Source organism: Thamnophis elegans, chromosome 3 (genome assembly GCF_009769535.1).
Source record: "Thamnophis elegans isolate rThaEle1 chromosome 3, rThaEle1.pri, whole genome shotgun sequence".
NCBI lineage: Eukaryota > Metazoa > Chordata > Lepidosauria > Squamata > Colubridae > Thamnophis > Thamnophis elegans.
Window position 1 is genome coordinate 114,995,965 of NC_045543.1, and position 255,026 is coordinate 115,250,990.

Below are 255,026 nucleotides of genomic sequence, written 5' to 3' on the forward strand. Positions count from 1 at the left end.
ACTGCATCCATGCAGCTTTGTTAGTAATAAAGTGGAGAGCTATTGCTTTTCTTTCACAATATTTATTCAATTTCCTACTCTTTCCAACAGCTCTAGAGTTCCTAACTTGTCTTCCAACCAATGACTGACCAGACTGATCCTTCTTAACATGCAGGGTCAACTAGGTAGTTTTACCTCCTTACACAAAACATAACTGCTACTCAGTTAAGTATAGGACAAACAACCTAGTGCAATAGGTTAAAATGTGAACAAGAATATCATACCTAATATGATAAAATAAGGGGATCATATAATTTGGATGACTAGGCTCCAATCGCCGACATGTTCAGCTTTATGTGAATATGCACAAACTGAAGCCCCAAATAGAAAAGCACTGCCAGAAAAGCTAAAACTTAGAAATGAGATGAAATGATGAAAGATTCTAAGAAAATGCACATATGCAAAACAAAGAGAAAAGAATCAGTATATCAGCTGCTCAAAATGCAAAATGCTTACAGCCAACAACAACAACCAAAAAAAGCTGAGCAATTTGATCACTATTTTGATTCGATCTTTTCCAATACGAAAGTATGAGTTATATTCAGAAAGTTAAAAAGCAGAATGAAGCTTGAGATTGGCTGCAAAAGTGGATGGAATTAACAAAAATGGCTAAATTGCTTCGATTAGGGAAACAAACACATTTACTTTGGTTTCAACTTGGAAATCACTTCTGGACTTTGGGCTCAAGGTAGAAAAATGAAACCTTGATTTTGGGGTTTACCTATTATATAGGTTTGTTGTTATAGAAATTGCTAGTTTATACAAGTATGTAAAAGTAAAAAGTTGTGGTTTAATGTTATTATATTGTATTATTCTACTGCACCAAAGGGAGTTGGAAGTCAAACCCTTTTCTTCCTTTTTTCCCTTTTTCCTACACTTTTCCCTTTCCTTTTCCTCCCCCCAACCTTTCCTGCTATTTTCTTTTGCATTTCTGTATTTTATATTATAAAATAATTTAAAAAGAGATTGCTAAAATGTGGTTCAGTAGACATGCTGTTTTAATTTTAATCTTCAGAACCAGAACTAAATATTAATATCTAAGAAGATTCTATAATAGAACACTAAAAGATCAACCTATAAGCACCTTAAAAACAACTTGATCATCAAAAAGCACTGATTAGTCAAGAACAAGTAATCTTTATCTCAGTAAACCATTTGACTAATTACAATATGCTTTGACACTCTTTATTAGTGACTTAACTGTGGCTAAATCACAGAATGTAAGGGATGGAAGGGACCTTGGAGATCATTAATTCAATTCCCTACACATTGCAGGTGTCCACTACTAGAGCACTTTTTATACATAGCCATCAAGTCTCTATTTAAACATTCCTGACAAACACTTCCACGTCCCAGGGTTGTCTGTTCCACTGGTGAACAACTGTTACCATTTTCCCCCCCTATTCGTCACTTCCTTGTAATTTAAGTTCATTTCACTTTATTCTGTCTTCTGGAACAATTCTGGGGAAAACATCTATCCTGTCTTCTAAAAGATAGCTCTTAAAACATTTTAAGTTAGTTATTTTTCCTTCTTGGAATCTTCTCTTGTCCATGCAAAACACACGAGAGCCAATTTGGTCCAGTGGTTGAGGAACCAGGCTAGAATCCGGAAGACTGTGAATTCTGTCCCACCTTAGACATGAAAGCCAGATAGGTGACTTTGGGCCTGTCACTCTCTCTCTCTCTCTCTGTCTCACTCCAACCCAACTCACCTCACTTCACTAGGTTGTTGCCAAGGGAAAAATAAGAGAAGGAAGAGTGAAGGAAGGATTAGATATGTTTGCCAGCTTGAGTTATTTATAAAAATAATAAATGTTAAATAATAGATGTTAAAAACATCTAAATAAAAAAAATACATAAGGTACAAACTGTTCTTTGTATGTTTTCCTGCTAGTGCTCTTATTACCTTGATTGATCTCCTCTGGATGTCCAGCAATTTGTCAACATCCTTCCTAAAATGTGGAAAGACACAGCTGGACACAGTATTTGATACATCTGCAGAACTGGGATCAATAATGTCTCTTGATTTTGTCACTGGACTTCTATTGGCATGACCTAGGATTGTATTTACTTTTTCTGAAACTGTATTATAGTACTCTTCAGATTGTGTTTTACCAAGATATCTATAACATCTTCATGCATATTGGTACCTACTTTGTTATCTCCATTATGCCTTTGATTTTTCCTCTCAGACCTAGGACTTTGGATTTGTTCTTGAGATTTATATTTTACCCAATGGTCCAACTTTTAAAGATTTTCCTTTTAAGCACAGTTCCCCTATATGGAAAGGACTGAAGAAAATATCACTAACCTATTAGAACTAACCTTTTCCCTTTGTATTTCTACAGTGCTGACATAGTGAGAGAGAAAAACCTCTGTATAGAAATATGCATTAGTGATGCATGTACACGAAACCAACTATACATCATCATAGGAAACACCTAAAGGATATAATACATAGAAGTACAGGGAAAAGAATTCAGTCGTTCTTCATGTTAGGATCCCAACTGGCTGTGCCTTCTCTCAAAACAGTAAGAAGGTGGAAGGGCTTTCTAGCTGCAGTTGGAAACAACTTGCTAAGGATTGGGAAATTGAACCTACTGTAAATGCTGAACAAAGGCTTGCCTTTCGTTGGCCCATATGAATAATGTTGGTGTGCAGCACTGAGCTTCTATCAAATACTAAGAATCCACAGAAAATCCCAGCCTCAGTCACTATCAATTATGCATGCCCTCTTGAATGACCTCCTACAAGATGGAGAAATGATCAACAAAAGCATCTTAGTCCAAAGTGGAACGTTATAACAAAAGTCCAAATGAAATATTAAGTATGTTGAACATTATTTTGGGTATCAAAATTATCTGGATGAACAAGATTATAGAACTGTGATGGTGAACCTATGTCACGCGGGTCAGAAGTGGCACACAGAGCCGTCTCTCCAGGCATGCCAGCCGTCGCTCATTGCTCTTCCGGGTTCTAGCACACACATGCATGCCAGCCAGCTGGTCTTGTGCACGGGAGAACTAGAAACCGGAAGAGCAGCTTCTCAGGATAACGTGATCACCTTTTGCAACCTTCTGACAAGCAAGTCAATGAGGAATCAAGATTCACTTAACAACCATGTTATTAATTTAACAACTGCCGTAATTCACTTAACAGCTGTGGCAAGAAAGGTCATAAAATGGGGCAAAGATTCACATAACAACTGTCTCAGCAACAGCAATTTTGAGCTCAATTGTGGTCATTAAGTCGAGGGCTATCTGCATGTGTGGTATATATAAACATACATGATTTCACTTCACCAGCCGAAATAATTTTGGAAGAGTCCAACATGGCTCACCAAACTGAAAAGAATGCCTCTCATCTTGCCATAAACTAAATTAGTGAAAAGGAAAGGTTACCTTTTTGTAATAATCCAAATTCTATTTGACTTAAATACCTGTCATTTCCCAGTAATGACACTGTTTCGCTCTCACCAAATTTGTGTGACGCACCCCAAACTGCCCCCTCATATGCAAATTGTATCTGCATATCTTAAATGAATGTTGCGCATTTGCAATAGTCACATGCTAAAAGTAAACTGTATACACAACTACAAAGGCATAATTAATCCTTTTCATAACATAAAATGACTTTTATGCAGTTAATCTAATTGTCTCTGTGCACTGTCATTTCCATTAATAAACACTGCTAAAAATATTTTTCCAGATATTTCCACTAACAATTGAAAGAACACTTTAGTACTGGAAATACCATTTTACTTTTTTCAAAAATAAACTTTCTGAAGTACCCTTATCATATATTATAGATTTATCTACCTCAGTTTTGGCAGAAAATTTCCCTTAGCAGGCTATCCTTATATTGGGGTAATGTGTTTAGCACATGGCCAGAGAAGAGCTGTGTGAGGCTTGATTTAGACTAAGCCACAACTGTGGTAGGCGTTGATACATACCTACCTACACTGCAAAAGGATTGATGGGTATGTATAGGTTATAGATAATTGCAGACAGGCCAATGTGCACACTTCCCAAATCTCAACCACACGTTGTGTGGAGATGTACATCCCGCATGCTGATTGGTTGATCCAATTTCCTGTTGGGAGACAGGCAGAAGGCAAGGCACATTCAAAAAATGTTAACATTTGCAGAAGTATAAATGCAACAACTATGAAACCATCTGCAAATGACAGACATATACTGTATATTCTCTGATGTGCAGTGACACAGAAGTCTAGATCATGCTTTAAATAACATTGCAGAATACTCTGTTCTATGCTGAATGATCCAGAGAAAGATGAAGGAATGGAGCTTAAGTATTTCTGCATCCAAGACTTTTTTCCCCTCCCGCCGTGTATGCCTCGACAGGACATCCCAAGTGCAAGGGACAAGATTTCCAAAATACGGTAGGATTTCAAAATTCCCGTTTTGATATATATTCTCAAAGTGATGGTTTTAATCAAAGTGAGCACTCTTTCTTAATTTTTTTTTTAGATGAAGTAAGGGTGAGGTAAATTCTACTTTGAGATAATGGTCCTGAATGTAGCAAGGGTTGAAGGCATATAGGTCTTTGTAAGTACACTCCAACACCTTGCATGGTGTCCAGAAAAACACCTACACATAAATGTGTTATTCTGCAGAACTGGCTGCTGTTTGATAGCAAACAAGAACCTGTATTCTGTGCCAGCTGCCACTTCCAGCTTGTCTTCAAGGGCAATCCTACTTAAAGCAAATCTAACTAATGAGCCACTGTTTTCAGCAGTTCCTAGTCTGACTACCAAAGCTGGCCACCTGCTGTTCCCGTAAGAGTTGTGACTCCAGGAAAACCCAGAAATTGCATTCCAGTTCCTTCAGACGAAGCACAGCCTCATTTAAAATAATGGAACCACAGAGTTCCCATAGTTGTAATAAATCTATCTTGTTATATTTCGGTCTCAGACCGTTTCACTCCATGAAGTAAAGCCTGAACATGTATGATCTGGTCATCTTCACTCCTTGTCTTTTGCCATGTCATTCTAGGCATTTACTTTGGCACTTCATCTTTTGAAATTTCTTGATTTTCCAAGGGGAGGCTGCCCTGGAGCAATCCTATCAAGAAAGCCATATCTGTGTGTTCCAAAAATGAAGCAAGCACCTTTCAGAGCTGCCCACTAAGCAGCTAAACAGAGTTTTCAATTTAATTCACTTGTTTTAGATATCATTTTATGTCTCTGATTTTCTAAAAAAGAGATTTCCTAAACCCAGAGAAAACAGACATGATAAACTTCCATATTTGGGGATTCTGTTGTTATCTACAAGTGCTTTAATGATTCATGGTTTGACAACTTTGGAAAACAGGAGAGACACTCATTTGGTAGCTCTCCTAGATTAGGGCAGGAAGACATGCAATACAGGTAGTCCTCGAGTTATGATCACAATTAAGCCCAAAAATTATGCTGCTAAGCGAGACATTTCTTAAGTGAGTTTTGCCCATTTTACGACTGTTCTTGCCACAGTAGTTAAGTGAATCATTGCAGTTGTTAAATTAGTAACATGGTTGTTAAGTGGACCTGGCTTCTCCACTGACTTTGTTCATCAGATGTTTGCAAAAGGTGATTACATGACCCCAGGACATTTCAACCATCTAAATATGAACCAGTTGCCAAGCATCTGAATTTTCATCATGTCATAGGGATGCTGCAATGGTCATTAAGTGTGAAAAATGGTCATAGCTCACATTTTTCAGTGGCATTGTAACTTCGATGTTTAGAAGTCAAGAGCTACCTGTACATGAATATCACTTCCACAATACTAGTGCCACTGCTCTATTCAAATGCGGCATGAGTATGGGGAGATAGACTCCATGTGTCTGGCCTTCTAGATATGGATTATCATGTAGACTTGTAATTACTTTATGTCCCTGTTCATATCATTATATTGATATGATATTACTTTTCTAAACCTATGCATTATTTAGCAAAGAATGGATTAAGTTTCAAAATTTGCTAACTTTGGGGATAATAATATTTGTAAAGCCTACATTATTAATAACATAATATAAATAATAGTTTACTATTAATAATTGTTCTTTTTAGGGCAGTTATATCTTCAAGGTACAAATGTCTTATGACCTTTTATTGTCTTATGACAAAATTAAAAGTGAAACAAATCTTATATTTCCTGATAAATTAGCCCTTTCACAGAAATGGATTTCACCTGTAACTGATGATAAAAGTATTTATAGTTGTGTTTCTTTTTTCTGATATTACCAGAAATATCAAAAGATAAATTAGCACAGTGACTTGATGATTGATTGCTTCCACAAACTAAGAAGGGATTCAGAAATACTAAGCAAAAAAGCAAAAAGATAACTTTGTAAAAGCTTCACTTTGACAGAATGCAAATCATAGATAATGTAGCTTGAGAATTGAGAAATGTACATATTTGGCCCACCAAAAGTCTTCTTTTCAAAGGAAGAATAGTACCTTTGTCAGATGTATTTATTTTATTATTTTATTTTATTTATTTTTTCAAGCATGTATAAGACAACATATATAAATATAAACACGATTATGAACACAGGAAATGGATACGAATAAGTGGGGACAGTAGGACAGGGATGGTAGGCACATTGGTATACTTATGCATGTTCCTTACAGAACTCTTAGGAGTGGAGTGAGGTCAACATTAGACAGTTTAAGGTTAAAGTTATGGGGGCTTTTGGATGAAACCACAGAGTCAGGTAGTGCATTCCAGGAATTGACCACTCTGTTGCTGAAGTCGTATTTTCTACATTCAGGTTTGGAGCGGTTTACCTTAAGTTTGTATCTATTGTTGCCGTTGAAGTTGAAGTAGTCATTGACAGGTAGGAAACTGTAGGAAATAATTTTGTGTACTATGCTCAGGTCAGAAGGCGGCGTAGTTTTAAATTGCCTAAGCTCAAAATTTCAAGTCCGGTGGCATAAGGTATTCTGTTGTGAGCAGAGGAGTGGAGGACTCTTCTTGTGAAATATCTCTGGATTCGATTGTATTAATGTTGATATGTAGTGTGGGTTCCAGACAGATGAGCTGTATTCGAGAATAGGTCTAGCAAAGATTTTATATGCCCTAATTTGCAATTAAATATTACTGGAGAAGAAGCTTCACAAGATTAGGTTAACAACTCTTAATGTCTTTTTGGCAATGCTGTTACAGTGAGCTCTGACACTTAGATAATTAGAAATGAGTACTCCAGGTCCTTGACGGAGTGAGGGTCATCCATGAGGTCGTGCTTGCCCGGTTTGCATTTGGTGTTCTGATTTGGGATGGGTGGTGGTGGTTGAAATATTTACTACTGAATAACAACAAGGAAATACCCCCCTCTCTCTCATTAACTATATACTAATCAGAGGTGGGTTCCTACCAGTTCGCACCAGTTCGGTAGAACCGGTTCGTCAAATCTACCGAACCAGTTAGAAGAGGTTCCACCAGAAAGCAGGCCACACCTACAGAAGAGGTTCCAAAAATTTTTGAAACCCACCACTGACAGAGAGAGAGAGAGAGAGAGAGAGAGAGAGAGAGAGAGAGAGAGAGAGAGAGAGAGAGAGAGAGAGAGGAAGGAAGAAAGAAAGAAAGAAAGAAAGAAAAAAAGAAAAAAGAAAGAAAAAGTGAGAGAGAGATGAAAGAAAAAAAGGAAAAAGGGACAAAGAGACAAAAGGAAGGAAAGAGAGAGAGAGAAAGAAAGAAAACACATGGCCAGCAAGCCACTCCCACCAGGTCACATGGCTGGCAAGCCACTCCCACAAAGGAGGCCACACCTACAGAGTAGGTTCGAAAAATTTTTGAAACCCACCACTGATACTAATTAATATACAGATAGTATACTATTAGTATACATAGGATACTAATATATACTTTGGTATGTATGTATTGAAAGCTGCTGTGAAAACCAAGATGGCTACATTCTTCCGATCCCTTTCTTAGCATAACATGTTGCAAAATGACTAAGACCGGTTGTGCTACAAAACTAGGCCTAAAGTATTAATTCAAGTATCTTATCCAGTAAACTGGCTAAATTGGTCTATCATTTAATATTTTAGAATAGTTATGATTTTTTTAAAAATATTTCATTTACACATTTTTCTTTAACACACATAAGTGCTTAGTAAACAGTATACTGCCTGAATCAATTTAGTTATACATAATAGCAATAATAGTAATAATAGTGATAATGGTGATAATAGTGATGATGATAATAATAATAATAATAATAATAATAATGATGATGATGATGATGATGATGATGATTTTAGAGGTTTAATGCATAATAAAGTCAAGGAATTAACTTCAGCCAAGTATATTTGATGAAGTCGCAAAATATTAAAGTCCAAATAGAGTGGAAGAAACATCATAAAAGCCATAAATACCTGGGCTATACCTGTGATTCGACACTCTGCAGGAATAATTGACTGGATCCAGTTGGAGATGGACAATTTGGACAGAAAAAACAAGGAAACTTATGACAATGAATCATGCTTTGCACTCTAAAAGTGATGTTGACCGATTATATCTACCAAGAGCAGATGGTGGTCGAGGACTCCTACAAGTAAAACAGACTGTGGAAGAAGAAAAACACAGCTTGAATGATTACATCCAGAAAAGTGAAGAACCAATGATTAAGGAAGTCATTTTTTTTTAAAGTCATTTTATTGAGATTTATAGACCGCCCTTTTCCCTGAGGGGACTCAGGGCGGTTTACAATCAAAGGGGAGGGGGTGCACAATCAGAGACAAACAATATGTGAGCAAAAAAAGAAAATTATAAAAACACAACTTGCATTCAACAGTCAACACTCGGGCGGGTAAATTGGGAACCTATCCCCAGACCTGATGTGAGAGCCAGGTCTTGAGGGCTGTGCGGAAGGTCTGGATGGTGGTGAGGGTGCAGATCTCAACGGGGAGGTCATTCCACAGGGTCGGAGCTGCAACAGAAAAGGCTCTCCTCCGTGTAGTCGCCAGTCGACATTGACTGGCAGATGGAGTGCGGAGGAGGCCCAGTCTGTGCGATCTAATCGGTCGAAGGGAGGTGATCGGCAGAAGGCGGTCTCTCAAGTACCCAGATCCACTACCATGGAGTGCTTTAAAGGTGGTCATCAATACCCTGAAGCGCACCCGGAGATCGACAGGTAGCCAGTGCAGCTCGCGGAGGATGGGTGTAACGTGGGCGAACCGCGGTGCGCCCACTATCGCTCGCGTGGCTGCATTCTGGACTAACTGCAGTCGCCGGATGCACCTCAGGGGCAACCCCATGTAAAGCCCATTGCAGTATTCCAGCCTAGAGATCACAAGGGCTCGAGTGACTGTTGCGAGAGCCTCCCGGTTTAGGTAGGGCCGCAACTGACGGACCAGGCGAACCTGGGCAAATGCCCCCCTGGTCACAGCCGACAACTGGTGGTCAAACGTCAGCTGTGGGTCCAGGAGGACTCCTAAGTTGCGGACCCTATCTGAGGGGTATAAACTTTGACCCCCCAGCCTAAGTGTTGGAACATTGGCCAAATTCTTGGGAGGGAAACACAACAGCCACTCGGTCTTGTCCGGGTTGAGTACCAGTTTGTTAGCGCTCATCCAGTTCTTAACGGCCTCAAGGCCCTGGTTCATCACGTCCACCGCTTCATTGAGTTGGCACGGGGCGGGCAGATACAATTGCGTATCGTCCGCATATTGGTGGTATTTTATCCCGTGCCTCCGAATGATCTCGCCCAGCGGTTTCATGTATATGTTAAATAGTAGGGGGGATAAGACCGAACCCTGCGGCACCCCGCATGTTAGGGGGCTCAGGGACGATCTCTGCCCCCCGACCAACACTGACTGCGACCTGTCCGAGAGGTAGGAGGAGAACCACTGCAAAACAGTGCCTCCCACCCCCACCTCCCGCAGTCGTCGCAGAAGGATACCATGGTCGATGGTATCGAAAGCCGCTGAGAGGTCAAGGAGAACCAGGATGGACGCATGGCCTCCATCTCTGGCCCTCCAGAGATCATCGGTCAATGCGACCAAAGCGGTTTCTGTGCTGTAACCAGGTCTGAAGCCGGACTGGAAGGGGTCAAGATAACTAGCTTCCTCCAAGGCCCGTTGGAGCTGGAAGGCCACCACCTTCTCCACAACCTTCCCAATAAAGGGGAGGTTGGAGACAGGACGATAGTTGTTTAAAATGGCTGGATCCAAGGATGGTTTCTTCAGGAGGGGTCTCACCACCGCCGTTTTGAGTGCGGCGGGGAAGTGCCCCTCCCGAAGGGAGGCGGTCACGACCGCCTGGATCCAGCCATGTGTCACATCCCTGCTGTTGGCAACCAGCCAGGAGGGACACGGGTCCAGAATGCAGGTGGAGCCGCTTACAGCTCGAATGGCCTTGTCCACATCCCCAGAGGCAACATCCTGGAACTCAACCCAGTGATGGTTTGCCAAGTAATCCTCCTGTGTCTCGGCTGGATCTACTGCGGTGGAGTCCAAGTCCGATCGAAACCGAGCCACTTTGTCCGCCAAGAACTGAGCATAGTCCTCAGCCCTACCCTGCAAGGGGTCTCCCGCCTCCCTCCTATTGAGGAGGGAGCGGGTGATCCTAAACAGGGCGGCTGGGCGTGACTCGGCGGACGCTACCAAGGCGGAGATGTGTGTTCTTTGGGCAGCTCTTAGTGCCCGGACGTAGTCCTTGGTGCAGGTAGTCAAAAGTGCTCGGTTCGCCTCGGACTTATCGGACTTATCGGACCTCCACTGGTGCTCTAGGCGTCTCCTCCAGCGCTTCTTCTCCCGGAGCTCCTCGGTGAACCAAGGAGGTTTCCAGGATCCGCTGACCCGGAGGGGCCGTAGTGGCGCAATCCGATCAAGAGACTCCGACGCCGCCGAATACCAGGCGGCAACCAGAGCCTCCGCCGAACTGTGGACGAGAGTATCAGGAATAACCCCAAGCTCCGTCTGGAACCTCAAAGGGTCCATAAGTCGCCTGGGGCGGAACCACCTGGTCGGTTCCTCCTAAAGGAAGCCTTTTAAAGACAACTAAGTCAAAAGCTGAATATAAGAAAGAAGTAATTCAGAAGCGAGCTGAAAATTGGAAAAACAAAGCTATGCATAGCCAATATTTGAAAAGTATTGAAGGCAAATCTGATCTAACTTGGAACTGGTTAAGATCAGGAGCACTGAAAAAAGAAACAGAAGGCTTTATTTTGGCAGCTCAAGAACAAACCTTAGCCACAAACTACATGAAGGCAAAAATTCAACATGTTATCACCAACAGCAAATGTCACCTCTGTAATGAGAAAGATGAGACAGTCGACCACTTGATCAGTGGATGCAGCAAAATTTCACAGACTACCTACAACACCATGACCGCGTTGCTAAGATTATTCACTGGAAATTGTGCCAAAAGTTTGGATTTGAGTACAGCAAAAACCCCTGGGACCATCACGTTGAGAAGGTTTTAGAGAATGAGAAAGTCAAGATCTTGTGAGACTTCAGAATCCAGACTGACAGGCACTTGGCCCACAACACACCTGACCTAACAATAGTTGAAAAGAAAAAAGTATGGTTCATTGACATTGCAATACCTGGAGATACACAAATTGAAGATAAACAGCAAGAAAAAAAATCACAAAGTATCGGGACTTGCAAATTGAAGTTGAGCAACTGTGGAAAAAGAAATCATGTGTTGTCCCGATTGTAATTGGAGCCCTTGAAGCAATAACTAAAGGGCTACCTTGCTATTTGGAAATTTTAAATTTATCAGACTTGAACATTCTGATTCTACAAAAAACCACCCTACTTGGAACAGCTTATATCCTCCGACGTTATCTTAACAGTTCCTAGGCCCTTGGTTAGGACTCAGCTGTTGAGCTACCAACCAGCCCCAAAGGCTGTGAATCTCACCAAAGATTAACCACATAACAATATATTTTATTGTACATAGTGGTATTCTTCCAACTTCTAATTTCTATGTCTATTACCATATATAACCATTGGTAAAACAAATCCCATTTAAAAAAATATTCTGTAGTTACGATTTCCAGGTACACCCCAATCATAAGTAAAAATAAGCTGAACTGGATAAAGTTTATTTTATTTTCTGTCTATTCTTTTGATGGCAGGTTTTTGATTTATTTTTTCATATTGGTCTTTTAATTTACATAACCATTGAAAAATTATCTGAAACATTTAGAAGAAGGCCTGATACAGGTGGATGAAGTTCAGATTGTCATTCCAGGAAATACTCCTTTGTATGCGCCATATATGCAATAGGAAACAAGATAGCAAATGGATTCCTTCATTTTTTTTTTCAAATATAATGCATTTAAGTTCAAATATATAAATATCTGAATAAATTTGTGATGCAGAATCTCTTCAAAAAGCCAAAAATGGGCATGAAGTTTATTAATCAAATCAAAATAACTTGAGTGTTACTTAACCTTCTTCTGGTTCTGATAACCCTGGCGTACCATAATTCTCTTCTGTACAGTGTTATCAGTCAAACTGTTCTCCAGAACAGCAGTGTAAGGTCTTCAGTTGTCAACCCTACAAGGTAGACCAGACTAAAAGATTTTTGAAGTTTGAAGTTTGAAGTTTTGAAGTTTTGTTTTATTTATATGCCACCCTATTCCCTACAGGGACTCAGGGCGGCGTACAACTCAAACGGGGAAGGGAACATACAGAAATAAGACAAATATTTAAAAATAACCAACAACCATACCTGTCGAGAGGGGAAGGGAGCTCATCAACCCCAAGCCTGCCGACACAGCCAGGTTTTAACGGCTTTTTGGAAGGCCGGGAGAGAGGTGAGGGTCCAAATCTCTGCGGGGAGTTCGTTCCAAAGGGCCGGAGCTGCAACAGAGAAGGCCCTCCCCCGGGTCGTAGCCAGATGGCATTGGCTGGTAGACGGGACCCGGAGGAGGCCGACCCTGTGCGATCTAATGGGTCTTTGGAAGGTAATTGGCAGCAGGCAGTCTCTCAAGTACCCAGGTCCAATACCATGAAGGGCTTTATAAGTAATAACTAGCACCTTGAAGCGTATCTGGAGACCAATTGGAAGCCAGTGCAGCTCGCGGAGGATAGGTGTAACGTGGGTGTATCGAGGTACAGCCACAATCGCTCGCGCGGCTGCATTCTGGACAAGTTGAAGTCTCCGAATGCTCTTTAAGGGCTGCCCCATGTAAAGCGCATTGCAGTAGTCCAGTCTTGAGGTCACAAGGGCATGAGTGACTGTTGCGAGTGCCTCCTGGTTCAGGTAGGGACGCAACTGGTGCACCAGGCGAACCTGGGCAAATGGCCCCCCTGGCCACAGCCGACAAATGATGTTCTAAAGTCAGCTGTGGGTCCAGGAGGACTCCCAAGTTGCGAGCCCTGTCTGAGGGGCATAAAATTTCACCCCCCAGCCTGAGTGATGGAATACTAACCAAATTTTTGGGAGGGAAACACAACAGCCACTCAGTCTTGTCTGGATTGAGCACAAGCTTGTTAACCCCCATCCAGACCCTGACAGCCTCCAGGCACTGGCACATCACGTCGACCGCTTCACTGAGTTGGCACGGGGCGGACAGATACAACTGAGTATCGTCCGCGTATTGATGGTATTTTATCCCGTGCAGTCGAATGATCTCACCCAGTGGCTTCATGTAGATGTTAAACAGGAGTGGGGACAGGACCGATCCCTGAGGAACCCCATATTTGTAACCCACTTTCATTGTCTGGACTCCAGCCTATGTTTCCCTCTTTGTTGCTTTGGTAATATATCTTCCTTCTCTCCATTAAGGCTGTGCCCTTTACAGAAATGAAGGAACTCTGGATATAGAACTGTTCATGGGAAGATTTTTATGTGCACTAAATCCTATACATTCAAAGAATTTCCATTTAAGAAGACAATCACCTTGCACCTGAACATCACAAAGTGACTTTATAGAAAAGAAGGATTGCTCACCAGTATATTTACAAGTTGTATACATCTTTTTAGAAGTTGAGTTGGACATTTGTCTAATATATTCTCATTAAACAGAAGTTTCTATATGCAATTGTAAGTGACAAAAGGATTAGAAACATGTAGAATCCATTTCTTTCTCATTTACTAAACAAAATATGGTTTGCCAGTTTGATACCAATTCCTCATAAAAAATGGTAGTAAATAGGAACAGAACTTTTGCCAACATGTGGCAAAATATACTATTGTGGTTAACAGTACACCAACACCATCTACTGGATTCTAACGAAAGTATCTAGACAGCTGAAGGTGAAAGTAAGTTTCAGCACAACAAACCACAAGGACAAAAAAAAATTATGTGAGGTTATGCAATAACCAAACGATTTGGTTCAAATTTCAGTACTGAAAATACTGGTAATTCAGATGATCTCCAAACTAGAGAAGTCTCTAAGTCAAAAGCTACCTATTTAAACACGGTGTAAATTAAAGATGAGATTAAGAAATTCAAGAGCTTTGTTTTATGGGGGTTATATTTATCAATGTGTACTGCATTATATCTTGAAACTGAGAAATATTAAAATATTTATTTGACTTTGTAGATCAATTTTCAGGAATCTGGAAACTTTGGAACTGCTTTTCTAAAGAAATCATCTTTGAGGATTGTGAATTTAAAAAAATAATTGGAAAAAAAAACCAATATAAATATTTCAGTAACTCGATTATTTGCTTTTGCTTCTCCTCATCTTGGCCTTTCATAGAAGAATAAAACCAAAATTGCCTATTCTGTAAACCTGCTGATTGCTTTTTGCATTATTCCAAAATTAATTTGGAATTATCATCCAGGTTAAGTCCTTCATTGCTACTGAGGGAAAACTGCTTTGCTTCATTCATCTTGGGTATTTGATAAAACACAAGGTACATTGAAGCACTGCTTTTTCAGAAGATATCCAATATTTCAACTGATATTTTAATATGAAAAGAAAATATTATTCTTGCCCTTAAAGTGGGAAGGTTATTTGTTGGGAGTGGGAAGCATCTAATCACAGGTCTGCAAAAAAAATTTTTTTTCGAGAGCTGTTTTGGTTATTCCATGTAATCTTTATGTTTTTTGGTGCGCTGAATCCGAAAATGACCTCCATTTTGTCATAGGGCATCACGTTTCCTGACAATTTAAGTAACTATGTTAAATAAGGCAATACCTCAAAATAAAGGGAAATAGACTTATAAAATTAAAGTTTTATTACAATATTTTCATGAAAATCTTTTTCTGAACTGAAATGAGCTCACCTACACACACTAAATGCGATTTTTCTTCCCTGTGAGGCTCCTCTTGGTGCATTTATGCTTGTGAGTAGCATCTGGAATGTCTCTCTGAAGCATCCAATAGTAGACTGCCATCATTGTAATGCTCCATTTTCCCTGGTATCTCCTTTCCATCTCTTTAATGTCTTTCAGCATTCTTCCGACGATCTTTTTGTAGTGAGGATCTTTGTTATTGCCTAAAAATTTCTGTACGACTTCTTTAAATGCAATCGACCCTCTTTTTGAGGATCCGTCATGGTATTGACAAACTCTTGATCAACTATAAGCCTTCTAATGTCTGGTCTGATGAACACACCTTCCTTCAATTTTGCCTCCAACAGGAAACTTGGTGACCAAGTACTTGAAGCATTCTCCATCTCTTGGAAGTGATTTTACGAATTGCTTCATCAAACCCAATTTTATGTGAAGAGGTGGTAGAAGAATTTTATGGGAAGGTACCAAAGTTTCTCAGAAGACATTTTTTTCACCGACTGTTAGCACCCTCGGCTGCCAACTCTTCTTGGTCCAGTGATTTTGTCAGTCTCGACTGTCCCATAGACACAGAAAACAAGGGTATTTGGTATACCCAGCTTGTTGCCCGAGCAGCATGCACAAGACCTTCAAGTCCCCACACACTTACCAACCATGTTCTTCATATTTAAGTTTATGAAGAACCAATTCCAAGTTATCATAGGTTTCCTTCAAGTGTATGGAATGACCTACAGGTATGGAAGCGTAAAAACCGTTGTGGAGTAAAACTGCTTTGAGATTTCTTTTTGAAGAATCTATAAAGACGCCATTGCTCTGAATCATATTGGATTTTAAATTGACCCATCAGACCTTCGATATCGATGCAATAAACCAACTTGTCTTCCTGGGCGAAGTAAGGAACTAACTCCTTTTCACAATGTCTGAACCATGAAGATGACACTCCTGGCAACAATAAATTCCTGCTTTTCAGCCTTGATCCAAGTAACTCAGCAGCATCTTTGGGAAGATTCAAGTCTCTTACCAAATCATTCATCTCCTCCTGAGAAAACAATTTTGGTCTTGTATCATCTTCAAAGTCAGAACTTGATTCGTCATCTGGTTCAGGTATGACTTCACCTTCATCGGAGCTAGGTATCTCTTCCAAGGTAGCAGGGGGGCTTGGTACTGGTATATCTGTGCCATGGGGCATGGGACGAATTGCTGAGTGAAGATTGGGGTATGAAATAGAATGCTTCCATTTGGAATTAAACCCTTCCACATCGCATGAATAAAAGTAACAGTCATCACTATGGTTCTTTTGCTCTCACCATACCATAGGAATCCCATAATGGAAAGATTTTTTCTTACCCTTGAACCAGTTTTGGAGGTCCTCAACACACCATTTGCACACTTTATGAGGCGCCCAAACTTTATCTTGATCTCCAATTTTTAGTCCAAAGCAAAGTATACTTTTTTCACAAAGTCTGTAATATTCTGCTGTTGCTTCAACACTGTATATTCACCACAGATGAAACAGAAACTGTCTAGCAAATTAATACACTTTCGCGGAGCCATAACGTAACGGTTGAAGAATGACGAGCTAACATGAATTGCGATGAAAAAGTGTGAACTGCCTAGAACCAAGAACCTGATGATGATTCGTACACAAGTGTGGCATGCAGGAGAGAGCAGCTCTGTGTCTGTACACGAGACATCACAGTGCTGGCCACGCCTCCTGCACTGACCAGAGAATGCTGCTATCTGCCCTGTGTTTCCCTCCCACTGGATTCTTCAGGAAAGATTAACCCCTTCTACCATTAGAAGCACAGACTTAAAACTTGCTTAGCTTATGTATATATCAGACCATCAGATTTACAGTGCTATATTTTTTTTACATAACTCGGACAAATCCTTTGAGGTTTTATTAGCATTTTATATCTTAAATGCCCTTATGTGAATTAATTAATAGTAATTTGGACTTTAAATTTGGTTAAAAACCCATAATATTAAAAAAATACCAAAAATTAAAAAAAATGATAAATTTGAAGACAATTTTGCATGTTGTGGCAAATCATTACATGTAGGAGTTTTTTCAATATTTTATTTGTTTTCAGCACACCATAATACATGGAAATTTGATGAAAATAATCAAACAGCTTTTTAGTCGCAGACCTGTGTAATGACTCACCGGCAATGTATAAATAGTTCAATGTATCCGTAATTGTATTCATTTACATGATGAAAATCACATTATTCTTTAACAGTGTAGCTCAATATCATTGTTAAACTTCCTGGCTTAGCTTCCAACAAATCAAAATATGAGAAAAAATAGCTTCCAAACATATCGAATGGGCTGGAAAAATCACCAACGAACTTCGGAATCAACAGAAAGTGTAAATACAAAAGGAAATGTTGTAAGTGAATAAAACTACTTTCTGCTACTCGGTATCTGTGGCATGTTTCCACTAGGTTCTGCTGATAAAAGCATTCTGAGCATCTGAACTTCCAGCCCTAAGTGTCTATGGAGATTGTCAGTCATCCAGAATATGGTTGTCCCAAAGGTGCTTTTTCCCCTTTTAAGATGCAACTGGACTTTCTGGTTTTTCTTTGAAGCCATTTCACTTCTCATCCAAGAAGCTTCTTCAGCTCTGACTAGATGGTGGGGAATGGAAGGATTTATATTCCTTGCAGACAGCTAGTCATTTGCATTCTTTTAGAAAGTCATTAAGCTCATTGGCTTGTTTAGCAATGTAAATTTAGGACTCAATTATGGTGGCAAGTTGAGGACTACCTGTATTACCTTTCATGGTAGATCTTACAAATACATGTTAAAGGTGAAGGTTCCCCTCGCACATATGTGCTAGTTGTTCCTGACTCTAGGGGGCGGTGCTCATCTTTCAAAACCAAAGAGCCAGCGCTGTCTGAAGACGTCTCCATGGTCATGTGGCTGGCATGACTAAATGCCAAAAGCCCATGGAACCCTGTTACCTTCCCGCCAAAGGTGGTTTCTATTTTTTCTACTTCCATTGTTTACATGCTTTCGAACTGATAGGTTGGCAGAAGCTGGGAGGGGAGCTCAGCGTCTTAGCTACTGAGCCACCTCGTCCCTAAACAAATGTTAAGTAATCAATAACACATACATAATAGGTTACTGAAGACAAGCACTTGCCAGTACAAATATTAATTCTAAAATATTTGAGCTAGTCACAAATATAAAAAATGCAAATTATAAAGAAGCTTCTTGCATAAGAAGCGAAAGTCTTCAAAGAAAAAGATCCAGAAAGTCCAGTTGCCTTTTTTGGGGGGTGGGTGGGAGGGAAGCACCTTTGGGATTACAGGCCAAAGACAGCATGCAAAAAAACCCAGGCGAGGGACAGACAAATCCCGGCCGGGAGAGGAGGACACAGCTGTTCGATCCCCGTTTGGCGCAGCTGAAGGCGTCACTTCCTCCCTTCTCAGGAAGAGCGACGAGGCCACCCATAATCCCCGACGAACTTTGTTATGTTTTCTTGAGGGAGGAAGAAGACCCACGAAGAACCGAGGGGCAGGGGGAGAAAGAAAGGGGAAGCGACCGACTCTTCTGTGGCGTTGGGGTGGGGAGGGGAGGCTTCCGCGGCTGCGATGGCCGCGAGGGACGTTGCGGAGGCAGCGGCGGCGGCGCTGCTGAACAGGCTCCGAGGTCGCTGCTCCTCAGCCTGCCCGGCTGATCGCTGAACAGCCGCCGCTGCCGCCGCGCCTCCTGGCAGGGAGAAGCGGGATGGCCGAGGCAGCCGGCGAGTCCCCGGCTGCTGCCCTGCGGGAGAAAGTGGCTGCGCTGGAAGCGGAGTTGAACTCCTGCCGGGGTCGACTGGAGCGGGAAAAGAAGAGGCGCCTCCAAGCCCAGGCCTGCGCGGCCAAGTTACGGAGGCAGGTAAGGGAGCTCTCGGGGACGCCCCGCGGTTCTTGCGCCTCTCCACTCCTGCCGGCTTCTCGGGGACAGGCGGCCGCTCTGCTGGGGCTGCGCAGCCGGGAACCCGCAGAGTCGGTTGCTTGACGCCTCTGTTGAAGGGAGGAGGTCCGCTGGACTCTCTTTTGATTCTCTGCCGGGCCTTGGATAGAGACAGGAGACAACCCTGACCCTCAGCTACCTCTACTTAAGTCTCCCTGACAGGGAGTAGAGTCTGGGAAAGATGTTGGGCTTGACTTGAACCTTTTTGGTCCAGTTTTCCTTAAGATTTCCCTCCTTAGATCTTGGTTTAGCATCTGCCATTCTTCTCTCAACATGGCAGCCGCCCAATATTTATTTCTGGCTTGCAGTTGTCCTGTTGAACTGATAAAATGCCATCACATCGGTTTTGACTCTTAATGGCTACATACATCCCCCCCCCTCCCATTATGATCTATTCCTAATACTTGAATTCCAGAGGAAGGTAGGCTTAGAAATTTGTTAGTTGCGAAGCGTATTTGACCCATCGCGACCCCATGGACAACGTTCCTCCAGGCCTTCCTGTCCTCTACCATCCTTTGGAGTCCATTTAAGCTCACGCCTGCTGCTTTCGGGGACTCTATCCAGCCACCTCATTCTCTGCTGTCCCCTTCTCTTTGCCTGCAATCTTTCCCAGCATTAGGCTCTTCTCCAGTGAGTCCTTCCTTCTCGTTAGGCTTAGACATAAGTTCTCTCAAATGATTCAGAAGATAGTTAAGGACGCTCGGTAGTCTTTCAGAGCCATGGAATAATAAGAATCTATTAAAAAGAGAAAAAAGCAAGTCAGTGTGATGGATAAAAGATCAATTAGGCTGCATAATCCATTTACAGGTAGCATTTGACTTGTTCAATGACCATTTGACATTATGACTTACAACCGGTCTTTGCACTTATGACTATTGCAGCATCCCTGTCATGTGATTAAAAGTCAGGCATGTGGCAATCCACTTTTATATTTACAAAAGTTGTGGTGTTGTAGGTCATGTGATCACCTTTATTGACCTTCCGGGGACTTTTGATAAGCAAATTCAGTAGGGGGAAGCTGAATTTGCTTAATGAGTGCAGTGAATCACTTAATGACTGCGGCAAAAATGTTGATAAATTCAGGCATAATTCACTTAACTATCACATTATTTAACAAAGCACATTTCAGTCCCAATTGTAGTTATAAGTTGAAGAGTAGCTATACAGCTAATGGCATGCTAGAAGATGATTTGGCTGGCAGGCATGATCATATCTTACAAGATTTTGTTTTGGGCTCAGATTTTTTTAATTTCCCCCTCCCTTTAACTAAGGGAATAGACACAAAAAGCAAAAGCAAAAAAGAAGCAACCAACAATAAAAAATATTATATATACTACAACTTATATATACACACAAAGTTTCAATGATGTTTGACTATAATTTCCAATACATAATCCACCTATGTAACTAACTCTTTCATATATTGCGAGTAACATTAGAACTATGCACCATAAATGTACTTTTCCAGTGATGAAGGACAACCCTGTTACTATTAAGCAGACCATGGAAAATCCATTTCGGTTGTTCAGTGGTCAATTTCGAAGTGCTAGTAATTCAAAAGAATGTAGTTATCTGAAAGTATTAAATTTTGTCTGACAGTCAAATTAACATGCATGTCCACCAACACTTTATTTCGTTTCTATACAAAAGAGGATTTGAAATAATGTTTTTTGGTTGATTAAGTCATACTAATCTATGTTGTGGGTTTAATTTTTAACTGCTTGTTTTATCTTGTAGGTTGAAAAACTTGGTAAAGTCAGCAATGGTGAAAGAAATGAGAAGACAAAATCTTCTGTAGAAGTGCAAACTGAAGACTCTGCTGCATGGTTATATGCAGGTAATAGGAAATAATGGAAATCCTATGAAGATTCAAAATAAGGGATCCTTGTTGCTCTCTGAGCTTGATTGTTTTCTAACATTGTTTGCCAGCACTGATGATATTACCTAGTTTGGGTAATGAAACATCTGCAAAAAAACCAACCAAGCTCAGAGAGCAGCAAGGACCTCTTATTTTGACCCTGAAGTACAAATGTTCTCCTTTATTAGATTCAAAACAATCTTGTGGCTATTTGATACATGCCTGTTGTGTTTGTCTTGCTGATAAAGGACTTTGTCCTAACCAATACAAAATGCTTGAAATTGCATTGTAAATCTACATTTATTATTAAAACCTTGTTACAAAATTATTTAGACAAAAGCTTCCAGTGCAACTTAAAAATAGTAATATTTAAATAATTACTTCCCATATAGACAAATACATTATTTGAAAAGAAAAAAGGGATGGCGGGGAAGGGAAGAGAAGGGAGAAGCAAGTTTAATGTAGCAGTGTTTAAAATTACAGTTCATATCACGACGAGCCATAATGACGAAAGTTCAATCAAGTAACGATATGCAACAATTTGAGCCAATCAAAATCAACTCTGCTTTTTTCAAGTATTTATTTGGTTATATAAATGTATTATTAATCCCTGTTTTATCTTGGGGTTTAATTTTTTTTTCCAACAGTAAAGATTCATTATGATAATATACTTTTAAAACTAAAAAAATAAATATGTAACAAATCTAACATTCCTATTTGCTTATCCCTAGCTTCTATCTACCTAGAGAAGCTATCAAATCAGTTACTATCAAAATTGATGTTTTGGTTAAGGCTATTTCCCAAGGCAAATCCACTGAGGAAAATATGCTTTTAAGTATTTATAATGATTGGGATGTCTGTATAGTTTTCTTACATATCTTTGAATTACTCTAGAAGGGCCAATAGTCTCAATATTATAGAGTCCAAGCATAGCCGGAATAACAACAGTCTTCATATTTTTTGCATGCTTTGATGCTATTTATACGGGGTGTGTGTGTGTGTGTGTGTGTTTGTGTATTGTTTGTGTGTGTGTATCTATATCTACCTACCTGCTTGTCTGCCTGCCTCTATCTATCTATCTATCTATCTATCTATCTATCTATCTATCTATCTATCTATCTAATCTAATCTAATCTAATCTAATCTAATCTTAATGAAACTAAAGCAGGTTTACAAATATTACTGTATGCTATTATTTTCTGATAAATAATGCAGCCGAAATTAAGTTGAGAACTAAAAACTACCCTTCTTAGAATCTTACTTTGGTATTTAAATTGTGATGGACTTTAATGCATGAACACTAGGAAATGTGAGATAGACAGACAGACAGACAGATAGATAGATAGATATAATGAATATTGTCTCAGATGTAAAATTCTTCATTCTTTCAGATGTCTAATTCTTCACTCTAATTTTTAACAGATTATTACTATCCTCATGATTATTACAACTGTTCTGAAGTATCCATTGCACCAGTGCAACCAAACCATGATAATGAAATATTGAACTCAAATTGTACAGATCATTTACAATTAGACAATCATTTTGATGTTAAAGACAGACAGCAAGATGAGCTTGAGGAACAGGAAAACATAATAAATAATGCGCAGGTAAGCTTGCTTATTTGTCAAATTTATATTTTCATTCAAAAATTGTTTGCGGCATATTTCATTGTTCATTTCATTTTTCTAACTTCTTTTAAATTAATGTATATTTAGAGATGCTGGAAGTTCACTAATAAACAACAATGTACTAAATGGATACTAAGATTAATCTACCAGGATAAAAATTAATTATATATGTTATCATTCTGGCTATTGATGCTTGTAGCATTATTTTGAATTATTTATATAGAATGATGCATGAAAAAAGAAACACGTTTCTCTAAATAAACTTAAAACTCTTTTAATTGTAGCTATGTATTATCCAGCAGCGGGATTCACTTATCTTCCCTACCAGTTTGCAAATGTGAGCACGAATGCACGCTCGCTTCTTCCACATGTGCCACCTTCTGCACATGCGCAGAAGGTTGCACATTATGTCGGGGCAGGTGGACAGAGCTCCCGCAGCCACCACTACCAGTTCGCCCCAACTGGAAAGAACCGTCTGAATACCACCTGGTGTTATTGTATAGTAGCTATGTATTATTGATGAAACACATGCCACTAAGTGCTTCTTTACGTTTTAGCAGCTTCCCTCCATATTGATCATTATTGCTATAATCTTAAAATAGCGTTATAGTCTATTTTAATTGTGGAAGGATTGTATCTGCATGGGCAATGCTTTGCAGTAAAGAGATGAAATAATAGTTTTTAAAATTCTATTTTTAGTAACTACAGCAATAGCATCAGTGCATTTCACAAATGGATGGAGTTAATTTTAGCAACAGTCACTATTTTCTATTCTTTTGGAAATTAGCAGAAAACTAATGTGCCGCTGAATTTTATTTGCATGATTCTGTAGTCGTCTAAGAATTACAAAAAGAAAAGTTTGGAGTAATTTAAAAATACTTTATTCTGTATAATAAACATATCTTCTTTTTTACAGTGTACTTATTTCTACAAAATTTGTACAATTCTTTTGTTAGCATGATTTTTTAAAAATATTTTATATGGAACATTTATCTTTCTAAAAAGATAAGATGCAATTTATACATTGCTGTACTATGTTTGAGATTCACACACAAATAATTTATAATAAAAAGTGGGATTGGTTGCACTTATAAGCTAATATATTTAGCAGATAATATTTTGGAATGAACATATGGAATGAAATCTATCAAATAAAATGAAATCTAAACTTAGTTTGGGATTTGGTGAATCCTTCATAAAGTTACTATAAAATAATGTTTGCAAAATAAACTTTGCAAAATTCCTACATAACATAATTTATCATGGTATATTGTATTTCTTAATCCTAGAAATCAAAAGATGTTTCATTAACAGAAGGCACATTAGCAGAAAGTCTGAGAGCTGCTGCAGAAGCTGCTGTAACACAAACAGGATTTACATATGATGAAAATACTGGCTTATATTATGACCATAGCACTGGATTCTATTATAATTCGGTAAAGTTTTTTTACATTGAATTTTAATTGTTGAATTGCAGAGGGGCATTGAATTACAGTAGGGTGATCCCATTTAATATTCATATTCTGAGATCAGTGATGCAATCAGAAAAGGAGTTTAATGTAACAGTATCAATTTAACATTGTTAAATGTATATTTTAAAACTAACCTAACAATGACAAAATAAAGCACTTTCATTGAATTAATTATACCAAAAATCTGGAAATACAGAAACTAAAACATAGCATCCAGAATTGTGCTACATGTATTTAACTGAAAAAATAATTCATCCAAAAATATTGAATAGAGGACAATAAAAGTCAGACTTGTTTTAATAGTAAAGCTTTATTTATAAAGATTACTTAGGCACTTTTAACTTGAAGGATTCTAAGAAGTGTGGAAAGATATGCACATTATATATTGACACAGCCAGTGTATATAATAAGAAATGCATTCAAAGAAAAAATATATATATAGTTGGGGGGAAGGGGAGAGAAAATAGGGATGAAGAAAAAAGGCATCAGAAAAAGATTTTTTCTATCTACTTTTTCTTTGTCTCTTCCTTACTGCTTCACTTTTTTTTCTTTGACTGACACAGTCAAAGTAAACAAAAGTACAAGCAACTGCAAGAAGGATGGTATTATACTTAACAGTTACACATTTGGTGCCAGCAATTCCATACCAGTTAGGTCTCAGACCTAAAATTTCCCAAGTTTTTTACAAGCTTCCAAAAGTCGATGATAGTAGAAACTATCCTTACCTTAAGGGGCAATGCAGGTATTCACTTGGATTAGGCAGACAGAATCTGTCTGAGATAAATAGTTTTGTAGATATTTGAGCTACATAGGGCTTTATTTATGAAAACTAGTACTTTGAATTCTGTTGTGAAATCTTTTGATATAGATAGTGAAATCACTATATGAAGTACAGTAATTGTTTACATATGGTCTTAAATAATAGTCTTACGTAAGGTGAATTACAGTAATTCATACAGTAGAAGACAAAAAGGCACGAGTGATATCTGTTACAAACAAAAGTAAAAATGTTGCCATTACTTTATTTGCTGGAATTAAAAGTTTAGCCAAGGACTACATTCAACATTACATAGATGGGTTTTTGCAGATATACCAAGACTTATTTTATGCCTCCCTCTCTACCACACACAGTGTATACATTGTTGCAGAACTTGTTCCAGAGTATTCACAATTGTCCAAAAAGAGTTGGGATGAGATATACAGTGAGGGAAAGCAGAATAATTGTTTGAATCAAATGACATCATTTTTAAAATCAAATGCTTTTATGGATAATATATCTTGCAAAGTGTTTTTACAAAATATATTGTCAAGTGTTATAGTATTTATCTGTCAAACTACATAGTAATATGTATAAAATACCAGATGTAAAGATATGGTGCATATTTAACTTTATTAAAGGAAAATCAGCTGTATTATGATCCAACCACTGGAATTTATTATTACTGTGATGTTGAAAGTGGCCGATACCAGTTCCACTCTCGAGTGGATCTACAGTCTTATGGAACTGAAACTCTTCAGAGCAGCAGAGACAGAAAAAGCAAAAAGAAACGAAAAGATGCAGAATGCTCTAGGACAAATGAGCACAAGGTATTTACTTAGTCAATGATTTTTAGTTTGTAAAAAGGCAGCTTGTGGTGCATTAGTAATAATAATCAAATGATAACTAAATGCAGTAAAATAGTATTCCCTGTTGATAGCGTTTATTGACCTCCTATGTACATATTTATGTCAAAGCAATTGTGTTGATCCCTCACACAGGCATGCATGCTCTGACAGAAATTACAGACACTTGTGCTCAGCAGGCATAAATCTGCATGTTTACTAAGTCCTATTGAATTCTATGACTCTTTGCTAAGTGAGTTTGTGTAAATTGCTGTTATGTTCAGACTGGATGCTTATACCCATTTATTTGGGGGTGAAAATTGGGATCCTTCTTTATTGAAATGGATCAGTAGAGACCTTCATTGTGAACTAAAAGCATAACAAATCCTATGTTTATTAAGTAATAAGATCCACTGAATTCAGTGGCTTTTACTTCAAGGTGTGATACTATGTACTCAATTGTGTTTGCCCTCCCACAGATAATAATTTTTTTTTTGGGGGGGGGTGTCTTTCCTTCAGGAAAATATGGTGATTATAATTTGAAATGCAGATCAATTATGGCAGCAGTTATTGTATATTTGATGTCACAATAATTCAGTGAAGTGTAATTTGTAGCTTTTTTCCTGATTATCTCAAGTCTAATTGGAACGGACAAAGATGTTTCCTTTCGGAATACTGAGTTGGACTATGACCCCCAATAAGCCGTACTTCCCAATAAAATTATTTTGATGATTTTAAAAATTTTATACTGATTATTGGAAGGAAATTTGATTTATTTGGTTTTTTGCCTTTAGATAGATTAAGGCAGGTCATTTAAGGTGTAAGTCATCAGAAATTATCTGTTCCTACAGATAATTAAAAAAAATAAATTTATGGGCTCTATATATGTTACACTTTGTCCTAAATAATGCATGAAGTTGCTTCTCCTGCTTTGAGGTAAGTAATATTTTGGCCTTAACAATAAATAAAATGAGTGGTAGATAAAACAAGGAACTTAAATTGTTTATGGCCTCATTGAAAGAATTTGGATCCTTAAAAGTGAATATAAAATAAATTAGCAGCAGCACTAAAACAGGCACAATTTCTTTCCCTTGGGAATTATAGGTTCTGGCTTTTGGATGCATTTTATAAGATACACCATCTTGGTTGAAAACTGTTGACAAAATGCAGCATGTTATCCAGTTAAAGATTATGGGAATAGGAGTTATAGTAATATATGGGTAGATAACCAGAAAAGTAACAATGAATTAACAAAACAATGGTTAACAGTCTTTCTCCCATAAAAAAACTACCCTGATAATTCTATCGGTTCCACCACAAAACCGCGATGCCCTTATCCGCGCCGACATAAATGCGGAGGCAAATCCGCGGCGTCCGAAGCGCTAAGAAAAAAACGACCCTACCGCCGCGACAACAGCGCGGTGACAGAAGGGCATTCTACATGCTTCGTTCTTTGCCTCCAAAGGTAGCCCTCCTCCTCCAGCTGACAGCGGCAGCGGGCACGGGCAAAGCGGGCTGCCTAGCAGCAGCAGCCCGCGGGAATGGTCCAGCTCAGCCGCGGAGGGCAGCAGGAAGCGGAGGAGGATGCGGCAGCGGAGGCGGCTGAGGCTCTCCCGGGCCGGCGAAGTGGGCTTGCCCGGTGGCGGCGGCCGCCTATCCAAGGAGATGTTGTTGAGGAAGAAGAGGGCGGCCTGCCTCTGCCGGGCAAGGCCGCTTCGCCGGCCCCGGGAGAGCCTCAGCCGTCGCCGCTGCTGCGTCCTCCTCCGCCGCCAGCGTCGGCGGCCCTGCTCGGCCCCCCGCGGGCTTCCTGCTGCCCCCCGTGGCTGTGCTGGACCCTTCCCGCAGGCTGCTGCTGCTGGGCAGCCCGCTTTGCCCTGTGCCCGCTGCCGCTGTCAGCTGGAGGAGGAGGGCTACCTTTGGAGGCAAAGAACGAAGTATGTAGAATGCCCTTCTGTCGCCGCGCTGTTGTCCCCGCGGTGATGACGTCGCGACTTTAGCGACGCGATTTAATCTCCGCTATTTTGCGTAGCGCGGTTTTGTCGTGCCACGAATTCTATCCAGAATATAATAGACTCACTTCTGTAAAAGAAACAACTGGTCTTGTCCTTCTCTTTTGTCAGTTGGAGCTATATGTTTATTCCAAAGAAGAGAAATTATGTTATTGTTGAGATGAAGACAAACTATAATTATTTTTTCCTGGGTTTACTGACAGAATTTGGAAATGATGCTTAGTTGGCCAGCTGTTTATTCTAACAGACTACTGAACTAAATGAAAATATAGGAAATGCTTTGGGGACAAAAGGCTAGTAGGAAAGTGACATCCCCAAGTGCAAGGCACAATTTGTTTAAAAAAGAAAAAAAAAATGTTGGGAGTAGTAAGGGAATGCAACCATTATATTTTGCCATACTTGTTAAATTGATCAAAGTGAATTCTCATTATCCTGCTATATACTCTCTGTGTATCTGTACACACACACAAATTTTAAAACTTAACTACATTCCTTTTTCTATAAATCTTCAGAATCTGAACACAGAAGAACAAAAGTCATCTAGCAGTCTGAATTGCCTTTTTGCCCCTAATGAACCAGGTTCTCCAGGAGAGGAAGAATTTCCAGATGTGAAAAAGGCTAAAGTGGACCTTGATACAAGAAACACTCAAAAGACTAAGGAATCTGTTACTGCCAACGGAAGTAGTATAAACGCAGAGTTTACTGCTAGTATAGAAGACAGTAGAACAGATACAGAAAGTGAGCCAGAAGAAGGTGAAATCACAGACACTGAACAGGAGGAATATAGCAGTGAAAATGAAGCGACAAGTGAAGAAACTGTAAATTCAGAAGATGTGGATAGTGAAGGTAAAATTAAAGGTTTTTTTGAAGGATCTTTTTATGAAGGATATTTAGGAATAATATTTGCAGATTGGAAACGATAAAAAATAATTGTTAGAAAATTGAATTATACACATTTGAATGCAAAACTGTCAAAATCAAGTTCTTCAGTGAAGTACATAAAATATCCCAATGTCCTGCTTATAAATATTGATCCATAATTAGAAAAATCTATCAAGTAAAAACTTACTGTGCACATAGTTCTTTATATGGATATTGATAGAAAAAAGTAAACATGGACTTGAAAACACATGTTCAGAAAAACTATTTTTACAAGTGGGCATAAGATGCTTATTGATATAAATTAGTTATTAAGATGGTAATACTCTTTAAAAAGTACTTAAAGTTCACAGAAAGTTCAATAACATTTAGTCTGCTGCTGAGAAAAAGTAAGTATCACTTCTGTTTTGTTCCAGACTGCTCCAGGAAAATAGACAATCAATGTAGTCCTCGATTTACGATCACAACTGAGCCCAAAATTTCTGTTGTGAGAAACTTGTGAATTTTGGCCCATTATATGGCCTTTATTGCCATAGTTGTTAAATGTATCACTGAAATTGTTAAGTTAGTAACATGGTTGTTAAATGAATTTGGCTTCCCCATTATTCTGCTTGTCAGAATGTCGCAAAAGGTAATCATATGATCCCAGGACACTGCACCTATCAGTTGCCAAGCATCTGAATTTTGATCAAATGACCATAAAAATACTGCAATGGTTGTAAGTGTGAAAAACAGTCATTAGTCACTTTTTTCAGTGCCGTGGTAACTGAACGGTCACTAAATGCATTGTTGTAAGGTGAAGATTACCTATACAGCTTTTCAGCGTTTGTTGATTTCTAAAATATAGAACTCTTAGGGATCATCCGTCTTTCAATTACTGCCATTAAATATCAACTAAATAAGAAGCAAATGTCTACATAATTAGGAATTCTGTTCTATTCATTCAGTGGCCAATGAAAGATGCTTAAGAGAAATCCACATGAATGTAATGGTATTATCTCATTCTCTTCTCCTCCCCCCCACTCTTCAAATTAACAAGATATGTAATACCTACAAATGCATTTCCCATAAGAGATTTTTCCTCTCAAATAACAGAATACAGCAGCTCTCTTCATTGCTGCTTTCACTTAATCTGACAAAGTTATTACTACATCAGTTTAGGATTAGCACATTGAAGTGGGGACATGTTCTCTCTGTTCATTTGGTTACTCTAAGATTATTTTAGCTGTATTAATGCTATATTCTTTTCTTATATATGCAATACCAAGAAGTATCTCTCTAGAGTTACAATGATTAGCATTGGTCTTTAATGGCTACACCTTGGGAAAACAAGTTTGCCAATTTTTCTCTTGTAGGTATGGCTGCATTATTCATATTTTAAGTTTTACATAGTTTTTGCGAATTTTATATATTGCTTCCACATATATATCTATATATTGGCTGAAAATCAAATATGGTTTCTAATTCTCTTTTGGGGATGCAGAGAAAAGTTTCTTATCCTGATACTGATTTATTTATTTAGATGAAGACAAGATCTGGCCACCTTGTATCAGAGTGATCGTAATTAGGTCACCAGTACTGCAGATGGGGTCTCTGTATATCATCACAGCTGTGAAACCTGCCACAATTGGAAGGTACCGCACAATTGTTAATGAGATGTCTAGATTTCTGTCTTAATTCCATCCTGTTTATTCATATTTGTAATATTTTTAATGATCATCTTCGTAATCAAGGCTTCATTTTGAATGAACCTGATTTCTTATATAAGTATTGATTATAATGAATGTACTGATTTACTATTTTAAAACAACTCAATTAGATTTTTTCATTAAAATACACACACAAAAACAGATGCATGTATATGTAACTGTATATATAGGAAGTGCACTGAGGAGACACAGATAAAAATGTCCTAAAGTTACGCCCACATGTGTTCTTTTTTAGTTTCCTTACTGCTGCTTCCTATCCTTGCATAAAAGGCATTTGAATCCATTGGGGTTGGGATTTTTTTTTCTTGTTTGTAAATTCCACTTTTTCTCTTGGTTTATTATCTCATTATAAGGCATTTTGGTGGACTCTTGAATCTGGTCTGCTGGATATGAGAAAATCAGCATTGTGTGTGTGTGCGCTCGCATGCATGCACAAGTAAGTGACTATCTGAATCTTGCTCCTTTCTAATAATAATCCCTTCTAAATCCACTGATGGACTTAACTGATGTCTCTGGACAATATTGGCAATAACTGATGGGCATTTCTGACAGTGCTGGATGAAATTACTATTTAATTCAGATTTACAGTAGGGTTTTGTAGAAATTTATGAAAATAACTAGATTCAAATGTTCCACAGTGAAGTGAAGAAGAAAAAAAGAATAAATTTGTACCTGGACATGGGCAAAATTTAGAGGACCTCCTCTAAGCCCATTTTAATGGAACCAGGGTATACCATTCATTATTTAACCAAATAAAAAAACAGTAAAAGATCATTCAACTTTTCTAATATGAAAAGTGCTATTTTACTAAAAAATAATTTTAGCCTCAAAATTCAGAGTTATATGTCTAGTGTACTTACAGATCTCAAAAGTTAATTTTTTTAAAAGTGTGTCTCTGGTAACCCAAAGGCTTCCAGCTGGCAATTAAAGGAATGCTGACATAATCACTAATGAGGGATTCTGCCAATGAAGTCGAGTCTGCCATGGACTGCTGAGGCTAGTCTTGCTTCTCAGTGAATATATGTGCCATGTATCCCCAGACTTTAACAATTACTTCTTTTTAACAGAGAGAAAGGGATGGAACATACCCTGCAGATTCCAGAGGCCTCTGTCAGCAAGGTAATTAATTCTTTAAGCATGTTTATGTAATTGGAAAGATGATTACAGCAGAAAAAAATTGATTTATTACATTTTAAATGTTTTACAATATTTATGTACTTGCTATCAAAATATTTTTCTGTTAGTTCCACGTGGAAGTATACTTTGATCATGAATTGCAAAGTTATGTTCTTGTGGATCAAGGCAGTCAGAATGGCACTGTGGTTAATGGAAACCAAATTCTTCAGGTGAGTATAACAAAGAAACATTCTTCTGGCTGATGTTGTTGACCCCTGCCTTTCCCCAGCACTTCAGATGGCCACTTCTCTATCCTTTCTGCTCAGCTGTGAAACTGCTAAATGCATGTTTTGCTGTGTCACATACAATCCTCTCTATACCTTTCTCTCTGAAGTAATGGTCCCAGGTTCTCTTGTTAATTTTCTGCTTCCCAGATCTCGTGTTCATTTATTTACAGCCTAAAACAAAAAGTGACCCCCATGTTCTGGAACACGGCGATGAAGTGAAGATTGGAGAAACTGTACTATCTTTTCATATACACCCTGGTAGTGAAACCTGCGATGGATGTGAACCAGGGCAAGTCAGAGCCCATCTTCGCCTTGATAAGAAAAATGAATGTTCTAGTAAGTAATGAAATATGGTTAACTTCTAAGGAAAAGTTAAAACAAAACATTATATTGAAAATAATATTGTATAGTTAAGTAAGTCAACCTGAAAAACTCTTAGATGTAGATATGTGGATCATCCAAAGATAGGAAACATTCAAGAGCTTTTTATGAGGCAATATATTATAAAACTCAGATAAGATAGAGAATAATAGAAAATTCAAGTCATTAAGCTTGCATGATTAGAGTCTTAAGATAAAGAAGAAAATGAGTTTATTTAATAAATTAGATTTATAAGATGTCATATACCAGTACTTTTTAGACTACTGAAAATGCTGATTTTTAGCAGTAACTGAGATTTGCTGAAAATTGCCTTAATATGTTAAAAATAAATATTTTTAGTACTGAAGCTTTTTATGTTTTTAATGCACAAAATATTCAACCTAATGGTGTTAGTCTAATGGTGTAAGCCCATGATGATGAACCTATGACACACGTGCCAGAGCTGGCACGCAGAGACCTCTCTGTGGGCATGTGCACCGTCGCCAGCTGCTCTTCATGTGTGCCAACCATCGGGTCTTCAGTGTCTGAAAATGGCCCCAAAAATGGCCATTTTCCAGGCTGTTTTGGGGCCTGAAAACAGCCTGAAAAACAGCCTGAAAATGGCCTGAAAACAGCCCAAAAAACAGCCAAAAAACAAGCATGTGTGCACTGCCCAGCTGGTCTTCAGGTTTCTGGCACTCCGGCATGCGCACATGCACTTATGTTCTGGTTTGGGCTCTTGGTGCCGAAAAGGTTCGCCATCACTGGTGTAAGCTAATGGTCTTAGCCATATTAAGCAGCCTGAATTCAAGAACTGAAACGTTTTCAAACTTAACTTTTTTCATCTTTGTTTTAAGTGACAGTCTCAAATTGTCTCTCAATTCAGGATGCTGAATATATAGGCATATATTTATATATTTTTTATTCAATTGACAGCTCTTATGCTATATTTGATCTAGATATATTAGAGGAAAATACAGTTCTTTGCCTCCTTTCTAGTTGGGGTCACCATTCTCACTGCTCAGTTTAGCATAAGATCCACCAAGATAAACTTTACAGATAGCTCAAAACAATATTTCTACATTGGGGGGCAAAGGGCTACATTTGTGCATGGGTTAGATTTTGGAATTTTACATTTGTGTTTTTTCCAAGTGAGAGGTGGTTTCTTAATATTAGTTCTATTCTCAGACATATTTTATATTTTGTTTGAAAATGAAAATTGGCTAGAAATAATGTTTTTTTCTATCAGTTTGCTGCTGAATTTTGATACCATGATTTCTGTTCTGGGAACTGCAAAAAAGTGTATAGGAGTTCATCTACCTGTCTACCCAAGAAAGTAGTTACTACACAGTAGTATAAGGACAAGAAGCTGAATTTAGATAATCAATATTCTCTGAAGTGAGCTTATTAGTCCTTTCTTACCATCTTCAGTTATAAGTGAAGCTAAAAAGTATCAAGTGTTAGAAGCTAAAAAGTATAGCGGTAGATAGACACATGTTGTCCTAATGTGTAGATAGCCACCTGACTATTAAAATAATATACACTTGTATCCTGCTCGTCGCAAAGCAATTGAACATAAAGCTTAGTCTTTCATCGACAGAAATAAATTAACTCAAATAATAAATAACTTAAGCTCCTTCACAGGTTTTATAATGGAAGGGGACGATAGTTGAATTTGGAAGGGGTTTTAAAGCTAGCTAATTTCATTAGGATTTAAGCCTTTGTGAGCAATAGTTCACTGGATGCATAGAATAGTTTGTTCTTATAGGACTTTAAATACATTGAGTGTGTTTAGCAAATAACAAATGTTCTTATATTTTTCCATTTGCTAATTGATAAGGTACTCAACCTTTTCCTCTCTGTCTCTACAATTAAAATCATGCCCATTCTAAACATCTGAGGAAGTGAGCTCCTGCTTGACAATGATGATGCACTAATATTAGTTAGTCTTGAAGATACTATGAGGTAGACCAATACATTTGTATAGGTGTAAGCCTAACATGGTTAATTTGATTCCTGTCTACATGCAGTAAGTTACTGGTTTTGTTATTTGATGAAATTCTTTGTATTTCAGTTGTTCCTTCATTGACAAAAGAGGAAAAGGAATTAGTTAGAAGAAAAGAATTAAAACAAATACGTGTAAAATATGGCTTACAGGTAGATTTATTTTTAAATGTATTCTTAATTGATAATGCATTTTGGAACTTATTTTAAACATTTGGACTATTCCGATATGCCTCAGTTATGATAGTCTGTAATATAGAATGAGATGTACTACAAATAAGAATCAGGATACCATATTGGATTGAAACTGTGGAGACATCAGCTCAAGTCCTTATTCAATCATGAAACTTATTTAGTAATTTTGAATTAGTCATTCTCTCTCACCCAAGATATTTTATGTGTCATGGGGATATACTGTCCTGCATTTCCAAAGAAAATGCAGGGTATAAATACATGAATTATACCCAATTTATGAATTATGTGAGCATTTAAACTAATTTATAGAAGTGTTTTTTGCCTGGTTGGACCACAAGCAAAGGCTCTGACAGTGTCCACATCACCATCATAAACATAATATTGCCTTTTAAAGGAGTTCATTTTTATAGTAACTTATGAATGTTAAAGCAGACCTACTGGATAAAATCAAAAGACCCTTCTAATCCAACACCTAGCTTCCTATTGTAGGTAATTAGCTCCTCCTCAAAAACTCACAAATAAGTGGGTTTTTAAAAAAACTATTTGGATGTACAGGTTGTTCTTGATTTAATAACAATGCATTTAGTGATGGAAGTAGAAAACAGCACTAAAAAGTGACATGGCTGGTTTTCACACATGACTATAACAACATAGTCACATGATCAGAATTTGGATGCTTGTCAATTGGCATGTATTTTTGACTGTTGCACTGTTCCAGGCAGAGGTGAGTTTCTTCTGGTTTGGCCTGGATCAGGCGAATTGGTAGTGGCGGCAGCTGGAGGCTCCACTCACCTGCCCGGACGCTTCTGCACATGCGCAAAAGCATCGCGCGTGAGCGTACACGAGAAAACCAATAGTAAAAAAAAAATTGGAAACCTACCACTGGTTCCAGGGTCATGTGATCACCATTTCTAACCTTCCCAGCTGGCTTCTGACAAGCAAAGTCAATGGGGGACTCCAGATCTACTTAATGACCACATGGTTCTATTAAACAGCTGCAGTGATTTGTTTAAGAACTGGGGCAAAAAAAGATTGTAAAATGGAGCACAACTCACTTAACTGTCTTTTTTAGCAACAAAAAAATTTGGGCTCTATTGTGATTGTAAGTCAAGGACTACCTGTACTCCAATTTGAATCTCAAATAAGAAAAACATGTTTCTGTTTCCTCTATTATGCATACTTTATGAGTCTGTGCCATTTTCTACCCCTCCTAGTCATTTCTTTCTAAATTAAAAGAATATAAATAATTCAGTCTGTTTTTTTAAGGTCTTTCATGCCCATTATTTTTATCACAATTTCCTGTTGCAATATATGTAACTAAGATTTTAAAAGTACCCTTAATTTATGAGATATGTTTTTGTTTTTAAAAGAATACAGAATATGAAGTTGATAAAGTTGTAAAAAATCCGAATTACAAAGACAGAGCAGGAAAGCGCCGTGAAACAGTTGGAAGTGAAGGGAACTTTTATAGAGATGATGCTCCAGCCTCTATACATGTGTAAGTTGGTTGGTTTCTTTTATTTTACATAATTAGAAGGTGTTGCACTAATACACAATATTGCAAGATTCAAATTTCTAAAAAAATCTAAAATAATTTCAAACATTACAAATATTGACTTAAAATAAGTCAAAACAACCAATGTTGTAGTCACAGCGAAGATTAAAATACATTAAAAGTATGGTAGATACAAGCACTTTAAATTGTTCTGATAAGGATTTGACATCTGCATTAATTGGAAGTCAGGATTGGTATAATATGATCAGAATAATAGGCACTGTAAAATATTATAGTTGCATGAAGTGTTCTTGGGGCTCTCTGAGCTTTGTTGTTTCCTTGCTTTTATTACCCAAACTAGGTAACATCATCAATGCTGTAAGGAATGAGATTTGCTCTCATTGTATATTCTAGTGGCTTGCCCTGTCAGTGTTGGTGATTATTTGGTTGGGCTATTTACTATTAACTTGTTTAGCAGTTCCTTGACTGGGGTATTGGTTCTTGATTAATGTTAATCTTGGTGTTAATCTCTGCTCATCTGTATGTAGATTGCTGGTGAGGTGTTTTGGTCATAATTGTATGTTAGCACTGGTACTCGGAGATATTCCCTTGCATAAGAAGGGATATTTTATATATAAATATATTTTCAAAATAAGTATTAAAATATAACCTGGTATCTTCCATTATTGGAAAATTTAAACAATTATAAAAATTTAAACAATTATTATTCCAACTCCTCTTTTCCATATTTGCTGTTTTACTTTTGAAGGGAAATTAGTGAGAATAACAAAGGACACAAACTATTGGAGAAGATGGGATGGAAGAAAGGAGAAGGACTCGGAAAAAGTGGTGGTGGAATAAAAGATCCAGTATGTATGGTTTTTTTTTCAGCAAGCAATCCCATATAAATAGGGTTCTTCTTAATTCTGTTTTATTTATCAAAAAGAACCCTGTTAAAATGAGTAGAATTTATTTTTAAGTATACTTGTGCTGTAGAATGAACAGGAATGGCCAATTCTGAGCGGGTCATAATTTATCCGACTGGCTGAAACTCTAATAAAGATTTTAATTACTTCTGGTTTCATCTGGGAAAAATCTTCAAAGGTTTTACGAGCAAGTAGACTATGATGTCTTGCCCGTCCTTTCCCTGAGCCCATAACCCTAATCCATGCTTATCTCCTTTCTGCTGCCACATGTAAATTCAAGTGCAAGATACCTGGCTTCCCTCCACCCCTCTTCATGATCTCCCAGCACCCATCTTCACCTGTGGCTACCAGTCTCCTGCCAGAGCCTATCTGCCCCTCCTCACTTGCCCAGTGTCTTTTGTTCCCTTATTTCCCTCCCACTGCTGCTGTGCACAGCATACCCAACCTTGCTCACTTGCTCTTCATCCCATCTTTTCATCGCCTTATTCTCCATTACATGCACTTTATTGCTGCTCTGTGCAAATATTGATGGTTTTGCATTTTCTCCTCTGTTCCCCATGTCAGAACAGCTCTGCTCTGAATGTTATGTGTTATATTCAGGCACAGACTCAGAATGCGTATTCTAGCCTCTGCCTGAATATAACACATGTGCTTTGAACAACTATTGCTTGTTCCATGCATGCAACATTTCACAATCCCTACTACTACTACTCAGTATTAAAATATCTGTGATTTGGAACTGACCATCCTGACAATGTAGTATATACGAGCAAACCATTCCAATGAGATGCTTTTACATTGTTCAGGAACAATAGCAGAGCATATATTCAATCATTAAAACAAAAGCTGCATTTTTTGTAAGATTGGTGCAGCTATCTCCCAACAGCCTGGAAACAGCTATAGTAAAGTAGCTGTGCATTTGTTTACATGCAGAGGCATCTGCGTAAACCTTTCAAAATATATGGTGTTTCTATCATTGAAAAGTTGACTTTATACATGATAGTTTGCTTTGCAAAACACCTCTTTCAAATGTTTTGCACAATCCTACAAACAGGCATATGGAGTTGCAAATAACTGTCATTTTTGACCAAATGCAAGGTTTTGCTTTAAAAGCAAAGGATTCTAGACACAAATGTCACGTGAAATTGTATTTGCAAGGATATGGTTTCTGCACTGTAATACATTTACTGGAACTGATAAAGCAAACAAATTCAAATTTCTAAGTGGCCTTTTCATTTTTACTGCTTACTAACAAGCCTAAGAAACATGATATGCATGCATAATATGCATGGCTGTCTTGCTTACATGATATGTAACAGGGTTAAGAAATTAAGAAACCTGGTCTGAAACAGCAGTAAGACACAAGGATGATTAAATTTGGAAAAAATCTTTCAAACTGTAAGAGCTTTTGTCAGAGGTGATAAGTTCAGTTTTTCAGATCTGATCATTTATTAGGGAAACTGGGAATTAAACCTCAGTGTCTGAATGCTGGCTGCTAAACTCACATTAGGCTTAATTAAGTTGTCTAAGAAAAATGACGTTTTTCATATATGATAAGATTAAATGAACTAGTAGTCCACTTGATTGAAACATACATTGAAATTTGACATGGCATATTTACTTGTTTTGTTAAAACAAATTAGTGTTTAAAACATTTGAATATACTGGAAATCTTTCAATTACTGTAATATCTGATCTTGTAATATACTTGATAAAATCTACTATGCAGTGTGATTTCCCCATCTTCTCCCTCTCTCTCTAGCCTGAATATATTTTCAGAATGTGGCCAGAAGAACAAAGTATATCAGGCCATATATTTCTATATGTTATTATATTTTCCCATTGGCCATTTTGGGTGTCTTAGTGCCTCAAGATAGATGGTCTTGTATATGCAAAGCATGAATACACACCAATAATACCTTAATATTTTAGCAAAGTAGTAAGAACATTATTTCCAGGTTCTGCACACAACAGTGTTTTTCTATGTCTAAAAAAATAATTATAATTATGGAATGCATATTTATTGAATTTAATTTATAAAAATTCAATGTTTAACAGATCAAACTTCAGTTACACAGAAAGCATGCAGGCTTAGGTGCAAGTATGCCTATTTCTGCTGAAGAGATTGAGATCATCAGTACCAAAAACAAAAGGAACTGGGAAAAAGCAAGAGAAAGATTTGCAGAAACATTTCAGGATTCTAAAACTCTGCAAAAATGCACCGAAGAATCTAACCCAAATTAGAAGAGCAGCAGATTTAAATTCATAATTTGTTAGCTTCTTTATGTAATTATGGTTTTTTTTCCTTTAAAGGTGGAAATGTATTTGTTGTATATTAACTGCTATATGCACTCACTTAATTGTAAAGTACTGTCATTGTACATGTTGATTTGCTTCTCTAACACCAATTGTAATCATAAGATGTGTATGGCCTGAAACGGTCCAGTTCTTTTTGAAGAGATTTGGAAGCAAGTATGAGGGTAATTGAGGATTTTTTTTAATTCTACCATTTTGTTGAAATAATTTGTCACTTTTTTGATTCCTCATGGATCTCAAAGGAGTCTTTGGCCTGATGCAACAGAAAGTAAGAAACAAGAGCCAAAAGTAAAGCAATACTGATACATCTCACTTTCATAAAATGAAATCAATAGATTTTCTAAAATTAGACAACAATTCTGTTCTAATGCAATATCACTATTTTTGGTGAGAAAATAATATACATAATGCCATATACAAGGTCTTATTTTCTTCTGTGAAGAATTCTAAGGGTTGTACATTAAGCTTCTAATATTCTATTCAGGTAGCATGTTTAGAAAATTATAATAGTCTGATCTGTACTTTTCAGCATTCAGAATTACACAATTCAGGGGCTGAACTATTATAAAATTCAGAATCTTCCTGGAATCAGTGATTGTTTTTAATGACAGGGAAGGCTGTTTCTACTCCAGTTTAGCTTTTTCAATATGCAGGGAATTCTGAGGTAGGAAAAGCAATCATAGATTTAGAAGTGGCACAGTCTAGGACTTTGGTACCATAAACTAGTCTTGAAGTTTTAGCTCTATTAGCCTTCTTATCTTCAGTCTGTACTGCCATACACCTTAAGATTTGTAAAAGACAAGCACTATTTATTAATCTTTGTCCGTTGCTGGCAATGGAATTTAGGCTGGATTCTATTTTTTTCTCCATTTTTCTTCAAAGTAGAGACTGAACATTTATTTATTGAAATGTTAATAAACATGCTTTCAAAAGATGCGCTGTGAATTTGTGTCTATGGAGATTCTCAGTCATCCAGGTCATGACACGAAATTTTTATAAGTTTTGTAATTATATAGAATAATTGCATTGTGGGTAATTAATCTGAACAATGGCTAATAGACCAATACTTGGTTTTATTTTTGGTTTTTTTAAGATGTTTGAATTTTTACATCAAAGATCATTCAGCCCACATTTCATCTAAATATCACTATTTAAATTTCTAGAGGTGAAACTGATTTAATTTTAAAACTATTTAATCTTTCAGATTAAATTACTGGGTTTGAGGTGGCATGTTCATTCTTAAGTAATCAAAAATGCCTTCAGTTCTTTAAATGGCATCTATTACAGCTCCATCATGTCTACTTCCTTAGCTCAGACAACAAATAATAATAAATTGTATTGAAATAATTGTAACATAATGTTAATATCAAGCATCCACATAGTTCTGTCATCCTCAAACAGTAATGTTTCAGCAACAGACATGTTTTATACAATTGTTTTCAATTGCTTTGTTCTGCCTAAGAACAAAATGATAGTCATGATAGTTTAAATTATAATTTAGAAATGAAACTGAACCTTTTCACACAAAAACAAGACAATTCTCAAAGCACGGCAGCATGCGTTTACGTATTAATAGAATTAGGACCAAGGCAGCATATATTTGATAATATATTTTTATTGAAGAATGTTTAAATAGGTTCACATAAGTGTGGAAAGTTGAAAGGTACTTGAATATGTTGAGTTTGAATATGAAACCAAATGTTTGATTTTGCTTTAGAAGTACATAACAGAGGGCCTAAATTCTTTGAAAGTATTGCCACAATACTACATTTTTTAATGCAATAAGTGAAAATGTTAAATATATGTATGGAAGTTCATCAACTACAATATGAAAAAGTTATATAACAAATGTAACAACATAGGTGATTCTACAGTAGACTTAGATACATATTTAAAACTGCTCTATAAAGGGCATGTTGAAAGGAAATCTTAAGTACGATATCTTGTTTGATGTTTATATCCTACTGTAGCAAGATCTCTGTTTTTCTGTTTTTTGATCATCCTATTGGAAGGAAAACAGGTTTGAATTAATATTTACCATATAATTAATCTACATCTACATCTAAATTCAGGTATGCAACCCATTGTGCTATAGTTACAAATCACTCAAAATTTTATATTGTTTCAAGATCAAACATGATTTACAAAATGCTATTAATACTAGAAAAGCTACTTTAAGCTGTCATGACATTTGAGAAAAATATGTGCAAGTAGCAACGATATTCCTATATCTAGTAAGTTAAAGGAATGTGACTTGCTTTTGCACAATTTGATTTTGGAGGTTATAACCAATAAATGCAGTACTTGGAACTGCCTTATTTTCTCAGACCTCCTTCGTGGACCACTTATTAATTACACAAGAGGCAGTAACATTATTTAGTCCTAGAGATTTCATAGGCAGTATATGATACTGTATCTGGAAAAGTCACAGTCAGAGAACTTATACAACAATGAAGAATTGGCTTTGGCCCAAGAGTGAAAGTTATTTTATTAAAAATATTATTTTCATTGTGGTACAATAAAAGTATCTGCCAATTCTTCTTCACTCGCCCCCAAATACAAATAACAGTTCCGGAGATATACTGAACAAATGAACTGAAAATGCACGTAGTTTAAGAATATAAATTTTGTGATTTTTGACATTTAGAGTGCAGGCAAATAAACCTCAGTGTATTTAGTTTGTCTTATTGTCCCAACATACACGTGTAAGCATCACTGATGTAATAATCTACTAAATAAGGGCCCCCAGATACTCTTGCTGCTGGCAACGTGCGAGCTTGAAAGGCTAAGGCGCAATTGTGTGGGTTTTTTGCTCCACGTGCACCAGTAGAACAGTTTAACTTTGAAAAGAATGTAAAATCTTGTTTATCCTAAAGATATGTGCACATTTCCTAAGATCTTTAGCTTTAATTACACTAGGAATTACACTTTATGTTTATAAGAAGTGTCTCTTTTTCTGCTTAAAAGGTGGGAGTAAAAATCATTCTCAACTTTTTTTTTTAACATCAAACATTGTTAAACTAAGTTACAAAAAAAAAATCATTAGCAAGCTACGCCATGCTTCCTTTTGTCTACTTTTAGATTTTTACTTTTAGGACAAGCTATACATCCATGCAAAGAAAAGGTTTTGTGATCTAACGTTTCTATTCCCGCCCATTTTGTTTGGATTTATTTGGATTGTTTTTCCAACTACTTACCCTTCGCGGCAAGATCTTCCAAATTGTAAGCAGTTTTAATCTACCCAACTTATTTTTACTAAGTCCTGACGTTTATAGAATGCTCCCGACAACAACAATAATAGCCTTACGAAAAGCAATCGCGCTATCCTTTTAAAAACACGAGAGAGAAAGTATCCTCACCCATTCCCCGATTTTCCCCATCGTCTTCCGCTTTTGAGGGACGGGCCGTCACGTGCTTTCCCTAAAAGAACCCGCGCGCAATTTTATCACTGTTGTTTTCTGCATTTCAACTGACAATTCCTTTAACTGGCTGAAGGATTCTGGGAGTTGAAGTCCACACATCTTAATGTTGCCAAGTTTGAGAAACGCCGCTCAGAGTCTCTTGGTTTCTGGTGCCTTAACTGTTACACCAAACTGACTCTCCTATTTTATATTTATAGAAAACTTAATCTTATAAAGGTGCCACCATATCTCTTTATAGCTCATATTTTATATCCTGTAACTCCCATTAAAGATATGTAATGGTCCAGTACACTGACTCCACAACCTCTGATCTGTAGTATTGAACAGCCAAAGCCAAAATGCTGTTTGCATTTCTCTGCCAGAAAATTCCATTTACTCTTTAGATTCCCTCAAGATGAAGATGAACCTTTAGAAAAGCCTTAGCAGTGGATTGATGTTTGGCCAGCTAGACTGGATATTAAGGGTGAGAAGACTATTCCCTAGCCTGTAGTTTGGTGACCCAGAATATGATCTGAATTTCACCTGAGTCTTATTTTTAAAGAGATACATATTAAATAAGCACACCAAATTGTGTACTGCATTTGCCATCTTTTCTGGGAGAAGTACAAATAATTCTTGTTCAAATAGCTATTCCTTCAGTGACTGTTAGAACTTATAATTGTGCTGAACAATTATAGAACTTATAGCCGGCCCTTTGCAGTGTTTCCCTTGTCCCATTTTCACGATCCAGGTGCTCAGAATTACCCACGTGATGTTATTGCATTTAACAACAGTGGGGATTCCCTTAATGACAGCAGCCAGAAGTGCTGGAACTGCTGTCACTATGTGCTGTGGTCATTTTTTAAAAAAAATATTTTTATTAAATGTATATTGCTGCCTATTTGCCCATGGCAATTCCAGGTGGCTTACAGACATCATGCTTTATGACTGTGTTGCTTAGCCATGAAAATTCCAGTTCCGATTACCATCATTAACAGAATACTGTAGTGTTAAAACTTCCAGGATTTGTAGATTTTTGTTCCAATTTCTCCTTTTGGCCACTAGAGGCCTCCATAGCTATACAAGACTCAATCAGCACTCTTGGATGAGCTGTAAAGAATAAGTGTGAAAGGAATAACAGTACGGTAGTTAAAAATCCTGGTAACTATTTCTTAGCAAAGGAAATTCTGGTGCAAATACCATCATTAAATAAGGACCAGATGAATTTTTTCCATGATTGCCTTTAGAACATTTCTATAAGAGATCTTTGCATCAATTCTAGACTTGGTCAATATCATAGTATTGGTCATGTCCGAGATCTGAATCAATGTAAGGCTAAAAAATTTTTTAAAAGGTTCTTATCTGGTACATCCAAAATTGTAACAAAAGTAATTTACTGATTTGTTTACATGAAATTTGCAGAGCTTGTAGGTGAAAATTTGCCCCACTCCATCTCCTGTTCCCATAGGTCAAGGGTCTCAACCCATGGTCCAAGGACAGCACTGGTCCATGGCATGTAAGCAACCAGGCCACACAAACAAGCGAAGCCCCATTCACGGAATGCAGACAGTACGCAAAATCATACTCCCTCCATTCTGCAGAAAAAAGCTTTCTCCATGGAACTGATCCCTGATACCCAAAAGGTTGGGGACCATTCTACAGGTGTTCAGTTCTCAGCAGTGGTCTGAACGAGAAAAATAAACATATTTATGTAGATTTGGAAAGGCCACCCAGCTCCCAAAGGACTCTGGGCAGCTTACATAGTTCAAAGACGTTTTTAAAAAAGTACACCTGAATAACATCACCCACTGCAAAAAAAAAAAAAAAAAAACCAACCACATTGCTCAACAAACCAACAACCTTAGGCCTGGAGCAAAGAAACTTTTCAAAGACTTATAGAACCGTGCAGGGTGGAAGCCATGCACACCTCTGGGGAGATTCTGTGCCAGAGGGCAGACACATTGACAGAGAAGGCATGTCTCTGGATGCTACTAGGTGGCATTGTTTAAATGAAGACATCCGGATAGTCCCTAGTGTATCTTATTGGATAAGCAGAAATAGCTTATTGAATAGGCAGAAATACCATAACTGGAGACAAGTGGTGCCTTAACACCCTGTGCCATTGTTGTGGCCTGCAAGCTGCCAGCAGAACTGGCGGCAGACTTGGACGATGGGGAGGTTGGGGAGGAACTTGGGCCAATTCTGGAGTTTGGAGAAGGCTCTCATGGATGCTCTGCGTCGGACACAGAGATCGAGCCAGGGCTGTCCGACATTTCCCAGCCACCGGAGAGGCAGCTGCCTTTGGAGGCTGAGATGAGTGAGGAGGAAGAACAGCTGGGGCCTGTTCCAGATGCACATATGCACAGAGCCATTAGGAGATGTGAACAACTGGGGACAAGGAGTTGACTCAGGAAACAAAACACACTTGGACGCTGAATAGTCCCTCCCTGGCTGGGGAATAAATAGAAGGAAAGAGGAGTGGTTGTCGTAGGAGACAACAGTTCATATTTCTGAAGATTTTGCTCATTGTGTTTTGTGCCACAAAGACTGCTTGCCAGAACTTAATTTGGAGTCTTTCAGCTGGGAACTCATAGCCTCGCAATTATTTCAAGGAACTGATAAGGTCTGTTACTGCAGTTAAGTCCTTGAAGTACTATAGCCTGGACTTTTTGGTGGGTGAATTTAATTAATTAACAAGAGGTAAATAAAGTGGGGGGGTTTTGTGACAAGGAGTCTGTTTCTTGCTTCTGTTAAGGCTAGGTCAGAACAGAACATGAAGATTTTTTAGCTGACAACTGGCATCTTAAATTGCACCTAATTAGCCTATTATGGACAAAATAAACGACAAAGTAAATGGAAATTGCATCCCTACTAATTTTTAAAAAAATATAACCAAGGTCAAATCCAGTTCTTCTTGAAATGAACAGTAGGTTTTGCCACCCCTTGCTTTTTATACCTCTTTGTACACGGCCTAAAACAAAATTGGTAGCTTGTTATTACTGAAAGAGAGCTACAGCGAATGACTGAAATGGGCTATGTTCAGATCAATTCACAGATATTATCCCTGTTTTCTGTTATTTTAGTGGAGGATGTAGAAAGACTCTGAAACTGACCCTGAAATAATTTAACTATATCTTCCCTTTGTGGTTATATTGAATGGAAATCAAATCAGAATATGTTTTTACTTCAGTGTGTTTGGAGGCTAAAATATTTATTTTCTGTTATTGATCAAAGCCTACATTTTCACAGCTCAACAATATGGTAGATTCTGTGAGGTTGCTTGGCATAGCTGCCGTCTTCCCTTACTCATTAACTGTATTTACTATCAAGAGGGATTGTTTTCTGGTGAAGGCCTCAGACCATTTTGCAGATGGGAGGAACAAAAGTGAGTGCATCTACACTCCTTCTTACACTTTCTCTGATACATGCACATTATCTACATTTCTATTATACACACACATACATATACATATGCATATACCCCGCGGCTTACGATCATAATTGAACTCAAAATTTTTGTGGCTAAACAAAACAGTGATTAAATGAGTTTTGCCCCATTTTATAATTGTGTTTTGCACAGTTGTTAAGTGAATCATTGCAGTTGTTAAGTTAGTAACACAGTTGTTAAGTGAATTGACTTTGCTTGTCAGAAGATCGCAAAGGGTGATAACACTGGGACACCGTCATAAATATGAGTCAGTTGCCAAGCATCTGAATTTGGATCACATGACCATAGGGATGCTGCAAAAATCATAAATGTGAAAATTTGTCATCAATCACTTTTTTCAGTGCTGTTGTAACTTTGAAGCATCACTAAATGAATTGTTGAAGACTGCATATACACATACACAATTGTAACTTTGTACTGTCACTAAATGAGTTGCTAATTTTAAGACTACATATACACATATCAATAGTGGGTTTCAAATTTTTTTAGAACCTCTTCTGTAGATGTGGCTGCTTTGTGGGAGTGGCTTGCCAGCCGTGTGACCGGGTGGGAGTGGCTTGGCAGTCATGTGACTGGGTGAGCATGGCCAACTTGTAAAATGTGGTGAAACTCACTAGACAACGCTCTTGCTTAGCAACCAAAATGTTGGCTCAGAAACTCTGACATTTGAAGCAGTCAAGTCTTAAAGCTGTCAAGTTACAAGACCCTTGGACCCTTAACCCTTTTAAAAAAAAACAATGGTGTTCAAACTTGACAGCTTTAAGACTTGTGGACTTCAATTCCCAGAATTCTTCCTCCAGTCATGTTGGCTCAGGAACTCTAGCATTGAATTGTGCAAGTCTTAAAGCTGTCAACCTTGCACCCCTAACCCTATAGAAAAAAAAACCCAGGGGTGTTCAAACTTGACAGCTTTAAGACTTTAAGGTTTAGATAGGACTCTTAGAGGCAGGCGGGGCAATTGGTGAGCCAGCCAATCATGAGCGGCGGGCGAGGCAAGCGTGGTGCGGACGGGCAGGGGGAGGGAGCAGGAACCGGTTCTAAATGGCACGGTAGATTTGTGGAACCTCTGCTATAGAAGAGGTTAAAACTGGCAGGAACCCACCCCTCACACATACACATATACATCAGCAGATTTTTCTGCTGATCCCTCTTTCATTTTTGTCATGGTTTCCTGAATTTTTTATTACTTTGCTATAATTTCATTATATTTTATGAACATATTCATCTTTTAGTGAATCTCAAGCTTTGAATTTTGCTGTTTTAATATAAAAAGGGCACATTGATATCTCAGATAAAGTCTCTAAATCAGGGCTATCAAACTTGTGACCCATGGGCCAGTTGCATCACATGCTGGCCAAGCCTGTGCCTAGTTTAGCAAAGGGGGGGGGGCAGTCGTGATACATCACATGATGCCGCCGTGACAACGTGAGTTTGACATCCCTGCTCTAAATGAAGAGTTGACATGCCAAGGAATTAAACTTAATCAGATCTTTCCAAAAATTATTCATATGTTTTGGGGTCCAAATTCACATTGTGAAACCTAGGAAATCATTTGGTATACAGTAACTGGGATGTCCTATACGTGGCAAATATTATTGAAATGAGTTAACATGAACAGGTCTTGATTTTAATTAATACGGTATTGTAGAGAGTTTTATAGATACGTCATTGCCACAAGAGGAAGTCTATGCAGCAATATTAGTAAACTTGCCTTAAGTTGTTTCCTTGGGTCTCCACATTCTCATTCTGTATCTTTTCACTTCAAAAGGACTGCTCGAACTATGCATATTTATGCACAAAGAAGCCTTACACCCCCTCCATAAATAATGATTGTCACAGATTCAGGAGGCACTGGGCTTTGTTGCATTTTGCACTGTGCTTCACCTGTCACTCCCTACCAGTGAAATGAAGAACAGGAATAAGTGCAGCAGTGAAAAAACAGTTCTTCATAAAATACAGAGACCTTCATTTTAGAGGTTTGAAAGCACTCGAAAAGTGTGACGGCAGAACTAAGTAGGTTTGGCTGACGATAATTTGTTGTCTTAGAGCGTCCAAAGGATGAGATTTTTTTAAAAAAAATCTGTAGCTGTAATGGTGTGATCAAACTCTACCTGTTTTTCTTCCATTCTTTGTACAAAAACTGATAAGACTGACTATAGGTAAAGGTAAAGGGTCCCCTCGCACATATGTACTAGTCATTCCCGACACTAGGGGGTGGTGCTCATCTCCGTTTCAAAGCCAAAGAGCCGGCATTGTTGAAGATATATCTTTTGTAAGGAATTACAAAATAACTTTGCCTTTTATTTAAGAGTTCCACCAACATTCTCAGAGGTTCCTGCACTTATGGCATTAAGTTCAGAGATGAGAATATGGAGGCAAGGACTTTATCGGTCACTGCTCTGAGACTCTGAATTGAGGATTCTAGTCGATTCATTACTTCAGGGTGTGCCAAAGCCTGTTCTGTTGTTACATCATACGGTAATTTACTACAAAAAGAGAGAAGAAAATGATAATCTACAGAGCACAGAAGAATTAATATTTTATTGAACATTTTTATTGAAGAGCCAAGGTGGCGCAGTGGTTAAATGCAGCACTGCAGGCTGACTGCTAGATCAGCAGTTCAGCGGTTCAAATCTCACCGGCTCAGGGTTGACTCAGCCTTCCATCCTTCCGAGGTGGGTAAAATGAGGACCCGGATTATTGGGGGCAATATGCTGACTCTCTGTAAACCGCTTAGAGAGGGCTGAAAGCCCTATGAAGGAGTATATAAGTCTACTGCTATTTTAAAAAATTATACTTTAGCTATTTTATATGTTAATGAATCTGCTGGATTGATTATAATTATAAGCATCATAGCTTATTTTAATAATAAAGGTAAAGGTTCCCCCTTGCACATATGTCCTAGTCATTCACAAATCTAGGGGGCAGTGCTCATCTCCGTTTCAAAGCTGAAGAGCCAGTGCTGTCCGAAAACATCTCCATGGTCATGTGGCCTGCCGAAGGTGTATGGAACACTGTTACCTTCCCACCAAGGTGGTCCTTATTTTTCTACTTGCATTTTACATGCTTTCAAACTGCTAAGTTGGCAGTAGCTGGGACAAGTAATGGGAGCTCACTCTGTTATGCAGCACTAGGGATTCAAACTGCCAACCTGCCACTGATTGACAAGCTTTTTTCTGTAGGTATTAAGGAAGCCGTATGCTGATCAGTTAAGTTGAATTGACTCCAACTTTATCCTGCAATATTTGGACTGGGACTTATTAACAGTTGGATTATAATATTGTGATTCCTCCCCCTCATTCCATCAGGCAACAATCTTTTATTGTTATATACTGGAAGAAATAGATTTTGCAATATTCTGCAGTTTCTGATTATAGGGTTTGTTATTTGCAAAATCCTTAGCCCCTGTCCTTTGAACATCTGGAAGCCACAGGGTGGTGCTTGGATCTTGGCTTCTGGTTTTGGTCTTAATTGTTGTTCATTAATGTTTACATCAATTGTCGTGTTAGCCCATCACCAGCTGGCACTTCTCAAATGATCTCATCTTAGCTTGCTGACCACCTGTATCACTTTAGGGGCCAAGTATTGTTCTTCATGAGCTTCCTTTGTTTCATTTTCTGGCCATTCATTCTTGTTGGCTTTGTGTTCATGGGGATAATTCCGACAGCATTAAAGAACATATGACAAAGTTTCCCAATAAATTTTATTTTGAGAATGCCTTGACCACAGTTATGTTCAGGTGCTGATGGATCAAGAATATTTAAAATGGAGAGGGGATTCAGTTTGCTATTACTTTTAAGATTTAATGGCTGGATAAAGGTAGTTAAGTTACAGGAATTCATGCTGTACGCTACTAACCTCCAAGTTGAAGAGGCATTTGGGATTTATAATATGGAATAACTATCTTTGACAACCATTTCAAAGCTCTAACTGTTACATAGCTTAGCTGCTAAAATTGTCATAGATCTGTAGGTCACCTTGGAGATTTAATTTCCTTGGCTGAAATTTGGCAGCAAACCATCAGAATTTGCCTGCACAATTTTCCTTTTAAAAGGAACAAGTACTTAAAAATGTCTTGCTTAGCAACAGAAATGTTGGGGTCAATTATGGTCAGAAATCAAGGACTATCTATACTGACCTTTAATACCAACATAGTATTTCAGTCACTAACTTGGTTGACAATAATCCCTTGCAGTTGCTGGGTACTCCCTCCTTCGGGTCTCTAGGTTTTATTCTGGATTCAGTTATAGCACAAAGGTGTCAAATTTGTGGCATCATGTTGCCATTACGTGAGATTTTGTGACATTTTGCCCCTTCATAGAGGTGGGTGTGGCCTGTGCATGGCACATCAGGCCTACAGACCGCCAGTTTGACACCCCTGTTAATATAGCAGAAATGTTAAAGCAAAGGAAAAAAGATCAACAAGCATGTTAAAAATTACAATGTTGTATGAAAGGCTTTGGAGAATGAAAAAGTCTTTGCCACCGAAAAAAATATAGAAGCAGGTCACAGAGGAGTCAATTTTGCTAAGAATATTGAATAATCACCAGTACTTCACCTGTACTGACCAGCCATTTCTTAGCTGAGGACATCTAAAAGAAAGATCCCATGGGGACATGAATCAGAAGAAGGGTTTCTCCAAATGTAAAAGTATCAAATTGTAATTGTGGAGGACTTTCAGAATGAAAGTGAAATGTGCATTTTATTTCACTGTATGCTCAGTAGATATTAATCTGCACCACACACACACACATACACAATGTGATAGATATATCAATTACAATTAGCTGTCACATTAAAAAAAAAACCTCTAGTATGATTTGTTATTTCCTGGGAGAAAACAAATTCCTTCCTAGTAGCATTTAAATCACCGATTCTGGCTTAGAAGAAGAAACCATACTCTCACGATGGCTCTTATATTAATGCAAGAATCTTTGCAGAATACAATTGATTTCAGATGTGAAATAAGTGCCCAAAGGAGATTTGACAAAAAAAACAACAACCCCAAAACCCTCAGAATATTGGCAGCTGGCAATGTATTTTCTTTTTATTAGATTTTGCAACCAGGGATCTTTGGAATTGAATCAGGTACTTTTATTTTCAAATATCTTTAGTTTTAAGAATAATGATCCAGTTGGTGACTACTGGATAGGTCAAATTACAAAGCAAATAGACTCGGTGGCTCAGTGGGTAAGACGCTGAGCTTGTCTATCAGAAAAGGTTGGCAGTTCAGCGGTTCGAATCCTAGCGCTGCATAATGGAGTGAGCTCCTGTTACTTGTCCCAGCTTCTGCCAACCTAGCAGTTCGAAAGCATGTAAAAATGTAAGTAGAAAAATAGGAACCACCTTTGGTGGGGAGGTAACACCATTTGTTGCGCTTTCGGTGTTTAGTCATGCCGGCTACATGACCATGGATACTCGGCTTTGAAACGGAGATGAGTACCGCCCCCTAGAGCCGGGAACGACTAGTACATATGTGCAAGGGGAACCTTTACTTTTACCTTTGATTATTTTGTGGTATCTGCTTTTCATCGGCTATCTCATGGTTGCTTTGCAAAAAGGTTTTTTTTAGCAGGATATGCAGTCTCATTCATACATTTAAGATCGTGGCTTATTTTTGAAACACCCACAGCACCATGCCTTTTCATGGTTCTAAGTAGGATGTTCTCCACCTAAAAGTATCTCACATTGGTACAAAAACCTGAATCGTACTCACCCCAAATACAGCAACCATGCCTTGACTGAAACTGTTTCAGCTATAATGCATGTTCTTCTACGTTTCTTATTTGGGGAAATTGAATTGAGAGTCATGATATGATCAAGATGGATTGTTTTTGCTGCTCTATCCTTCTGAGGCAGATAACAATCTGGAACTGCCCCCTATAGTATTTTGTGACAGGAGATTTCTGGCTATTGCTGGAACTTTAGGAAGCTGCAGTTACCGAAAAGGCACCGGCTCTTCTTACAACAATGTCAGCAGAAGCCGGAGTCTTTTAAGAATCGGAAATGCAAGGAAAGTGAGGTGAGAGAAGTATGAAAACTGATAGAGGAACTGTAACCATAACTGATCTTAGCTGGAAGCGTTATATACCCAATGTTTCTGTTGCAACATCTAAGCTTTGAAGCAAACAGCCCAGTGAAATGCATCTGGCTTGCTGAAAATAAATGGACACTGGAAAAAAAAATCTAAAGCCATTTTGGCTTGAACAGCACTATTTCCAGCCTAAGAATGACTTCTTTAAAAGTGAATGGAAGTAGCCACCAGAGTTTGAATGTACCACATGGAAAGGTAAAGCATGAATGATGGGCAATGTTAGAGATGCATTAAACAGAAAGGAAAACTGAAGAACAGGGTTAGTACGTGATTTCTTCTCACAGTAAATGTATTTTAATTATGTTGTGCGGTGGTCAATGTTACATAATTAGTTCCCCCCCCCCCCATCTCCTCTCTCTGAATGATACCCAGTCGGTTACACAGTTTCTCCCTACTTCAGTTCCACTAGTGGTCCATTAGTATCAAATACAATTGGATGCTTTTAATTTTGCTAAATAATACAATGGGAGGATTAGATAATGAATGGAATCAATGTGTCCTAAGTGCTGGAATCAGGATTGATTTTGTGTTTCATATCCTGGAAATGACTAAACTGTGATTGTCATCTGTCAGGAAATTATGGTTGCTGTTGCTAATTGCAACAAATGTACCATTATATTTAACCAATGTCTGACTTGTTACTCTTCTATACCTCCTTGAATTCATGGAGGCAGAGAGTCCTTTGTAAGGATATAAGATAAACAAAGAATAATTTGTTTCTGTTTCTCTGATATATTTTCTACGTTACTTGCAGATTCTGGCTGTAAAACCAACCATTCATGTTTGAAGACAACAGATAAGCCGCTTAATGCTTATGTAGCAATGTGCTTTGCTTATTGTGCAATCTCAGGCTATAGTCCAGTGATCGCTAACTTTTTTCCACGTGCCGAAAGTGTGCACACACACCCATAATGCAATGTGCAGATGACCCCCTAGTGCAGCCTTGATCATGCGCATGTGACTCCCCAGTGCCCCCGTGCATGCACGTGTGACCCCCCCTCGTGTTCCCCGCGCATGCTTGGGTGACTCCTGCATGTGTTTTCCTCCCCCCACCACATGCACACGCATCTCTTGCATGCAGCCCATGCCCTGTGCATGTGCGGCAGAGACCTGAAAACCAGGTGGGCGGTGGGCGGTGCATGCACATGCATGGTGGAGCTGAGCTGGGCGGAAAGGGCTCTGCATGTCACAGGTTCGCCAACATGGCTATAGTCCATGATCTCTTAATTTACTGCCTCAGCTTATGCCCATATTTAAACTTTACACAGGAAATCTTCCAATAATCCATTGTTGTATGTTTTTACACATTTTTCCTAGTGGTGGAAAGTTCCATGAATATTGCTAAAAAGCTGTGCTTCCTTATAATACAAGAGAAAAGGACACTTTAAATATCTTTAAAATGTATTTCTTAATTTGGAAATATGAGAACATTTACTAAGGTAGGAGTGACTTCCCTACAATAGATCTAGAGAAAACAAGCTAGACAAATAGAAATGTTATTTTCTAAGTGTTTTGCTTTACCGCTGACAGTTCTCTTTGCCCTTTTCTGCTGGGTACTGTCGACAGTGATTTTGGGTTCTTGGTTTTTTCTACAACAGTGAGAGACCTCTGTAGTTTCCACAATCCCATTTGCTTCCCTTATTTTTATAGAGAGCTTCAACGACAGCATTGGGGAAGTTGTCAGGCATCCCCTCTGTGGAGCAAATGTCTTCCATGATATCTTGAAACTCCTGCAATGTGATTAGCTTTAGTGCTTTGAAGGACTAGGCAGGAATGCCATCCTGCCCTGTGGTTTTATTTGATTTCCTTTGTGAGATTGCTTTCTTGATCTCATAAGTAGAGGGAGTCTGGTCTAGGGCAACCAAGACTTGCTGCTGAGGAATCTGCTGTGGATAGTCTACTGCAGGGATCTCCAACCTTGGCAACTTTAAGCCTTGGTGGACTTCAACTCCCAGAATTCTCCAGCCAGCTTTAGAGACCCCTGGTCTACTCAGTAGGTTAGAAAAGTGTTCAACCCAGCCATTTTTCAGTCCTCCCTGATCTTTTATCAGGCTTGGCCCATCACATGACAGCAAGAGAGAACTTCCTGATTTAGAAGGACCATAAAGTGCTTTATGGCACTGAATAAACCTTCTGGTGGCACGCATGTCTGCATAACTCCACCAGCTCAGCCTTTCTCTGCCACAACTTGTTCTGCATTACTTGAGGTTCTACGTGTACTTTGGACAGCAGGTGTTTAAACGTGTCTTTCTTTGAGAACAGATGATATATCATTCTGTCGATCTGCATTGGCCTTGTTCTTGGCCTAGAGGGCTTGTCTTGTGAGTTTCATCAAACCAGGGTATGAGCAGTTTTTTTGGTAAGAGTACAGCTATTGCAGTGTACATGATAACATCTTCAAACTGTGTTCACTTTTCAGAATAGGCTCCTACAAGCAGTAAATGAAGTCACCTTGTAAACATTGGATTTGGCTGCATCTTACAGTCTGCTAAATATGAATGATACTCTGGTAGTCTTTGGTAGCTTACAAATTAAAGAGATTATGTGCAGGTTGAGAATTGACCAGAGCAGTCTATGATCTGTCCAGTTCTCACCACCTCACATAATTCTGGTAATAGTGACATCTTTGAAGTCGTGCTGACATACAATGGATAGTTAAGTACATACCAGTGTTTGGACCTGGGATGCATGCAGGTTGTTGCAAGTCTGAACATTGTGTTAGTGATGCACAGGTTGTGCTTGGCAAACTTACTCAGAAGCAGTAGGCCATTTACTGTTGACTTTTCTCACCCTGTGTCTGTCAAGGACTCATTTCTTTTCTTGATCTGAAAATTGGTCAGTTATCTTAGTAGTAGTTCTTAGGATTGATATGCACTACTATTCTTAAAGCTTCTATTTGAATTATTGTCATTGTATCAAAATTCAAAATGAAAATACAGAATACAAGGCTGATAACAGTTAAACTGAGGACTGTACTCCAAATTTATTTTCCTTCTCCGAATTATAATCTTCCAAAGTATGCAAAACATCTGTATTAATCCTGTGAATGTCAGAATTAGCTGCATTCATACATTAGGAATAAATAGTGCTTACAAGGCACCTATATCTAAGTATCCTTAAACTTGTGTAAAAACCTAAGACTAATAAATAATTAAAGAACAAACTTGTAAAATATGTTGCCAAACAGGCCTAAATTAAATTAATAAAAAACCTCAAATATTATTCCATATATGTATGGAATAACCCCGGTCATGATTTCTTTCTCCTTACAATTGAATAGCAACTTTTAGAGAGGCTCTGGATCTATTCTTTCTTTCCCACAGAAAACCATAGGACTTTGAAGTTATAGTTGTACCCCCTTGGTTTATAGCAGTAGTAGGGAGTCCAACTACCTCAAGTAGGGAGTCGTCACCTCAAGACTGGATTACTGTAACGCGCTCTACATGGGGCTGCCCCTGAAGAGTGTTCAAAGACTGCAGTTGGTCCAGAAAGCAGCCGCGCGAGCGATATTGGGTGTACCTAGATACACCCATCCTACACCCATCCTCTGTGAGCTGCACTGGCTCCCCATTGGTCTCCGGACACGCTTCAAGGTGCTAGTCGTTACTTTTAAAGCCATACATGGTTTAGGACCTGGCTACCTGAGAGACCGCCTCCTGCCACTTACCTCCCAACGACCAACAAGATTGCACAGGTTGGGCCTCCTCCGGGTGCCGTCGACTGGACAATGCCAGCTGGCAGCCCCCGGGGGAGGGCCTTCTCTGTAGCTGCGCCGGCCCTGTGGAACGATCTACCCGTAGAGATCCGGACCCTTACCACTCTCCTGGCCTTCTATAAAGCCACCAAGACCTGGCTGTTCCGGCAGGCCTGGGGCTGTTGATCAATATCCAGCCCCACTTAGACAGAATGCATGATGTGGAATTTTAATTTGTATCTTCTTATCTTTAACTTTTAAATGTTTCTTTTTACCTTGCCTGTAAGCCGCCCAGAGTCCCAAGGGAGTGGGCAGCATACAAATCTTATTAAACTAAACTAAACTAAACTAAACTAAACAATACTATTGGAGCAAATTGCCATTCCTTCCATGGTAATGAGGCTTAACACAATTTCTTCATATAGTCCTAATCGTGAAGATAGTTCATCAGCTTGATCTGGTCTAAAATATGACTGTAAAGGTTCTAGTCTAGTGGGATCTATCTATTCAGATCATGTAAGATCAGTTCTCTCTGTACTCACTAGCTACCAGTCTATTTTTGAACTCAGTGCTGGCTTTAAATTTTAAAGCCTTAAAAATATGGAATCATATCTTACTTATTTTACCTCTCTACTGCCTTCCTCTATGACTCTGCCCAGGAGTTTTATTTCATAAACACATCTTTGTATTTCTTTGCCTCTTGAGACTGCAGAGGCTCAATTATTTCAGTTTCTCAAACTCAGCAACTTTAAGATGTACAGGGAGTCCTCGACTTACAACAGTTCGTTTAGTGGCTGTTCAAAGTTACAATGGCAATGAAAAAAGTGACTTATGATCATTTTCCACACTTATGACTGTTTACTGCATCTCCATGGACATGTGATCAATTCAAACGCTTGGCAACTGACTCATATTTATGATGACTGTAGGGTCCCAAGATCATGTGATCACCTTTTGCAACTTTCTGTCAAGCAAAGTCAATGGGGAAACCAGATTCATTTTTACAACCATGCTACTAACTCAACGGTTCCACCACAAATCCGCGCACAACAAAAGCGCGCCTGACTAAACCGCGGTGACTAAAGCACGGTGACAAAACCGCGTGACGAATGAGCGACTAATTAGCCCTAAAGCGCGCCGACAAAAGCACGCCGACAGAAGCGCGCTGTAACGGAACCCTAAACCTAACCCTAAACCTAACCCTAACCCTAAACCTGGGATAGAATGAAAAGTTGTTTGCAAAAAAAAATCTACAATTTTCATAAGAATTCATAATTTGGTTATAGCAAATTCTATTTTTTAGGAGTCTACTCTTAGCAGTTACTCTTAACCCTAAACCTAACCCTAACCCTAAACCTAACCCTAAACCTAACCCTAAACCTTACCTTAAATTAAATTGCGCTTCTGTTGGTGCGCTGTTGTCGGCGCGCTGTTGTCAGCGCACTTTTGACATCGCGGGTTTAGCGCCGCGGTGTTGTCGGCGCGCTTATGACGTTCACGCTTTTGTCGGGTCACGAACTCAACAACTGCAGTAATTCACTTAACAAATGTGTCAAGAAAGGTCACAAAAAGGGGCAAAATCCACGTAACAAATGTCTCAGCATCAAAAATTTTGGGCTCACTTGTGGTTGTAAGTCGAAGACTGCCTATATGGTTTTCAGCTCTCAGAATTCCCTAGTCAGTATACTACCTAGGGAATTTTGGGAATTGAAGTTCACACATCTTAAAGTTGCTGAAGTTAAAAACCCTGGGTTATATTGCACCCAAGATTCAAAAAGATCTTGTGAAAAAATGCTATCCTTGTGCTCAATAGCCCCCACCCCCACCCCAAAGGCACCTTGATTTAATGTACTATATTTTATTTTTGAAGCCAGTTTTTTTTGTAATCCAAAGATATTCCTTGATTTGAGGACAGTTCATAATCCAGAAACTTTTTATTCAAACTGGTATGTTTGAAGAAAAGGAGCCGCTGCTGAAACCCACTCATTGCCCACAGATTCTCATTAAGGCAGTCTGGGGAAAACAAACTAATGGCAAATTTGGAAGAGCATTCAAAGAAAACTCTGGATTTGCCAGGGAGAAAGGGGGTAAAGGTTCATTCAAGGAGAGTGAGAAGGCTCTTTGTCACTTCACACAGTGTTGTACTCTGTGTTTTCCCCAGTGGGATGAAGTAGTTGACTGGGCTGCCAGCTGCTGTTCCAGTCCAATATTTTTGGCCTCCTACCAAAACTTTGGGGGCAAATTCTTTCTCTTCTAGGAAGGGAGGCTAAGATAGATAAATGCAGCCCAACGGGATCGGCCTCTGCCCTTTCTGTACTGAAGGGGGGTGGGCAATGGTGGATTAAAGCTCACTGGTGCCCCAAGCACTGACAAATCTTGGTGCCCCTCCTTTGTACATACTGTACAAATCTTCACTGGTGTGTCCCCCCCCCCCACTTTATCCACTTTGTGGTGCCCCCTTTGGGCCTGGTGCCCTGAGCACGTGCTTGGTCTGCTTAATGGTTAATACACCGCTGCTCGTTCTCCTTTCACAAATATTCAACTGGTCCGCCCTTATTCTCAGGCGAAACGCATGGCAGCTGCCCCAGTGCGCTGGAAGCAGTGGCTGCCTGCAGACGATACGATAAGAGGGACGGCGCCCGGGGGCCCGGGATAGAGGATAAAGGGACCGGCGAGGCAGAGACGAGGAAGCCGAAGCTCAGTTCTAAGGGGACGCTGAGCGATTCCGGAAGGCGAATTGAGGGAGCGGGGAGCGGCGGCTGCCGGCTGGGTTGGGCTGCGCAGCGCCGGCCGCCTGGCCACCGTGCTTCAAGTTTCCGTCAGGCGGGCAGCCTCCGCCTCCTCCCTGACGCGGGCTGTGAGGGATGCCCTCATGATGGAGCGCGGCGGACTCGCACTCCCGTCTCTGCCTGGCGGCGGGGAAGGACAGGGCGCCCTCGGCGCAGGGGAACAGCACTGCGGGGACCGGCGGGGCTCTCCGGACGGCTGCTGCCTGCGCCCCGAGTCGGGCAGCGCGTAGCCTCCGCCGACGGGAGAACAGGAGATGAGTCGCAATCGCCGCCGTCGCCGCCGCCGCCGCCCAAGGCCGACGGCCGATGTCCCCGCTCTGGGCTAAGCTGCCCGCTCCGCTCGGCGTTCCTCAGAGCTCGAGAGCTGCGAGGGCGTCTTGGTGTGGCCCCCGCCGTCTTGTTCGGTCGGTGCGAGGGCGGCGCGGCGGAGGGATGGGCTGCGCCCCCAGCATCCACGTCTCGCAGAGCGGCATGATCTACTGCCGCGGCTCGGACGAGTCCAATTCGCCGCGTCAGACCGCCGCCGTCTCGCAGGGAACGGGCGCCACCGTGCACGGGCTCTTCATCAAGACCGACGCGGCCGACTCCATCCCTTCGGTGCTCGCCTTCCAGAGTCGCCAGGCGCCGAACTGCCCGGCCTACCCGCGCAGGGAGATGGGCAGGAGTGGGGGTCGCCACTGCTGTGGCGTCGTCGAGGCGGAGACCCAGACCCGCCAGAGTAGCGTCAAGGTAAGGACCGCACCTGCTGGGCGCGATCCAGATCTCTTGCAGCTGGCTGGAAGACGGATCAGCCTTCCTTCCACCGGCTTCCCTCCAGATGGGTTGAATCAGACTCCCTAGGGCTGTCATTATCCTTCTCTGATGTGCAGGAGTGTAGGTCTGGGACTGACATGGGGACAATGGAAGCTGTAGTCCAACACATTAGGAGGGCACCAGGAGAGGAAGGTCAGAAGGGCATGAGATTGGGCTGAAGAGAAAGAGCCTCATGATGAAGAAAATGACAAGCTTTGAGCTTTTCTGTCCTTCCATCACCAGAGGTCATCCTTTAGCAGAGACATTTTGAGGAAGTCACAGTAACAGAGATTTCTAACTAACACCTGACCTTATGGTCAAAATAGTAATTATCTCAGTGGGACTCTCAATATTCCCCAGAAGAAGAACTTTCCTTGGGCAATTTTTCCCCTCACATTTTCTCTCCAGTATTCCTTAACTTCCAGTTAGGAGTCACTCATTTGAAATAACCAGCCAAGCCAAAAGCTCACTCTTGAGTACTTTTGCCAAGTTTATCTCATAATTTAGTCCAGTCCCCCCCCCCCCAAATCTAAGATTCTCTTATTGGGTTCAGCAGCTGCAGCTTTTGTTTTTGACATAGTCTCAAATTCCAACACATCTGGCTTCAGCCGAGGAAAGGCTGATTTAAAAGATGCTCAGATCCTAAAAAGGAACAGATGAAACCCCTTGAGCCACCTAACTTAAAAATGTCTTTGGGCTGTTCAGTCAAGTTTTTGTATCTGTTTCCTAGGAGACGAGCAATAAAAGCCACAATGAGACGGGGAGACTAGAGAAAAGCAGTGTGTTTAGTCTCCTACACGATATTGCTTTGGCTGTTGGGGCAGCCAAATGCTCCCATGCTCTACAGAAGATGATAAGGGAAAGAGCATTATCAGAAAGGCTGCAGCAGATGCGCATGGAATACAGTGGTTGTCATGGCATCCAAGGATTTACTACTTCTCCAGGTTTTTCTGTCTGGTCAGGTACAAGCACATTGGCCAATGTCCTCTCCTGTACATTGGGTGGTGGGAAATGTTGAAATTCAGGGTTAAGTTTTTGCATATTTTGGGAACTTTGTTGCATTTACCTTTATCAATCCATGTGCTTTATCTACCAGAATGCATCCCAAATGCATCTTTATCTAAATATACATATGCTATGGTGGAATATGAGTTAAAACAGAACCACCTTATGAAAGCACGAAGTAAGTAAAATCTCCCTCGAGAGAGGGAGGTCAATTTTTGATGCCAATGTCGACATGTCCATTAATTTTCTTAACAACAATAGAGAATACATAAATTCATTTAAATTGGTGCAGGGATGAAGGATAATATTTATATAATTCCTCCAGGCAGCACATTCAGTGTTCTTGGAAAACTGTCAGATGTGAGTAGCAAGTGTTCAAAGAATACTTAAACAGTATTTGACAGGATTGCTACAGAGATCACAGAAGAGTTTGGGAATCTTGTGCTCTTAGCCCTGTTGGCTGTCACCAACTGGAGTCAAATTCAAAATATCTGGACTTGTTTGCTCTTTTCTTGGTTAGAATATAGAACTTGACCTAAGGCCCCTGCTTCCTGATGTAATTTACCTGAAATAGTTATTGACTCTAAGCCTATCTTTCTTCTATTCTGATGTTTACATGTGGATAACTTGTTCATTTCTTGGAACTCTTTGGTGGAATTTTAAGAAATAAGGGCAGGAGTCACTTATATGCCTCTTTGGAATTTCTAACCATTGCATTGTCATAAAAATATTTTAGAATACATATTGGACATTGAAGTGGAACTGAAAGAAAGGAAAGAAGAGGCTAACAAAATAGCAATAGCAATAGAACTTAGACATACACTGCATACACTGTTATTTACAGAGTCAGCATTATGCCCCCAACAATCTGGGTCCTGGTGAGAATTGAACTGCTGACAATCAGCACAATTATCCTGCAATACTGCATTCTAACCACTGCGCCACCATGGATCTTAGAAAGCCAGCATGATCGATGATGGTTTCCTACTGGTTCGGACCGGTTCAGCCAAACCAGTAGTGGTTTGGCATCCTGGGTTGCTGGAACAGGCAGCGACCCAGGCCTGCCACGTCCCCGAACTAGTTCTCCGGGAGGTGCCATAGGCGCCACCATCTTGTTTTTTGCTTCTGCACATGCACAGAGCCATTTTTATTGCACTGCAGGTACGCACGTATCGAGCATGTGCGTGGCATGCCCACAAGCGAACCGGCAGTAGTGATGGCCGGAACACAACCCTGAGCATGATGTATTTGCATTCAATAGATCAGTGGTAGTCAACCTGGTCCCTACCGCCCACTAGTGGGCGTTCCAGCTTTCATGGTGGGCGGTAGGGATTTGCTGTAACTCCGCTTTATAAATTTTATAAAGTAAAGTTACTTCCCTACTTTATCAATCACCATTACTGTGGAACCAGTGGGCGGTTAGAAAATTTCACTACTAACAGAGATACAAAAGTGAGCGGTAAGTGTAAAAAGGTTGACTACCCCTGCAATAGGTGGTTCTTAAAAGATATATGGAGGATTGAAATCAATTACAGTTAGTCTTTGCCTTACAACCACAATTAGGACCAGAGTCTGTTCCTAAGTAAGGTGGTTGTTATGTGAGTTGTATCTTATTTTACCTTTTTTGCCATGATTGTTAAGCAAATCATGCTGCTGTTAAGTGAATCATGCAGTCATTAAGCAAATCCAGCTTCTCCCAATGATTTTGCTTGTCAGAAGCTGATCAGGAATGACATGTTGTTTGGGAATGGTGATCACATGAATAGGACACTGCAATTGTCATAAATACATGCCGGTTGCCAAACATAAATAAAATAAACATTCAAACATTCAAACATCTGAATTTTGAATAAGTGACAATAGGGGTGCTGCAACAGTTATAAAAGGATCACTTATGAGTCACTTTTTTTTCAATGCCGTCATAACTTCAAACAGTCACTCAACAAATGGTTGTAAATTAAGGACCATCTGTACCTGATCCATGGACGTACAAATGGAGCAAATAAAAAAATGAATATAGGGATGAACAGCTCAGAACTCCTTTTCTTCAGTATTTTGGTACATTTTCTGAACAGACTTACTATATTGTTTATTCTTATAAACATTAATCCCAATGTGCAAGAATTGAGATTATAAGCATCAAATATAATTTCTATGAGGTCAGCCCAAGACTGCTTAGTAAAAGCAAGCTAAGGTGGTAAAGGATTAAGGCTCAGGCTAAGATCAGCTCCTGATTGGGAGAGCTCATAGATTATAATTCTCAGATATTAAAAAGTTGCCTATTTGTAATTTCTTTGTACTGATTCCCTATAGAATTATCTCCCTGGCAAGAGAAGGTTGGTCCCATTTATTTATTTTTCACAAGATAGATAGATATATTATATACACCATATATATTATTTTAGCTTTTAGCTCGCAGCTGTTATTATTAATATACATGCAATGTAATAATAGTCAAGTTGCATTTATGCTCTGGATTTGGCTTATTTCAATTAATTTACTCTTAGGTTTGCTTAAACGTTTATTTGTGGTTTTATGAATATGTTGTTGATTTGTATGATTTATTTGTTTACATAATCTCTTTTCTTTTTGTATGGTAAACAACATCTATTCTTTCAGAAGAAAGAATGATCCCTAATATGTATAGATGAATAAATATCTTGGCAAGGATGAAGTTTTAATATATGGCTAATAAATATACTTGCTATATAAATGGTAAATATACTCACTATATAAATGATAACTGGAAACAATCCAAATCTAAAAATGTTGCAACCTGATGCACAAAATTATTTGCTTATTTTCCCACTGTACAACTAAGCAGACAAAAGCATATTACCCATCATTGGAACAATTTCCTGTATTCTACTATAAATATGAGCACAAATATTCCATTATAGTTCAACTAAGCATAAAACCATTGATTAGATGGATGCAAATTCAAATGCTTTGCAAAATAAAAATGTCAATTTGCAACTTGCTATATTCTTTTGACATAATTTTTAAGTTTTTTCCTCAACTACTACATTCTGCAAAAGTTTAAAGAGAGTATTACAGCTCTTTTAAAAGAGTAACAACAATGCAAACACCTCCCCTTCATATTTTATGTTTTTCTCACCTCTGTCTATATTTAAAGATGGGTCACTTTGTAAAGAACCAGTAATCTCCTGGTTTACATTTGCAAGTAAAATGCCATCTGTCTTCTGTGAGGTTCCTTCAAGTCAATTGCACAGTTATATTGAAATATGGTACTATCTGGATACAGATCTGTCAATCATAGAGTTATGCCAGCAGCCTTAGCTAACACAGGTATGTGGTAGTGATTTATTATTACTGTTTAACTATAGTTTAATATAAATCCATCTTTTATAGACAGGACACATTTGTGTTAGGCTAAATAGGTGCATAACCCTCAAAAATTGATGGGATTCTACTAGCCAGTTTCACTGGGTTATTTGATAAACTTTTTATGGTTAAGAGTACCACAGAATAAGAGGGCAACAGACCAGAGAATTTTTATTGGGTATTTTCCCAGAGAAACATAAGAGAGAGGATACTTATTTGATTATACAATATACATGTTACTATAGCAGCGAGAATTTTATTTGCCCAAAGTTGAAAATCAAATAAGTTACCAACAGATGAAGAGATAATAAAAAAAAATATTAGACTGTGCAATGATGAACAGGTTGACTTTTAAAATAAAGGATAAAGAGGAACTGTGTACTTCAAGACATGGGAAAGATTTTATGACTGGCTAGAGAAAGGAATCTAGAAAAGGAAGTAAGGGGAAGATACAGAACCCAGACAATACACTATTAAATGGGAAAGCGGGGGAAGAGGGGGGAAAACAGAAAAGAAAATACTAAATATACAAGTATATATTCAAGAGTGAGATATAAAGAGAAAAAAATCATAGATTAGCGAAGGGAAGGGAAGAAGAAATGATATTAAACTATATTTGGGTTTGCGGAAACATAAGAAAACATAAATTGAGATTTGAAAGAGTCACCTATAACAACAAAAGAAAGGGAGAGTGGACGAGAGGACGACAGGAAGAAGGAAGAAAGAAAGAGGTAAGGAGAGGAGGGTGGAAGGGAGAGAAAGAAGGAGAGAGGGTAGGAAGGGGAAGGGGAAGAGTAGGAGTAGGAGAGAGGTAAGGGAATAAGAAGTGGAAGGAGAGGAGGTTGGTGCACCACCATAAGATGGTGCTAAAACAGGCAGATGGGATGGTAAATAAAGCAACCCAAACTATATATTATAATCTTTTACATGGAATAATAAATGTATAAGAATGACAGATGTAAAGAAGAATAACTATAAGAATGTATACCTATAATTGTATGCAGGGATGTGCAGGCAGGGGAGGCAGGGGAGGCGGGGCCTCACCAGTGTCATGAGGAAAAGAAAAGAATAATTAAAAGGAAAAAGGCTAAGGTAGTTGCTGACAGAGTCACAGTGGATTACTCTGCTTAGTGCTTAACTGCAGTGGGAGGCGAGAGAACTACGGGCCTCCTTTACTCTAGCTTTATGATCACTTGAGCAGAGTTAAGCAAGGGTTAAAAGGCAAAACATTCCTTATGCAAAGGAGGCATGTGTTCTCTCGCCTCCTGTAGAGGACATTTTTAGAGGCTTTTTAGAGTTCTCTGGGAGCAACTAGCTCAGTCTGACTCAGAGCTCTGGCCTTTCTCTTTTTACATTTTTTTTCTTTTCATGAGGGCAGGCAAAAGCAGAGTTGAAATCCTCTCTGAAACAGCTGGAAAAGATGGGTGTGTGGGGAGGGGGGAGGAATTCAAAAAGTTTGATTGCATGCAGAACCACGTTGCCTTTTCAAACACACACACACACACACACACACACACACACACACACACACACAGAGCTGGATAAAAGCATATAAGCCCAGCTTCACTGATTACAAGTTTGAAAAGGCAACGTGGCTTCACCTGCAATCAAAGGCTCCGATCGCAGGGGAATGGGTGGGGGGTTATGGCAAAGGAGCTGCTTTCAAGCCATTGGAGAATATATCCAATCCAACTTCTGTGTTTGTGTTTGTTTGAGAGTGAGTGAGTGAGAGAGGGATCCAACTTCTCTGTGTGCGTGTGTCTGTTTGAGAGAGGGAGAGAGGGAGGAAGGAGGGGGAGGGAGAAGAAAAAGAATGAAGGAAAACTTATTTTGCAAGGGGGGGAAATGTTGTCGCTTTAAATCGGAACTGAGCATGCCTGGCTGTGGAATTCTGGGAGTTGAAGTCCACAAGTCTAAAAAAATTGCTGCCTCACCAGCCATAAAGCTCACCGCACGTCACTGATTGTATGTAAGAGAATAAAAAATAAAAAACTTAAAAAAATAATAAGAGGGCAACAGTAGATGAGGCAATGAAGCCAAATGTACTTGTTTTAGGTATCTTTATTGTGCTCCCTTCCTCAAATTTTGGAGAATCACCTGTGGGGAGGTCATATCACTGATTTCAAGCAATAGTCTCAGACAAAACTCTGGAATCCTCAAAAAAGAGAGGAGATTTGGGATACTGCAGAATACCAATCACTGCTTTGCACAGCCCATTTTGCTTTCAAGATAATGCAGAAGACTTTCTGTGAAATTTCCATAAATAAGACTTCTAGTAGAATTTCAGAGCTGTCAGTTATTTTCATTGTGAATATATTCAGCCATTAGTTATATAACTTAAATTAGGAATGTACTTTTCTTGAGGAGAAAGGGGTATAATTCTCCCTCTTCTGTTCTTATATTAAAGTTATTTATATAACAATAAAGTTGGGCAAAGAGCAGTCTGAAAATTAGCCCCGTTTTATTATAATCTAAGATGAGCTAGGAAGAACATGCCATTTTATGCTAATGTACCCTCTTCTATAATAACATCGCAGATAAAATAAGATAATTTGATATAGCAAAAGAAATTTCTTAAAGGATTTCTAAGTTTGGTTAATACTCTGCAGACAAAGGTTATTTTTTTTCTTTTTAATATTGAAGAGAGCTCAAAATGATACTTTGCAAATGACAGCTGAAAGGAGAAGAAAAAGTACATTAAACATTCAGCAGTCTAAATATGCTGGCTCAGTGCATTATAACAATTCAAAATGAGCAATGGAGTATTTGAAATTCAGGTCCGAGATTTGTTATAAAATTAAAATTACACATTGCACTCATGTTCATTAGAATGATGTGACCATTTTTTGAAACCACTTCAGAAGAGCAAGCAAATAGGTCATCTTCCTTGCAAATTTAGGCTGGATTACTTAATACTGGGTATCAGGAACTTTGTCTCCATAATTATATTAAAGAGGTTTTTGGAAGAGCTAATTTTTTGTGTGCAATAATAATGTGCTTGGTGTGCACTGTCCTTTCACTAAAGGCAAGTTTTCAGGACAAAGTTATCCTACATTGGACAATGCCACTACATTGTTCTCCAAAAGAAGGAATTATATTGGAATTCTCCAATAAGGAATTATTGAGATTCTGTAGCCTTGAACTATTCAACAGTTTCATTGACAAATGGAAATTCACCTGTTTGTCCTTGGATAGCAGTTTTGCTGTTGCTACTGTAGTGAGCCAATTGTAAGCAATAATGTACTGTGACTTTAGCTTTCTTTTTTATAGTGTTTATTTCACTGTGCCATTCACAAAAGGACCAATACTTTTTCTATTGTGAGTCTCCAGAATCCAACCTTTGTTATTGATATTTCATCCCACAATTTTAAACTTCATTCATCATTTTTCAATCCAGCATATAGTTTGAATAAATAAAGAGAGAGTACAGTTTACAGCTTTGTGTTTCTCCTTTGCTGCCTGGAGTATTCTTTGTGGTTTCCTGTGTTTAGGTTTCTCATGATCTATTGAACTATTTTATTTTATTTTACTTTATTTTACTTTATTTTTACTTTTCTTTGCTTTTACTTTACTTTACTTTACTTTACTTTTATTTATTTTATTTATTTATGTTATTTATTTTATTTATTTTATTTATTTATTTTATTTATTTTATTTATTTTATTTATTTATTTTATTTATTTTATTTATTTTATTTATTATTTTTATTATTTTTTTATTTTATTTATTTATTTTATTTATTTTATTTATTTTATTTATTTTATTTATTTTATTTATTTTATTTATTTTATTTATTTATTTTATTTTATACAAATATTTTAGCTAGTTCCCAGTTAACCATGAAAGTCAACTGGGTGACCTTGGGCCAGTCACTTCTTTTTAGCCCAACTCAGCTCACAGGGTTCTTGTGGGGAAAATAGGAGGAGGAAGATGTGTTGGATCTGTATGTCACCTTGAATTACTTGTAAAACTAATAAAAGTGGGATACAAATAAATGAATGGTATGAAATCCATCCATAAATTGTTGCCTCTTCCATGGGTTGGACTACCGTTCCATTGGTGTTGCTAACTTGGGAAAATGGACATAGTAATTCAGTAGATCTCAAATATACCAACTTGAGATGGGAAGGCTGTAACAGAGAAAGTTTCTAGGTTACCTTTCTCTGGAATTATTATTTGGCCACCTGGTCAAACAATGAGACAAACACATTACTGCTTTACCTTTGGAAATAAACATATAGATGATATACATTTAAATACCCATCCCAAAGAGAAGGGAGGAGAAAATGTTTCCTTAAATCAAACTTCAAGTTTGCTACAGGCATGTAGATGTGTGTCCTTGTGTGGGTGTGTTTGTTCTTTTTTCTCCTTTTTTTTCTTACAGCATGACCAAAGGGAGTTGCAGTCCCAGCTTCTTCTCTTTGGCATGTTAGTTGTATCATGAATAATGTGAAAAGGGGATGCATCTAGGGAAATGGGAAACTCTGGACAAGAGATTTTAAGAACTACCTGTTACCTTACATCAGTAAAACAGGTCACAAGAAGCCAGAATGCAAGAACAACTCTTGGATCATATTTATTTATGTATTTATTTGTTCAATTTCTATAATTAGTAGTTTTATACTAAAGGAGTTTGAAATCTCCTTGGAAAATATCCAATGCAATGATAATAATTTGGACTACTATACTTACTGTACTCTGTTTCTCTGCTGCTATACTAGAATACAACTTTTGTTTCCGTCTATTCTCTAGAATACAACTTTTGCTTCTTTTGACTCTAACAGGCTTAACGTACTCACAAATCTAAATTCTAGAAGTATTTTGAAGAAAAACTCTATGAAAAGGACAATTGTATCCTGGTTATGGCTCCAAAATAGCTATAGAGTTTGGTTTAGAAAGTATGAAGAGCAGAATAGTTCCATTTCTAATGAGAACAAAATATACATTTTAGCTATTAATGAGAGAGAGAGATGTAAGGAATATACAGGAAAAATGTGTGGTTGTGGAATCAAATAATGTTGCATGTAGTTCAAGGTAAATTATTTGATTATTCATTTAGGAATCCAGATTATCAAGGAGAGATCCAGTTTAGAACTAAGGAGAAATTTTCTGAGAGAGAACAATTAATCAGTGGAATGGTTTGTCTCCAGCGGTTGTGGGTGCTCCATTATGGAGATTTTCAAAAAGAGATTGGACATCCATTTGTCTGGAATGGAATAGGGTCTCCTACTTGAGCAAGGGGATGGAGTAGAAGACCTCTAAGGTCCCTTCCAACTCTTCTTCTATATTCTCGTGTATATTCAGACTAAGGTAAGGACTGATGATTATTCTCTCTCTTCCTTCCAAATTATAAAATGAAAGAAGTGGAGAATGGAGGGATCACAGGAGTCATCGAATCAATGTGCAACACCCCCCCCCCAAGAATTAAGCTATTCACAATAGATGGCTACCTTAGGGTGTCCTAAAAACCTACATAAATGAAGAACCCACAATATCTTGAAGCAGACTATTCCACTGCTGTACAGATCTTATCATTAGGTTATTACATTTCACTGTAGAAGAGCCGAGGTGGCGCAGTGGTTAAATGCAGCACTGCAGGCTACTGCTAGATCAGCAGTTCAGTGGTTCAAATCTCACCGGCTCAGGGTTGACTCAGCCTTCCATCCTTCCGAGGTGGGTAAAATGAGGACCCGGATTGTTGGGGGCAATATGCTGACTCTCTGTAAAACCGCTTAGAGAGGGCTGAAAGCCCTATGAAGCGGTATATAAGTCTACTGCTATTGCTATTGCTATTCACTGGAATTTAGATACCTGCAGCTCATACTTTTACTTCTGTTTTAGTTTCTCTGGTCTGGAACATAGCTCGTGCCCATCTTCCATGGAGATTCCATTTATATATCTGGATACAGCTTTCCTCCTAATCTTCTTTTCTCCAAACCAAATATCCCAAGTTCTTTCAGTCTGTGTTCACAAGAGATCTCAAGTCTCTATCAGCTTCGTTTTCTTCTCTAACGTGGCATAGTAAAATCAGGGGTGAGCTTCAAAAGTTTCAGCAATGAGTTATCTGTCCAGTTGTTGGGTGGGTGAGGCCATGGTAGGCGTGGCCTAGTTGGCCTCCTGCATGGGTGGGGGGGGTTCACCTTCCCCAGACTCTAGAGGTTTTCCTTGAGCCTCTGGGAGTGTGAAAACTGCCTCCCCTGGGCTCTGGAGGCCCTCCAGCCTTCTGGAACTTCTGGGAGGCCCATTTTTCTCCTCCCAGAGCCCCCCGTGGGCCCTGCACTTACCTCGCATCCAAAAAGAGCCACATGGAGATTCCTGGGAGGGGAGGGGAGTGGTGGGTGTGGCCAGCCAGGGGTGGGATTTGGAGGTTCTCTGAACAGGCCATAATGTTAGCTATGGGTTCTCCTGAACTCAGGCAAACCCGTAGCAGTCCACCCCTGATTAAAATCCATTTTTCGCTGTAGCCCAGAAAGATTCTTTGCTCCTTTATAATATGGGAAAATCATAGATATAGATTTCTAAACCCTTTAAAACTATAATTTTACTAAATGATTTCAGATGCCTTGGCTCTAATAAAGGATTACAATTATTGCACAGAATTATCATGCAATAATGAAAAAAATAGCTGAAAGGTTACATTGCTAACACATTCTACTACACATATTTAAATTTATTCCACATAATGCTCAGCTAATGATTATACTTGTACTACAGAAAAAATAAGTTTCCATATTTCTTTCCTAATGCATGTGCTATCGTGTAAACTGCTCATTTTATCATATTCTGATATCATGTCTAAAATACGGATATTAGAGTTGTAGGAATAAAATTCTGATATTAATACAAATTAATGGAAAATGCACTACTGAGACAAGTAATAGTAACAAACTAATAATTATTCGAGGTCTTTGAGTGAAATACAGATTATATCTGTTTATTATATTTCATAAGGCTTTAAAAACTTGGCTATTTACCCAGACCTAGGGCTCAAAATGTGTTAAGGGGCCCATTATCTGACTTTACTATTAGTTGATTAATCATCATAGCTGCTCTTTGTATTTATTTATTTTCTAGATGTTGTTACTGTTTAATGTTCTTAACTGTAATTGTTTTATAATTTTAGAATTGTACACCGCCCAGAGTCATCTGGTTGAGTTGTATGGCTATAGAAATAGAATAAATAAATATCAATAGACTATAAATTAAGCAAACTAAAGCATTTTAAGAGAGCCAGTTTGATGTAGTAGTGAAGGCATCAGGCTGAAAACAGGAAGACCATGAGTTCTAGTTTTTTCTTCCTGGGTTTAAAACCAGCTAGATAATCTTCTGCCAGTCACTTTTTCTCAGTCCTAGAAAGCAGGCAATGGCAAATCACTTCTGACGAACCTTGACAAGAAAACTACAGGGACTCATCCAGATAGTGTCCAAGAATCAGACACAACTGAATGGAAGAAAAAAAAAACATTTTAAACTCTCTCTTATTTCACTAATAGGTGGCACAATTCTCAGCGATTAAAACACTGGGCTCGTCATATGGAAAGCCAGCAGTCCAGGTTTGAGATTGCCAGCTTGTGCCATGCAACAGAGCTCCTATCCTCGCCCCAACTCCTGCCAACCTAGCAGTTAGAAAGCATGCAAATGTGAGTAGATAAATAGGAACCACCTCGGTGGGAAGGTAACAGGACTTGGTGATGTCATGCTGGTCACAGGACCATGGAAAGCTCTCCTGACACTGGCTGAATGGCCTCGAAATGGAGATTAGGACTGCCCCCTAAAGTCAGCAACGATTAATGAAGTAAAATTCCATAGATACTTCTTTATTTCATTAGCACATAACTGAAGTTTCTGATTGAAAATAAAGGGAAATTTGCTTTCTGCAGAAATACTCAACAGAGGGGGGGAAAATTGGACTTGTAATCTCTCAAATTCCCAGATGGGATGGATATTTTGCTAGAGCAGTAAAATAACTGTCTCAGCAGCTATCCAGCCATATCTGAATCTGGACAATACAGCAAGTAGGGCTGAGCTCAGCAGCTTAAAAAAAATCTCCAATAGAAAACTTTAAAAGGCAGACTCTGGGCAGGGGTGTTAGGTAAGTTCTCTGTTGGGAGAGCGACTACGGTCAGCAAAGCGTTGTGAGAGTTGTGTTGGAGAACATACAAACCAGCATACAGAGACACTGCAGTTTAAATAGGCTTTTACTTTTGTGGAAATAGATCAGAGGTATCAGAGTTCATCAAAGAGTCCAAGTCATACACGGATAAGACAGTTAGTCATCAATGTCTTTCAGTTAAGAGATAATCCAAATAACATAGTCCAGTATCATACAAACAGTCTGGTACTCAAAGTTTGCTAGCAGTTGCAAAACTTACAATAGCTCACGGCACTTTCTAACAGCCAGCTTCCAAAACATTCAGATCAGATCAGCCCAGCATCTAACAGAGAGCTAACAGTCATTCTGGCTCCCTCTTATGGCTAATTGAGGAAAACAGCAACCAATCACATTTTACAGTATGATTTAAAGAAACAGGTACAGCATTGCTACATGATTTATATATTGCCAACTCAACTGTTAGATTATATTCCTAACAAGGGGAGCTGATCTGTTCCTACATTAGAGGATCTCTGCTGTAAGATGATCCAAAGAAGGTATATAAAAAACTGAGAAGGGACATAAAACAAATCCCAGAGACAATAAAGCTTAAAGAGCAACTCAAATAGATAAAAGATCAATGACGTTCAGTCAACATTATTTTTCTTTTTAGAACAGACCAGTTGGCGTAGAATATCTCTTTCTTACACCCCTATTCCCACTGTGGTTTTCTTGATCCTTTCCTGCCTATTTATTACAAAAGATAAGAAATGTTGGATAGATTTAGTACAGTACTTAAGTAGCAGACCATCAGGGAATTTCTTGTATTAGATTTGGGAAACAATTTTTAAAAACCTGCTGTCCCCAAAAGGAAAGGCAAAGTGCTTCTATAATGTTAATGTCAGGGTTCAAAGTAATACCCCCAATCAAAGAAAACTCTGAAGCCTCAATTTACTCAAAGTTCCATTTTATTAGAGATGTTATATTGGCACATCTGGTAAAACCCAAAGCTTCCATGTTTTCCCCACCCAAGAGAAATCCAAGTCCCTGCTTAGCACTCATGTGTCCATTACATGGCCCAATCAGGCACTGTCCTAATTGTAGATGCCTCCCAGTCTTCCCCCTCCAGGTGCAGGGCAAGATGTCCTTGACTCTCTGCAAAAGGAATGTTATTTTGATTATATATCTCCCATACTCCATATAATCCCCCCTCCCATTTTCCCACAGTATTGAATATGGCAGGCTGGAAGGGCCAATGCAAAAGATGGCTTCCAGGCCTGGCAGATTGCCAGGAAAACGACCCAGTTGTCTCCCTATGCTCACCAGGAGCTGCACTCTACTCAAGGATACAGTTGTGTTTATCTTTAGTAAGATAATCAGGTTTAGGCAATAAAATTAAAAGGATCAAATCAGCTAGGTCAGATGAAATAATCAATGAGTTCAACAGTAAGTTTAATATTTCCAACTTTGGATTTGCATGCATTTACTGTATATTATAAAATATATAATATATAAATCAGTAATGATTTTCTTCTTTAATAGGAGATGATAGTATTTGTTCCTAATGGCCTAGTGTTTTACCCAAGGAAATATACAAATTGTGTTCAAAATAAGTGTTTTTAGTCCCTATGGCAGAGGTAGTTAACCTTTTTATACCTACTGCCCACTTTTGTATCTCTGTTAGTAGTAAAATTTTCTAACCGCCCACTGGTTCCACAGTAATGATGATTGATAAAGTAGGGAAGTAACTTTACTTTATAAAATTTATAAAGCAGAGTTACAGCAAACCCCTACCGCCCATCATGAAAGCTGGAACGCCCACTAGTGGGCGGTAGGGACCAGGTTGACTACCACTGCCCTATAGAGCCATGGTGGTGCATTGGTTAAAATGCAGTACTGCAGGCTAGTTCACCCCAGGAATTCGATTCTGAGCTATTCAAGGTTGACTCAGCCTCCTTCAGAGCCTCCTTCAGAGGTTGGTAAAATGGGAACCTGGATTTTGAGGGCAATATGCTGACTCTGTAAACCACTTCGAGAGGGTTGTAAAGCCCTGTGAAGCTGTATGTAGTAAGTCTAAGTGTTACTAACATGGTAAAAAATACAAATTCAGTCACATTAGTAACATATTTCTCCATAAGTCTAGGGATTACTATAATAATGCATTTCTAGTTTGTTATAGATCTTGTTTTAGTTGAATACTGCAGTCCTATCATGTTATTTTTTTCTGTCATTTCATTCCATGTATATAAAAAAAAGCACATTAGTTCCATTAAAACTCTGTTACAGAAAGAGCTCTGGTTTTGGCTTAAATTGCTGATGATATTTTGCCAGTATTCTCTGTTTCTAAGGATGCTTTGAAAATGTGGACAGAGGCTTCAGCATAAAGAAATGGGGTAACATATTGTGTTTTTTTTAAATAATAGCAAGAAAAATAAAATGAAATGTTCATTAAATGCTGGGACATATGTGTTGCTCCTTCTCAGCTGTATTCTCCTCCCTCCCTCCCTCCCTCCCTCCCCACCCAAAAAAGCCCTAGGCTGTTTTAATAATCAAGCAATCAGCCAAAAGCTCTTATATAAAAACACATTGTAGTGAAACTATTCTGTGGACTGGTTTCATTTTAGTAATGTGAAGATTATAATGTGTGGCTAGGATCACTGGAAGTTATCTTATGCTAATTCAGTCTAATTGCCAGTCTAGATCAATAGCACATACTAAAACCATTCAGAGCCTTGGAAAAACTATGAATTCAGTGTGCAGGAATGGGTATGAAGCAGTTCTTTTTGAATAATTCAAGCACTTATTTCATGAAAGTTGTAGGTCTGCAGATGTATCTTGGGCTGAATTCTCTGCTTTTCTTCTCCCTCCAAAGAGGAGTCCCCCAGGAGAGCATGATGTTAGCGCCAAAAATAGAATACAGAGCTCAAGGATAAATATTCTGCAGGCATGCAGTACGTGGTCCCAGAATCCATCAGCTGAAATGATACCTCAGTACCCCAGAGGTTAACTGAGCTTTTAACTCTTGCTGACGTCATTCAAAGTCTTTTTGTTCCTATCAGGGTAGCCCTGACAGCCATTAAGCAGAATAAAAAGAGCTTCTTCAGGCAGCAAATATAGAAATGTCTTTAACACCCCCATTGCCCTCAACTTTGGAGAATGGCCTTGTGGTTGTCAGTGATGAAGTAAAGCTGCTCTTTACCCACATACCTCTTTGATTATTAAAACTGGTATGTCATCTGTGCATTATACAGCACCCACTGTCACATCTAGTTTGGCTCTTAGAAGTTTGCACAATGGCATGGCAATGAAGGAGAAATATTGGTGAATCTCATTACTAGTTCTGTCACGAATAATATAGGCTATGTACTCGTGACAAGTCATGCAACACTATTCAATGCCGCAATTACATTAGAGCACGATGTCTATTTTCCCTGGTACTGTACAAAAGTGGAGTAGTTCTAGTGTCCAGAAAATTGTAGTCTTGGAGAAAAATACATAGAGCTTCCAACAAATCAGTAAGAACTATTGTTCTGGAAATTATTCTGCCAGTCATAAGAAGCTATTTATGTGATATTTTGAAGTCTCTGCACAGAAAAGACATCAAAACTCTTAATCAGTTATGAAAAATGAAAAAAGCTTGTTATTCACCATGTGTCATTAGCTTTTAAGTGCGTTCACATTTCTTTGTTCTAAATTCTTTAGCAGGAATTGATGAATCAGTAGCATGGATTGATGCATACGCTCGGAGAGTAAGGGATGTCATGATACTGTTGAGCTACTGTATACCTTAGGAACAGATCATTGGATACCTAAATTAAAAATTCAGAAATGCCTTATTCTGAGGTTAGATTTCTATTGAATCAATACGAGGTGATGGGCAGAATCTTTCTAGGATGCCCGGGAGGAGTGAATTTGCCTTGTGGAACTTTGTGCTCATGTAACATGTAGCCTGCCATGGTTGTTTGTAGGGGTGGGCAGGATGAGGTAGATGACAAATCAACTATCATGGCCTTACAATACAAGTTGTATACTTATATAGGTGTGATGGCATTGTAGAAACATGTGCAAGAGATGATGCTTTCATCACAATACATTGATGCTTTTTTTGTTATTCTGAGGTATGTGGAAAAAAACAAAAAAATAGATCAGAGTACAAATCTAAGAAACAAATCAATGCTTCTTTACAGTTTAACTCAGCTGGGGCTACCAGATTTGGGTGGTGGAAATCAAAGGAATCACTAACTGCCATGCAAGAATTAGGAGCTGCTGCTTCTTTTTTTTGCCATCCAGATTTTTACTTCCCCAGAGCTGGTAGTTCTATATGAAATAGTAGAGAACCAGATTGGGGCAGTGATTAAGGCGTTAAGCCAGAAACCTGGTGACATGGAGTTCTACTCCCTTCTTAGGCACAAAGCCAATTGGATAACCTTGGGCCAGACACTTTCACTCACTCCTAAGAATGAGACAACAGCAAACACATAAAAAAAACTTTGCCAAGAAAACTGCAGTCACCAGATGTCAACACTGACTCAAAGGCATAAAAGAACCCCCACCCTGAGATAGTAGTTGGAACTAGATATTAAAATGCGTCCTTAAAAAAAAGACAGAGTACTTAATTGGCATGCTTATATCTCCTAATTTTATTTCTTGTTTATAGGAATCATATTCTATTATAGAGAGATGACAGTATCTCAAGAAGGAGAATTTCTGAGATGCTTTATACAGTACACATTATTATGGGGCGGAAAGTCTGTTTAACTATAGCCTTTTCCATGTTGATATGCTTGAATGCCATTCCCATCATCACATTCCATTCTGCAATAATAAAAATTATATGGTTGCATTTAAAATGCCTACCTTTAAACCATGTTGAGAATAGCTATTTGGAGTACTTGTGTTGAATCTCAAACTTCTGTCTTTAAAGGAAAAAACTGGCACAGGAATCTTACAATAATACTAATTTAAGTTGCGCAAAAATTTATCATGAAATTGGCATGATGACAGCTTTGTAGCACTCTCTTGTTCAGTGTAGCCACAGTTTTCCTGAGCTGCAGTTAATGTAAATACTTAGCTAGAGTACATATTACTGACAGTGTTAATGAAATGTACAAACATTCTGAATTGTGTTTATGGTGGAACTCAGTAAGAGAGTTTGAGTTGGGCTAATTGAACAGCCTATTAATGTTAGAATAAACAATTTAGGTTATGTTGGATACCACTAAAGAAGCATCAATGAGGCAGATTATAGATCAGGAAAACATAGGATTCATGTTGAGCATTATTTCTTGATGTGTTTTTCTGGGAAGCTGTTTTTGGAAGTGTTCCAAACAACGGAATATTTATTCCAATAAAAGTGGAATTGTATAACCATATAAAGCCAGTTATAATTCTCAAAAGCATTTTTTCAAATTCTCTTCGCTAAAATTTCATTTCATTTTACTTTTTTGGAAAACAAAATAGTTTGGGTGAACTAGATTCATGCTGAAAGAGTGGATCATTTGAACAATGACTCATGCCCTTATTATAGGGCATTGCCTATTGCGGTATTTTACTTGGGGTTGTCATGAAGACCACTTGGAAACTAAAGTTGGTCCAGTATTGGATCCATTCAGTTCTTGGCCAGTGACACTGCTACAGTCACATTACAATGCTTTTGTAGATGTTGCACCAGTTTCTAGTACGTTTAACCGAATAACAGAGTTGGAAAGGACCTTGGAGGTTTTCCAGTTCCTGCTCAAGCAAGAAACCCTACCATTTCAGACAAATGGTTGTCCAATCTTTCTGTGGAGCACCCACAGCTTCTGGGAGCAAGTTATTCCACTGATGAATTATTCTAATTGTCAAGAATTTTTTCCTTAGTTCTAGGTTGATTCTCTCCTTGATTAGTTTCCATCCATTCCTTCTAGTCCTGCCTTCAGGTGCTATGAAGAATAGGTCCCCCCCTTTTCTTTGTGGCAGGCTATCATGTCACTCCTAGTCCTTCTTTTCATTAAAATATTTCATTGAAGTTTCTGATTGCAATTCAAACTTCTGGTTAATCTGTGAAGTTCTGTATGGTTTGATTCCTGGATACTTAAGTAACTGTCTTTTTCAGGCAGTTCTTCATTACCTGGCAATAAAGAATCTTATCTGGTATGATGTCAATAGAGGGAAAGCTTGGGGCTCCTTCCCTAAGAGGGGTAGTACTAATGATAAATCCTCTCAATTGTTTCTCCTTTAGCTGCGAAGTGATGGATTCAGAAACCAGCCATAGTAGAGTATCCAAAATGTCTGTCTGCCTTCGCAGAGTTTATTGCTTTTTATACAGCTTTTCACAAGCAGCAAAGAGTATATGGCAACAGCATCGTTATTGGCGTATTCTTCTTGTCAATCTCTAAAAACATCCTAGCCAGGGTAGAGTCTCACATATCTTGATGGTTCCTGGTACTGCCTGGTGGTGCTAATTAGGTGAGCTCATAGACATTTGAGGTAAACAGTTACTGAGGTGCAGCAGTGTGCTGCTCACAGCCTCTATGTAACCTTTATATAATCTCTATCTCTACAGTGAAGGGGTCCCCCTGCCCCAAAGGGTAGACACTATTTTAAGAGGATGGAAAAAACAATTATGTTCTGTCAAGTATTTGTCAAGTAATGGGATCATCAGGATTTGGGCTGTGGATTAGTTGCATTGTTTGTAGAGATTTTATAATGTTTACCATGGCTTTTATTGATGGTGGTTATTCTGTTGGTCATTTTTGAGAACTATACAGAATCTAACAATGGAATAGAAATTTCTAAAATAAATAAGTAAGCTAACTAAAATTAGGGCTGTTGAAAGATGCTTTACAAAACCTGTGAGAGGAAATAAAAACCTCTCTTCGAATAATTAAATATCATTCGGCTCCTGGATAGTTTAGCAACGGTCTTCTTCAGGCAGTTCTTCATGACTTGGCAATAAAGAATTTATCAGGTATGATGTCTGTGGGAGGGCAAGCTCATCTAAAGCTCATATAACTGTTCCTGAATGCAAGCATGTCCGTGCCTAATAATCTCACTTCATCGTCCGCTCTTAATACACACATGTGCAAATAATTGGAAGAAGCTTTGGAAGCAGCTGTATGAAGTTCCCAAAGGATGCGGCTCCTTTAATCATTTAAGAGAAGTGCTGTGTTTAGAAAAGAGCCGAGGTGGCGCAGTGGTTAAATGCAGCACTGCAGGCTACTTCAGCTGACTGCAGTTCTGCAGTTCGGCTGTTCAAATCTCACCGGCTCAGGGTTGACTCAGCCTTCCATCCTTCCGAGGTGGGTAAAATGAGGACCCAGATTGTTGTTGGGGGCAATATGCTGACTCTGTAAACTGCTTAGAGAGGGCTGAAAGCCCTATGAAGCGGTATATAAGTCTAACTGCTAACTGCTATTGCTATTGCACCAAAGCACCTAATTTGAACTCTTTGCACAATCCTAAGTAAAATGATAAATATAAAGACAAGATTAGTCCACAAGAAATTTATAAACTTGAGTGAAACTTCAGAAGCCCAAAGAAGACCCACTTGTGTTGGTCTGCAGTTGATGTCTGAAACACACATTCTTTCTTGAATAGGTTCTGCTCAATTCAGTTGTATTTATTCCAGGTATGATTTTAGCATATGGTTATGGAACGTGACTTTAAACATTAATTTGCTTCAAGGAGCATTTAAAGTTAAAAAAAATATGCTTCATGTCTTACAGGAACTTTGAACACTGAAACCTAGTCTTCTATCTAGAGAAAGGGTCTGTTAGGCTACATTTCAGGTGTTGTACTGGATGTTTAAATTGTGTGAATAGAACAATAAGCAAGACTGTTCTGACAGAATATAATTATGAAATCACAAGCCCCAATCATTTCCATAATCTTTTCCTGCCAGAAGAATAGTTAATTTGATTTGTTTCAAGAGCAAAATGTGATTTTGACTGAGTTGTCCTAAGAATAACAGGAAGAGTTCCTGTTTTAGAACTCTAAATAAATAAGCTGTTGATAAATTTCTCTAGACTGATAGCTATGCTCCCTAGCAAGAAAGTCCAGAATTCTGAAGTCTGCACAAATAGGAAAGAATAATTCAGTACAGACAGAAGGGTCGTTCTTCTGGCTTAAAACACAAACATGTATATGATTGTGCTTTGTTTGAAATCAGGACTGTAGAGAAAATTATCATACAATAAATTATTTTTATGCATTAGTTTACTCATTGTAATGAAATGCCATTAATATTGATTCACAATGGGACAAAACAAAGACTTACATGCTGCTTTTTCTTTTTTAGCAGGCTTCAACTACTGAAACAGAAATTGGACCTATGAGACTGACACAAGATCCTATTCAGGTAGTACTTGTCTTACTTGGCAATAAAAAACCTGTCTGTCTTACTTTACCAATAAATAGCAATAGCAATAGCAGTGGACTTATAGCAATAGCAGTGGACTTATATACCACTTCATAGGCCTTTCAGGCCTCTCTAAGCGGTTTACAGAGAGTCAGCATATTGCCCCCAACAATCTGGGTCCTCATTTTACCCACCTCGGAAGGATGGAAGGCTGAGTCAACCCTGAGCCGGTGAGATTTGAACCGCTGACCTGCTGATCTAGCAGTAGCCTGCAGTGCTGCATTTAACCACTGCGCCACCTTGGCTCGATAAACATTAAGTGCTACAGTCCTCCCCCCTCCAAAAAAACACATTTTCTAGGGAGCTTCTTTGAATCAAATAAAATCCTTTAAAGATCTTTAAAGGGGAATATCTCCTGGAAGTTGAAGAAAGTCAGATAGATAGATAGATAGATAGATAGATAGATAGATAGATAGATAGATAGATAGATAGATAGATAGATACAGACAGACAGACAGACAGACAGACAGACAGATAGATAGATAGAGTGGGTGGAGACGGAGACGGAGACAGCAATAATAATAACACTTCGACTTATATGCTGCTTTACAGTGCTTTATAGCCCTCTCTAAGATTTACAGAGTCAGCATATTGCCCCCAACAGTTTGGGTCATTAGATAATTGGATGGACGGATGGATGGATGGACGGATGGACAGACGGACAGACAGACAAGATGTATCTTATTCACTGAACTGAAAAGTGGAGGTAGTGGCATCATTATCTTCTGGACCAATGATGACATCATTAGAAGTGAAACATAGTTGAAAATAGAAACTTTATACACACATTCACAAGCCCATGCATGTCCCTTTAACAATATAAAGCTTATGTCTTTAAAAGTAAAAATAACATTCAAATATGTACACACATTTAAAACATTGTTGTTTACTTCTTGCTTTTGAAAAGTGAATTCATCCATGGGGGGCTCTGAGGATACTTTAAAAAAAATGAATGCTAAACATTACTGAGTCAATTATACAGTGAATGAAGTTAGTTTAATTGTTATTTTATTTTATCGTCATAGACCAAAATTATTGTTTTAAATGCATAGTAATTTTAAAATCTCTTCTGTATTTTATAGGTATTGTTAATCTTTGCCAAAGAAGACAAACAGAGTGATGGATTCTGGTGGGCTTGTAATAAAGCTGGGTATAGGTGTAATATTGCTCGGACACCAGAATCAGCACTTGAAAGCTTTCTTGATAAATATCATGAAATAATTGTTATAGATTATCGAAACTCCAGACACTTTGATGCAGAAGCCATCTGTAGGTAATTACTTGTTCTTGTATTTCATATGACCCTGGCAGTATAGGAAAATACTATTATGCAATTTCTATATTCACTTCCTAACTTCAGTGGCGAAACTGTTTCTGGACAATTGAGTGGGCTGTCATGCAATGAGATGTTCTTCTATATGAAATCAGTGTGTGAAATCTCTGAATATAAAAAAAGTTAGATTTTAAGGAGAAGGATTTATCCATGGGGCATTTAGGAGAAATAGGTTAAAAAGGCAAGGTGATAGCTGTGCCCTTTTTACATGTGTCACATGTGCAACATATATGAAAAAGCAGCAGGGCTTTGATCATGGAGTCATGGCAACTTCCCTGTCTATGGAGGTCCCAGGAAAATGTTTCACATGTCAGAATCCTGTGGAACCATGGTATTTCTTCCTTGTTCTGTCTTCCAGTGACAGGCATAAAGTCGAATAAAAGACATGCCTGGGAGATGGCTTTCCATAAACCAAAAATAAGATCAGGAGCCTTGCTGAGAAAGTGAAGATCATGATAACTAAACTGAGTTGCTCTGGCCATTTTAAGTGATGGTGGTTGGGTCAGATGCATCTATATTGCAGATAGTTACTTACATAGCAATACAGTCAATGATCAGATCCTCCAAAGTCCATCCATGAAGGCATTTATGAAATACAATTCCTGTAAAAACAGTAGAAGTACATTCTATTGATGATTGCTGGCTGGTTGGTTGAAACATATGGAAATACAATAAAAATAACATAGAAAATTAAACTCAAAAGTAAAATCAAAACCAAAAATAATTCACTTAAAGTAAAAATAATTCATTTAAAGTAAAATCAAAATCAGAAATAATTCACTTATGGAGAGAGAAAAATTGCACTAAACTGTTGATAAAAGACAAAGGGATTCATTTGATCTGTGCAAGTTTTTATATCTGGACCCTGGACCAGTAGTAGCATCATTAGTAATCTGAGTAGTTTCAAAAAATTCGTAGTTATTCTACTATGCTATGGCAAATCCAAGAGTGTATTTTCATGACTGCTAAACAAAATTTGTCTGTGAAATATGTAATATTGATCTGACAGTGGGATAGGAGGAATGAGATCTATATTTCATCATCTATGCCAGAAAAAGTCTTTTAGAAGGGGTATGTTTAATATGGCTCATAAATCTCTGTAAAAACTGCAAAATAATAAGACAGGGCCTGTTGCATGAGAAACCATAGTAGCAAAAAGATTCAAAACAGTGGATCTTGCCATGTCTAACAGCTGAATGTAATATGTCAAATCTGCCTAGGAATAATGCTCTTGGAGTCTGATTTTTGGTGGAAGAAATGGCAACAGTCAGCTGTACAGAAACATAAATGAAGACTTTTCCAGATTCTAATTTATAGGCTAGGTCCTGATGTATACACAAACATGTAATTTGTTCTTCCACTTCATATACTGCAAAATAGACAATAGATATTTTGCTTTACCACTGTGTACCTAAAACTTGTATCTTTGGCATTAAGTACATGTGTAAAAAATCAGGGTACAGCAGTAGAATGATGAACATGAGGCTGATATTGCTTTTCTCGGGAAAGGACACATGGTCCCATATTCAGGATCTTGTGACAAAAAAGTCACTGTTTTGTTATTATAAGCTCAGCGGAATAAATGAATAATCAGTCAGTATGGGCTGTGATAGAACCTTATTCTTGCCAGCTTTGTAGAAGCCAAAACTGCTATGTTAGGCTTTGAACAACCCATATACCTTCTCTGACTGCTGACCACCATGCATATGGTCCATATAATGTTTCAGATGACTTTTGAGACAATATCCTTCTAAAGGAAGTGTTTTAGCCAATATCATTTGTTTAGAATTCAAAATCTACGTTTGATAAGAACGCTCTTCTTACCAGCCTTCATAATTGCAGATATGCTTTCAGTATATTGGTTCTATGTGATCCAATCTTGCTTCCCAAGAATTTGTTTCAATTTACAGAAAACCTATTGTTTCATCTTGGGTTTTTTTTAGCTACCTAGCTTTGCCCTTTCATAAAATAGAACAATGAGACAGGTAAAATAACACCTGATTTGCACACACACAGAGAGAGAGAAAGAGATGCAAGCCATCTTAATATGTGATTGGTAAATTTTTGTTAATAAAATTGTTTAATCAAATATGGCCTGAACTTTCTTCATTCCAGGTCAATTCGTGCTACAAAACCTGCTGAACATACTGTGATAATAGCTGTTACCTTACAAACGTGAGTATTTCAGGAACTCATGCTTATTTTATATATATTTTAATGGGTATGGTTATTCAGTAAATAAGTAGAAGTTTCTCATGAACATCTTAGTGTATGTCAAGAGGATAAGCTGAGGCCCCACAGCTGCATACAACTCTTTAAAGTCTGTGGTGTCCGCTGAAGACCACCAACTATTGTAATGGTTAATGAGACAGAAGGAAAACTATGTAGCTCTCAAATGTAATTACATTTTATTTTAATTAAATTTAAATATAATAAAAACTAGCTTTGTTCTGGACTGCCATTCTCAACATGTTGCTGAAATTCAATTTTTTTGTGGCCTAGAAAATGATCAGCACCATCAGAAGATTTTTTTTGACACATAAATCATTGCATGGTTGAAATCACATTCAGAAACTATTTTCCAAAGCACCTGAGGGTAGGACAGGAAGCAACGGGTGGAAATTAATCAAGAAGAGATGTAACTTAGAACTGAGGAGAAATTTCCTGACAATTAGTACAATTAATCAATGGAACACCTTGCCTCCAGAAGTTGTGAATGCTCCAACACTGGAAGTTTTTAAGAAGATGTTGGATATCCATTTGTCTGAAGTGGTGTAGGGTTTCCTGCCTAAGCAGGGGGTTGCACTAGAAGACCTTCAAGATCTCTTCCAATTCTGTTATTCTATATCTATCTAAACCAGTGTTTCTCAACCTTGGCAACTTGAAGATGTCCGGACTTCAACTCCCAGAATTCCCCAGCCAGCATTCGCTGGCTGGGGAATTCTGGGAGTTGAAGTCCGGACATCTTCAAGTTACCAAGGTTGAGAAACACTGATCTAAACTATTAGGATGTTGTATGATTGCTCCTGGAAGGAGACTTGAGATCAAAGCAAACAACGCTCAAGCCCTCTCTGCAGCAAAGTTTCTGACAGTGGTTCCAAGAGACGAGTTCAAATCTTTTACCATCAAACACCATACAAACTACAGCTTTGTTGGATTTTTCTATGCATCTCAGCAACACATACAAAAGACCAAATTCTAGACAATTCATAATAGTTGGGAAGCTGAAGCTGAAAGAACAACAATAAACATATCCATCACGTGTTGTCATTTGTAAATGCAACTTGAATATTTCTTTGGCAGTAAGAGAGGGTGCCTCTCCTTGTCTCCATTTTTTTTCCCTGTGGCCTCAAGAGCTTTTCAGAATGATCTTTGCAAAATTTGACAGCAAATGTATGGTTTTTCATGTGACTTTTATTTTTTTTAAAAAAACAACCTAAAAGTCTGACACACCTATTTTGATTTTTAAAACAGTCAAGGAAAGAAAAACTAAGCCTTTTAGTCTTGCTCTCTCTGGTGAAGTTACTACAGTTCTGCCATTCCTTCTATAGTCAATAGAAATCTTAACCTCCCCCCCCCCAAAAAAAAACACAAAATACAACCACAAAAGGATTTTTCACTCTCTTGAATGATTGATTGATTCAGTGCCATCAAATTGGTGTCATCTCTTAGCAACCACATACATTGATTCTTATTGACCGATAATATATTTTGTATTTCTGCAGATCTGCTGGTCAGGAAGAAGCTTCTGTTCTCCCACTTCTCCATGCGGGATTTAATAGGGTATGTTAAAGTTATTGTAGATTGCTTAAGCTGTAAACAATTGATTTATCAACCTTCATGTCAACATGACATTCATGTTGTTGTCATGCAAGCATTTGTTGCATGTGACAACTACGGCCCCTTCAGCTCCTCCACATTTTAGTTTGTAAATAAACACTAAGTTATAGATGTATTATTGCTGGCTCGATCTAAGGAGGTGAAAAGATACTGACAAATACATTTCTACAAGCCCGGACATGATTTCCTGTAACAGAGACCAAGAAAAGTGTGTTCAGTTTGAAAATAAGGTTGTCTAATGGGATCACATAAATCATCTATAACTGCTTCAAGCTCTGTATTTGCTGGTGCAGCATAGACAATGCTGATTGGAAAAGAACCCAAGGAATTGGTTGGCATTTTGCCTTCACAATCACTATGAGGAAAACAGGCCTGGGTGGTGGGGTTAGGAAGGAGGATCATACCTTTCCCAGCAGCAAGTTGGACTGTAAAAGAAGCAGATTTCAGAAATTAAGAAGAAAAATATTGATTTAGGATCATAGCGTCTGTTACTAAACAAGGCAGTTATTAAGTGACTTGTGCCCAATTTTATTACCTTTTTGCCGTAGTTATTAAATGAATCACTTCTGGTCACTTAGCAAATCTGGTTTAGTTTGTTAGAACATTGCTGGGAGGGTCACAAATGACAATGGCATGTCCCTGGAATGCTGTAACCGTCATAAACGCCAGTTGCCAAGCACTCTGATTTTGATCATGTGACTTTGGGGATTCCGCAACGGTGATAATTTGGGAGGGCCAATCATAAATCACTTTTTTAATCTGTGTTTTAACTTGGAATAGTAGATAAACAAATGGTTGCAAATTGAGAGCTACCTCTAAATTATTTAAACCTCAGATTTCTTGCCAGATTTCATTCTTGAAGATGTACTCTTTTACTTGGCTCTATGTTTTTAGAATATCTTGATAGGTAAGGTTTGTTCCATTAAGCCTTCATTCTATGGTTGTTGTTTTTCTGAAAGAACAAAGCTTTAGTTAGCCTTTACTTAATTGAGGTTACTTTTTAAAAATCAGTCTGCCTTCTAACTTTTAGTTCCATCTTTTTAGCATGCCTCCTTACTATATGTATCTTTCTGTTTTCATAATATACCATATCGTCCTGCAAAAACATTGGATTTATTGTCTCCTTATGATGTAATATAAAACTATTGTTACTGATATATTTTTTGACCTCTCCCCTAGAATGCAAACTATTCTGGTGAGGCTTATGTCTTATTACATACACCACTATTGTTCTTTTTTCTGAGAATGCTTCAGCAGGAAGCATTCTCTCTAGCCATCAGCCATCTTTATTCATCCATACATCCATGAACTATCTGGAAAAAAGCTGAGATAGAAGGGAAACAGAAAAGAGACTAAGACTTAGGCAATTTCCCAGTAGGATAAGAAGTTGTGAAGAAACTGCAGCTGGAAGGAAGATAACTGAAGAGAGCATCAGGGGGTGTTATGGAGGCCTAAGGGAGAGGGAGAAGAAAAGAAAAAGAATTGTGATGGTAGTATATATGTTGAAGGACTTTTACTCTGAATGGGAGCATTATAAATACTAAAACTCTGTAACCACTAGATCTAAGCTCATATGAAATTAGGGCTAGACCACACCTTACCTACTGGAATCCTGAATGACTTTTATTTTCCTCAAAAAGGGAAGCTGCCTGATGTAAAAAGAAAGCCCCCAATCTCTATCATCCAATGCTTTTGGATCCCACAGGGAGAGTAAATATATTCAGATAACTAAGATATAGTATAAAGAAATAATTGCATGTAGCAAGTTGATATTTTGTGACTGGCCATCCCACCTAAACATTTGGTGAAAATGTGTAAAGGCTCTAACATTCTACATGTGTCCACTGAACCCAAAAGATTGCTTACCCCTGCTGATAACCATCTCTTATATTTTCATCCTCCACTGGCATGAATCATATCACCTGTCCCCACTAAGACTTCTTTCTTATCTTTCTCGCATATTTGTACACTTGTCATCAGAGCAGCAACAATGATAACCAACTTGTTCAGACAAAGTCCCCTCCCATCATTAACCTGTGCAGTATATTTCATAAACTCTGTGTGTGTGGGGGGAGAGAGAGATAAGCAAAGCAAAGAATGGGCATTAACATAATTATTGAATAGGTAACAGAGGCACTTCCTATGCCTCAGTGATTAACCTGAACTGTTGTTTGTTCAAGGAGGAAAAAGCTGAGACTCCCTTCTTCCTTATCTGATAAATATCCTTCTTTCATTCTAAACATAATTCTTTATAACGTTCATAACTATATAATAAAAAGTAAATTAAAAATATCATATTTGCCAGTTAATAAAACATATTTAAATATTAGAATTATCCTTTCAAAATAGTATTTTTGTTATATAATCCTGCAATGTGGATCAATATGCATACTTTACCTTTTTTGCAAGTGGTCAATAAATTAATAAATTTTCATCTTTTTCTTGAATATGTTGATACCAAAGACAGTGCTTTTATTTGTTCCTCCACTTACATTTACCCATCTAATCTCTACAATGTTACTAAGTTCATTCATTTGGATTTCTAAGCAAAAATAGATGCTGTTTAACATACAGCTTAATGTTTTCTAATTTACTTTTCAATATACAATATTGCATCCTTTGGCTGCTATATTCCCATGAAGGTGAACCTATGGCATGTGTGCTAGAGGTGGCATGCAGAGCCCACTCTGTGAGGTATGCACGCCATCATCAGTTGCTCTTCTAGTTGCTTGGCTGGTCTTCCCGGGAGCTGGAGCACCAGAAAACAGCCAAAAAACACCCCCCAAAACAGCCAAAAAACAGGCCATTTTTCGGGCCATTCTCCGGGCTGTTTTCTGGGCCAGAAACATAGCAATAGCAATAGCAGTAGACTTATATACCGCTTCATAGGCCTTTCAGGCCTCTCTAAGCGGTTTACAGAGAGTCAGCATATTGCCCCCAACAATCTGGGTCCTCATTTACCCACCTCGGAAGGATGGAAGGCTGAGTCAACCCTGAGCCGGTGAGATTTGAACCGCTGACCTGCTGATCTAGCAGTAGCCTGCAGTGCTGCATTTAACCACTGCGCCACCTTGGCTCTTGAACAGATCAGGCGAAACATCCTGAAAAACATCCCCAAAATTGCCCAAAAATCGTTGGAAAATGACCAAAAGACCAGCTGGCCTACTAACACATGCACACACACACCTTCCAGTTTAGGCACTTGATGTCAAAACGATTTGCCATCACTGCTATATTCTAACAATGGGAATCATGTCACTTGATTTCTGTTACATCTAATAAATCACACGTGAATTTCTGTATGGAGAACTCAAGCTTATCTTGTTTAATTCCCATACTCTGAATTTTAGTTCAGAGTATGGGAAATAAACAAAATGAGCTCAAACTCATAATTCACTGCACGGGCCAATGAACTTTATAGGTCAATGTTCTTTCTGGCTTCTTCCACAAAGCGGCTTTAAAAGCTCAGTTTCACAAACACTCCCACATTCTACAATATACAAATATTCATCCAAGGTCCTTATTTCAGGGCTTTGTTTCAACCCTGATCAAGCTTAGAAATTGTTCTGGTAAAGACATATTTATTTGTCCTTACAAAATACAACCCATTACGTGCCAGCAACACATCATCTGGATAGCTCATGCCATATCCCAGAAAGAAAATATCTTCCATTGATACCATTTGCAGAGCTAATCTTTCAATTGCAGTATTCTTATTTCTATTTCCTCTGCTCTTTCATAGAGTGGAAGGATGGATGAGAATTTCGCCTGATCTGAGAGATCTTGAGATTGTTTTCATGTATCATTTATCCACTTATATTTTAGGAAGGGAAATTGCTGATGGACTTGATAAATGGTGATACTATATATAGTTAGACAGCATTCTCCTCTGTCTTTTGTTGCAATGTCTCTTTTCTTTGAACTAATGAAACCTTGCCCATTCCCATTAGTTTGTCCTTTGGGGTGTTAAAATGCATCTCCTGAAGATTTTAGCATCTGTGCTAAGAGATACAGTCCTTCAGTTAATCACACATTGCAAGGTGTACTGGGCATTCAAGGTTAACACAAATCCTGAAATTATACCTGGAAAATAACTTCCAATCAGTGTTAGTAGCCTAACAACCATAATTTTCAGCAGTCATTTTCCAGACATATTTCAAGAGTATCTTTATCAAGTGCAAATTACAATATTCCAGTTGTGGTGTCACAAAGGGATGAATAATTGTTGCAAATCCAACAGGTTCATATCCTATTTATATAGAAATTATTTCTATTAATGGTGACATTGCTTACTTTTCCACAATACTGTTCCTGAGGTGCAGCTGTGGCAGGCTAGAAAGTGGGAAATCATGAATTCTAGTCCCATTTTAAGCATGAAGCCAACTGGGTGACTTTGGACCAGTCCCTCTTTCTCAGCACTAGGAAGAAAGCAATGGAAAACCACTTCCAAGATCATGCCAAGAAAACTGCAGTGAGTTGTCCAGTTGCCAGAAGAAAACACTAACCTGGCACACAGGTGGAGGCACACAGGCATACATTCACCTGGCACTAGCAGCTTATTATTTTGTAAGCAAAGAAGATGCATATATATACACTGTATGTGTTTGTGTGTGTGTGTGTGTGTTCAGTTCAAGTTTCTAATACAGCACTTGTTTTTCCTTGGCAATTATTATTTTTGTGAAAATCATATTTTTATTGAGAGAAGTTCTACCCTAGTATACCTTTCCCAATCTGGTAATCATCTCACTCAAATGGAAATATTACTTCTAGAACTACAAGCCAGTGTCAGAGGTTGTAATTCTAAGAGTTGTAAAATCAATATATGTACAATAGATAGTAACAGGAAGGATCCTGGCCTCTCTTATTAAACACAAAGTTGGCAACATGATGTGAATGGGCACTAATGTGATCTCCCACACTCCAAATATTTTTTTAATCATTTAATTTTTTTAAAAAAAATACAAATGAAGCTGGCATGTTATAAATTCACCAGCTTATAGTGCAGAAATGATTTTACCTCCACAAAAATCCCTCTGGAACAATAGAAAACACCCAGGAGACTCATTCCTATTTCCTTAAATTGGTGCTTCAGTGATTAGTTATGCCTGCCATTATACCTACAGGATCGGCTGGCAGCTGATGCGATTCAAGGTACTAATTATGACTTTTAAAGCGCTCCATGGCTTAGGCCCAGGATACCTGCGAGACCATCTACTGCCATCGGTAGCCTCTGCGTTCCCACAGAGTTGGCCTCCTCAGGGTGCCGTCGGCCAGACAGTGTTGGCTAGCGACCCTCAGGGGGAGAGCCTTCTCTGTGGGAGCGCCTTCCCTCTAGAATGAGCTGCCCCCGGAGCTTCGCATAATCCCCGACCTCCGGTCCTTCCGACATGCTCTAAAAAGTTGGCTTTTCCAGCAAGCCGGCCTGGCCCCAACAGAATAAAATAAATGATTGATTTAATTGTTAATTTTAATCTAATTTTTAAAATTTTATTGTTAATATTAATTGGGTTGTTGTGCGCCGCCCTGAGTCCTTTGGGAGAAGGGCGGCATATAAATCCAATAAACAAACAAACAAACAAACAATCCCCAGATGCTTTGCTATGGAGATACAATTGGGTCACATCTCAAAATATTGTTCTGGGTCATCTGGCTCAAAGCATTGCTATTTATTAAGGATTGGGGGGAAATCAGAAGCCAATATCTACATGCTTCCCCTATATTGTTTGCCTTTTAGAATTGCATTCTCTTGAGTCTGGTGTTTTGCAAGCTAAAGGTATTTGTTGGTTAACTCATCAGTAGAAAGATTATTGTAGAAGTAAATTATTATGACCAGTGACATCTACTTTTTGTTTTCGTATTTCCCAGAGATTTTTGGAGAATAACAGCATCATTGCTTGTTACAATGAACTGATTCAAATAGAACATGGTGAGGTGCGATCACAGTTCAAATTACGGTATGTAAGCATTTTTTGTTACCAATTATCCCCTGGGTTAGTAGAAAAAACAGAGTCGTTGTATTACATCGAAATAACTCTGTCCAGATGTTTGGCAGAATTAGAAGAATGGAAATTTATCGAGAGAACAAACCTAGAACTAAGTTAGAACAAGTGATCAGTGGAATGACTTGCATCCAGAAGTTGTGGATATTCCAACAGTAGAGGTTTTAAAAAGATACTGGAAAATTATTTGTCTGAAATGGTATAGGTTTCCTACCAGAGCAGGGAGTTGGACTAGAAGACTTCCAAAGTCCCTTACAACTCTGTTATTCTGTATCACCGATGCTGGGTATTTATGTATTAAGAATAGCTTTTCTGACTTTTGAATTGTAGGTTTGTCATTGTTAAAATAAACATATGTCTAAAAAAAATTAGTTCAAAAATCTAATTGCCTATATTTCAGAAATAATTGACAGATATTTGCATGACAATTTTTTTCTTCATCCAAGAGTCTTTTAGGGCTCATCTCTACTATGGTACTTCCATACCTTTGTATCTCCAGATCAGACAATTTGTTAATGGCTAGAACTACCCTTTAAAAATAACCAACTCAGTAGATACCAGATCAATGTTGCAGAATGGCTGGGACTAATTTTTGTTAATGCTGTTTGATGGATTGCATTCCATTTATGGTTTTAGCTTATCTATCTATCTATCTATCTATCTATCTATCTATCTATCATCTATCATCTATCATCTATCATCTATCATCTATCATCTATCATCTATCATCTATCATCTATCATCTATCATCTATCTATATTTATCCATCCATCCATCTATCCATCCAGAGATCTGTCTATTTTTGTAAATGTATTTTTATTTGAAAAATCAATAGAAATATTTACCCATGTGAGCAGTACCAAATGTCAATTGGTACCAGGGACGTGCAGTCACTAGAGGCAAGGGAGGCAGAGCCTCACCAGTCTCCTCAGGAAAAAGAAAGAAATTTAAATATATATTTTTTAAATAATTAAAGCCAAGATAGTTGCTACCGGATTCCAGCTCACAGAGGCCTGGAGTCTGCTTAGTGTTAACCAAAGCAGGAGGCGAGAGAACTCGGGGCCTCTTTTCCATAAGGAATTTTTCGCCTTCTAAAAGTTAATAAAGAGTTAAAAGGCAAAGAAGTTCAGATGGAAAAGAGGCACTAATTCTCCCGCCTCCTGATTTGGAAGCAGCCAATCGTGTCTTCTTGAGCACGCTTACATTGGGTGGGGCGTGCTTCAGAGGAGAGAGGAGTGGGCGAGAAGGAGGAGGCTGCCTCTTTGCTGCAGACCTGGGCGCTTGGCGGCTCCCGCGATGCAAAGTGCCCCACCATCCCCGATGCTGCCGCCCGCTGCCCCGGCCTGCTTCTCCAGGCTCCGCCGCTGGAAGTCCCGGATCGCCTCTGGGGGAAGGCTGGGTGAGAAGCAGAGCGAAGCGGCCTGGAGTGGCCCCGGCTGTGAGACAAGGGAGCACTTAAAGCAGCCGCTGCCGCCACCGCCACCACCCCTCCTTCGCCCGGCGGGGCGGTGCTGGCGACAGCAGCAGCGGCTACTTTAAGTGCTCCCTTGTCTCACAGCCGGGGCCGCTCCAGGCCGCTGGCCGCTGACACGTGCTCCTGCAAGAGCCTCTGGGCAGCGCCGGGAAGCCGCAGAGAAGCTTCGCTCCGTTTTTCACTCAGCCTTCCCCCAGAGGCGATCCGGGACTTCCAGTGGCGGAGCTTGGAGAAGCAGTGGACGCAGGCTGGGACAGTGGGGGGGCAGCGGGGCACTTTGCATCGCAGGAGCCACCAAGCGCCCAGGTCTGCAGCAAAGAGGCAGCCTCCTCCTTGGTTGCCTTTGCTGCAGACCCGGGCACTTGGTTGCTCCCGCGATGCAAATTCCCCCCCCCCCGCCGAGCCTGACCGCTGCCCTGCTGAGCCTCACCAGGTATCAACTTCACCGCACGTCACTGATTGGTACAATCTCAGGAAGACACATAAATATATTTCGACTACCTGCAACTTGTATGTTGTAGGTTGCCACCTCCTGCTTTACTATGTGGAACTCTAAACTTCCCTAATCAGAAACATTTTCCCCACAAAGTGCCACTTTGTGCTTAGGTTGCAAAGGTAGACTGATCACTGGATCTCCACATTCATGCAAGATGCAAAATGCAAATTGTGACATAAATAAAAACATGCATATTCAATACGTCTGAGGAAACAGCTGGAAAATTTGAGTCCATGCCTTTCTGATTTCTTTCCTCCTGCCAAATAAAAGTTATAATTTTATTTGAGAAGTGGAATCTATTTATATTACTGCAATAGTAATAGTACATCATTCATACTATATATTAATGACATTAATTTTGCATAGTTTAATAGTAAACTAATACTAATAGTAAACTAATACTAATAAGTAAACTAATACTTTCTAAAAAGTATATTTTTTACAGGAAGGTGATCTATTTCCAAGAATTTGCATAGGAATTAGTCAGTACTTGAGAGACCGCCTGCTGCCAATCACCTCCAACAGACCTATTAGATCCCACAGATTAGGCCTCCTCCGAATTCCATCTACTGGCCAATGCCGATTCGCTACCACCCGGAGGAGGGCCTTTTCTGTGGCTGCTCTGGCCCTCTGGAACGAGCTCCCCGTGGAGATTCGGACCCTCACCACCCTTCAGGCTTTCCGCAAAGCCCTTAAAACCTGGTTGTTCCGACAGGCCTAGGGCTGACGAGTTCCCCGCCCCTGCTCGAATTGTGTGGTTGTTGAGTGTATTTAAATTGTTGTAGTTGTTTGTCCGTTGTCTTTTTTTCCCCTCCTGTTTGTATTCTCCCCCCCCTACTTGGTTTGTGAGCCGCCCTGAGTCCCTCTGGGAATAGGGCGGCATAGAAATGCAATAAATCAAATCAAATCAAATCAGTTATAGCATCTTAATTGTTCCATCATAGATTCTAATAGTTACTATTTATTTATTAATTACAGGGCTTGTAATTCGGTATTCACTGCACTAGAACACTGTCATGAAGCAATAGAAATAACTAGTGAAGATCATATTATTCAGGTATGGACAACTCTCCTTAGAAAAATTGTTTATCAATGTCACTTTAAACTAATAAAGGAAAGAATCCCCACTTTTGCACATGGCTATAAATTCTGTTTGGATATTATTTTGGAATTTTTTTCTATTGTTGCATTTGCACTGAGGGAATACAAAGCAAAGTCTTTCTATTTAGGTATTTGCATTGGAGGTTTCCCACACTGGGATTGTGCAAACAGAATATGAAATTTTTCAAAAATTGATTTTAAACTTTCTTACAAACTTCATTTCATTTTTTTTACAGTATGTTAACCCAGCCTTTGAACAGATGATGGGCTATCAAAAAGGAGAATTAATAGGGAAAGAACTTACAGAGCTTCCAAAAAGTGACAGAAATCATGCAGATTTGTTGGATACAATCAACACATCCATCAAAAGAGGAAACGTGGGTGATAATTACCAATGCTTTTGCATTCTTTAATGTAATTTTTATTACAATCTGAATATGAATGAAATCACTGTGATGTGTATTCTCCTTTACTGGAGAGGATTTGCCATGGATGTTTTAACTTGGAGCAGAAGGTTGAGCTCAGTGCTGTCCATGACCCCTTTTATATCTATAAGTCCATGGAGATTCTCAATGACCATGTCCTGGTCATCCAAACGTGCTTTTTCAGGAGGCAACTGGACTTTTTTGTAGGTTTTTTAAAATAAGAAAATCTGTGATTCTCTGTATGTGTGCTACATATGAATATGACATGCTGCATGAAAGTGTCAGAAGGCCACCTGACTGGGAAAGATTAGCTCAATGATGGCAAACCTTTTTTGCTACTGTGCCAAACGCGGGGGGGACACAGGGGGGGGTCGTGCACTGGTATGCCACATGATTAGCGACAACCCCCCCTGCTTTTGTCACAGTTTTTTCGCCTTCCCCAGGCTCCAGAGGCTTTCTAGGAACCTGGGGAGTGCAAAAACAGCCTTCCCCCCTGGACGCCCTACAGAGGCCCCAGGAGCTTTCCTGAAGCCTCCGGAGGACCAAAAACCGATATACGGGGAACCCAGAAGTTCGGGAATGGTGACTTCCAGTTTGTCCTTAGGGCAGATTTTCGACCTCCAGAGCCTACAGGAAACTTCCCTGAAGGCTCCCGAGAGCAAAAACCGATCCTACGAGCAAACCGGAGATCCATTCCTGAACTTCCAGTTTGCCCATAGGGCTGGTTTTTCATGCTTTGGAGGCTTCAGGGAAGCCTCCAGAGGGCAAAAAATGGCCTCAAAAGAAGGCTGAAGTCAACTGGCCAGCGCGCGCATGTGCGCTGGCCAGCTAACAGGGCAACACCTCACATGCCCTGACAAATGGCTCCGTGTGCCACCTGTGGCACCCGTGCCATAGGTTCACCATCACGGGACTAGATCACACATTGAGAAGGACTGCAACATACTTTATTATTTTTAGTAAGGCAGATTGACTACTTTTTTGACTATGGCTTCACTTGACTTGTTTAGGAATGGCAAGGAGTTTATTACGCGCGAAGAAAATCAGGAGATAATATCCAACAGCATGTTAAGATAACACCTGTGACAGGTCAAGGAGGGTGAGTGTGTTAATGAAAAAATGCATAGACCGTGTGTGACATGTATCAAGTTTATTTATTTATTATATTTATAGGTGATAAGATTGCTCTTCGAATCAGGTTCTGTTGACATGGTTTCTCTTTGTTTTAAATCCAACCAGGGATAAGTAGCACCTATCCTATAAGCTGCATAACTAAATCTGAGTAATATTATCTTTGGATTTTCATACACACACACGCACTCATTTAAAGTGGAAATCAGAGTACCGTAGATATAGGGGGCTCCTATCACTTTCTCTACCCTTAAACTCTGCACCAAAGGGGTTGAAATAATTTAACTCTGTTCTTCTGCTTCACATCTTGCTAGGTGGTCTTTGGCACTTGGAGAGACCTAGAGGCTATGTAGCAGAACTCAGATGACAAATGTTGCCATCCATGATGTAGCTTGTTAGTTTTTTCTTCTATCTTCTGTAGAAAAAAAAATACTGCTTTTTCATTATCTCAGAATTCATTAATTGCATAATTAATCCTCAAGCTTGTAAACTAAATTGAAAATATGGGATGTATTTAGAATATAAGAGGAAAACAGAAAAAATCGGAAAGAATGACAAGAATACTTAATGCTTAAATAAGTAAATGCTTAATACTTAACTCACTTTACTAAGGATGTACTTTGGTGAGGTATGATAACTGTATATGATAACTCTAATCCCTGTTCATCTATGAATTTACAAAAGATTAAAGTTGACAATGCAAAGGGATTCCATCATTCGAATGTCTAATGCCTTTTGCTAAATTAAAATGACGGTTAGAAGTTAAGAATTTGATTATCTCAGGCATATTACAAACTTTAAACAATTTAAATACCATTTATCTCATTCAGTGAGATGGCGGAAGTTTCTGTTGAAGCCTTAGATGGAGTTTTGTTACATCAGTTGCTCTGTATCAGGGGTGTCAAACTTGCAGCCCGCAGGCCGGATGCCTCACGTCCTAGCCACTCCCACCCCCATTTTAGCAAAGGGGAAAAAGTTGTGATACATCATGTGATGACAATGTGACATCACGAATTTGAGACCTGTGCTCTACATGTACAGGATTCTGCTGGAAGGTCATCTTGTGTTCTTGATCCTTTTTTCCCTCACACCAATATTAGTGTGTGCCAGTTATGTTATCGGTGTTTTATAGAATGACCTCAATAACTGCCATGTAATAAATACAGCATTGAAATAAACTAATTGTATCTAGATTTTTTTATACTGCATTTGATAATAGTGGATTCTTTTTATATTCATAGAAAAATTCGACATTTTGTATCTATCAAAAAACTGTGTTGCAGCAATGATAGAAACAAACAGGTATGATTTTCCCATTGTACAATTGTTTGTTGCCTTCTTATTAACAACCAGATGTTCCCAAAGTCTTTAATTATGTATTATTTAAAATATAAATGTAAAATCACATTATCATAATAAGGATCTTGAGACAGTGAACTTTTGCTGGTTGGCAAGATGATTTGCTTTTATTTTTGCGGCCTCTCCTATGTTTTATTGCATACCGCTAATGAGATACAAATTTCTCTGTTTTGTCGCGGAAAGTTGTGGTATTTCAAATTATACTGTTATAGTCATTCAGATCCAATGTAATGAGGAGGTATCTATACAGAGATAACAGCTGGTTCAACAGATGATTTATGATATAAGCACAAGCAAACTATATAGTAGAGATGGGAATCTCTTGGCCTCCAACAATAACTTAACTTTCTGTTTGACATCCCACCAAGAAAGCCGATAGAAGACAAAGTCAATTCCCTGAATACCTCCAAGTTGCAGCTGTCTGAAAAAATGGTTTTGGGTGGCCTTCAACAGTTTTTGATTAAGAAAGTTAAGGGCTAGTCGCTGCTAAATACGCTTTGTGGCAGGTCTTTATCTAGCTATTAGGATGGGAACTTATATGTCTCTTTTGTCTTTCCTTTTTCATATAACACAAGACTTACAGAATACATGATGATGAAAAGTGTGCAGGAGATCAGTTTCAATCAGGTTAGAAAATAGTATTTCTATTATTTGAAGAATCAGAACTAGTCCTACTATTAGGCTGAAGAATGCTTTATATATTATGGCACTTATGCGGAGATAGTTGCTTCTGGAGTTGAAGTTCTGTCTGAAATCTGGAAGTAGTTTAAACTCTAAAATTATTACTCTTTAGTAGACTGCTTCTATTATATATGAAGAGAACCTTAAGCTAATCAGTCTTTTCAGTCCACGTATGTTTCATTAGATTGAAAAATATAAATTGCAATATATGCAATAAAATGGAAGAATGTGTCATTAAAATAATTTGTGACATAATATTGCAAGAAAATAGAAGAATATAGAATTAAGAGATTGACCTTGATTAAAGGGTACAGATCAGGGGTGTGAAACACAAGGCATACGAGCCAAATCCAGCATGTGATGTGGTTGGATCCAGCCCGCAGGGCCATCCTGGAAAATGTAAGGAAATGGCCCGCATCACTTTGGCCCAGTCTACCCAATGCGAAGAAGAAATATCAGACCAGCATGGCTTTGACCTGGTCTACCCAGTGCGAAGAGGGCCGGTGTGGCTTCGGCCCAGACTACCCAATGCAAAGAGGAAACATGCCAGCAATTTGGAGAGCAGTGTCAAGCTGGCCACACCCACCCAGTCAGCCATGCCTGCCCTGCCCCGCAAGGTCAACCACCGTCTTGATGCGGACCTCAATGAAATTGAGTTTGACACCCCTGGTATAGATTATGCTTACGTGACATAGGGCCAAACTACTTACTTACTTCTCCTAATGTTTCTGCCAACCTTACCAGATCTAGTACAGAGGGCATGTGCTGGGTCTATTCTATGCCATCTCATTGAACTCTGGAATCATGCCTTCTCACTGCCTGTATCTGCTCTGTGGTACTCTCCCATCTCCAAAACTTTATCTTTAAATCAAATCAAGTTTATCATATAATGAGGCAGTAGTAAAATTAGGAAATTAAAGAAGTTGGTTTCTTTGTTTTCTGTTATCCTTCCCTATTTAATTGAAGAAGGGTTCGTTTTTAAATTTCTGATCTGTAGCTGGGAGGCAATTTAAAAATCAGTCTTTTAATATGGAGGCAAAAATGTGGCTGTGAAAATAAATCCTACAGCTTTTTAAATCCCTTCCTTTAACATTTATAGACTCTCACTCCTTCAGATGCAAGAACAGAAGGAAAGAATCCATTGATGCTAAATCAATATCTTCTCAAAGTAGTGATGGTAAGAAATGAAATATGTGGGAGATAATATTCAGAGCCCTATGTTAAATGGAACTATAATTGATGATTTAAGTGATTGTCATTTGATTTAATATTTTATTGTAATCTTTTCCCAGCTATCTTGGCTATTGAATAGCAGGAAGAGGCGGGATAAGTTTAAACAACGGGAAAAATAGGCAATTTCTTACTTTTTAATCATACAGGCAGTCCTCTTGTACAGACCACAATTAGGACTAGCAATTCTGTTACTCAGCAACACAGATACAAAGTGAAATATCATGTTGCTATGCCTCATCTATGATATTCAACTGTGGTCCTTAAATGGATCACCCATAGTCATTGAGCAAGTCGTCACATGACTTGTGAATTCTTGCTGACATCTCCCCTGACTTTGCTTCTGGCAGTGAAGGCTGCAAATGATGATCACATGATCCAGGATGCTGTAACTGACATAGATATGCGTTGGTTGCCAAATTCCCGTATTGCAATCACATGTCCAAAGGGATGCTGCAAAGGCCACATCTTCAAGGAATGCTCATAAATCTCTTTTTTCAACACTATCATAACTTTGAACAGTGACTGAACCAGCAGTCAGTAGGTGAGGACTATCTATATATGCAACATAAGAATATGTCATTTGGGACAATCTAATTTAAAATAATACCATGTATAAGAGAGTAGCATTTTTAAATTTTTCAAGTAGCCTTTTCTAAAGCCTAATTCTTTTCCGTTTAATGCAGCAACAAGTTTACAGAATCATCGATATTCATCTATAGCAAGAATCCACTCCATGACAATAGAAGCTCCAATTACAAAGGTATGAGGCAAAGATTTTCTTTTTACAGTTTAAATGTTTTATTCATTTTCATTTTCAATTTTGTACATTCACTTATATACTGAATATTTGCAATAATAATAATATAATAATAAGAAAAGAAAAACCCCAACCTAAACACAACTCATCATAAACCCAACCTATCACTTTCATACACCCCTTCTTCTCCCCCTCCAACTTTCCTTTCTCCCTCCAACGATCACCCCTCTTACTTCCCTTTCCCCTCCTATCTTTTCTCGCCTTCCTCACCCTCCTTCCCCTCTCATCCTCCTTACATTCCCCTCTTCCTCCCTCCTTACTTCTCCCTCTTCCTTTCCTCTACTTCTCACTATGGCGCATTTCTCTCTTCCTTAATCTATTCAGTTACTAAAAATTTCGCTAAAAAGAAAAGAAGAAAAAAAAAAAAAGAAAAAAAGAGAAAAATAAAAAGAAAAGATAAGGATCAACAGTATACAAGTGTATTCTTCTTATTCTATATATTGAAACTATATCTCCACCCACCCACCCACCCCCAATGAACCCCCCTCCCTAATCCCCTCCGACTTCCCAGGTCCCACACCCGGCACAGTTCAATACCATTCACCTTCTAAAATATCTTATTAAAAATAATAATAAAAATAAAATAAAAAAGAACACTCCGAAAAAGAAAAAAAAACGAAAAAGTAAATTAAAAAAAAAATTTAAAAATCTTTTGCATTATGCTCAGCCTCCCATCATTCTTAAAATTTAAACAATATAAATCATTCCATTTATATTTTGTCCTCGTCCCTTACTTCTTTGATATTTACCCCCATCTTCCTGTAGACTCTCCAGATAGCCTTTCTTAACCTTATATTCAAATATTAGTTTATACAAAAATCAATTTATCTTCAAATACAGAGCAATCTAATCATACTTTCGCTACTCATCTTCCTACCCTTCGTTTCTCCTCTCCATTCCTCCCAAGCCCAAATTCCATAAAATTAGGATCTCGCTCTTCACTTTAAAATCCTGAGCTTTTTATGTTATACTTCAAGTATATAAATCCGTAAAATGTGTGCCCAAAATCCATACCACTTCATTCAATCCCAAGATCCCTTCATCGATATCCCGCTCCACCTTCCCTTCTGCCCCACTCCTCCCGACTCCATTCATCCCAAACCGCAATTCAAATAAATCTTAGTCCCCGCTTTCCTCACAGAAAACAATTCATGCGCAGTTTGGATTGAGATTCAAATAAGTCTTATAAAAGTCCCGTATAATATCTGTCCAACATAAGCAATGCTTCTTTCCATTCCTCATCAGTACACAACTTTACCATTTCATACCAAACAGAAATCCTAAAATTTTAATCAGTCCAAGAGCTTAGAAAGTATTTTAAAGACATCGCTGGATCTATATTCTTTACTCTTCTGCCCTTCCGGAAAGAAAAGGCAACCCTCTGCCTTATAACCACGTGTCCCGCTGCTTTATAAATATGACTAAATCCTCAGTTTCCGCTCCTCTGCCTCTCCAGTAGGGGGAGAACAACTCCCTCCTTCTTGTAACCAAGTGAATTGCTGCTTGTCTTTCCTTCACCTTGTCCTTCCGCATTTCCGAGTGAGTCAAGAAGCCCCGCCTTCAGAGTTTTATAATAAAAGTCCCGGGCTTCCGAGACAGAATTAATACGAAATCTTTGATTTTCGAGTGTAACTGTGATTCCAGCTGGAGCTTCCCATTTATACTGTATTTGACGATTTCTAAGTTCTTGGGTTAAAAAAGTATAGCCTCTCCTTGCTTGCAGCATCTGGAGCGGGATCTCTTTAAAGACAAACAAATCATGGCCATCGATTCGGAGCCTGTTATTGTAAAACTTTTGGATGATCGCATTTCTGGATTCTCTTGTGAAGAAGTATATAATTATGTCTCTTGGAAGCTGTCGTTGTTCTGCTACACACGAATTCTGGCGATAGATTTTTCGAATATTCCAATCAAAATTGAATCCCGGACCTCCCACCGCATGGCTGAAAGCTTCTACAAACGTCTGTTTCAAGTTCTCTCCTTTCTTTTCGGGCAGTCCTCTGACTCTTATTGCAGACGCCTTTCTGTTATAATTTATCATTATAAGTTGTGTTTGAGTGTCTCTAATCTCTTGTTGTAATGCTTGGATGTTGGAAGTCAAATTAGAATTAGCCTTCTCCAAAGTTTCCAGTTTGGTCTCCATTTCTTCGATATAATCTGTCAAAGTAGACGTAACTTCGAACATATCCACCTTTATTTGGGCAATTTTAGTCTGTATTTTATCGCATAAATCCAGCACAAATTCTTTGATTTCTTGTCTAAAGTCATTAAGTATTTTTAAAAAAAGCTCCTGTGTCAAGGAATCTCCAGTAGGGGGTGTAGGAGGCAAAGGCAGCGATTTACTAACAAGTTCTTTAAGCACATGCGGGGGGGATTTTTTTGCCTGCTTAGACCTGGGAGGCATTATAGATAAAAGCTGAGAATAAACGGATAAGCAGTGTCTTCACCTGGTCAGTTCTCAATAAATTATTTGTAGACTTTGCTTGTTAATGAGTAGCAATCTCCGGGGAGATAAAGCCGGTTAATTACGTCATCAATCACCAACACAGTAAAAACGCCATTTTGAAACCCGGTTGAACAAAGAAGTTTCAAAGGAAAAACAAGGCTGGTGTTTAGATAGTTATAAAAAAAGGAACATCACAGGAGTAAGACCCGCTCGTGTTAGCCTTAAGTTGCTTTAAGCAATTTATCATTGTCCTGAGGGGGGGGATCGTCTGTCTAGGGCTGCAAAAAGGCAGCTGCGAAGAACTGGCTGAAGATAAGAGCTCAGTTACGCTGGATCTCTTCTCCGTTTGCAGCCCAAAAAAAAAAAGAAGGGGGGCTGTGAACTACGAATAAATCCTAGCACCTGAGCTTCTGCCTGCCCCTTTCTGCCAGAAAAGGGTGATATCTATTGATCTTAATTAGATATACAGACCAGAACTCTGAGAGGGGCTCCGTTGAGCACCTTCGGCGACAGGCTCCTCCCCCCCGGAAGTCCGCAAAGATTTTCCAATATCATTTTATGCATCAACAATCCTTTGCAAAATAAAAAATAAAATGAGCACATCCATTTTTATTATACTTATTGAAATACCAATTCATGTCATCCAGAGATATTGGGATTTACTATAAATAAGTGTTTCTACGTCTGAATTGTTGGTTGTTTTGTACAAAGTGAGTATAGTGAATTTTTAAAATATGCAATTTTTTAAAATTTAATTGATTGAAGAATTAGTTAATCATTTTAAAAGCCAACTCATTTATTCGGTTCATAGTTCTTTTATATTGGTAACTCAATATTGCCAACAGATTTTATAAATACACTGGATTGAAATCAACAGTGGCATTGCTATTTCTTTTCCATTTGTAACCCTACAGGTTATTAATATAATCAATTCAGCTCAAGAGAATAGTCCGGTGACTGTAGCAGAAGCTTTGGATAGAGTGTTGGAAATCTTACGAACAACAGAACTTTATTCTCCACAGTTAGGAACCAAAGATGATGACCCTCATACTAGTGATCTTGTCGGAGGATTGATGACTGTGAGTAAAGAGACATAAATCACATCATCAGTTTCACTATAAAATTGGTGGCTTGTCTTTTGCTTCTGCGCATGGGCAGAACAATTTTTATTAACTGTGCGGGCATGCGCGGGGCAGCCACAAGTGAACCGGCAGTAGTGACTGCCAGAACCCAACCCTGGCTGGAATCCAAACAGGTTATCGTCATCAGGGGTCCTTTTGCTGTACTTCTTAACCATTAAAAACATACTAAAAAGAAATGTATAAAAGCAAGGAGTTTAGTCATGGGAAGAGAAACAGTTCTAGATTCTTGGCCATAAGGAGAATAGAATGTTATGAAATACCTCTTCTAGACTAATCATAAGAACATATAAATGCAATAAATTCAATTCAATTCAACATCCTTTCATGAAACCCATAAGCTGAGGTTTATGATGAAAATTCTGTAAACCCACATCTTACTTTTATGAATGCTGGAAAGTGTGGTAGAAGAGATTGGTTGTTATCTTCTCATTTTTAATTGAAAACTCGCTACCTACTTTAGTAGACCTTGAACAAATAAAACAGTACTTATTAGATAATGGATAGGAATCAGGTTGCACTGCATTTTCAGTTATTTTTTTGCAGCTTATGTAGAACATTTATATAGACATATAGACACTTTTATTATTATTTTTAACATTTATATTCATGTAGTATCTATTAGCAATGTCACTAACTTGCTGTTTAATATTTATAATAAATTATATTTATTGAAATGTAATTGCATCTTTTTTCTCTTCGTATATAGAATGCTTTTCTTCTTTTCATTATTTCAGGATGGCTTGAAAAAACTGTCAGGAAATGAGTATGTCTTTTCTAAAAGTAAGTTCTATGTTAAACTCTCTTTTTATTTGTTTATTTGTGTTAATATTGCAGAAAAAAATGCTTTTGCTGAAAAAAATCAGGAATACAAAACTCTAATTGTCTTAATTTATTTCATTAATTATATATTGAATTTGGTCCATAAAGAGTTTAGATGTAATAGGTTTTCACACAACATTTGGAAAGATCAGTTTATCCCTTTTTATCACTTCAGACTACTTGTAGTGCAGACAGAAAATATTCATTAAGTTTGTTCTGCTGTAATACAAGAAATAACAGAATAACAGATTTGGAAGGGACTTAGGAGGTTTCTAGTTCAAAGCCCTGCTCACGGGGTAAGATACCCCTGGTTAAGATACAACGTTGAATATAACAATATAAGAAGGTAAGGCACTCCTTTCCAGCAGCCTAATTTTACATGTATGTTTTCCATGTCTTTCCAGAGGCATGGGGCTTCACCCTGTTTAAGCTTGCTAATATCTCCAGCTTAGCCTTGAGACTTCCTTTTTATTAAGGGTTTTTCAATTGGGCGCATGCTTACAGATTCATAACCTGCCTGTTCCCTATTTGTACAGATATGAACCAGAGCCATTCAGTGCCAGTCACTATCAGTGATGCTCCGCCCTGCATTGCACACTTATTGGATAATGAAGAGAGCTGGGACTTTAACATTTTTGAACTGGAAGCTGTTACAAATAAAAGGCAAGCTTTATATCTATGTTCATTAGATGAACAAAAATAGAAGTTGCAGGCAGTTTGTCATAAATGAAATTTGTGTGGATTATTTGGCTGTGTCACTGTGCTGACCCAGTTCGCATAGGCAAATGCATCAATAAAGTCTTTTATTGCACTACTAAACTGTTACGGCAGGCCGGACATTGTTAAATTTACATGTTTTCACATCCGGGGATTGGTTGCCCAAACCCCGGGAAGTTTAAACAACTGCCATTGACCAGATGGGCTGCCAGAGCTCCTTAATTTACATGTTTTCACATGCTCATCAGGGATTGGTTGCCCAAACCCCGGGAAGTTTAAACTATTGTCATTGGGTGGCTGGTTTGCCAGAGCTCCTTAAAAGGCGAGCTCCAGCAGCCCAGCGGGCAGACTGCAGTCACTTACTCTTGCAATAAAAAGTGCTGAAACTCACTTGCGCCTCTCGCCTGCTGTTTCTCGCTGATCTAACATAAACCATGACAGAAGGCCAGGGATGGGATTCAGCCGGTTTGGACCTGTTCGGGCAAACCACATGCTAATTTTACATCTGCTTAGCCGAACCAGTAGTTGCAAGGACATGCTGGCCCTGCCCACCCCACCCCACCCCACCCCACTCCTCCCAGGAGTCTCCATGCGGCCCATTTTGGATGCCAGGTAAGTGCAGAGGCTCTGATAGGGTGAAAAACAAGCCTCCTGGAGGTTCCGGAAGTCCAGAAATGGGCCCGTTTCCGGTCTCTGGGGGGCTTCCGGAGCCTGGGGGAGGCCATTTTCAAGAAGAAAGTTGAAGGTCCACAAACTAGGTGCACAGTTTGCAAAACAAGGTCCTTAAACCACAATCCAGTCAGTGTCCGCAAAGCAAGGTATGTAAATCCTAAGGTTGAAACATGAGTCAAAGTCTATGAGTTGAGATTTCCAAAAGTCATGGGAATGCATGCTGAGACAAATGATTGTTCCCAACAAATACACCCTCCCCTGACCTCTGGTTAAATCACCTTGTGCCAGGTGTTCCTTGTGAGGAGGGACAAGGCAGCCTCCTCACGAGCAGCCTCACAGACCTTCTCTGAGCTTCCCTCCACTTCACTCTCCATGACAGTGAATCAGGTGGGGAGGCAGCTTTTCCTTGTCAGTAAGGATCTGTTGTCCCTCATCACCACTGATCGTCTGTAGCCGATCCTCCACTGCATTTGTGAAAGTAGGCAGCTCCCCATCCAGTTGACCACTTCCTCCAATGCCATCGGCCAGGCAGTATCAGCTGATGACCCCCAGGGGGAGAGCCTTCTCTGTGGGAGCGCCTTCCCTTTGGAATGAGCTCCCCCCGGAGCTTCGTATAATCCCCGACCTCCGGTCCTTCCAGTGTGCCCTAAAAAGTTGGCTTTTTCAGCAAGCCGACCTGGCCTGAATAGAATGAATTAATTGTTAATTTTAAATTGTTAATTTTAATTTAATCCTAATTTTGATTTAAATTGTCAATTGAAGGTTATTGGATTTCTTATTTAATCTTTTTTAACTTTTGTTATATGTGTTTTTATGTTGTTTGCCGCCCTGAGTCCTTTGCGAGAAGGGCGGCATATAAGTCCAATAAAACCAAACCAAGCCAAGCCAAAGGGGCCTGGAAGAGCTGGATGTTCCAGGGGAGATGTCCTAGTTCCAACTCCTTTTCCTCCTTCAGACTGGGAACTGACAGAGCCATGACAGTTACCTATTACAGACTGTTTTGCAATTTGGACCTTTATTTTTTTACTTTAGTCTCCCTTCTGAATTTCTTTCAGCTGTCATTTAGTTGGTTATCTTTGGGGAAACGGGACCTCTATTTATAATGAAGCAAGAGTGGTGGTAGACAGCTTACAACTACAACTTACAACCATAATTGAGGCCAAAATTTATTTTGCTAAGTGAGACGGTTGTTAAGTAAGATTTGACCCCTTTTATTATCTTTCTTGTCACAGTTGTTAAGTGAATCACTTCTGTTGTTAAGTTAGTAACAGTTAGTTGTTAAATGAATCAGGCTTCCCCATGGACTTTGCTTGTCAGAAGATCACAAAAGGTGATCACATGACCCCGGGACACTGCAACCATCATAAATATGAGTTGCCAAACATCCAAATTGTGATCATGTGGCCATGGAAATGGTGCAACGGTCTAACTGTAAAAAGCAGCCATAAGTCACTTTTTTCAATGCCATTATAACTTCAAACGGACTCTAAACAAACTGTTGTAAGTTGAGTTCTACCTGTAGTTTATCTAATAAAGTTAAACTATTAGTAACCAAAGTCTATAAACATAAGAAGTTCAGTGATGAGTGACCTTGTTTCTTCATTCTTCTCTTGTTATGTTCCAGGCCATTAGTTTACCTGGGTTTGAAAACTTTTTCCCGTTTTGGCATCTGTGAATTCTTAAACTGTTCAGAAACCACACTGCGCGCATGGTTCCAAGTGATTGAAGCAAACTACCACTCCTCCAATTCTTACCATAACTCTACTCATGCAGCAGATGTTCTGCATGCTACAGCATTTTTTCTGGGGAAAGAAAGAGTTAAGGTACAGCTTGTGCTGATGATTGTCTATTCCTGTTCAAGTATTATTAACAAGTTCGTTTTATAAGAAAGAAAGATGAGTCAAGAAGCAGTGATTTGAAAATCACAGAAAGGTACGTTTAGATTACATGCTGAGGAAAAGGTATCCATCTTTCCTTTCCTAACTGATTGTCTCTGGTAAAATAAAAGATGGAAGTTAAGAGAAAAATAAGAGGAGGTTACAAATGGACAAAAATAATGGATTTCTCCCTACCATGATCAAACTGTTTGAGAATTGGATCGGGCAACAACACAACAAAAGGCTTGCCTGTAAGCACACTAACTGAAAGCCTTTCTCAAATTATAAATTCAGATTCTTTCACTGAGTAAGGGAAAAAAATCACTATAAAACAGCATCCAATCCTGCTTAAAATGTTTAACACAGTAGGATTAACTTGGTGTTTCCATCTGCTGTAAGGCAGCTGTGTAGCCAGGGGGTCTGGGATACACATACAAGAGATGGAGCTTCATCTGTAGCATTGTCTGCCACCTTGATTTTTTGGGGAGCCATCCCCCCCCAGACATTTCTGGAATGTGACTCTACATTTCACATAATTGAGTCTGCATTTTCCTAATCATTGCATTTACAAGAATAGGTAAACCAATAAAGAATCGCAGGGAAATGTTACTGAAAAACCATGTATATTGCCTACATGAATTCATATATGAGTGCAAATTTATTATTGATTGACACATTTTAACTGATAAAGACTTAATTTTTCCTTCTAGGGAAGCCTTGATCATTTAGACCAAGTGGCTGCATTAATAGCGGCAACAATTCATGACGTGGATCATCCAGGACGGACCAATTCTTTTCTGTGCAATGCAGGCAGTGAACTGGCTGTTCTCTACAATGACACTGCTGTCTTAGAAAGCCATCACACAGCTCTGGCCTTCCAGCTGACAACAAAAGACAACAAGTGCAACATTTTTAAAAATCTCAACAGGTTAGGTTCTTCAAAAAATTTCTTGGATTTGAGCCTAGGAATAGGGTTTGGATCTCTGTGTAGTGTGCAAATTTAGTCTTCTTCATTAGTCACCATATGTAATATAGCAAACTGATTCATGAATATCAGTTCACCAGAATATCCAAATCTGAAAAATGTGATTCCAAATGAAATTCACATTTATCTCTCTCTCTCAGAACTCTTTTTGTTGTGGAGATTTACTGTATGTTTGCATAAAGTGTGTATTAAATACCTTGCAATGTAATGTGTTAATATGAAAATATATTTCTAACAACTATGGAAAAGTACTAGTTCACAATTTACAATCATGATTGGAATTGGGGTTTTGGTCACCAAGCAGTGTCGTCATTAGGCAAGTCATTACATGACTGGACCTGATTTTGCAATCATTTTACCATGGTGATTAAGAAAATCACTCTGATTAAGTGAATCACCTGATCTTTAAGTGAATCTGGCCTTTCCAACTGATGTTGCTCAGTGGAAGCTGGCAGAGAAGATCACAAATGATGATCCATAGGATGACTGTAGGATGTAATTTAATCTCATGAGTGTGAGCTGATTGCCCAAATGCCTAAATTGTGCAGGAGTGGTATGATAATCATAACTTGAAGGATAGGTCATAAATCACTTTTTCCAAGGCTGTTGTAACTTTAAACTATCTTTAAACGAATGGTTGTAAATCAAGAACTATCTGTATACAGGTAGTCCTCGACTTATTATCACAATTGATCCCAGAATTTATGTTGCTAAGTGAGAAATTTGTTAAATGAGTTTTGACCCATTTTATGACTCTTCTTGTGAAAAGTCACAAGAATGTGACTGGGTGGGAGTGATTGATGTCAAGTTGGCTACGCCCACCCAGATTTTGTGGCTTCTGGTGTTTTCTTTTCTGTGGGGAATGGGTCCAAATGGCTCTTTGAGTGCTTAAGGTTGGTGCCCTACCCCAAAGGAAGCCTACTGTTGAATTTGTGACCTGCTGGCTTTGGCCATACCTACTTTCATGGGCCTCAAAAGCTAAAGCCCACTTGTAGTGCAGTCGAATTGCGTGTTTTAGTAACACATAACTGTTACACTGCAAGGAGATACCTGTACAGTCAAAAATGGATTTGCCGATGTTATCCTGCTACATGGGAAATCAGGAATCAGTTCTACCATACCGAATTCAGATTGCTCTTCCTCTTTTCAGAAATCATTATCGTACCCTTCGTCAAGCAATTATTGACATGGTCTTGGCAACAGAGATGACAAAGCACTTTGAGCATGTGAATAAGTTTGTGAACAGCATCATCAAGCCCATGCCCTCAGATGAAAGCAACGTAAGCAGCAGACCTTGTGAATAAACCAAAGCATTTCAGTCAGATGTCTTTTTTCAGCTTTGGTCATCTTTCATTCATATGGCAGCAGTATTCTAATGGGAGCAAGGGTGATTTGCATTTCATTTTCAACCACAAGTGCCCATAATTTTGCCTGAGTAGTCTTCTTTATTTTTATGTTATTTTAATGTTTGTATTTTGAATTATTAATGTAATGCATGCTTCTTCACAATTTTGAGGGTTTTATTAAAATGGAAAGACTATGAGTAATATGGAAATTATTAATAATCATGTATCAAGGCTTTGTGAACAATACATACAAAATAGTCATAATCAGTTTAACTCAGGATAAATTGGAAGATTGGTTCCCGCAAGCAGTTCTGGCTAGCTGTGGTTCTTAAAAGAGCTTTCAGTGAAGTGTTGCTACATAAGGCGTTTACATTTTGGTCCAGGAAATAAGCTGATGCAATAAAATGTTACATTGTGCAATGATTTGAAGTTGGTCTACAGCTACTTTACCCCATTCCATCCCTGCCAATCTTCATTGAAAATTGAAAGCCAAACCGGAGCCTTTGGTTTTGAAAGTTCTCTGTAGTAAGGTAGCATTCATTTAATGCTGAAAATGCTCAGCCTAACGTTTTGTTTAGTTCTTTTGTAAACCATAGTGTTTCTCTGATTCTGCTAATCCTTTCTTTTCTATGAATGGTGCCATCACTGAATACGTAAATATAAGCACCCTTAATTGAAAATTGGTATTTGTGGGAATTTAGCAATGTGTATAGATCTAAGATTTTATTTAGAGTAACTCCAACACTACATTCTTTTAAATATGTACCTGTTCACATGTAATAAAGAAGGCATAGAGACTTCAGATTTACAGGCAAAATGATAATTTTATATTCCTATGGTTTTGGGAGAGCTACTTTCATAACTGTATTAATAAAAATATCCATGTGGAAAGATTTCTAAAAATATACAAAGGGCTAGAGGAAAATTAGCAATAAATATTTTTTACAATATTTTTCATATTGGACTCACCTATATCTACACCAGTAATGCTCAACCTTGGCAACTTTAAGATCTGCGGACTTCAAGTCCAGAATTCCCAAGCCAGCGTACTTAGTTCTTATGCATTAGGTGCTAAATACAAGAGCACTGGGGAGGCTGTGATTAAGGTGCAGTATTGCAGGCAAATTCTGCCCACAGCCTGGAGTTTGATCCTGATGGGGCTCAAGGATGACTCAGCTTTCCATCCTTCCGAGGCCAGTAAAATGAGGACCCAGATTTGTTGGGGGCTACATACAAATAATGCTTACATTGTGAAGTGTCCAGAGAGTGCTTTACATTGTGAAGTGTCCAGAGAGTGTTTTACAGCGCTATGGGGCAGTATGCAAGTCTAAATGCTATTGCTATACAGTATAATGAAAATCTATGGCTTTTTATACTTTTGTTTTGATTATATTATAAAATATATTATTACATTGCTTTTATAATACTTTGCACTTTGTATAATTGAAGTTTTGATCACCAGTTCCAACACTGGTTTTCCTTTGCAGGGGGTGGGGTGGTTGGCACATAGGAACTAGTTTAAGTAAGGTGAAGAGAAGGAACTTGCATTCTTTACTTCACAATTACTAGTATGGAGACTAATTTGTCTCAAAATGAAGCTCTTAAGGGATGCTGTGCTCAGGTATCACCAAATCAAATTGTGTTATATTTTGGAGTTTTATACAGCATAATTTCAAATACGCTTTTTTATTTTCTATAGTTAACAGATATGAGCCAATGCATATATAAAAATAAATTGGTTCAATGAAATAAGTGTAGTATAGGCAGCTAATATTCTATTATTAAAAATGCTTCAAGATGTTGTGACACTTGACACAAATGTGTTTATTGTATAGTGAGATAAAGATATAGAATAAATCAGTGGCCAAAGACAGACACATCTAAACAGGAATCCCTTATCTTTATTTTGGTTGATTTATTGTCATCATATTACTATAAATTGAGGTTTACAATATTTCTCTAACAACCTTGACTGAATTCTCAGACTACCAAATAATCAGTTTTCTGAGGATTGTACAATACCCACCACCCTGCCCCCAAAAGCAATGAAAAATATTTCAGTTAACAAATTATTGTACTTTCTGATAAGTCTAAGTAAGAAAGCAACTTCTTCACCTTACTCAAATATCTTGAATTCCAGCCAAAACCAAGTGACTATGTAGTTTTCCTTATGGTGCATAGAGTATTATAACATTATATAGTGACTTTGAGTGGTAATGCCAACTGACATTATGAATAACCATTTTCCAGAATGATAGTGGTGATTGTGAATACCCAAACAGTCTCAAGAACTTTCCAGATAACCAAACACTGATCAAGCGCATGATGATAAAATGTGCAGATGTTGCAAATCCATGTCGTCCTCTAGAATTGTGTATTGAATGGGCTGGGAGAATTTCTGAAGAATATTTTGCCCAGGTATGAATATACTGTTGTTAGAAAATCAAAGAAATGTTTTAGTCCTTCTAAAATCTAATGCTTGTGTATGAAAATCTTAATGTAATAATTTTATTCTCTTTACTGAACAACTATTTCCCATTCCCCAAGTTTTTAATTTAATTCCATTTGTATGGTGCTCTGCTTACATATTTGACTTTGGGTGATTAACACCATGTTAAAATGGACAATCTATTTCTCAATTGTCTTGTAAGAGATAGACTCTAATGCCAGAGCAGAGGTGGTATTCAGCAGCTTCTGACCAGTTCTGGCCAGTTCCGCCCCCATCTATTCTCTGCTTCCTGAGTCCCAGCTGATTCAGAGGGAATGGAGATTTTACAGTATCCTTTCCTTCGGTAGTAAAAAAAATGAATCCCACCACTGTGCCAGAACAATACCGTCAGCTCCTACCATGTTAAATGCTGACAAAACAAATTCTGATCTTGATATGAATTGTGTGAGAAAAGTAACAATAAAATAATTCTAAATAAGAAGTGAAATGCTACTTTTCATGCACATCTGTTATATGTCTTGTTTATTTTGGGGTACAGTTTGGTAAAAATAGACAATGATTTAACACTTCCCCTTATAAAAAATAGACTGTAGATCTAGTTTCATTTAGGATTACGTTTTCAGTTGCCAGCAAACTCAGTTTTGTTCATTGAGTTATAGAAGTTTTCTTTGCTAGATAAACTTAATCTCAATAATTAATTATAAAATGGACCATTAGTCTGCTTTTGTAATTTTCATCCTGGTTGTAAAGTTGAAAAATTCCCCCCACAGACTGATGAAGAAAAGAAGCAGGGCCTACCAGTTGTGATGCCTGTATTTGATCGAAATACCTGCAGCATCCCCAAGTCTCAGATATCCTTCATTGATTACTTTATAATGGACATGTTTGATGCTTGGGATGGTAAGAATTGTCATTTTTCCTCTTCTGTTTTAAGCAATGCATTTTTTATTGTTTTGCCTACGGGTTTTATGTGTTAAAGGATATCCTTGTCCTTTCTGTTATTTAGAGCCTAAAGGTTGTTTCCTAGCCAGACACAGTTGTTCTCGCAAGAGAATAAAGGGGGGGGGGAGTTTGATAGAATAGATTTGTTAATGAACATGTGCAAAAAAGTTATTACACTTTTAAAGTTTTATTAAAGTTATGTGGAAATATATCCCACATTCTGTTGTAAGGTACTTGAGGGAGGAAAAATTTTGAAGGGCTAAGTTATATGGTTGTGCTACTGCTAGGCATATAAAATGATTGTTTGTATATTAACAATTGACACTAACAATTGATACTAAATATACAAAGGCTGAAAGAATGCAGAAATTGTTCATGCTTTTAAAACAAGTATGGCATTGCTTTCCCCACCCCACCCCTCTGTATCTCTCAGCATTTGCATATCTACCTGGTCTGATGCAACACCTAGCAAATAACTACAAACACTGGAAAAAATTAGATGAATCAAAGTGTAGGAGCCTTCGTCTCCCTTCAGAGAATAACCTTGGAAGCTGAAGAGGACAAAAGAAAGATCAGAGCCTACCACATACACTGTGAACCATATACTGGTATGGACCCAAGAAGGGTTGAATTTCCTTCACAATGAAGTAACCAACTGGGAAATGTGGAGAAAAATATTGTTTCTCAATTTTAAATAGTTCAAAATTCTATAAAACTGTGGGCTTTTTTAAAAAATAAAGGACATAATTTAGAGACAAGAAATGGTTTATAAACGCTATCCTTTTTTTTGTGGAATAATAGATCCTTTTAAGGGTAGTTTTATAAAATGGTTGTAATTTGTCAAATGATATTTAATTTATTAGCCAAAATCAATTGTAAAGCAAGAAAAATAGCTTCTTTGAAAAATTTATGAACAGTATTTAATTTAAAGTTTATTTTACAAAAGCCTTGTTCATAGCAAGTATATATATTAATTATACACTTGTCACGTTTTTGACACTGAGAACAATTCATCCATAGAGACCCTAATATTTCAAACATGGTGGTATCTCATTTCCCATTCTATCGACTTCCAGGATCTACTGCAGATCTCTGTGTTTCCTCCTGCCACAGCCATGGGAGCCAGAGCTCTACCTTCAGATAGCTAGTCAGTCTTATAAGGACCCATTTGCTTGCTTGCTTCCAATTAGTAGAGCAAAAAAGCATATGTGTTGACCCCACTGAATGAGAAATCATTTCTTAATGTAATTGCTGATCTGTCAGACTTTGTTCTCATTTATACATTTACGATTACTGTGATTCAAGCCTGTCTATGCGTGGAGCCCTCCTCCCTATGCAGGCTTCCCAGCAGGTTTCATTATCAGGGGCAAGTTTGTATGCAGAGAGATAGCTCCCTCACTGGCCCTTTGTTACAGTGGGGACTTGCTGCACACTGTGATTTTTACAACAAGAAATCCTTGTATGTGTTTTGCTTGTTAACTAATCTTTTAGAAAATTGTAGTTGATATAAATTCACAAATTAAACAAACCCATAGTTTTCTCTGCCTTTTAATAGGTAACATCAGCCATATATGAAAGTCTAGACAAGTAGTAAAATGAACAACTAGCACTCCATCTTAAAACATTTCTTTGCATCTGCCACAATATGTCATGCTCTATGATGTTGTACAGTTCCAGATTTCATCTACATGCTTAGAAGAGGAATTGCTGGTACAGATCCTATGAGCAGAAAGTGACAGATGCTTTATATACATGAGCCGTAAATAAAACAAATCCTGCTTATATATTATGTAATATATGAGACTTATTAATAGAAAATCTCCAGAATTGACACCTATACAAAGGCCTCCAACCCTCTTTCTTAGAGAAGGGAAATGGATGCTCATCCCTCTATGAGGGGTAGGAAACCCCAGTGCCTTGATGTCCTGGATTGCAGCCATAGCAATTACTCTAAAGACCTTAGTGTTAAGAACATAAGCCACTTATATGCTGAATGCTGAAACCCCTAATATTAAAACCCTTTACTTAAAAAAACTAAAGTAATATAACCCTAATGATGTGGTTCATGTACTGAATGTAACTTTCTCATTCAAGTATGAAGTTTTTACATTAGATGCCAAAGCACAAATATTTTTACATTTACTTTAAACATAGTGGAAAAGTGTGATGGGGCCTTGCACTGGACAATGAGTGAAACCTATGCTTTTACACAACTGCCATTGATTTAAATTGAGATCACACAGGAGTTATTCCTAACAAATTGAGTTTTTTAAAATTACCCTGACTTCTAGTTTTCATTAAAATGGAAGCATTCTTTAAATAAGCTCATGAGCTTAGACAATCTTCACTTACTAGGTCATTTACTCAAATATTCTATTTCACTAATTATTTATATTGTGCTTTATAAGAAGCTGTAGAAAAATTGGCCTTTAAAGTAGAGTAGTATACTGCCCATCAAAAAGAAATCTGATTCTCTTCTGTATAGTCAGAGAAAATAAAACAGGTGAACTGAAAAATGACAATGATTGTAGCTTAAAGAATGTGCCAACATTTTTCAATGTTTTGTATCAAGTTATGTAAAATTGTATTATACTCTCATAATTCCCATGCTGAGAAATGAACAAAAGCTATATTTTTGTTAAAAATGTAATAGAATCTAACTCTGGTTGCTATGTATTAAAATGCTATATTGTGTTTAAAAACTTTGTATTTCCTGTTTAATTCGTCATTGCTATTTATTTCTATCGAAGCCTATATATAAAACTGAATTTTAATTAATTTTTTTCATATTGCCTCAGTTGCCATTTTTATTTGGAATGGATTTGATCCCAGAGAACCTTCCATTTTCCAATTGCTTCAGAAAAAAATTGGCAGGGGATGTTGTCCAAAACAGTGAAATATGTTGGAAGTAATAAAGGCCCTTTTTCTCCAAGGTGTGTGTGTGTGTGTTGGGGAGAGGGGGGGAATAGAAGATCACGTTTTGCTTTCACTGGGAGTGTTCTGTATTAACCCTGCTCAAGAGCTGCTCTTGCTTGTGAAATAAAAATTGAATTCAAATTATATACATTCCCAAATTTTATTCTTCTTCATGTACACTATTCAGTTTATCAATCACAACATAATAAGCAATGAAGACAACAATACTGTAAAATATGCCTCATATAACAAAAGCCTCGATTTTCAAAAATTCTCCACTTCTGTGTTACTTGCAGGTGTTAACAAAGAATTTTGATGTGCAGAATTCCTCATGAGAATTGGCTTTGAACCTGTATGTTTCAGTAGACTTCTACCGATTTGCACAATAACTTTTTTGTTCACAAACTGTTCTATATAATGTAGATTTTGAAGAACAAATATAGATTACACTGTTTTGTCAAAATATTTGAGCTGGCAAATCATTCAGTGAAATTCTTTGCCTAAAAGATTTATTTTGTACAAATCTGCAACATATTTCTAAAACTCAATTCTCTTTAGAAATCTGCCCCAACATTCAGTTTAACCCCTGATAGTATATGGGGAAAGAATAGCTTGACAATCCATAGATTCTAAACTGTTACTTCCTGACCGAGAGGATTCTTCAAACTCATAAATATAAGTTATCACAGAAATCTCAACATTTGGCATAAAACCATAGTAAGTGTATTCATTATGTTGTATGTTAAATTAGAGCAAAGCAAGATCTTCAAAATGAAATTCCAATTGATTGCTTCTATTATCTATCATCAAATGCTATTTCTTGGCAAGAAAATATGCCATTCTAATATCTTATGTTTAATAGGGCTGTACAGCAATCTGGATTCAGTCAAAAGGGTGCTTTGGGATATGTAAGGATACTCATACACCAGCTGCCTGTTGCTCCTTAAATGAAATTTTGCTTTTCCTGGGATCTGGCAAAGGGCTGTAGATTCGTGTTTGTTTCACCTGCCCTTAGGGAAATGTGAAGAACTGTTTGAAGGCACCACAAGAACCTTGGTGCATTTATTGAGTGAAAAATCCAAAATTTGGCAATGTCCCTGATTAGGTCATGGCTGAACAGAATGGTCTGTTTACCAAAATTCAGTTTCTGTGTAGAAACTAACAATGCTGGATCCTCTTCTCCAAAGTTGGTGGAGACAGCAGCCATGCATGGGTTAACTCTGTAAGTATCCAATAGGACTGAGTCTACAAAATGTGACATCATAGCTCCTGAGGTAGCTCCTCCCACTTTTGAGACTCAGTCAATCTTGGGCTGGCTGTACTTCTTGCTCTCTCCTCCAATTTTGGACAATTAAATAGTTTTAAACTTCTCAATTCAGACTAAAACCTTCAACTAAAATTTCTCCCTGCCTCTATTGGACTTTGCAAGGCAGGAGGATCTAGTGGCAAGGTAATCGTGCTCCTGCAGGTGGCAAGCAGGGCACCAGTGCTCCGCAGCAACCCTAGCTGCTGGCAGGCCCATGAGGTAACTCTGCTGCCTTGCCTAGGATTGGATCACCTTTTCCGTCACCTCAATACCATCGCAGTAGCCTTAAAAGGCTCCGCTGCCACACGACGCTGATTGAAGCTCGGCTACAGGCAACGGCCCTTTAAGCCACAGCCGCTTTCCCACTAGCGCAACTGCCGTGGCTGTGGCTTTGATCTCCCTGCTGCCCACCGCTGCAGAGACCAGTGGTATCTCCCTCATTGTGGGACGCCGCCAGCGGCTTCTGCAACGTAACCCTTGCTATCAGGGGCCGCTGCCAGCAGCTACCACCAATGCTGCCACTTGCCACCAATGGCCGTTTTGTCCCTGCCGCTCCTCCTAGCTCTACGAGGCTTGGGTTGCCTCAGCGGCCATTTTCTTTGAGCGGGAAAGGTTGCGGTGGCCATTTTGGGAGCCTGGAGGTGCCGTGAGTAAAGGCCATGGCTTCTCTTCCTGGCCAGGAATCCCCAGTGCCCTCAGTCTCAGTTAGATCTCCAAACCCCACAGCAGGCCCATCTGGGACCAGGGCTTCAAAGAAACGGGCAGCCCCTGATCCCTCTTCCACTGGGCATCCAGCTAAGGTATCCAAGCTGGCTTCTTTCCGTAAGGCCTCAGCTGGGGAGGCCGATGGTCTGGCCAGGGCCCCTCAAAGGCGGCCAAGGACAAATCAAAGGACAAATCAAAGAACAGAGTTTCCCTTCATACTTTCCAGTCCCAAAGGGTGCTTGAGGCTAGTCCCCCAGTCATCTTATCTTCAGATTCTGATGAGGCCTTTTCCCCTCCTGCTTTTCCTCTTCACCCGGAGGTCGCTAGGGGCCTAGTGGAATTTAAAATCAGTGAGGATGGGTCTGGGGAGGATCAGAGCCCTACTCCGGAACCAGACCTCTTATCCCAAGATTCTGGGAGTCCTCCATTCCAGTCTCACTCATATACCCCCGATATGGCAACCATCATATCAGATGCCATCGAAAGAGGCATTGCGGCAGGCCTCCAGCATAAATCTTCTTCCCATTCTACTCTACACAGGACTTCCTCCGGTTCCAGCAAGCATTGCAGGGGCAGAGACAGTTCCGTCTCTTTGTCGTGTGAGATTCCTGGCTTGTCTACCCAGCCATTAGTCTTTGGAGAGGAGGAATGTCCAACTAGGGACTCGGATCTGTTGGTGGCAGACCCACCTACTTTTGTGGGCCTCCGTAACCTGCTTATTTTTCACTCTCTTCTCTTTAAGGCTAAGAAGATACCTGGTATTCCCGCTCCTAAGTCATCCCAGGGAGCTGATCCTAACAAGACTGACACCACAGACCCCCTCTTCTCCAAGGTGGAGAAGGACATGATACCTTCACCCAGGCTATTCCTTGATGTGGTCCAGAATCAGTCGGTATCCCCAGGTACAGGCCCTCTCCCAAACACCCTGGACAAACGTCTCTACAATGTCAGACCAGAGCTGTTCAAGGTGCTCGAGGTACCTTCTAAAAAAGCTATCAAAAGACCAAGCAGCTGCTCCTCGGTAAAAGTAAGAATGACTCCAGAAATGGTCAAACCACTGGAGTGCTGGGTGTTCCCGACCATTGCCCAGGGGTCTCTCTTCAGGGAACCCCAGCGTCTCACGTTCACGACCAATGCTAGCCTGAGCAGGTGGGGTGCTCACCTGAACTCTCAGGTGGCCCAGGATCTGTGGTCCCACACCGACCAAACTCACAGCATAAATTGGCTGGAGTTGAGGGCCATCCATCTCGCCCTTCTTCACTTTCAGTGCGCAACATCCACATTCTGATTCGTGTTTCAAATGTTTTATTCATTTTCATTTTTCAATTTTGTACATTCACTTATATACTGAATATTTGCAATAATAATAAAATAAAATAAAAACCCAACCTAAACACAACTCATCATAAACCCAACCTGTCGCTTTCATACACCCCTTCTTCTCCCCCTCCAACTTTCCTTTCTCCCTCCAACAATCACCCCTCCTACTTCCCTTTCCCCTCCTATCTTCCTTTCTCGCCTTCCTCACCCTCCTTCCCCTCTCATCCTCCTTACATTCCCCTCTTCCTCCCTCCTTACTTCTCCCTCTTCTTTTCCTCTACTTCTCACTTTGGTGCATTTCTCTATTCATTAATCTATTCAATTACTAAAAATTGCGCTAAAAAGAAAAGAGAAGGAAAAAAAATAAAAAGAAAAATAAAAAAAAGAGAAAAATAAAAAGAAAAGATAAGGAACAACAGTATACAAGTGTATTCTTCTTATTCTATATATTGAGACTATATCTCCACCCACCCACCCACCCCCAATGAACCCCCCTCCCTAATCCCCTCCGACTTCCCAGGTCCCACACCCGGCACAGTTCAGTACCATTCACCTTCTAGAATATCTTATTAACAACGAATAAATCCTAGCACCTGAGCTTCTGCCTGCCCCTTTCTGCCAAAAAGGGGTGATATCTATTGATCTTAATTAGATATACAGACCAGAACTCTGAGAGGAGCTCCATTGAGCTCCTTCGGCGACAGACTCCGCCCCCAGGAAGTCCACATTCTGATTCTAACAGTCAATACAACTGCGAAAGCGCATATCAATCGCCAAGGGCTGTCTCGCTCATCGAGTCAGCCTTTCGCATGAGACTTTGGGCAGAGACCAACCTACTCTCCGTTCGTGCAGAGCATATTTCAGGCACAGGGAACACATGGGCGGACTGGCTGAGTCGCACGCTGATCGATCCTGCGGAGTGGAGCCTGAATAGTCGCATCTTCACGCAGCTGACCAGAAGGTACAGAGTTCCAGTACTAGACCTCTTCCCCACGTAGTTCAACAACCGTCGAGGTATTGCACATGTTAAGCGACACCAGGGTCAGAAGGAACAGATGCACAGTGGTGCAGATGGCGCCCTGGGCTCCTATACGCCTTCCCTCCCTTCCCACTGATCCAGAGGGTCATACGCAAGATGCTAGAGGAGGAGGCGGAACTTCTACTCCTTGTCCCCCACTGGACGCGCCGGCCTTGGTTCACAGACTTGGTGAACTTATCAGTGGGCCCATCGTGGCGACTCCCATTGTCAAAACCACTTCTCCATCAGGGGTCAATCCACCATCCCAACCTTCAATGTTGCGACTAACCGTCTGGAGATTGAGCAGGTGGCCTTAAGAGCTGCAAGCCTATCTGATAAGGTTATTCAGACAATCCAGGCATCTCGATGCCCCTCCATTAATAAGATTTATGATGCCACTTGGTTGACCTTTAAACCTGGTGCAATCAAAGGGACATTGTTCCTCTCAGGGCTTCCATCGCCAACATCCTCAAATTCTTACAATTTGGACAAGATAAGGGACTTTCACCAAACACGCTCAGATGCCACATAGTGGCCCTCTCTTCAGTCCTCACCCCCCCGTCCTTCCTAACCACTATCCTTGCACCCACATGTACAAGGGCGAGACCAACTTCAGCCCTCCTGTTACACATAGATTCCCTACGTGCGATTTTGCTAGGGTCCTTGACTTTCTCACCAAACCTCCATTCGAACCCTTGAGGTCAATTTTGCTACATCTCCCACTGAAGGTGACCTTTCTAGTCATGGTCACCTTAGCGAGGCGAATCTCGGAATTGGCGATCCTTTCTATCAGAGACAATCTGTGTGTTTCAGTCAGATACATTCGTTCTCCAGCTGGACCCCACATTCGTCCCACTTTTGACAAAGTTGAGTAGTAGACTGCTGTGTTGTATGTGATCTAGATAGAGTGTCCTCTCTCCTATTGACTATATATTGAGGCTAGGTCCACACGAAGCATCAGGGTGGGGACGGCTGCTGTCTCCACCGTCCTGAGAAAGGGCGTATCATGTAAGCACCAACACTCATTCTACTCATCTTCGTCAAAAGCGGGAGGAGCTACCTCGGGAGCTACGATGTCACATTTTGTACACTCAGTCCTATTGGATACTGATGGAGTTAACCCATGCATGGCTGCTGTCTCCACCGTCCTGAGAAAGGATGTGTTAGGTAAGCACCAATGCCCAATTATCTAAATTTATGGCAAATTCAGTAAGAAAAAACACCACTTAAATATTTTTTTTAAAACAAACATAAAATTATACCCATTTATTTTAAATATGTAATATAAATAGCCTATTTGTAGTTTATACATTATTTCATCTCAGACCTTAAGCGCAAATCTTCAATTTGTTCCAACTTATGAAATAATATTAAGCTGCGCAGTCTTGACTCTTGTTCTCCATCTTTCCATAGAATAATAAGGTGATCAGCAGAGCATGTTGCTATGCCATGCTCACCAAAATAAAGGAACATCTGCAATTAAAAATCATCAAAATAATGTAGTCAACTATCAGATGTCAGAAACATTCCTATTAAATAAAACTAATCAAAGAAGTATTTTTACAAAATTGTACATGTTCTTTATAATAGTAGTAAAGTAATGAATAGTAATGAACATGTTCAAGATTTATCTTCAGAACATCCAAGCAAACTAGCAATGGTAAAAAAAAGAATTTAAATCTATAAATCATAAAATGGTAATTTGAAAAGTGAACATAAAGGTCAAGATCTAAAATGTGATTTGAGATAGGCTTGATTACACTGCATGAGGTTTGTAGCGTCATTGTACAAGATACTGTACAAACATTCTCCTATCATAATAGGTCTTCACATTTTTTATGAAATAAATCCAAAATGTCATATGAAGTCGCTGCCAAATTACCTAAACGCAATCAAATTACAACAGTATGCCCACGTCTTTATGTGAAAAAAACAATGGTATATATTTATTCTATCTTTGGTATATGAATGTTATGTAAATAGCATTGTGTGAAATTATTGTTTCTATTTTGATTAAATCTATATGTAGTTTTTAGTTCAAATATACTAAATCTGCATGATAAAAGCATCATTTAACAATAAAGTATTAAATAAAATGCAAAGAATGGTAATAATTTAGTATCTTGAGAATTCTGGGCAAGCAGAATATCAAATAAATCAACATATAGCAAATTTCAGTGTAACTCTAAATATAGACAAATAGCTTGATATCAAGATAGGTTGATATCAATCCACAAAGTGACACTGTGGGTATAAATAGGAGAGTTTTGTTAAAAGTTAGAAAAAGTGAGTTTTGTTATACAGGTAGTCCTCGTTTAATGACCATTCAAGGTTACAATAGCACTGAAGTGATTTATGTCCATTTTGTTACAGTTATGACCTTTGCAGCATTCCATGATCATGTGATCAAAATTCAGAAACTTGACAACTGGTCAGTGATGGGATTCAAAAAAAATTACTATTGGTTCTGTGGGCGTGGCTTGGTGGGTGTGGCAAGGGAAGGATACTGTAAAATCTCCATTCTCTCCCCACTCCAGGGGAAGGTTACTGCAAAATCCCCATTTCCTCCTGATCAGCTGGGACTCGGGAGGCAGAGAATAGATGGGGGGGGCAGTCAAAGATGGTATTTACCGGTTCTCCGAATTACTCAAAATTTCTGCTACCAGTTCTCCAGAACTGATCAGAACCTGCTGAATACCAACTCTGCAACTGGTTCATATTTAGGGCCCTTGCAGTGTCCTGGGATCATGTGATCACTTTTTTACAACCTTCTGACAAGCAAAGTCAAAGGGGAAGCCGGATTCACTTAACAACTGGCTTACCAACTTATCAACTGCAGTGATTCACTTAACAACTGTGGCAAGAAAGGTCGTAAAATGGGGCAAAACTCAATTAACAAATATCTCACTTAAGAAGACAAATTTTGGCCTCAATTGTGGTCATAATTTGAGGACTACCAGTATTCCCACTAAATAAAAGAAATTCTTGAGAAATCATTTTTAAAGATTCACTTCATAGACCCTTTAGACAGAAATGACTGTGCAAGCATATTGTATATTTCCCCATCAGAGTTTTAGGAGAACCTTTTAAACATGTTCATTTTGCCATGCTAGCAAAACCGTAGCACTTAACGTATATACCGCTTCATAGTACTTTACAGCTCTCTCTAAGCAGTTTACAATGTTTACAATCTGGGTCCTCATTTTACTGACCTTGGAAAGATGGAAGCCTGAGTCAACCTGAGTCAGGATTGAACTCCAGGCTGTGGCTGAGTTGGCCTGCAATACTGCATTTTAAACATGATCATGTAATTTCATACATAGCTGTTGTTGCCCAGCAGGATCCGACTGAGCTGCTGATGGACTCGGATAGCGAGGAATCATACAAGTCTGCCCTGGGCGATGTGGAGGACCCTGGGCAGGGTTCAGACTCAGAGCAGGGACCAGAGAGGCTGGTTGGCCACCAGGAGGCGCCTGAGGCATGGAGCAGTGGGGAGGATCAAAGGCAGTTTGTCCCTGATGCTAGATTGAGAAGGGCTGACAAACGGAAGCAGCAACTCCGTAGGCAGACTCACAGAAGATGATTAAGCACAGGTGGTGGTTGATTGGCCCCTCCCAAGAGAGACTATAGGTGAGGCGTTGGGAGGGGACATTTGCAGGAAACAACAGTTTGAATTAGTAGTTAAGAAAATCTATCTGTGTATTCTAGTCATGTCTGTTCGTTTGGACTATCTACGTTGCTTCGTTTGAACTATCTGGGTTGTTGCTGAGCTACTCTATTGAATGTGAGTTGCCTGGGCCCTCAGCCAAAGGATTCGTTATCTCCATCATTGAACAGTGGCAAACAGCCAAGCCTGTGTTCTGGTTTATTCACAGACCGGGGGGTCAGAACACATAGCTATCAAACATGTTTCCTACACCAATGCAGGTATAAGATAAAATGTTCTTAGGACTAAAAAAAAATCCCCAAGTATAAGGCAACCAAAGCCAAGGTAAGAGTTATCTTAAAAAGTAGCCCCCATACAAAAGCAACTTCTGTTATCTGCCGTTCTAGATCCAACAAACCTGTACAGCTGCCGAGTGTCCAATCAGATCCCCAGTTAGGTCAAGGGAAAAAATAGTAGCACACTCTGGTGCCTTTTTAGCTGTGTGATTTGCTTGTTTGCTTGTCCTGCCAAATCCCCAGATATTGAAAAAACCTGGAATATAAAGAAAAGGTTTTTTAAAAAATGAGTTGTTTTTTTCTAGCCCCAAACATTGTTCTGTTCTGTTCACACTCAAAATCTGATAATTATAAACTTTGTTGCATTACTTCTTTTATTTGCATCTATTCTTGCGATTGCTCATGTATAGAGTGAGTTGTCAGTCACTGAAGACTACATTTCACTTCAAAATATTATGTAATCATAATCATGTTATATGTAAGAACAAAAATGTCTAATTCAGATCACATAGTTTAGAATAAGCCAAATAATTAAATGCTAATATTTATTGTGAACAATAGACCCAATGTTGAATGAAATCAGTTAAAAATAATGCCAACTATTGACTTCCTGGGGGCGTGGCCTGTTGCCGAGGAGGGCTCCACCGAGCTCCTCAGAGATCTGGTTTGTATATCTAAATAAGATCATAGATAGCACCCCTTTTTGGCTAAGAAAGGGGCAGGGAGGATAGCTCCGTAGGCTAGGGTCTATTCGTAAGCCACAGCCTTTTTCTTTTTTCGGGCTGTGGAAAGAGATTAGATCCAGTCGGAGCGGAGCTCTTATCTCCAGCCATTTCTTCTCAGCTGCCTTTTTTTTTTCTAGGCAGCCCCAGACAGGCTAGCCCCCCCCAGGACAAAACAAAGGTTTTTTCAAGCTAGAATTGATACGGGCGGGTCCCACCCTGTGAGATTTATGCTTTTATTACTATCTTAAATACCAGCACCATTTGTCTTAGAGACTTCTTTGTTCTTTGTCTAAATGGACTTCAAAATGGCGATTTCTCTCCGTGGATGATTGATACTGGATGTACTTAGCCGGTTTTATCTTCCTGCAGACCGCTCCTTAACAAAATAAACTCTTCTTCTTTGGAAATAGAGGGGAGCGAAGCGCTGCTTACTTGTTTATTTATTATGGCACCCAGGTCAAAGAAGCGTCTTGCTACAAATGTGTCTAAAGAATTTAAAGAATCTTTACTGGAAACACAGCCTTTGTCTCCTATGCCCTCTACTGGAGAATTTTTAACACAGGAATATCTCTTTAAAATGTTTAATGCCTTTAAACAAGAAATTAAGGATTTTGTATTGGAACTATATGATGATTTAAAGTCTAAAGTTAATCAGATGAAGGCGAATACGTTTGCAGCCGTGTCTGCCCTGTCAGATTACTCTGCTGAAATAGAGAATAAATTGGAAAGTCTGGAGAAGGCTAATTTTAATTTGACTACCAATATTCAAATTTTACAACAAAAAATTAGAGACACTGAACAACAGCTTATGATGATAAATTTTAATAGGAAGGCATTTGCAATAAGAGTCAGAGGATTCCGTGAAAAGGAGCAAGAGAATTTGAAACAGACCTTTGCTGAAGCCTTCAGCCATGCGCTGGGAAGCCCGGGACTTAACTTTGATTGGCAGATTCGGAAAATCTATCGCCAGAACTCATTGATAGCGGAACAGCGACAGCTCCCGAGGGACATAATTATACATTTCTCTACAAAAGAATCTAGAAATGCGATTGTACAAAAGTTTCATAATAACAGTCTCCGAGTTGACGGCCAGGACCTGATTGTTTTCAAAGATATTCCTTTTCAGATGCTGAAAGCAAGAAGGGACTACACCTTTTTAACTAAGGAGCTTAGGAGTCAACAGATTCGATACAGATGGGAGGCCCCTGCCGGTATCACGGTTACATTTGAGAATCAAAGATTTCGTCTTAACTCTGTTTCGGAGGCTCAAGATTTCTATTGTAGGACTCTGAAGGCGGGACTTCCTGACGCGCTTGGAAGAGAGGAGAGACAAGCGGAAGGAGAAGGCAAGCGGCCGGCCATGTGGCTGCAAGATGGAGGGGGTAGCCCCTCCTCCCTCGGAGAAGCAGAAAAATGGAGATCGAAAATTTAGACATTTTAAAATGCTTGCTAAAGTTGAGGACTGAATGGGGGTTTGAGACCCCTCTCCGGTAGAAAAGCGGACTAATTTTTATCAGAAGGGAAAGCTGGGTGAAAACTACTTTGAGCTAGATTTTAAATTAACGTTAGCATAAATTTGATAGTGGTAAACATCAGACAAGCAAGGGATGAGGGTAAAATTTACGTTGTTTAAAGCTTATTAGAACAGAAAGCTGGTTGGGATTATCTTAAGATAAGTGTAAAAAGAATGCGGAATGATTTATGTTGTTTAAACTTTGTTAGAAGGGACTACTTTAAAATAGAAGGTTAACTGACTCTTGCTGAAAGTATTATTTGAATATGTGGAATGATCCATGCTATTTAACTTTTATTTGAAGGGAAAGTTGGTTGAAATCGCTCTGAGTTACATTTTAAACAAATGTTAGTATAAATTTGATAGTGGTAAATATCAGACAAGTAAGGGATGAGGGTAAAATGCATGTGGAATGAACTACGTTATTTAAATCCTATTAGAAGAGGAAGTCGGTTGGAATTACCTTAAGATAGAAATTGATTCCTGTGTAAAGTAATATTTGATCTACGCTGCTTGATCCATGCTATTTAATTTTTATTTGAAGGGAAAGTTGGTTGAAATCGCTCTGAGTTACATTTTAAACAAATGCTAGTATAAATTTGATAGTGGTAAATATCAGACAAGTAAGGGATGAGGGTAAAATGCATGTGGAATGAACTACGTTATTTAAATCCTATTAGAAGAGGAAGTCGGTTGGAATTATCTTAAGATAGAAATTGATTCCTGTGTAAAGTAATATTTGATCTACGCTGCTTAATTTTACTAAGAAGGGGAAGCTTGGCTAGATTATTTTGAACTACTGTTTGAAAAGGGGGTTAAGAAAGATCATTTACGCTGTTCAAATTTTACTAGAAGGGAAAGTTTGATTACTCGTCTGTAAAGTTATATTTGAATATATGGCATGAACCACGTTGCTTAAATTTTATCGGAAGGGATCACGAGGTTTAGGAAGAGGAACGGGAGAATCTACAGAAGGTTGGGGTAAATAGCAAAGAAGTAAGAGACGAGAATAAAATATAGATAGAATGATTTATACTATTTAAGCATAGATAAAGATGGGGGGCTGAGATCAACACAAAGAGTGGTTTCTTATTTTTTTTTTCTCTTTTTTTTTCTTTTCTCTTTTCTTTTCTCTCTTCTTTTTTTTCTGTTTTTCCTCTTTTGATATATTACTTTTATTCTTTTTAATCCATATGTATACAAGATATTTTAGACAGAAGGTAGTGCCAGGTGTGGGCCCTGGGAAGTCGGGAGGATTAGGGATGGGGATTTGTGGGGGTGGGGTGGGGGGGGTGGTAACATAGTCTAATAAGAACAAGAATGTATTTATATACGGCGGTTCTTTTTTTCTTTTTTTCTATTTTTTTTCCCTTGGTTCATTTTATCAGATCAAACAACACTCGAATAAAGGCATACACCAAGGAGGGAGGTAGAGGGAAAGAAGAGGGAGGAGTAAGGAAGGAGTAAGGGAATGTAAGGAGGGTGTCCGGGGAGTAAGGGGAGAAGGAAGGTTTGAGGGGGAAGGGAAGTAGGAGGGGAGTGTTAGAGGGAGAAAGTTGGAGGGGGTAGATGGGGTGTATGGAGGATGGAAGGGTTAGGTGGGGTTGTGAATGATGAGTTGTGTTTCCTTTTTATTTGTTCGTTTTATTCCCTTTTTCTTTTTTTTTTCTTTTCCTATAGTAAATACCCTGTATATAAGTGATTGTAAATGGAATGTGAAAAATGAATAAATATATTTTAAAAAAAATAATAATAATGCCAACTATTTATATTAAACAATATACATTTTTGAGCCATAATATATGCAGCCACAATAAATGAATAAAAATGTAGTTAAGATAATCCAGCCATTGTACTTTAATTTACTATCTGTGTCCTTAGTTCAATAGGCAGAGCCTTCTGAAGAGCCATGTCATAACTTCAGGGCAAGAGCCTGAGGTAATTATAGTTACCTCAGCCTATATATTTGTACCTATATAATTATAGTTATATCAACCTTAGTTTTTATATAAACTTTTACTTACTACATAAACCTTGACTTGTTTTTTTTGTAAAGGCCAGATTAATTTTCACTAACTTCACCACTTCGTTAGTGCAATGGCAAAGTCTTCTTGCAAATGGTATTCCACTCAAATCTATGTTTCAGCCAGTGAGGAAAAAGCAATAGCAATAGCAATAGCAGTTAGACTTATATACCGCTTCACAGGGCTTTCAGCCCTCTCTAAGCGGTTTACAGAGTCAGCATATTGCCCCCACAGTCTGGGTCCTCATTTCACCCACCTCGGAAGGATGGAAGGCTGAGTCAACCTTGAGCCGGTGAGATTTGAACCGCTGAACTGCAGATAACAGTCAGCTGAAGTGGCCTGCAGTACTGCACCCTAACCACTGCGCCACCTCGGCTAGCATTTAACCTAGCTTGTTAAAACAACCTGATATTTGCTAATATTATTATTATTTCTAAATAAGGAGCTATCTGAAAGGCATAGTTAAATGCGTAGCTGGAAATTAGGCACATTTATGGTATATCTGGATACCAGTGCCTCACTAATATGGGACATTTTTGGAACTAAAGAACTTGCTTGAAAGTTCCAGTAACAACTTGCATTGGCACTTTTAAATAGATTGATTTTTGACTACTTTTAACAGAAAAATAGAAAAACAGAATTGTAAACGACCTTGGAGGTCTTCTAGTCCAAATACAGCACAATTAGAAGATCCTATACCATTTCATACAAATGGTTATCCAATCTCTTTTTAAAAAACTTTCAGTGTTGGAGCATTTATAACTTCTGGAGGCAAGTCATTCCACTGATTAAATGTTCTAATTGTCTATTTGGTTCTAGGTTAGTTCTCTCCTTGATTAGTTTCCATCCATTTATTCTTGTACTACCTTCAGGCGCTTTAGGATAGGTTGGCCCCCTCTTCTTTGTGCCAGCCCCTTAGATATTGGAAGAGTGCTATCATGATTATAAACAGAACCACTTATTCTCCATATAGCAATACACAAATGTACCTTTTCTTCAAAATTGGTATATGACTTTTTGGCTGAAACAACCATATCTCTAATTCATTTAGCTAGTCATTAAATTTAATGGGATAAAATGTATTCTTGCCATTCTGAGACAATCTATGAGAAAAGCCGCACCATCACATCCTATTGTAACCTATTTTTATTCAAGGCTATAATATGGCAAAGTTTCTTATTCAGAAGGAATAATTCTACTTTACCCATAAATGGCTCTAGAATTAAATGCAATTTTTAAGTTGAGAAACATTGTTCCATTTAGAGAACATGTGTACTTTTCTACTAAAGGCAATATATACATTTTACTTTTTTCCTAAAATAAAACAAAATATTGGATCTGCTTTGCTTTCAAAATTTTCACAAATACTACTAATAATAAAAGGACAGAAGTACATCTTTACTATTATAAATGGGATTCTAAAGTAGATAAGCTATGGCTGATCACTCATTTTTATGCAATTAATCTTATTTTTTTGTATACAGACCTGATGGAACAGGTTCAGCTGTAAGATGTTGCTTTTCATGTAATTCCCACATACGAACACTACCATCTTCTGAACAAGATATTAATTTTCTATAAGAATAAATCAAATAGTTGTGAAGAAGAGTATTGCACAACTCTACAAATCAGTTGACACTCATTTTTAAAAGTAGCATTTATCTCTAGAATTGCTTTTATCAATTTACTTACACAATTTTCTGTTTTATCAAGTATAGGCAGCTTACAGCCAATCAAGTTTAGAAAAAACACATACAATTAAGGCTAAAACAAGTGGTTTCATCACAAATGTGATCATCCAATTTAAACCAGAATGGAGAAGGGAAAAACATGTATGTGGAAGATTTCTATGATAGGTTTTGCTTGTCCTCTCTGGAGCTATACTGTGGAGCTATGCTATCTCAAAGAATAAAATCTAGGGATTCTACCAGATCCGAGATTTTTGTTTCTTTGTTAATACTTTTTTTTTTAAAAAAATAGCTTACATTTAAAAAGAGGTTGTTTGGGCTAAAGATTAGGTTGCCTGCACACAGACTATGATAGGATTCAATGTAAAGAAAGTTTAAGAGAGAAAATGCATAAATATTAAGCATGTTCCTGATCATCTTGCTGAAAGTAAAAAATGTATGAAATGTATGTAAATTGCACCTGTTAGGAACATTGGTAATATGCAGGATATTGGAATCATGAGCAGTCTTCTGGAAGGCAATCACACGCTTCATCTGAAGGTTATATACATAGATGCCTTTGCCAACAGCAGCAAAAATAAACTGGAAAAAATAAGTCAGTAAAACATCAACAAAAAATACATACTTTATGTAAGAGGTTTCCAATTATTTCTAATTAAGTCAAATATGTAAGAAGGAAAGAGCTATGCACATCCTGATTTATGACTACTATATTTATTAACATATATTGGACTTTAGTTTATATTAATAGTATAATCCATCTACCATAAGGCCCACAATCATAGAGTGCACTTCTAGAGCGGCCTCTGCTGGAAGAATCAGAAGCCGAGTTCGGAGTTTGGAAGCCAGAGAAGAAGTTATGCTCGGAGCGCAGCGGCGGTGGTGCCCTGGCCATGCAGGGAGAGCTGGGCCAGGGCATGATGAGGCTGGGAGGCATGCGAACTGGGGACAGAACAGGTGCTCGCGCAACCACCCTCTCCAGCTGGCCAGAGCTCCATGCACTGACCTAGGGAGTATCCCGAATGTGCCAAGCCGCGGGAGCTGGGGGAGCAGGGAGAGCACCACGTGGCTTGGCGCCTTAGGAATACTCCTTAGGTCAGTGAATGGCGCTCTGCCCGGCTGGAGAGGGGGTTTGCCGGGCAGCTGCTCATGAGCATGGTCACCTCATGGCTGCTTCACCCCCGAGGCTCTTCAGGAATCCGCTCACAAGGGAGCAGCCGCCAGCCCCAAAACAATAAGCCCTCCCCTGATAATAAGGCCCAAGCCATATTTTGTGGGTGAAAAGAAAATAAGACCCTGTCTTATTTTCGGGGAAACACGGAACATGTACATTTTCCCTTCCTTCGTGGAATTTAAAACAACATGCATAGTATTCCCAGCTGCATCACATATCCTGACTCATATAGCAAGATCAACTTGACATACACATACTGCCAAATACTCCCAGTAATTTATGGTTACTCAATAAAGTAAACCAAAATGTTAAGATTACTATAAAATGTAAGGAAAATAGGAAAACAAGAGGAATAATACAGAATTTATTTTTTTTCTGAATGAGAATTCATTTCAATAATGAGGATTTCATTCACAAATTATATTTTCCATATTCATATTTAACTCATTACTACTAATATTGTACCAAGTACATTAAAGTATATTCTACTTCAGTTTTGAAATGAAGTCACCCATTTGCATTTAATGGTCTTATATATGAATGATTTTCATCTACAATGCTAAAGGTAATTTTCAAACCTAAGACTATCCATAGACGCCTTGCTTAGGACTGATTAACAGTATTTCTAGTTGGGTTGAACATAACATACAACTGAAAAATAATCCAATTATAATAAGGTAATAAGGTATCATTTATTAACAATGAAAATAGTAATTTACATAATTTTTATACTATTATTTTTACCTCATCATCAGAAGTTAAATCCTGAATTGACATTTCATTTTGACTTTGTGATAATTTTATTTCTTGTTGAGGGTTCACATGAAGAGATGCATCCCAATTGCATTCATACCCTCGCATTGTCCAGTCCAATGAATTCCACACAATCATTTCACCAGCATGGGAGCCAGTTGCAAAAATCAAATCTAGATATCAAAATAGTAAATACTGATATTGATAATTAGCAATCTCTTCTTTATTCAAATATTTGGATTTTTAAAATGACAATATATATTATGTTTTATAAAGAGAAATGTTTGTAAAGAGTATAATCCAATGGTTCCCAACCTTTTTTTTGGCTATGCTCCACCTAAGCATCTCTAAAATCCTGACAAGACTGACAACCCCACCCCCACCCCCGGTGACATATAATTCTTACTTTACTCAAAAAGTGTACTCTACTCATATGGAGGAAGCCTAAAAGGCCCTTAATTTGCTTTAAACAAGATTCAAATTGCCCCCATTAAAAATGAAATTGCCTTCCTTGTGGGGCATATGCCCCACATTGGGAACCACTGGTATAATCCTTTTCAAACAGGAGGATTTAGTAAAACATAGAGAACATTTCTGCAGGCTACTGACTGGCAACTTATGAACTTTAAACTAACCATGGCTTGCTGAAACCAACCATTAAAATTTTTTCCAGCAGCTTAATTCTACTTTGCTGTTACCTTAGTCTGAGCTCTCTAAAATAGAAACCGTAACTTTCTACTATAGACTAAAAGACTCATCTTTATAAGATATAAAGATTCTGTATCTTTACCAAGGCAGCCTACAAGAATGTGCCATGTTTATTCCTCCCAGCCCCCTCCCCATATTTCTGGTATAGACAATTGGAATATTTAAAAATAAAAACTTCTAACTTTATTAAATAAAAGTTCATAGAGGTATATAAACTCTAGTTGGCAAAGGTAGAAGATAGTTATGAAAATATGTAATGTGTAATGAGCGTTGTACCAATCATTACAAATAATAAAACTGAAACAGGCTTACCACTGACACTGATCAATGATACAATATTATCCTGGTGATCAATAAGACGTTTTATTTCAGACACATCCCATTCGGTTCCATCTCTGGAAGTTTTCAGTTTTAGAATTACTTGGAAGACAAGATTCATGTTAAAAAAACTTTAATAAAGTATAGATATAGGAAACTATATTATTTGAAATATTGTTCTTTACTTCTATCAGTAACATGTTTGTAGTAGTTTTCACCTATAATGCTTTTATCTATGATATACCGTTCCATTACCATGCCTTCTTTTCTGTATTTACTCGAGATGATTGCCTTCTTTTCTGTATTTACTCGAGATGATTGTTAGGAAGTATTTGGGGAAGATGAAAGGGGTGAAAAATCACTTTTAACGTTTGGAATTATGTTTTCTGTTATATATGATAGAGATGCTAGAAAATTATCTATCAGTACACCATGTTGTAGATCTGATTCAAAGGTGCTTGGGGATAATAAAAATACAGATTTATTTATTGATTTAAATAAAAGTCTCTGGTGATTGGAAAGGCCCAACAGAGACTTCATTTCCTTAGAGTTCTGTGAAAAAATCAGGTGGAACAACGGCCAATGACCTCTTTCTATTGGTCCACCATAGAAAGTGTCCTTGCATATTGCATTACAGTATGGTATGCTGATTTAACAGCTGTGGACAGGAAGGCACTACAGAGAGTGATCAATTCGGCATAAGAAACTATTGGTTGCCCTCTGACACCACTGGATGACATCACCAGATCTCGAAGATACTCAGAGATGATGTCACCTGGTCAGTGTCTCTTTGCACTTCTACCATTGGGCAGAAGAGATCAAAGTCTAGCCAGCCGAACCAATAGGTTTAAAGATAGTTTCAATCCATGGGCTGTCAGACTTTTAAATACAACCACAATAACTCCATGCACATGCTAGTTTTTTTTCTTTCTTTTTTTTGTTTTCTGCTATAATTTTGCACCAATGAGGTTAAAACCAGTTTCGTTGTATTTAAGTACAATGACAATAAAGATTATACTTATACTTAGATTTGATTACTATAGCTGCCCATCTCAGCAAACAACTCTGGGAAGCTCACAATTCAAAAACACATTATTACAATTAAAATCTTAAAAATATTTAAAAACAGTAAAAACTATTAAAACAATAAACAACATTAAAACTTCCAATTCAATAGCTTTTTAATAACAATATTTATCTTTATAATTACCATAATGTGCCATACTTCTTGTGGAGAATAGCACTCACTATTTATTAAAAACCCAAAAATCATCTATGCGCCTTTCCTTGATTTCAGTGAAAGAATTAGGTAATATAATTCATAACTATAGTAGTCCTCAATTTATGACAATTTAGCTCAACATTTCTGTTGCTGAGACATTTGTTAAGTGAGTTTTGCCCCATTTTCTGACCTTTCTTGCCACACTTGTTAAGTGAATCACTGCAATTGTTAAATTAGTAACATGTTTGTTAAATGAATCAGGCTTCCCCATTGACTTTGTTTATCAGAAGGTTGCCAAGGGTGATTACATGAACCCTGAGACACTGCAACAGTCATAAATATAAACCAATTGTGAAGAATTTTGATTATGTGACCATGGGAATGCTGCAACGATCATAAATGTGAAAAACGATCTTAAGTCACTTTTTTCAATGCCATTGTAACTTCAAACGGTCTCTAAATGAACTGTTGTAATTCAAGGATTATATGTACAAGAAAAGATTATCATCATTCTAATATTGATAAACACATAAAAAGCTGAATTTCCCTAGTGCATTTCGCTACTGTAGAGATTAAAGTAGATAACTTCATGGAGCTATATAAGCTAATTGCCAATCTAAACACTGTCAAGAACATCAAGATGTTTGGAAGTGGCTTTCAAGACTGAAATCAGTCCCACTAGTTAGATCAGGCCAAGAAATCAACTCCACAGGATGACTAAAATTACTTTTATTAAGACTGGCTATAGTAGCAAAATCTTCAAGTCTGAATATATTGTACTTTCTATTCCTCTTATAAGGAGGAGTCTACTCAAGCTACTTCTGAATGTTATCTGGGCAATCTGGACTAGAGGTGGGTTTCAAATCCCAGGGCTACCCGTTTGCTTGTGCGCGCGTTCACATGCGCAATACGTCTGCGCATGTGCAGAAGCATCCGGGCAGGTGGGCAGAGCCTCCGGCCGCTGCTACTACCGGCTCAGCCGATCTGGGCCAAATCAGGAGCAACCCACCTCTGCAATGTTTTACGGCTTGCTGGAGTTTGCCTATCTCCATCAAGGTCATCTTCCTTACTCTCTATAACTATTTATAGCAGGAGTTTACAACCACATGTAAATCTGAATGACAGAAGAGAAAACATATTCCATTTGCAGTGAACTATCAATTTGCCTATATTTAACTATGTTTAATTAAGCTACATTTATATTATATACAAGTTAAAGTCCATTTCTTATCCTGGCTCCATCGTTTGAAACGTGAAATATGGATTCCAGCTCTAGCTATTCAAAGATCAGATGTGGTGCTCAGCCCCCAAGAGCACTCTTTCTGTAATTTATAGTGATACTTACTCAATTCTTTGCCAACAGCTGCTGCCACACAATTTTTCGGCAATTCAATCATAGCACTGATATCTTTATTAAGAAAAGGGGGAAAGTAGAACAAATAGGAAATTAATATCTAGCTTATATGTTATTCAAAAAAAAAAATGTGCTACTCTCTGACTACTTTCAGAGAACTACTTAAATCAGCTGATATATGATTTCCAGGTGTTTTGCTCTTCTTAGGAACACTTCCCATGAAAGCCATGAAAAAAAAGTTATACAAAACAATGTTTATCTATATAGGAGTTAAATACAAAGACACCCCATGAAAGATGTTCCAATTTCTCTATCAACAGATTTTGACACAATGGCTAGTGTTGGGAGGGCTTACTGGATATAGCTAAAGGTGTGCATGAAGCAGAAAATGCATTCAAACCTGAAACAAATATTATGTTCTGCAGTTCTGCCAAATTGTGCTGGATGCGAGTGTGGTTCAGCAAAAACCAAACCCTCTCCCCCCACCAAAACGGTGGGTTTGGACTTCAGTTGAAAGAAAATCCAGGGTAATCACACAAGCATAATAGGGCAAGACTGGTATGGTTTCTCCATTTCTTCTTATCTTTCCCTGAAAGATAGAAGCTCTGTGGACTGGCCATCTACTAATTAGCCAAATGCCTCTCATTCTCTATCTTTTCTTATGTTGCACTTGAAACCAAGGACACCATACTAAAGGGAGGTAAGGAAAGGCAAGCTTTTGGAAAACTGTGGAAATGCGCATTTCTGGACTTGAAGTCAAGGTGTTGAATATCCCATTGGGTCCATCCATCTCCCAATATTCCCAGCATTTTATTTTTCCTGCTTCACCTTTGCTACTGCATACTATCAATGATCTTGAATTTTTCTTCTTCTGCCATATAAAAACACGTAATTCTTGGAACATTTGTATTCTACTCCGTCGAGGCCAAAACATACATGTCTCAAATCAGACATATATGTCAGGCTTCTCTAGGAATCTTTTGCATGTTTCTATCTGCCCATGGTCAAAATGCCCAATTTTCAAATCAAACTGTATTTGAAGTTTCAATATATTGTGAAATTAAAAAGAGTTTTCAACATGTGTTCTGTCAATTCACATTTATAGATATGTTCAGCCAATCTACTACCTGTTTCGTCTACATAGTAGCAATTTTAGACCGAGCCACATCCAAGAATGAAAAATAATTCCTAGAGACTTGGCACACGAACAAGTCAGTCATTAGCAAATGAATTTAGATAATTCTCAATTCAAGAAAAGTCAAGGAAAGAGGCCAACAGCTCTATCTGATACATCAGATCCCATCACAGATCTAATAAACAACCAGATAAGTTGGAACCAATGTCAGATAAACAAGAATAAAGAAACAAACAATAGGCCATTTAAAGAATCAAAGATGAAAGGATTTCAGGTGCTGCACCAGCCGAGAGCCCAGGGAAGGGGTGGAGGTGTGGCCGTTGTTATCCGGGAGTCGTTAGTTCCTCGTAGGGTCCCTGCTCCGGAGCTTGTCGGGTGTGAGTCTCTGCTGATAAAGTTGGACCTCAAGGGTCAAGTGGGTCTGCTGTTAACGTACCTGCCTCCCAACAGCGTTGCAGCAGCCCTCCCCTCGCTCCTCGAGTCGGTAGCCGAGCTGGCAATTGAGTTCCCTAGGTTGATGGTCCTGGGGGACTTTAATTTGCCTTCGCTCGGTGAAAACTCTGATGGGGCGCAGGAGTTCATGGCTTCCATGACAGCCATGGGCTTGACCCAAGTAATTCGGGGCCCAACCCATTCGGCGGGTCACATGCTCGACCTCGTATTCCTCTCGGAGCAGTGGATTTGTGACCTTGGTCTGAGGGGTAACGACATCATACCCCTGTCGTGGTCAGACCACTGCCTACTGAGGCTCGACTTCCGGAGACCAAACCCCCACTGTAGGGAGGAGGAACCGACCAGGTGGTTCCGCCCCAGGCGACTTATGGAACCGCTAAGGTTCCAGACGGAGCTTGGGGTCATTCCTGATACTTTCGCCCACAGTCCGGTAGAGACTCTGGTTGCTGCTTGGCATTCGGCAGCATCAGAGGCCCTCGACCGGATTGCGCCACTACGGCCCCTCCGAGGCGGCGGATCCCGGAGACCTCCTTGGTTCACCGAGGAACTCCGGGAGATGAAGCGCCGGAGGAGATGCCTAGAGCACCGATGGAGGTCCGATAAGTCCGAATCGAACCGAGCAATGGTAACCACCTGCACCAAGGAATACACCAGGGCACTTAGGGCAGCGAAAAGATCTCACATAGCCACCTTGGTTGCGTCCGCTGAGTCCCGCCCAGCCGCCCTGTTTAAGATAACCCGCTCCCTATTAAATAAAAGGGAAGCGGGGGAACCCTTGCAGGGCAGAGCTGAGGACTATGCCCAATTCTTAGCGGACAAAATTGCTCGGTTTCGGTCGGACTTGGACTCCATCCCCGCAGTTCCAGCCGAGGCACAAGAGGATCAGGTGGAACATCTCTGGGTTGAGTTTCAGGATGTTACCCCCGGGGATGTGGACAAGGCCATGAGGGCTGTAAGTGCCTCCACCTGCGTACTGGACCCGTGTCCCTCATGGCTAGTTACTAACAGCAATGAGGTGACACGAGGCTGGATCCAGGCGGTTGTGACCGCCTCTCTTCGGGAGGGGAACTTCCCCGCCGCACTGAAAGCGGCGGTGGTGAGACCCCTCCTAAAGAAGCCATCTTTGGATCCAGCTGTTCTTAATAACTATCGCCCAGTCTCCAACCTTCCCTTCCTTGGGAAGGTTGTTGAGAAGGTGGTGGCCTTTCAGCTCCAACGGTCCTTGGAGGAAGCAAACTATCTCGACCCCTTCCAGTCAGGCTTCAGACCCGGTTACAGCACAGAAACCGCTTTGGTCGCATTGACCGATGATCTCTGGAGAGCCAGAGATGGAGGACATTCCTCCATCCTGGTCCTCCTTGACCTCTCAGCGGCTTTCGATACCATCGACCATGGTATCCTTCTGCGACGACTGCGGGAGGTGGGAGTGGGAGGCACCGTGTTGCGGTGGTTCTCTTCCTACCTCTCGGACAGGTCGCAGTCGGTGTTAGTGGGGGGGCAGAGATCGTCCCCTAGGCCCCTAACATATGGGGTGCCTCAGGGCTCGGTCTTATCCCCCCTACTATTCAACATCTACATGAAACCGCTGGGAGAGATCATCCGCAGGCACGGGATCAGATACCATCAATATGCGGACGATACCCAGTTGTATCTGTCCGCCCCGTGCCAACTCAATGAAGCGGCAGACGTGATGAACCGAGGCCTTGAGGCCGTTAGGGACTGGATGAGGGTTAACAAGCTTGTGCTCAACCCAGAAAATACCGAGTGGCTGTTGTGTTTCCCTCCCAAAGATTCGACCAATATTCCATCACTCAGGCTGGGGGGTCAAATTTTATACCCCTCAGAGAGGGTTCGCAACTTGGGAGTCCTCCTAGATCCACAGCTATCGTTTGACCACCACCTGACGGCTGTGACTAGGGGGGCATTCGCCCAGGTTCGCCTGGTGCGCCAGTTGCGACCCTACCTGAATCGGGAGGCACTCACAACAGTCACTCGGGCCCTTGTGACCTCTAGGTTGGAATACTGCAATGTGCTCTACATGGGGCTGCCCTTGAAGAGCATCCGGCGACTTCAGTTGGTACAGAACGCGGCCGCGCGAGTGATTGTGGGTGCACCGCGGTTCACCCACATAACACCTATCCTCCGCGAGCTGCGCTGGCTACCTGTCGATCTCCGGATGCGCTTCAAGGTGCTATTAGTCACTCATAAAGCCCTGCATGGTAGTGGATCTGGATACTTGAGAGACCGCCTCCTGCCAATCACCTCCCTGCGACCAATTAGATCACACAGATTGGGCCTCCTCCGTATTCCATCAGCCAGCCAGTGCCGGCTGGCAACTACAAGGAGGAGGGCCTTCTCAGTAGTTGCCCCGACCCTTTGGAACGAACTCCCCGTGGAGATTCGTACCCTCACCACCGTCCAGGCCTTCCGCACAGCCCTCAAGAACTGGCTAGCCCGTAAGGCCTGGGGACAAGGATAGCCGCCCCTCCCGAATGATGAATGTATGTTGCTTATTACTTTTATTATATGTGTCTATGTTACTGTTTGTACTTCCCCTCCCTGATTTTATGTGAGCCGCCCTGAGTCCCCTCAGGGAAAAGGGCGGCCTACAAATGTTAATAAAATCAAAATCAAATCAAATCAAATCAATCAAAAGTCTCAGTCAAGGATGATAAGCAAAATATATTGGCTTATGAAAAGAAACAACAAAAATGATGGAATATGCAAGTAAGATTTTGTTGCTGTTATATTTGAAAGTCCTATATATGTCCAATAAGAAAATAAATTCTAACAGGTATTCCTTTTTTACTCATATTTTAGAAAAAGAAATTAATATATTTTAAATCAATAAATTTGATACGGTATGTGTATTTCTATTTCAATATACACTAGTAAACCAAATGCTTGTCAAAACATAGGGATAAAATATGTCAATTACTTGTTAAATTATATCTCCCAATTCTGAAATTTGAGAGGATGGGCATTCTTGAAACAAGAAATATAAACAAACATAAATTTATTTATTTATGCAAAACTTTGGATATATAATTTGTCAATTCCCCTTTTCAAATTAACTTATACTGAAGGAGTGGTAAGACATATATTTAATTCATTCTTTTAAAATAAATGACAAAATTCAAACTATAAACTTCAAAACTTGAATAACCTAAAATTGTAATTATTTTTCCCCTTTTTCCTGTCTCTCTGTAGTATTCAATATGTATTCAATATAAATTTCCTTTACTTGGTTGTTCAGTTTTGTACTTATATTTTTATTCAGGTGTTTTTTATTTCTCTCCTTCCTTTATTAATATCTTATTTTAAATAAAATATTAAAATTTAACATTTACTTTAGTAATAGGTAGGATTTTTTGATTAGCATAGAGCGTATTATTTAATATTAGTTTTTCTTCTAAAATGCAGTTTTATACAGTTGTATACTTAATGTAATTTATATGAAATATTACATATCAACATGTAATGTCCTGTATGAAATGTTAATAGTAACCATTTTAACTTTTATTAAGCTTTAATATATGTTATCTTTAGAATCAAAGAGACTTTGCTAAATTAATGCTATAACATTTTATAGATTCATTCTACTGCTTAATAAGTTATTTAAATTTGTTTACCTGCATCAGTTAGATGACTTGTCTTACATAAGAGATCTAATTTTTGGTTCCAAACACACAAATCACTTCCTCCAGAAAGCCATACATCCATTCTTTGAAGAACAGTCAAACACTACAAATTACAAAATCAGATATATAATGTGTAACATTTTTGAAGTATGTTTTCAAATAAAATTATCAGTTTTAGATACTAAAACTTTTAATTTCATCCCAGTAGCATTTATAATCATTTATAGAGCTTTATGCAGTTTATTAAGCAGAAAGGAAAAAATAAACTCTAATATTTCAAGATCATGTTGAAATAAATGCAGTTGAATATGTGTATTCTCAAAGGCAAAAAGGTAAAGGTTTCCCACGTGGGTATTCCTGACTCTAGGGGGAGATGCTCACATCCATTTCTTAGCTGAAGAAGCCAGCATTGTCCAAGGAAACATGACTATATGCCAAGGCACACAGAATGCCATTTTCTTCCCATCAAAGTGATACCTTTTTATCTACTTGCATTTGCATGCTTTCGAACTGATACATCACACAGGATCTCAGGCTTTCCAACTGACAAGCTCAGCATCTTTATCCTCTGAGCTATTGTGCCCCCTATATTGAATAACACTTATTTTCAAATTAAGTAGGATTGCAATCTATATTTTTCAAATCCTTGAAATAGTATTTTTTGTCAAGACAATATCACATTAAGGATATTTTCATATCCCACATCTAATTTTGCTTAAAAGGAAACAACTCAAAATGAGATTTTAAATACCACAAAAATAATTAGTCCTTGAGATGTTCCAGGTTTTTCAAATACGTCAACATTAAATATACAAAACTGAAACTAACATTTTACATTACAGAGAAGTTACCATATAGTAGCTCAGTACTGCCACCTGAAAAGTATCAATATTAAAGACCAATATTGACCTTGCTTTCCACATTGTATATCAGATAGAAACTTAGAACTACAGTCTTGACTTATGACCAGTTGTTTAACGACCAAAGATAGGTCAACTTGTAAAGGCTGCTTTGTGGCCTGTAAAGCATTTCTGGATATCATAAAACATTGCACACCCTTGGTCACGTGACTACATTTCAGGCATTGGGAAACTGACTCACATTTACAACTAATTGCCAAGTGCCTGACGATCACGTGGTTGTCATTTCCTATCTTCTCTGTCAGCTTTCCCAGAAAGTCAATAGAGAAGACAGCAGGAAGGTTGCAAGCAAAGGAGAAAAAGGGGAGCTGAAATCCTCTGGTGGCTGCAGGAAAGCTTAAGAATGAAAGACGGGGAGCTTTTTTGATCCATCCAAAAGACCTAGGATATCACTTAACGACTGCAACTAGTAGTGCTGGGATTGCAGTTGTTGAGCAAAGCAGTCATGCGAGCATCTTGTTTAATGATTGCTTCATTCAGCAATCAAGATTCCGGTTTCCAGTGTGGTGGTTAAATGGGAATTTTGTGCAATTGTCTAATAAATGATAGAAACATATATTTTGGCATTTAAAGGAATCTCCCACCATAATCTCAAAGATGTCATTTGAGAAGTAATCAAGAATACATTGGTTGAGATCCATAGGCTTCCAAGATTATACAAAGCTATTTATAGTAGTGATCAATATTTTTGCAAATGGACAAAGTGATTGAATCCATCCTATTGTAATGTGCTCTAAAAAGATTGAAAATATATGGTTCACTGAACTCTCAAGGCATCTAAAAAAGAACCAAAAGTATCTAAGATTAGACACAGGCAAACCCTAAACCTGCAAATTTGTTAGTCGCAATTGGGTTCTACAGTGTGTAACAAATATGCATTTGATAGAACTTCATCCTTAAGACTGATAGGATTAAAATCTAAATAAATAAAATAGACAAAATCACATCCAGTTTTACTTACCTTTACGGTGGAATGAAAACAGGATACTCTGTGGATTTGTTTGCCATTATCACAATCCCAAACCTGGTTTCAATCATTAAGGACTAAGAATAGCAGCTGAATTATCTTATATGACTATAATAAAAAAATGGAGGTAAAAAACAGAAGCATCCATTAGATATGAGTCTGTTTCCTACAGTTATTTCTTATGCAAAAGTGTTTCCTTGAGCTTCTTACTGCCACACAAATGATGGAAGAAGTCATTTGTAGAACTTATTTCCTTACTGTAAGAGAAAAAAAAAGCACCAGGTATGCAAATGTGTAAAATCTTTTCCTGCGAGTTCATTGATTAACCTGAAGATTATTATCTCCAACCGCCTTTTTTGTCCATGCAATGAGGAATTGTGCAGTTTCACAACTGCATCTTATCACTATCCTTTTTAGCCACACATCAATGTCATAGAAATGATGAAAGTCTATTGCTTTTATAGCGGTTTGCTCATTAAAACCCTAAACGTGGATGCGATAACACTGTGAGCCATAGGCACTATTTATTATGCAACACAAACCAATTCTGCATTTCTTTAGTCAAAAAGTAAAGGATACAACTACAGTTCTGTCAGCACCTGCTGTCAAAATCATATGGCATTTTTCTTCACAGGTATCTGTCAAAGGAAAAGCTACAAGAGCTGTGATTTTTTGTGTATGTGCATGTAGCTCAAATAACTTTTCTCCAGTCTGAAAAACAAAAACAAACTTGGTATCATAATAACAGTGCTAAATGAACACAGAAATATGTGTTATGAAAAAACAATACAAGTAATCAGAATCCTCAAAATATTATTTATTTAAAAATGAGAACTGATACTATACAATGCAAATATCTGGTCCATCTAACTTAAGCTTCCCTCACCTGCTGCTGCTATTTGCTAGAAAACCCAGCCAATTCCAATAAATCTGTTTACTGTGCTAGCTAACAATTACATTAAGTGATGGAAAACGCATCTGGATTATGGTAGACTAAGGAAGGTTAATCAACACTGTGTGGTATAAGCTCTCAAAATTCCAGGTAGGATCTTTTCCAGCAATACCATAGATACCATATGGGGTCATAAATGTGAGATGGGTGGCTATACTGACTGAGTGAGTGAGTGAGTGAGTGAGTGAGTGAGTGAGTGAGTGAGTGAATGAAAATCTACCCCAGAATGATGATTTTCAATTGCTTTGTAACTATTCTTACAGCAAAATCTGAAAAATATTTGTATATTTCACCATGCATGTTTCAATTCCCAGTATGAAGTGCCTTTTGCTTTTTCGAAAATACAATTTTAGAGTCTTTTCTAAAAATGTACCAGAATTCTTATATTAGAAAGTATAATTCTGTTAGTAATACAATATAGGTAATTTTAAAAAAGATTATTGTTTTTGATTTGTGTTTATATTAACTAAAATGTTTTATTGTATTAATACTAGGTATGGAAAATAAGGAAAAGATATGCAGAATACCAAGGCTTACTAACATTTTTACTCTGACTTCTTACATTTAGTTGGCACTGTGAACAGAATACGTTTGTTTTTACTACTTTAGACTTAAATGCTTTTTAAAAAGAAAAAGGTAAAAACTGACATCAGCGACACAAGGAACAGCTGAAGGATCTGCTTCAACCAACTCTGCCATCTACAAATACAGTAGATTTGGTACAGCAACCCTTCCAAGGTGCTGAACAATATGATGGTGCTTTAAATGTAAGATTGTGACCCATTAGACCTTTGTACATATGTCTCTCTCAGCCACAAGTTTGCCATTACAGTTAGTATGCACTGTCTTGTGCTTGATGAGGTTTTTTTCCCCCCTATTGCAGAGTGGAGAGATGGCTTAAGCAACATTTTTAAACAATTTCTGCTGTGACTGTTGTTTTTATCCCAACTTTGTCGCAGATCAGAGGTGGGAGAGGAAGAAATGACAAAGAATAAGCAGACATACAATGAGGAACATGCATCTGCTAGCCGCAGCTGTTTGCCTGATGCATACAGAGCACGGAGTCATGTACAAGCTAGACAAACAGCTAGCACATTTCTTTCTATGTGTATTTTCTATTGTGTACCTACTTACTCTCTTGCAATACCTTCCTCTCTAATGAATGTAAATACAAACAGTAATTCCCTTCTTGCTAATTATCCTAGCACCTGGATGAACATTCAAAATGAGAGAATGGGAGAAAAAGGAAAGCTGAAGCAAAGTAATAAACACAGTTGTGGTTTGATTATAAATGAGCAATTAGTGAACTCCTTGTGCACCTGTGTCAGGCCTTTCAGGACCTCCCCCAATCTCCTCCGGTAGCCTTCCCACCCCACCCACACACAGTATCCCAGCAGTATGTACCTGGGACTCGCTCTGGTTCCTGATAAACAACCAAAGATCTTGGGGTTACAATAACAAATGGAGTTGCATGGATTGTCATTGCTAAGAAATGCAATCACATGATGTCATTTTAGGATCACATAGTTGAGCTATCTCAACCCTAGTCCCTATTGTTGTCATAATTCAAGAACTACCTATATTGGGTTCCACCACAAAACCGCGATGCCCTTATCCTGCCGCTGTCAGCTGGAGGAGGAGGGCTACCTTTGGAGGCAAAGAACGAAGCATGTAGAACGCCCTTCTGTCGCCGCGCTGTTGTCGCGGCGGTGATGACGTGCGGTGATGACGTTGCGACTTTAGCAACGCAATTTAATCTCCGCTATTTTGCGTAGCGCGGTTTTGTCGTGCCACGCCTATTGTTGACAGTATTACAAAACATATATAAATCATTTCTGCATAAATATTCTAATACTGCAGATATGCAAATATATTGATAATCTAAATGCCTATTTAATCTTCACCTTTTCAATTGTAAATTACAGTCACAAACCCATGGTTCTTTATTATGACCTACATAATGCATTTTTAAATTTATATTTCTACTTCTGCAATAATGCTTGTTATAAATCTGAATAATATAATAGCTGATTTTATGTTCCAGCAAGTCATGAATTTAAACATCACCCAATCTACATCTATGGATTTTTTTTATAAACATTTTTTTAATTTCCTAAACAAACCTGGATATTCCAGAGACATACAATTCCATCATCACCAGCAGATGCAAACCTAGTAATGAAAAAAAAAGATATTGAAGACATCTATAATTACATTATAAAAATGCTTTTTTATTAACCTTAGAAAGCATACTTAAATCTTCAAAATGATATCATGTTTTATTATCGAATAAATAAAAGGTGTATTATATTTTTATATGATCAGGCTTCTATTTCTAGCACCTCTGCATTCATTTGTTATAACAAAGTCAAAATAATCACCTAAAACACTTTTGATATTCATTATTTTAAAAAGTAATGGATGAATCCAGATAAGAAACACTAGTCCTCTACGAGCTAAATTTAATTCTAAAATTATATACTGAATTACTACTATCATATTATGTAGCACAGATATGCCTTTTAAAGTCTTCTAGAAAGAATTAATGTCTCAATAAGAACAATGCTTTAGATTATTTTTTTTAAACTATGAAACTTAGGCTTTCATGTGACATTCTCCTGCCAGATCAATCTCATATCGCAAATGGATTTCTTTTCACCAAGTTGGTGTTTCATGGGTCATCTGATTCTTTTCCAGTCATGATCACCATCCTCTATAATCTTGTCTATTTCCTGGAGGAGCACCAAATGGTCAAACAAGCAATTTTTAAAGTGTGTTACGAATTCAGTCCAGTTTAATGTGTCAAATGCTAGAGTATTACTTGCAATTTTATTTCATTCCATTTTTTTAAAGATGCTTGCTAAGGCTTAGCCTTCTTTAGTGATCTTGCAATCAATATGACCTTCTCTTCATGTTCAAAAACTTAAAAGAAAAGAAGTGAAAAGCAGCTGCCTGTTAGGTTGATACAGGATTTATTTAGTATCTTCAAAAACCAATCTGAGAAAATTTTCCACTCACTGGTTTTAGCTGAGCCACAGAGAAAACAGGAAAATCCCTCTGCAAAATTCTCAATAAGATGAAATTATCTAGAGAGCTGAAGCATGAAACCTGGCTTACAACAGTTGACAAAAATGCAATCAAAGAACCAAGAAAACTAAATGAAATTATTTCAGAAACCAAGTAACAATGCTACTGTTGTTGGAAGGAATCAAATAAAATAATAATATTTTAGTTAAAAATCCTCTAATGACTGAATAAGGAACAATGAAAATAAAATTGTATTATAATTAAAGGAAGACGTAATATTTGTGTATAAATTATTCTTCTTTAAATATTATCCAAAAAGTGATTTTAGTTTAATATATCAAATTTGCTTTAAAACTCTGTACTACATTTCACTGTGTAAACTTAACTATTAAACTAATGAAATTTGAATATAGCATTCGTATAAATTAACAGAACCAGCTCGTCAAAAATATAGAATAAAGTGTCATGTCTGAGAGATATAATTGATAACATGTGAATAATTTGTACAGTTTATTCTATCTGTTCTGTGATTCACCAAAATCACAGTAAGGTATCCTTTGTTTTGTATAAAATGCTTTATTTTCCATGTTTGCTGATAAGAAAACAACTTATACAATGTATATAGCTGTTGTGAATTAACACATTCTGAGACATCTGTTTCCAGTGAAGTGGGGAAAGCTAATAGCAATTAAAATCACACAACTTGTTCTGTCAAAATCTTTGACATATGTCTTTTAATTGGGTTTAGTTAAAGGCTTGTAGGGATTTCTTGTATCAATTTATATATAAGAACTAAGCTGTCCATCATATAATTTGCAATTTGGAAAAGCAAAACATTAAGATTCATTTTAAAAAATTGAAGTCATCTTTACAGTGCAAATGAGGAATATGAAAGCAATGTCTCACCTGTAGTCATCAATTGCCACTAGAAAACGCACTATATCATGGTGACCTTTCAGCACAAGAAGCTCAGTATATGGATTCTGAGCTTGTTCTTCACCAATAGTCTGTATAGATTTCTAGAAAAATAAAACAGCATCACACAATTTATACCTTTAATATTTTTCAATCAATAGATTATACGCATTTTCTATTCCTCTTGGTCCCATCCTAACTACTGATTTAATATACAAAATTTATGCATTCAGCCCCACTTAAAAGCTAGACTATAAGCAGATATATTTACCATGCTGAATAATATATTGTATATAAGGGAACAATTCTTCTTAAATTTTAGTTAAAATTCTGTTGTATAAGTATTCTATTGGTTTAAGCATAGCTGCATATTTTCCAAGTTTAAGTTCCTAGTCAGATATTGTTGGAATTGCATTTTTCCTTCAAATATTGAGTCTAGTTTATTTTTGCTGTTCTAATCATATATCTCTTTAAATTATCTTTCTTGATTTTTTTTAGATCTATTACTAAGAAAAATTGTGATTTAATTTCAAATCACAATTTTCTGCATTATACTATGTATGTCGTTCCAGTACTTTTGAGTTCTTTTACATGTCACCACATAGTAAAATGTACCTTCTGTTTCCTGGCATTTCCAACATTTATTGCAGTCTGATTTGTTTTAGTTATTATTGATGGGAGTTGTATACCATCTATGCAACATAAAACAATCTAGGACATAGGGACTGATATCTGAGACGCTGCTCGTCTTCGTTTGTTTATTAGATTATTTCAGTCTGGGCTGTCTCTATGTTTTCATGATTTTGGTTTTTCTTTCTTTTCTTTTTTGCTATCTTTGTATGACACCCAATCAACTGGAGGTAGGCATCTAACAAATTTAAATAAATACATTTTGTACCAATTTTTCTTTAAGTTATAACTTGGTGTTTGAATTGTGAAAGTAGCTGAAAGTGATGAACAGACTAGAAAGCACCCTTTCTGAGCCCATTGTAATTTTGAATGGTCATGAAACAACCAGTCGTATGTCAAGGACTACCTTGTATGTCCAAAAATAGCACAACTAATAGTCAGCTGGCAAGGGAAATAGACATAATGAAGTAGGAAGACTGTATATGATTTCTCACCCATTTCTTCCTCACATTGCTGTCTGTAATAAAAGGAGGGATTACATTTAACCTGGGCGAGAGAGATTGCTGGTTCAGTCTTAAATGAATCATTTAAAGATTTCTGCTATTTCTGTCAACGGTGGGTTTTGCATGACTCTCCTTATTAAGTGAGAGGGAGGAAATACCATTCCAAAATTTTTAAGGCCATTTTATGTATTTCCAGATCCTGTAGACTGTAGCCAAGCACTGGCAGCACTATATTGTTTAGATCAGGGGTGTCCAAACTTGGGAACTTTTAAGACTTGTGGACTTCAACTCTCAGAATTCCCCAGAGTTGAAGTCCACAAGTCTTAAAGTCCCCAAGTTTGGACACCCCTGGTTTAGATACTTAACAATTTGGGAGCCAGGGTGAAATTGAGAAAACATTTGGCAATTTCCTCCTCTATTGTAATCTAAGTGACATAAAAACTAGTAAACCAAGTCCTGAAGTTTTCTAGGTGGCTGTTAAAACTCATATCGTTTCCACTGAAAAGAGTGCATTTCTTCTATGAAGCTGAATATCATCCATTTCCCATTTTAAAACCATCTTTTTTTTCTCTCAATTCACTTTCCACCATTTCTCTCCATGTTTCCTCAGTCGTTTGCCTCAGTTTCCTTTATTTATTACTTTCTTTTAAAAGAGGAAGAAAGAATAGCTGCGCAGTTCAGTTTCATATTCATTAAGACAAACACATACAAGGGGGCAGGAACTCGGTCTGAAAAATAAGAGCCGATTCTCCTACTTTGAGCAAAGCAGCTGCAGGGATAATGGCTCTTCTGTAGTTACCAAGGGGGTCGGTCTTTCGCAACGTGGAGGTCTCTTTTAAAAAAACAACAACCACCTTCCCTAATTCCCAGCAATGTGGGAACTCTGGGGATGGGAAAGGGCCACCTCTTCGGAGGGCTTGGAGAAAACTACCACCACCCCCCAAAGCTCAAGGCTGTGCAACTGGCCTACGCATAAGGGAAAAAGCCTTCGACTCTGCTCCGACTTCCTCAAGGCAGATGCAGCGCCAGACATAAAACGAAATAAACAAAATGCGCCGCCACCCTTTGCCAGGACAGGAAGACGAAGGAGTCCGCTGCCGCGCCGAACCTCTACTGATCAACGCCCCTCGCGGCCCATGGCGAGCTTTTACCTCGGCCAACCCTTGCGGCTCGCGGCCCCCTCCTATAAGCCACCGCAGCATTGCGAGAGGCGGAGTCCGGCCGCCTGGAATGACGGCCTTCGCGTCTCCGGTTGAAATGCCGGTAGTTGTCAGGCGCAGGCTGGCGTCCTTGGGCTCAACGCGGAAGGCTTGTCCCTCGCCTCTCGCCGTACTTGCAAAGGGGGGAGGGGGGAGTCAGTGACGGAGACGCCGGTACTAGAAGGAGGCTTCTGGTTGCGGGAGGAAATTCAGAGATGCCTCCGCGGCTAATCGGTCCATGAGATGAAACCTAAATTCCTGCAGGTTTTCTGGATACTAAACTAGATCCGACTAGATGCTAAACTAGATCAGATCAGATGCTAACTAGATCCAACTGCTAAACTAGATCAACTAGATGCTAAACTAGATCTGATTGGTTCCTAAACTAGATTCAACAAATAGACAACCATGACCAGGATGTTATAAGTCTGCCTTGAGCAAGGGGTTGGACTAGAAGACCTCTGAGGTCCCTTCCAGCCCTACAGTTCTATGGTATATATGGCACCGGATAAGGTGCCAGATTGGCACCCTGTCAATCTTAATACTTGAGCCAGGAGATCTTCCCCAACCTGGTGTTCTCCCAATATACTGTAGGTTTTCAATTCCCTCCATCCTCAGTCAGCATGACTTGAACTGGCTAGGAATGGAGGGATCTGCAGTTGAAATATCCACAAATTATGGGAGGCTGGATGCTTTTATAAGGGGAGTCTCAGTTTTCAGCAATTGCATAACAGGCATAAAATCAACAGGAGCCATTTTTCTCCTTGCCTATCATTGGGAATACCGTCAAGTGTTTAGCTCCAATCGGTATTTTGTGGTATTTTGAACCATTCTGATGGTTCAGAAGTTGAGCTCCAATTCAAACTAACATGGGAAAGAGTCAAGTATTGGAGTAATCCAGCACAAAATTTGGAATAATCCCATCTCTATCTTTCTTAAACAGATAGGCATTCTAAGATCAGTTTCCACTTTTTTTAAATAAAGAAAATGAAGGTTATATATTAAAATTAATATATTGGTTATTACAGAACAGGACACATATTGAATGAAGAATAGCCCTTGATTATTTCGAAAAGTCTGATAAGATCATGGGTTGTCCAGTTTAAGTATTAATATATCCTTACCCTGTGCCATTAATCATTAAAACCCCAACACTTTAGGTTTGTCCTTAGATAGGGTAACCTGATTCATAGGGTGGAGTGTGGTCCTTTGAAGGGTTCTGTTTTGCATGGCTAATACATTGATGCACTAATAACTAATTATTTCCAGGCACAGTTCAAATGTCCAGAAAGTGTCAGAAGTTACCTTCTTGCATTTAAGCAGGTTGTGAAAACCGTTGTTTTACAATTAACTTTCTGCTCCAGATAATTAGTCCACGAGGCTTCCTTCAAGCATGTATATTTTTTGTTTAATCTTTAATTGAATATAACCATATGTTAATATTCTGATTTTACAACGGTTTTAAAACTGTTTTTATAATTGTATATTGTGCAGAGTATAAGATTGAGCTGTTAACAAATATAGCAGGTAAAGAAATTAATAAATCTATGGAAACTGTTCTGGCTCTCTATCATAGATAGTTAAATACCTAATTATCTTAGGTAATTATCATGGAGAAAGATCACCCTGCAATGACAATTGAAACAGAATTTCCTCTCTGACATTTCACTAAACATTTTATGTTACTTGCGTAACAAATAAACCTGGTGAGGTTTATTGATCAGTATTAAATTATTTAGTGCTACTTAACAGTTTTCAGATCTAAACCAGGAAAAGTTTGTGGTATTGCCCCAAGGGCTATAGAAGGCCTACTCAGCAGAAAGCCTACAGGATAATGATTCTGTCCATATTATTGACACAAGAGAATTCCATAAGTATTATTTTAACTCTTGCTCATTGTTTTGTAGGAATAAGTAAGTATTCCAAATAAAACATCTTCTTTATCTATTTATTAAACATTTATTAAGATATCCAAACAACCGAGAGCTCCTTTCATGTAATGGCTCAGATGCTGAACTAAAAACTCGAAGACCTTGAATTCTGGTCCTCCCTTAGTCATGGAAGCCAGTTATATGATTTTGAGGCAGTCATTCTTTCTTAGGTCAACCCACCTCACTGGATTATTGTTGTGGGGAAAATAGGAGGAGTGACCATTGTGTATACTGCTGCCTCAAGTTGTAAAAATAAAGATTGGGATACAACCCTAATACATAACAATTATTGTTTTAATCCAGGGGTCCCCAAACTTGGCCACTTTAAGACTTGTGGACTTCAACTCCCAGAATTCTCCAGATCAAAAGGCCAGAAAGAATAATGTTCCTACTTAGGTTTGCGCGGTTTGGATTTACCTGGAGTGCATTTACATAGCAATTTTGCCCAATCCAGGTCTTTTCCCCTTCTCCACGTTCTATGAATATATTCTGCAATGGCATTAATTTTTGAAGGAAGGGTCAGATGCTAGTCAAGTTGATGATTTGCTTTTAGGGGGGGAAAACTTACAGAATTTATCCATACCACACATCTGCTTTGTTATCTTCAGAACAAATTTAGCAAGAGTTTATTATCTGGGCTAGAGGGTGAAATTGGAAGTGGGCTGTTGACACTTTGTAATGATCTGCTAGATTTCTCTACATGTGTTCTGAAGTCATGCTGCACTTGGCCACACTCGCCCATTGGAGATTTATTTTGGAAGTTGGCATATGATCAGAGGTACTCTGTTTTGATCTTTTCCATTTTTAATAGTGATATCTGTAATAGACATCCCTTAGCAAGGCATCAATTGGCTAAGGCACAATCAAGTCCAATCATTGTGTAAAGCAACAGAAGGAACTAAAACATCCCCTGTGTTTAAAGAAAATTACTACTGCTAGAAGAGTTCTTAATGCAAATTAGCTATAAGGAGCGTTTACTAGTACAAGTCTTTGTGAGTTCATTGATCCTTTCTCTTTTTTGTCACCATGTTTATATTCTAAGGAGCAGTTGTAGATTGCTTAATGGGAACCAAGAGACATGCTGTAGCTTTTCATTTGTCGTTACAGAATTTCTAATGAGTATTTTGGTGATGACACAAATATTTTGCCTATTATCCACAGTGCCTCATTCCAAGACAGGCTTTTTAGTAAATGGTTTATTGGTGCAACTGCACATAGTCAGCCATGAGAAATTGAACAGATTGCCATCTATCCTGTATAAACATTGCATTTTATTTTCTCATCATGCTCCTTGTAAAACAATGATTAATAATAGGAGACTGTTTGCATATTCATATACAGTTTGATAAATGGAGTTCACAGCAGATCACTTCAGTTGTCAGGGCTGCTGTTGGATCAGGATTTCATGTGTCACATGCCAAAAGAAAGCTGCTGTGATATTACTATGAACCCCCAGATGGCATTATAGCCTTGGTTTATTTTGTTTTTGTTTTTGTTATGAAGGACTTTTTACTTTGATTTAGGCATTTTCTTTTCTTTTCCAATTCCTCATGATAGATTTGATCAAAAGAAATAAAATCTTACTTTCTTCTGTTTACTTTTTTTAAAGATTCCAGGTATTCTAGGACCCATCTACGGCAGTAGAAATCATACTCTTAATTCGTGCAACAAATTAATGCTTACAGCATAATGAGATCTTGCAACCACTCTTCAGTAAAAAGCTCCACTCATATTTTAAAGATTATAGCTATGGACAGATTATTTACATTTTAATAGCTTTATGAGAAACGTGTGAATTCACTAAGTTTTATTGCACACAAATATTAAAGTGATGCTGGATAAGATTATTGTCATATTGTTGAAGCCATCATTTAAACAGCAGTTTTATTATGGCAATTCGTATTGTCATGGAAAATGTTGGTTCTTTTGAAGGGAAAACTGGTGTCTTTTTCATTACCCTCTATTAACTTCATTCAGGCTGATGGGAGGGTCACTCATTTTCATGTAAGTCAAAGAAAATGATTTTTGCTAAAATGTGTTAGGGAAACCTCTACCAAATAGAAACTTAATGCTGCTGGGGAACTTATGGGGAAGAAGGTACTCAACAGAAAGCAGAGTCAGTGACTGCAGCGGAATTAGGTGTTGGTGAGTAGACCACATTTTGATAACTCCTCTCTGGACAAGGAGATAACTTGAGATTGTCCAGAACTGCTCCAGGCAGTTGCTCCTTGCAAAAAGACCACAAGATAGTGGTCTGTGGAGGATTTAGAGTTCTGGGAAATGAGGAAATAGTCATCTTCCTCAAAATACAGTTCGTGCCTTTAAAAGGATACTAGATTTGCATATGTTCTTTTCAATCATGTTTGGAAACTGCTGGTCAGCTATTTGGAACTTTTGAATCAACGAATTTTATAGCACGAGGTGAGTTTCCTTCAATCTTTAGTGATAGAAGCTTTAATAAGTTTAAAGTTTAAGGACTTTAAATATGTTTTTAATAATGAGCAAAAGGTGATTAAAACTTCAATTTTAGAAAGTTAAAACATACTAAAGATCTAGATAAATTAGAAATATTTTGGAATTAACTATAAAGAATCCTTCCCAGAAGAAAATGAGTCTGGTTTGAATTCTTAAAAATAAAATAAGATTTTAAGGCATATTGAAGGATATTTTTGAACAAAAGTCCCTGAAATTAATTTTAACAATGTCTGCCTCTATAGATAGACTCTTTTTAAAAAGATGCTATGGAACAATTTCTTTCTGATAAGGTTGAAACAGATTTAAAAGTGGATTCAAAAATTACAGGCTATAAGAATGACATGGAGAAAGATGTTATACTGGACATATAAAAGATTCCAACTAATACCTTAATAATTAAAAGGGGAGTTTGGCGGGTTCCGGGGGGCGTGGCCTGTTGCCGAGGAGGGCTCCACCGAGCTCCTCAGAGATCTGGTCTGTATATCTAAATAAGATCATAGATAGCACCCCTTTCTGGCTAAGAAAGGGGCAGGGAGAATAGCCCCGTAGGTTAGGATCTAATCGTAAACCACAGCCTTTTTTCTTTTTTGGCTGTGGAAAGAGATTAGTTCCGGCCGAAGCGGAGCTCTTATCTCCAGCCATTTCTTCTCAGCTGCCTTTTTTTTGGCAGCCCCAGACAGGCTAGCCCCCCCCCAGGACAAGACAAAGTTTTTTTTTCAAGCTAGAATTGATACGGGCGGGTCCCACCCCTGTGAGATTTATGTTTTCAGTACTATTGTAAATACCAGCACCATTCGTCTTAGAGACTTCTTTGTCTAATTAGACCTCAAAATGGCGATTTCTCTCCGTGGATGATTGATATACTTAGCCGGTGTTATATTCCTGCAGACTGCTCCTTAAGAAAATAAATTTTTCTTTTTTGGAAATAGAGGGGAGCGAAGCTCTGCTTACTTGCTTATTTATTATGCCATCCAAATCAAAGAAGCGTCTTGCTACAAAAGAATTTAAAGAATTTTCATTGGAAACACAGCCTTTGTCTCCTATGTCTTCTGTTGAGGAACTTTTAACACAGGAATATCTCCTTAAAATGCTTAACGCTTTTAAGAAAGAAATCAGGGAATTTGTATTGGAATTATTTGATGATTTACAATCTAAAGTTAATCAAATGAAGGCGAATACTTTTGCAGCTGTGTCTGCCCTGTCAGATTACTCTGCTGAAATAGAAAACAAATTGGAAAGTCTGGAGAAGGCTAATTTTAATTTGACTACCAATATTCAAATTTTACAAGAAAAAATTAGAAATAACGAAGAACAGCTTATGATACTAAATTTTAATAGGAAGGCATTTGCAATTAGAGTCAGAGGATTCCGTGAAAAGAAGCAAGAGAATTTAAAACAGACCTTTGCTGAAGCCTTCAGCCACGCGCTGGGAAGCCCGGGACTTAACTTTGATTGGCAGATTCGGAAAATCTATCGCCAGAACTCATTGATAGCGGAACAGCGACAGCTCCCGAGGGACATAATTATATATTTCTCTACAAAAGAATCTAGAAACGCGATTGTGCAAAATTTTTATAATAATAGGCTCCGAATTGATGACCAGGACCTGATTGTCTTCAAAGAGATTCCTTTCCAGATATTGAGAGCAAGAAGGGACTACGCCTTTTTAACTAAAGAGCTTAGGAGTCAACAGATTCGATACAGATGGGAGGCCCCTGCCGGCATCACGGTTACATTTGAGAATCAAAGATTTCGTCTTAACTCTATTTCGGAGGCTCAAGATTTCTATTGTAGGATTCTGAAGGCGGGGCTTCCGGACGCGCTTGGAAGAGAGGAGAGACAAGCGGAAGGAGAAAGCAAACGGCTGGCCATGCGGCTGCAAGATGGAGGGGGTAGCCCCTCCTCCCTCGGAGAAGCAGAAGAACGCAGATCGAGAATTTAGATACTTCAAAAGACTTCCTAAAGTTGAGGACTGAATGGGGGTTTGAGACCTCTCTCCGGTAGAAAAAGTGGACTAATTTTTATCAGAAGGGAAAGCTGGACGAAACTACTTTGAGCTAGATTCTAAAGTAACGTTAGTACAAATTTGATAGTGGTTAAAAGAATGCGGAATGATTTATGTTGTTTAAACTTTGTTAGATGGGACTATTTTAAAATAGAAGGTTAACTGACTCTTGCTGAAAGTATTATTTGAAAATGATCCATGCTATTTAACTTTTATTTGAAGGGAAAGTTGGTTGTTATAGTTACTTTTTAAATAAACGCTAGTATAAATTTGATAGTGGTAAATATTAGACAAGCAAGAGATGAGGGTAAAATGTATGTGGAATGAATTATGTTATTTGTGGTAAATACCAGACAAGCAAGGGAAGAGGGCAAAATTTACGTTGTTTAAAGCTTATTAGAACAGGAAGCCGCTTGGGATTATCTTAAGATAGCTGTAAAAAGAATGCGGAATGATTTATGTTGTTTAAACTTTGTTAGAAGCGACTACCTTAAAATAGAAGGTTAACTGACTCTTGTTGAAAGTATTACTGGAATACGTGGAATGATTCATGCTACAAATCGCTCTGAGCTATATTTTAAACAAATGTTAGCATAAATTTGATAGTGGTAAATATCAGACAAGTGGGGGATGAGAGTAAAATGTATGTGGAATGAACTAAGTTATTTAAATGCTACTAGAAGGGGAAGTCGGTTGGAATTATCTTAAGATAGAAATTGATTCCTGTGTAAAGTAATATCTGATCTATGTTGCTTAACTTTACTAAGAAGGGGAAATCTGGTTAGATTATTTTGAATTACGGTTTGAAAAAGGGGTAAAGAAAGATCATTCACGTTGTTTAAATTTTACTAGAAGGGAAAGTTTGACTACTTGTCTGTAAAGTTATATTTGAATATATGGCAGGAACTATGCTGCTTAAATCTTATTGGAAGGGATCATGAGGTTTAGGAAGGGAACGGGAGAGTCTACAGAAGATCGGGGTAAATAGCAAAGAAGTAAGAGACGAGAATAAAATATAGATAGAATGATTTATACTATTTAAGCATAGATAAAGATGGGGGGCTGAGATCAACACAAAGACTGGTTTCTTTTTTTTTCTTTTTTATATATTACTTTTATTTTTTAATCCATATGTATACAAGATATTTTAGATAGAAGGTAGTGCCAGGTGTGGGCCCTGGGAAGCCGGGAGGATTAGGGATGGGGATTGTGGGGGGTAGGGTGGGGGGGGGTTAACATAATCTTAATAAGAACAAGAATGTATTTATATACGGTGGTTCCCTTTTTTTTTATTATTATTATTATTATAGTAAATACCCTGTGTATAAATGATTGCAAATGGAATGTGAAAATTGAAAATTGAATAAAATATTTTACAACAACAAAAAAAAAAAAAAATAATTAAAAGGGATAAGCAAATGACAAACCACGAAAGTGATCTGGATAATTTTCCTATATTGGATTTATAAAAAGACGGTTGTTAAAGCTTTGAAGAATTTTGCGATAAAGAAACCATGAAAAGAAATCAAATTCTAGGACATTATTTGAGAGGACTAAAAATCAAGAAGTAAAAGGAAAGGATATAAAGTTAAACCAATTCAATCTAGTCAGTCATGTTAGAAAACTATTGTGCATATATAGTCCTTCAAGGAAAAGAGTTAGAGTTACAGAATGGCTGAGAAAAAAACCTAATGTCTTCATTAGAGAATTCACTGCCAAATTCACTACAGCTCCCAGGCACAGAAGAATTTTAGAGTTGCCTTCTTGTTCGGATCGGGATTTTTAAACTTCACAATCTAGTCTTCAGCCTCCAATTCCCAGTATTTCATCCAAATATAAAGTAGGCCTGATTCTGCCTTTCTTTGAGATCAACCAAAATTGGTAAGGTGCTTCTATATTTGGGTGAAGGATGCTCAGAGACTCAATCAACATCTTAAGGGAAGAATACTTCCTTAGATAATCCCCCTTTAGTGAGCATAGAAGAGTGACAACTCCTTTATTAAACAGGAGTTACTAAGTAAAACTCTAATTGTACTGGTGATCTTACTTTAGCTTTTCTTGGTTTTACAGATCTGCAAAGGTCGTAAATGCAAGGATGGATCATAACGTAATTTTTATCATCACCATCACAACTTTGAAAAGTTGCTGCACAAGGGAGTTGCTAAAAGAGAACTACTTGTAAAAGTACATTTTCCCAATCTTTCCTATTTAGCAGATAAGGAGTTTTTGTCATATAAAACAATCCAAGAGGAAAGCAAGAGAATGATGTTGCTCTGGAGCCTCTAATTAAAGGCTATTAGACCCTGGAAAGACCCAGGAAAGTAATCAGATTTTTTTTTTACAGTGATCTGTTTGTCTCTAAGAAATAGATAATAATTTTGAACTAGAAACATGGATTAATGTTATTTTTATTTTGGGAATGGGTATATAAGCTTTATGATCTCCAATGTGCATTTTCTCTAAGTTATCTTAAGTTACAGACTAATATAAACTTATGTTCTGTTCAGAGTTTATATTTTTTGCATTTTCCATCTGCCTATGTTGTTCACACCTTTCTATTTTTATCTTTCCCAACCCTTAAAGCTTTGCAATTTTTTTCTTTTCCTTTCTTTAAAAAAAATGTTTAATTTTGTTTATACCGTATGAGATGATCTAATTTCCTAGACATGTTTTAACAGTATCAGAAAGTCATGCTATAAAATGTATTTCATTTTTTATCATTTTTCTTATATAGGCAGAGGTTTCCCTATCTGTCTCACATAGTTCTATTAGGAAAACAGATACCAGGTAAAGGTATCCATGTGAAAGATGGGTAATGGCAAGATTAATTATCAAAGTATCACACCAAAGAAATTCACTGTAATTAGAGAAAACAAAACAAACAAAGGGGGTATTTGCTAGTAATAATAAATATATCTTCTATATGTTTAAAAATAAGTGGTTCCTTTCATTCTGGTGTTCTCTCATGAATATCCACTATTAAAGACTGAAAATCAAATTATTCTCCTGATAAACTTGCCCACAGACTTAAGAATTGGTCATGCAGATGGATGGATGGATCACTTTGGGAACTTGGTACACATTAAAATAAGCAACTCTCTCCCTCCCCATAACACAAGGCAACAGCTGGAGGTCCATATAGCAGTTTTGTTAATGGATGTTTTCCTGCCAGCTGGTGATCTTTGGTAAGCTGGACAAAAGAAAACTCAGGAGACTCCATGAATCTCTGTCCTTAATATGCTCTGTACATTGTAACTAAAGTAGTACTTAACCTGTAGTAGGATAACAATCAGTAGTGAGGACAATATGTTTTATGTTAGTATAGTTTTCTGCTGTTACAAGGAGAGGTGGATAGCGCATTAACTTGACAACAGAGAAGCATTCATAGTGTTTCTTTTTTGGGGGATGGCAAATTACATTACTTCCAGTAGAAAATATCTGCAGACCCAGTTAGAACTGTGGAGTCTTTGGTGTGCTATCTGAGCCTGGTTGTTGACATTTCATTACCCGACTAGGTAACATCATCAGTAGAAATCAATATGGGGTTTGTTGCCTGATGGTTTACAGTTGGTTGCCTTGCCAGTGTTGATGGGGATATAGTTTTCTCCTTGGTAGTTTCTTGATTAGAACATTGTTTTCTACTTGTTTATCTGGTGCCAATCCCTACTTATCTGAATGTGGGCTGTTGGAGGAGATGTGATAGTCTTTTTGTTTCCTTCTTAGGCCTTTATTCTCTTTTGAATTGTGCACAAACATGGTTTATCTCTATGTGTCTACATTACTTTACTAAGGACCTTGCATAAACATTGTCCATATTCTGTTTGCCACATCCCCATCACTTTGCTTAAATCTTGAATTTCAGCTATCCTTAGTGTCTGTGGAGATTCTCAGTTATCCAGGTCATGGTTGTCCCAAAGATGCTTTTTTCAAGAGGCAACTGGACTTTCTGTTTTTTTCTTTAATGACATTTGGTTTCTCATCCAAGAAGCTTCTTCAGCGCTGAAAAAGCTTCTTGGATGAGAAGCGAAATGTCTTCAAAGAAAAACTAGGAAGTCCAGTTGCCTCTTGAAAAAGCACCTTTGGGACAGTTGGCCTTACCTGTACCAGTCTTAAAGTAATATTTTCCCTTTAATTCCAACATCACACAAGGGCAATAGTTTCAAGATGTGCCAAATCTACTAGGAAAACCCCAAAAGCTAAACAGTTATCTTGTTTCAGTCCCATCCTGCTTATTCTGTGGAGTGGAGCCCTACAGATCTGCTCCTCTAGTCTCAGAGATGGTATTCAGCCAGTTTTGACAGATTCTGGACAACTGGTAGTGGAAATTTTGAGTAGGTTGGAGAACCGCAAATAGGCTGGCCCCGCCCCCGCAGCCTCCCAGCTGATCTTCTTTTGTTGCCCTGAACAGGAGGGAGCTCGAAAGCAGGTTAGTGGGGTTGGGAGGGAATGGGGATTTTGCAGTAACCTTCCCCCAGGAGTGGGGAGGGAATGGGGATTTTGTAGTATCCTTCCCCTGCCACGCCCACAAAGCCACACCCACAAAGCCACATCACACCCATAAAGCCACACCCACAGAACCGGTAGTAAAAGAAATTGAATCCCACCACTGTTTATTCTTATGTCTATGGTGCCACTGCCTGAAAGAGCATCTCGATCCAGCCCTTGAGCGCCTTATATTCTTTTGCCTCAGATTACAACTTTCACTCTGGTTCATCAACTCTTGCTGTTGAGATAAACTTCCACAATAAATAAAATTTAAAAGATAGGCTAGGATTAATTCAAATACAAAAAGAGATGCCTCCAAAACTATGCTCCTACTCTGTTAGCCCATAAGATGTTAACAACATCTGATATGCAATAGTTTTACATATCCCCTTGTGGGGGAAAGATCAACTCGCAAACCGCTTTATAAATCTGCCACAGTGTTAGAGTTAGGCTACTGTAGCTAAATGCCTTTTAGATATGCTTCTTCTTTTGAGCTCCCATATTTACAAATGAAAGCTTTTTCAAACCACGTCTTCTAATATAATTTGCATATTTAGTAATACATTGATTAACATTAAACACGGATTATTGCAATTTATTTCAGAAACAGATGGGATGCATTAAGTGAAGAAGAAAAAAAAGCCTGCGTATTTAAATAGAACAGACTCGCTGGCTGAGGATTGATGAGTGATGAACAGAAAAAGTTTGTTAATTGACGGGGGGAGGCAGGGAGAGGCATCGGGCGCGCGCCTTTCTTTTGCAAAAGCTTTCACCGCTAATGGTTCGGTGAAGCTGGTAATACAGTTAATTTTAAATGAATAATGTAACTCAAAGGTGTGCTTCACTTTAATAAAAGCTGTAGCATGGATAAGTGATAAAACTCTGAGAGCAGAAGCAGAACGTAGTAGAAGAATCAGGAAAATGGAAGAGAGGGGGGCGGGCGAGAACAGAAGAAAAAAGTCTGACAAACTTTCTGGTCGCCAGGTTTTTCTCTCTCTCTAAGCTTTCTCCTGTATGGAGATTGACCACTAGATGGCAGTGTGTTACAAGCTACTTGATTCTCTTCTGTTTCTCCTTTTGTCTCAAATCCATAGAAATCTAGATAAAAAAATCTTCCCAAAACGTTATCTATGTGATATCATTTGGGATTACTATAACAGTTGAACAAAGTACCATGAACTGGTGTTCCAAATATGCATGAGCACATTTCTTCCTGCTACATTTTTATTTTTCAATGATAATCCTGAGGTGCAAAAGATCTGCATAAAGTCTAGATTTATACAGCATGCTGAAACTAATAGAAATGCAATAATAAATGCACATCTTACTCCATCAATATACACTTCTTTACCCAAAATCGTAAACTGACTGTGTTGTCTGAGCCCAAAAACATCTACATTTTAAATTCCTGGAAATCAGATTGATAAATCTAAGGTGGTGACTGCCTTTGGGTGAAGTTTGAAATAAGAGTGTGGATGCTGGAGGTTTTTGGAATCTTTTGGCTGAAGATGTTGTGTGAACACAGGCCCAACTGCTTATGAGCATCTGTTCACTTAGGAGTTTGTGACTAGAACAAGAATCAAACTCATAAAATTTTCCACAGAAAATTCCACTCTGGTTTTCTCAAAGCTTTCTTCCCCCCACCCCCAACAACCCAATTTAGGAGGAGAAAAAACATTGACTAGTGCAATTGGAAGACAGTTTTTAATGAGGAATCCTTTCCATCTTCTACTGCTGTAGGATGTCAAGGAAATATCAAGCAGGATTCGTTGCAAATCTGTAAACAACTTGGGATCAGCTTTCCTGAGAGGCCATTAACCTCTCTGGTGAAGGTTAAAATAGTTGCTAAGCTCTCCAGAAGTTGCCATTCTGCTTGTTCCATAATACACCTTGAGTTCCTTCAGTAAAATATACCCTTAGATCTTTTAGCCACATTGAAGACTAAGTTCTCACTTGGTCTATTGAAAACTGAGTCAGGGCACATGATAATTCTGCACCAATTTGAAAGTAGCTCTGGATCTCACACTCTTTGCTATGTTTGGGAACTGGGTCTGTTTCTAACTTAAGTATGGAATGTTTGAAAAAGAAGTAGCACAAAAAAGTTGGAGCTCTGTTGGACTCCAATGAAGAAAAGATGCTAGTCGTTCCCAACTCTAGGGGGCAGTGCTCATCTCCATTTCAAAGACCAAAGAGCCAATGCTGTCAAAAGACGTCTCCGTGGTCATGTGGCAATGCCAAAGGCGCACGGAATGCTGTTACCTTCCCACCAAAGGTGGTTCCTATTTTTCTACTTGCATTTTTACATGTTTTCGAACTGCTAGGTTGGCAGAAGCTGGGACAAATAATGGGAGTTCACTCCATTACACGGTGCTAGGGATTTGAACCGCTGAACTGCCAACCTTTCTGATCAACAAGCTCAGCGTCTTAGCCACTGGGCCCCTACGGCCCACAATCAGGTCAGGTACATTTCCCTATTAATATAAATGCTTGCATGCCCATCCATGTGCAATCTGACCCTTGGCTACTAAGTTTCAGCAGCAACCAAGTTTCAGCAGCAACCAAGGAGAAAGGTAGAAGAATTTGATGAATTCTTTTGGCACGTAGTTAAGCAAATGTACACCAACTAAAGGATAGAAATAAGAATGTACAGGCAGTTTCTTTTATTCCACTTTTGTTTGAAGTGAGAATAAGTTTTTTTTTAAATTTCTCCACATCAGGTTCATAGGGCAATGAATATTTTCTGTTAGTGTTAGAAGTGAGAGATTGGGAAATGAAAACTAACGTTTATTGTTTTAATTTATGATTAGGGATGCAGTGGCTCAGTGGCTAAGATGCTGAGCTTGTCGATCAGAAAGGTCAGCAGTTTAGTGGTTCGAATCCTTAGTGCAGCATAACGGAGTGAGCTCCCATTACTTGTTACAGCTTCTGCCAACCTAGCAGTTCAAAAGCACATAAAAATGCAAGGAGAAAAATATGGACCACTTTGGGGGAAAAGTAACAGTGTTCAATGTGCCTTCGGCATTTAGTCATGCTGGCCACATGGCCATGGAGATGTCTTCAGACAGCGCTGGCTCTTCAGCTTTGAAACTGAGATGAGCACCGCCTCCTAGAGTCAGGAACAACTACCACATATGTGTAAGGGGAACCTTTACCTTTTAGCTACCTAAAGATGGGCAACCATATAAATTTATTAAATAAACATACTATGGAATGAGAGAACCAATCCCCCACCCTCCATTTTTCTCAGACAGAGCTGGTCTGCTCTCTGAAAGAAAATGGCCTACCAGTGCTTTGAACTGTGACAATGTGGAATGAATGGTCATAAGTACATCAGAGAATCAAAGCACAGAAATATTGTAGGCATAGGTAGTGGCATTTTAAGCAAACATTTATACTAGGTGCTCTAATGTATATCCTGACCATATACAGTATTTTCTATTTATTGGATACCATATCAATCAGCAGTATTTTCAGTTAAGAAATTAAAGTAGCATGTCTGAACTTTGACATGAGTTGCTTATATTATATAAGGGAAGCTTAATCTCTCCCCTTAATTAGGATTTTTATCTGAGACAGAGCAATCTAAGATTTGAGACCTTCCTTCAGCGCCCCCACAAAGCAGATTTTTCCATTGCTGTTTTGCACAACAAGCTGAAAGACAAATTAGGTGACCTAGAGTGTCATATTGTAAATAATGATATTTTCTATTTATAGTTTATTTAATAAATAAACTATTTATTAATTTATTTATCACTAAATTTTGTTACTCCAGCAAAAATAATTATATAAGCATTCTCTGTGTTGTATAAATCCAGAACATTGAGTTAATGAAGTAAACATGGATAGGCCAACATAGCTGTTTGTCTCTTAAGCTATATTGCCTTTGCTTTTTACCATAGTCATAAAACATTTCTAGACTGTCTATAATTATAAGAAATGTCTAAAAATTGCAATGATTACTGCTTTCCGTGATTTTTCTTCCAAGGAATTAACAACATATCTAAAAATTGTAGATTGTTGAAGAATGCCTTATTTTCTTGAGCTAAAGCTCAGATTCTGAACTTTTTGGATAACAGATACATTGTTGGTAAACCAAACATGTCAGATTACAGAATAGCCCGGTATGTTATATTTTTTTTCTTCATGCCTTTGGTACATTCATACAACATGCTAACTGTAAATTCAAATAAGTGGCATCCACACCTATTTGCATGTCTCATTTCATCATAATGGAGCTGCTGAATGTGATTATGTAAATACACACATGTGTTTATTGTATATGTATTCAGCTTGAGTGGTTGAACAAATGTGCCCATTTCTGCTCTGCATCCTCCAAGGGAGTTGCCATTAAGATCCTCTACACAGGTTCTACAACCTGCTTGGCCAATCAAGGAGAAGGGCTGTACCATATTTTAAATTCAGTAGAAGATGCCTGATGCATACCAGCAATTAGACCTCAGAGCTGAATCCTCTGGAGATGCACAGTGATAGGTATTTCTTCTTAAAACATGTAGTTCAACATTACAAGACAGGGTATAATGTGAGCATCTAAGATTATAATGTGTAGGAAAATAAGAGGTGAAACTGAGCCAAGAAATTAAATAATAAAATAAAATAAAAACTATGGAGCATAGTCAATTACATTCAATCTTTTAAGAAAATTAGATAAAGGGAATGTTTGCAGAACACATTATAATACATTGCAGTTGGCGTTCTTATGACATCCTGACATATATGTGGGCTCTTCGGAATTGACAGAGAGGCAGTTAACCTCAATTCCTATTTCAGTGTATATTTTCATTGCGTATATCTTGTTTTTCTGCCTAGAGGACACTTGAGGCCTCTAACCACAAAAAGTAAAATACAGATACTTAATGTCTTACAAGCATATTTAGAAGATCAAACTAAAAAGAAATAAAGAAAGTTGAGACTAATCTTCCCAAAGTGGAAGGAGTGGGAGCTGAACAGGAAGCTCATTCCATTCTCGGGTGAGCAGCTCCATTTCTCATTTTGTTTTATTCGTTCGTTCATTCATTCATTCATTCATTCATTCATTCATTCAATGAAGCATGAACTAGATAACATATATAAGTATAAACATGATTTTGAATACATGAAATGGATACAAATCAAAGGGAACATCAGGACAGGGATGGTAGCCACGTTGGTGCGCTTATGCATGTCCCTTACAGACCTCTTAGGAATGGGGTGAGGTTGACAGTAGACACTCTAAGGTTAAAGTTGTGGGGGTTTGGGGAAGAAACCACAAAGTCAGGTAGTGCATTCCAGGCATTGGCCACTCTGTTGCTGAGGTCATATTTTCTGCAATCAAGTTTGGAGCATTTACCTTAGGTTTGTATCTATAGTGTGCTTGTGTATTGTTGTGGTTGAAGCTGAATTAGTCATTGACAAGTAGGACATTGTAGCAGATAATTTTATGTACTACGCTTCGACCGAAGGTGGCATAGTTCTAAGTTGTCTAAGCCCAAAATTTCAAGCCTGGTGGTATAAAGTATTCTGTTGTGAGCAGAGGAGTGGAGGACTCTTCTCGTGAAATATCTCTGGACTGTCTCAATTGTATTAATGTCCAATATGCAGTGATGGTTCCAGACAAATGAGCTGTATTCGAGAATTGGTCTAGCAAATGTTTTGTCCCGTATAATATGTGAATGGATGTAAACTCATGGAGTCATCGGGAGGAATGAAGCTCTCAGTCCCAATAAATACTTAGGGGCAATATGCCAGTTGCTATGAGTTTGCCTTTAGAATGACTATTTCTTCATTTGGACTAAACTTAATCAGCTTAAATTTAGCCACTAAGAGCTGGCTGTCATCAGTCCAATGGCAAGCTGGCTTAAAAGTGTTATTCCCTTATTTTTGAGCTGCACTACAAAGTCAACACTGATGATGTTTTCTAGTTAGGGTAATGAAACGTCTGCAAGAAAACAAGTAAGCTCAGAGATCACCAAGGACCCCTCATTTCAACCCTGAGCTACAAATATTCTCCTTTAAATCAACAGTCTAAGTCAGTATTACTGGGTGCTGAACAATTTAAGCTGGGTCACTTTTGGTTTTTAAGGCAGCTCCAATGTCTTCTTGCTTCTTTGACTACATTTCTCATAGCATTAGATTGTGGAAAATTGCTTTAATACTCTTGATGTTTCTGAAAGACAAAGTACTGGCATACAGGATTTTTCTTCTTTTCATGTGATATCCTGCTTATTCTGCTTTGCTCCTTGGAATGTTTTACAAAACAATGGATTGTTCACAGGCATGTAAAGATTGTAACCTCTATAAATAAATACATACACATATAAGTACATATTTTCTTACAATACATGACTGAACGTATTTTATTCCAATGCAGTGAAATCTCAATTTAGCAGATCTTAAGGCAATGAATTTTGGATGCAACAGATGAATTCTTGTGGTATTTACATCATTTAGGTCATTTGCATAATTACATCATTTGCATCAATTTGTGTCATTATGCAATTGACATGAAATGACACAAATATAATTTGCATAATAACATTGCTGTTGATGACATACTTTCCGATTTAATGGACAATCAGGAATAATGGACACCCCCCTCCCTCTAGCTGTTCCATTAAAATACAGATTTTGCTTTATAGTTTTCCCTAAAAGTTAAATTTTAAATGCTTTTTAATACATGTTTTAGAGTTGAAAACTGCAATGCAAAATTTACAGAAGTGCAAAATCCACAAAGTACTATACAGTCTTGTTATATATATATATATATATATATTAGATTTTTACAACCCCTGGTAAGCCCCAATTATGGGAGGAAGCTAACTGCTTCCATCATCTGTCCTTCGGCTCATCACAAGAGTCCATCACGACAGAAACCCAATATTTTTACTGTTGCCTTTGTTATATTTGTGTTGGTTTTTTTTTTATTTGTGCTGATAAATAAATAAATAAATATATATATATGACCAGAGCATGCAGAACATTGTCCTCATTTAATGACCAACATTGGTCGTTAGATGAAGCAAATGCAAAATGAAACTGCAACCCTGCTTATAACCTTACTTCAATTTTCCTTTGTTTTACAGAACTGCAAAGGTCACAAATGCGAGGAGAGGTCACAAAGTTACTTTTTTCATCTTCATTGTAACTGCAAACAATTGCTAAATGAGGCAGTTGCTTAACAAGGATTACCTACATAGCTCAAACATGCAATGAAATTCACAGACGATGAAATATTTAAGCTTGCTTAGCTATGCAAGTGAATCTATCCAATTCAATTCTTTGCTATGAAAGTTATGAATGAGGTAGGATTCTGAGCTGTGGAGCATCTGCATGAGGAAAGCATCAGAACAATCAAGGTGGGACAATCACACAGTTGAAAGCCTCTTCTTTCTTTATGAGCATTATGAAGAATAAAAAAGAAAGGAAGGAAGGAAGAAAGAAAGAAAAGAAAAGAAAAAAGGAAAGAAGGCACTTATCATGCTTTTATACCAGGGGTCCCCAATCTCTGGAACCAGGAACCTATTAGGAACTTGGCTGCATAGCTGGAGATGAGCAGGTGAATGAGGAAAAATAAAACCAATCCCCCCCCCCCATCTTCGCCCCGGTTCAGGGGAAAATTATCTTCCATGAAACCTATTCCTGGTGCCAAAAAGGTTGGGAAACCACTGCTTTATGCTATCTATTCTGGTTCCACTCCTTCCAGGGTGTGGTCCAATCCAAATGTAAAAGCAACAGTCAGAACCACCAAAAGACAAATTCTATGTTGAGCCTGCGTCCGGGGTTGGCTGCCACAGGTTTGCCTGGGTTTGGGAGAACCCATAGCTAACGTTATGGCCAGTTCAGAGAACCTCCAAATCCCACTCCTGTCTGGCCCCACCCACCCCACCCCTCCCAGGAGTCTCCACGTGGTCCATTTTGGATGCGAGGTAAGTGTAGGGCTTAAGGAGGGGGAGAAATGGGCCTCCCAGAAGGCCAGAAACAAGCCTGTTTTCAGCCTCTAGTGGGCCTCCAGAGCCTGGGGGAGGCAGTTTTTGCCCTCCCAGAGGCTGGAGGAAAGCCAAAGCCTGGGGAAGGTGAAAATGCCCACCACCACCATGGAGCAGGAGGCTCACTAGACCACACCCACCATGGCCACGCCCACTCAGCAACTGGGTAGAGAACCCATTGCTGAAAATTTCGAAGCCCATCCCTGCCCCTACCTTTGTCATGGTGGCTTGGAATTCTGTTTTAATAGCAGCTCATCAGAGGAGAGTCATGTTTAGGGAAGCTGCTTTGAATTCTAGGCACAATTTCAAAACAGATCCCTTGTCCAATAATAAACTGGCTGTCAAAAACAGCATGCAATTTCAAAAGAAGTGGAGGATCCTAGAAATCTCTGAAAGAGGTGGATATATTCCCAGGAGAAATGCTCACCTCCCCAAGAGCAATCCAAAGAAAAAGCAAGTATATTAAGCTGCTTTTTTGCTCTAAAGACATTTCTGAGCAGAGATAAACTGCAGCTTATAGGAGGAATAAGTTTATTTGGTTACCTGTTTATAACCTACTCAATGAGAAGAGCAATTTTCTATCTCTGCATTGTCTGCAATCTTGCAACTTTCTGCTAGCCTTTATTCTTTTGCTTCTGGTATGAAGACCAGATGAATGCCTCCATCTCCGGAGCTAATGGTTAAAAATTAAAAATAGCCCTTAGTGCACTAAGCAAACAGGTTTCCCGATTCTGCCCCATACACCCATGGCTCTCTGAAGCTGATTGCTTCCCTCTGTTACATGGAAGGAGCTTCTGCTGTTGGATTCATTGGGAAAGAAAGAAGCACATACCTTTTCAAAAGAGCCTGCAAAGAAGACATTCCTATGGGCTCTCTAAGTTTTGGCGAGGTGCGTGCATGGAATCATGCAAAGGCAAGAAACCAGAAAGTCCTGCTGTTCAGTCTCCTGCATTCCAGCAAAACATCCTGAGCTGACAAAATGCACACTTTCTTCCCTTCTTTATGGGCCCAGAGGCAGGATAATTTTCATCCACATTTCTTGAGTGGCATATGCATTAGCTTACCTCTCTCTAACATCACCATTATCGTTTTCTATAACCGCCCAAAACATTAACAATTAAATGTTGTAAACTGACAGGATGATTAGCAACATTAATCAATGAACATCACCTAGGAGCACCACTTTGTATATTGGGCCTTTTTCTTTTTAAAGACTAAATAATAATATTAGATCCCCCATCTTATAAAAAAGATAACTTCTTCATACTAAAGGCAGTTCAGTAGCCAGAGGTTCAATTGCAGCATTAAAAATTTTTTACCCCCAAATTACTACCCTTCTCTTTCAAAGTTTGATTAAGGATGCCAAAGTGCTTATATAAAAAAGGTCAGTTTACCCTTTTCGCTACTAGAGGGGATTATTCTAACATGACATGTTTGCCTCCTATTGTGAGTTGCGAAAATCCCTCTGTATCCAGTGTGTTTTGTTTGGATTGAGATGGCATGCGGCTGATGTCTGTGACCTTCATGGTGGCTTAGATCCCTGGCTGGCACTGATTTTTGATTTAGTGCCGATCTGCTGCGCTTGTCACAGACTGCAAGGTGCTTTCCATGCACTAATGGAACAGCTCAAGGGCAGAGGGCCCCTGTAAATGTCTATCTCTCACCAGCAATGTGTTAAATAGAGAGCTGAGTTTTCTACATGTGAATGACAGACACTGAAATTGCAAAGGAGAAGGAAACATGGAGCTCCAGTATCTAGGCCAGCCCTGGGAAATAAGGAAAAGCAGCAATTGTAAAAGTGCAAACCTACTCTTATTCCAGGTGCTAATGAATATATATGCAGAGTGTTAAAACAGAATGCTTAAGACAAATACGGATAATATATCTTCATTTAATAGGAGGGGGGATAACAGTTGTGCATTCAAGATGCCATATTAAACCCCATTCAAGTGAAGGGAATCTCACAGGGATAGGTTTGTGCTTATGTGTCCAGCCATGCATCTAAAGTTGCTAATAAATTTTATTCCTTAATGATACATTTGGGGGGGCAAAGAGAGGAGGAGGAATCGAACCAGAAATTTTGCTTGGTAAGAAATCGTCAAATTATTTTGCATACTACCCCAAGCCAAAATTAGGAAGGCTAATATATTTATTATCCTACTTTCGTTGTGACATTTCTATATAAAATGCAGCCAACTCTCTGATATTTACTAGGATTAAATTGCCGTAATAGCTAGTTGGAGATATCTTTGAAGTAAATATAGTATATAAATGGAGACAGTGACAATAATACACACAAATAACCCCAAAATTGATTTTTTTAAAGATACGATTTGTTTAAGCAAATTGTCAGTATCATTTCAAATATCTGAACATGATCTGTGTATTTTAGAATGCAATTCAAATGATTGATGCTGGCTGGGAAGAAAATTATTAAGTAGGCCTTAATGATCATTCGAAAGGCATGAATCATATTTCTCCTAAGTTGAACTCTACAGAGAACTAAACAGGCTTTTGAGAGATCAACTAAGGCAGAAGTCTATTTCAAACCCTTAGCCTTGAGCTCAGAAAAGTTTGCTCTGATCTTGGCTCCAGAATTAGCAGATGATGTGCTGTGGGGTTGGTTTTTTTAGTATAGGGTGAAGCAAGCAATTCCACCATTAACAAACTGGTGCTAATACTTTATCTTCTGCTAAATGCCAAAATGTCAAGTCTCTTTAATCAATGGCAGGCAGCAGATAATATTTAGATAATGTTGCTGGACGTGATTTTAAAAATATTTTTTCCTGGGATGTGGTGGGTGGATTTGAACCATATCTGGTCAGGTCTAGATCAGGTTGATAGCATGAGAATTAACCATTTTCCTACATAGCTGCTCTATCTATCTTGCCACTGAAGCAGGTGACTAAGTAGCTACTGCTAGAAGTTGTCAGTTAAAAAAAATGTCCATTTCCTCTCACAGCATTTTAGTTATAGGCCATATCAGGCCACTGTGGTTGTTCCTAGCAAAAGAGAAAGCAAAAAAGCAACACATAACAGGTAATAGTGTAACAGCTAATTGGGCTCTTCAATTCTGACAATCCTGCACTTTTTCCACACAGAATGCTCATACTGTTCCATACTGCTCTTTGGAGGCTTGCTTCAAACCAAGAAGTCTGGTCTTTAAAATTTCAAATGGGATGCCTACTTTCTCTTGAAATAGGAAAGGCACATAATATTCATTCACTAATCATGACCTGTGTATTGCCTTTCAAATCTATTCTTTTCTAGTTCTAAGACTGGAGTAAAGCAAATAATAAAGTTTCCCTTAGACCCAAGGCAGCACAGTGGTTAGAGTGCAGTACTGCAGGCTACTTCTGCTGACTGCCAGCTGCCTGCAATTTGGCAGATCGAATCTCACCAGGCTCAAGGTTGACTCAGCCTTCCATACTTCCAAGGTGGGTAAAGTGAGGACCCAGATCGTTGGGGGCAATATGCTGATTCTGTAAACCACTTAGAGAGAGCTGTAAAAGCACTATTAAGTGGTATATAAGTCTAAGTGCTATTGCTATTAAGTCAGTATTAAGTCTCCCGATGACTTCATGAACTCAACCTTGCTGTTTTCTTGAGTAAGGAAGGGATGTGGCCATTTTCCAGAATATTTTTCAGTCTAACATACAGCTATGGGATTTCCTGTTTGTATCTCATCTAAAAACTAACTAGGATTTACTCTGACCCACCATGGTTTTTAGGACCCTATATGATGGGCAGATCCAGCCACCAAAAAATGGCCGAGTTGGATGTAATACCTTTTAAATGTTTATCAGCTTCTGCCTATATATCATAGGACTCTTCCAGATTTTTCCAAGTCCTGCAAACTTCCTTCTGTTTCTTCTAGAATTCTACACACAGAAATGCAACAGGTAGGTGGTTTAATGAGGAAATGTTTTAAACTTCTTGCAAAATGATATATTGGGAGAGATTCCAACTTGAAAATGCCCCTCTAGTCAGTATTTATCATGAGTCAATTAATCTCTCTGGAAAAGGAACAATGAACAATCCCATCATAGTAGCAATAAACATGATTTTATTGATTTGTCAGATTCCAGCATGGTTTTTGTTATTGATGATGTTCCTTTATCCAAAGTGAAACCACCCATGCATTTGTCTTCTCCTTACTCAAATTAAAATATATTCAAACAAGAAGTCCTACTAAAGAACTATAAGTAGTACCTTACAGATGCTGTCAGAAAATAATGGATCCTTATTCCAAATTTAGCAGTAGTACTTTAATCTGATGCTTGCTTCTTTGGCAGTAAATGTCTTTCAACTCTGTAATTTCAAGAACACAGACATCAGTTTTGGCTGTTGTTCAACTTGGAATTGTTGAACAGCCTACATTCAAAGATTAACATTACCATTAAGCAGAAAAAGATAAATCCTAGTAAATGTTGGAAGATAAATAGTAGAAATTTCCTAAACTAGGCTGCCCTGTTTCCCAGATGTGGTGAAGGAACCTGCCCAATCATCAACACCATATATTTAGGTAAGATTCAATGACCTGCCTGAACATCTTTTATATATAAAATGTATATGTGAATCATGTATGTACATTACATTTATATCCTGCCTTTCTTTTGGATTCAAGGCAACCTATGTTGCTGAAGATGAGGTCTTCTGTAATTTTTCCTGACAACAATCATATGTGATAAGTTGGGCTAAGAGACCATGCTTTTCCCTTCAACATCTAGTGATTTCCATGGTCTATTTGAAAGTCGAATTTCATCTCCCTTCATCAACACCATCATATACTGACTGTACTGTTCTTTGACCATGGATACAGAATACGATGGACCCAGTGAAGTAGGTATAGCTCAAGCAGAGAAAATGGAAGCATAAACTAAGCTTGGTCCTATGCATTTTGCATGCGCTTTTTGTGACTTAGCAGGTGGCTCTGTTTGATTAGTTCATGGCTCCATTCTATGAATTAACTCAACAAATGGGTTATTTAGTGTGAATGCAGATTTGTCACAGATAGCAGCAAAAAGTGATAGGTTCTTTGCCTCAATTTGTTCAGACAATTCCCTTAAAATTGCCACTGAGCCAATTCAACCCATCTGAGGGGACAAGTTTGGAGAAAGTATTAAATTTAACAGAAATACTGTTAATGCACTGTTTTGTTTTTGCCCTTAGAAATGCTCTATAGGTTAATACTGATATTTGCTCTGTTTTTAGCTATAGAGCTAATGGTCTCTGTTTGTATTGTAAAGGTAACAGGTTAATTGTGAACTAAGTTCTTTGGGACATGAATCTTTAGCTCCTCAAAGCTAACTTTTTAGACCTCAAGTAGACAGATCCTATGCAGTTTCCTTAGAGGTTTCCTATGACTGAATGTACATGCATGCTTATGTTATTCATTTCAAGGTAAGTAACATTATGCAAAGCAATAAGAAGAAATAAAGAAATAAGAAGTAGAAAACAAACAAAAATAAATGCATGAAAAAGAAAAAAAGAAAATATTAACTCTCATGTTTATAATTTACTCTATTCACATTTCAAATGGTTATTTCCTATACAATCTCACTCTACCATGATAACTTTGGTCAAAACTGAGGCTTTTACATATTTTTTTACAAGTTAGAGAAGGAATAAATCAGAACATCATCCTTAGTGGTATCCATCCCACCTACAATATTTCCTGCTAACAATGAAGACAGTTCCAATCACCTTCTGATACATTTTCGCCAATGTGCCACAACACAACCAATGCTCAGATTCACCACAAACTTGCACCACAAACATGTTATACTATGCAAGCTATATTATGATCTCTAACCTAGAGACAACTTTGCAATTCAACTTATCACCCACAGCCTGTAAATAGGGCTTGGCAATGTCCAAACAGGCAAGCTAGTGGTCAAGGCATTGTGATCTAAGCCCAGGTTCTTTGTGTGTTGCATGCACATATAAAGGGGCGAAACTTTGAGGACAATGTCACAATAGTGACCTCGCCTGCTTTGACTCATACACCTCTCTGCACACACTGCTTTATTTAAATCATACTGAATTATTCAGAGGCCTTTTTGCAGAGTAAACCTTCAGCCTAGATTCTGTATCTCTGTAGCATGTTCTTGGGATTAAACATCAGTGAATAATTTAGGAAGCATGAAAATTTAAGGACTGATGTTTTAGCAAATTCTGTTTTCTAATTATATCTGCTCAAAAAGCCATTCTTACATACATCTGCATTAACTTGTGGTTTTTCTTTGAAGAAAAAAAGTGTAATTATCCATTTAAGTCAGAATGTTTAAATATGTTTTATACAAAATGCATATTTGCAAAAAATAGCATCTCAGGATGGTAAATTGTTTCTGATATTTGTTGATCTGTGCTTTGTTGCACAGAATTCAGAGAACCATTACAACTTTCACCAAGTTCTGGTCCATCTGCAAAATCCAGAGAAGCAGGAAGTCTCCAGAATAATTCTTTTCTGATGTAGACTGGATTAGTTCTTTTTACCAAACATGGGCATTCTCCAAACTCCCTGTCCTTACTGAGCTCTTAGAGTGTTTTTCTAGTGTTTTCGGATAACTTGGGAAATCCCATCTGTTAGTCTATGAAGGGCACTGACAGCTTGTGGGTTTCTTAATTCTGCAAGAATGTTCATGTAAACTATTAATGAAATTATATTTAAAAAGAAAAATGTTCCCAGAATCTTGCAACATTTTAATGCCTCATTAAAATCATTAGTAATGCTAATATTAGAAAGAACTCCCTTCATCTTTCAGGGAACCCCAAAATAAATCATAATCAAACATTTGCTAATGCATAGGCAGGGAAATAATTTATATGCTACTGGCATATAGGCATCACGTCCTCCTCAAAAGATGATCTGGTAAGGTCATACTGTTAGAAAACACTGGCAACCATTTATGCCTCTGGAAATTCACCATAGACGATATTCTCTTTTCATTTTAATTAAAAATACTGAATATTGTTTATGATTTTTTTTATCTATGAGAAAAATATATAGTGAAGCTGTCATCCAACCAAGGGTTTTGTGGAACACGAGATGCAAACAATGACATGCTTCACTGACCTGAATGACTTACAAAAGCCATTTATATTCAGTACTCTCATTTAGGCTATCTTTAAAAATGAGTAAGAGACATATATTAATAGCAAGAAACTGAGAGGGTGATTGCATCACTGCCCATCTCCAGACTTATTGCAACACTTCATTCTCCATCAGTTCAACTGACATGGCAGTGTAAATGTCGTATATAGGAGTCCGTTAAAATTTTACTACAAAAAGAAGCTCAGCTTGCAGGCAGTTATCCCTTTGAGATCCAACTTTTTCTCGGCAAAAAGGATTCCTCCCCGCGTTGTATATTCTCCAAGGAGAGAAGCACTTTCAAAATGCTTTCTTGAAAAGAATTTTGCATAGAATCTCTGGCATGTCTTTGTAGTTGGTGGGTTTTATTTCTGTGTGCCTGTCTGACTGCAGATCCTCAACACGTGTATGAATTGGGCTGTTGCCATTTAGTATGTGGCATAAACATAGAACTAATGACCAAACTAATGTAGGATTTGATCATGATATATAAAGATGGGATAGTGTGAGAGCATTGCATCAAATTGTTCGTTGTATGTAAAGATATAGTGTATACAGGGGTGAAATGCTCTGAAGTCTGCTACCAGTTCACTTCACGCTCACATACCGGCTTTGCACGCATGTGCCCCAAACGTGCACTTTGCGTGCATGCATACCACAGGCAATACAGTGCAGCGCTGAAAAAGGAGGATTAAGAAGCCTTTTTTTGAGTCTGGAATGGTAAGTAGAACAGCAAGGGGGGGTAACAGCTGTGCCATGCGATTTAGATTAGCTAGAAAGCAGGATTTCCTGCTTTCTAACGAATATAAATTGCATGGTGCAGCTTATCATCGCACAGCTGATCGTCGGAACTACCGGTTCACCCCAACCAGTAGCATTTTTTACTACCAGTTCAGGCAAACCAGTCCAAACTGGTAGCATTTCACCCCTGAGCATATAGCTTTTTCAGGATTTTTTTTTATGTCAACGTGCTTTATGCACAAGGATTTTGCATTATGTGAAGTGTTAGGTATCATGTGATCCTATACATAGTTGCTTACAAGAAAACAAGAGTTTCATGGGCCTCACTTCTGAGTAAATGATCATGGCTTTGCATGCTGCCTCTCTCTTCTGGAATAGAGATGGGGCAGTAAATATGAGATAGGAGAACGTGTGCCCAAGTAGCAATTGTTTTCATATATTTAGAAGACTGCCTTATTTTTTACTGTGAAAATATAAATGAATTACAGCAAGAAATTAAAACTTAGAAAGGATTCACCAGATCATGCAACATTCAATAGTAACCAGTCCCAACAAAAGTGCATGGGTTAAAGCCTTATGTATCCTGCAACATGATACATGATGGATATGCCAGTTGTTGTAGAAGCAAAATGTATGGAATTAAAAAATTATTTCAAGCCTTTACAATCTGGATTTAGCCTTGAACTTCAGATGGAGACAGCTTGATAGATACACTATATGGGAGACTGGATAAATGCAATGCACAAAAATGAATGCAAATTCCAAAGAGTGGAAACACTGTACTCAGAATCATCCGCTTGGAGCAAGGGGCCATTGAAATGAATGGTTCTAAATGCCTCCCAAAACATCAGAAAACTAGGAACCATGCAAGCTACTAGTCCTAATACATTGCAATCTCCAATCTCCACTTTGGGAATGGCTTAAATTCTCTGTCTTTTTATCTTTTTTGATATACCCAACTTTGGTATTTGGCTGGTTTGGTCTTTTTGGTATTTCTCATCAGCCTCAACTCATTCTGAACTGATTCTTTCTGACATAATTACTACAATTTATGGAAGCTATTTTGTATTTTTCTTTGGTAAGTCTCCTTTCCATTTCCCATATATATGTCCAACTTTTCTCTGAAACATTTTAGAGCCCTGCATCATGTATTCTACATTTCTTCCATTTGTCCACCTTATGAGAATTGTTTGCAGTTATATCTTCAGTATCTCATTTCATAGAATTTCCCAACCTGCCTGGACATTCTTCTCCTTAGGATTTCAATCATTTGATGCTACCTTAATGTCACCAGAGTTCATCAAAACCTGAGCTTCTGAAGTTGCATGTTTGACTCTTAATTCTTCCTCCTTTCATATCACCAGTTCAATGCTAACATGATCAGTTTCCACCAAGCTGCCGGTCACTTTCAGTTTTTCAATCTTGCTAAGGATTAGGTCCAAGATAAGAGACCCTGATGTCCTTTCTTCCACTTTTGACAAATGGAATTGTCAACAAGAGAGGTCAAGAATGTGTTGGACCTCTGACTCTTAGCAGACTTAGATTCTGAGAAGTTTGAAAAATGTCTTATCATTCTGAATGACAGATAATGGGTGGGTGAATGGGTGGGCATCACTGGCTGCATGGCTGGATAAAAGAAAGGCCGTAGTAAAATTGAGACAGAGAACTGCTAGGGAACTGGACCTTGGACAGCTCTATGGTTCAAATTAAAACAAAAGGTAGATTTGATTGTATAGGTTCTGTATGGGCCCTCAAATGCTCTTATCATGCTATGTCATAAGAGTTTACAACTGATAATTTTATCATCAATTAGTATGAAATACTTCTTTGTGTTCCATTTGAACTCTCTTGTTTGGGAGTATGCCTAATTATTATGCCTGAATAATTTTCTTATTTTGTTCTGTGTTAATTTACATCATTTTTTAAAAAAAGGCTCAGTTACAATTATTTTACAAAAAGTAGCCCGTATTTAACATGCATAGAAACAACCTGTATTCACTAAAATTCCAGTTAGTAAGGTAGTACTCAACTGGTATCAGGTTAAATTAGATGTCAGGGTTCCAAGTAACACCCCCAATGAAAGAAGACTCCGAGGCTTGAAGTTCCTCAAAGTTCCATTTTATTAGAGATGTCATATTGGCATATCTGGGAAAACCTGAATCTGAAAGTTTCCAGGTTTTCCCCATCTAAAAGAAAGTCAAAGCTCCATCCCTTGTACCCACAACTCTATCACATGGTCCAATCAAGTCATCTTCCCAACTGGGGACAACCCCCAGTCACTCCCATGCAGGTGCAGGCCAAATGCCCTCGACTTCCAGAGAAAGGAATGTCGTTATGGCTAATCCTTCACCACTCCTTGCAACCCCCCCCCTCCATTTTCCCAGGCACTAAATGTGGCAGCCCTGAAGTTCCAACAGTAAAGATGGCTTCCAGGCCTGACATTAAAGTCCTGGTAATATATTTGGCCAATTGCCTGGATAAATATCTTGCTGAAGTAGTACTCTTCAGTGATGGCCAGTAGTCTCTGTTTCAGTGAACAATATTATACAGTCTTTGAAAATTGTATTTTCATACTTCTATGCACCCAAGTATCCCTGGGCTTCGCAGGAGGTTGACAATACCTTGTGCTTCCTGCTGAAGTCAGCCATAGTGTAACCTGCCATTAAGTTTACTCACATGTAAAAAGTGAGGGAGAGGAGAACTTCTTTAGAGGTAGCTAAAAAAAGAAGAAGCACATGTCCCACTGATGTTCTCCCTACAACACTGCTATTCACTCTGCTTTCCTCCAAGAAGAAAATAAATGTATTTAAGATGGAGGGCTAAAAAGTAAAATGTCCACACCCTTGATGAAATAATTCGCATGGTTAAAATGTCCCAGCAGAAGCCAGATTTTTATCCGAAGAAGCTTATGTTTAAGACAATTCAAGCTAGATTCCTGAATATTAATCTTTTCTGCTTAATTTAGTTTTTCTTCTAAACTAAAATGCAATTTAATTGACTCAAACTGTGCAATGCTCTTCAGTGATAGCACTAAGGCTAAGAAAGTCATTTATTTGGGGGAGAAAATTTAGCCACATTATTCTTATCCAATAATGCACCTATCACAGCTAAAATTAATTGTTCCAATCTAGCAAGCTATGAAAGAAATACAGTCGACAAAGGGTGAAATATGAACATCAATGGTAAGTTTTGAATTTACCCTATTTATCTTGAACGTAATATCTCATGACCCACTAAAATTCAGTTCACAGTGTTTTATGAAAAATAATGGCTGAAATTGAATGTCTTAATTTACATTTAATGCAATTAAGAATGGTTTAAATTATGACTGATGAACAGCACACACAGATGTCAGTCAGTTTCATCAGAATAAATTGAAGTCAGTGTCAATGAATGCTCCACTGATAAATCCCACTTTACATAAAATTAATAAAAAATAAGGAAATATAATCCTTAACTAATTGCAAAATGTGTTGGAATTCCCCTGAATTTTCAGGTGGAAAGGAGAAGAGCCTGCGGCTTAGAAAATATGTGAAATAGTTCATAAGTATGATTTTTATTCACAGGAATCTTTGCCAAAGTGATCAGGAGGTTTATAACAGAAAAAAGCTACTACACTCTAATGTTGGCTGCACATGGGGGGAAAGCAAGCCAAAAGACTTAATTCAGATAAAATTAGGGCAGGAGTTTGGCTAATGGACAAAATGTTCATCTGGAAGTTTAAGAGCATGTTGTGGGCATGCTCACAAAATGGCCACCATAAGAACAGTCTTCTCTTTCAAATAATGGAAGCCATGAGCCACTGCTGTGAGATGGGTGATTCTGTAAATTAGACAAAGTACAGATAATAAACCAGTTATAAAAATAGTGGGGCTGATCCTTGACATCTGTTTCCTTCTTCCCTTCTCCCCCAATCTGTCACACATGCTGAGATGTTCTTAAGTTTTTCTTTTTCTTTCTGAACTGCTGGCATGTCTAACCATCTTCTGGCTTGCATACAACCATCATTTTAATTTTTAAGAATGTAACAGGGCCCATGTGGCACTGTGGGAAATTCTTCAAATGAAGAGGGTAATGATGGGCAAGAATATAACTAAATTAGGTAATGACTAAGCAAGTAATGAGTATGGCAAGCTAAACAAAGAAGACAAGACCAGAGGAACCGATGTATTTGGGTATGGCTTCCCTCAATGGAGGACCTTCTTCTCCTGTTCCCATTTGACTCTTTGGACAGTTGAAGGCAGCACCCTCCTTAGTCCTGGCAGTTCGGGGGTGGCCCACAGGAACCTCCAGTGGCGCTGTGCCATTGCCCCTTTGTCTTTCTAAGCATCTCCTTCCTCAGAACAAACAAACACAAGCAAACAATGTGTTCATACAAACTGGGCTGGGTAACATTGCATTGCATGAATTAGGGAGAACCTGTGAGTCAGGGGGTGTTCATAAGTACCCATGCCTTTTTCCTTAAAATCCTGACTTCTTTTCCCCAAAGTCGCTGAAAACTAAATGTCTATGGAGGTTGTCAGTCATCCAGGTCATGGTTGTCCTCAGAGCTGAAGATGTTTCTTGGATGAGAAGCGAAACGTCTTCAAAGAAAAATCAGAAACTCCAGTTGCCTCTTGAAAAAGCACCTTTGGGATAGCTGAAAACTACTTTAACTGTAGAATAAGAACTAAAGGCTTGCAGGTTGGTAATTAAAAATGGTTCTAAAACTGAAAACCATCCTGAAAGCCCTTTGCCTCCATTACCTCCCTGTTCTTAACTATCCAGAAAGACTTGGAGCACCTCATATGGCCAGTTTCACACGGCAATTTCCTTGAAGTGTCTTGAAGAAGGAACAATGTTTGGCTCATCTTTTCTGAGCCAACCTCCTATCCCAGGCTCCTCGCTTGCATGTTTATGCACCATGTCTTTTGCAACATGAAGTTATAGTGTCAGGCCCATGTCATCGCTGGTACTCAAAAAAATGTCGGTTTACAAGATTAATGCAACATTAGACCAGATTGACAATCATAAAGATCAGAGTAGGCTCTCATATCGCTTAACAATGGAAAAGTAGAAATGCCTTTAAATAGGTCAGAAAGCAGAAAGGGAGAATGTCGCCATCTACATACATACGTACGTACATATGTGTATGTATATGTATATATGGCTCTCTGTGTGTGTGTGCATTTGTGGTGTGTGTGTGTGTGTGTGTGTGTGTGTGTTCCAGCATAACTCTGGAACACCTCAAGCAATTTCAACACAGATGACTTACTCTCTGGAAATAAATACTGTGGGGGTAAGACAACCTAACCCCTAACACAACTCGGAGTGTGCGTTCTGTTAAGATACAGCCTGTTGTGCCTTCAAATAGCTTCTACCGTACTGTCATAAAATCAGGGGTGAAATTCATCAGGTTCTGACAGGTTCTGGAAAACCGGTAGCAGAAATTTTGAGTAGTTTGGAGAATAGGCAAATACCACCTCTGGCTGGCCCAAGAGTGGTGTGGGAATGGATATTTTGTAGTATCCTTCCCCTGGAGTGGTGTGGGAATTGAGATTTTGCAGTATCCTTCTCCTGCCAGACCCACCAAGCCACGCCCACAGAACATAGTAAAAAAAATTGAATTTCACCACTGCATAAAATGGCTTCTACTGTACAGCACAGTGGAGCTACCATTGTAACGGTACCACAGTACTCCACAAGGGGGGGGTCCCTCTTGGAAGGGAGAAAATCCAACATTAGAAATTATGTTTGGTCTGGACATTTCCAACAAGGCTTTGATTATTTTGAGAACAAATGTATGGGCATGATCAATAAAGCATTACTGCAACTTGGCCTGCCTGCAGCACTACGAGACCAACACTATATACTTCACACAGATTACATACGAGAAAAGAACTACAACGTCGAACAGCTTACTGCAAATATCGCAGACAAAAAAGGCACTTCTAAATCAAGAACAGAAAAAAGCATACCAAATGATTATGGAACAGCTAGCAAAACAAGTTGGTATCACTTTCCTTGACGCTTCTGGGGTCACAGGGAAAACATTTGTAACTAATTTAATTCAAATTTAATTTAAAATCAGGGCTTTTCCTGTCTAATACAGGATTAGGATAAATAAATACCCGGGCAATGCTGGGCTATCAGCTAGTATATGATAAAGAAGGGGCGAACATTTTCTTTGTGCTTTGCTTCACTTTGCTTTCTTTTCTGAAAATTCACAAGGCTGATCAAAGCTATATAGGTTGGAATGATTCAAGCATCTCTCTGTTTCTGGAGATGTCTGGCCTACAACATTATTGGATAAACTTGAAGTGACTGCTTTACAGCAATACATCTCAAAGAGTGCCCATTGCTGTCACTGTTAAATTAACCATCCTATATTCTAAACCAGAGGTTCCCAAAGTGGGCCGTACCGCCCCCTGGGGGGCAGTGGGATGACTCAGGGTGATCCTAAGAGGCAAGGGGGCGGCAGGGGGGCACTAAGAGGCAAAGGGGTGGTGGCAGGGAGGGCGCTAAGAGGGCAAGGAAAAAAAGATTGTGTATTGTGTTGGCTGCAGAAGGCGCCACACCTAGGTTGGTAGCTTTCCCTTAGCTAATTCTCAGATGGAAAGGAGAAACTTGCCGAGCAGAAGATGGACTGTTTAAAGCCCATCGGCACGGGCAGAAGGACGAAATTACCCAAACAAACCTGGAAATAGCTGCAGGTTTCCCTTTAAGCAACGTCACCACCTTCCCCTCCAATCACCGCCTTCCTCCCAGGAAAGGGGCGTGCCCCACTTCAATCGCCCAACCACCAACATTGCCAGCATCTTAACAGACCAGCTTGGCTTGTGAAAAGATTTTTTTTTAAACGGTCGGTGGGCGGGGAGATCGTGCATTGTGTTGTTGTTGGGGGGGGGGGGAACCCCACCAATCAAATTCTAGTTGAGCTTGCGAGAGAGCTCTTTGCCACTGGTTTAAAAAATGGTCACATATTTTGTGCCATCCTTTTCCTTTGCATGGAGACGCTGCTGGGTAAAAGTAACTGGGGGGAGGGGGTGATGAGCAGAAGTGTGGTTGCTCCCTTTTGGTGGTGTGGATTTTGGTTAGGGAGGCTTGGATTACCAACAGGAGGGAGCTCGCATTGCAATCTTCCGTTTCTAGCCTTGGAAATATGGATGTGGTTAAACTCACAGGAGCTTTCTTTGATATAGATATAGTATACTATATGTATATACTACTATAGTATAGGTCAGGAGTCCCCAAATTTGGCAACTTTAAGACTTGTGGACTTCAACTCCCACAATTCTCCAGCCAGCATAGCTGGGAGTTGAAGTCCATAGCTGTCTGGAGAATTCTGGGAGTTGAAGTCCACAAGTCTTAAAGTTGCCAAGTTTGAAGACCTCTGGTATAGGCTCTCCTGCTTGAGCAGGGGGCTGGACCAGAAGACCTCCAAGGTCCCTTCCAGCTCATTTATTCTAAACTATCATAAAAGCTCCACTCAATGCTGGTCACGGGTGGATTTTATTTTAGGATATGTGTTTAGTTTTTGAAATATCCCCATTCCCATCCTCTTTCCTTCCGGAATTACTGGTTTTGAATAGTTGGTTCGGCGAGCAGAAGTTTAGCCATTGAAACCATGTAAGCATTTAAAGGCAGAATGTCTGTGTCGTGCAAAATAATTGGCAATCTGAAGGAGATAAGATTATATTGTATGCCTTTGTATGTGTGGATATGCGCACACATAAATTTTGCAGCAGAGTTAACAATGACCAGAGCACCTCTTGGTTAGCATAGCCAATAAGAAACTTGGCCAATAATATTAAGCCATGGTTGCTTTAAAAAATGACACCAGAATTTCTTGCCATTTTTGGATGGGGACTGGATGAAAACAGTAATACAAATCTTAAAATTGAGATTTTTTTTTAAGAAAAAGAAAAATAGATTGTACTTCAGTTTTGATTAGATGTGTGATGTGAGTCAACCATTTTTGATATTTAGACCACCAAATCTTAAAGACTATGCAGATAGTTTGGAAGGGGTTGGTAGCAAAGCTAGTGTTGATACTGTGGAAATTAAAGAAACTGAAAATTAAAATAATGTTATTGCAGGGATGTGACTATCCAGCTAAAGTTGTTTCTCTGACATTCTAAGACTTAGATGTCTGAGTGATATCAGGATCTTCTTTTGATGGAAATTTCAGATTGGGTGATAAATCCATTTTCAGATACTGAGGAAGATGGGGTAGTGGAGGAACAACTCATAGAGCTGCAAAATGACATTGAGCTGAAGCCAAAGTTTAAGAAATCGTAGCAAGAGTTTTGGTTACAGAAAGAAATTTCTGATCGCTATCCTGCACTATGGACAGTGGTTAAGAAGCTCCTTGTTGCATTTCCAACATCATATTTGGTGGAACGTGCCTTCAGTGTAGTCATCCAACTTCTCTCCAAGCAAAGAAATAGACTCCAGATTACTGAACATGGTGATTTAAGGTTCCTGCTAAGTGACTTAAAACCAGACATTGGGAAACTGGTATCCCTTCATCAAGCCCATCCACCACATTAAGAATTTACTGAACAGTGAAGTAGTTACTAAATTTTACTGAGTTTACTAAGTTACTAGTTACTAAGGTTCTTGATAAATGACTATCAGACTTTGAAAACCTGGTATCACTGATCATGTTCAACAATTTTGTTGAATTAACATTAACTAAAAAGGTTTTTAAATTGGATTTAGAATAAATGTGCAATGAATTGTTACAGTTTTGAATTTTACTGTTACTATCTTCCTTCTGTCGTGCAAACCGCCCAGTCACATGACCTCCCCAGCCACGCCCACTGAGCCACACCCACAGAACAGGTAGTAAAAAAAATTGAATTCCACCACTGGGTGGGGGGCACTGAGGATCAGTTTGTAGCACCAAGCGGGCAGTGGACTGAAAAAATGTGGGAATAGCAATAGCAGTAGACTTATATACCGCTTCATAGGGCTTTCAGCCCTCTCTAAGCGGTTTACAGAGAGTCAGCATATTGCCCCCAACAATCTGGGTCCTCATTTTACCCACCTCGGAAGAATGGAAGGCTGAGTCAACCCTGAGCCGGTGAGATTTGAACCGCTGAACTGCTGATCTAGCAGTAGCCTGCAGGGCTGCATTTAACCACTGCGCCACCTCAGCTCTTAACATTAACCAATGTTCTAAACGGTGTGGTGAAACTACTACATACTTAGAAACATCATAGAGCTTTGAGGCTTCAAGGAACTTGCTGATTAATATTCATTATGCCATAAGTCCCCCTCCTCTGACTTGGTGGCCATTAGACATGATACAACTACAATTTCCAGAACTCATCAATTCATGTGGACAGTAGCTACAAGCCATATAGAATATGTCCCAAGAGAAGACCATATATAATAATAGTTTATATAAATACTTGCAAATGAAGGCAAGTAAATAAATAACATTTACAAAGATTTCAGAACTGCATATTGGCCACCATGGCTGTTTCCTCACAATTATTTTTTAAGGAGAGTAAAGACAATCTTTCCAGCTGATGATCTCTGACTTTCAACTTCTTAGTGATAGCAGTAGTTACAGAACTTCAGTTCTAAATTATACTGCTGAAATACAGAATATTTTGAGTATAATGAGTAATACTGTAATTACTCCCCCTTGTTAGCTAAATATAAATGCTCATCAGTAAGAAAAAATATGCTCTCTAAGTGCATACATTAAAATGCATTTAAATATTCACAATCATAAAATGGTTAAGCAATGAATGTGCATGCTAGTTCTTCATGCGTGGACTATAGATCCTCCTGCAGGAGATTAGATAGATATAGCTTCCCAATCATGAGTCCATAATCTAATCATGGTCAAGTCCCCTGAATGGTAGTTTGTTCTATTAATGTAGGACAGGGGTGTCAAACTCGATTTCATTGAAATCCACATCAGGGTTGTGTTTGACCTTGGGTGGGTGTGGCCAGTTCAACATCGCTCCTGTTGAAGGCACCTGTGGTGGCCCAAGCGCTCTGCCAGTGAAAACATGCTCTGTGTGTCCCATTTGTGGCCTCCACGCGTCCCATTTTTGGCCCATTCCAGGTGGTGATAAACAGCAGCAGTGGTGATCCCTGCTGGCTGGAATGGGCCAAAAATGGGACCTGTGGATGTTGAAAATGGGGCATGTAGATGCTGAAAATGGGACACATCGAGGCCAAAAATGGGGCACGTGGAGGTGGCGATAGGTGGCGTCAGGAATGGACAACAATGGCGGCAATGGGTGGCGGCGATCCCCCCAGCCTGGAACAGCTGATCGGTAGTATTCCGGGAGGCAGATCCAACTGCTAATCAGCTGCTCATGCGTGTTGAAGCTGACCAGGCTGTTTGCTGTTTGCTGTTTGCTGCAAGGAGGCAAATTCCTGGGAGGCAGAGGCAGATTTTTTTTTCTTGTTTTTCTCCCCAATTGCTAGGTGCATCTTATGATCCGGAGTGTCCTATAATGCAAAAAATATGGTATAGATATACAATAACAAAAAGCCATTGATTATTTTCTCCTGACTCTTCTGAATATTTTTCTTTTTTCAAGTGGTATGTCCATTCTCGTTTACGTTTCTTATGTGATGAGCCTTCACCTCTTCCTTTAAGGGCTAGCTCCATAGCAATAGGGATTCAATTGCGAGGAAACATTTTGTGATGTTTAAGTTAAATTTTCTTTTTCTTCATTTTATGGCATTATTTGTACTTAGACCATTTCCCCCAGGCATACTCTGATCCACAACCAAGCTCTGAGTATTCTCTGCAACTTACTATCTTACTATAGACTGTGACCCTAACCCCTTTTTTTAAAAAAAAAATCAAAACTGTATGGAAACATGGCAGATATATATCTGAATATTATTTTCAGAAATAAAGCAACAGCCCCACTTGCCTTAAATAATATCTCTATAATTTTCCTTAAATCCAAACATTTTGGCCAAACAGTCATTCATTTCCTTCACTAGCTTTTATCCTCTTTGCACATTTATTGCCAGACTAAGCCATTTGATTTCTCATATAGTGGCTACCTTTTTTGCCCCACCCTTGGAGACGCCTATGCACCAAAATGGGAGAAACTAGCAGACGGCCGTCCCTTATTTCATGCAGGGCAATTTGGGAATAGGAAATCTCTATAGCTCTATCTATGAAGCCAGCAAAAATTACTCTAGGTGGAAAAAAACAAGCTACATTCATGGATATATTAAATATTCAGTGCATAAAAATAACATTGAATTGATGACACTTGAACTTCTTCAAATGTATTTAATCTATAAAGTTATCTTTGTATAGAAATAAGATCTACTGAAGCCAATGGAATATATGTCTTCATTTTTTTTCCGCCGGAGAACCAATAATTCCTTTATCAAGCTTTGTGTAATTTTATTTAAAGCAGAATTTGATGCTTTTCATCATGGATATAAATTCCATTGTGTTCAGTAGAGGTTACTCCCAAATATGCATGTTGTTTAGCTCCCTCATCTACTATTTCCAATACCAATCAAATAGGGGGAAAATACTGTTTCTTAAAAATAATTGTAATAGAAGTACACTTCTCTAATATTTTATTACAACATGCACTACAGAAGTGTAACTCTGCATGTCAAATATAGCAGCGGTCACAACTGGTGGTCCATGAGAAAATTTTGGTGGTCTGCAGAAAAATTATTTGCATTTTTTATATTGCACTAAATCAGGGATCCTCAAACTATGGCCCCTGGGCCAGATACATGCAATGAACATTTGTGTTGCTGCAGAGAGTCTCCCCCTTCGGGGTCTTTTTGTGCCGGTTGGAGGGGGACATAAATTATGACTGGGGGTCTGCTTCAGCCTCCTGGTGCGGGGCTTTGGGTGAAGGCTGGAGGGAAGTGCTTCTGGTAGTGAAGGAGGATCTTGTTCCAGTAAGACTGCATCATGGCCTGGAACTGGTTGACCATCTCAGCTCACTGAACCCCCAGGCCCTGGTACCTGGCCTTGCACTCCCGCAGGTCTTCCCTCTGCTTGGAAAGCTTATGCTCATAGTCCTCAGTGAGGTGCTTCTGTTGAGCTTCCTTCTCAGTCAGATCCAATTTCAACTGAACTGTTTTGCCAACTCTTTCTCATGGTGGCTGCTTACCGTATATACTCGAGTATAGGCCGACCCGAATATAAGCCGAGGCACCTAATTTTACCACAAAAAACTGGAAAAGTTATTGGCTCGAGTATAAGCCTAGGGTGGGAAATGCAGCAGCTACCGGTAAATTTCAAAAATAAAAATAGATACCAATAATGTTTTTGAATATTTATTTCAAAGAAAAACAGTAAACTAGCGGTGTATTCAATGAAATACTTCACTCACCTCATGATGCTGATGTCCCGCTGTGATGATGATGTCCCGTGCAGCCGCGGGAGCGATGTCCCGCCTCCTATGACACACAGCACAGTGATTCCTATCATTGGATCACTGTACCAGAGGAGGTGGGACATCGCTATGTGGCTGCTTGCCATAACAAGGAGGAGGTGGGACATTGTTGCAGAGCGGCAGGAGGGGGAGGAAGGGGAATCGTAAGACAGCCCTGCATTACATTAGAACGTGAGGAGGGGGGATGGTGCGGTGCGCGCTGCGCGGCAAACTGACACAGAGGGAGGGGAAACTCACAGGGGCACCGGGCCATTCACGAGTGTCACCCAGCGGCATGGCCCCACCCCTTTTTCTCCTCCATTTCGGGCAAATTTTTCACTGACTCGAGTATAAGCCGAGGCGGCTTTTTTCAGCCCAAAAAGTGGGCTGAAAAACTAGGCTTATACTTGAGTATATACAGTAGCTCCAACCACTGCTTTCTATTGGGGCCCTAAGGAGCCCGGGCAGGGAGGCGAGGAGTGGCTGGGAGGGGAGCTGCGAGTAGAGGCCAGCGAGGTGTCCCTCAACGTGAGTGACATCAAGTTGGCCACGCCCACCAGTCACATGACCACCTAGCCACACTCAACCAGCAGGTCATTAGGCAGATCATATTAGTGGTCTGCTTTAAAATTATGAATTTGGGGTCCCTAAGGTCCAAAAGGTTGGTGACCCCTGAAATATAGGGAATGAAGAAGCATTTTGTATCCATGAATATTTGCTACACATCAAACAATGCATAGTAGTTACTAAGAAGAAAGCCTTAAGCTTTTAACAATATGCAGGTTCTCTCATTTAATGTTAATAAAATTTTATTCAGGCCCTGGACTGAAAAAAAGCTAAAGGCAAACACTTTGATGAGATATTTAAAGACACTGATTTTCCATTCTTGCTGATATAAATAGAATGGACAAAGTAAAAGTACTTCAGAAAGCCTAATGAACCATTTCTTACACCCCATTACCTTTAGTCTGATATAACTGAAAATATAGGTGCTAATTATGCTCATTCACATAGGCACTAGCATAGATCCACAGTTAATCTTAAAGCACAACATTCTGTACCATTCTTGCCAATATCTCATCACATATCATTTTGCCTTTTCTAATTGAAATATAAATTAATGGTGTGCAATTTCCACTTAACTATTCTAAGCTTCTTATGTTTGATTCCATATAGAAAAGTTGCATTAGTCGGAAGGAAGGAAGGAAGGAAGGAAGGAAGGAAGGAAGGAAGGAAGGAAGGAAGGAAGGAAGGAAGGAAGGAAGGAAGGAAGGAGACAGTTAAATCCTCAACTTAAAAAAATGAGTTGGGGCTTCCCCAAACACTTTTCCAAGTGGCATCTAGACAAAGATTTTGATTTAGTTCATTTAAGACGATTTCCTGAATTATAAATGAAGTTTCAAAGAACATCATTTAGTTGGAAACTGTTCACTATATATCACCAGAATATCAGAATGCTGCAATATTTACTTTGGAGAGAAGAGAGAAGGGGGAGATGGAACAAGCTGTCATTTGGTCCTCCCTATACATCATTTCTCATCTACCAAGATCTCTGTGTGGGAGATCTGGATGAACTCTATTAGCTTGGATGACAAATCAGCTGTTACTTTGACTTCTCCTTTTCTCAAGCTGTTTCCATTCATGCTGGTCCCATTAGAATCTGCTAGGTAATTTTAAGAATAGATGTTCAATACTGTATACTTGGGTGCAGGACAACCAATTGGTTATGCATGTTATGCATGCTAGGAAAATAATTTAGAAGAAGTGCTCCAGACCTTGGGCAAAAGCAGCACTTCTCTCTATTATCAGTTGAAGTAGCCCCTCTTTTTACAAACTTCCATGTAAATCTGAAGAAAGGTGCTGCCTGCAATGCATCCCAATCATTTTCCAAATATGCCTAGCCTTATTCAGTTCTGTATACACCTTGTTTCCACAATATCTTATACAGTGTTTTAATAGGAGTGCATGGGGACATTAATTTGCCAAAGCTATTTAGGACTCATGGTCAAATGTAATGAGCCTGTGTTTGCACAACATGTAAGAACTTTCCATCAATGAATTTAAAAAATTGGTATATTTTTACTTTAGATTGGGTTCATTATATGTGAAGCTAGATTGTTCTTAATCCTATCTTATGCCGTTTTTATGAGTATTTGACTGTAGAGGTTAGAAGTTCTGTGATTTCTGTAATGTGAATGAATATTCAGGCCAAGACAGGTCCTGACATTCAAATTGCAAACATGCCTTAAGCAATATTCAAGCTTCTTGGGTGAAATGATTTTGGCCTAAATATCAAAACTGATCACTATATGGCTTTAAAAATAGTTTGCCTATGATTAGCATGAAAGATTGTATCCAACTTTGTCTGTCGGTGGGAACAGATTCATCTCCTCCCTGAATATACCTGAATCTGCTGCAGAAAAATAAATGGGGACAGTAAGACAGGCACTGTAGGCACGCTGGTGCGCTTATGCACACCCCCTTAGGGAGCTCTTAAGAAATGCATAAAGTCCATGTTAGACAGTTTAAGGTAAAAGGTATGGGGGTTAGAGGAACTAACAACATGATCAGGTAGAGTGTTCCACACATTTACTACTCTATTGCTGAAATCGTTTTTCCTGCAATCAATATTAGAATGGATTACATTTACTTTGTATCTATTGATAGCTATTATGTTGCAGATTTAAAACTTCTTTCTGGTATTGAAATTGCATCATGATTTCCAGCTGACAAACACTGCTGCTCTAGCTTAGAAGGTTTTAACAAAATTAAACATCACAATAACATTTCACCTTTCTCTGGTTAAAAATCTACTTCAAAGGAACATCTGTGTGCTTTTCTTCTTCTTTTTATCACTCTCTATAAACAAGCTGTGAGTCCTTGAAGTACCAAGCCAGGATAATCAGTGAAAAAAGTATTTCGTTTTAATACACAAACCTCTAGCCTCTGAGTAGCAGTGTTACAATATTACAATGTTACCATTTCTTTGTTTCTTTTTGTGTCTTTTTGTATTTCAAGTTTTAAAAAAAGGTCCAATTCTTAAATGAGTTAGAAAAACACCCACAGGAATGAAAGAGGAGAGTTTTAGTTCATAGATTACAGAGAATAGTCAAAGAAAAAAAATAGAAGGAAACTTAATCCGTTCATTTTAAAAGGCTTGCATAAATTCCATCCGTAAAAATAGCATTTAAAAAGTAAGATAACCCACTGTTCAAAACCAGTCCAAATTTAATTCCGCAGCTTATTTCTTCTATTCTCCAATTTAAATTAATTTTAAGGTTTTTTTATAGGCAGTCACTTTTAAAACAGTAAAAATTCCTCACCGGCTGAAAACACTTTCTCTTTCCATATCCTTCCATTTTGGAGCCGCCCAACTTCATCAGCCATTTGGCTGGATTTTTTTTAAAAGCTTGTCTTGGATCAATTAGAGACTTTGCGATGTCCCTGTGATCAGCAAGATGTATACTTCCTGTTCACCATCTCTGTGGGACCGTTTAGGTCCGTTTGGACCACCCAGAGACAAAAGTATCGACTGCGATCTCAGAGCATTGAGATCGCACGTCATGTCGTCACGACTTCGGTTCCTCCCATTGAATTTCTACCAATTATTTACTAACAGATATATAAAAGATAAATGTTATATTACAAAACATGTGAGCTATATGACACTTGGGGATAATTTACAATAGCAACTTCCACATGGTGTCAATTGAAGTTCCACTCAAGTAATGGAGAGAAATATCTGAACCAGCAGCAGGAAGGAGATGACGTTGGAACTTTCAGCTGGTTAACAAGGAAACACTTGGAAACATATGACCTGCATATTAGGATGCAGATGGTTTTATAAGACAGTGCATACATTTATAAAGGAGATGTGTAAGGTCACAGGAACCATCTGTTTAAATATTTAAATGTCCATACACCAAATATATGATTAGTTTTGCCCTGGACTTGTAGTCCTATCAATCTACCAATTTTATAATAATGCTAAAACAAAAGAAAAATGCAAGTGTGGGAAGAAATCCATGGCAGCAAATTTACAGCATATGGGCTTTGCATATTCAGTTTATAAGCAACATTAAATGTCCAGAGGCATTGACATCTTTGAAATAGAACTTACCAGGATAAATAGCAAATAAATTATTTTTGGCAGATGCGTGAATCTACACAAACATGCTTTCATATCATCACTGCAGACAACACAGAACAAACTGGAGATTTGCACTTTTTATTATAATCCAGTCTCATAATTAGAGGGCAGGTTTCCACTAGATACGGACAATATTCTTATGGTGAAAGTTCTATACTGTCTTATAAAATAGTCCTCAAAACAAATTTCTAGTTTTAGTCTTAGACTTTCAATTTCTGGAAAAGAAATCTTTCTTTAAAGTTGTACAATATATTCCTGGGATCTCCAATAATAATTTTTTTCAGAATTCTCAAGGCTTTCAACCATATTCTTTAAAGGATAAGGTCCTAACTTCCCATTAATTTAAATGAACAAGTAGACCCCTCCCAGTTAATTGGGCTATATTCTTTTTTTGCGACTTAAAAAAAGTAACCTTAGGTAGGTAGATTTTGGCACAACACTGCCTGAATTTTCATAGCCAAAGCAAAGTTATGGAAACTTGTATCTAAAATCAGAGCAACTGAAATTAAGAAGTTATTTTTTTTCTGTATGGTTTTAAATGAAGAGAGGAAAGGGAATCAAGGTTTAAAAGAATTGAATAAAAGATGTAAAACAAAGCCTTTAAAAAAATGTTTGTGTGTCAGTGGTTTCCCATCTTTTCTTCGCCACAGACCCTCTTTAAATACCTTTTGTGGCCATGGGTCCCCCCAAGACTTAATTCAACATTAACTGAACATTGCTTCAAGCCTTCAACCCCTGTGATAACCAGGGGTCCACAGACCACAGATTGAGAACCACGGTTGTGTGTCATTCAGTATAGAATGTCAAGATGTTATGAGTTAAAGTCTGGTTACATTTCTAGGTTACAGAGCAATCAAAGAATAAGATATCTAAAAGACTCTACCATCAAATCAGGTGGTATTCTGGTTGGGATCAGATCGCCCAAACTGGTAGCAGAAACCGTGAGTGGCTCCACGCATCTATGCCCATCTCTATGGCATCCCATTTAGGTCCCGTTTTTTGGCCAAAAGCGCTTGTGCGGAAGGTGGTGTGTGCTCACACTTGCGAACCAGATGGGAAGGTAAGTGTATACCACCCCTGCATCAAATGTACCATGTTTATTTTTTAAAAGCCATATTCTCTATGACTTTTACATCCTCAGTTCTTCCAGCTGTGATTTCTACCTTTCAGAAGCTCCAGTACAGCTGTTCTTTCTTTGAAGATTGAACAACTTGGCCTCCCCTCCTTCCCCATTTTCAATGGCAACAACCGCTGAGCCCTTCAGAATCTGACCTGCTGAGGAAAACCTGTTTTTAATTACATCATAATTGCTTTAATGCAGCTTGCATTATGCGGAAACCTCAAATTATTTTAATCTGGATTTTGAAAAAAAGAAACATCTGAGGCCTTGAGCCATCACTGGAAGGAGTTAGAAGTGGAAAGATTCAAACAGCTTTTTCTGCCCCAAAGTCTGGGGCAGGTTCAGTGAATTCTAGATTCCATTCTCCTCTTGGACATCAGGCCTTCATGTTCAGAGGGAGGGAGGGGGAGAGAGAAGGGGGAGGAAGGGAGGGAGAGAGAGGGACTGGACAATGGGTAGGAGTGTCTTATTAGCCTCACTAAGATAATGTGCTGCATATCCCCTCCTCAAATTGCTAACTTTAATTAAAAAGACCTACAGTCTTTCGTATTGGTATAAATAAACAAGATACTATACTAGTACTATTACTACTGAATAAATGCTATTTATTTCCATTCAACACAGTAGAACTCATCTGTTAAAATACTGATATAAATGTAATATTATATTTTGAGTGGCATTTGTTACATACCGTATGTACATTGGGCTGTTGACATTAGATAGAAAATAGTGGAGAAAAGAAGTATAAAGTAGTGTGTCCACAGGAACACAGTCAAAAAAGTAGTGTATGAGACTCACACACACACAAACAAACAAAAACCAAACAGAGCTTCCATCATAGCAGTCGTTTACCCCTGCATATAGTTTCTGACAGTTTTCTTCTCAAGGAATGTAACCTTCAAAAGAAAAGGGTTTGCCACTTTTGCTATAAAACAGTGGTCCATCCCCTGGGCCATGGCCCACTATCTGGCCATGGCCTATTCACAACCAGGACATGACAGTGGCAACGCAGTAAGCATGTGCGCATGTGCAACTCAACTTAAACAAATTGAGCAGTGTACATGCGTGCACGCATCCAGGCCTGCTTCTCGTGAGAACGGGTTCCTCACCCCACCCCCTTCACCTGGCCGCCAAACTACAAAGGTAAAATAAGTGTGATTAAGAAACATTTTTCCTTTTTGTGTAGCTTTCAGGATTTAATAATCTCACTGACCAAAAAAAAAACCCTCTCAAAATACTGCAATGAAATATTCTCCTTAATTTCTCATGCCAGTCTAGTCATTTATGATAACGTTTCAGAATTCTTATCAGTTGGCTTCTGCACAGCATTGCATTCGAAGTAGATATATATGGGATAGTTTCACAAAGCAAAGCAGCTATTCCTCTGAATTTATCCCAGATCAAAGTTGCAAACATTTTTCAAATCCTCTTTAAATGTATCAGAAATGGAAAGTGAAATGGGGAAAAGAATATTTGTTTAATAAAAGGTTCATTTATCAAAAGGTTCCAATGAACATCACTTTCATTCATTATACAAATAAGATCTAATAAGCTAATAAATTTGGGAGTGTCTCATTGTTTTTATAATTTTATGAGCATTATTTTTCACATCCTAAAATTGTCCAAGTATAGCAAAACACAGGACTTCAATAACTGTTACCAGCATGATTTGCTTTTATTACCTTTCTGTTCAAGACCCTTGTTTCCCCTTGTAGCATGTCAAATTGCCCCCAAAACCATATTATACAGCAGAGAAATGTTGTTCACACTTCACTGGCTATTGATTTACTTTATTTATTGGCACAAAATCAGCCTGAGATAAACATTTTGTCCCCCATTTCCACTATTGTAGGCTATACAGTTCACTGTGAGATAGGTAAGCCCAAATGTGTTGGGATCACAATTTGACATGGCTTTCTAATCAATGTGTGAAAAATTACCTAATGAATAATGGGTTGCACATTTCCACAAACAAATTAACCAGGGTGAGACTGAAACTAATGATTATATTTATCTAATGTAATTTCACATCTGTTACTACTGGTAGTAATTTTTTTCCACCCCTAGTGTTATCAGAATTAGGATTAAATTTTTATGATGTGGTTTCAAGATGAAGCTTTAACTAAGACATGCATCATGTTTGCTTCACATTTAATTTATTTTTAGCATAATTTTAACAGGAAAATTGGGCTTATAATTTTATAATATAAAAAGCCTTTTTTGCAGGATTTGTACATCTTTTTATTTCTATAATACTATCAAATGAATTATTAGAATAACTTTTGTATCAATTAAAAGGATCCTTCCCTAAATTTAGCTAACCAATTAAATAATCCTTTAATCTTAGCTTAATTTACTTGGCTTATGGGTAATAGAACAGTCACTGAATGATAATTCACCAGCCATTTGTTTTGCAAATTCAAATTCATATCTGACATGGTTTGCAGCAATTAACTATACAAAGCTAGTAGTCGAAAGCCTGCCAATTTTCATGAAGGAAAAACAACAAATGGTACATTGGTTTATATTTGCTCTTCACAACTGGCCAATTCCAGCTGGAATTAGGAGTCATCTTTAGGAAGAGTATGTTGAAGCTGCTGAGAAGAATACAAAAGTATGTTTGGAAAGCTGATCATCAAATTAAAGTGGAAGGGACAAATGAGAGGCATTATAATTCTAACAATGACCACTTAGAGAGGGCTGTAAAGCATTATTAAATGGCATACAGTTAGTCCTCAATTTGCAACCACAATGCGACACAGCAACGGTCTTAAGTATGAACCAGTAGCCAAGCATCTGAATTTTGATCAAGTGATCATGGGGGTGCCACAAAGGTTGTAACCATGGAAAATGGTCCTAAGTCAGTTTTTTCAGTACTGTTGTGACTTTGAATAGTCACTAAATGAACTGTTGTAAGTCAAGGACTCCCTGTATATATAAGTCTAAGTGCTATTGCTATTGATGATTGCTAAGGAACAGAAGAGGAATATATCCATTGCTCAATAAACTTTCCCAGAGGCATCTGGGGTTCATAGCAGTGGTGGGTTCTGGATACCATTCCAACCGGTACGGTTGGAACAGGCCTGGCGTCGCACACATGGACATTCCAGCTGCTTGGCAGAGCGTTGCGCAGGCGCCGTACAGGCCATGCACATGCACGGAAGCGCCAAATGCTTAAAGGACAGGTAAGGAGCTCCAGCGGGTGGGCAGGCCCTCTGGAGCACCGGAACGGTACCGGGTGCTCCAGGCAGGCTCCGATACGCCCGTACCAGGGCGTACCGCCTGCAACCCACCACTGGTTCATAGTTATAGGAAGAAACAAAAACTGGATTAGGTAGGCCTTTTGATCCAGCAGTTTTCAATTCACATTCTTAACTTTTGAGATCCTTGAGATTCCAAAGATGGATACATTCAACTAATGTCAACATGAACCACTGCAGTAAAAGATGGAAAGGAAAAAATGAATTTAAAATATCTGCTACATTTTAGATACCTTTGATTTTAGGATAAGGAAACACTTTGTCTGGTAGGCTTGTGAGAAAATTAAGAAATTGTGGATACAAATTTAAAGGAAGATGCAAAGGATTTAAAGATAAACATTGTGAAAAAAACAGAACTCTTCTTATTGGGACTTTATGGGTAATCAATTAGAAAAGACTCGTGTCAGATTGATTTTATATTTAGTAAAATGCAGCAAGATTATTGTATGCTCAATGATGGAAGAACAACAAAATTTTCTGGAAGACTGGGAACTTTACACTATGGTCTTTTTGCTGAAAGAAGAAAAAATTATAAGATAATTTATGGGTTTGAGGATTAAAAAAGATGACTGTGAGGATTTAAGGGAATTATATAATACCTAGGAAGGAGGGAAGAATAAGATCATAATTAACAGCTTGAAGAGGTCAGAAGTCAAATTTCATGTTTAGTTTCTTTTGTTTCTTTTTTTTCTTTTTCTCATACTTCTCTTTTCCCTTTATTTTTCTTTAGATTTGACTTTTACTTCAGGTAAAATTCTTAATTAAAAAAAAGATGAAGCTATTGTTTGCTTGTCCTCTGATTCTTGATTTCTCATTTTTCCTTAGTCACATACTATATCTCTCTTCCATTTTGGTTTGTTTTATGTTGATCGTCCTACCATCATGCTATAATGGTGATATGATAACAAATAAATAACTCCAAAAGTGATGTCACCATCTAAGCCAACATTGTTAAACAATTTCCCAACTCATCTTGGTCACAGCAGCAGCTTTCATAAGGATTTATTATCCAGACAGAGGAGGCAAGGGGAGGGATATGTGGGTGTAAAGGCATATGAGAACTATTGTACTGCAGGTTTAATTACTGTATTTTCACTGAAATTTAAAGTCCAGTGGGAGAAAAAACTAGAACATTTTTTATTGTTTCCTCTTATTTATTTATTTTTTAAATTATGATTGCTCAGAATATGCAGTCTCCAGTGGGTAAGAGAATTTTTGAACTCTGTAGTTTATAATTAAAGCCATCCTAAACAAGCTACATGTCTCATTCTCTCTCGTGTGTGTACAGTAGATGATGAGAAAATATGAAGTTTCTAGAACTCAAACATTTAGGACTTCAAATAATTGCAAGCCTTGCAAAAGGCAAGAGTTTATTGATTTCCAAAATGTTGTCCAGAATGTTTCAAAACACTCTACTATTGCTCTAGTTTCCTTCAAAATATCATTATTACTTAAAAAAAACAATCTAGCTTTAGAGATGGCCATTTCAGCATCTAAAACTGGTGGTGATTTCAGTCAGTTTTTGAGTCCTGGCAACTGTCTGGGCAAGACCTTGAAGTTCTCTTGGCAAGATTGAAGAAGTGATTTGCCATTGTCTGCTTCATTAAGGCTTAGTGTTAAGGTCACCTAAATTGGCTTTTGTGCTTAAGGCAGGACTAGGACTAGAAGTTTCTAACTTTATGTTACAACTACTACCACTCTGGCTTCATTTAGGTCTTATAGTTTAATCAATTATGGCTTGCAAAACTGTAGGGAATTCTAACTGTAAAAATGTTTAAAGATGCCACAAATTCTCAAATATATTTAGGAACTTAATACAAAAATGCGTATTATGTAACTATTAAAATAATTCTCAGTGTCATTATTTTGAATGTAAATATGCTAGCTTACAAAACAAGACAAAAGAAGGGAAATTTGAAGCAGAACTTTTGGGACAGTGCCAAAAAGCAAATCTAAAGTATAATTTAGTGAGCAGAAAAGGAACAGCTTTTATGGAGGGACTTGATGAGAGGCAGAAGACAAAAGAAGGGAATGATGAACTGGAACAGAATGAACAGAGAGACAGTGAAAGTGAAGATGGGTAGAAGATTAGCCTTAGCTTAGATGGTGTTTTGAGGTACCTAGTGGGATCAAAATGTTATTCAGTTGTGAGAAAATATGCAGGATTGAAATGTAGTACCGTATTATTCTCAATATATATCAACTGCTTAGTGCATGAATCTAGCCACTAAATATGTGGTATTTCTTTAACATGTGAAACAAAATGAAATATTTTTACAAGCAAAATTCACCTGAAACTCACCCCCATTTAAATTAATAGAACCATTCATTTATTATAATGTCTGTGTATATTATGCCTTTTATCGTCTGTTCTTAAAATAATTAAAAGGAACATTGTTTTTAAAAAATGACTGATACACAAGGACATCAACTATGTTGGTACCAAATAAAATACAGCAATTCTGTAATGTAATATATACAAAATATAATATAACATGCCAAACAGATGTCTAATCACCCATGTCTTCTGAATATGACTGTAACTTGTACAAGGATATAAGAAGAAAGTGCTGTAGTTTTTTTAGATAAGATATTTATGCTGCTTTATTAGGAGAATCTGTATTACTAAATTACTAATAAACATTGCTTCTACCTCAGTTTAGTCTGAACTTGGTGAACCTAACAATAGTGAGAAATGAAGGAAATAACTACTCTGAAACATCCAGTGATTGAATCGGACTAATCAAAGAACTCTGTAGGAAGTCGATGCCTGGATTAATGATAGCAATAGCAATAGCAGTAGACTTATATACCGCTTCATAGGCCTTTCAGGCCTCTCTAAGCGGTTTACAGAGAGTCAGCATATTGCCCCCAACAATCTGGGTCCTCATTTTACCCACCTCGGAAGGATGGAAGGCTGAGTCAACCCTGAGCCGGTGAGATTTGAACCGCTGACCTGCTGATCTAGCAGTAGCCTGCAGTGCTGCATTTAACCACTGCGCCACCTTGGCTCATCCAAGCATCTCTCCATGCTCCATCTCTCCAAGCATCTGATCCAAGCATCTCTCCATGTTGTGGTTCTATTTCTTCACATAAATGTTCTCAGCTGAGATTATCTTTGTCATGAAAAGGAGCAGAAAAAGGTTATACAGTTTCGTCTGACAGGTTAACTACCATCCTTCCATTGCTGCAAGAAACATTTTTATGATGTGAGGTTTTTATTCTGAAGATGAATATTTAAGGTGCACAACACCAATTAATATTTTTTTGCTTTCTTTCAATTGGGTGTGGGGGGGTTACTAGCCAGATTTATTGCCAGTGATACTAAAGTAGCAAAATCTATTCCATGGTGTCTCTTTTCCAATGTTTTTGCAACCCGAAGTCATTATCCACTAAAGCCTCTTATAGAAATATCAAGGAGGAAGCAATGACAAGAAATATTCCAGTATAATCCTTCACTGCTTTGCCAACTTAGTTAGATCCTTTGGATTATCGTTTGTCAAACAGAAAGCAGGAGAAGGTAAATGGGTCAATGATTTTTAATGCAGCTCTCCCAGATCTACAGAAAAGAGAAAGGATTTTTCATTCTCATGAGAAAGAAGTGTAGGAGAAGAAAGAAAGAAAGAAAGCAATGTACCACTAAACATAAATAACTGAGTTTGCTTAGTTATGTAACCATCTGTAGGTATTCGGGTGAAGCAATATTTAAAAGACCGCAAATGTATTTGGAGGCATGCTGGCATGGAAATAAATCGATATCTACTCACTAATACCTGAATTGGATTAACATTGTCAGTGCAAGCTAAGGCAAGCAAATGGGTTGAGTAAATGCAACCCCAGTCAAACAGTAAAATACACTTATGTTGGAAGCTGAGGGAGGGGTCTAAATATAAATTTATTTTGTGTGCCGGATGAATATATGTATTTGCTTTGCATTGTGAAGTTACTTCTTAAAGCACTCTTAATAGGCAATACACTGCAGTCTTTTATTACAGCCCAACAAGGGAGTGTGACATGTAGGCCAGTGCAGTGCTGATACAGAAGCATTTCTATCTGCATTTAGTTTCATATCTGCACATCAGCAATCATTAAATTGGCTGGATATATGATCTGAATCATGCAAGAACATCCCAAGTGTGACCATTCATCATTGCATATGTTTAGTTGTATGGGAGGAGAACTATATTTAAAACTTTGCCTTCTTTGTTCTCATAAGAATCCAGAGAGGTCACTTTTGCTTAACTCTTTGGAAAACAAGCTAAAGAAACCTCACATCAAAACCTGGTGCACAATATAGGAGTAGTCAATCTGAAGCTATAGGACTCTATAAATCGACCAGCTCCTCTGATGTCTACTACTGGAACAGTACTGTAGTATTATGGATATTCATTAAAACTGTAGTCCTAAAAGGGCTACCAAAATTCAGGTCAAAAATTAAAATCTTGTCCTTTTCCAAATTCGTGACAAAAATCTCATTCGCCATATATTATCATCAGCCCTGACCGCTCTTGACAATATAGGAGGGATTATCTATTTATTTATTATATTGATTTGATTGATATATGAATGCTCTGATGATTAATAGTTTTAAATGGGTAACTGATTTACAGTCAAATGCTCTCCAAATGTGCTTGATATCAGTAATTTTAGGACCTCTTTGGTACTGCAAAATACAGATATTTTCATCTGACAATGTTAAATATTAATTCTTAGCTGCACCCACGTACATTATACCATCCTCAAAGTATGGAACGGTATGATGAATTGTGTCTTGCTACTGCATGTAAATGCCCAGAAACTTAAAGATGAAATTAGCCTATGATAATATACAGTAAGCCTGCATGCTTTTTTGCGAATTCCAGCATGAAGATGCCTACATTTAAGCATTTGAAACATTTTCATCCTTAAGAACTCAGAAGAATATAGCCTGACATATCAAAAGGAAAGGCATCATAAAATGTGCAAAATTAGGGAAAATTAATCATCACATGGTTGTGATGAGGGCGGCATAGTTGATTAATCCTAATTAACTAATAATTAATATTATTTAGTTAATTTGTTAATTAATATTATTAATTCATAATATACATATTCTCTTCAATTGGTAATTATCACATTAAAACACCACAAGTAGCTAAAGACAGGCTTTTGAATGTGGTGGCCTTGTACAAAGTCGTCTTTCAGAATCATGTGACTCTCAGCTCCTATTTAGTAGTACAGAATACTTATTAATTGTGTAGGCCCGTGATGATGAACCTATGAATGCATGCCAGAGGTGGCATGCAGCGCCCTCTCTGAGGACACGTGAGCCTTCACCCCAGTTCAGCTCTGCCGCTCCTCACCGACCAACTGGTCTTCAGGTCTCTGCTGTGCATGCACAGGGGTGCATTCAGGTGCATGCACATATGCGCAGGGGTGGGGCTGTGTGTGCACGTGCAGCGGTGGAATGTGCACGGGCACGCATGTGGGAGGTGCATGCAGGGGGCACACTCAGGGCCCCCTGCATGCACCAGGGCAGGGTGAATATGCAGGGCTGCACACACATTGCATTTTGGGGCTTCGGCACACATGCGCTTATTAATAACAAAAAATGTTAAGATTAAGCATGAAAGTTTCTGGCTATTAATTAAAGGCCCTGAGCAAACCATGATCTACCTCAATCATAAATTAATGAGCCCGATATGTACAATATTGTTGTGGGTGTGGATGTGGATGTGAATGAAGTAGATTTTGTAAGGCACCAAGACATTGCACTCAATTTTTCCCCACATTCCTGATTTAAGTGCATCATTTTTCCTATGATAGACAGAAGGCAAGCATTTCCCCTATAGGACCCCAGATCATCTGGTTCCACTAATTTCCAAGCCTTTATCTAAGGCAAACACCTATTGCCATGGAAACAAATGCCTGCATGAAATCAAGAAACTTCATTCAGAATCAGCACAACATTTTTCATTAAAACTCTTGATAATATGATGGATATTTGGGAAGGATGATAATTAAGTGAAAATGTTTTTACAACGCTTCAGAATTTTCCATTAGCGAAAAGAGTTCTAATTTTGGTTCAGACTTTTCACCAAAATTAAGTGCTCATCTCACCCTACTGTCTTAAATCATGTGGTTGAGAGTTTTAAAAAGCTTTTGAAGACTCTGTTTTGTTGCGTAGCTACATCATAAACCTGTTGCGCTTAAAGTTAAATTATATTAAAATTAACATACTTGTAAACAACTTTTGCTACTTTTTGAAAAGTAGAACCTGGCAGATATGAACAGATCTCCTAAAAGGGAAATTACGCTGTTATCCACAATTTCAAATGGATAAACAAAACCATATTGTTCCCATATTGATGTAATTAAGTTGTGTTAACAATACAACTATATCATCAGGTCATAGTTGCCATTGGTTCAGTTCTTTGGAATGTTTAGGAATTGATATATAGTCAGTTTTATTCAGAGAAGTGTAACAATTATTTCAACTCTATTTTATCTGAATGTACAGACCTGTGTCATGACATTTAAATGCATTTTTAAATTAACATGAGGAACCCTGCAGTCCATGTTCAGGAATCCAGAACAGACATCAATGAGATTAAATACTTAGGTATATTAAAACGCCAGACTTTGAAAGAGCCTTTCCCCCATCTAATATCCTTCAAATGTGCTTGGACTACTGTACAACAGCCAAAATACTCGGCCATGAAGGTTATCAATCAGACAAGTTAGAAGTTCTGAAATTCTAATCCCAACATTTCTGTGAGGCACCAAATTGAGAAAGGCTGCTTTATACCAACTGGTCAATTTTAATATATTTTCCATCTTAAATACTATATAGTGATTTCATTTATTTATTTAAGTACTTTTGAGGTCTATACTTTATCATGGGCATGAAACCCAAAAGGTAGTTTGGCTGCATATGATAGTTGTCCCCCATTTAGCACCACCCACGGAGAATGTGTAGTTTAAGGACTGCTATGGATTTTGGTGATTATTGTTATTGGTGATTAAATAAATAAATAAATAAATAAATAAATGCCTTCCAGTCAATCTTGACTCCTGAAGATTGTCTCGACAAGTCCCTGCAGTCTTTGTGGCAAGGTTTTTCATAGGTGATTTTTCATTGCCTCCTTTCTAGGGCTGAGAGTGACTGGTCCAAGGGCTACCCAGCTGACTTTGTAGCTAAGGCAGGGGTCGGCAACCTTAAACACTCAAAGAGCCACAAAGGTCCTAAATGGAAGCTCCCCGTTCAATTCTGGAGCCGAACAGAAGTCTGGTTCCCCCACCATAGAGTCTCCTCCTAGCACAGCATCCTTTTTCCTCTACCTGTCCTAACCGAAAGCCCTATCAATTGTGGAGTCGCAACAGAGGGATGAAAGAGCCACATGCGGCTCCAGAGCCTCAGCTTGCTGACCCCTGACCTAAGGCAAGATTAGAACTCGGGTTCTCCTGTTTTCTAGCCTGGTGCCTTAACCACTACACTGAACTGGCTCTACTAAAATAACAGTATCACTACTGATTTCAGTGGAATTCTCTTAGGAGTATTGCTAATTCTTCCTATAGTTTAACAATGTTTGTAACCTAGCTTGCTTGTCGGTTGGGTTATTCTGACTTTGCAAAAAAGGCTTTCAAAATGCCATATCAATATTATTTAATAGCATCAGATATATATCATGACCTCCATATTGCAAATTGGGATGTGAGGATTGAAGACTTATTTCATATGCTACATTTTTGGGTGCTCATGTTTAATATTGTAATTATGCACATAATCATTTTCTACCTGAAAATAATACATTCATTTAAAAGATATGTTATGTAAGAATCCTAGTCAAAGAACCGTGCCTGGAGACAGCTCTTTGTTGAACAATTCAAGGTTTTCTTGTGCCTCATTAGGAAGCTCACAAACTGAAAGAATAGTTACGGTATTTGCCTTAGGCCTTACCAGGTATTTTCGGTTAGAAATTAGAATTTGCTTGAAATCGCCTAGCTTAATTTTAGACATTGCTGCAGTTTCTTAACTATGGACATTTCCACACAGAGTCCCCATTGTCACTCCTCAAATCTTCTGAATTCATCTTATAATGATAATTGTCTTCACCCATGCCAGTATGAGAATTCATGATGAACCAGCCAGCAGTCCCTCCTGTTGACCTATAGGGAAACCCCGCCCCCCCCCTGAAATCTGGGCGGCACTCGGCTTCCCACTGTGTTTGCTTTTGTGGTAGAAGGTAGAAGGCTGAAACAAAACAATAAAATAACAACAAACAGGTGAGTAGGCAAAACTGATCTGAAGCATAACATGAGAATAGTAAAATGTTATAGCAGGTTAGGAGTTGCAAGGGAAGAAAAATACAGATGTGTTGCAATTTGAGTTGCTTCACAACTGAACTGGAAAAAAACTGGCTCAGCTGCCTATTGGGATAAGTGGTGTGAGATCAAGGGGTGGTGTTGCTCTTGAAGCAACACTAAAGCTTGGAATAGATGAACCCTAGGTCTGCCCTCATAGCCATTTTAATTGTCATAAACTAGATTTTCTATGTGCCAAATGGAGTTAATAGAACTGCTCAGAATTAGGACTTTTTAAAATTCAAGAACATCACACAAACAAGAACTGAAGAAGGGGGAGATTCTTTTATTTTAAAAAAATACATTAAAAGTAGGTAAAAGACACAAAAATGGAATAAAGCACACGATAAGGATACCATGATCTAAATTAGGAGACAAAAGGCAGGCTAGAAAGATGCCTCTTTATAGATAGGGAAATACCAAACAGGGCCCTGGTTAAATAAGAACTCTTTATTATGTTTCAAAATCACTATTGTGTTCAAGGTTAATATTTAAATATAAGCTATTATTTAGAATCCATCAGAGATTCCTAGCTGAAGTATAGAAAAATACAGAGATTAGAGTACACCAGTAAATGAATCCTGGCCCAACAGAACATAAAAGTGATTTAAAAATTAAAGAACAAAACAAAACCATTCTTCTAAATGTATACTCAAGACCAAATTTCCATTGATGCTGCATGTTTAATTAAAATAATTAAAACATGAAACTCTTTGTTTGGATAAAGATGCTGTTCCCAGTTTAACAAACAGCATATTAAAACGTCAAGAATACTGTTGCCATTTTCCAAAGCAAGATGGGTCATCAGGAAAACTATAAGCGTAATATTTTTGCTTGTAGCATAGGGAATCATTAGAACTTATTTTTTTGAATGACTGCTTATGTTGAAACATTTTCAGTCTTTGTGTTGGATCTTTAAATTATGTATCATAAAGCTCACATTAATTAGATGCCTTTTTCAGAGGAATTATTTAATCATAAACAGTTGTCATTTTGAAAGTAAAGATTCCTTAAAATATGGGGGGAAGCAAAATTATTACTCTATGGGTGGGTAGGTGGGTGGGTGGGTGTGTATCCTGGGTGATGCTCACTGGGAGCCAGCAATGCCCTCCTGTGAAAGGCTCCGGGACATGGCATCCTCCAGTGTGTAATTAAGAAATGTGTAATTGATGTGCAGACATAAACGAAGTGAGCGCATCCCATTAATAGGACAGAGTCCTTTTCTGCCTGGTGCCTGGCAACCTCACTTGGCCTTTCTAAGACCAACTTAGCAAAAGCGCAAGGAAGGGAAGTGAGCATCTTCTCTGCCGTAGCAGCAAGTCTCAGCAATCAGAACAGGCACTAATTTCAGAGCCAAGAAAAATATGATTGGCAAATGTACCTTCTGTTTTCATCAAGTACATTCAATTTCATTTTACCTTCCCTCCAATCTTTACTCAATTTAAGATTAAAAAAAAAACCTAATGGGGCATTATTTAAGCCTACCATCTTAATCTTTGCCCTTTTTTAATCACCAATAGTCACAAAAGGTGGCTTCAGTTTTTCTCTCTCTTTGTCAATCACAGAGTTTGTAATCCACATAAAATATACACAAGCAATATTATTTTTAAGAAATCTGAAGAGGGTTTTTCCTATTGTATGCCATGTGTCCTCTATGGTAGCTTGGTATGATCAAATGTTTTGCTCAGAACTTACCAAGAGAAATATTATTTGTTGCAAATGGTTCACCACCACCAGAACAAAGGAACTTGGGTATTTGCCGTTTTTACGTAACCCTTATATGTGCATCCTTACAAGCAAGTGCTTGTTTTAGATTCAGATACTTCTTGCTGCTGATATTTCCATGAGAACCTTGCTTCTTATACGGAGTCATTTGACACAAGAGATCAAGTGGTTTATTGAAATTGTAATTAAGGAATGCTGTGGCTTCACTGCAAAATCAGAGAACTATTCCCAAACATGTGACAACTCTGCCCATTCCAAACTGGGGGCGAAATGAATTATTTGCTCACTCGTTTTAAAATACCTCTTATCTCACAACCGTCGTTCCCACTACGCGCTTAGCAAATGATTTTATTTATCCATCTACATTAATGCGGTGCCAGCTCGCTGGGAAAAGTCAAATCATAAGTTTGTAATAGGCTCAAACATTTATTTAAGAAACCCAAAATTCCATAATAAATAAGCACAGACAGTATTTTTTTTTAAAACATATCACAAATCGACCAGTATGTAACAAGAATGCTTTATCTACACAAAACATCCTATTTCACCGCGTGGGTTCATTCTTCGAAACAGCTTCTGTTCTCCAGATTTGGACCAGCACATGCAGAAAAGGGGGAGAAATAGCGGCTTGCTGTATCTGTACAAAGTCTTCGCCAGATTGGAGGTCTCTCGGGTCCACGCTAGCCAGGCGTCGCTTGCCCGCTGCTCCGAGAGGGCGCGGGGCTGCGGCCGAAACAAAGCGGGGGGAAAAAATGAGGGGCGCCAAAGCTGGAACGGGGTCGCCGTAGAAATTAAATAGCCCATCGAAGTGGGAAGGACGGGAAAGGAAGGGGCGGAGGTTTCTGTGTCGCCTTAAAAAAAAATCATTTGAATTCGACTCCCGTCGTTTAAAAAGGGTGATCAAATGGGCTGTTTTCCCTGGACGATTCCCGTCATCGCCACTGTTCTCGCCGCCGCCACCGCGCCCGCCCGAAGGTCGAGCTCGCCCGCCCGCTCAAAAACCTACTTTCAAAACCCCTGCAAAAAACGTGGCTCGTTTTTGTATGTATGTATACACGCACACACACATGCATTCGTCTGTATATACGTCCTCTGTGTGTGTGTGTGTGTGTGTGTGTGTGTGTGTACATATATACTCTGTGTGTGTGTGTGTGTGTGTGTATACACATATACATATATCGTTTTCCTGTGGATCTGGGTGAGGAGTAGGTCGGGGAGGAACTTCGACAGAACTTAAACGAGGTCCGCTGAGTCCTTAGGATAGGTATTTCTTAAATCTTAATTAAGACACGCGTTGGCTCCGTCTCCGCCTTTGCAGCTCGAACTCGTCCGGGTAGCTTGCCGGAGGTCGCGTGTGTATATGCGCGCGCTTACTTGCGTCTTTCTCTCCCCCACAAAACTAGCCCATTGGTTTCAGATCCTGAGTCGGCTCCCTGGTAAGTGAGTGGCTCCCCCTCCTCTTTTAGGTTAAAAAAATGGGGGTGGGGGAATGGCGGGAACGAGGCGATCCGCTCGGGTCAGAGCAGGGAGGCCCGACGGAGGTGAAGAAAAGGCGGGAAAACGGGAGGCGCGGCTGGGAGAGGCTGCTGGCTGGGAAGGCGGGAGACGCCATTAGGTGAAACTCATGGAGACTGTGTGCTCCAGCGCTTTCCGGCGGAGGGAGGCGATGCTCGTGCCCCGCCACACATCGCTGCTGTCCGGGGAGCTGCAGAGCTGCGGCGAGCCCGTCACGTTGCTGGGGCCTGGCAGGGAAGCGGGCACCATGCCAGGGAAAGCGGGCTGGTAGAGGTGCGACTGCAGGCCGGCGCCGTTGGAGCCCGCCAGGCTGTTGGACAAGCCCATGGAGTTGGGTGGGGGGCCCGCCGCCAGGCTGCACTGCGACAGGGACTGCGCCATGGCCTGCTGCCTGCCCAGGGCCGGCGGCAGGGGCAGCTGCGACACCCCCGGCATGGCGGCCGCGGCCCAGCGCGTGTCGTTGGCGTGGAAGGAACACAAGCTGTCGCCCATGGCTGCCGCGGCGGCGGCGGCGGCGGAAGGGAACTGGGGCAGGCCGGGCGTGGGCAGCAGCGTGCCGGGGGCGCGGAACACGTTGGTGGTCTTCTTGCGCTTCTTCCACTTGGCCCGTCGGTTCTGGAACCAGACCTGCTCGGATCAGCCGTCGCCGCCGAAGGAAAGGAGAAGAGGGGAGCCATGAAAGAGAAAAGAAGGCCCGGTTAGACCGACGGAGCTGTCATCGGGCGAAGCCGCAAGGGCGTTTGCCGTCCCGTCCCCCTCCCCAAGGCACCCGGTCTCCAGGAAGGCCTGAGCGGCCGAGGAAACCCCGAAGACCCAGAGGAGGGCTATCCTGTGCAAAGCTCTGTGCGAAAGCGAGCTTTCTCCTTCGTTTGAAGCAGAGGGAATGGCTACTCAATTAACAAACAAAGGAATATATAGTGAAGGGCGGCTATTATATTTCCATTGGGATTTTGGTAGAAAAAGGAAGAATCTCCTTTCAATAAGCGGCATCTGCCAGTTTCGAAACACAGATGGTCCGAGGGACAGAACAAAACTGAACTTGTATTGTAAATATACAATGCTTAGTTTCTGTTCTGTAATGAAATACAATATTTGTCTTAATAATATACAGTGTATTTAATAAACATTTAGATATTTTTGTCAGGATAATTTTGCTGTACTGTAGTTGTTACTTCTTTTATCTGTTTAAATATTGAGAACTTTGTTACATCCAGGAGATGCTACATGTAGTGGGCAAATAGAAAAAAAAAGAAATTAAAATGTAGGGTTGGCTTTAAATTGCTTATAGCCTGTAACATTCCATTAACAGATCTAATTGTTATTTTCTAATAGATAAATACTTTTAAATAAGTATCATTGTATTTATCTCCACCATGCTGAATAATAAAATCATTGTATTTAAATCTAATGAAGTTTTAGAATTCAGATTAAACTACCTGGTGCAAGATTATAGTTTATTGATAATTGCTATACTTCATTTCTGAGTATTGTACTTCATTCCACTGAAGGTATTATTTGATCAACTTGTCAGAAATATACAATAGTCAAACAGTAGAATCAAAGCAGATATATCATCACATTAGACTATAGCTATAATGCAACATGATTGAAGGAGTCATTCTAATTTGGGTTGCATTTTTCTATGTTATAAGAAAGGAAAGGAAAGTCTTAATTTATATAGTAGTCCTTATTTTGATATGTTTGGCACTGACTTCTGTCATCAACAAATATATCCAAATAATACTTCTACCTTTCCATTATTGTTATATGTTCAAGAATTAGTAGCACATTCCTGATAAATATCTCTCTCCCCCTCCCTCCCTCCCTTCCTCTCCCCCCCTCTCTCTCATACACACACACACACACACACACACACAGAGAGAGAGAGAGAGAGAGAAGGTATAATATTAAAGATGTGAAGATTTACATTCCAAACCACAGCAAAAGCAAGGTTGAAAAATACATGGCAGCCTTCATTTTATCTGTTTCTGTGTTGGACTTTATATCCTTCATTCTCAATCTTAAGGCTGGAAGTCAAACAAGCATTATTCCTAAATCATTATGTTCAGCCTTGGATTCAGTAACACAGTGTCATGTTGCATACAAATATCCTAGAGCAGCAACTTGATACTTGGTGTATGTAAGTACCATTTGTAATTACCTATGAATACTTACTGGTGCTTCTAAATCAGTGGTATGCCTAAGACTCGTATGGTAATTGCTAACAGTTCAGATTACTGGAGTAAACTGTTCATAAACTCTGCCAGGTAAAATGTTGTTTTAAGAAGAATCCAGGCCAGATAAGCGCTTATCCAGTATGATTCAGCCTATTTTTTTCCAAATATATTCATGTATGTGAGCTTTTTATACATAACCTGAAGAAGATAACATTATATGGTTCAATGCACAGTCCTCTGACCCAAGAATTAAAATGTGTTTGAAAATAAAAGCCAGATGAATTAGTAACTATTTGAAAAAAGATGTCTCAGGGCTCTGTGTAACTGTAACAGTATACAATGAGTTCATCCAAGATCTAATAAATTATACACCAATTCAAATATTGCATTTGGTTTTAAAAGAAAGAGGTATCCTAGATTAATTGTCCAATAGTTCCCCATTTTTTCCCAGAAATTCCAAAGGGATTTATGATGAGAATGGACATAATTGTTTTATATCGGGTCTCATATTTTCTAACCATGATTAAAACATGCATATTTTCCTCACTGGAAATAAAAAGCCATTGCTTAGGTATAATAGGTGTGCAATTTAAATTTTCTTTGGCTAAATTTCAGTAAACTAATTATCTAGACATTTCAATGGAAACAGTTTATTATTCATTTTGAAATTGGGGATTAAACTCAAATGCTGCAAGATTACTTACTAAAGGGAGCTGCTCTGGCAAGTACAGAATTTTGTTTTAGGCATTCACACTGATGCTTTAGTTAACCAAGCCTTCATCAGCTTCAGCTACTATTGACCTTACCTATGCTTACTTATTTTTTCCACTTCTATTTAACCTTTTAATTCAAGAACTCTTTTAAAATCCTCTCCTAAATGTATGTACTTATTTAAAAGCTTTTGGAAATCACACAAGTGTGACTTCTCTTCAAAACTAACAACTACTATGATTTTAATAAGCATGACAATAAGTATAATAGGATTTTACCACTTAGATATAAATATAATTCTATACAAACTCCATATAACTCTCATATAGGCCTGTTTAGGACTGTGTTCTTCAGTTAGCTTTCTTCTCTTATTTAGGCTTTGTATTCTTTGTTTAAGTTCACATCTCAAATACAATAGCTATATAACTGTCATTCGTTTTAAGTGAAGGGGCCTGCTCATGAATTGCTGTTTGTAAATAATGTGTTGCTGACCCTTTAATCCTCTTCCTCCAGCTAAAGTTTAACCAGGTTAAACTTTCATTGTTATTTTTTATTGTTTAGCCAATTGTCTTGGATTTTCCTATTGTCTGTTCTTGCTTTATGCGAAGGTGGTTTGTTTTTAATCAGCCTAGTGCTGTCAACTGGCAAGTGGTGTAAGTAACATGTTTCGGTTTGCATTATCAAGCATAGAGCCAGTTTGGTGTAGTGGTTAAGATGTTGATCTTGAACACTTGAGTTCTAGTCCAGTTTTAGGTATGAAAGTCAGCTAGGTGACTTTCACAGAGTTGTTGTCATGAGGAAAATAGGAGGAGGAAATAGTATTATGTATGTTTGCCATTTTGAGATACTATATAAAGGCAGGGTAACAATATAAAAAAATAAAAAATAATAATCCACTTGTTTAAAAGATAATCAAGATACTATTCAGAGAAGGAGAAACTAGTTGTTTCCTGATCAGTTTCTATCATTTTTTCCTCCATTTGTTTAACACTGTTAAACATTTTTAACCTTTGTGTTCATGTATTAAGAATGCTATAACTCCTTAGGGAGCACATTTGTTAATTTCATAGTAATATTGACTACAGATGTGTCCACAATTTTCACCTTGTTTGAAAATGAGGTTCCTTTTTGCTTTTTTCAACAACCCCATTGTTGAAACAATCTCCAGGACACTTTCTGAGCCTTGACTTTGGGGGTATATGGGTCCCAAGAAGAGACATATTTTTCCAATCCCTTTTATTTAGACTGGGAAACGTGCTTGGGCCCATTAGCAAGAAAGAACAGATGTTAAGTGTCTAAATGTTATAAGAATAATAATTGAATAGAAGGGAGGGGAAGATGTGGAGCAGAGGGGAAAGAATTTTGTTCAATTACGTTTTAGGGTTAGTTAAATGGTGGCCACAAAATCATTTTATGTGTCATGGTTTACTGGGATTGTAAAAGAATTTCCATCAAGTCTGGATCACCTCATTTCAGAGCAACAGTGCATATGCTTTTGAAAATGTGGATGTATCCACTTGGAAACCAGTGCATGACAGATTAAACAGGAGCAAGAACCAGAGGGATACTTGGAAAAAGCACACTTGACAGCTTGGCTCTGGAAATATATTAGCCAGAGACAATTGGGCAACTTTGTCTTGAGATTGGCATACCAACAATTACCTCTCAGCTTCTGCATCAGGCAATGATATTAATATGGTATTAAGGGTCTAATGGAGTTTGCAATTTCAAACTCATGATAAGCTGCAATTACAATAATATAGACACACTGTAAATGTATTTAAAGGTATATAGCCCCGTTAATCCCCCAGCTTTAAATGGGAGAAGTAGTCAAGGAGATATTATTTTCCTTCCTTCCTTCTTTGCTTCCTTCCTTCCTTCCTCTTTTTATTCCCCTCTCTATATTCTCCCAAAGCTTTATGAAGATCTCACTGGAATCCATCAGATGATTAATGGGAAGATTTGGTAGGAAATCTGGAGAGCTGCATTAAAGCTCAGATCTCAGGTTCATTTCGATCAGCCAGCCGTGAACTCTAGGCCGAATTCATTACGCTTTAATAGTTGCTGGGAGAGGAAGAAAATGCAATTTCTCATTCCATTAGAAAACTAGAAAATACTCTCAGCTTGTCCCCTATTAAGATGTGGCAGGTGACATGGGCAGCGCAGAGGGACACGGTCAATGGAATCCTTGCACATTATTTTTAAGTTGGTGTAAAATATTGAAAGGCAAGCCTGGGCTGAGCAGAAGTTATTTCACTGATTTGCTTTTTATGTAAATAAAATATTGAAAGTTAATTAATCAGCACGAGAGACTAATGATTATGCTTATTATATTGCATTGGATCGCTGTCATTTGCATGATTCTCACATTGCTGCTTAATAAGCCATTCTGGGTTATAAATAATTCTGAAATTGGTTTCTAATAATGGCATGCTATAAAAAGAATGGTTTTATTACTATTACACCCAGTCTGGGAAGATTGGGGGGGGTAGGGGGAATAGTACAGCAGTAACATAAAGGAGAATAAGCTTCTGTCTTGACAAGCAGGAATAGCTTTTTAAAATGTAGACCAGAAAACAGAAAAGATATAATTTATTCTTGCATGTAAGTGTACATCCAGGGCTGCTGCAGTAAAAGCGGGCGTGTAAAGCATTTCGGATATGTGTAGAGTCCCCACGCACCGAAAAGGTGGTGTGAGACCATAAACTCAGTCATTACTCTTCCATTTCGTCAAGTAGCAAGAATACAATGAACTGGGAAGTAAATACATTTCCCATAATTTATTTTTTGCACAAGCTTACATAGTGTTAATCATTTTGAAGTGTTAATTAAGAAGGTTATGTTGATTTGATTACTTTTTAAACTGCAGAACATTATTGTAAAGAATATTTAAATTGCCACTCGATTAAACTGTTTCTATTCAGCTGCCTGAAGCCATTAGAAGAATGTAGGATTATGTAGAGGTTATTAAGATATTTTTCCTAGCTTGCAATTCACTGGGAGATAAATCCAATTGATGTAATTGTGCTTTTTTTAATAAGAAAATCTTGAAGTCTATGGAAATAGGCTTGTAATATCTAACTAGAAAAAAAAGTTATATATTTTCAAATTTTAAAAAACCTATATTTTAATTGTATTTTTAAGCTAATAATTGAGGTAGTTGCAAAGAGCCAGGTAAAGAGGTTTTAAGGGCATAGATATTACCACATGATTGAAATTCAAAGTCAATGTACATTTTCAGTTCATGAAAATAAAATAATAATTTAATTTAAAATCTATATTTGCCCTTTTTTATTAAACATTTGTAGTTGTATATAAATAATAACATTCTGTGGAATGTATTGGTTGAGGGAAGAATACGTGAATAACCACAATTTCCTTAATATATTTGCATTTTGGCTTTTTTTAAAAATCGTTTCTGGTAATAAAACTGCTATAAACTTGCCAAAATCCAGTCAAATTTACTTTGCCTTGTTTCATTTAATTTTGTCACCAACTAAATGACCCTCTTATTTTAGCTGAAACCTTATTTGAGATATAATTCATAGTAATATCTGTTATATATATTCTAACTAAATCTTATTACTTGTGAAAAATAAATATTTTCTTTTTAAAAATGTCTTAAGTTTTATTCATTAAAAAATACCATTGGACACTTTTTATTTTTGTACAATATAGGCCTAATTTGCAGATATCTCCCTTTTAAGTATGTTTATTATTTTTCTGGAAGGGTTTAAAATAAAGAGATGGGTGATAACAGACAATCTTAAGGATTGTCTATAATCTTAAGGATTTCTAAATACAAGTTTAAAAATGCCATTGAATTTCCACTGGCATTCTGTACTTGCCAATGAATTAATTAGATCTGCTCTGCAAAGTCAGACAATACTCCAATTGTATCAAAATTTGTTTGGAAATAAATCTAGCAGATTTTTAATTTTCATCGTCCTTTTAATGTCAAGCCTATTTCTATTGGTCCTGACCACATTTAATAAGATTAAAACACAAACGTTGGATGGAATTTTTTAAGGCTCTAAGTAAAACTAAATTTCAAAATATTTAAGTAGTGTATTTAAGATATTTAATATTTAGTATTTAAGATCGAAATAATCAGGGAAAGAAAAGTTCAGGACTAAGGACTTGCTTTAAAATGACTCACAAATTAAATCCACTTCAAATCATTTGATATTAGATATTAGAATTAGAACAATTAAAATAAGAATATCTACTTGATTGATTATCAGAACTAAAGTGAATACAAATTTATGTCTATGTACTAAATTAAATCAACGTTTTACAAATATATAATCTTTTCTCAAATATATTGTGTTCACAACTAAAAAGTTTGGGTCGATCTAGAGATTCTCTGAATAAATAAATCCCTCTAAGCTTTCTTTCACAAAGATTTTACTCAGAGATCTGTCTGACTCTGAAATTGGTGATAAATTAAGTAAGGTGTACTAGGAAAGGAGTCGGTTGCACCAGAAACAAATTTCCTAGCGTTGCAATTTGCAGGTTGTTCAAATGAAAAGCATTGCTAAAAATATACGATGCCGCTCAACCTTGCGCTGTGGAGCAAAATGGGTGAAATTATTATAATTATTATTACTCATCTTCAGCTCTTGAAAGCAAAAGCCTTTTGTCCCTGTGATGCCTTTTTAGCCTTTCATTTCAGGCAAATTTTAGACTCCCAACCCGAAGGGCCATGACAACCTGGAAGGTTTTCTATCCCGGGGTTAGGGAATCGGGATGGCTGTTGCGTTTTTATAGCCTCGGCTATAGCGAGAGACTTTCTGGCTCTCCCTACTCTGCGCCTGATTGCTCCGGCCGGGATCTAGGGAGGAGGACCACCCTTGGCCTGGCAGGGCCTCGAGGCCCTGGGCGCCGGGGAGCGGGGAGGGAAAGCGCTGCTCTGGCTCTTGCCGAGGCCGAAGGAAGGCAAGGAGGCAGAGGGCCGGCTTGCCGTGGCTTAGCCGCATACCTGGACTCGCGACTCGGTGAGGCCGATGCGCAGAGCCAGCTCCTCTCGCATGAAGATGTCCGGGTAGTGGGTCTTGGCGAAGCTGCGCTCCAGCTCGTTGAGCTGAGCCGGGGTAAAGCGCGTCCGGTGCCGTTTTTGCTTCTGCTGGCCCTGCTGCGGTCCGGCCTGGCTGGGGTTCTGCGGCGGCCCGGGCTGCTTGTCGGGGTCTTTGGAGCTCACGGACAGCGTGCTCGGCGTCGAACCCACCGTGGTGATGTCCTCTCCGGGTAGCAGCGTGGCCCCTTCCACCGCGTCCGAGTTGGGCGCCAGGTCCCCCGGGTGGCCTCCGGGCTCCGAACCTCCGACGCCCAAGCGGCACTTCACCGCCTCCCGGTGGCCCAACAGCTCGGCGGCGTCTTTCATTCCTGCGGAGGCAAAGCAGCGGCCCACCACGCTTCAGCGTCGGATCCACTAAAGGCGAGCAAGGCGGCAACCTTCCCCGAGCGCCGGAGCCGGGATCCTGCCCCGGGCACGCCGGAGGAAGGGAGCCGCCAACTTGGAAAGAACTCGAGTACCATCCCGCTTAAATAGGAGCCCCGGGATGGGGGCCTTGGCCGCCCCTTCCCCACTCGAGCGAGAAGTAAGTTCCTTTGGCTCAACAACAGCCATTTGTCCAAACCCCAACAAATGCCTGAAATTATAAATCAATCTATGTCTTCAATTCTTTAACAAGAACTTAAGGGGAACAGAATAAAAAAAGAAAGAAAGAAAACAACCAAGGCGAAGATCAGGAGGAGGAAGAAGAAGAGGAGGAGGAGAAGGAAGAGGGGGCAAAACTCCAAGCGAAATGGCCCCCAATTGTGCTTTTAGATCTACATATTCCATAGTTGTTGTTTGTTTTTTTAAAGAGGCGATGTTAAATCAAATTAAACTTTAATACAGTACAATTACTTTTAAAGAAATTAGCCCATTTAGATCGCATTAAGGTAAAATCAGGCACAAATTGTCAATTTCCTGCTCTCGGTCTCTTCCTGGGCTGCTGGCGATGAGGAGAGGGAGCAGGGGAAAGGGGGGAAGAAGCTTGGGGGCAACTCACCGAGCCGGGCGTCCAGGAGGTCGGCGTGTGAGAGCATCGCGCACCGCTCCAGGGCGAAAGCTGTTCCCCCCCAAATTTTAGCGGTTGGTTGTTGCTTTTTTATGAGAAAAAAGGGGGGCAAGTTAAAATAGATCTAGGTCCTCCACACAGCTTATGGATATATATTTATATATAGATCGCCTAAATGAAAGAAAATTCGGTGTGTGGTTAAAAAGGGGGTCTCTTGCATTATAATGTCCTTTAGAGAGACGGGGAGGTGCTTAACACTTCAGTGAACCCGTGAGCAGCTCAGCGAAGGGACCAATCAGGAGGGCAGCCTGCAAATGTCAGCACCCAGAGAGTCCCCGCTCCACCCGCCCGCAGCCACGGCACCCGCCGCTGCCGCGCCAGCCGAACGCCGCGCGGGCTGGGCTTTTAAAGCCCCCTTTACAATTCGGTCCCCCGACTGATTGACTGCATTAGGGACAACCTTCCCCCACAACCCGCCCGCCTCCTTCTTCTCCTCCTTGTCCTCCTCGTCCTCCTCCTCCTCTTCTTCTTCTGACCTCCTGATCAAATTAATTGGAAATGACTGACAAAGCCAAGGCAATAAAAGGGGCATTTTGGGGGGGAAACGCCAATGGCTGGAGGGGTGCCTGGCCTCCTTCTCATCTCATCTCATCTTTATGGGCCCGGGTGGAGAGGAGGAAAGAGGGGCCAAGAGGTCCCACACAACTGCAGAGAGGGATGACTTGCTGGATGGCTTTATTTAAAGGGTCTCTAATCTGGCCACTTCAAACTTGGTAAAGCCATAGTCTTGGATGATTGGAACAAAGTGGAGTGTAACCCGGATGAAATTTATACTCCAATCGGGACGCCCCTACGGTCTCCCTCCTCCTATGATCTTGGTCCCCTTGAATTAAATATTTGTATATTTAAAAACAAGATGTAATTCCAGCTGTCGGTTTGGCTTAGAAAACTAGTGCCAGAAATGCCGGCCGGCATCGGTCCATTTGGCTGGTGTGAAAGTTTCTAAGTTCATCTTCTCCAAACTCAATTGAAGGCAGTAAATAAAGTTAAAAAAATAAATCGAAAACATTATTTTCTTCTTGAATATGTTAAACTATCCCAACAATTTTAAGTGCTTTGCACAAGGGAAGCGAACCATTTCTAATGTTCTGATTTTTCAAAGCCAGCCAACAACAAAGTTTAGATTAGTAATATATTTCTAACCAGAGTAATTTTCAAGATCATTAGGCATTTATGTAATTAGTGCCAAATCTATAAGCTTTTATTACGATTATTAGAGTAAAATCAGTATAAATTTGTACTAATTTACTACTGTTTAGACTTGGCTGTCAAGGCAAGAGGTCCTTATTGTAAAAGATAACGGAGGAAATTAAGTGCAAAATTCTGTACCGCTTCTGATCCGCTTCTAAACAATCCGTTTCAATTGTATTTGTAGCAGAACAGAATGGCCTTTTAAAGTTATTTGATTTTTTTAATCTCCCCCTTATTCTCAAAAGGAGGGAAATGCCAACTAGGCCAGGCACAATGAAAACTGATATTTCCTACTTCTAGCTTGATTAACATTGATTTTTAATTCGAAAGTGATGCAATTAAGATTATTCATTTAGTGCAAAGAAAGCTTGCACCCAAAGAAAGAGAGAGAGAAAAGGGTGGGAAAGAGCGAGGCCGCGAGATTCACCCCGGAGCCTCTGGGCTGAAGACTCCAAAGCCACACACACACACACACAAAGGCTCGGTGGGAGGGAGGTGGTGGTGGCACTTCGTCGCCCAAGCGTCTCCCACAAACTGGGCGCAGCGGGCAATCGTTGAAGGGGTGAAGGGGGGTCTTGGGCAGGTTGGTTCGGCCTGGTCCTCGAGGGGGAGACAAAGGATGCGCCGGTCGGTAAGCGCTTGGCTTTTCGGCTCTGGGTGCTGCACAACGGGCGCGGTTTGAGACCGGGAGCCAGCTGCGAGGGTCGCTTTTCTCTGTACCGAGAGCCCCTTCCTCCTCCTCTTAAGGGAGTAGGACTAAGCCTGCGAGGGGCAAGGACTGACTGCGGGCCTTCTTTCTCTCCTAGGGGCAAATCGCCCGAAGCCGAGGGAAACCAAGTGCCCCTGAGTTCCGCCGACTCGCTTCCCGAATACCTTCTTTTCTCACGTCCCAGTTTTGGAGGGCGGCTCTCTGTACCCGATCCCAACCCCCCTTCCCCGTTATTGCGCCTCAGTTAGGAGCCCGATCCCAACTTGCGGGGTATTCCGACGTTGCCCCCAACCGCTTCAGCTCCCTCCCCCGATCCCCGTCTCGGCCGCTGCCAGGTCGATAAATAAAAAGCGTGATCGTTAATGGGCAGGCCCCTCCGCGCGCTAACAAGGGGGCCGAAGCCCGCGGCTGATCCATCTCGCTTAGGAGCCGCGGGAAAACAAGGCTGCGGCGTGATGGATGGCGCGTTGCTTTTTATGACTTTTCTATTGCTCTTGATTTTTATAGCAGGATAAACAAACTAAATCATTCCTTCCGAGAGTTGAAAGCGCGGGGGCGAGGGGTTGGGAAAAGGGGGGAAAAAAGGAGGCTAAAAGAGAAAAGGAAGGTGAAGGAAGGAAGGAAGGGGCTCTAAGGCGGAGAAGGAAAAAAGGGCAGCTTGGGTGGCCAGAGTCAGACTCGCCCAGGTTCCTCCTCCCTCCCTGCGGTCCTCTCCGGCTTTGCGATCCAAATATTTGGGGAGGAAAATCTGATGCTGCCAGAGTTGAAGCCGAGGTGCACTTACAGAAGCCTCTCACGGGCCGCCCCTCGTCATCCCCCCTCCCCGCTTTCCTTTCCATCGCCCCTCGCTTTATCCGCTCCCCCCCTCAGCCAGAAAAGTGCCAGTCAGGCCATTCCGTGGATAATGGAAGGTATTTCCCACCTGATCAGGCAAAGTGAAGTCCCTAACAAGGCTCGGCTTAGCGCTCTGGTCCCCAAATCTCCACCATGACAAGAGCGTGCTTGGGAAAATCACTTTCCCCCGCAAAGTAAACGGGTTTTCTATGACGGATCCGGCAAGTTTTCCCACCATAAATAGGTTTTAGATTGTTACACACACGTAGGGCTGGAACAAAGGGAGCGACTAGAAAAATATATTGGTTGCCCCTAATAAAATTTATTTAGGCGGTTTACTTCTCATAAAAAATAGAGATTGAATTTCGTAGCAGAGTGCCTGCCAAAGGGCTCCGTGCAGGGAAATTCTAACCTCGCCACCACCCCTGGTTTTTCCTCGCTCTCTTCCCGATTTCTTCAGGGGGACCAAGCAGTATCCCAGGGACCGACCGGGGTCCTGATTTGGCAAGTCTCGCGCCACCTGGGGCACGAGGGGGGGGGCTGAGAAACAGAAACGGCAAATAGAAATGTGTTCTGAAACTTCTGAGAGCGTGTCATCTTTGTCATCTTCATGGCAATCCAGGTGTGCAGAATATCTACGGCTTATAAATGTTCGGTGCTCAGAAGGAATGGATTCCCTTTTTTAAAAAACTTTTATTTTATTTTGTCTTGTTTTATATTATTGCTAATATTGTTAAAAAAAAAAAACCCAGTCCATTGTTACTTTGATTCAAAGACAGGCATGAACGGCACAAATTCGCTGAACTCTCATTCCGCGCTATATCCACATCCCATTGGCAAAAATCCCAGCCTGAGTAGCGGGTTTTGGACCTCTCTTTTTGGTTTTTTGGAAGACAAGTGTCATCTTTTGTGTTTTCCCGAGAAGGGGACGAAATCACTGGGGAGGGGGGGATCAGTGCGTCTTTTAAAGGCTGAAATGTGAATTCTTACAATAATTATTATTCTCACTTTGCAGTTATTTAAATGCTGAATTGTAACAGCGCTGCCTCTAATGAGAAAGCGCCTCCCTCAATAATTAACGATCTCACATTTTCCTATTTTCTGTGGTTGATGAAAAGAATCAATTTTAATTCCTTGTAAATTACAGGCCTTCTTTTAGAAAAGAAAGGCAGGAGGGGCGCGGCCACGTGAATGGAACAGGCTGCCGCGGCGATAGTAAAAGACCCCGGGTCCGAAGGCCTGCCGCGCCTCCTGCCTCGCTGGACTGGAGAGAGCCGCCGACGAACCGAGGCGGGCAGTCAGTTGGTGGTCCTGGTCTGATCTGGAGGATCAGACGGTAGAAGGAAGTGGGAGACGGTAAAAGGAAGGGGAAGGAAGAGGAAAAGGGATTTAGCAAAGCCTCTTCTCAGATCACCGGTTGGCTAGAAAACTCCGGCTCGGTCCGTATTTCGATTCAATAGAAGGATCTAACTGAGATGTATTTTTTTCACGACTGTGCCCAGAGTTGAAACGACCACAAAGAGAAAAGCTCCAACTGAGGAAGCCGCACACTCAAAAGGAGAGCGAGATCGCGGCCCCCGCCCGGCTCTCCCCCCCCCCCCAATTCTTATGCCGCAAACGTATCCTTCTAAATAGACCAGGCAGGCAGAAAGAGAGCGCAGCTTGCAGAATCTGAGGCGTGGCGCCAGTTATGTGCGCCAGGGTGTGTTTGAGCCCGGCTCGTTTCAATTAATTTCTCATCAATCGGTTTCCTGGTTGGGGGGGGGGGAGAGTCAAGCTGCTGAACTAAGAGACAGCTTTCATCTCAGCACCCCCTCCCCCCAATCTTCTAGCACAAACCAAGGCATACAATTCCAAACCCTACTTTTATTAGTGGTGGTGTTCGTATTTTATTTGCATTAGTATGATTAGCGGCTTCCTTCTTCTCAGTAGGCCCACTTGAAAGAAACATGCCATTTCGCTTAATTCAACCGATTGCGTGTCTGTGCATACACACACACACACACACACACACAAACACCTTGAAAGTCAAAACAACTTTGAACACAGGTATTCTGAAGTTTATCCAGGACTCTCAATTTTTGGCAATAGCCCAACCTGAGCAGAACGATAAATCACCTTCGCTTGTATTTCTAAAATGCCCCCCTCCCCACTACTAAATCGGCGATCAGACGCGACCGCGGCAAAAATATTTATCTGCGGCTTGACAGCGAGCGTTTAAGTTTCCCTTCTTTCTGTCTTCAACGCCACTCTGTTAATCTGGCCAATTACCGGGGTTGACTATAATAAGAAACATACATATTTTTGTTTGTATGTGTTAAGTTGGGCCGCTTTTCTGATTTCTATTTGCTCAGGATAAATAATCATATATCAGTTATTCAGTTAGGTGACAAGCCTCGTAATTGGAATAAAAAGAAAACATCTCATCCTTATCTCTTTCTATAACTAGATATAGCGCTAATAAGACTGCATCAATCTTATCTAGCCAAAGAAATAAAATAGACAAACAAACAAATTCGCCTCCAACAAGTTAATGCGGTGTATCTGAGTGGAAAGTAGATATTTTCACGCATTCTGGAGATGAGGAGTGACTTTTAATAAAATCACAAGAAAAACAAATGTAATTCTGTAAGCAATTTCAGCGATCAGCCCTCTCTCTCTCTTCCCCTTTGCCGCTTGGTTAGCATTCGCCAGTCGTCCTAACCTTTTCTTTTAAAACCCAGTTAGTGCCACAAATATGATTGTCACTCAATCGAGGGGCCTTCGAGGCCCTCCTTTATTACTGGGGGGAGCTGGGGCAGGTCGGGAGGTGGCGATGCCTTATTTTACCAGGATGATTTTTGTTGATTTTCCCCGGCCACCCGGTTCTTTATTCTCTCCCTTCGCACCCACCTCCATTCCTCTTCTCCTTTCCCCCCAGCCCCCAAATGCGGCTAATTCGGGGCGTCTATATTCACTCAATTAGAGAAATCTAAAGAGAAAATCGATCTTCCATCTGCAGAAATGCCAGCTTAACAAATTAGATTCTTGTTTCGTGCAGGTGATTTGGTGACAGTTGGGGAATTAGAAGTAATAAGTTGTTGTGCTTCAGGCCCCCTTCTCTCCCTCCCCCCCACCCGCTCCTCTTCCCGACCGCTTCTTCTCCGGCTTCGCTCCCCCTCCTCCGCCCCGTGGCGAGGAGCGCCTGGGCATCCTGGACGGGCCCCGCCTCGGTCGCCTTCTGCTTCAGCCGAGCAGTCCAAGAGGCGAGCTACCGCCACCGCATCTCCCGCCGTAATTAGCGCTGCTGCCCTCCATGTGGGCTCGATTAAACCGTGATTTAGCCGAAAGAAATATAATTATGGCTGCAAATAAAATAATCAGCATTGAAGAGCGATTTCCTTAATGAGATGGAGCGGTTGCACGTCACGGAGTAAAGGGGTCTCATTAAGGGCTGGTAATGAGCCTGGGGCGGAGAAGACGAAGAACCAGCGCGCCGCCACCCGGCCCGGCCCGGCCCAGTCGCTCTCCCGCCCAGCCGGTTGCCCAGCCCAGGGCAATTCTAGAGGGGCCGCTAGTCTCTCCAAAGGACTACGGATCCTTGGAGTAGGCCGCAGCGCGCAGGCCTCGGAGCGGTGACTGAGAGGGAGGGAGAGTGGCCGCGGCCTCTGCCCAGACAGCAGGGGGAGCGCTACTAGCTGTCCTTCTTGGGCAAGGCGCCTCAGGGCCCTTCCCGCGAGAAAGGAAAGGCCGTCAGCGGAGGCCCAGAGCATGGCCGAGAGGGGCGCTATGTGGCGCTTCCTTCTGCCCAGCAAAGTTTCGAAGCGGTTCCTGGAAGGCCGCCGCGCCGGCCAGCGGAGACGCCTCTAGGTGCCTTTAGAAGGCCCGAGGGGAAGGCAAAATGTGTCTCGCAGCCCTTGCCCGCAAAGGGTGCTGTTCTCCCCGTAGCAGCCCGTGATGGAGAATTTCCCCGCCCTTCCGAGTTCCTTTTCCCATTGAAGTCAACGGCCAGCCAAAGCGAGTGTTGGGATAAGCAACAAAAAAAAATCACTTTTTGGACTTTATTAATCTTATTGCCTTAAATCAGAGGTCTTCAAACTTGACAACTTTAAGACTTGTGGACATCAACTCCCAGAATTCTCCAGTAAGCTATGCTGGCTGGAGAATTCTGGGAGTTGAAGTCCACAAGTTGCCAAGTTTGGGGACCCCTGCCTTAAATGAACCACAGAAATCCATCTGGTCGTTTCAAATCACACTACAAATGGCCCCCTCTAGAGTCCGTGGCAACTGCATTTTCTACCCACCTTGAACAAAGCAGGGAGTGGCTGGTGGGCCTCAACTAAGGCCTTGATAAGAGTTCAGCTCTGGGTCACCATGTGACCATGTGGCAGGTTGAGCCAGGGAATAGGGGCAGCCTCGCCTTTCAAACTGCTGACCAATGGGGTCTTCCGTTGGGATGCTGGAGGTGGGGCTTATTCTCTGGATTTCTTTTCTTTTTCTTCATATGTCAGAGCCCTATTCAGATCATCTTTTTAACTTGGTTATTGTTGCAGTGGCTTATCTTGCCAGACCAAATACTACTTATTTTTGAGTTCTTCTGCTATCAGGCCAGTGGTGGGTTTCAATATTTTTTTAGAACCTCTTCTCACTTGATGGCCATGTGACTGAGTGGGAGTGGCTTGGCAGTCATGTGACTGGGTGGGCATGGCCAACTTGTAAAATGTGATGAGACTCACTTAACAACGCTCTTGCTTAGCAACCAAAATGTTGGCTCAGAAACTCTGGCATTTGAAGTATGCAAGTCTTAAAGCTGTCAAGTTACAAGACTCTTTCACCCCTTAACCCTTTAAACAAAAAAATGCAAGGTGTTCAAACTTGACAGCTTTAAGACTTTAAGGTTTAGATAGGACTCTTAGAGGTGGGCGGGGTGTTTGGTGAGCCAGCCAGCCAATCAGTAAGCAGTGGGTGGGGCAAGCGTGGTGCGGACGGGCAGGGGGAGAGAGCTGGAACCGGTTCTAAATGGCACGGTATATTTGTGGAACCTCTTCTATAGAAGAGGTTAGAACTGGCAGGAACCCACCCCTGTATCAGGCAAACACAATTCTGAGATTTTAACGAATTTCTTCCCAAAATTCAAAGAAGAGCAGCATGTGTATCATGGTTTTGGTAATTCTTTCCAATTTTGTTATCAGAATGTCTGTCTGTCTGTTTGTGTGTCTATGTGTGTGTGTGTATGTATGTATGTATGTATGTATGTATGTATGTATATGTGTGTATATACATACACACAGGTTCAAATCCCAGTAAGGGTATGGCTAACTGATGAGAGCTAAATAGCTTGAAATAGATCTATATTAGTCTCCCTTCATTTATTTATCAGCACAAATGCAACACACACACACACATTTTACACACATATATACATTCACATAGACACACACACATTGTAAGCATATGTGTGTGTAATCCCCAAGAAGATGCACACACACACACTCACATATATTAATGTAAGCATGTGTTAGTGAGTATGTGGGTGTCTGTGCATCTTCTTGGGGATTACAGGTAGTCCTCAACTTACAACCACTTGTTTAGTGACTGAGGTCATAACTGCACTGAAAAACGAATGTTTTTCACAGCATTCCCATGGCCACGTGATCAAAATTCAGGCACTTGGCAAGTGGCATGTATTTATGACAGTTTCTTTGTCCCTGATTCATGCAATCACCATTTATAGTCTTCCCAGCTGGCTTCTGACATGCAAAGTCAATGGGGGAAGCTTAATGACATGATTTTCTTAACAACTCTGCCAAAAATGTTGTAAATATGGTACAAAGCTCACCTAACACATGCTTGCTTAGCAATGGAAATTTTGGGCTCTATTATGGTCATATGTCGAGGACTATCTGTAATCAGCCTGGGTACATAAGCATTGCAGCCTATTTGTGTTTGTGTTTGGTGGATATTGCAGAGCAAGTACCATATGCTGTCTCAGATGGAAAGAAGCAGGGTTTGGAAAGGAGGAGGCAGCAACATTTGGAGTCCCTGGCCATACAGATGCACTGTAAGTACTCCAACCAAGTCAAGCTCCAACTTTGTTTTGTCAGGTTCTTCTGCGGTCATATTCTGCAATGTTTACAAAGAATTATCCGGAGAATGCCTGGACAGAGTTCTAGGCCCTTTTTAAATTACCTTCTAACATTTTGTTGGACTGGAAAAAATAAGAAGTCCACAGTATGTGAAAATAGTTTCACTCTGTAAATATGAGCCACAGTGGTGCAGTGGTTAGAGTGAAGTACTGCAGCCTACTTCTGCTGACTGCAATTTGGCAGTTCAAATCTCACCAGCTGAAGGTTGACTCATCCTTCCATCCAGGGGTGGGTTCCTGCCAGTTCCAACTTATTCTATAGAAGAGGTTCCACAAATCTATTGTGTCATTTAGAACCGGTTCCAGCTCCCCCCCCCCCCCACGCCCATCCGCACATCATTAAGATGAAGAGCAAGAGGAGGAATTCTGGGAGTTGAAGTCCACAAGTCTTAAAGCTGTCAAGTTTGAACACCCCTGGAGTTTTTTCCCCCTAAAGGGTTAGGGGTGCAAGGGTCTTGTAAATTACAGCTTTAAGACTTGCGTGCTTCAAATGCCAGAGTTTCTGAACCAAAAGCAAGAGTGTTGTTAAGTGAGTTTCACCACATTTTACAGGTTGGCCACACCCACCCAGTCACATGACTGCCAAGCCACTCCCACTCATTCACATGGCCAGCAAGCCACTCCCACAAAGTAGGCCACACCTACAGAAGATGTTCTAAAAAAATTTGAAACCTACCACTGCTTCCATCCTGCCGAGGTGAGTAAAATGAGGACCCAGACTGTTGGGGGCAATAGACTGACTCTGTAAACTGCTTAGAGAGCACTGTAAAGCACTGTGAAGTGATATATGAGTCTAAGTGCTATTGCTATTAAGGAACCCCAACTTGCAGACATCTGTTGTGCATGCAGGGAATGTAAAGTCTGTCTGTCCTTTCTTGATATATTCCAAGTATCTTGAAATTATAATTCCCAATCAATTAAGTATACATCATCTGGGATGGGCACCAGGTTAGAGGAGATTGGAATTGGTCTAAGGAACTGTTGGAAGAAATGTCCTTCTGGGTTCAGTTCCAAGTGGGGAAAAAGACACTGGAAACACAGAGGCTGCTTGGAAAGATGGTTTAATGGTGGACAGGAGCACATGGTTCGAGGTCCTGAACAGAAAAGGTGGATCACGTGCTTCCAGATGTTGGGTAAAGAAGAAAAGAGAAAGAAGGGGCTTGCTGGGTTTTTATACTCTGTTTGGCCCCACTTCTCTGTTTCCTGTTCCTGTGTAAGAAATGTCTTCTGATTGGTTGTCAGACTCCCATGGGGCCATGCAGGGGCAACCTGCGGTTCTGCTTTGAGTCCACGTTTGGTTGAGCATTACTTTTTTCCAGGTGCCCTGTGGTGAGATGGGTAAAGAACTAATACTATCATGCTTTAATCCCATCACCCTGGAGCTGAAGGGGACAGATCTTTGTTATGCAGAATAGATTGGCCCAGGCTTTTTTAATGGCCCATTAACAAAGGTGGAGGCTATTAAGAGTGAGGCTGTTTCCTGCCTAAAACATGTTTCCCCATTTTTTATCTAGGGAAATATAATATTCTGCTTTTTCAATATTTCCCAGGATATTTCATTTTTCTAGGAGAGGGCCTGGGTGCTAACTTCCTACAGAACAATAGCAACATACTCTTTCTTGCTATCACATTTGTTTCCTATTAAAGTAAAGACATTTCAAATGTTCTTTTCAGAAGTTTTTCTAACAGGAAGATTGTTAGGATATTAAATTTAGTAGCTGGAACAGTAAAGTGTACAATGGACCAAAACACATAGTTATAGTTGACTGAATGAAGTGTGCTGGCTCATGCATGAGGAAATCTACGCTATAATTGGTTGCTGTGCATGGAAAAGGAAGGAGTTTCCCTTTTTCCCGCCTTTTTTTCCCGTGGCCCGACAAAACCGCGCTCGTCAAAATAGCGGCGACAAAACCACATTGCTAAAGCCGCGATGTCATCACCGCGACGTCATCACCGCGGTGACAATAGTGCAGCGACAGAAGGGCGCTTTAAAACAGCGCGGCAGCAGAAAGCCGATTTAAATTAAGGTAAGGGTTAGGATTAGGTTTAGGGGTTTGGTTTAGGGGTTTGGTTTAGGGGTTTGGTTTAGGGTTAGGGTTAGGATTAGGGTTAGGGTGCTGAGTGCTTCGGAAGGCACGGATTTGCCCTCCGCGGTTATGTCGTCGCGCTAGGGTCGCCTTTTTCCTTAGCGTTTCGGATGGCGCGGATTTGCCCTCCGCACTTATGTCGGCACAGATAAGGGCTTCGCGGTTTTGTCGGTGAACCCTTTTTTTGCCCTGTGTGCTCTTTGGATTTACCTTATGATGTTCCTATGTCCCTGACTATCTTTTGTGTTTTAAATATAAATGTAAAATATATTTATTTATATAAAACTACAAGTTTGTATCAGTGTCTCTGACTTCATTTAGACAGCTGCTGCACAATTCCTTCACAATATATTCCTTAAAGTTATAATAGGCTCTACAAGACAAAACAGTCTCCAGTTATTATTATTATTTGGTGTTTTACAATAACAGTTTACATTTAACACAACATACTGAAAAATAGACCCGCTTTATGCATCACACTGAATTATAATTTGACTATTTGGCATTGCTTTAGTGGTAGTGCATGAACTAGCCATTTGTGGTCTACACAACAAAGCATGAATGCACATTAGCAAAGTGTAACGGGTACGAGTCTTACAATAGATCCACACTTTAGATCCGCAGTTTAGTCCAGCTGAAATCCATAAGACAATGCAGGTCTATTTTTTCAATTTTTAAAATAATCTATTGACCAGATAAAGAGTGAATAAGCCTTCTACCATATTACCAATAGATAGGTGCTGAGAGTCCTGAGAAATATTAATTAAAAATAAGTCGGTTTTGTGTTTGAATCATTCTCACCTTATCTCATAATTCCAGGAGATACTTTGCTGCATACCATATGGAATATACACCAGGCAAAAAACAGAGAAATTTCTTTCCCCACCTCTCTCCAAGTGTGGAAATCATATAAACCCCCATACATGGAGGAATCCCAGCATGTAATGCCTACATCTCTCTTCTCTGAGTGTTTAAGGGGAGCTGGACTGTATAATATATCCCCTTCTGATCGGCTTCTATTCCAGAAACTTCAGACCTTGGAGAGGTCATCAATAGCCATCAATAGCAAAATCACTGAGGATCTGTTGCATAGAAATATTCCAGATAGTCGCTGCATAATTATCTGCTTGTACTCATAAATGTAACAAAAGAAGACAAAAACCCAAACATTCACAAGGAATTAAAGAATCTGAAGGATGTCAGGAGTCTGCATTTTTCAACATATCTTCTTTGTTTATGATTACCGGTGGAATGTGTGAACGTTTCATTGTAAATAATATCTATGTGAAAAAATAATAAAACCATAAGGTTAAAAGAGACCTTGCAGGTCTTATGCCACAAGTATAAAGTACGGTATTTATATCATTTGATCTTTGAAGCCCGTCCTATATAAACAAATTACTGCTAAACTATTGAACCAATGTTTGATGAAAATACACTTGGGTAAACATACCATGGGAAGGAAACAGACTAACCTTCATTTAAATATTGTAAACATAGAATAAATGTAGAATACAATCAAATGTAGAATTGTACAACTGCATACTCCCATCCACCCACCCACTCCCACCCCACACAAATTATTAAGACCGACCAGAAACAAAAGTTGCACATTCAGTATGGATACCCAGAACATTTGCTTTGCTAAGAACAATTTTAATTTTTAGGTAGTGAACCATTTTTCCATACAGGTAGTCCTTGTTTAGCAACCACTTCATTTAATAACTGTTTGCAGTTACAATGGAGATAAAAACGTATAACCAGTCCTCACATTTGCAACCTTTGCAAGTCTGTAAAGCAAAGGAAAGCTAAAGTAAGATCATAAGCACAGTTGCAATTTTACTCAGTGACTACTTCACTTAATGGCCAAGTTGCTATTCCCAATTGTGGTTACCACATGAGAATTACCTGTAAGAGATTTGCTAGGTATACAGCATGTGTTTCAAAGATACTATTATGTTTTAAGTAGGAGTGGTGGATTAACTGCAAAGGTAGTAGATTCATTACAAGGTTCAGTCTTCATTACAAGGTTCCCAGAACTTGGTGGGGGGCAGCAGTGGCTTTGATGGGGCATAGAAGATAATACTGGTAAGTGTGATGAATGGAAGGAGTCAAGGGAGGAAGTTAAAATTGAGATTTGTGTGATGGAATTCGTCTGGCAGCAACGTGATGCCCTGTAGGACAGTGACATCTATGGGAGAGAATATCAAAAAAGTCAAGAGTGTGGCTTCAACTGTAGAATGAAACAATTGCCCTTTCCAGTTGTGTTATGAAATGAAATCCATGTTAAAAATGATGGAATTTCAAGCACAAAGCCACATCTATGTATGTATGTATGTATGTATGTATGTATGTATGTATGTATGTATGTATGTAATGTATGTATGTACAGCTTTGCCACTAGTCAGAGATACTGGGAGTTGTAGCCAAAACTTCTGGAAAGCAGAACCCTCTTTTACAGCTTTTTCCCTTGGAACTATTGATAAACCCTTTCAATCATCCCAAGATGGTTCAATGCATTCGATTACACTATGCGGAGTTTGGAAAGGAAAGTGAATTGATCAACAGTTCACTTTTAGGGCCAACTCAGCTATCTCAACTCCTTTGCTTATTTTTTAGAAAGAAAAATAATTTAAGAAAAACATTGATCACAAGGTCACAGGACCCTGCTGTCATTTCCAGGGAACTGGAGTCTGCGTTGAGCATTGGACCTAGTCTGAGTTGTTTTGCCATCCATCTAAGGAGATGTCTTGTTTGTGCATTTACCTGGGAAAGCCTCAACATCAGCAGCCACTCAGTGCAGGCTTCTGTTAACTGGGACTGAATCTGGGACAGAAGTGTCTGAAGGATCTGATGCGTTTATCAAAATGTGGGATGAAGTATTGTTCTCATCAGAAGCTCCAGCCCTTTGGTATATGTTGGTAGGGTCCCAGAGCATGTAAGAAAGAGACAAAGCTTGCATCATAATAGTGCAGTGATTATTTTATTATGTACACCCTTTCTCTGCTGACTCCATAGTAAGCATGTAATCTGCTATTAAGCTGGTTGCCCCACCCTTTCTAAATCAAGTTTAAAATGTTCATTTCATCTAGTAATGCAACATCGGTAGCTTCTTCAGAAGCAGAAAATGGAGAGGACTCCATCTCCTTTTCCCTGCAAGGTCACTTGAAAGTTTCCTTAAGCACCCTGAAAGCCCTTTCCAAACTGTGAGAACAGGATTCCCCCCCCCCCTTCTCCCAAGTTAATTCAAGGATATAGATAACCAAGTATGGTTGTATATTGGGGTGTTGTAGGCTTTGAAACTAATTTGCACAAAGTTATTCAGACCTGGAGTGAATGCAACATCTCTCTGCTATTCATTAAAACAGCATTAAAGAAGTCTGGAAATAAAATACTGCTGTTTTCAGAGTTACATTAATTTTAATTAGTCCACTCCTTAAAGTATTAAAGTTATTAAACCCTTAAAAACAGCTGTTTTATTGAATAGCTGAGAGGTGCTGTGTTCAGATAAGATTCAAAGTATTTCCTACAAATAATGTTCAAACTATGCATTTAATAGATACTATTAAAGTCCTTAAGGTTTTCTTTGCTGGTCTTTTAATATGAGGCAATCTTAATTAATTTTCCATTATACTCAAATCTTGTAGGACTCCACATAAATTTGTCTATAAATCTATTCTTTCTATAGAAGATGTCTATTGAAGAAATGTGCTCATAAATGTCTAAAAGCTTTTAAATATTGTTCTTAATAAATGTAAAAACCCTAAAAAATTCAATCTCTAAGGTAGAATTGTGACTTAATTAAAGAATTCTTAATTGCAATTCTAAACCTACTTAATTCAAAGCATAGTTGGCACCACTCAGCAAGACTTACTTCCAAATATATAGTTTTTATTGTTGTTTCATTTATTCAATTACTCATACTACTCGTCAAACTAATGCTAATTAAAATAGTTCACTGTGTTTACATAATGTAGACATAAAAATTAGGAAAAAACAACTCTCCTTAGAAAATAAATGTAAGCAAAGATAAAACAAATTTGTTTGAAGAGTCATAGTCACCTTGCCTCTTCTTCTGAAGTACTTTTTAGCTAAAGGATGTTCCATTCATTTGTTATATTTTCTTTTTTTCTTTTTAATTGAAGAAGCAACGATGTAAGCTACTGTAATAGACAAATACTTAATTTTCAAAGCATGTTAATTAAATCAATAATATATAGTATTTAATTCATTTTTATCAATCATTGAACCAATTGTTAGCCATTGTATCTAAAATTTAAATTATTGGCTTCTGATCATAAAGGAATTACTTGTTTTTCATATCTCTTACCCAGTGAAGCTCTGAAAAAAATTATCTTCTCTGAGGGAGATAGGTGGTACGGAAATGTGAAAAATAATTAGATAAATTAGATCATTCGGTCCAGTTGTCAAAACCATTGATCATAAATTCATTTTTTCTTTTTTATGCAAAAGATTTGTAAGGGTTTTCCAGCCATCAATAAATGCTCTACTCATACACTTTATAGGCTCTTGCACCAAATATTTATTTTTGACTTGTGTCTCCATATACTTCTATTTATGGAATAGGCAACAGCTGGATAGAATCATATAGGCTGATCTCTACTGTTTTGCAGAAGATGGCATTGATCCTCATGTTTAACAATGCCTACAAAATGACTTACTTGCTGTCTTAAATTATATTTTTTTAAATTTAGAAAGCTAGGATAAACTAGGAGCTAATCTTGAATAGAAGGATTCTGCAATCCTTCTATTCAATCCAGTAAAGATTGAATTTCTGGGCTCAAAAACCTTTAATATTACGTGTCTCTCTTTTGCAGTAAATGACATTTGGGTTGCTAGTAATGAAACCAAGTAGACTTCGCAAGCCAGAATTCTGCCCATCCTTTGTGTAGAGAATGAGAAGGAAAGCTCAGCTTCATCTTTCAGAAAACATGATTATTCCTCAAGGCTATTATGAATAACTATTTCCAGATGCAAAAATGTAGTAAAATATTTGCAGATAGTTTATTTTAATTTAATTAATTTAATTAATTTAATTTAATTGATAAGCATCACCACTTTTTTTGAATCTTATGGTGAATGCTGCTGTTGTCCCTAGAGTTGAATAGGCTCTCCTAGTGGTAGCTCATCCTCTTCCAAGAACTGCCTGGGTGCCATAACTTTCTGTTGTCAGTGCCATTGAAATGATGAAACCACAGTGGTAAGTGTAAGAGACAAGCACTGTCCTCCATTGGAGCCATTTTCAGCAGCTGAAGCAAGGTAATTGCTAATGCCATCGCTTCTGGTTTCCCATTTTTATAAAGCTCTCTTTATAGCATAGCTAGACGACACTAATGTTAAGTATCTCAGTGCAGTGAGGAAGACCAGTTTTAGCATCAAATAAAAAGCATGATATTTCCATTTCCATCTTTGCCTTCTGATTGTATCTTTTACAGTTATAGAAAAGCCAAAACATTTGTGCACAGATCACAGCTACAGCAAAAAGCTAAATTAATATGCCAGTTCTGTAGTAAAGCTGTCTTAGGAAATATTACTCCTGAATCAAGCTACAATATCTTTATAGTCCAATCTATTTCATAGTGTTTGTAAGGTGTAAACATAAAAAGAAAGGAGGGAGGTCTCCATGTTCTTTTGGAGAAAGACAAGGGAAAGTACTAACCAAATAATGAATACATTCTGCTAAGAAGACATCTGTGTTAACTACCTACAAAAAGATATTCTTTCAAATGGTGATCTTGTTTTTTCTGGGTAAGAGTCCAAAAGCAAATGATAGTGTGAAAGGATGAGTGAAACCCTTTACATTGTTTTTAGAGGGTTAATTCCAAGGTCTAGCACAAAACCTCTAAACTGATTAGTCTTTAATTGTAGTGATTGGTTTAGTTGTATGTTACATCTTTTAGTCAAGTAATGAAAATTACAAGGATATTAAAAAGGACCCACACACATGTCAAAGTCCAAGGAACAATGCATGCCTACAATACAGGGTTTGGGATGTCTAATGCCTCTTCCTTGCAGGCATCCTTAAAACAATGCAATAGTCATAATAAGGTGTTCATGCTAGGGGGTTGAAAATCTCACTGTACATCATACAATGTAGTTATTTCTTTGAAATTCAGTGTTTTTCAACCTTAGGATCTTTAAGATGTGTGGACTTCCATCCCCAGAATTTCTCAGCCAGCATGCTGGCTGGGGGATCCTAGAAGTTGAAGTTCACAGATCTTAAAGGTGTCAAAGTTGAAAAGCACTGCATTAAATACTATTTACTTAGTAGCCGGTATACTGGAAGAAATAACTGGAGAGCATCCTAGGAAATAACTGAAAAATAAATGTTAACTGAACATACTTGTACTTCTGCATGATTTACAACTATAATTGAAATGACTAAATCCTTAATCCAATGCCTATTGTGCCCAGTTATGAGAAAACAAAAAAGGCATTGGTGATTTGCCCTTTTTTGTCATTGTTACATGTATTTTACTCCAAATTTAGAATGCCTCACAAGACAAATGCAGAGGATGGGTATTCAGAGTAGTTTTTCCTGGCCTGTTCTATTTTATGGATTAGGGACAGGAGATTCCATGATTTAAAAGCAATTGGGATTATGGTAAATTAAGCGTGTGTTACAAGATTCTTGTGTCCTACAATGCACATGCTTTCATGGTAAAATCACCATTATCTGAACTGAGAATAGAATATAAGATTTAAACTCACAGGGTGTTAAACCTGGGACCTGAGTCTTAAGGAAGATAGCTTTCTGATATTTGCTACCCTTGACTTTGGGAAAAGCTAGATTCAAAAGGAGACAATAATTTCCTGTGCATTTGTTGAAAGTGAAATTGATCTTGTTTAATTGATCTTGTTTTGTGACTTAGCTTTGCATCTGTATCTCCTGCCCAGCTTCATATCTGCCATATCTAGTGAATGCTTTTGTTCCTATTTTAATTCAACAAGAACAGTTATTTACCCTTAATCCTCCTTCCAAAGGTTGCAGTGTTTTGTCCTTTCTGGTTTAGTGATGTTCATTTTCTTTGCTCCTTTTAGGGCATTATGATTTTAGACTTAGGGATCTATAAAATGGTTATTTTATCTTGTTTCTTGTAGTCAAGGCCAGATAGTTAAAGGTCTTAGACTTATGATTAATTCCATCCTTTATTGTGGTGAAAGGCCATGTCCTGAGCATAATTTTGTTGGGTGATAACTTTAACTATTTCTTTCAATCTCATTTTAGACTGTTTTCTACACTACAGCAGTTTTTTCAAAGCATATAATCTTGGTGTGTATTTATATTCTAGTGGTTGGTTTTATTTTTAAAATTATTAATTCTTTCTACTCATTTGCATCTTTAGAATGTATTTATTTCTGTATTTCCCCTTTCTTATAAAATGCAAACAGCTTTCTTCTTATAAGAGATCCAGTATCCTCTTTGATCAACAAAATGTTATCAGAAAGACGAATCACTTCTCTTGCGTAAATTCAATGTAAACCATAATGATTCTTTTTAAATTGATCATAAGCATTATTGCAGCATGATCATATATCAGAGAACAGGAAATTGTTAACTCAGCTATGGCTGTCTCGTTACATATTTTATGGACATGTGCATTTTGGATTGTTTGGTACGTTTCCCTTTTGAGATCTGGTCAGAGTGCAGCTTTTCCATTCTTGGACCTTGATGTCTTGGTTAGAGGAATTGTACTCAACGCATCTTGTTTCATTCTGAACTTCTTTATCATACCAACTAAGTATAATTTAGAACATTAAGTTCATAGTTAAAGAATAGGCTTTATAGGATAAAATATATATATTTAAATTGGGATACGAATATTTACATCAACTCTCTAAACACTAAAAACAATTTGCACTGCTGTTGCACATACTGTATCTTAATACAGCAACATTCAGCAAATATATAGTACTTGCAACCTTTTCCTCTGCTGGGTGGAGTTTCTGATCAAGACCACAAACAATAAGCTGTTCATGAAAAAAAAAACCTACTTAACTTGATTAAAAAAAAATCAACCTGAAACATTGATTAGAAGAAAAAATTCTGGAGTTAGACAACCCTGAATAGATGTTCAGTGTGCAAGTAATTGTATTGTACTTTGTACAATGCTAGGAAAAATGAAACTAATCTATTCTGAACTATTAGCCATAAATCATCTTTGCAATGCTGGTCTACATTAACTTAAGCACTGAAATTTTTTGTTAATATGCTTGATTGGTCACAAATAAACAATAAGAGGAAAGGAAGTGACCAAATGGACTGATCTAAACATTCATATCTCACTGTGTCTACTTTGCTGGATAGATGTTAGGAAGTTAGGTAAGTTTCTTTTTTCACTGAAACTTTGCCTTTAATATGTTTAGAAATGCTTTCAAGTCATTAAACCACATGACACTCAGTATTCCTGATTAGAACATCAGTTTAAAACGTACATATTTTAATGAACCATCATATTGAAGTACAGGTAGTCTTTGACTTACAATAGTTCATTTAGTGACCATTCAAAGTTACAACAGCACCAAAAAAAGCGACCTATGACCGTTTTTCAAAGTTATGATCTTTGCGGAATTCCCATGATCATGTGATCAAAATTCAGATGCTTGGCAATTGGTTCATATTTATGATAGTTGCAATGATCCGGGGTCATGTGATCATTTAATAACCAGATTACTAATTTATCAACTACAGTGATTCACTTAACAACTGTGGCAAGACAGGTCATAAAATCAGGCAAAACACAATTTAAAAATGTTTAACTTAAGAACAGAAATTTTGGGCTCCAATGAAAATTTTTTAAAGTGAATGAAAAATAAGTTAATACCAGATACTACCATTTATTCAACATGTTTCACCAGTCATGGTTTGCCATCAGATGCAACAAAAGTTTTAACTTAGAAGATTTAAGATTTAGTTTATTTGTATGCCGCCCTTCTCCGGGAGGGACTCAGGGCGGCGAACAACTCAAAAGGGGAAAAGGGGATACAAGCACAATACACGTAATTAAAATACACAAGAGTCATACAGCCATACAAGTCGAGAGGGGAGGGGAACTCATCAACCCCAGGCCTGCCGGCACAGCCAGGTTTTGACAGCTTTCCGGAAGGCCTGGAGAGAGGTGAGGGTCCGAATCTCCGCGGGGAGTTCATTCCAAAGGGCCGGAGCTGCTACAGAGAAGGCCCTCCCCCGGGTGGTAGCCAGATGGCATTGAACTTGGCCTAAATGACTTCTTCCACCTAGCTTTCCTTACACAGTGGTTTGAAAAATGTTTTATAAAATTTCAAACAATATTCATATTTTGGAAAGTACAACATAAGTTATAGTAAGATTTGCTTGTGAAGAGTCCTCAAAACAGCAGCTGCAACAAAATGAAAACATTGCCAGTAACTTCGATTAGGTTCAGTCCCTCTTAAATATAGCGGCAAAGGCAAATAGCTTAGGTGACTGTGCTTCTAGTGGAGGTGCCTCTGAACCTGCTGAATAGGTTCCATAGTAGGATATTCAAGCTTTGATCCACCTGGCATGGTGATCATTGACCCTAATTTCAAGGCAAGGTATGCTGGAAGGGAGATTGTTTGACTGGCATCAATCCTTGGTCCCCTTTAAGGCCCATTTTGATAGCTTTTCATACATCCAACTTGTGTCATATATTTAGAGATTTTAATATTCATAACATTTGAGGATAGGGCTCCCTCCATACAGAATTGGAGTTGGCTTAGCTTATGATTTCTGGTGAAGTAAAAAGATATTCTGAAGGTCAGACAAATCTTGTACAACACTTGTGAATATAAACTCCACTATCCCAGGTCCATGTTAGATCAGAGTCACTCTGTGAGGGAGATGGGCAGTTTCTACATGTGATAAATAAAATAAATCAGTCATATTGAAGGAGCCGCAGTCATGTTCTGCTGAGACAATGATGTAACATTGCCCCTTCCACTATCTTAATGATAACAGGATTTGATTTCATCCTAGTACATCACTTGATTGAGGCTATGTTATTGTACATAAGAATATACGCAGACCGCCACCGGGCCACAGCATGCCAGAACTGGGCCATACATTCCACGGGATGCAGGCAGTATGCAAAACCACACCCCTCTGGTCTGCGGAAAAACTTTCTCAATGGAACTGGTCCCTGTTGCCCAAGCGTTTGGGGGCTGCTGATTTAAGCCATTAGCCATTTCACACAGTGGCCAGCCAACTGCACAAGGAAACCTACTCATCTCCCAGCTGATGGTTTTCTGAAGCAGCTACACTGCCATCAAAGTTATTAGTCACTGATCCCTAGGACTTCTACGAATAGATCTGACCTTCTTTGAAGTCAGCCAAGCTGGTAACCACATACTTCATGGTAGCAAATTCCAAAATTTTATTACAAATTGTGCAAACAAATATTCTGTTGTCCGTCTTGATTCTTTCAGTGTTCAATTTCATTGGGTTCTATTTTGGGGGGAAAGGAAAACAGCCAACATTATCACTTTGAGCTCAGGAAGTTTATGCCATGATTTATTCTGTGTTTATTTATTCTGTGTTTATTTATTTATTCACAGTATTCTGTAACCTTTGGATATGCACCAATTTCAAAAGATTTCCAGCTTAGACAGATATTGGTGATTAGGATGGGTGAAAATATCTCCTAGATAGGTTTGCCCTATTTAGGGTATTGAATACATATCATTTTATTTATTTTTTCCATATGTTTATTGTTAAAATACTGGAATACAAAGTAAGTAGAAAAAATAAAAATTTAAATACAAATTTTTTTAAAAAGAAAATCAATGGTTACATTTGTATTAAAAATACATAGTAAAACAACAAAATAATTCATGTTTTATAGATATATCTTCCCTTTCCCTCCTACTTGCATACCCATCCCCTAACCATATTTGAACTCTACATCAATCATTAGTAATTGTTGAGTCTTGAGACGCATATTCCTTATCTAAATCTGTTTATCTCTTTTATATACTGTAAATAAGGAATGCCATTTCTACTTGAATTTAGTTAAAATTCTGTTGCAATATGTCAATTTTGTCATTGCAACATATTCTCCAAACTTAGTTTTTCAGTCTAATATCATGGGCAAGCAAAATACTGTTTCAGCATAATTTGAGATTATAAAGAACGTTGGTCCCTACCTGAATGTTTCTTTTATGTAGATTGGTGGGAGGGGCTACATTTGGGTTTAGTCACAGCTGATTGGTCCAGAGACTGAGGGAATTTTCTTAAAGTATCCTTCCTTCCCTATTGGCTTCCAGTTTCCTCGCGATCGAATGGAGAAGCTGTGAAAACATCACGCAAGAAAGACAAACAACACACCTCCCGACCGCCCATCACCCAGCCTAACCACTATACTAGGGCAGGATGTACTCCCGCCAATCTACATAAAAGAAACGTTCAGGTAATGACCAACATTCTTTTTCCTGTAGATATGGTGGGAGGGGCTACAGCTGGGACCTATCCAAGCTAGGTCCCAGAGCGGGATGTTGACCCAGAGGGAGGGGAGGTTGCTACCTGTTGAAGAACCTGACGTCCGAAAGACGTGTCTGCCGAAGCAAAATGGTCTAAATGATAGTGTCGGATAAAGGGCACTGTAGGTGCCAGGTGGCTGCCCTACAGATGTCCTCCATAGGTGCCCTAGTGGCCCATGCAGCTGTGCTAGTGGCACTCCACATGGAGTGGGCCGTAATCCCTTAAGGAGGGACTTGGGCTAAGGCTTCGTAAGCTGCCGTGATGGCCTGTCGTAACCATCTGCCTATGGTGGCAGAAGACACCCTAGCTCCCAGAGTGCTGGGCTGAAAGGAAAGGAAAAGGACCTCTGACCGGCGGAAGGGGATGTACACCTGAGATAGATGCACAAAGCACGGCGGACATCTAGTCGGTGCCAAAAGTGTTCCCTATTGTGAGAAGCAGAGGGACAGAAATTAGGGAGTATGACCTCCTGTGATCTGTGAAAAAGGGAATTGACTTTTGGGAGGAAGGTCGGATCTAGCCTAAGGATGACCCTAACCTTGTGGAATTCACATAGGTCATCCTTGGATGACAGTGCCCCTAACTCAGAGATTCATCAAGCTGAGATAACAGCGACTAGAAAGGTCACCTTTAGGGTTACAAATATGAGGTGTACTGTTCTTAACAGTTCAAATGGTGGCCCTGAGAGTCCTAAGGACTAGGGAGAGGTCCCATATTGGAAACCGATGCACTGGACAAGGACACAGGTTTGCCGCCCCTTTAAGGAACCGTTTGACTAAGGGGATTTGGGACAAGGAGAAGTGGCCATCCCCCGCCAGAACAGAGGACAGCGCAGCCACTTGTCTCCATAAGGTGTTATGAGAAAGGCCTTGGTTTAGGTTGTGTTGTAGGAACTCAAGGACTTGGGCAAGCGAGCCGTTGGCCGGAGAAAGATTAAACCTTCCGCACCAGAGAACGAAGGTTGACCACGTTATAAATCCGTGTGGTCAACGGACGGCTGGAAGCTTCAATGGTAGAAATGACCTTGGCTGACAGGTTAGCATCCCTCGGGAGGCGCCGCTCAAGTGCCAGGTGGTCAGATGGAGCCACTGGGGCTCCGGGTGGAATAGGACCCCCTGGCACAAGACGATCTCCTCCTGAGGAATCCTCCACGGGGAGATACGGACAGCTGGACAAGGTCTGCCAACAAAGGTAGTCTCGGTCAATATGGGACTATCAGAATGATGTGTGCCCTCTCTGTCACTACTTTCCTCAGGGTCCCCTGGATTAGAGGGAGAGGGGGAAAGACATAAAGAAGGCCCGGAGGCCATGGACTTCTGAGGGCGTCTGTCCTCTCTGTATTGCGCGCTGGGAAGCAGGAAAAGAACCGGGGCAGGTTCTGGCCAGGCTCGCGAACAAGTCCACCAATGGGGTGCCGAAGCGACAGAAAATCCTGTGGAACAGTTCTGGGATCAGCTGCCACTCGCCGTGATTGACTGTCGTCCGACTCAGTCAGTCGGCCTGGTGGTTGGCTATGCCCGAGATGTGTTCTGATGTTACTGATGCCAGGTTCTTCTCTGTCCAGAGTCCGAGTTTCTGAGCTTCCAGTCAGGGGCACTTGGAATGAGTCCCCCCCTGACGGCTTATGTGAGCCTTTGTGGCGACATTGTCCATCAGGAGAAGCACATGGTGATTGACAATTGAATCCCGAAATTGAAGAAGGGCCAGGCGAACTGCCTTCAGCTCCAGCCAATTTATATTGTGGCGCAGGTCTGAGATTGTCCAATGACCCTGTGCCAACTTGGATTCCATCAGGGCCGCCCAGCCATAGAGGCTCGCATCCATCGTGATTGTGATATGATCCAGCTCCCAAATGTCAGATCTGCGATGCAGGGCCGGAGACAACCACCACCTCAGGGACCAGCCAAGTCCCAGCGACTGACCGCAGTGAGTTGCTCATGCGGTGGCGTTGGTAAGGCATGAGTGTCCATTGGAGTGTCCAAGAATGAAGGCAGGCCCAGGGAACTATCCCTATGCACGACACCGTCTTGCCCAGCAAGCGGGCCAAGGTCAGGATGGAAACTGACCGACTTGGGTGGATGTGTCGTGCTAAGGCTTGAAGATTTGTTAGACATTCTGAGGAAAGTTGAACAAGTCCGTCAACAGAGTCTATTACTGTACCCAGGTGAAGGATTCTCATTGTGGGAGAGAGATGGATGCTTGGGTCAGGTCCACCATCCTCCTTATCCGTATTGGGATTTATAATCATAGCCAGGTTGGGATCCCTATGTTGGGACACAGGTGGAGCCCCAGTACCAATCTGAATAGTCTTCTTCGTCTTATTCAGAAGAGGTTTGAATGCCAGGGGCGCAAAGAGACCGGGAATGGCTGGGGGATCAGGAGGGATGATGTCCTCATCCTCTGAAAACCCCAGGTCTGGATGTGCCCCCTCCCCTACTACTGAGCCCTCGCTAACCACTGATGGAGAAGGGGCCCTAGAAGGGGCCCTGAACACGGGAAGAGGATGGAGATCTAGGGTGCCTGGAGTCAGATTGAGGCCTTGCCACCCCTTGCAAAGAGTGTTCCCATTGGGAAAGGCCTGAGGCAATGCCCTTAGTAATTTCAGAGGAAATGAGTCTCCGGATACTTTTAGGCAGGCGCTCAATATCTTCCAGGTCCTCCTCCGAGGGCCCAAGGGTTGCAGGGTCCTGGGGTACTAGGTGTGAGGCCGGGAGGTAATCCCTAGACCCCCCCTTCCAATGGATCCCTACCCCCCTCCCTATATGATCTCGGAGAGATGGGGGTAAGGCGAGGCCACCTGTCTGTGAGGCCTAGCAGGGGAGATAGAAGGAGAGGAAGGGCTAAAGCCTTTAGGAGGTGAGGCAGAGCGATTGGAACTGGGCCTCACTAGGGACCTGGATCTGCCAGGAGATTCGGACCTAGTAGCCTGAGCTTGCTTTTCTGCCCTGGCCACTCGTTTTACCAAGCCTTCTGCCTTCTTAACTCATCTCTCACAGCACCTTTAGAGGGGTGCTTGTCAGCAGACGGCCTGGCAGCCGCTGCCCTGGTTCTCAGTCTGCCCTGGCCTTCCTCTGCCATCTCACTGTGGATTTGCATAGGGGCCTGCGCTGACTTGGGAACTGTGGAGGCCATGCCTCACTCACGTGGCTTGAGCCTAGTGGTAATCTGCTCAGGAGCCTGCCGGCCTCGATCTATGGCTGTGCTGCGGGCTGAGAACAGGATAAACTGCCTGCCGGCCTCGATTTATGACCACGATGCAGGCCTCTGCCTCAGAAAAATGGCCAAAATGGCCACCACGCCTCGTGGCAAAAAAAAGGGGGCTGCCTGGTGAAAAGGCTCTGAGGCAACGGCCTCGCGGCGAGCTGAGTCTCTCTCTCTCTCTACTCTCTCTTCAAGAAGATTGGGTCTGAGGCGCCGAATACGAGCCACAGCGCTGCCCTTAAGTCGCAGCAGCGTCTCTAAGTAGCTGCACGCCTGTTGCAGTCACGGCAAGGCTTTTGAAGCTGCGGCGAGGCTTTTAGAGCTGCGCCAAGGCTGTTAAAGCCGCGGCACTCTAGAGGCTAGTATCAATGATGGCAGAAGTAGAAACGCCGTCCTTTGAAACCTCTGAGTTTACTCAGCTGCAATGGGAGCCTATCAGCCCTGTGCACTCAGGGATTGGACAGAGCACCCCCAGGCCCAGAGGTAGGAGACCAGGTCACTCCCACTTCCTTATGAGACTGACAAAGCAGACTCCATGGCCAGCAATCCGAAAATTTAAAGAAATTTAGAATATCCAATTAATCGAATTAGAATAATAATCAATGAGGAAGGATATTTTAAGAAAATTCCCTCAGTCTCTGGACTAATCAGGCTGTGACTAAACCCAGTTGTAGCCCCTCCCGCCATATCTACAGGAAAACACCTATATTATGTTATCCGCAAAACTTACATCCTCTGATGACGTTATTCAAGGCATGATAGCCTCCTGAAAAAATAACTCTACTTGATACTAATATGTGCAGTAAGTGAACCCTTTATATGTACAATTATACATGTGTTCTTTCCACATGATCTAGGATGCTAATAATGCAGGATTCTAACCAATAAGGAAGTCAGTGTAAAAGGCTTTTTCAAAACAGGTATTAAGGTGATATAAAAGATGTTGGAAGTTATATGGGGCACGCTGGAGAATGGCAACTGAATGAATTTATATTCATAGAACTCTCAGTTTTAAAGAGATTTGAATATTCATTTAAATTCGGGATATCAGATAAGCTCCTTGTGCTGTGCAAAGTTATTTAAAATATTTCTGTTCCTCATTGTTAGAGAAACTTGACATCCTAGCACTTGTAGTAATGTAATACTTACGGCAAGTCATTGGGAAAAAAATGACCATGTTGTTTGGATATGGCACGAGAGGAGAAATGTATCGGTTGTGAAATCCTTTGGAGCTGCTCAAGTGTGCAGAACAGCAGTTTATAAGTCCAATACATGCAAGCACACATATTTTCACAACTGCAATAAGAAATGTTTATCTTCCCTCACTCATGATTTGAATCAAACTTTCTATAGGTAGTCCTCAACTTACGACAATTGAACCCAAAATTTATGTTGCTAAGTAAGACATTTGTTGTGAGTTTTGCCCCATTTTACGACTTTTCTCATCACATTTGTTAAGTGAATGACTGCAGTTGTTAAATTAGTAACAGGGTTGTTAAGTGAAACAGATTTCTCCATTGATTTTGCTTGTCAGAAGGTTGCAAAAGGCAATCGCGTGACCCTCTGGGCACTGCAACCGCCATAAATACGAGTCAGTTGCCAAGCATCTGAAGTTTGATCACATGACCATGGGAATGCTGCAAAGGTCGTAACTGTGAAAAATGGACATAAGTCACATTTTTCAGTGCTGTTGTGACTTCAGTTACTAAATGAACTGTTGTAAGTCGAGGACTACCTGTATTTCTTGTTACCAGTTACATTTGAGGGAAAGCTACTAAAGCATGTTGCCCATCATTGGCTTCATCGGCTTCTGGATATTAGTAAATTCCTGAAAAGTATGTGCAAATGAGAACCAGAAACAGTACCCATTATTAGGAGCAGAGAATGCAGTTGATAGCCTGATTCCCATCCTGGATATATAATTTATGCTACAAATAATTAGAAAAATGCTCTTTTGTTTTGATTTAAGTTTTTATTTTTACCTTGTATGGTTATACATTGCTTTCCTCAATAATTGCTAAATAATTTGTAATGGCATAAAATACAATTTTAGTACACTATCATTCTTATTAGTACTAGAACAAATATACAGCAATAACCAAAATATAAAAAGTAGCAACAGTGAAGCATATCCATTACTTGGTGAAAAATTAGCCTAGGCTTCTAATTTTATCGATCCCAGGACTGCTTGTGCATCTTTATATTCTTCAGTTTCCTCCAACTCTTTTTCATTTTCCTGAAAATAAATAAAAACTTCTAAATATTTTTGAAAGTATGCCTCCAACCTTTAGAATCAACATCTTATAATGCTGAATTTGTTGTTAATACCAGTGTCATTAGGAATAATAAACAATGGGATCATAGAGCTATTTGGCTAGGACAAGATATGTGGATCTTGTTATAGTTAAATTTAAAACAGTACTGTCTGGTATTTCAGATGGCATTCCACAAAAATCCATCCTTAAATTGGTAAGACTTATTTGGAGATTTAAATCAAATTGTAAGAAGACAAAAACGAAATCCTTTTTCATATACAATATGTGGAATTTAAAACTGCCACAAGATGATGCCAATCAGCCTAATATACCTGAAACAAGATTAGATACCATTAATGTTTACATTAGCTGTGATGACAATATCTCCTGAACAATAGCCAACATATCTATAAATATCAATTTTTGGGGAAAAGCCGCAGGACAAATCAGTTATATTCTACATGAAGGTTTCCCAAAGGCATTTGTGATGGAATGTGTACTTGAAGAAGCACTGGGGGTATGGGGTTTACTAGAGAGAGGCTACACAGTTCCAAACTGGACGAGGGATAGGAGCAGAGATTCAGATAAGCCCCGCTCTAGAATCTCTCAGGATACTTGTGTTTCCACGAAAATAAGACTGGGTCTTATATTAATTTTTGCTCCAAAAGACTCATTAAGTCTTATTTTCCAGTTAGATCTTATTTTGGGAGAAACACAGTACAGTACAGTACAGCATCCATATTGGTTGATGATCTTAACTGGGGCTAATTTTTTGGGGTAGGGTTCAAATTACAAGCATCTTGAAAAATCATGCTAGGGCTTATTGTCTGATTGGGTTTTATTTTCAGGGAAACAGGGTATATCTAGTACAGTGATGGCGAACCTTTTTGGCACTGAGTGCTGGGATGTGCCCCAGAAGAGAAGCTGCCAATTGGGCATGGTGAACTTCCAGTTTCCGGCATGTGCACCAGCTAGCTTGTCTTCTGGTTACTGGCATGCATGCACGTGCGGCGATCAGCTGGCCAGCCGCATGCGCACAATGGAAACCATAAGACTAGCTCTTCTGGTTTCTGGCACTGCCACAAAAAACAGCTGATTGTCGCGCGCACATGCACGCCAGAAACCTGGAAGATGAACGGTTGAGGCCATGAGTGTCAGCCGATGTGGCTCCGTGTGCCATTTCGGGCACGCATGCCATAGGTTCACCGTCATGATCTAGTAGGTTAGAACGTTATAGCTTTCATTTGACAAGATCCCATTAGCTATAAGCAAATAAAGGACTGAAGCTTGACTGAATTTCATTGTGTTGACTCTGGGCTTGGCAACATCTGATTGTCTACTGTCAAAAACAGGATGCTAAACAAGATTTGCCTTAGGTGTTACCAATAAGGATGCTGACTCTGTAAACTGTCTGATTGCTATTGCTACAGAAGAGAGCTTCCAGAAAAGATCTAAAATGATGATCCTATGGGCCAAAGCTAAAGAAATGTTTCCTAAAGCTGTGAGAACTTCTATAAACAGTGAATGCTGGGTTAGAAAATTTCCTTTAGCTTACAACTCTGAAATAGCCTTGAAGGGGAAAACATACGAACCAGGCTCTGTATTTGTTAATACATTGAATCTAGTAGCTTTCAACACTTTAGAGCCCTCATTTTGAAAAGTAAGCCTATGGCAATTTTCAGAAGAATTTGTACTGCAAATATTTAAGTTGTTTCTTTTAAAGTCTAACTTAAATACAGGGGTGTGTAAAGCTCACATTTCAGAATGATAAAGGAATTATGTTCAGTGACTGATTATGCTCTTGTTTCTCTTTTATCCAAATACCCATAAATAATTTACTCTCCAACCTCCACTGTATTTCCACACCATCCTCCGCATTTCACGTGTTATATCAACCCTATTTCGATTTAAATATCTGATTAAAATTCCGCATCGAGCATTAACTGACTGATTGTAATGGAAATTCTTAAATCACTGAAAATCAGAGGGGGAGTGAGGTTAGGCTATTTTGGGTTGGCCATTTTAACATAAGTAAGTCTCAAGAAGTTCATATTTTTAATGTGCCTAAAATGCATCTATTCTGAATAGCTGGCAATAATGAGATATGCACATTAACAATTTGGTGATATACAGTATCAAAACAGAAGATGTATAAACTAATCTAAGTTCAGCTGGCAGTCTATAGAAAAATTCTTTTTCCATACTTACTAATAGTTGAACAAGGTCCGAATGTGCAGCTTCTAGTCGCCGTTGGCAATCAGGAATCATCATTCGAGATTCTTGCAAGATCTCAGTCTAAAAAGGGAAAGTAACTACTTCAAATAAGAGATAACTTTCCATTTTGATATTAGCTGCCTAAAACCAGACATCACATTGATGTACATATTCATACGCATAAACAGTATTTTATTAAAGAAAGAGTATTCAATATTACTTCTACCTTCAAGCAAAAATGATTAGAAAGTGTTCTATGAAATAGTTATTTAAAATACTATTTGATATAAACTGTTTCCCCTGCAGTTAGAAACAGCTTCGTCCAAAATGGGATCAGCTGGTTATATAAATATCTCCTACATCTTTTGGGTAATAAATAAAAACAGTGTTCAGATAATACCGCACAGAGATAATTACTGCATGAAAAAAGTTATTGAGTTATTGATCACATTGGATGCTCACTGCAGGAGGTTCTGACTGAGAAAAAGGTAAAGAAAAATGAAAAGCAAAGACCAGCAGGCTCATATTTTTGATGCTTATCATGCATAAAAAAGTTATTACTCATCCTTGGGTTTTGGTTTTAGGAGAAAGATTATTCTCACCATGCTTTTTGTGAGAAATTACTGATTTGGCACCCCAATTCATTTGAACATCTTGTATACATCTCCAGAAGACAATGTTGTAATTGTCCACAAAACAAAATTTCTATGGAGTATTTTCAGCTCTCAAATCTATGAACTGAAAAGATCTATAAAAAAAGATCTGTATAACGTAGCTAGAAATGAAAATCAATTAGCAAAATACTAAGCACGAAGATTCCAACAGAAACAGCCATTTATAGAATATAAATAGGGTTCAGTATACACGACTATATATAGCTGTGAAAAGATTCCTAGATAAAGTTGGCATATAAGCAGCACAACATATTTCACTTTTTGCAACATTCAGAGTGTACCAAGGAATATATCCAATGATATATTCCAATTATAGACATTCTAACTCGGAATTTTAATTGTTGCTTTCTCTTCCTATAGAGCACTATTGATAATAATTTCTTAATTATACTTATTAGCTACTGGACCTGGACTACAGCTAGTCCTTAATGGATTAGTAACTGTTTAGTAATTGTTCAACGGTATGAAGCACTGAAAAAGTAACTTTATGATCAGTCCTTGCACTTATGACTGTCAAAGGATCACAATGCTGAGGTGATCACCATTTATATACTGTATTTTTCGGAGTATAAGACACACCAGAGTTTAAGACACACCAAGATTTTGAAGAGGTAAATTAAAAAAAAAAGTTTTTGCACTCTACAGGCCTCCCAAACCCTCTGCACGCCTCATTTTTTGAAAAAAACAGGGCATGCATAGGTTTTTGGAGGATTGTAGAGTGCTCCTGGGGGTTGGGGGTGGGCAAAAACGAACAAAAAACAGCCCTTTTTTGTGAAAACGAGCCCGTTTTTTGCAAAAAACAGGGCATGCATAGGCTTTGGGAGGTTTGTAGAGTGCTCCTGGGGGCTGGGGGGGGGGGGAAAGTGGCCCATTTTTCACTTGCCTTTTCCCTCCCCAGCCTCCTGGAGCACTTTGCGGGCCTCCCAAACCCTCTGCAGGTCCATTTTTGTGAAGGGGGCGGGGTTTCAGGAGGCCAATAATGCTGTATTCAGTGTATAAGACACACCCAGATTTTCACCCTCGGGGGGGGGGGGAAGATGCATCTTATACTCAGAAAAATACGGTTTCAGAACTGGATTCTGACAAGTAGATTTAATGAAGAAACCAGAAGTAAAATTACAAAGCAAAGTCATATGCTGTTTTGCAGGTGATTTAGTTAAGGTCATTAACTAAATCACCTGCAAAACAGCATATATCATGTAAGTGAAATTGTAAGCTTGTTAAGATCATGTTATGTTTCATTTAAGAACCACATTGTTTAGTGGCAGACTTGCAGCTCCCAATTGTGGTTGTTAAACAACTGTATTCAAATTATGGCATAATTTGGGACCCATAACTCTCACAGAAATTACATTTGGGAAAATTGTGGCTGCTTCAGTGCTGCTGCAGTCATGTGATCTTCATTTTGAACAGTGCCCGTTTCCCAGTGAGTCTTACAAATACCTCGCTCCCCCCCCCCGAGGCAGCCACTCACTCATGAACTTTACCTGCTTTTTAATTGCATAGTTCTCTCCATCTTCAGCTTTCATCTTTTCAATCTTTTCTTCTTGTTGTCTTGCTTCTTTTTCATACATAACCTTTTCTTTTGCCAAGCTGCACACAAAAGGTATTATTTGTTAAATTATAAATACACATAAACTTTTCATATCTGAAAAGTTTCAAGACATAAAATGTCTATATATATATATATTACAGGTATTCTAGAGTGCCACTCACTTTATTTTCAAATATTTATTTAGTTATTATTAAGTTATGCATTCTGACTGTCCTGGAGAATAACTAGTTGTACATCTAATAAATGAGAAATCCATCCATTAGAATAAAAATAAAATTCATGTACCACCTAGCAGACAAATTATTAAAGTTGCTAAAAATGCCATACAGACAAATGTAACTTTTTTTAAAACACTGTTCGGTTATTAACTTTGTTTATTGTTTGTTTCTGATGTACATCATTCATAGTCACTTTGACTTTGATGGTCCTATAAATCTGTTAAACAGACATCAAAATTCATATTTTGGTTGTTCTGAATTACATTAGTATAAGTATTGTTTCAGTTCTATTTTTATATCAATGTCAATGTAGATTATTAATCTATCATGTTGCAAAGTATTAAAAGTCCAATATACTTTTGAAGACAGTAAGTTTAGAATAGTGGTTAAAACATAAGGTTAGAAACTTGGAGATCATGAGTTCTAGTTCTGTTTGAGGCACAAAGGTGTTCTTGGGCTAACCATTTACTCTCAGCCCTAAGAAACAGGCAATGGCAAGCCGCTTCTGGAAAACCTTGCCAACATGGACTTGTCCAGGTGGTTTCTGAAAACTGGATTCAATTGAACAGCAGAAAAAAACCCTGTTGAAACTCTCCTTGGAAGAAAAATGTCCATACCATTCCAAAAATAAAGTTTGCAGTACTCTCTATTCCAAAAAGATTTAAATTTGGTTTGCCCACTTGAATGTCTGAATGAGGACAAATCCTCATTAAATCAGATGAACAAAAAGCTTTGTGGTTAGTATAAAATAAAACTTAATGGTTGGATTTAACATATTCTAGAAACATGTTATAAGTTCCCTTGAAAGAAGGCATGTAAATTCTGCACAAGCTTTCTGACCTGATATTGACCCTGGATTTCCCAGATGAGGGCAGCAAGGATCCTGCAGAACAATTACTTTTAGTGTCACCTGCAACCATTCCTTAGCTAGTTAACCAGGTAAAAGGTATCTATGTATTATTTATGTAATGATTAAACAACTGAAGTGTATTTTTAGAACAGTTTTTAAATAAAATCAGAAATGCAAAATATGGCATCTAAGTCACTGATTCAGAATATGATGAATCTATCATCAAAAGAGAAGAGCTACATTGAATGCTTGATAAAAATGCTTTCCAGATTAAAACATAAATGTGTTGGTTTCACTTTGGCAGCTTAGGGTCTTGGTTGGTGAAAGAACCTCCTGTTTAATTTATACTTAATTTATACACTTGAATAAATACCATGGAACTATTTTCTCCCTTTTAAAATAGATTTCTTCAAGAACTATGAAACAAAACTTTTATATATTACCGTATAGAAAAGTATCCTTTGAATCTACAGTATTCTTTGATTCCATTTTAACAATTTATTAATGAGCAAGTACATATATCTGATTTAAACTGATGTTTTTAATGGGAAAGTATATTTTCCTAAGTATCCTGCCATACCAAAAGAACAACACAAATTGTACAGGGTTGGAAGCAATTCCATCTCTGTGTTGGCTGTGCTGCCAAATAAATTTATTCTGAATAAATTTTGTTACCATATAAATGGCTGAGCCCATATATATTAAACAATCAGAAAGCAGTACCAGATTCAGAAAGTGCCAGAATTAACTCAGAGATCTGCTTAGCTCATCAACTAGTGCGTTAACTTTGTTTTAATTTTGTGAAATTCATTTTTATCCATTATAAAACTAAGTTTATATTCTACTATCAATTTATTTATTTGGAAGGCTGTTTTTTAAATTGCAATTCCTGGCTACCCAAGGCACAATGGGCCAGGAGGTACTCCATGCATTTTGATTAGCTGCAAGCATTCTCAGCATGACTGCTAAGCTTTACCGTTTTATTAACTCACAGATATGCATGGATTACTTACAGCATAACCATGTCAGCACAGCAAAAGTTTGTGAGTTGCAAATTAAGTTGTTCATATTAACAGCATTTTTGAACAGCATAAAATACTGTTTGTTACTAATGCTTTCTAAGCAAATAGGGGACAGGAGGCAGTAGAAGGAGCAGCAAAAAAATGGCTATAATTGTAACAACAACTACAATTTTTTACTGGCTTCTGAGCCAAACATCTAATGGAAATGCAACTTTAATCTCAGTTGCAACATTTTTTTACTGGCTTCTAAGCCAAACACTTTGTGAAAATGCAACTTTAATCTCACTTAAAGGCTTAACAGTACTTAAACCTCAATGTTTTACTTTAGTTTCCAGTACTGATGTTTCAGCACTGTCAATGGCATTTTAAATAATGACTGGGTTATTTACTCTATCATCAAATAGTTTGCTTTAGATGGTATATGCATGTTGGTTCCTTTACTATAAGAACATTTCTCAAAAAAAGAAGCTTCTGTGCCTTTATACCTGATGTCTCAATATTCATTATTTCTCCCTTAGTTATAGTCCAACTTTCATTCAAATGTTCTAGGCGTTCCCGCCTCCCCCCCAAAAGAACACACCTGTGAATAGATCAAGCTGCGCGCAAGTCCAAAGTCATCTAGTAAGATTCTGTGGCTCAAAGTGGATTAGAACCTGCAATTCTCCAATCCTAATTCAACACCTCAATCACATTGTCTAATAAATCCTAAATATCTCACAATGGCAAAAAGTGAACTGCAGAATTATTTTTTATGTTTAAATTTTCCTTCCCAATATATCTGAAATATATTTGTAGCAGTGATGTACATTTTGCATACTGAGTAACAAAACTGAATTGTAGATGTTTTTTGTTTTGTCCCTGGACTGTTTCAATCATATGGTTAAGCAGCTACAAAGGGAAATGCATAGACATGAAATGTAAATCCTTAAAGATATACTGTCCCAGAAATTCAGACCAACCCATCCACAATTACACCATGTTGTAAAGCATTAAGAAATATTTCTTAGTATTTCTAACATATTTTAAAGTAAAGACAGAATAATCACTAATTAGCATGCAACATTTCATTACAGCTGCAACATATTTTCACAAATACAACTTAAAGCAATTCTATAATATCATTGTTCTCAGTGAATGCTCAGCATGAAACCCCTTCCATATTTTTCAACCAATCAAGCTTAGAAAAACTTTTTGTTAAACATCATGTTGTAAATGAAAGTTCAACATAAGAAAGTTTAGTATGTGCTAAAACAAGAAGGATGCTTAATAAATTATTGGTTTCCAAGTAAAATGTCTACTCTCAGGCAATTATACCTATATTCAGAAAATGTAGATAGCATTTTTAGAAGTACTGAAGCCTGAAATCTTAACTTCAACTTATTTTTTTCTTCCCGTTAGAACTATACATTGAATTCTAAACCAAAATATATTCCTTAGTTTGGGTTAGGTGCATAATGTTTATTCCTGGCCTTCATGTATAAAATGCATAATCATCCTCTCTATTTACTTTCTGAAATGAGATATAGCAGTAAGAGGGGACTCACATTTGCTTGTAATCACTTTATCAGCACAAGTCTCAATGTACTGGCAAAATACTTCCATACTTATAACACAAGTCACAAAGAATAATAACCATATAATTTTATCATGCTGCCTACCTACTTACTTTTCTAGATCAAAATTTTCTCACCTACAGAGCTTCACATTTGTGGAGTTAAATAGATTTATTTTTTCTGTACAATAAGATACAAATATCAGAAATACTTTAAAAGGGAACATACTTGGGTTAAATATGATCTTTTAACATTTCAACAGATTGGGGTCATTAAGTGAAAATAAAATAATGGCATTCATTGTAAAATAAAAGTATGAGTGAGTAATCAATGTAATACTGGTACAAAGCATCAGTCATCAACAGTGCTTTAATCCCCCCCCCCCCATG

At 39.0% G+C, this 255,026-nt stretch overlaps 6 protein-coding genes, 1 long non-coding RNA gene and 1 other non-coding gene across 17 annotated transcripts in view; 3 read left to right on the forward strand and 5 right to left on the reverse strand.

The window, feature by feature from the left end:
- Positions 1–18,601: 18,601 nt before the first annotated feature.
- Positions 18,602–39,606, forward strand: AGGF1 (angiogenic factor with G-patch and FHA domains 1). Its single transcript, XM_032213600.1, has 14 exons — positions 18,602–19,131; positions 20,947–21,046; positions 22,490–22,677; positions 23,988–24,134; positions 25,569–25,757; positions 28,294–28,627; positions 30,183–30,294; positions 31,437–31,488; positions 31,614–31,715; positions 31,943–32,108; positions 34,207–34,289; positions 35,702–35,829; positions 36,596–36,695; positions 38,811–39,606. Exons 1-14 carry the CDS (start codon positions 18,979–18,981, stop codon positions 38,994–38,996), a joined length of 2,040 nt encoding a protein of 679 aa, XP_032069491.1. The 5' UTR covers positions 18,602–18,978; the 3' UTR covers positions 38,997–39,606.
- A 1,414-nt stretch (positions 39,607–41,020) lies between these two features.
- On the reverse strand, positions 41,021–42,488 carry LOC116506358. 2 transcript variants are annotated; one of them, XR_004255015.1, is made up of 2 exons: positions 42,428–42,488; positions 41,021–41,070 (listed from the first exon to the last, which is right to left on the reverse strand). It is a non-coding gene; the product is annotated as an uncharacterized LOC116506358 (long non-coding RNA). The 2 variants fall into 2 exon arrangements; XR_004255014.1 differs by having other exon boundaries at positions 41,036–41,070; positions 42,266–42,465.
- LOC116506903 lies at positions 41,266–41,402 on the reverse strand. Its single transcript, XR_004255109.1, has one exon. It is a non-coding gene; the product is annotated as a small nucleolar RNA SNORA47 (small nucleolar RNA).
- A 16,438-nt stretch (positions 42,489–58,926) lies between the features above and the next one.
- Positions 58,927–114,232, forward strand: PDE8B (phosphodiesterase 8B). 8 transcript variants are annotated; one of them, XM_032213365.1, is made up of 22 exons: positions 58,927–59,223; positions 80,007–80,066; positions 81,209–81,399; positions 83,575–83,634; positions 85,185–85,242; positions 91,165–91,253; positions 94,247–94,325; positions 94,606–94,746; positions 95,805–95,893; positions 97,167–97,227; positions 97,860–97,911; positions 99,065–99,142; positions 99,882–99,958; positions 103,376–103,540; positions 104,338–104,383; positions 104,959–105,085; positions 107,436–107,634; positions 108,399–108,616; positions 109,824–109,953; positions 112,270–112,437; positions 113,239–113,368; positions 113,844–114,232. In XM_032213365.1, the coding sequence occupies exons 1-22, from the start codon at positions 58,927–58,929 to the stop codon at positions 113,963–113,965; spliced, it is 2,637 nt and encodes an 878-aa protein (XP_032069256.1). In that variant the 3' UTR covers positions 113,966–114,232. The 8 variants fall into 8 exon arrangements, with proteins under 8 accessions (XP_032069256.1, XP_032069257.1, XP_032069261.1 ...); XM_032213366.1 differs by having other exon boundaries at positions 80,010–80,066; XM_032213370.1 differs by lacking the exon at positions 103,376–103,540.
- A 116-nt stretch (positions 114,233–114,348) lies between these two features.
- WDR41 (WD repeat domain 41) lies at positions 114,349–150,559 on the reverse strand. Of its 2 annotated transcripts, none has more exons than XM_032213373.1 (14): positions 150,210–150,384; positions 148,098–148,210; positions 146,288–146,336; positions 143,792–143,923; positions 143,207–143,269; positions 141,317–141,428; positions 136,088–136,150; positions 133,515–133,622; positions 132,486–132,667; positions 131,028–131,149; positions 130,366–130,454; positions 124,740–124,873; positions 122,003–122,148; positions 114,349–115,129 (listed from the first exon to the last, which is right to left on the reverse strand). In XM_032213373.1, exons 1-14 carry the CDS (start codon positions 150,270–150,272, stop codon positions 115,066–115,068), a joined length of 1,440 nt encoding a protein of 479 aa, XP_032069264.1. In that variant the 5' UTR covers positions 150,273–150,384; the 3' UTR covers positions 114,349–115,065. The 2 variants fall into 2 exon arrangements, with proteins under 2 accessions (XP_032069264.1, XP_032069265.1); XM_032213374.1 differs by lacking the exon at positions 150,210–150,384 and adding an exon at positions 150,391–150,559 and having other exon boundaries at positions 114,352–115,129.
- On the forward strand, positions 115,136–119,700 carry LOC116505895. The gene is made up of 2 exons (XM_032213376.1): positions 115,136–118,638; positions 118,686–119,700. Exons 1-2 carry the CDS (start codon positions 118,292–118,294, stop codon positions 119,623–119,625), a joined length of 1,287 nt encoding a protein of 428 aa, XP_032069267.1. The 5' UTR covers positions 115,136–118,291; the 3' UTR covers positions 119,626–119,700.
- A 59,177-nt stretch (positions 150,560–209,736) lies between the features above and the next one.
- OTP (orthopedia homeobox) lies at positions 209,737–218,621 on the reverse strand. Its single transcript, XM_032212788.1, has 3 exons — positions 218,585–218,621; positions 217,510–217,913; positions 209,737–210,267 (listed from the first exon to the last, which is right to left on the reverse strand). Exons 1-3 carry the CDS (start codon positions 218,619–218,621, stop codon positions 209,737–209,739), a joined length of 972 nt encoding a protein of 323 aa, XP_032068679.1.
- A 27,616-nt stretch (positions 218,622–246,237) lies between these two features.
- The window catches only part of TBCA (tubulin folding cofactor A), a 34,698-nt gene continuing 25,909 nt past the window's right edge, over positions 246,238–255,026 (reverse strand). The window contains exons 2-4 of the mRNA XM_032212691.1: positions 250,927–251,032; positions 248,760–248,846; positions 246,238–246,532 (exon numbers count right to left, since the gene is read on the reverse strand). Of these exons, the coding sequence (XP_032068582.1) occupies positions 246,452–246,532; positions 248,760–248,846; positions 250,927–251,032 (274 nt within the window). The 3' untranslated portion in view covers positions 246,238–246,451. The remainder of the gene's footprint in view (positions 246,533–248,759; positions 248,847–250,926; positions 251,033–255,026) is intronic.

What these genes read in the sequence shown, in the direction of transcription:
- PDE8B (XM_032213365.1), top strand. Translation starts at nt 58,927, where the DNA reads ATGGGCTGCGCCCCCAGCATCCACGTCTCGCAGAGCGGCATGATCTAC. An exon ending in TAGAAGCTCCAATTACAAAG is followed by an intron (nt 99,959 to 103,375) that starts GTATGAGGCAAA and finishes GTAACCCTACAG; the next exon opens with GTTATTAATATAATCAATTC. An exon ending in TTGTCGGAGGATTGATGACT is followed by an intron (nt 103,541 to 104,337) that starts GTGAGTAAAGAG and finishes TCATTATTTCAG; the next exon opens with GATGGCTTGAAAAAACTGTC.
- AGGF1 (XM_032213600.1), top strand. Translation starts at nt 18,979, where the DNA reads ATGGCCGAGGCAGCCGGCGAGTCCCCGGCTGCTGCCCTGCGGGAGAAA. An exon ending in AAACCTGCCACAATTGGAAG is followed by an intron (nt 30,295 to 31,436) that starts GTACCGCACAAT and finishes TCTTTTTAACAG; the next exon opens with AGAGAAAGGGATGGAACATA. An exon ending in TAAGAAAAATGAATGTTCTA is followed by an intron (nt 32,109 to 34,206) that starts GTAAGTAATGAA and finishes TTTGTATTTCAG; the next exon opens with TTGTTCCTTCATTGACAAAA.
- OTP (XM_032212788.1), bottom strand. Translation starts at nt 218,621, where the DNA reads ATGCTCTCACACGCCGACCTCCTGGACGCCCGGCTCG. An exon ending in CCTCCTGGACGCCCGGCTCG is followed by an intron (nt 217,914 to 218,584) that starts GTGAGTTGCCCC and finishes TTGCCTCCGCAG; the next exon opens with GAATGAAAGACGCCGCCGAG. An exon ending in TCACCGAGTCGCGAGTCCAG is followed by an intron (nt 210,268 to 217,509) that starts GTATGCGGCTAA and finishes TGATCCGAGCAG; the next exon opens with GTCTGGTTCCAGAACCGACG.
- LOC116505895 (XM_032213376.1), top strand. Translation starts at nt 118,292, where the DNA reads ATGGCTTCTCTTCCTGGCCAGGAATCCCCAGTGCCCTCAGTCTCAGTT. An exon ending in AGGCCTTTTCCCCTCCTGCT is followed by an intron (nt 118,639 to 118,685) that starts TTTCCTCTTCAC and finishes GGAATTTAAAAT; the next exon opens with CAGTGAGGATGGGTCTGGGG.
- WDR41 (XM_032213373.1), bottom strand. Translation starts at nt 150,272, where the DNA reads ATGTCTGGCGCTGCATCTGCCTTGAGGAAGTCGGAGCAGAGTCGAAGG. An exon ending in GTGGCAATTGATGACTACAG is followed by an intron (nt 146,337 to 148,097) that starts GTGAGACATTGC and finishes TTTCATTACTAG; the next exon opens with GTTTGCATCTGCTGGTGATG. An exon ending in GTTTTCATTCCACCGTAAAG is followed by an intron (nt 141,429 to 143,206) that starts GTAAGTAAAACT and finishes TGTAATTTGTAG; the next exon opens with TGTTTGACTGTTCTTCAAAG.